General features: G+C 47.1%; 13 protein-coding genes and 3 non-coding genes across 30 annotated transcripts; 8 read left to right on the top strand and 8 right to left on the bottom strand.

Annotated features, from left to right (window-relative positions):
• Positions 1-1418: 1418 nt before the first annotated feature.
• On the top strand, positions 1419-44566 carry PHF12 (PHD finger protein 12). 4 transcript variants are annotated; one of them, XR_008663724.1, is made up of 15 exons: positions 1419-2057; positions 2700-2881; positions 24543-24615; positions 27178-27571; positions 29198-29318; positions 30569-30701; positions 32985-33149; positions 36613-36771; positions 37372-38167; positions 39406-39531; positions 40198-40341; positions 41275-41373; positions 42116-42198; positions 42730-42921; positions 43473-43611. XR_008663724.1 is itself a non-coding variant. In XM_055319658.1 (15 exons), exons 1-15 carry the CDS (start codon positions 1992-1994, stop codon positions 43805-43807), a joined length of 3015 nt encoding a protein of 1004 aa, XP_055175633.1. In that variant the 5' UTR covers positions 1419-1991; the 3' UTR covers positions 43808-44566. The 4 variants fall into 4 exon arrangements, 3 of the variants coding, with proteins under 3 accessions (XP_055175633.1, XP_055175649.1, XP_055175641.1); XM_055319658.1 differs by having other exon boundaries at positions 42783-42921; positions 43473-44566; XM_055319674.1 differs by lacking the exon at positions 1419-2057 and having other exon boundaries at positions 2776-2826; positions 42783-42921; positions 43473-44566.
• A 2635-nt stretch (positions 44567-47201) lies between these two features.
• On the top strand, positions 47202-51886 carry DHRS13 (dehydrogenase/reductase 13). Its single transcript, XM_055325342.1, has 5 exons — positions 47202-47495; positions 47615-47733; positions 48689-48812; positions 48994-49305; positions 50792-51886. Exons 1-5 carry the CDS (start codon positions 47369-47371, stop codon positions 51241-51243), a joined length of 1134 nt encoding a protein of 377 aa, XP_055181317.1. The 5' UTR covers positions 47202-47368; the 3' UTR covers positions 51244-51886.
• Positions 51887-51942: 56 nt separating this feature from the next.
• Positions 51943-67722, top strand: FLOT2 (flotillin 2). Of its 4 annotated transcripts, none has more exons than XM_055325311.1 (11): positions 51943-52120; positions 57429-57510; positions 60690-60780; positions 64029-64152; positions 64543-64661; positions 64771-64884; positions 64986-65105; positions 65189-65403; positions 65802-65985; positions 66271-66420; positions 66499-67722. In XM_055325311.1, the coding sequence occupies exons 1-11, from the start codon at positions 52072-52074 to the stop codon at positions 66535-66537; spliced, it is 1287 nt and encodes a 428-aa protein (XP_055181286.1). In that variant the 5' UTR covers positions 51943-52071; the 3' UTR covers positions 66538-67722. The 4 variants fall into 4 exon arrangements, with proteins under 4 accessions (XP_055181286.1, XP_055181278.1, XP_055181294.1 ...); XM_055325303.1 differs by lacking the exon at positions 60690-60780 and adding an exon at positions 62951-63041 and having other exon boundaries at positions 51944-52120; XM_055325319.1 differs by lacking the exons at positions 57429-57510; positions 60690-60780 and adding an exon at positions 62951-63041 and having other exon boundaries at positions 51948-52120.
• Positions 67723-88499: 20777 nt separating this feature from the next.
• On the bottom strand, positions 88500-92896 carry ERAL1 (Era like 12S mitochondrial rRNA chaperone 1). Its single transcript, XM_055325529.1, has 10 exons — positions 92604-92896; positions 91562-91689; positions 91364-91441; positions 90956-91002; positions 90496-90557; positions 90234-90346; positions 89894-90142; positions 89402-89551; positions 89195-89275; positions 88500-89081 (listed from the first exon to the last, which is right to left on the bottom strand). Exons 1-10 carry the CDS (start codon positions 92884-92886, stop codon positions 88959-88961), a joined length of 1314 nt encoding a protein of 437 aa, XP_055181504.1. The 5' UTR covers positions 92887-92896; the 3' UTR covers positions 88500-88958.
• An 8541-nt stretch (positions 92897-101437) lies between these two features.
• Positions 101438-178172, top strand: FAM222B (family with sequence similarity 222 member B). 2 transcript variants are annotated; one of them, XM_055333715.1, is made up of 3 exons: positions 101438-101556; positions 166048-166169; positions 174226-178172. In XM_055333715.1, exons 2-3 carry the CDS (start codon positions 166088-166090, stop codon positions 175830-175832), a joined length of 1689 nt encoding a protein of 562 aa, XP_055189690.1. In that variant the 5' UTR covers positions 101438-101556; positions 166048-166087; the 3' UTR covers positions 175833-178172. The 2 variants fall into 2 exon arrangements, with proteins under 2 accessions (XP_055189690.1, XP_055189695.1); XM_055333720.1 differs by lacking the exon at positions 101438-101556 and having other exon boundaries at positions 174338-178172.
• Positions 178173-180444: 2272 nt separating this feature from the next.
• Positions 180445-186478, bottom strand: TRAF4 (TNF receptor associated factor 4). Of its 2 annotated transcripts, XM_055336933.1 has the most exons (7): positions 186218-186478; positions 183286-183337; positions 182575-182679; positions 182339-182500; positions 182088-182249; positions 181843-181998; positions 180445-181590 (listed from the first exon to the last, which is right to left on the bottom strand). In XM_055336933.1, exons 1-7 carry the CDS (start codon positions 186358-186360, stop codon positions 180958-180960), a joined length of 1413 nt encoding a protein of 470 aa, XP_055192908.1. In that variant the 5' UTR covers positions 186361-186478; the 3' UTR covers positions 180445-180957. The 2 variants fall into 2 exon arrangements, with proteins under 2 accessions (XP_055192908.1, XP_055192901.1); XM_055336926.1 differs by lacking the exons at positions 183286-183337; positions 186218-186478 and adding an exon at positions 182787-183275.
• A 554-nt stretch (positions 186479-187032) lies between these two features.
• Positions 187033-196642, bottom strand: NEK8 (NIMA related kinase 8). 2 transcript variants are annotated; one of them, XM_055306080.1, is made up of 15 exons: positions 196558-196642; positions 193673-193878; positions 193205-193437; positions 192845-192976; positions 192229-192437; positions 191985-192067; positions 191723-191904; positions 191476-191626; positions 190434-190510; positions 189980-190097; positions 189173-189323; positions 188783-188946; positions 188515-188673; positions 188180-188338; positions 187033-187784 (listed from the first exon to the last, which is right to left on the bottom strand). In XM_055306080.1, the coding sequence occupies exons 1-15, from the start codon at positions 196602-196604 to the stop codon at positions 187756-187758; spliced, it is 2100 nt and encodes a 699-aa protein (XP_055162055.1). In that variant the 5' UTR covers positions 196605-196642; the 3' UTR covers positions 187033-187755. The 2 variants fall into 2 exon arrangements, with proteins under 2 accessions (XP_055162055.1, XP_055162135.1); XM_055306160.1 differs by lacking the exon at positions 196558-196642 and having other exon boundaries at positions 193205-193357; positions 193673-193811.
• Positions 196643-198828: 2186 nt separating this feature from the next.
• Positions 198829-200715, top strand: TLCD1 (TLC domain containing 1). Its single transcript, XM_055331717.1, has 4 exons — positions 198829-199194; positions 199518-199600; positions 199693-199775; positions 200195-200715. The coding sequence occupies exons 1-4, from the start codon at positions 199001-199003 to the stop codon at positions 200576-200578; spliced, it is 744 nt and encodes a 247-aa protein (XP_055187692.1). The 5' UTR covers positions 198829-199000; the 3' UTR covers positions 200579-200715.
• A 461-nt stretch (positions 200716-201176) lies between these two features.
• On the bottom strand, positions 201177-204853 carry RPL23A (ribosomal protein L23a). The gene is made up of 5 exons (XM_055331731.1): positions 204755-204853; positions 203973-204156; positions 201966-202142; positions 201436-201505; positions 201177-201213 (listed from the first exon to the last, which is right to left on the bottom strand). Exons 1-5 carry the CDS (start codon positions 204777-204779, stop codon positions 201199-201201), a joined length of 471 nt encoding a protein of 156 aa, XP_055187706.1. The 5' UTR covers positions 204780-204853; the 3' UTR covers positions 201177-201198.
• On the bottom strand, positions 201580-201644 carry LOC129518281 (small nucleolar RNA SNORD42). Its single transcript, XR_008666161.1, has one exon. It is a non-coding gene; the product is annotated as a small nucleolar RNA SNORD42 (small nucleolar RNA).
• On the bottom strand, positions 202237-202308 carry LOC129518312 (small nucleolar RNA Z17). Its single transcript, XR_008666165.1, has one exon. It is a non-coding gene; the product is annotated as a small nucleolar RNA Z17 (small nucleolar RNA).
• LOC129518277 (small nucleolar RNA SNORD42) lies at positions 204235-204301 on the bottom strand. Its single transcript, XR_008666160.1, has one exon. It is a non-coding gene; the product is annotated as a small nucleolar RNA SNORD42 (small nucleolar RNA).
• A 1618-nt stretch (positions 204854-206471) lies between the features above and the next one.
• Positions 206472-210267, top strand: RAB34 (RAB34, member RAS oncogene family). Of its 2 annotated transcripts, none has more exons than XM_055331696.1 (11): positions 206472-206542; positions 207222-207434; positions 207656-207747; positions 208459-208524; positions 208627-208728; positions 208843-208907; positions 209018-209069; positions 209260-209341; positions 209434-209524; positions 209657-209764; positions 209846-210267. In XM_055331696.1, the coding sequence occupies exons 2-11, from the start codon at positions 207381-207383 to the stop codon at positions 209911-209913; spliced, it is 780 nt and encodes a 259-aa protein (XP_055187671.1). In that variant the 5' UTR covers positions 206472-206542; positions 207222-207380; the 3' UTR covers positions 209914-210267. The 2 variants fall into 2 exon arrangements, with proteins under 2 accessions (XP_055187671.1, XP_055187678.1); XM_055331703.1 differs by having other exon boundaries at positions 206512-206578.
• A 4185-nt stretch (positions 210268-214452) lies between these two features.
• On the top strand, positions 214453-222092 carry PROCA1 (protein interacting with cyclin A1). Of its 3 annotated transcripts, XM_055315366.1 has the most exons (5): positions 214453-214867; positions 218439-218525; positions 220374-220509; positions 220793-220951; positions 221051-222092. In XM_055315366.1, the coding sequence occupies exons 1-5, from the start codon at positions 214780-214782 to the stop codon at positions 221712-221714; spliced, it is 1134 nt and encodes a 377-aa protein (XP_055171341.1). In that variant the 5' UTR covers positions 214453-214779; the 3' UTR covers positions 221715-222092. The 3 variants fall into 3 exon arrangements, with proteins under 3 accessions (XP_055171341.1, XP_055171348.1, XP_055171353.1); XM_055315373.1 differs by lacking the exon at positions 218439-218525; XM_055315378.1 differs by lacking the exon at positions 220793-220951.
• Positions 222093-223075: 983 nt separating this feature from the next.
• On the bottom strand, positions 223076-258755 carry SUPT6H (SPT6 homolog, histone chaperone and transcription elongation factor). Of its 2 annotated transcripts, none has more exons than XM_055319931.1 (37): positions 258492-258755; positions 246898-247035; positions 245961-246119; positions 245788-245864; positions 245240-245432; positions 244920-245004; positions 243831-244104; positions 243341-243442; positions 242975-243091; positions 242264-242353; positions 241918-242060; positions 241103-241251; positions 240853-240951; positions 239612-239741; positions 239377-239527; positions 239047-239201; positions 238670-238865; positions 238147-238286; positions 237914-238031; positions 236883-236959; positions 236497-236632; positions 236060-236197; positions 235814-235981; positions 234353-234480; positions 233010-233217; positions 231898-232045; positions 231329-231471; positions 230299-230439; positions 228831-229026; positions 228188-228426; positions 227494-227607; positions 227199-227323; positions 225375-225487; positions 225022-225099; positions 224761-224927; positions 224200-224387; positions 223076-223899 (listed from the first exon to the last, which is right to left on the bottom strand). In XM_055319931.1, exons 2-37 carry the CDS (start codon positions 247004-247006, stop codon positions 223713-223715), a joined length of 5181 nt encoding a protein of 1726 aa, XP_055175906.1. In that variant the 5' UTR covers positions 247007-247035; positions 258492-258755; the 3' UTR covers positions 223076-223712. The 2 variants fall into 2 exon arrangements, with proteins under 2 accessions (XP_055175906.1, XP_055175916.1); XM_055319941.1 differs by having other exon boundaries at positions 258496-258755.
• A 141-nt stretch (positions 258756-258896) lies between these two features.
• SDF2 (stromal cell derived factor 2) lies at positions 258897-268428 on the top strand. Of its 2 annotated transcripts, none has more exons than XM_055319953.1 (3): positions 258897-259110; positions 263360-263556; positions 267533-268428. In XM_055319953.1, exons 1-3 carry the CDS (start codon positions 258960-258962, stop codon positions 267818-267820), a joined length of 636 nt encoding a protein of 211 aa, XP_055175928.1. In that variant the 5' UTR covers positions 258897-258959; the 3' UTR covers positions 267821-268428. The 2 variants fall into 2 exon arrangements, with proteins under 2 accessions (XP_055175928.1, XP_055175937.1); XM_055319962.1 differs by lacking the exon at positions 258897-259110 and adding an exon at positions 259367-259523.
• Positions 268429-269742: the final 1314 nt, after the last annotated feature.

The raw sequence follows: 269742 nt of genomic DNA, 5'->3' as shown, positions 1-269742 counted from the left end.
ACTCCTCACAGTTAACCTGGCATAATGGAGAGTGTCCTGGCCCGGGATTAAAGCTGTTTCATTCACAGGTCTGCCATAAATTCACTATGTGAACCAGGCAAATCATCGCTCCTCTCTATGCATCTGGAAATGAGATTAACATAGATGGCCTTTAATCCCTTTCTAGTTTTATCCTTCTGCAAATGCTACACCTTAACGATCACAGGTGAGCAAGACACAACTACCTGGCAACAATGCCAACTAAACGCCTAGTGGCAGGCACAGTGATGGCCATTCATTCCCTTCTCCACCTCTTCACCTCCAGTCAGGCAAGAGATAACTGGCCATCTCTGAAAGAGATAACAAGGGCAGGGGCGGGTGCCATAAGGGAGGAATTCGGGGTGAGGCCTTCAGACTACAAATCCCAGCATACAGCACAGCATCCCTTCTCAAAACCATCCCTTCCTACCAGGCAAATCTCTTTTCCTCGCGTCCTCCTACCCTACAACGCATAGCATGCACAGGGAACTACGGCTCCCACAATCCACCAGATCCCTCGCGATTTTTGATCCCAGGGTGCAATACGCTCCCGTTCGCCCTTTGGACCTCCTGCGCATTGCAAACTGGGAGTTGAAGTCCGCCATAGACAGGTAGCTGGGCGTTGTCAGTGTTACTAACTCTTCGCTGTTGGCTTCCACTGGAGCAGTTCTCAAGGACGGTGACCAAGAGAGGGTAGTAACGGGCAAGCGAAACTCTCCATGGTGTCATCATTACGCAAGGCAGGGATGCTGAGGCTAAAATTAACTCGGGAGCGGGAGGGTAGTGTGAACAGCAGCCATCCAACCCGACACCAAAAGAATAGTTTTCCGTCGCGACGGCTTTTCTTTTCTCTTTACCAATATGGCGTCTAGCTCAGCCACACCTGACGTTGGGAACCAAACGATCCAGTACAATATCTCTAGGAGTGTTGCTGTCACCGACAGCCTACCAGCTCCAGCCAACACCACACCTTACTCCTTCCCGTTGTTGCCTGAGGACCCCAAGGACATGGTAGCCCATATCCCATTACCAAAATGGCGAAAATAGAAGCATTCTTGTTAGGGCCTGCAGGTGACAATACGCTTGCGCGGAAAGCGGCTGTGGTGTAGGGCGGGAGGGGGGAGCATTCTCAACGCGCCTGCGCAGGAGCAGAGTATTCCTGGTCTATACACAAAACACCAAAGGAAGAAAAGCCCCCGTGTTCCTGCGGCTGCGCTGTGACCCTTAGGACCTGTCCCAGGCGCCTGCGCGAGACCTCACGTCCCGCCCTCTTATCTCAGTACGCTAGCGCAAGGCAGAAAGGCGGGGCTTCAGCGCTCCAGACGAATGCCAGCGCGGCTGCGCGCTGGGGGGTACCCTCTCACTGCGGCTGCGCGGGAGCCCGGCCGCCGGCTGTCACTGCGGTTGCGCGCGGCGAGCGGCGATCCCGGGGCGCCTGCGCGGGTGGCTTTGCGGGCGCTCGCGGTAAGTTTGCGCCAAGTGCGCGGCAGCCGGGACGCAGACGGCGGCGGCGGCGAGAGGCGGAGCCCGGGGACCACCCCCCATCACCCTCCCCGCAGTCACCTCACGTACCACAACCTCACCTAACCTCTCACCCCCCCTCCGATCCCCCCAACCCCGGGATGGCAGCGCCCGCCAGCCTTCCCGGCCGGACCAGCGGTCGCCAGCGCCGGCTTTAGCCTGTGGGACTAGGCCCCGCCGAGGCCTGACCCCCGGAGCCGGGACCCACCGTGCAGCCAGCCGCCGGGCCGGGGCTGAGGGGCCGCTCCCCCCTCACGGCCCGTGGGGAGGACGCTGCCGTCCCGGGGACAGGGGGCCGGGGGGTGGGGGGGAGCCAGGGCGAGGAAGTCGGGACCCGTGTTGAGGAAAAAGAAGGGGGGCCGGGGTCAGGAGCGCCCCCTCCCCCCGCTTCCCCCCTCCCCCTGGGGTTGGGGGGGCCGGAGCAGAGAGCGCCCAGCCCGGGAGGTGGATGAATGTGGGAGAAAATGGAGACCAAGACGATCGTGTACGACTTGGACACGTCGGGGGGGCTGATGGAGGTAAGAGTGGCCCTCCTCATCCCCTTCCCCCAGCGCCGGGAGGGAACCTCCGCCCTCCGCCCCACAAAGCCGGTCCTGAGCTCACAGCGCAAAAGGGCCGGGGGAGGGGGGGTTCTTTCCCACCCAGACTCTCCCTCCCTTCTTTGCAATTCGAGGGGCTGAGCTCAGCCTCCGAGGACGTTTGCAGCAGTTTCACCTACCCGCCGCCCTGGATTCGCTCTCCCGAGGCACCAACCCACTCCATGTCGATGCACCGGCGGGCCTCCCCACCCCCTTCTTGTCGGCCCCTTTGTGCTTTCCCCAGCACGTCCGGGTACCGGGTTTCAGGCCTCTCCAGAGCCTGGCTTTGGAGTCCCCCACTGTCCATACAAGGAAGTGGCGAGGAGGGAACCGCGCACCCTCTCCCCATCCCCCTACCCTGGTCCTCCCCATTTGGAAGAAGCTGTTCTCGTTGTGCTGCAGGAACGCTGTTAGGGTGGGCTCCCCCCGGTTCCGGGGCTGAGAGGTTCTGGGAGCAGCTTGGATGGGAGGAAGAAGGACAAAAGGGGGGAGAGGGGTGGGTGACGGAGAAGCCTTGCCGGGGGGCGACGGACCGCCCGGGAGCTCCGAGTATGCACACACGCCGTTTGTATGTGTGTGCAGCAAATCCAAGCTCTGCTGGCTCCCCCCAAGACGGACGAGGCAGAAAAGCGGAGTCGGAAGCCTGAAAAAGAGCCCCGGAGAAGCGGCAGGGCCACCAACCACGACAGCTGCGATAGCTGCAAAGAAGGTGGGGATCTCCTGTGCTGTGACCATTGCCCGGCCGCCTTCCACCTCCAGTGCTGGTAAGGTCTGGGGACCCCTTTGGAGCTCCTTGGCGGACCCCTCTCGGCACATTCCTTCACCCGGCCTACCCTTGGCTGCCGAAAATAACGGGCGCTTGCAGCCGCTAGCTGACTTTCTGCAGCGGCTGGGGCGAGCGCCTCCCCGCCCCCAGGTGTCTGCCGGGATCTGGCCGTTTGGGGGGGGGCGGGGAGGAGCAGCAGTGGGTCCGGACCCCGAGGTGGGGGTTGGGACGAGTGAGGAGCGCCCCATCTGGGATTGGAAGTCTCTGGGTAGCCGGGACAGAGCCGGCAGGGCACGGCCGGCGGTGGCGGGGGAGGAAGGGGAGGAGCTCTGGGCCCTGTGCCTCTCGCTTGCCCGCGCGCCCGCCACCCTCGGGCTCCTGCCGGGCTGGGCTCTCCTGCGGGCGGGTGCGCGGAGCCCTCGGCTGCGGGAGTTGGCCTGGTCCAGACCCGGGAGTCCGGACACCCGGGCGCTTGCGGCTGTGGAAGAAATCATGGAGGATGTCTCTCGAGTCCGCCTCTCCTCTGCTTCTCTGTTTACAATATGGCGACCTGCCTTTAAATTATATTTTTATTCTCAGCGCCATTTTGGCTGCATATATGATTTGCAAACGTCTCCCGGGGATCGGTGGGGGTAGAAGCTTGGAGTCTTTTCTGCAGAAGCTCCTCAGGGACCAGGGCTAGGATCTCGCCGCTTTGGTCCCCTTTCTCTGGCTCCGCTTGCCCCCTGTTGCCTCTCGGAGCTGCCTCCCTCTCTCCCTCCCCTCCCCGCGCTGCCGCCTCCTAGGAAATCGGGCCGGGTTAGACAATTAAAATTGCCCTTGGGCGCCGATTTCACTTCCCCGCTCCGGATCAGCGAGCCCTTCGCGGCAAAATTCTTTGCTGCCGGGGCGGGATTGTGTGCGGTTAGCTCGGCGAGGGCATTTTTAAGGAGCTGAGAGCTGGAAAGCTGCGCGCTTCCCTCCCCCCCCCCCCCGCTCGCCCCCTCCCTTACTGAACGCGAGAGGAGGGGAGAGACCGGAGAGAGAGGGAGGGACCTGAGTTGATCGCCCGCTGCGTGATCCTCCTGGCAGCTCAGCCCAGAACAGTCCGGCCAGGAAGAGTTTAAACTCCAGCTTCTGCCTGGAGAAACCATCTCTGCCCTCCACAAAAATCCTGCATCTGAGCAGGGAGTCCAGATTGTGTCGTGTTCTGATGGGTCTTGTTCTGTTGTTCAGCAACAGTTGACTGAAGCAGGCGTTTGTGAAAGCGGGAAAGAGAGGGTCTTCTGTTTGTTCCCACCAGTTTTTGATGTTGCCTTTTTTTTTTTTAAGTCCTCTGTTTAAAGAAAAAGTGAGGTTTTCCTTAAGCCCTCTACACTGTTCATTCACATTCCGTCTCTCAGTTCGTGGACTGGTGCCTACTGTATATTTGTACTAATTACAGGTTTTGGAGCACTTATTAGACAGATGACTGATACTGGGCAAATTAAGTCTGTGGTCAGAAGTTAGGTAGGAAGCTCCCATTACCACTCCCCAGATACTTTTGCCCAGGAAGGCACCCCATCTGGGCTTGTAATGTTGCAGGGACGAAAATGGTTATCCTGGAGGAAGCTTTGTTGCTGGTTTTAAATTTTTTATTATGGAGTGACTAATACCAGCAGGAAGGGTCTGTGGTTTTTAGCCTTTGCTTCCTGTAAGGTGTGATCCACCTGGAGAAAATATCTCTGGTCAAGTTTCCTGTGCTGTTCTTGAGCAAGGAATAGATTTGTATCTGGATATGTTATGTTGCTTATCAGTTTTTTCCTGTTGCTTACACTTTTTATTGTGCTTGTTTGATACATATACTGGGACTGAATTGTAGCCACCTTGATTTAAAATGTGGATGTTTCATTCCTAGGATGAAGCTAGTGTGAGTTAACCAAGAATGGTGACCCTTGTGTTGAATTTTATAAGCTTTTCATTATCTTCAGTCTCCTGTGTTTAGTAAGGAGATTGTTTATCAGAAACTTCAGGAATGGAAAAAGTGCGCTGTTTTGCCTGGATTTGGGCTTTATAAACTATAAAACCTAACTTCTGGATCTTCTAATTAGATGAGTGTGAGTCTTGTCAAGTTGTAACAATTAACAGTTTCTACTTCAGCTAAGAGAAGAGGGAGGTACTTGTAGCTGTTTGGTGAGACTCAGGCTTGCCCAGACTGTGCATTTCATTGAATACTTTTCTCTTTCATTTTTTGAAGACCGTTAATGGGAACTGGTAATCAGAGATTTGAGAATCCTAGTAAGTGAGGCAGGGCTTGTTTTACATCTCCAATTCCCTCTTTGAAGAGCCAGTACTGAAGGTACCATTGATTTACCTGAGTTATTACATAAATTACAAAGCATTCTAAATATTGGTACAAAGGCAGGAAGCCTTCTTTCCAATGAGCTTTATTTCACCTTCCTGCCTCCCATTCCACATTCTTTCCAGCACAAGTGAAGTATTTCGTTAACTACCTCCACCAGAGTAGTTAGGTCAAGTAGTTGACTGTCTTAGAAAATTTTGATTTCTGAGTGTCCTGGCTTTAATTCACGCCATTTCTGCTTGCTTGTACCATGTGGGAATGAGTTAGGTGTGGTTATATTTTCTCTTGCTTCCCTTTTTAACTAAGACTGGATTACAGTTGACCCTTGAACAGTGCTGAGGGCTTAAGGACACCAACCCTCATGCAGCCAAAAATCTAATAACTCTTGATTCTCCAAAAACTTAACTTAATAGCCTATTGTTGATCAGAAGCCTTAACCAGCGACATAAACAGTCAACACCTATTTTGCGTGCTATGTGTATTATACACTGTATTCTTACAACAAAGTAAGCTAGAAAAAAAGAAAATGTGAAGAAAGGGACACCTGGGTGGCTCAGCAGTTGAGCGTCTGTGTTTGGCTCAGGTCATGATCCCAGGGTCCTGGGATCGAGTGCCACATCAGGCTCCCTACAAGGAGCCTGCTTCTCCCTCTGCCTATGTCTCTGCCTCTCTCTGTGTGTCTCTCAAGAATAAATAAATAAAATCTTTAATTTAAAAAAAAGAAAGAAAATACTAAGGAAATCATAGAGAGAAGATACAGTACCATACTATAAAAAAATCCACATAGAAGACCTGCTGTCTAAACTCATGTTTTCCAAGAGTTAGCTGTATCTAGATAGCATAATAATGATGATTTTCTTTAATATACAGAATATACAAGCATGAAGATGGAGGTTTTGCAAGCCCTGTAGATCATAACTAGTTCTGCAAGTCTTCACTCAAAGTTCTCTGAGACAAGTCCTCTTTCAGTCTTTAGTCTGTCTTGCCAGCTTGCCTCACAATGAATGAGATCTAACAAAATGTTCCAGAAGTGATCCTAGGCAAACTTTACCTCCTGGGCTTAGTGACATAGCCATAACCACAGGGAATTTTTCTAAGATAAACTACTATAGGAAATGATTGGTCAGATAAACTGTTTTAATTGTCTTTTCTCAGGGGCCAGTGCTCTTCCCAATTAGATTGGGAGCCCTGTTTCTGGTTTTTCTGTAATGATCCTTTAGGTGAGGGAACGTCCTGTGCTCAGCACCATGACCTCACTGAAGAATTAAACTTAAAGAGGTTATTTGTTTTTTGTTTTTGTTTAAGTGATAGTGTAATCATTTTATCTGAGTTTAACTGGTTTATCAATTATTCAGAGCGGTGGTAGGGTTTACTAAACTTGCCCCAGGAGAGCTGGAGAGATGTTTTTAAGTGTTTTCTGGTGAACCTGACACCTATCTATAATTGTCATGCCATGAGTTGAACTTTCTGAAAATCCTGGTCTCCATGGGTTAGTCCCTAAAAATTGGTTTGAAAAAATTAGAGTAACTGGTGGAGCTCTAGTTGCCACTGACCCATCTCTCTGTTTGTGAAATGGATTGAATTGTTCTCACCAACAAAGTGAACGCCAATAGGCCATGGGCAGTGAAGTCGACTAGAAACTAGATATTTCCCTCTGATTTGCTTTCTCTCTCATGGCATTTTGCTCCAAATGGACTGAGGGACCAACACGGTCTGCTTGAGAAGTGAATCTACCTCAGCAGACCTCAGCATGGTTGCTTCCCGTCAGACAGATTTCTGTAGCATTTGCCTCCGCATGTTATATTTGGAATTTTTGGCCGGCTTTCCTCTCTTTGGTGTTGGCAGCAAGATCCAAAATGAGGTTTTCGAAGAATGAGAGTAAAAAGGTCTCTGTGCACAGGCAAAACTAAGCTCAGCTTGGAGTTTTGCATATCTAATTTTCAGTGAGTCATAACAAGAAAGGTTTCACACACAGAGTAGAAAACTGCCTTGCTGAAAATCTTTGCTGTTTGAACTTGTAAGAAGGTGATTTTCCTGATTTTGTTGTGTTTAGCTCCTCATTGGAGTAGTATCAGGCTAGCAATGAATCAAAATACATTTATTGTAATGTTATCTTGTGAATTTGTTTCTAACATTTTAAGTGCTTGGAAACCTAGCACTGAAGATCTGGAGGTGTCAGCATCTGGACTTCCTCCCATCACCCTGCCTCCTCAATAGTAAAATGATTCAACAATAAACAAACCTACTTTGGTTTTATGTATATTTTATTTATTTTTACATTTGCTGCATCACATTGGAATCCAGGTGTGTATTATTGTTTTTTTTTTTAATTTTTATTTATTTATGATAGTCACAGAGAGAGAAAGAGAGAGAGGCAGAGACATAGGCAGAGGGAGAAGCAGGCTCCATGCACCTGGAGCCCGACGTGGGATTCGATCCCGGGTCTCCAGGATCGCGCCCTGGGCCAAAGGCAGGCGCCAAACCGCTGCGCCACCCAGGGATCCCCTGTATTATTGTTTTTAAATGTTCCACTCAAACAGGAAGGGTCCAGTAACATTGAGCTTGAGCTAAATTACACATGCATGCTTTGTAAACTTAATGTGGGGCTCAGGGACTAATTCTTGTGATGCACGTGCTTTGGTTCAATGATAAAAGGATAATGACTATTTGAAAATAATAATAATATTTAATATGAATTGTTTACACAAAAATGTGTGACCTAGATGGCTTTGGTTAAGAAAGGAAGCATCAGAAATTTTTTAAAGGGGAAGAGGAGACAATGTTCCTCAAAGGTAAGAGTGTTTGTATGACCTAAGGCAAGTACTTAGTGGTACTGTTGTGGGAAATTTTTCACTTTGGGCCTTTCCCCAAATTAATTACCATACTCAATGAAAAGTAGGATGCTGTTGTAATCTCATTAGTTTCCTGCTACTCCTTAAGTATTTTCCTGCTCTCAAAATACTTTACAGATGGGCTCCATTAAAATACTAGGGCCGTTTTGCCTTCGTAAATGATTAGTGTATTTTTTACGTGTGTAATTGTATAAAGGACATATTTAGGTAGTCTTCATTTACATATGGAGAGGGGATTCATGTTGATCTGTTTTATTTATTTATTTATTATTATTTATTTATTATTATTTATTTATTTATTTATTTATTTATTTAGTTGTTGTTGATCTGTTTTAAATTCTTAAGTATGTCTCCAAGATAATTTTTTAAGCCAAATCACAAAATAAAGACAAATTGTGTAATTTGAACTGAAAGGGGATCCAAATTGTCCTTGCTGTGCATTGATGAGACATTGGTTTTTATTAGGCTCTGAATAAAGGACAAGTGATACTCAAAAAAGGACTCAGTGAGTTTCCAAGGTTCACCCTTGTAGGATTTATCAGTACTTCATCCATTTTTATGGCTGAGTATTATCCCATGTATGGATATACCACTTTTTTGCTTATCCATTTATCAGTTAATGGGCATTTGGAGTTTTTTCTACTTTTTGCTATTGTGAGTAATGATGCTATGCACATTTTTGTGTGCAGGTTTTGTGTGGGCATCTGTTTTCATTTCTCTTGGTTGTGTACCCAGGAATGGGATTGCTGGGTCATAGGGTAACACATATTTAACCTTTGAAGAACTGCCAGACTCCAATTTCTCTACATCCTTTCTAACACTGGTTATTGTATGTCTTCTTGATAAAAGCTATCCTATGAGCAGTAAGTGCTATGGTTTTAATTTGCATTTCCCTAGTAGCTAATGATACCAAACATCTTTTCATGTGCTTATTAGGCATTTGGCTATTTTCTTGGAGAAATGTCTATTTTGATCCTTTGTCCAATTTTAATTGGGTTATTTGGTTTTTTTATTACTGAGTTGTAAGAATTATTTATATTCTGGATACCAAATATTTTGTTTTTTTTTGTTTTTTTTTTTTTTTAAATTTTCTGTTAGTACAGTGTTTTCATACTGTTACAAAGATAAATTGAGACATTTTTATTTTTTTTTAAATTTTTATTTATGATAGTCACACACACACAGAGAGAGAGAGAGAGAGGCAGAGACACAGAGGGAGAAGCAGGCTCCATGCACCGGGAGCCCGATGTGGGATTCGATCCCGGGTCTCCAGGATCGCGCCCTGAGCCAAAGGCAGGCGCTAAACCACTGCTCCACCCAGGGATCCCAATACCAAGTATTTTGTCAGATGTATGATTTGCAAGTATTTTCTTCTATTCTGTGAGTTGTCTTTTTTTTTTTTTTTTTTTTTTTAGGTTTTATTTATTTATTTGAGAGAGAGAGCAAGAGCACACACAGAGGGAGAGGGAGAATCAGACTCCCTCCTGAGCAGGGAGCCTGCTATGGAGTTTGATCCCAGGATCCTGGGATCATGATGTGAGCCGAAGGCAAAAGCTTAACAGGCTGAGCCACCCAGGCGCTCCAGTGTGGGTTGTCTTTTCATTTACCCTTTTTATTTTTTAATTTTTGAGTCTTACCTAGAAGAAAAGTAGTGGATTTAAAGCATACTTTAATGTCTATGCCTATATTATCAATGTAATGACAGTGACTAAGGGTTTTCTTCTGTGAACTCCAGTCAGGATGGTATATCTCAGTGGAGAGAACCCTACAATGTGATTTTTTGTGTTTCAGCTTTTCTGAGTGACCCTTCTTAGTAAAGAGTCTAAGGCTGGAAGTTAGCCCTAGAAAAACTATAACAAATCCACCACAGTAGAAAATGGCTCAGCGGTTTAGCGCCTGCCTTCGGCCCAGAGTGTGATCCTAGAGTCCCAGGATCGAGTCCCACGTCGGGCTCCCTGCATGGAGCCTGTATCTCCCTCTGCCTGTGTCTGACTCTCTCTCTCTCTGTGTCTCTCATGAATAAATAAATAAAAATCTTTTTAAAAAAAATTTCTGTGTATAGAAATCTCATATTTGTGAGGCTCCTAGTTTAAGGAAGATTTTCATTTTCTCAGTTTGATAGGTTACAGCTTGGAGTGGAAATAACTCCAGATCAATTGAGCTAGCTTTTGAACTCCATTAACAAGAACAAAAATTGTACATTGTGTAATGAACTCACCTGTTTATATGTGTCTTTATGTAAACCCAGGTAGCAATAAATAGGGAGACAGAGTGCAGAGAATATTTGCCTGAAGGTTTTATATAGTTTATAAAAAGAAACCATCTGTTTTGATGCCCCCCAAGAGGATTTTTGCCACCTAGGAGTGCAGACGTCCTGCTTCTTAACAGAAATGGGTACGTTTTTTCTCCTATAAGTGATAGGACAATAGAAAATAGATAAAGCCAAATGTTTTTTGCTTTTGGTCATGAAGGAAGGGTGTTGAAATCTATCTCTGAACCTCCTTGTCTCACCCAAGCAGATATACAATTCCTTGGGTGTGTAGTTAAGCAATCTGCCCTAGTAGATTTTGATTGGGGTTGTGATGGTTGTATTATTATGATAATGCAGCAAGGCTCCTTTAAATGCATTCCTATTTTAAGGTGCCAGAGTTTTAAGTTGGGGTGGGGGGTGTTTTCCCACCTCTACTGTGCTCTTCCTTTGACTTAAGAGTCCCCAGGGAGTACAAACATGGCCAGCTGCATTGCCATTCAGTGAGTGACACTTATAAGAGCACCTCTGCATAATGCTAGCCTCCCAAGAGACTGGACAGGAGTACATCTGTCCCCCTGCCAGTTTCCTGAAAGAAGAGGACATTGTATTCAGTGCAAGTCCTAGACCAATTTCAGAAAGGCACTTTGGTATTGCGGATTTGTCACCATGCCCAGGACACATGCACAGGTCACTAGCTGACTGCTTTTCCCATGACTTGAGAGCAGTTAAGAATAAGAAGGTGACTCCTTTTTCTGCCTGCCATTTATAGATGTCAAAGTTTTCATCCTTTAAGCCTAAACATCTGAATCTAGGTCTCAGCAAATAAGAATAAAGATGAAGTATTAGCACATTTGTATGGGGGGCAGAAGACACTGAGAAGTACAGTAGACACTGATAAAAAGGAGAAATCATTGCTTTGACGCATCAGCAAAAAAGAACTTGTCTACCATGTAGAGCTGTTGAATTCATAGTAAGCAAATTCCAAGTACAAGTTACAGATTGATAAAATTTCAATTAATGTAAAGCTTGACTCATTCAAAAAGCTACTTTCCCTTTTGCAACCATGTACTTAAATGCTCACTAAACTTCTTGAAAGCCAGAGGCTGACCCATTTCCTCTGCTCACTGCTATGCAATACGTAGCAGTATTACAAATGAGAGACATGCAAAGATAAGCAATGCTTGGGGAACAGAACTGATACCTGGTTCTACCAAGTGGATGGTATCTTTGTTAACACAAACACACGGTGACCATTCCTTTCCCCCTAATTACATTTGTTTCTTATGTGTTAATAGTGTTAGTGTTTAGTCTTTGCTCTTCCCCTGTTTTCTGACAAACTGCAAGATATATCTCCCAGGAAGTGTTTCCCAATCTTGAAAGGACAAAAGACAGTGTAATAGCAGGGCAGGGACTCCATGCCTGAACCTAGCTAGCATCAGTCTTTCCTGATTTGGGGTCTGCATGAGGCTCTTTTTGAAATAAGCTTGAGTGAGCAAGAGAGGACTCTCTGCAGGGTTTGAATTTAACCATAGCCCAAAGACACCACTTTAGCACCAGGCCAGGCCAGAGTGAGGGAACCTCTCAGAATTACTAGCAAGCTTGAGCTTCAGGGTGGAGCCCTGTTTGTAGCAGCACAAACACTTTTATCCAGCTGTGACCCTCAGAGGACTGTTGAATATTATTTTTCTCCTGTCTGCATTTGTGCAGAGAACAGAGCAGAGAAGCTAATGAAATGCATAGAACTCTTAAGTGATTATAGGCAAGTCTCCTCATTACAAAACTGGGTGATGAGGAGCTACTCCTGTTCTTTACACCAGCCCTGGGCTCCTGTGATGAGCTGGGAGCTTTTTAATTCCCACGTTCACTGAACCATCAGAGTTCTCCTGATTCTTGGTTTTAGTGAAGCTCTGGAAACAGTGAAACTCTACAGTGAACTTTTTTGGTTGACATTCATCAATTTTTGGTCAAAGTGCATGAAATTTATACTCTTAATCTCATTAAATGTGTCTAAACCTATGACTTTTCCTAGTTCTTTCTGTACATAGATTGGCTGTATTCAACTTTCCTTGATCTTCCTTGCCATGTTTTGAAAGAGCATCTTAAACATAGGGAGAATTCTGTGACCGATTTTGGTCTTTGGATAAACATTGTTTTGCTCTATCATTTTTGTTTTCTTTATCCTTCCTTTGTAGTCCTCATAGTTTTGCCTGGCTTAGACAACAGTCATACTAGCTTAACTTAGCTCTTATAACACCTAATTCATCAGACATCTTTGGCTGTAGGCTTCAGTTTGTTGGTATTGAAGTAAGCTGAATGGTAAGAAAAGGATCTGCAGTTTATATAAGTTACAGGAAAGTGATTATGTCCAAGATTTGTATGCTTGCTGCATGTAAGCTTTCCTTAAATTTTACCACTTGTGTGCACACATTCAGGCCTTTAGGGTGATCATTCTTTGGTTAGGGATCATCTGAAAGAAAAGTGGGCCAAAGGGAAAAAATTATGATGCTCTGTCTCTGAGAAGTCTGTTCACCTCCTAAATAGGTCACAGGGGGTATAACTGGAAGGCTTCAGAAGCCCAAGTCAGCACTTCGCTGTGGCATCAAACCACGATAGCACTGTTTGACAGCATGCCAGGAGATTACTTCAATCATGTAGGTGGGGAGCTTTGAGGTTTATGAGTAAAATGGGGTAGGGGGAAAAGGTAGAAGAGAAGGAGAGAATAGGCCCTGTGCTGTTTTGATGCAAATAATAGCATTATTCCCCCCCCCCCCTTTTTTTTAAGAAGACCCTGTCAGAGGAGGGTAAATGAAGCAGAAATCCTCCTTAGGGAAAAGCAGCTGGGTCCTAAGTAGAAACATGCTCTCTATATTTAGTTGGATTTCAAATAAAGATGTTAGTGTTTTTAGTTTTCCCAGCCCTTACAGAATTTTAGGTCCAGTATCTATAAGATGTAAACTGATCCAGATTTCCTGATTTGCATATGCAAAAAAATTTGGGCTGGCTACCTCCTTGTTCTTGATAGTCCACTAAAATTTGGCCACTGAACAGTACCCAGTTTTCCATATACCTCTGAGACTCTTCTGGAATACACAATTACAACTATTGGTTCTTCTTTCCAAGGAAGAACATTCCCTAGGAACATCAGAAAGTGACTATTGAGGCCAGAATAGTGACTTCCAAAAAACAGGTGGGCTCTAGCATCTATCATGAGGTGAATGAATGAAGCTCATTTTTAAAATGTTTGCAGCTAATTTGTTTGCCATTGTAGAGAAGCCAGGATTGCCAGAATAGCCAGACTAATGATAGATAAGGCCCTGTGGCACCCAGTCTCAGCTTGTAGAGAAGTTAGCAGAGCGAGACACACCTGGTTTAACTGTTGGCGCTCTGCCTTCCCACCCTCCTTTTGCTACACTTAGAACCCTGTTCTCCAGGTGTCCTTCACTGGGAGGATGCCATGAGCCAGCTCTACATAGAGGGCAATGAAGTTTGGGGGCACAGTCAGCTAGTTTGAAAGGATTGTATGCCTGTGGAAGTGATGCAACTAGCTAAGTTTCTCAATGGGGCATTTGTAATGGCCTGGCACTTCATTGGTCTCCTTGTTAACACTGCTACTGAGGCTTTGCATAAAAAAGCCAGCAGTCCTTATATTTTTTTATGTACTTTGTGGCATTAGCTGTTTTTGAGTCGGTAGCTGGGATGAAGGAGGGTAAGGAATTAAGGTTCTGGGACCCCATGAACTTTCTGCTTTTATCTCCAATATCTTTCAGTATAGCCATCTTATCTTGCCAGCTTTTGAAAGGTAGGCCGTGCTTGAAAATAAAAACTGATGCCCATACAAGTGCCCAGAGGAAGCATATATACTGACATTTAAATTTCATTAGATTTTGTTTCTTTGAAACAAACCATTAAATTTGAGTGTATTAGTAACAACTTTTAAGCTTTAAGAATATTTTTTAATTAAATTTTATCCTGCACCTCTGAGCTTTTCTAGAACAGAAGCTGGTTTCAGTTTATAAAACACTGCTTTTCGGGTGTCTGGGTGGCTCAGTCAGTTGAGTGGCTGCCTTCAGCTCTGGTTGTGGTCCTAAGGTCCTGGGATTGGGTCCTGTATTAGGCTCCTGGTTCAGCGGGGAGTCTGCTTTTCCCTCTCCCTTTGCCCTTCCCCCCTGCTCATGCTGTCCTCTCTCTCTCTGTCAAATAAATAAAAATCTTTTAAAAACCTACTTAAAAAGGCTTGTTTTGTATGCTCATAGTTTCCTTTGTAGATCAAGATGGCTGCCAGGAGGCTAAGATGTGATAGTGGCCTTGTCAGTGATCACCTTCACTCCCATTTTGGCTGGTACCGACACGCTTCCTGAGCTGGCCAAAGGCAACAGGGCTAGTCTGAGGGAGAGCAGGCCTGCTGTAAGCATATATTGTCTTTTACAGTCACTCTTAGACAATACCGTTAAATATAATTGCAGGATTTTTATCTGGTAGTGGACCTCAGATGGATGGATGAGACCCATGAACTGTGAAATTAAAAATCAAAACTGCTCAGTGCTATTGTTTGCTGGCTGACACTCCACCACCACCCAAAAAAGGGAGGAGACCTACAGATGCCGCGGGTGTTTGTGTTTGTGTGTGTGTGTGAAACCATTCTTAGTCTGATATTTTTACTGAACTCTATATATGAGCATATGAACATATATGGCTAGAGAGCTTCTGATTCTTAGAGAATGATGGGTTCTGACAGGAGGGACCCTAGCATTTCATGCAGCTGACCTCTTTTAGAAGAGAACCCGAGTGGAATGCTGTGGGTATATTGTGTTTGGATATGCTATCTGCATAGTGTTCCTGTTCAGTCTTTGTATTAAGCAGAATATTTTATCAGTCCAAGAAGAAAAAATGAGATGCCTTCTTTCTTAAATATTTTTTATGCATCTTTCTTTTGTCCTAATACACACACCAAAGCTTTTGATTTGGTTAAGTGATATTTCCATGTCTCCCCAGCTGCCTTTGGCTCAAGTTTTAAAATGTCAGTGTTACTTAGCTGGATGGACAGTTGCAAGCTATACATTAGTAACCTAACATATTTTTTAAAAATACGGCCAGGGCAGCCCCGGTGGCGCAGCGGTTTGGCGCCGCCTGCAGCCTGGGGTGTGATCTTGGAGACCCGGAATCGAGTCCCACATCGGGCTCCCTGCATGGAGCCTGCTTCTCCCTCTGTCTGTGTCTCTGCCCCTCTCTCTCTGTGTCTATGAATAAATAAAATCTTAAAAAAAATAAAAATTAAAATTAAAAATACGGCCAGAGCCCAATGCCTTTCCTGTCTGCATGTTGTAATGCAAAAAATAGGTCTCTGAAATCAAAGGCAGTCTTTTGCTTCCCTGTCTCCCTATCTCCACCTCTCCCCTCCTCCCTTTGTTCTCTTGTTCCCCTCCCCCTTCTCCCTTCCAGTTCCATATTGAAAAACTGCTTGCGCTGGGTGGATAATTAACGCAGAGCTATGGAGCAACAGGTCCCACTGGTGGCGACTAAATCTGAGGTAAATGTTAATGTCTGCAGGTTCACATGTATTAATAGGTGAGGGAGATGAGTGAGGTGAGACTCAGATCAGCCACACTGGTGTATGACTTGAAATAGATCCTCTTAATTAGAGAGCCAAGAACCATGACAACTAACATCTTCCACCTGCAGTAGTGGGCTGCAGCCTCATTAGTGAATGAAAGAGGCATTCTAAATTAAAACTGGACTTCATCCTTTGGCTGTGAATTGGGTTCATCTGGCTCTGGGCTTTGAATCTCTGACATGGAGAGAGGTCTATCAATGCAGGCATCACAGCTGGGGGTCAGGGTGTATGTAGTTTTCTCTTCCATGATTCCGGAAATAAACTAATCTAGACAGCCCTGATCAGAAATAGAGTCAAGCCATTTAAATTTGTTTATGGGGGTCTAGATGTTGGAGTCCTGCTGCAGGGGTTGGCTTTAGGAGTTTTAGTTTTAAAAAATTAATGCCAGGGCTCCTGGATGGCTCGGTTGGTTAAATGACCGATTCTTGATTTCAGCTCAGGTCGTGATCTCAGTATCATGAGATCGAGCCCTACATTGCCTTCTGAGCTCAGCACAAGATCTGCTTGAGATTCCCTCTCTTCTGACTCCACCATGCATGCTTTCCCTCTCTCTCTAAAATAAGTAAATCTTTTTTTTTTTTTAAAGTAATGCCTTTGACCAGCTTTCTAATTGGTTTGTGTACAGATGTTACTGTTAACGGTTTATAGGCCCTATCAGGCCTCACAGCCACACCAAACCCTGAGATGCATATCTTTCAGTTGTCCAATCTCTGTGGATTTAGAGCTATATTGTTATGAACTATTTTATAGCTAACAGTAGGTCTTTAAGATCAGGTAGTTGTTAAATAGCAACTTAGAAAGCAGTGAATGTCACTTTGTGGCCAGGAATTGCAGGCCAGGGCTTTTTAACAAATGATCTGAGAGGAAACCTCCACAGCAGTGAAGATGGATAGATATTCTCTGCAAAAGCTCTGTCCTCACAGGGTACTCTCTAAAGAGCTACCAGTTTTCCAAGACAAGCCAGCTCTCATGCACATTCCAGGACACCTTCCTTTCTAGGACTTGGACAGTTCTCAGAAGGAATCTAAAGGCTCATACGGGGCACCACGGGTGGCTCAGTGGTTTAGCGCCGCCTTCAGCCCCAGGGCCTTATCCTGGAGACCCCAGACCGAGTCCTACGTCGGGCTCCCTGCATGGAGCCTGCTTCTCCCTCTGCCTGTGTCTCTGCCTCTCTCCCTCTCTGTGTCTCTCATGAATAAATGAACAAAATCTTTTAAAAAGTAAAAATAAAAAAATAAAGGCTCATACACTGTTGAGTTCTAAATGGACATAAAATACCCATTCCTAGGAAAGTGTCACCACTCCCTGAACTTTGCTTCTTCATGTAGTTTTTCAAATATAGAAATACACCTTCCAAAACTATAATTTCCTCCTGAACCCCTTGAGATCCTTAGTATTGCTGTCTTTAAAGGATCACTGACTGAATAACCATTTGCTGAATAGTTCTGAATTATAGAAAGAGAGGAGGGAAAAGGCCACTGTCACCTTCAGTTACCAAGAAACCAAACTTCTTTTTTTTTTTAAAGAAACCAAACTTCTAAGGCTGTTCATTGAGCCCAGCATCCATGCACAGTTGAGTCTTGTATAGGTCTTTATGGTGGGTTCAGTTTGTAGTTGATTGTATGTGGTCTTGTTGTCAACTGTCCTTTTCATGTTATTCTAGCCTATGATCCCTGAGAATAAGGACCTTGTCTGAAATCTCACCACTTAACACATTGCCATCCCTAAAATAATTAATTATTCATTAAGTGCTTGACTGGACGAATGACTCTGGTCCTCTCTCCCCAAAGGCCATTTCATGGTAGAGTAGATCATAACTTGTTTGCTTTGTGTCCTTCCTCTAATGTGGTACCTCTAGCATGGCATTGGTAGTAAGCAGGGGGAACTCAATAAATATCGACTGATGTAGAAGGAAATGCTAGACTTTGAGGTTAAAGAAGATACTTTGATGGATATTCCACTGTTCCTCCCAGAAATAAGAGAACTCACAAAGGTTTTTTATAAACAGCTTGGGCTCAAGATTTGAGAGAGCCAGGAAACTGATTTGAGTTCTAATTCTGCAACTTAACTGGCTCCATGGCTTTAAATAAGTCCATTTTCTCACCTGTATGATGGGAGTAAGAATTCTCACAGTGTGCTGGTGAAGATCAAATAAAAACATCTGTGAAAACACTTTGAATTGTAATACGCTGTGTAGATGTAAGATGAGATTATCGCTATGCTATTTCTAGGCTTTAGTGATTAGGAAGCATATTGATGTCTTTACACGCAGCACTGGCTCATTATAGTGTCCTCATGGTTTTCACTGCTGAGCAGAGGAAACTCTGATAGAGCATTTCCAACATTACTTTTAACTTTTAATAATTTCCGTTTATAGAGAATGGCCCTCAGCATCTTGTCTTCATTGATATATAGGGATAAGAGAGCTGAGACAAAGCCTTCTTTTTCTTGACAGATGTATTATGATTTAAAGACTGGCATGCATATAATTGTTTCAGAGCTGCACAATAAAGGGAACACCATTCTTATAGGGGGAAAACTTTGAGATGGGAAAGTCTTCAGGATGTGTATGGGAGTGTCTGGAGGCTGCAGAATCTCCTTTCTCCCTGGAATCCTTTCCCTTTTGGCAATATTTCTGATATAGAACAAAACTAGCTGTTTGCAAAACAGCCTCTTTCTGAACTAGTTTGTGAGCTTATTACTCCAACAATCTAGCTTTCCTGGATCTATTTCATGAATCGTTTTAAAGATATAGGTATTTGAGTTGAAAAACTACCTTCTAGATAGCTTGAAAGGAATTGCTAATGGCAAAGAGGAAACATGGAGAAAGCTTTATGATAGGCAATTCTTGTATTCCTGCTGTATCTGTGATGATCATTTTCCTTTTTTTATTATTTTATTTTTTAAGATTTTCTTTATTCATTAGAGATAGAGAGGCAGAGGTAGAAGCAGGCTTCCTGCATGGAGCCCGATGCGGGACTGGATTCCAGGACCCCAGGATCATGACCTGAGTCAAAGACAGATACTCAACCACTAAGCCACCCAGGCATCTCTATGATGGCCATTTTCTAGAAACAGACTTTCCTTCCCTATCCATCCTATCTTACATACTACTGCCTTCTCAAAATACCACGTTTTCAAGTTTATTTCAAGATGCACATTCTATGTCAGAAAGCAACAAAATCTTAACTAGGCCTCACTCTTAAGTGTTCTGTGCTCATCCTGGAGACAATACTCTGACTTTCCTGTGCTATTCCCTAAACTCAAAAGCCCTCATCAGACACTTTAGGGCAAACAAAAAGAGCCTGTGGCCATAATTTAGAATTCTGAGAAATGAATGTTCTTAAACTTTATCTCTAAAAGTGATCCTTTAGAAACCAACCAGAAGTACTTTTAAGAGCCTCTTAATAAAAATTTTAGGCATTTGACCCCTGTTTTCAGAAAAATAAACAAGAAATCAAATTGTTTAAAGAAGATTTTAAATGAGTTGGGGGTGGTGGTTCAGTGTGAAGTTCAGGTTTGCAAGTGTGGACTTTGACTCTCATGTCTTATTGTTTTGTAACTTAGAAAACAAATCATTTCATGAGTGACTTAACCACCAAAACAAGTGCCTACCCAACTGTATTGCTGCCTCGTGACTTTGGAGGCATTCACTTCCTAGAAGTCCGTTCTTTAGTGTTCCGCAGTTTTTTGTTTTTTATTTTTTTAAAGATTTTTTATTTATTTATTTATTCATGAGAGACACAGAGAGAGAGAGGCAGAGACACAGGCAGAGGGAGAAGCAGGCTCCATGCAGGGAGCCTGACGTGGGACTCAATCCCTGGACTCCAGGATCACTCCCTGGGCTGCAGGCGGCGCTAAACCGCTGCGCCACCGGGACTGCCCTTCCGCAGTTTTTTAAAGCTTTATTGAATGCCTAGTATGTGTCAGACATCTTGCAGAGTGTGAAGATACAAAGATAAGTAAGGCATAGAGAAAAGGAATCGGATGCATAACAGTTTCTGTACAGTGTGGCACAGAAGTGCTGTAGGGAATCGGGCTTCAGGGGAAGGCTTCCTGTAGGTAACATCTGACTTGAGCCCCAAAAGATAAAGAGTCCACTGGGGAAAGGAATGAAGGAAGGCCCAGCTTTTGTGGTTGTAGGTAGCACCTCCAGAACAAACAGACATGCAGTGGAGAAAGGATATGACTGTGTGGGGAGCCATCAGGTTAATGATGTTGGAGAAAGGTGGAGGACTCTGGCCACAGGGGTCTTTTTTTTTTTTTTATTCATGAGAGACACGGAGAGAGAGGGAGGCAGAGACATAGACAGAGGGACAAGCAGGCTGCATGTAAGGAGCCCTGTGTGGGACTCTATCCCGGAACTCCAGGATCACACCCTGAGCTGAAGGCAGACGCTTAAGCACTGAGCCAGCCAGGCGTCCCTGGCCACAGAGGTCTTAACCGACAATATGGGAGCTTGAACTTTATCCTATAATGGTTAGGGTAGGGGTGATACTGAAGGGCTTTTTAATTAGGAGGGTGATGGGACACCTGGGTTGCTCAGTGGATGAGTGCCTTCGGCTCAGGGCATGATCCCAGAGTCCTGGGATCAAGTTCCTTATCAGGCTCCCCTCAGGGGAGCCTGCTTCTCCCTCTGCCTATGTCTCTGCTTCTCTGTGTCTGTCTCACGAATGAATAAATAAAATCTTTTTTAAAAAATTAGGAGGGTAATAAGGTCAGAATTTTGTTTTAAGGGACAGCCCAGCAGTTGAGCATCTGCCTTTGGCTCAGGGCATGATCCCAGAGTCCCAGGATCGAGTCACACATTGGGTTCCCTGCATGGAGCCTGCTTCCCCCTCTGCCTGTATCTCTGCCTCTCTCTTTCTGTGTCTGTCTCACAAATGAATAATAATAAAATCTGAGAGAGAGAAAGAGAGAGAGAGAGAGAGAAAGAAAGAAAAGAAAGAAAGAAAGAAAGAAAGAAAGAAAGAAAGAAAGAAAGAAAGAAAGAAAGAAAGAAAAAGAATTTTGTTTTAAATAACTTATTCTGCCAGCAGGAGTTGGGGCTAGATTGAGGGAAGCATGAAGAATGGCCAGGAAGCCTTTTACATCTTGGTAAAAGATCTAAGCTCAAACTACCTTTCCTTGCCCTTTTCTGCTTTACATGTTTGGTGGAGAGTCTCTGGGTACAAAGCCAAATGGGCAGATGAAAAGAAATGATGAGAAACAGAATCAGAAGTGACAACCTTTTCAGGGTTAGTTTTAATATGACAGCTGCTGAAGCATAGCAGAGTCTGTAGGCCTTTGCAGATTACATGCATGCATTTCATTAGTCTAGATGTAGCCTATGCAGAAATCCATTAGAGTGAAGTGGGAAGACTTTACAGGTGACATTCATCTCTGATCCTCTAGGGTTTGAAGACCTGTCACAGCAGGCCAGTGTGCCTCCAGTTTTCTACTTCCTAGTAAGGATCTCCTGAGATTCACCAAGGAAACTGGAAGGAAAGAAAGCCAGGACCTGTGATGGCTTGGTGGACATCCCGACATGGATACTCAGGGCTCCAGGGAAGCATGGCAAAGCAGGAGCTAGGACAATTTCCAAGCCAAGTGCTCGTTTAGATAGTCTGCCTTTGGTTCAGGTCACAATCCTGGGGTCCTGGGATTGAGCCCCGTGTCAAGCTCCCTGCTCAGTGGGAAGTCTGCTTCTCCTTCTATTCCCCTCCCACCGACTCCCCCCCCCCCCGCCCCCAAGTCATGTTCTCTCTTTCAAAAAGATAAAATCTGGGGAAAAGAAAAAGAAAAGAAACAGTAGAGCAGTATAATAATAAGCCCTGGGACTTTAAGAAGAGTCCTTCTATTATTCAACATTCAGTTATTACCTTTTTTTTTTTTTTTATGAAAAACTTCCTCCTTAACATTCCAAATAGGTGACCCCAGGAACCAACTATAGGAATTCTTTAGTGTAAATGTAGCCTCATTCTGTATAACAGAACTTCTAATTCTGTATGCCTGAAGTGAGGTCTCAATTTGCATTTCTAATAAGTTCCCAGGTGATACTGATGTTTACTTCTGATCTGGAGACCACACTTTGAGAACTACTACTGTATAGACATTAGAAATGTGACTCTCAAAAAAAAAAAGAAAAAAAAAAGAAATGTGACTCTCCTGGGATGCCTGGGTGGCTCAGCGGTTGAACATCTGCCTTCAGCTCAGGGCATGATCCTGGGATCCGGGATTGAGTCCTACATCAGGCTCCCTGCAAGGAGCCTGCCTCTCCCTCTGCCTTTGTCTTTGCCTCTTTCTGTGTGTGTCTCTCATGAATAAGTAAATAAATCTTTAAAAAAAAAAAAAAATGTGACCCTCCCAAGGATTTAATATCCTACATATGGTTCTTGCTGTAACCTTAATGGAAAGTAAGGCCTGCCCTACACAGCTCTAATTCTGATTCACTATTGACTTACTGAGTGACTACTGTGTGCACAACCTGTATATTATTAAGCTACAAAGAGGGAAGAGATCTATCTAATCCTTGTCTCTGTCCCTCTAATGAAAGAAATAAAAGAGGGGCATCTGGCTGGCTCTGTTGGTAGAGCATGCAACTTTGGATCTCAGGATTGACTTCAAACCCCATGTTGGGCATATTTATAAATAACATTTAATATATATAAATTAGGGCAGCCTGGTTGGCTCACAGTTTAGCGCTGCCTTCAGTCCAGGGCATGGTCCTTGGAGACCGGTGATCGAGTCTCACGTCGGGCTCCCTGCATGGAGCCTGCTTCTCCCTCTGCCTGTCTCTCTCTCTCTCTTTCTCTTTCTCTCATGAATAAATAAATATTTAAATATATGTATGTGTATGTATATACACATACGTGTGTATGTATATGTGTGTGTATATATATATATATATATATATATGTACCTGGATGGCTCAGTGGTTAAGCATCTGCCTTTGGCTCAGGTTGTGATCCTGAGGCCCCGGGGATAGAGTCCTGCATCGCTTTTCCATCTGCCTATCTCTTCCTGTGTCTTTCATGAATAAATAAGATCTTTAAATAAATAAATATATATGTATTTTTTATTTATTTATAAATAGTTCAAGCCCCACGTTGGGCATAGGGCTTCCAATATATAATAAGAAATAAGAGAACTAAGGTGCCTGGCTGGCTTAGTCAGAAGAGCATGCAACTCCTGATCTTGGGGTCATGGGTTTGAGCCCCACATTGGATATAGAGATTACTTAAAAATAAATAAAACTTAAGAAGAAAAAAAACCTGTCACACAAGGGAAAACATGAGAAGTACAAAAAAAAAAAAAAAAAAAGACTATGCAGCCCAGAGGTCCAAGATGTCCAAGTAATCCAGGAAGAACATATGGAGGAACTGTACTCAGTTATCTGTTGCTGCATATAACAAACTACCCAAAACTCAGTGGCTTAAAAACAGACCCTGGTTATTATCTCGCACAAGTCTTTGGGTTGACTGAGCTCACTGAGTGGTTTTTCCCTTCAGTTTGGTGCTGTCTGGGACCACAGTCCTTTAGAGGCTCAACTGAGCTGGCATGGTTCAAGATGACTTAATCACCTAGCAGTAGTTCATACTGGCTTTTGGCTTGGAGTCCAGAGGAAGCTGTTAATTGGAGTTCCTTAAGTCTCCTCTGTGTGGCCTCTCAGCGTGACAGCAGGGCTCTGAGATGGAACATTCCAAACATGTAAAAATGGAATCTGCAGGTCTCTTAACACCCAGCCTCAGAAGTTATATAACGTGGTCATTTCTGCTGCATTCTATTAGTCAAAATAAGTCACAAGGCAAGCTTTATTCAAAAGGAAGGAAATGGCCTACCTCTGGATGGTAGGAGTAGCAAAGAATTTGCAGCCATCTTTAATCTACTATAGGCTGATTGAAGCAAGTTTTACAGGATTAATAGAGTTTTAACAGGCACAGCTTTCGAGGGGGAAAGTGCTATAGAGAAAGAAATAGCAAGTCTTATATTTGACTAGAGGGAAGGGTACCTGAAAGGCTCCTGGGAAGATGGAATGGGACTGTGCTACATGGGGCTCAGAAGAGCAGGTGGAAGAGTTTTTACATTAACAAACTTTGAGGAATATGGAGGATCTAGCAATGATTTTAGCATGACACAGTTTGGGAATGGTTCTCAAGGTTCCAAATTAGTTCTTTCTATCTTTCCCTCTAAGCCCAGTGTTTTTTTGTTTTTTTTTTTTTTTAATTTTTATTTATTTATGATAGTCACACAGAGAGAGAGAGGCAGAGACACAGGCAGAGGGAGAAGCAGGCTCCATGCACTGGGAGCCCAACGTGGGATTCGATCCCGGGTCTCCAGGATCGCGCCCTAGGCCAAAGGCAGGCGCCAAACCGCTGCGCCACCCAGGGATCCCTAAGCCCAGTGTTAATAGCTATGGCTTTGGCTTCTCTTTCCAAGATATGGGAGGGGGTCCTCACTCTTTAGGGTTATTATAAATGATACCAGCTAACCATTTTGAAGGAAAAGAGAGAGAACCCTAGTAGTGTTGCAGGACCGGCCAGAGTAGGAGTCAAGGGCCATGCGGCCTTTTGCCAGACCCAGCTAGGCTTTTTCCTGCTGCATCAAAGGTTAGTACTCAGTCTTGCCCTTGTCTTTTCACCACAGTAACCCTCCACTGAGTGAAGAGATGTTGCCTCCTGGGGAGTGGATGTGTCACCGGTGCACTGTTCGCCGAAAGGTAATAATGCTGTTTTCTGAAGGCTCTGCTCAGAATGCCAGATCTAGAGCACTGATATTCTAAAGCTAAGATGGCCTGGCCCTGAAGGCATTTTCGTCCCTTCTTCTTGTCTTTTCCAGCCCTGGAATCACCCTGACTCTCCCTATGGTGACTATTTGGAATCCAGTAGGGCCTAAAATCCAAACATGAGCTGCTGAAATGGGTAGAAGAGGTGTGTTAATTTACCGAGCCATGTTCATTCACTAGTGACAGGAGTAGGCTGATAAGTGGCCTGAATGTGGCAGCTATATCCATTGACTGAAACTGGCTGAGAAAAAACAAGGCTGCTTCTCCAGCTTAGTGGAGAAAAGATTCCCCTTACCCCAAGGCACATGTCACTGGTATCCAGATGCTTGAAACTAGTGTATGAGGGACAGAGAGGACTTTGAACATTTTTGTACCCCAGGTTGCCTAATCCCTCTTTAACTCCCCTTCCCTTGGCCTTGATAATTCAGTACTAGCTTTGAGAACATGATTTTCTACTTTGAGACCTTTTGTGGGGTGCAAAAGCTAAATTCCTCTTTATCAAAAAAAGGAAGTAGGGTGTGTTTCCATCCAGATTATAATACCCAATCCTCAAATTATAGACTATGGATTAGAATCTGTCTGGAGTTGTAAACCATCTCCTTCCCTCTCCCCACACTCATTACACACCAAGGAACTTGCCTTTGTTGTGACATCACCTCTATTTTCCTGGCCTCTGAACATGATGTCACAATGAATGATGATTTCCTTGGTTGCAGAAACAGGATGAGATAATTCAGAAATTGTGGTTTATGTATGTAACAGTTTTCAGCCTTTTAGAAGGTAAACAGGCAGACTTCTTTTTCAACATGTGTACAAAGGTCCTGTTAAAAGGCAAGGCAAGGCCAAGTCAACCACTTAGCCTCCGCTGTAGTTTGATATCTCCTAAAGTGCACAAACCAGGCTGTCCTCCAGCCTGTCCACCTCTCAAGATCTCTTTGTATGCATCCCCAGTTAGGTTAGAAGAGGGCCAGTTAGGTCAGAACTCCTGCCAGCTAGGAGGCCTTTCAGAAACTTGCCTCTGAAGAAACTGGACATGAAAGGGTTAAGAATAGTGAAGCCAGGAAAAGACGGTGGAAAAGAGGAATTAATATTATTTTGGTGCCCATTATATGCTGGGTATTTTACATATGTTGTCTCATTTAATCCATACAGCCATCTGTAGGTGCTGGTGGTAGTATCTCCATTTTAGAAAGAAGAAACTGATGCTCACAAATGTAGAATAACTTTCCCAAGGACTCAGAAGAATTAACAGAGCCAAATTGCCTCACTCCAAAGCTCTGTTACGTCTTCATCAGCTTTCTAGAACCAGAGCTGCTTGGTGGGGATTATAGTAGCTTGTTTCTAACATACTGTGCTTTCCCTGAAATGCCGCTCTGACCTCTTGCCTACCAGTGCCAGGTCTGCCTTTTCCAGCACCACTACCTCTATCCCCCTTTTGCCTCCTATAGTTATGCTGAAGTGGATTGAAACAATACATCCTTTGAAAGGGCCTCAGCAACCTCTGATGTTCGGGTCCTGTTCCTAGTGGAGGTTGGATCTTCCTCCAACTCAGAGCCATCCCTTTCATACGTGTGACCCTTTATCTCCATCATATCTCTGAAAGGAGGAGAAGAAAGGTTTTACTAGTCTTACTTTACAGACAGAAATTCCTGCACACCAACCTGAGTCACCCAGGGTCATAAGGAATCATTGGCAGAACTGGGACAGATCCCAGGTTTCCTGACTGGAGACCAGTGTTAAACCTTCATTTGACCACCCTTTGGAGTCCTAGAGGAAAATGTAATACAGGTCATCCAGTCGTACTGAATAAACAGTCTTTTTCCATTTCCCCACCTTCCCATTTGAAGAAGTGTCCCTTTCAGAGTTCTAGTTAAACTTGAAACATTGAAAGCCACCATTCTTGGACACTGTGATCACTGGGGAACTACCTTCCACGTACCACCCATCCACCTTGTAGTGTAGTTTCTTTCCATGTCAGCACCCAACCTCCCTGGACAAGGAGCTCTGCTTGCCTCTTTTACTTTTTACCTTTGCTTTTGCCAACTTTATTTGGAGCAAAATTCTTAAAACCATTCAGGAGGTCAGAATGCTCCAAGGCAAACAACAGTGATGTTGAGTCTTCTTATGTTTTTCTCCTGTTCTCACTTAACCTAAATTTATTCTCACTGTGATAACTTTTTATCCCTTAATCTCTGTACTTTGTATGGAGATAGTGTGTATCATATGATGACTTAGAGTAAAAGATGTATGATAAGTGTGTATTTCTAACTTCCCCTACTGTTTTTTGATCCCATCCTGCTATAGTTTGCCAGCTTTAGTTTAGTTCAGCTATAGTTTTGCATCTTGAACAGGCTGGTGTTCCAAGTCCCCAGGTGGATGAGTCTGTGACATGTTAGAGAATTTCATGATTTTGGCTAGTGGTTTAGCAGGACTGTATAGTATTCATCTCTTTCTGTCTTGTCATACTTTATTTTATGGGCCTACCTGTTTGCACAGAAACGAGAGCAGAAAAAGGAGCTGGGCCACGTCAATGGACTGGTGGACAAATCTGGCAAACGGACTACATCCCCCAGCAGTGATACTGACTTGTTGGACAGATCAGCCAGCAAAACTGAACTCAAGGCCATTGCCCATGCCCGGATCCTGGAGAGGAGAGCCAGCCGGCCTGGCACGCCCACATCCAATGCCAGCACAGAGACCCCCACCTCTGAGCAGAATGACGTCGACGAGGACATCATTGACGTGGACGAGGAGCCAGTGGCAGCAGAGCCAGACTATGTGCAGCCTCAGCTAAGGCGGCCCTTTGAGCTGCTGATTGCTGCCGCCATGGAGCGGAACCCTACCCAATTTCAGTTGCCCAATGAACTGACTTGTACCACTGCACTACCAGGTTAGCCAAATTGTTATGTCCCCTCCCCTCCACCCCACCTTCCCCAAAAGACTACCGTCCAGCCAGATAGCAGTGCTGCCTATGTGGTCACTGTACACATAGTCATAAGTAATATATTCATATGGTTGAAAAGCCAAAAAATATACAAAGGCTTAAAATGAAAAATTTCCCTTCCACCTCTGTCTGCTATTTGCCTGGTTTCTACCTTTCTACCCCTCACAGATAACCAATGTTTGGTTATTGTGTATTTCCTTCTAGAATTTATTTGTGCCCATATAAGCAAATATAGATACGCTCAGTATTTTCCGTCTGACTAGTTTACTCAATATACTGCTCTACACTTTGCTTTTTTCACTTCACAGTATGCTCTAGAGATCTTTCCATATTAATGTAGACATTCCTCAGTTTTTCTTAGTGGTTGCATAATAGTCTATAATATAGATGTACTATAATTTATTTAACTAATTTCCTATTAGTGGACATTCAGGTTGTTCCTACTCTTGTTACTGTAGATAGTGCTTCAACAAATAATTTTGTAAATACATCGTTGTGTACATGTGAAGTGAGTGTATCTGTAGGGTAAATTCTTTTTTTTCTTTTTAAGTTTTTTTTTTTTTTAATATTTTATTTATTTATTCATGAGAATACACAGAGAGGAGAGAGAGAAGCAGAGACACAGGCAGAGGGAGAAGCAGGCTCCATGCAGGGAGCCTGATGTGGGACTCGATCCTGGGTCTCCAGGATCACACCCTGGGCTGAAGGCGGCGCTAAACCGCTGAGCCACCGGCGCTGCCCTGTAGGGTAAATTCTAATGTTAGAATAACTCAGTTATAACTATGCATTTATAGTTTGGTAAGATGTTACCAAATTGCCTATCGTACCTTTTTTTGTTTGCTAAGTCCTGTCTTCTTGATACCACAAAGCTTCTAGACATTATTTTCTTTTTCCCAGAGAAAGTGAAATTGGCAGTCTTAAGAATCTTGGTCAGTCAGCAGGATGCATATGGAATCAAAGCCTTTCTGATTTCTGTAAAAATGCAGTAAATGGGGATCCCTGGGTGGCGCAGCGGTTTGGCGCCTGCCTTTGGCCCAGGGCGCAATCCTGGAGACCCGGGATCGAATCCCACATCGGGCTCCCTGCATGGAGCCTGCTTCTCCCTCTGCCTGTGTCTCTGCCCCTCTCTCTCTCTCTCTCTGTGACTATCCTAAGTAAATAAAAAATTAAAAAAAAAAATGCAGTAAATGCAGATAGCCTTTTTCCTCTGCCACCTCCGTAGAACCATCTTTGTTGACCATTTGATGTAGGCACTTTTATTCCTTAGGTTGCCAATATCTAACAAACTAAGCTTCAGACTGCTTTATGTTTGCAAAACATAAAGATGTGTTTCTGCCCCAGAGCAGATGACTTCTGACCATAGTTCTGATTTCTGTCTCAGTGTTCCTTTTCCTACCTTCCTATTCCTTTTTCCCTTTGAAATCAGCCCAGGGGGGTCTCAGAGAGAGACCCATGTCTAGGCCATGGCACCTGCTTTTACTGAGATCTCTTCTTCCACTTACTGTTGTTTCCATATCCCAGACTAGGAACTCTACATCCAAGAAAGCTCAGCACCATCAATTTCTCTTCTAGGTTCTAGCAAGAGGAGAAGAAAGGAGGAAACCACAGGGAAAAATGTTAAGAAGACACAGCATGAGTTAGATCACAATGGTCTTGTTCCCTTACCAGTCAAAGTCTGCTTCACATGCAACAGGTATTTTTCTTCCATCCTGAGGGCTCTTCTCTGTAGTCATCAAATGATGTTTTTTCTCTCTTCTGTCACCTCTTCCAAAACCTGTATGTTAAATGTGGACAACCCATATCCTGATGGCATGAGTACAGAGACTGAGTGGTCAATTGACCAGAATCTTGACTATCTTAACAACAAAGTCCCTAAAGTACCTTAGACTGTGTTTATAGAGGCTTGGATGAGAAGAGTTGGACTTAAACAGAAGTGGGAGATATTTAGACTAGCTAGGAGGAGGAAGTCTGGCCAGCAGAAACACAGGGCCCTGGAAAAGGCAAATAATTTTTTAAGTCACCAGAGATGAGTTTAAAAGTAGTATAAGTATCCGTGGTAGCTAATATGCATCAGACTGGATGACTTCCAAAAGCCTCCAGGCTGCCCCAGTTGTAGCTTTCCTGAGACACTGGTTTCCTTCAAACAGGATCTCCTCAGTGACAGGAACCAGCTGCTTCAATTACTGAAGCTGGACTTAGCGGCCTGGGTGACTTAGAAGGGCAGGATAGCAGGAGAAAATAGCTATCAAAAAGAAATGTGCCAAAGAAAAAAAGGAAATGTTCCACAACAAAAGCTGTAGGGAACTGGATAGTAGAGCAGCAGAATTCTGAGCCAGGCCCAGACTATAAGGTTCCAGTGCATCTCAGGGACCCAAGGAGTATCATAGTTACAAGTCATAACTGGTGTTTGCTGAAGCTCCTCCCTTAAACTTGTATACACACAAATACATTACAGAATCCTCCTGGCACAGCTCTCTCTCTCTCTGTGTCATTTTTGCTGAGTGCTTCATGTAGAAGAGAAGTCCTTTCTTGCTATATAGTATAAGACTAGAAACACTGCTGGAAATTTTTTTCTTTTTTTTTTTTTTTAATGAGGTAATTACTTTCTTTTCAGGAGTAGAAAGATCAGAACAGAGTTGGCTATCTTCCCCTTGTGGGTACTGAGCATTGATCATTCCTGCTCTGACAGCCACTTTAGCTCTACTCCAAATAAACATTCACTTCCCCACAAGACACATTCCTCTTAAAAGAGAGAATAATGGAGAGCCTGGTGGTAGCCCCCAACTTCATCTGTCTTCCTGAACCATGAGTGTAACTGATCACTAGAGGGGAGGCTCTGGGAGAATGTTGTAAGGATTAGGGAGGAAAGGCTGTTCCACAGAGCAGAACTGGTTTGAATTTTCCCGTTTTGCCACAGAAATGGCCTACAACCGTTTTTTGCAGGAGCTGCCGCGTGGCCCCTCTCATCCAGTGTGATTATTGCCCCCTCCTGTTCCACATGGACTGCCTCGAGCCACCACTCACTGCCATGCCCCTGGGCAGATGGATGTGTCCGAATCACATCGAACATGTGGTGGTAAGTACAGCGTCACCCCTTCAGTTTTCTCTGAGCACAGCTGGGGCATGGACTGATTCAGGAGAAAGCATACTAGGGTCAGCTCTGTACCAGAGTTCACTATAATCTCTCAGATGCTGGATTCTGCAGACCATCCTACTCAGTTCTGATTCTTTTGACATGCTTCAGCTGTGTGTTTTCCCTTTACCCACAATGCCTCAGTTTATCTGTTCAGGCAGACTTGGTTGTTTATGCATAATTTCTTCCACAGTGAATTAAGCAGCTGACGTTACAGCTCTAAAAGAGGGGTATGTTAGATCCAACTTATGGGAATAAATGCTCTCATGGTAGTTGCTTCCGTATTTTCCTGACTCTTATTTTTAGAGGGAACAAACTAAGAAACTCTAAAACATCTATCCTTATATCTCAGGAATTATCACAGGCAGTCAACTTCCAGTAACTTGGGAGAGTTGATGAATTGGCATGATAACAGTGTTCCAGACAGACAGTTATTGCAACACCTGAGGCCCTTTCCTGTCTCTTTAGTTTTTGACACCCACCTTGTCATGGTACATAATAGATATTCAGTGAGTAAGTTGTTGAATGAATGAATGGTGTGAGGGTCCTTTTATCTTCTCTCTCGGGAGTCTTGGGTGCATTTTCCAGATGCTACCAGGGGCTCAAACAGAACTGTAATTTGCGATCTCCAAAAGAGGCTTAAGCTTAGTCCCTTTTATGCTAGACACTAAGAACAGTCATTTACAAGGTTGAATGGGTGAGGGCTTCAGAAGAGCAGCTCCCTCCTAAGAGTAGCCTTTCTAGATTAAAAAGATTATTGTTGGGGATCCCTGGGTGGCTCAGCAGTTTAGTGCCTGCCTTTGGCTGAGGGCATGATCCTGGAGACCCGGGATTAAGTCCCACAAGGGGCTCCCTGCATGGAGCCTGCTTCTCTCTCTGCCTGTGTCTCTGCCTCTGTGTGTGTGTGTGTCCCTCATGAACAAATAAATAAAAATCTTTAAAAAAAAATTTTTTTTAAAGATTATTGCTTAAGAAATTGTCTATCAGATGATAATAACCATGGATGGCTTGTCTTTTGACCCTTAGCATGACAGTGTACTCCTCACATTGCACCAAAGGACCTCAGTTACAGACTTGCACACTTGGGCAAAAATGTTGCTTTGGCCTCTTCATTTGGCTGACACTGCTCAGAAAGGTTTATCTAGGAGGAAGCTTCTCTCTGAGGCTCAGTTATGAGTGTTTCATTTTGTCCCCTGCTGAACCAGAGAAAAACAACCATAAGCTGTGTGCCCAAATACGAATCTTAAAGGGCAGCTTTCCAACAGATGAAAAATTAATTAGGCAATTTTTTTATTAGCTGTGTAGAGCTTTTTCCTACTTTACTAATTAGGAACCTGCTGTGGAGATCTTTTCTTTTGAATTAAAGTGTAGTGGACTATAGGGCCCCTGATGGCTCATTTGGTTAAGTGTCTGCCTTCGGCTCAGGTCATGATCCCAGGGTCCTGGGATCGAGCACCCGCAGCAGGCTCCCTCCTCCAGCAGGGCATCTGCTTCTCCCTCTGCCCTCTCCTTTCCCCTCCCTCCCATAATTAAAAAAATAATAAAGTTTAATGGACTCTGCAGATGTAGAAGAGGGAAAGTGGCATAGTGTTCATATGCCTTCCATATGCTCCTGCATAAAATTCTTTCTTTCCCTCCCTTTCGCCTCAAGAGCAGTCCAGGCTTTCCACCTCCTCTAGAGTAGGACTGTGATATATCCAGATGGACTCACTAATATTCCCTGGTATGTTGGAAGAGGAGTAGGGCAGGGGTACACAGGATTCTGTTGCTGATCCCTGTTCTCAGCCAAGCTCCTATTTAGGAAACTGTCCTGCTTCCTTTGGGGAAAAAAATCCCTTCTAGAAAGAGAGTCCGGGTCTCAGGGGCCAAGGCCCACATCTCCTCTGAAACCTATGCTCCATCAGGGTACACTGCAAAAGGTGGTGTGAACTGTCAGAGGCTGAATTTAAAGGGCATTTCTTAGCTAATTTGCGATTTCCTATCCCCCTCAAGCCTCTCCAGAGGATAGAAGATACCAGTTTTCCCTTGCTAGACCAGGCAGGGCTGAGGGAGAACATCTTATCCATGTTCCCTGGCCATCTGACAGAAGTGTTTTGACATACCAGCCCCTGACAGAAAGAACCTATTTGGCCCAGTGCTTCTATATTTTGAACCTAGAGAATAGAGGTAGTTGGGAGGGGATGCCTTTTGAGGTTCATTGCAAGAGGTTGTCTGCTTTTTTCCTAGCTGAACCAGAAGAATATGACACTGAGCAATCGGTGCCAGGTGTTTGACCGTTTCCAGGACACCATTTCACAGCATGTGGTCAAAGTGGACTTCCTGAACCGAATCCATAAGAAGCACCCTCCTAACCGCCGTGTGCTCCAATCAGTCAAAAGAAGAAGCTTGAAGGTGAGTCCCAACCTGGTTCAAGCAGGATGATGTGTGCTCTGATTGTGTTCATGGGATAGACAGAGGATCATGGGCCCAAATTTATAGACAGGAAGACTGAAGCCCTGAGATTTGTCTGTGGTGTCTCAACAAGTAGTGAATATGTTTTCATACTTGAGGATGGAGTTCAGGATTATGAAGGCCAAACCCCAAACTCTACAAGTCTCCGGTTCTCCTGAAGATAAGTGCTCTTTAGCCCCTTCCGTCAAACGGATGTGCTCTATTACCACCCTGGGCCTGGCGCTCATGCTATCTGTTCCTGGGAGATGGCCCCTTTCCCAAAACTGCCTAGTGGGGTGAAGGTGATAGTGATGAAGCAGAGGACCATGTGGAAAGTGAGGAGCTATCCCAGCTGAGGAACTTAAGAGGAGAATGACTAAAGGAGAGTTAAATCTGTTTTCCAGGCTGCTAGTAATATATCATGAATACTCCAAATTGTGGCCTTGCTGTAATAATCTCTAACATGCATTTAACAGTTACTAAAGTGTGTCCACAGAGATAGAAAAAATTCCTTTGTTTGAAAAACGTTTAGAGGTGTTGCGGCTGTCTTCATAAACCAATCAGTTCCCTCATTCATTTGACTGAGAGAGCCCAACACTATTATTACAACATGCTTGATTTTTTTCTCTTCTGAAGTAATCCCACAGGCACTGCTGTCTTTGGAGACCAGCAATTCTCAAATATGGCCACTTGGTGGCAGCCGCGCTCTAAATCACTCACTCCACTCCCATCACTTCCAGTGGATGTCAGCACCAGCAAAATGCTAACTGTTGGAAATTGTAAAATAATCTCTTAACTGTGTAAATATTTATACTTCAATGCAAACACCAGTTTCCAAAATCAAATCGAGGTGTTTCCAGTTGGGGGTATTACAGAGGTGGCATGCCTTATACCTTAGTGAAACAGATTTGAAAGTAATCTAAACTGTATAATTCCCCATGTAGATTTGGAAGAGAGCGTGGTGGCTGAAGTGAACAGTCCAGGAGGCCTTGATAAAATCCTGTTGCTTTAGAGCGCCCCCTCCCCCTACCTACCTTCCTTCCTTTCTTTAAGACAAGTGGGGGGGCAGCCCTGGTGGCTCAGCGGTTTAGCGCAGCCTTCAGCCCAGGGCATGATTCTGGAGAACTGGGACTGAGTCCCACGTCGGGTTCCCTGCATGGAGCCTGCTTCTCCCTCTGCCTGTGTCTCTGCCTCCCTCTCTCTCTGTGTGTCTCTCATTAATAAATAAATTAAAAAAAAAATAAGACAAGTGGGGGGCAGAGAAAGGGAGAGAGAGAGAATTTTAAGCAGGCTCCACGCCCAGCACAGAGCCCAACATAGGGCTCGATCTCCCAAATCAGAGATCATGACCTGAGTTGAAAACTTGACCAACTAAGCCACCCAGGCATCCCCCCCCTCCTCTTTTTTAAAGGTTTTCCTAGTCTTGAGGAAAATCCAAGGACATGAATTGCCTGAAACACATTTTTTACTTAGACAATTTGAAAATGAATTGAGGACTATAGCAGCACAGGGCAGTGATGGAGAACTGCTCAGGCTCTGTCATGGAACATCTTTATCATTGATGTAGAGCAGTGCAGCAAATTTGGCTTAAGAACTTTGTATTTAAAAAAAAAAGTGGGGGGGGGATCCCTGGGTGGCGCGGCGGTTTGGCGCCTGCCTTTGGCCCAGGGCGCGATCCTGGAGACCCGGGATCAAGTCCCACGTCGGGCTCCCGGTGCGTGGAGCCTGCTTCTCCCTCTGCCTATGTCTCTGCCTTGTCTCTGCCTCTCTCTCTCTCTGTATGACTATCATAAATAAATAATTAAAAAAATTAAAAAAAAAAAAGAACTTTGTATTTTGTTGGGGATTCCTTTTCCTGCTACCCCTTCACTCTTTGCCAGGGGGCAACCTCAGATTTGCCTACCATTCCATTCCTCCCCCTCCCATTCCTAGGTGACCTTGGATAAAACCATGGAACTGGCCACCACTGTTAATGGTGCTGACTCTCAATTCCATATGCCTTGCCTTTCTCCTCATATCCAGACTGCTGTGTGCCTGCCCATCCCACAGACACCTCAGTCTCAACTTGCCCAAGACCAAAGGTGTTCTGCCTCCAAATCTGCTCTTCCTCTTGTTTTTTTTTGTTTGTTTGTTTGTTTTTTAAGATTTTATTCATTTATTCGTGAGAGACAGAGAGAGGCAGAGACACAGGCAGAGGGAGAAGTAGGCTCCATGCAGGGAGCCTGATGTGGGACTCGATCCCGGGTCTCCAGGATCACGCCCAGGGCTGCAGGCGGCACCAAACCGCTGAGCCACCGGGGCTACCCTGCTCTTCCTCTTATATTTCCTGTTTCAGTAAATGATCATGATTGCCATCCAGCCCCCTCAAACCAAAATTCTGGAAACCATTTTCAGTTCTTTTATCCTCCATAAGGACTTGGTCACCAAAGCTGTTCTTCACATGTTTTCCAGATCCACCAAGTGCTTCCACCTCTCTGTGCCTTATATGCTGCTCCCTTACCTTCAGTTACCCTTTATCTGCCTGGAAGTTCTCAACTTCCATGGCTCAACTCAGATATTGCTTTCCTGCAACATCTTCCCTAATCCAGAGTTCTGTCTTCCCAAGACAGACATGAGCACTCTCCTCTAATGTTTTTAGTAGCTCCTTAGCCACGCCGCTATACTAGGTCCCCTTACACTGCTTTGTAATGTTTCTGTGTTTATCTCTCCAACTAGACTGTGCACTCCTTGAGGGCAGAGCTTTTATTCATCTCTGGATCTCTAGGGCTTGGTACAGTACCCAGACTCAGGAGATTCTCAGTAAATGTTGGCTGAATGTATGAATGACTCTGCTTGTGTGGCTCTTTCATTCTTACATGGTTAGGATTCCAAATGTGCCTTTTGTCTTTGTACTACAAAGAGTTCTTCAGTTGTTTCATCAGTCATGAATGAATGGGTGAAGAAAACAGACATTGATAGAGTGCTTATCACCAGCCAGGCCTCATGCTGAGCATTTCCACTGTGAATGTGACCTCCTTTAACTTTTTACTTCTCAGATCCTGCTCACTCAACTCCCAAACTTGCCGCTGAGCAGTAAGAGCCTAGAGTCCCACTCTGAAACTGTGTCTAGTGTCTGTCTTACACTTCTTAGGCTAAAGCAGTGGTTTTTGTCTTCTTCGGGCCTTAGACCTTGATAAAGAAGCAGGGTATGGGCGGGGCGTGTGCCTGCTGTTTCTAGCTCTGTTCCTTCTCAGGCTAATGCGTGTGTGTCTGAGGCACAGGGCAGTTGCAGCCCACTGAGCCTGCTTGTCCTAGTGGACCCCAGAGTGCATGACGGTCCCATGGGCATCAGCACCACAAATGGAAGAATGTGGCCAGGGCAGAATCACCTGGGCGTGTTGGTGCTATCTCCCCTCTCCTTCCTCCTTCTTTCTGTCCTAAACAGGTTCCCGATGCCATCAAATCTCAGTACCAGTTTCCACCCCCTCTCATTGCACCTGCGGCCATTCGGGATGGGGAGCTGATCTGCAATGGGATCCCTGAGGAATCACAGACGCACCTTTTGAACTCTGAGCACTTAGCCACCCAGGCAGAGCAGCAAGAGGTGAGTGAAGGTAGGGCCGGGATTCCAAAGCCAGTCTCCTTCCGTCTCACCTCAACTGAAGTAGTCTCAGTGCTGTTCCCATCCCCATCTTCTGCAGCCCCACCCCCGCACCCTCACCCCCTGAGAGTTGAATATTCCAGAGAGAACTTCTGGCCAATACTCTGAAGTAAAAGAAGTTACAGAGTCAACCAGTCTGCTTCTCTCCATGGGTCCCCCCATGTGCTGTGAGACTGGCAGATCTGTCTTGTAGAAAGAGATGAGTAGACTCATAGAGAGGTTAGGTGGTAATGCTGAGCATATAGCAGTTGCTTAGGGTACTTGCTGAATATTGGTTCACAATATAAACCTTAGAGGCAGAGCCAGACTGAGAACCCCAAGCTCTGCTGACCAGGGTGTTGCCTGCTGAGTGTACCAACAAGTCTTGCTTGGGACTGGAGGTGGAATCCTGTCAGAAGTCAAGCACACCTTTTCTGGGCATTTGCAACGGGACCTTGGAAACAGTGCTTATCAGCCATGTGGTAGCCCTGGCCACTGGGGCAGAAAGGACCGGCGCCTCCCAGGCCTCTCACCCTCCTCTCCTCTCCTCTCCTTCCATTGCAGTGGCTCTGTAGTGTTGTTGCGCTCCAGTGCAGCATATTGAAACATTTATCTGCTAAGCAGATGCCTTCGCATTGGGACTCTGAACAGACAGAGAAGGCTGATATTAAGCCTGTTATTGTGACTGACAGCTCAATCAGCACCTCCCTGCAAACAGCTGACAAGGCACCTACACCTTCCCACTGCCCCTTGTCCTGCCCCTCAGGGATTAGCACCCAGAATTCCCTGAGCTGCTCTCCACCCCACCAGCCCCCAGCCCTAGAGGACATCAACTGCAGTTCTTGTGTGGAAAAATCCAAGAAAGCCCCCTGCGGGACTGCCAACGGGCCAGTGAGCACAGAGGTGAAAGCCAATGGCCCACACCTCTACAGCAGCCCCACTGATTCCACGGACCCCCGGCGACTCCCAGGCGCCAACACCCCCTTACCAGGCCTCTCCCACCGGCAAGGCTGGCCCCGGCCCCTCACGCCACCAGCGGCTGGGGGGCTTCAGAACCACACCGTCGGCATCATTGTGAAGACAGAGAATGCCACTGGCCCCAGCTCTTGCCCCCAGAGGAGTTTGGTTCCTGTCCCAAGCCTGCCCCCTTCCATTCCCAGCTCTTGTGCCAGCATCGAGAACACCAGCACTTTGCAAAGAAAGACTGTCCAATCACAGATAGGACCTCCGTTGACAGATTCAAGGCCACTGGGCTCACCCCCAAATGCCACCCGGGTGCTCACTCCCCCCCAAGCAGCAGGAGATGGTATCTTGGCCACAGGAGCCAACCAACGATTCTGCTCACCAGCGCCATCATCAGGTGAGTGCTGCTCAGCCTTGGGGTAATTTGAAGTCCTTTCATGCTCTTCCTGGCAGTTAAACTTCAAAAGGCATTTATATTCTTGTGCATATTTCAGAGGAGTTTGATCACTCTATTACTTGCCCTCCCCACATTTATGTGATAGAAGAAAAACACGTTAACTTGTCCCCGTTTTATTGGTGGGTTTGCTTAGGCTCTGAAAGTTTACGTGATTTCCTCTAGGTGGCCCACTGAGTCAGTGGCAGGATTGGAACTATGGCTGGGTTTCTTGATTCCAACTTCCCACACCTTTCAGACTTAGTCTTCTTTGTGTTTTTGTTCCATCACCTTAGAGGAAGGCAGCTGCTCTCTGGAGCCACTGGGACCAGCCTGAGGTGCTAGGTGATGGCCTCTGTGTTTCAGGATCCACACCAGAGGACTAGATCACACCTGATCTAGATTCTCAGAGCCCGTTCATTTGAAGGAGCTTCTGCATCAGGAAAAGCAGGGGTAGAAAGCAACACTGCCTTTCAGAATAGGTGTAGAGTGGCATGCCCACAGAAGTTGGTCTGTCCCAAAAGCTCACCCTTGGGCCACGTCCAGAAAGGCAGCCCCCTGTATTGATACAGGGGACTCTCAGCTGTCCCCAGTCAGCACTCCGAACCTCGAGATTGCTGACCCCAGCATCTGAACCAGGTTTCAGATGCTGCTGGAACCCCCTGTGGTCTCTCCTGTCTGAACTGAAGCTGGCCTCCTAGTCAGCTGGGAGTCTCGGTAACCAGGTGACTGTGACTTCTCTGCATGGGGGCCCCTGGTCCCAGGATGGCCCCTACCCTCAGGCTCTTTTCCTGTCCCTGTTAACCTCTTAATACCAACCTGGATAGATTTTGCACCCTGTGAGTCGAACTTAAGAAGGCAGAAATTGAAGGGGCAGATACCACTTATTTGAGTGAATGGAGGCAGCAGGGAGGTAGTCATGGCCTAAAGAACAAAGCTGCCCCACCGCATTCCCCAGAGCAGTTGATTGCACTAGTTCTCAGTGCTCTGGAGACTCCTGCGTACCCGGGTGCATTGTCGTTCCATCTGCCCTTCCTCACCACACATTTTTAGCTCTAGGAGTTCCAGAGCCTATGGGGTGAGAATCAAGAAGGGAACATCACCTTGGGTCCGAAATCCAGACCTGTCTCAGCAGTGGGGGATTGGACCGGTGGGTTTCCCCTCAGGCGACGTAAGTAACAGTCTTCCTGCTCCGTCCCCAGATGGCAAGGTCAGCCCCGGCACGTTATCCATAGGAAGCGCTTTAACCGTACCCTCTTTCCCAGCCAACTCTACTGCCATGGTGGACCTCACCAACTCACTTCGAGCATTTATGGATGTTAATGGAGGTGAGTGAGTGAGCTGCTGCTCTGCCACCAGCTGCTGTGTGAAGGTGCTGTGCCTGCACAGCATCAAGCTCATTTCAGAAAGGAACAGAAGGGCTGCCTCATCTCCGAGGGCTGGGGAGGTGGGTTCAGAAGGAAAGCCCCTCCTACCTCTGCCTTCTACATGGCCATATACACATAATCAAAGGTAAAGGGAGAGGGGAGAGCAGAGCCAACCTGAGCCTGAAGGCAGAATAAAACCAGGAGGGCCTTGTTCCCAAACTTAAAGAGAATGGAGGCAGAGCTTGTCCTTTGAAGAGAGGGTGGGTAGAAAATATATGCCTCGGTGTCAGGCATCCAGCATCATAAACCAGCCCCACCCCCCCACCCCCGCCCAACAGGCAAGTGGTTTTTCTTTCTCTGCCTTTCTAGGACCACTTGACCTAAAATCAAGCTACCCACCTGCAAGAGGCAGCTGCACGGGCTGCGTCAGGGCCCATGTCTCACTGCAAATGGCTAGTGGGATGCCCAGCTCTGGATCCTTAGGCCACTTTGTACTCCGCTGTCCGAGAAAAATCACTTGGCTAGATTTTAGAAATGCTAAACTATTTATTTACTGAATGACCCTCACCTACTTCCACATTCCATTTCCTCCTCAGCTGCTTTTTAATCTTTCTCTTTGGTTAATAGAAATCGAGATAAATATGCTGGACGAGAAGCTGATCAAGTTTCTGGCCTTGCAGAGAATACATCAGCTTTTCCCCTCCCGGGTCCAAGTTTCACCGGGCAGTGTCGGGGCACATCCGCTGGCTTCTGGAGGGCACCACACAGAAGGTGCGCATGCACACACCTGCCACCACAGCATACCATCAGATATCTTTTCTGTATGTGAGCAGCTATTTCCCCTCCATGAGGAATCTCAGTTTTCAGTACCTCAGTGCTCCTTGTTTGCCTTTAACGGGCTTAATAAAGCACCATGGTTTCCCCAGAAAACAGGAACAAAAAGGCAACCACAGCTTTCACGTCAGACTCAGGGAAGTCTGAGCTATAACTTTCTTTCATGCTCATCCACCCTGAGACACACATAGCATCTATAAGTGCTTTTGGGTATATGTGGTATGCTTTCTGCTGAACTGCTTTCAAATATATGGGTTACAAAGGTTTCCCAAAAGGGAATTTTTTAAGCTCCCTTTATGGTGAGAAGCAAAATAACAGCTGGGCTAGGGGCACCTGGCTGGCTCAGTCAGTAAAGCATACTTGATCTCAGGGTCATGAGGTTGAGCCCCATGTTGAGCATGGAGCCTACTTAGAAAAGAAAAAAAATAACATTTGGGCTGGCCTCCTAGAAATTCTTCCCAAGAGTTTAAGTGCTTAGGATATTCCTTAGAGCATTAACCTTTAATGAGCCTTACTGACTGAAATTGTGTGGTCCCCAGACCAGTAGCATCAGCATCACCTAAGAACTTGTTGGAAACGCAGTGCTCAGGCCACACCTCAGACCCACAACATCAGAACATTTCACCCTTGAGTTCTGTGACCATCTTCAAAGATGGTCCCTCTTACCCTGTGTTGACAAATGCTCTGGGTGGGGGAAGAGAGCATCACCCTGAAGCAGCCCAGGGTCCAAGGTGAGTTTGGCAAGATGACTCTCATCTAGTGGGAGTATTTTCTCTAGGCCACAAGCCAAAGGTCTAGGTTCTTTTGGTTTCTGTTTGGGTCTCAGGTCCTGAGTTTCTGAATGATGCTGTCCCTATGTTTGTCTTGTAGTACAAAGAAAGGAAGTACAGGCCCGAGCTGTGTTCTACCCTCTCTTGGGGCTGGGAGGAGCTGTGAACATGTGCTATCGAACCCTCTACATTGGGACAGGTGAGCCAACTAGAAGAGGCAACGAATCTGTTCAGCCGTAAATACTAACACCCCCCCTTCCCCACAGAGGCCAGAAAAATGGGTTAGGGAAACCCTCTCCAGGGCTGACTGGTTTAACCCAGCAGATATTCAGGCAAGAGGGACTAAGAAAGGAGATTACCAGCTACTTGTCTTCTCTGGCTCGAGCCCTTTTGCTTTGGGCCCAGCATGACCTCAAGAGAAAGGAGTCAGCTCTGACTGCTGCTCAGGGAGGCATTTTAAACACTCAAGAAAAACCCAAGCAGAGGGCACATACATTGTCCTGGAGGTCTTTGAAAGAGTGATGGGGCTCACACATACCTAACCCTTACTCAGTCCTGTATCCTGTACACAGGGCCTGTCAGATTAGCCCTCGGCCTACAAATCCCCTTTCTCTCCAACAGTCGGATCTATAAACCCTACACCCTGTGTTGTGCCCTCAGGGAAATAACCCACCATCCTCAGGCACTCACTCTTCCCTTCTGGGCAGCAGCCATGTGTTCTAAACGAGATCAGCTGGCAGGGACAGCTGTTCTTTAGAAGGGGATTGGAAAAGAAACCAGTTTTATTCAAAAATACAAGGAAGAGGCCCTAAGCTAGCTTTCTCCTGAGGTCTTATCAGTGCCTGCCCCAAAGCTCACTCCCTGCCACCCACCTTCCCCCTACACACACACCTTACAGTCTGTTCTCTGCCTGCCTTTGCCTCTACTCCTGCCACTTGCAGGAGCTGACATGGACGTGTGCCTTACAAACTATGGTCACTGTAACTACGTGTCCGGGAAACACGCCTGCATATTCTATGATGAGGTGAGGGCTGGGAATGGGGTGGGAGGGAGCTCTCCCAACCTGAGGCCTCTCCTAGGCAGTAGGGTTTTGTTCCGTGCCCTGGGTGAGGGGAACAAGGAGGGAGAGGTCTTCTCTTCTTCCCTCCCTGTCATTCCTGGAGGAGAAGAGTCTTGGCGTGAAAGGGCATCTTACCATGGCTATCCTGCTCCCTAGGAGGAGGATTGCCGTTTCTCCTAAGGTTGGTCACAGGCTCAGCAGGGGGAGCCCACCCGAAAGCAGGGCCAGGGGACCAGCACAGGAGGAGGCCAAACCCTCTGTGCCAGTGGATAGCATTTCAGCAGGAGCCCGTGCCAAGGAGGCGCAGAGTAAAGGAGCAGTGGGAGAGCGGGGGTTGTGGGGCACTGGGAAGGGAGGCTTCCCTGAGGAGGTGAATCTTGAGCCCTATTCTAAAGAGACAGGGAAGTGGGGGGGGGGGGGGGCTTGACTGGGGAAGAAAGAGAGCTCCCGAGGTAGAGCAGCACAGCCTTCTCCATGTGTCCTCTCTCCCCTTAGCCCCAGGCCCCACGCAGCAGACCACACATCTTATCTTCCCTCCTCCTCCTCAGAATACCAAACATTATGAGCTGTTAAACTACAGTGAGCACGGGACAACGGTGGACAATGTGCTGTATTCATGTGACTTCTCCGAGAAGACCCCGCCAACCCCCCCAAGCAGTATTGTTGCCAAAGTGCAGAATGTCATCAGTAAGTTGGAGCCTGTGGCCACAAAGCTGGCCATTTTTGGACACATTGTGTTAAGACCCCTGTCAGGGTGGCTCTGGCTTGCTGCCAATGACCTGCTCTCACCTTCCTGGTCCCATTGACCAGGCTCTCCTTGCCCATGGGCCCAGGGAAAGCCACAGAGAAGCCAGTGCTATGGGTGCATACACCTCCTTAAGGACTTCCAGCTCCCTGGGGCCTTTCCCGGTGTCCCTCAGCCCTAGGCACACAGCATTTAGAAAGGGGAGGAACAGGGATCCCTGGGTGGCGCAGCGGTCTAGCGCCTGCCTTTGGCCCAGGGCGTGATCCTGGAGACCTGGGATCGAATCCCATGTCCAGATCCCTGCGTGGAGCCTGCTTCTCCCTCTGCCTCTCTCTCTGTATGTGTGATTATCATGAATGAATAAATAAATAAAATCTTTAAAAAAAAAAAAGAAAAAGAAAGGGGAGGAACAGAGCCCCAGCCAGGGGCAAACAGCCCAGATGGATTGGCTTCTCACCATTCCTCTCCCAGTGATGGCCCTCTTTCTTCCCAGGGCGCCGCCGGCACCAGAAACAGGATGAGGAGCCAAGCGAGGAGGCAGCCGTGATGAGCTCCCAGGCCCAGGGGCCACAGCGGAGACCCTGCAACTGCAAAGCCAGCAGCTCGAGCTTGATTGGGGGCAGTGGGGCCGGCTGGGAGGGCACGGCCTTACTGCACCACGGCAGCTACATCAAGCTGGGGTGCCTGCAGTTCGTCTTCAGCATCACTGAGTTTGCGACCAAACAGCCCAGAGGCGATGCCGGCCTGCTGCAGGATGGGGTCTTGGCCGAGAAGCTATCTCTCAAGCCCCACCAGGGCCCTGTGCTGCGCTCCAACTCCGTTCCCTAGGACGGGCAGCTGCCCCAGCGCCCGCCCACCCACCCCACCCAAGACTCCTGCGATGCAAAAATGTACACAAACCAAGCCCGGGTTTTTTCTAGACTCCACCAGAAACCCTTCAACCACAATCTTTGCATGAAATGAAGAAAAACCTTTGACTGTTTTTTAAAAAAATCCTTTTTCTTTTCTCAAGTTCTAGGGGGCATTTGCACATACATTTGTACTCAACATTTCATGGGAAAGCGGCAGACCCGAGCTGAGGAACAGCGTGGGCAGGGAGGGGAAGGCTGGCGGTCTGGACACGTCCTCAAACATGAAACCGCTCCCCACCCAACTCCCGCCCCCTCCCCCTCCCCCGCCGTTGTAAAATAATCAGAAACTTGTTCTATTTTGTGGCAGTGACAATAGTTTTATATTAAAAGAAAAAATACAGTTTTCATACAGCAAAATCTATACAATATCATTGTTTTATTTAATATAAAGATCGCTACCCACCCTACTTCCGTGGTTCCTACCCTCCAAGTTATTTTCCCTTTCTGCAGCGGTTGCACTACAGGTAGCTACTGTGTATTATGGACAAATGAGAAATGAATTCTTTTTCTGGCTGTCCATTTATTTTATTTCAAATAAGGAAAAGTGTATTTGGATTTTGTGTAAATACATCCAGTGATGACATTTTTTCAATGTTTTTAAAAACTGTACAGTACTACATGTGGTAGAGCGTTTTCTTCAAATTGTCTATTGTAGCAAAAACGTTTTTGTCGTAAACCTGTTTTGTCTCCTTTTTTTGTTCTCTTGCCACTTCTCTCCTGTTCCTCCCACCCCTGGCTCCCTCCTTTCCCCACCCCCCCACCCCTAGTAGTACCAATGTACATAGTAATTGTAATGTTTTAGACTTTACAGAAACTTTCCTGTATTCTGTATATAAAAAAACAAAAATACTTAAAATTATGTTTTCTGCCTGTCTGTCCTACCTGTCATCACCCTTACAGAGGGGACCCTCCTCCAAGATCCTGGTCGCAGTCTCTGAATTCATTTCATTCCCAGACAGTCCCCAAGGGAAGGCAGGAGAGCGGGAGGTCTGGAAGGAAAGTAAGCCCAATATGGGTATAGGAAAGTGAAGGGCTAGGGTTGCTTCTGCTAAGGGGGAGCAGGGGGCTGTTGTCTGGCTTTATGGGTGACTTGAGGAAACCACTTGATGCAACCATATACAAGAATCCAAGAGAAAAAAAAAAAGAATCCAAGAGAGTGGGCCCTTGCCCCTTCCTGTTGACTCCAAAACCAAGATAAGAAAACAGGAGCTGTCGTAAGACCTCTGCCTTCTGGCCTAGAAACACTAACCTCAGGAGTTAGGGCTGCCTTTGGTTGCAGTCTTTTGCTATCCTGTTTAATTCATCGGTTCTGGGAGAAGTCAATGCCTGGCTTTATCCTTGTCAGCCTTAGCTGGGCATGCAGCACCTCAACCAAGTATCACTTGCATTCCTCCTCTCTGCATGGCCTTTGATGGGACTTGGGACTTGGTCTAGGTAACCCACTGTGAGCAGGCAACAGGACAGATGTGCTCCCTGCCTCTTGGAGCTTAGAATCTAGTGTGGAACAATTTGTCGATTTAAATGTCTCTGGGAAGCATCACGAAGGAGAGATTCAATCTCTAGACCCAGTCAAGCCACAACTTACATGACTAGCGATCCTAACTTCCCTACAATTGCAGCTCATCAGAAGATGCGTGCATGGCATTTCCTTAATTCTAAGGCCCTGACAACCCTCTCAGCAAACCAAGCTCCCATCCTTTCCTCCTCTCAAACCATACATGAGAAACTTTCTTTTGGACGTGTTTCCTGAAGACAAGTATTTGACTCCTTAGATAGAGATCACCTGTGTGTCTATCCCAGCAATGTTCCAGGAAGTGGTACCTGCTGGTGTGTCAGGGTTTTGCCCTGAGGATGGAGAATGCACCCATTTGTTTCATTAATATTCCATTCCCAGCTTCATCCCACAGCGTCTACAATAGAACCCCAAACCCATAATGCAGCCAAGTAGGAAACTTCTCCCTCCCCTGGAATCAGGTCTGTTCCTAGTTTCCACCTACCTGTTTGGCTTAGCCTCCACCACTGCTCCCTATGCCCTGATGGGCCTCAAGTTCCCCAAGGACAGAAACTTTGTTCTGTTCAGTATTTCCAAGGCTAACCACACTGCTGGTCACACCATAAATGTCAAACAGCAGGTGCTAAGTTATAATGGTTTATCCAGGCAAGTCCTTGTCCTGGCAAGTCACCTGGCCAGGAGTACCCTTACCCATACCCTAACCCTCCTTAGCTGTCCCCACTTACCTTGCCATCATAGTCACTTCTTAAACTGAGTCATGGAGCTTCTTCACCTATTTCTACCCCCTGTGAGGACCATCCCAGAGAAATTTCCTCCTGGAGGTCAGATAATGGGTTTCGCATTGAATGCTTCCCTTCAGAAATGTAGAGGATGGGGAGCAGAGACAGGGAGATATAAACAGCTAATGAAGGAGTAAATCATAACAGCCCTGGACAGATGGTGCCACCCTGACCATTACCTCATCTCTTTGTGACCTTTATAGGAAGATCAGGAAAAATTCTAGCAGCAAAGGGCTGGGAGTGAGGATCAGGGATTGGAGGGCAAGGCTTCCAGGACCGATCTCTCTCTCAGACATAACAGCATTCGTGTACATAGACACCCCTCCAGAAGAGAAAGTCTCTGCTACTCACAGTTGACACCCAGAGGGCTTACACACACCCTGTGAACCCCTCCTGCAAGGCCTCAGCTACGGCATGCGCACAAAGGACAGCTACATAGGCAAATGTTCATTCAAGCACACATCGGCAGAGACTACAGATGCATGAACGAACACACCTAGGGCGGCTCTTGGCCCACGTGGGCACAAACATGTAAAAGATGGTCACACAGGGATCCCTGGGTGGCGCAGCGGTTTAGCACCTGCCTTTGACCCAGGGCGCGATCCTGGAAACCCGGGATCGAATCCCACGTCGGGCTCCCGGTGCATGGAGCCTGCTTCTCCCTCTGCCTATGTCTCTGCCTCTCTCTCTCTCTGTGACTATCATAAATAAAAATTAAAAAAAAAAAAAGATGGTCAACAGGCACACACACACAACCTGAAGGGCAATCCCAGGGCCCATGGGCACATTACACACTCATGAGTCATTCACACACTCAGAGTAGGTGGATGCGTGTACATAGCCAGGGTGCCCCTGCACACAAACACGCTTCTGGAAGGAATTCACGCAGGCACACACCTAGAGGGCGCTGCCAGGGCCCAACCCACACGGACCTCTAGAAGGTGCTCCACAAGCACACACCTACAGGACGAAGGCGCATGCCTAGGGGGCGCTCGCAGGGCCCACGCTCACACGCACGCACACACACCCCTGCCCAGCCTCCCGCCTCCGCCTCCGCCTCCGCCTCCGCCTCCGCCTCCGCCTTCAGGGAGGCCCGAGCGGGTGCGGGGCGGACCGGCAGCCGCCGGGCGGGCGGCGATCCAGGGGAGGCGCGGGGCCGGTGCGGGGGCCGAGCGGCGCGGCCGGCATGGAGGCGCTGCTGCTGGGCGCGGGGCTGCTGCTGGGCGCCTACGTGCTTATCTATTACAACCTCGTGAAGGCCCCGCCCTGCGGCGGCATAGCCAGCCTGCGCGGCCGCACGGCCGTGGTCACGGGTGAGTGCCGGGGGCCGGGCAGGCGGGCTGGCCGCGGGCGGGGAGGGGCGGCGGGGCGGCGGGGGCGGCGGGGGCGGCGGCCCGCGGGGCTCAGCGCGCCCACCGCCCGCCCACCGCAGGCGCCAACAGCGGCATCGGGAAGATGACGGCGCTGGAGCTGGCGCGCCGGGGAGCACGCGTGGTGCTGGCCTGTCGGAGCCGGGAGCGCGGGGAGGCGGCCGCCTTCGACCTCCGCCAGGTGAGGGGGGGGCAGAGAGGGCGAGAGGCGAGCGGAAAACGGACACATGGGGATGCAGAGGGGTGAACACAGCGGCTCCCTTAACTGGTCGTTACGTGCAGAAAAGAGGGTCCGCTGGTGCTCTGGCCATGCGGGGAAGGGACACCAGACGCCAGCTAGGAAGTGGGTTTTGCGAAAGAATTGCTGTTCTAAGACGTTTAAGGATTGGTAAAAGTTACATTAATGAAAGACGGTAGGGAAAGGAACAGCAGGGGGAACAGCATATGCAAAGGCCCTGAGGCAAGAGAGCTGATTTGAGTTTAAAAAAAAATAAAAGGCTTATTGAGGCTTATGGAGCACAAAATATAGGGGAAAGAGGCAAAATGAAGATGCTGGAGGCCCTTATAGACCCTATTGAGGAACTCAGATTTTATAGGAGGAGCAGTATTAGTGAAGGGTTCTCAGCAGGGTATGGACTGTCAGAATAGCCTTTCAGGAGGAACCCCTCAGTGGCTGCACATGCCTGGACTGGGGTGAGGGGGCAAGAGTGGGTGAGGGGAGACCAATGAGAAAGATGTCTGTTGTAGATTTCAGGATAAGCAATAATGGGCAGAGAGAATGATAATAATACCAAGTACTACCTACACAGTGCTGACTGGGTGCCAGGCTCTAAGTATTTTATGTATATTAATTCAATCCTCACAACAACTCTGTGAGATAGGTGCTACATTATTCCCATTTTACAGTGAGAAAACTGAGCGCCAGGAAGATTAATGTAACACTTGCATAATGTCACACTCTAATAAAAGACAAAGTCAAGATTTGCATCCAGAGTCCACATGCTTATCCACTACATTCTATTGCCTAAGGGCAAATCTTAGTAACAGTATGAGGAGGACTCTCAAAATTTGGTACCTGGGGAGAGGGAAGAGGAGAGAGATGCCTGGTGACAAGCCCAGCCCTTGCTGCCCCACAGGAGAGTGGGAACAATGAGGTCATCTTCATGGCCTTGGACTTGGCCAGTCTGGCCTCTGTGCGGGCCTTTGCTACTGCCTTCCTGAGCTCTGAGCCACGGCTGGACATCCTCATCCACAATGCCGGTGAGGGGCAGCAGGCCCTGCAGGGGGGCGGCGGGTGGGCAACCATACCCTCCGGCCAGGTCTTGCCAAAGCCCATTGGATATGTGGGAAGGATGCCCCCTACCACTGTCTCACAGATGGGGACACTGTGGCCTTCCGGGTTCCCTGTGGAGCAGTTGCTCATATCTAGCCCCTGCCCCAGGGATCAGTTCCTGTGGCCGGACCCACAAGCCGTTTAACCTGCTGCTGCGAGTGAACCACATTGGTCCCTTCCTGCTGACACATCTGCTGCTGCCCCGGCTGAAGACATGCGCCCCTAGCCGCGTGGTGGTGGTATCCTCAGCTGCCCACAGGCGAGGGCGCCTCGACTTCACACGCCTGGACCGCCCAGTGGTGGGCTGGCAGCAGGAGCTGCGGGCATATGCTGACAGTAAGCTGGCCAACGTGCTATTTGCCAGGGAGCTCGCCACTCAGCTTGAGGGTACTGGTGTCACCTGCTATGCAGCCCACCCAGGTGAGGCCTGGCTCTCTGACTGCTCTGGTTGGCTTTCATTCCCCCTCTCTCAACCTCAACCTGTCCTTTGCACCCCCAGCCTCTCACTGAGCCACAGAAACTCAGAACAGGAGGGAAACATGGTATAAGGAGAGACTGTTCCTTGCTGATCTTGGAAGGAGGCTCTCCTTGTCTGGGTTATTCCCCTCACACCACTAGCTTGGATGCTGAGTACTGGTTAGGGTATGGCAATTAATAAAGCCCAGGCTCTCACTCCAAGAAGCCATCCATATGACTGAACTCACTATAAAAATAAGAATGATGAGGAAGGCTAATAATTACTTATTCACTCGAAAAGCATTTACTGAGTACCTATTACATACCAGCCATTAATCCTGGTGCTGGGAACATAGCAGTGAACAAAACATAGACCCTTTCCCTGTAGAATTTACATGCTAGTTTAAGGGAAGGGGACATGGCTAATAAATATATACAATGACAGGTGGCAATAAAATGCAACGGGAAAAATAAAGCAGAGTGAGGGGGGTATGAAATGACAGGAGGTGCTGTTTTTCTGTGGCAGTCAAGGAAGACATATCTGAAAAGGTGACATTTGTGTAGATGCCTGAAGGAGATGAGAGAATGAGCCATGTGGCTTTCTGAGGAGAAGAGTGTAAAGACCAGAGCTGATAGCCTTTGCAAAGGCCCTGAGGCAGAAGTCCCTGGCAGGCTGGAGAAAGAATAGGGAACCCCATGTGGCTGGAACAGAGTGAGAGAAGGAGAGTGGCAAGAGATGAGATATAGAGATGGGCCGAGTCATCTAGGGTCTGGAAATCCACTGTAAGCATTTTAGCTTTTAGGCTAAGTGAGTTAACTGATGAATAAGGCCCACCTCTGCCTTATGGAACAGATCACAGGATAACAGGATCTATCCCACCCATATTACCATACCGCATTTTTTTTTTTTTTAGATTTTATTTTTAACTAATCTCTACACCCAAAGTGGGGCTCAAACTCACAACCCCGAGATCAGGAGTCACATGCTCTAATGAGCAAGCCAGTCAAGCACTCACCATATCACACTTCAGATAGTCATTGCCTAAGACTCACTAGTAATTATAATAGTGACAATAACCACAACTAATGGTTATCAAGCTTTTATTACACTCCTCATCTCTCATGTCCAAAACAGTGGCCGGTCTGCCATTGGTGTTAATACCTTTGCTGCTTAAACAAAGGAAGAGGACTTGAAGAAGGAAAAATGTGCCCTCAGGCGGGGGGGGGGGGGGCGGCACAAGGAAAATCTGGGACATGAGAATGGACAGGAGCCCAGATAGAAAGGAGGAGGCTTGCTGTCCCCCACAAGGGACCTGAATGCCCATTCCACACTATTCTGGTCTCCCTAGAACTGGACTCTGTTCCTCATCCCCTTCTAGCCCTGTTCTTGCTGCTCTTCCCCTGGACCCTCACCCACCGTCCTCCCCACTTCCTTTCTTCCTGTCCACAGGGCCTGTGAACTCGGAGCTATTCCTGCGCCATGTTCCTGGATGGCTGTGCCCACTCTTACGCCCACTAGCTTGGCTCATGCTGCGGGCACCAAGAGGGGGTGCCCAGACACCCCTGTACTGCGCTCTACAGGAGGGCATTGAGCCCCTCAGTGGGAGATATTTTGCCAACTGCCATGTGGAGGAGGTTCCCCCAGCCGCCCGAGATGACCGTGCAGCTCACCAGCTGTGGGAGGCCAGCAAAAGGCTGGCAGGGCTGGGGCCTGGCAAGGACGCTGAAGCTGATGAAGATTCCCAGCCTGAGGACCCGAGGACCCCATCTTCCCCGAGCAGCCCCCACCCTGAGGAGCCCACAGTTTCTGAACCCTGCCCCACCTCTCAGAGTTTGCAAGACTTGCCTAAGGTCACACGCAGAATCCAGGTTCAAACTGAACCTGAGCCCTACATTTCCTAATCCCTAGGCTGGGATGTTTTCCATGGCACTGGGTGACCCTTGGAAACCTTCACTGCGCGCCAGGCCATGCCCTGAGCACTGAGGGGTTTGCAATTTTTACCTCTGTGGTTCTTTTCTGGGGCTCCACAGTATGTCCTGAACAGCTCTTTTCCTGGTGGAATGAAATCGTGGGCGATGGTTTCTTCCTGAAAATAGCCATAATCCCAGATTCAGGGGTGGGGGATAAATGCGCCAGCATTGCTTCTGAGGAATTTGAATTTGGTATTACCAGTCCCCACGATCAGCTCTGGGTGAGGGCCGGGAAGGTGGTCATTTGATGGAGTGCAAGTTGCGAATTCCTGAACTGGGCCCTTTGCAACCTTGTAGCCAGGTAGTTAAATGACCCTCTTTGCCGAGGCGGGATTCGGCTGCGGAGTGAAGGGACTCGCCCAAGGTCTCGCGTCTCCCCGCCGGCAAGGGCAGGGGCGGTGTGACTCCGGGCCGACGGCGGCAGGGTGGGTGCGGGGAGGAGGGGCAAGTCCGGGCGCTCGTTATGGGGCGGCCCGGTCAGGGGGCGTCCTCCCGGGGCGCGGGGGGCTGGGCCCCAGGAAATAAAGCGTGTTGACTGCCTCGCCTCGCGCTCGCTGCCGCCGCTCTCGCCGCCTCTCTCGCCGCCGCTCTCGCCGCCGGCCCCGCCCTCCGCCGCCACACTTCCGGCGGGGCTGCGACCGCGGAGGGGCGCGGGCGGGCGGCCGCTGGGGGTGGCGGGATAGGCTGGGCGCGGCCGCCAGTGCGCTCGGCGCCGTCAGGTCCCTGCGGTCCCCGCGGGCCCTCTGCCCCGCCGGCGCCATGGGCAATTGCCACACAGTGGGGCCCAACGAGGCGCTGGTGGTCTCAGGTGAGAGGGCGGCGAGGGAGGTGGGGCCCGCGCGCCGGCGCTGGGGGGTGTTGGGGTGCGCGCGCTGCGCCCTCCCAGTGGTCGAGGAGGGGGCTCGGGGCGGGGGCGGGGCTGCGGAGCCAGCCGGGACGGGCTAGGCCAGGGGAGGGCGCGGAGGGCAGTGCGGGGAGTGGGGCGCCGGCGCTGGGCCTGAGAACCTTGCAGGGGGATCCCCCATTGTCACGCCTGCCGCGCCCTCGGGACGCCCCCTCCCCCTGCGTGTGTTCTTGTGTTTATTCCCTCCTTTCTCTGCCCCCTCCCTGGGCACAGTCTCCTGTCCTCTACTCCACCGTGGCCTAGGGGGTCCTGAACTGGGGGCGGGGGGGCGGGCGGCCGTGGTTCCCAGAACGCAGCGGTCTGGCTGGATTCCAGCGCCCGGGCCTCGGGCTGGGTCTCGCAGTTTGGAGGGTAGGTGCCTGCCTGGGGAGGGGCCCCGGGACCGGGATCCTTGGGCTCCCGTTAATTCTGAGCAGGTTGGGGCTTGCTGGGGTTTCCTGGCACTGCCCGCCCCGGAGATGCGGGTGCGGCCTCTACAGGTTGAGAAATTGGGCTCTGGGCTGTGTCGCCGATTGCAAAATGCTACAGGCTCCAGAATTTCTGGGAGCTTCCGCGGGGGCTTGCGGAGGACTGCTGAATTGGGAAAGGGAGAGATATCTTTGCCTTCAGGCTGCTTTTTAAATTGTGTATTTGGGTACCTTGAAAGGTGGCTGAAGCCTTTGAAGCCACCAGCGTGTGCAACACCTAGCTCACAGGTGCCGGGGAGGGGCGTTGTTTCCTGACAGCTTAGAGGCCCAGAGCTGCAGGAATCCTTCAGATCTTCCCACCATTGCCAATTTCCAGCTTGTGTACCAGTTGTTAGGGTTGGCCGCAGAAGCGGGGGGTGGGGGGGTGGACTAGACCAGGGTTTGTAGCTGTGCCTTGGGGAGGTGTGACAAATGTTGGGAACTTTTACCACAGAACATGGCCTCTGGCTCAGTTTGCATCTCAAAATCAGTCTGTCCACCGCAACTGGAAATCTCCACTCTTCCTGACCAGGACCCTGGTCTGTGAAGAAGAGCAGATAAGACCAGAAGTGGCCTTGGGGTTAGGAGGGAGACACTCCCCCCCTTCCCCCCCCCCCCCCAGTCAGAGAACACTGACACCAGACTTGCACCCATCTCCCAGGCCACCGTCCTAAAGAGGACTTTTTGAACCTGAATCTGCACCGCTCTTTGTTTCTCTTGTGGAATTTCTCTCTGGAAGCCCAGACCCTGGGCTGAGGAGACGAAGGCTCCAGTCCTGTCCTTGTGGAGAGCTTTGAGACTGAGGACTGAGAGCAACACCTGACGTGGGCTCTGTACCTTCCACTTGCTGAAAACCTGGTTTTCTGGCCAGAGGCCAGTGCAGTGCTAGCTTCAAAGCTGTTTTAGGAGAAGAGGCTGTGCTGAGAATTGAGGGTGGAGTCAAGGAAGAATGGGAATAGTGCTCAGCATAACAGTACCTGGGGATTTGAGATGATCCAGCAAGGATGCAGCTCTCTCCTACACGAAGTCCCAGCAGAGCAGAGCAGTCACTCCCAGCCCTGCCCCCACCTGGCTGCTTAAGCCTCATCCAAAGTCTGGAGGCCGAATTTGGGAAGGATGCTGATACATCTCTGGTCATCTTCTCCACCTGAAAAGGCTGGAAAATTTTCAGGTTGTCGTACCTCCCTTTTTCACTCTGTAATATAAAACCTTTTTTCTCAATTTCTACTGTCAGGAATTTAAAAGGGGAATCCAAACACTGTACACTTTTCTCTCATCTCTACAATAGGGTCGGAGGTTCTTAACCTGGGGTTTGGGGGTAGAGTTTAGAGGTCTGTGCATTTGGATAGGGAGAGACATGCATTTTTATTGTCACTGACCTTAATCGAAATTTAGCATTTTTTCATATTGTAAATGTCATCCACAACCCATGATAGTATCAGTAGGTATTTTCCTACCACACCACAGTCTTTGCATTGTACCTTCAAAATCATTCATGCTCATCGGGATTTTGAAGTTAAGCTAGTTATTAAATCTACCACTAGATCTTATTATTTAATGTTTTACTGTATCACACATATTTATCATGTATTACGTATCATGCATTTGGTTATTTTGATACTTTGGCAACTTTCAAGATAATCCATTTCTTATATATTTTATGCATTTACGAACATTCCAGCATTACTGGACTACTAAAGGGGATTGTGGCTCAAAAAAGGCTGAATCCCCCTTGTATGGTTGTCTGGAGGAGTGAGAAGGAAAAAAGAGGCAGGAAGGAGGGCAGTATTTCTGAGGAGGAAAAGAGCCCATGCTGGATCTGGAGGGGCTGAGTGGGGCAGAGGTTATGGTGGGATGTTTTATGATTCTTCAGCGTGGGTGAAGACAGGGCAAAGGAAAGTAAGCTGGGTTAGAAAAGGTGAGATAAAATTAGGAGAAACTTCCGGGTCTAAAAAGAGTGAGAGCAAGGGAGGTCAAGGAAGGGGCACCTAAGTGTTCTCTTTGGGGAGTGGTGCTCAGACAGCATGACCAGAAATTGGGAAGAGATGCCTTCCAGGGGAGGCGGCTGCTGGGGGTGGGGCAGGCTGGCCAACCCAGCTTCCTGTTGTTGCTACCCCTGGGAACCTGGCCATGTGTCCTTGGCCAAATCCCAGCTTAAGCGGTGACAGCCTCCTCCCAAGGTCAAAGACTAAGTTAAAGATAAAGGGTGGTCACCCCCTTCCCCACTCACCTCCCTTCCCACCACTACTTCCCCTGTCCCTAGCACATGGAGAAGTTCCCTGGAGCTGGCCGGAGGCTGCTAGGCCCCAGTCCTCACCAGGCCAGAGTGACCCTTTCAGTTTCTGTGGATCCCAAGATGGCTTAGGTTTCAGATTGACTGCTTGCCCCTGGAGGCCTCCTTACCCCACTCCCCAGGGCAGAGCAGCCTGCAATAGCTTCCCTTGAGCCTATAGCCCTGTGGGCCAGTATTTCCACCACTGAGAACTGGACTGATCTCCTCTTCCCACCCCTACTCATACTGCAGGGCTGCTCTTTGCTCCTGGACTTCTGGAGGGGCTCCTTGTGACCGGGTAGAGTGGCAGGCCCCGGGGACCAGGTGGGCAGCTGAGTGAGCCTTCTCTGATACCAGCTATCTACGCTGCCAGAGGCCCTGCACTCCCGGGGCCCCATTCTTTCACCTCCACCTGTGCAGAGCTCCTCTCTGTTCCCTGTTTTCTCTGGGGTTTTTTGTTGTTGTTGTTTTGTTTTTTAATTTTATTTATTTATTTGAGAGACAGCACAGAAGCAGGGGGAACAGCAGAGGGAGAGGGAGAAGCAGACTTCCCACTGAGCAAGGAGCCCGACACGGGGCTCAGTCCCAGGACCCCGAGACTGTGACCCGAGCCAAAAGCAGACACTTAAACCAGCTGAGCCACCCAAATACCCCAGCCCCATTCTCTCTGTTGTCTCTCTTTCCCTTGTTGGCTTCACCACCCACTCAGACCTGGACTCCAGAGCTGCACTGATATGGTAGCCACTAGCCACTTAAATTTAAAGTAATTAAATTATAAAATCAGTTCTTCAGTCACACCAGCCAAATTTCAAGTCTTAGTAAGCTAAGCATATGTGGCTAGTGGCTGCCATATTACACAATGCATCTATAGGACATTTCCCCCCTCACAGAAAATTATCTTGGACAAGATCTCTCTGGAACTTACTCTCTGACATCAGCCATCATGCCTTGCCTAGGTCACTGCAAAAGGCTCCTGCCTAATCTATACCTCCCCACCCCCATCTTCCTTGTGCAAAGTGGTGTTTCTAAAATGTAGATATAATTTTGTTGCTCCCCAGCTTCCGTCTCTGTGTGATTCCCCCATCACACACGCACCATACACGCACACACGCACACACACAGCTTCTTGACCTGATACCTGAAACACCCTATGATCTGCCCTCTCTGCTGTGGGTCCTCAGAGACACTGTGACCCAGCTACATGAAACTACCCCTAACCCTCGGCTTTTGGGGGCACACACGCTAAGGCTTTCCTGAAAACTCAAGTTTGTGAATACAGAAAATGACGACACCCATTGGCTTTTTCCCAAATCACATTTCCTTTGAATCATCTATTTCCTGTGCATTTTTTTTTTTTGCACTGCAAAGAAACTGCCCCTCTAGCTTTTACTAAACTTTTCTTGAACTTGATGAATAATTTTGGCATTCGCAGGACAGTTCACAACAAGAATTTCAAGAATTGGAGGCGCCTGGGTGGCTCAGATGGTTAAGTGTCTGCCTACAGCTCTGGTCATGATCTCCAGGTCCTGGAATTAAACCCCACATGGGGCTCCTGCTCAGCCTCAGAGGGGGAGTCTGCTGCTCCCTCTCCTCTACCCCTTCCCCTGCTTATGTGCTCTCTCTTTCTCTCAAATGAATAAATTAGAAAATCTTAAAAAAAAGAATTTCAGGAATTGGTTTTTCTCATTTCTGCATAGACAGTATGCCGGACATTTCTACAGTTGGGGCCAGATGCAACATTCTGTTAAGTTTATAGTTTTCAGGCACCACTTCCTTTTGAAACCTTCTCCCTTTGTCTCTACTTCTTCTGTGGGTACCACAGGCTGGCCTTTTTTTGAGGCCTTGTCTTCTCCATTCACTCTCCTGCCCAGGGGTACAAAGTCATCCTGAAGCCCTGGGAATAGAGAACCACCCTTCCTGAGATGTGTCTGCTAGGCATGAGCAAGGATCCCATCTTGGCTCCAAGATTCCTCCCTCCCATCAGCTTCCCAATGCCCCTCATCCCTTCATCCCCCTGTGTTCCCTTTCTGCCTGCACATGCCCTGATAAGAGGGAAATCATACAGTAGTATGGTTATCTCAGGAAAATTTCCCACATACTTCAAGATGGGAACTGTAGCTTCATTTCTGAATCCCTAGCACAGAAACCTATTCTGCTTGTTTGCTAAATGAATGGTTGAATGAAAGATGGAAGTTTTTCCTGCTCACTCCTGCCCACTGACTTCTTCTGTTCTCTGAAAGCAAATTCAGAACCATTCATTGGATGTTCTCCTTTTTTTTTTTCTAGGATGTCCTCCTTTTTATGTAAATTACCCATCCACCAAACTAGATTCCCAGGGCTTAAGAACTCTCTCTCATTTCTGTGCAAGCTCAGCACCCATTCAATGGAAGTTGTCAAGTGTCAGAGCGGGTAGAGCCAAAATTGCTGTTGGAGGGATGCAGGGCAGACAAACCCAAGAACTGACTGACCAGCAGTGGTTTGTTTTGCTCTCCAGGGGGCTGTTGTGGCTCTGACTATAAACAGTACGTGTTTGGCGGTTGGGCCTGGGCCTGGTGGTGTATCTCCGACACTCAGAGGTAAGGGCTCAGGGCCCCCCGGGGGCCTTGCCCACTGGTGTCCAAGTGGGCAAGGGAGAAAAGGATTTCCAGGCTTCCCCCTCTTCACCCCACAGTCAGCTGGAGCATCCACCACTTGCCACATTCCATCCTGGGCGGTGGGGCCTCCTAAAAAGCAGGTGAGATGGGTGGCACAGGGGTCCACGGGGCCCATTTGGGCACCATCCCCTTAGTAGGGATGCTTTTTTCTACTGGAGACATCACTTGTGTCCCAGAGAATTCGAGGTTACGCCCATGTTCAAGGTTACGCCCACACAGAATCCTCATTCCCTAAGTCTCGCTCGGTTATTCACGAAACCTGCCTGGATTATCCTCCCTGTGGAGACCCACAGAGGCTGCAGAGATCTACCCACCCACACCCGCCCTCGCCTGCGCAAGCCCGGACAATGCAGGCAATGGCTGAAGAGCAGAGAATGGATCCACGGTCTGAAGCAGCTCTATGGCTCCGTGGCAGTGGCCGCTTACAGACAGGGGGAGGGGAGCTAAGGAATGGGTGCTGGGCCAGGCAAAACAGATCGGGACCTCTGCAGTCAGTCTGGAAGGATTCGCCAGGGGAAGGGACATTTCAGCGGGCTCTCCTGGGAGCTCCCCTAGGACCCTCAGCACCCCCAGCAGGCTCAGACTTGGCCCGGGCCTCTCCTGCCTCCCTCACTGCTCACCAAAGAGGAGATGAAGCATGCCAGCCACTCTTCCACCATCACCCCCTTCCTGACTAGGCCCAGATCCTTCCAGGCCAGGACCCAGGCAACGGGTAGCCGAACTGGGAAGGCGTGAGAGGGGAAGTGGTGGTCACCCCAAAGGGAAGCAGTGGGGAAAAGCCCTGTGGCCTGCACCGAGCTGTCAGTGCTTGGGACCCCAGGGAAGCCAAGGGTGTCAGCTAGGGTCAGGGGCATGGGAAGGAGGTCCACTTTTTAACCTCACTGATATCACAGTCACCTCCTCTTCTCTTTCCTCACTTTGCTTTACCTGAATAGAGGGATCCTGTGGGACTGTTAGGGCCCAAGGCCAAAAGTGTCAGAGAGTAACCAATACTGGTCACAACTTCCTCTCAGGAGGTTGCTAGGCCCTCTTGAGTATACCAGTTGGCCTGTTAGAAGCCATGGAGTACCCTTTCCAGAGGCACTGCCACCCCACCCACAGGACATGCAGTCCTGTGATCACAGAGTATCTTGTCCAAATATCTTGACACACAGCTGGGCCTGAGGGTTTGCAGCTAAGCCAGACACTTGTCCTGCATAGGCCTCCACCACTAGGGCAAGATCCCTGGAGCCCTTTTTCTACCTTCTTGGCACCCCCTCCTGCTTCTTGCTGCAGGAAGCAGAGCTCCAAGACGGGGCCGAGCTTCTCTGACAGCAGGTTTGCAAGTAAGGAGTGGAGGGCTTGGGACCTCATCCTAGGAAACTGGTCTCACAAACCCAGGCTTAGCATTCTCCCTCTGGTCCCACTTGCTGGGGAGTCTGAGCCTGTAGATCTTGCCCTTCGTGGGCCCTGTTTCTGAGGGAAGCCCCTTCCCCAACCCCTGGCCTATATGAAGGACATCTCTACAAGCTGGGGCTTATATTTCCCTAGGCCGGCAGGAGCCTCTCTGGTCAAAGTAGAGGCTTTTTTTTTTTTTTTAATTTTATTTATTCATGAGAGAGAGAGAGGGGCAGAGACACAGGCAGAGGGAGAAGCAGGCTCCCTGCAGGGAGCCCGATATGGGACTCGATCCTGGGACTCCTGGATCAGCCCCTGGGCTACAGGCGGCGCTAAACCACTGAGCCACCCAGGGATCCCAAAGTAGAGGTTTTTAATCCAGCCTGAATTCCAAGCCTCCCTTTCCGCAGCCACCCTCCATGTGCCCCACCTCCGCTGTCAGCCATTCCTCTCCAGGCTCAATGAAGTCCCTCCTGCTGCACTTTGCTGCCATGTCCTGTACCATCCTGAGGCCCTCACGTGGCAGCTCTCTCCCTTACCTGAGGGAATCCTCCACCTCTGGCATCTGAGCTGCAGCCTCCTGTCTTCCCTCCTTCCTTCCCTCCCTCTCTCCTCTCTCCCTCTCGCCTCCTTCCCCAGAAGAGAGCTTGGTGGGTTCCTGTCTGAGCCAGGCATAGAGTCCTCTCAACCCAAGAGTGCTAGTATTAGGGGCTTGACTGAAGGCAGCCTTTGCATGTCTGCATGGCCAGAGCCCCTCTGACAGGTAAGGGCAGGGCTCCTCATGGCCTACTGCTCCCATCCCCTGGTCCACCTGCCTCTGCTCCTTTGTCCTCAGCCACTGCCCTCCCTTCCTCTGGTCTCAGGAAACATCCCACACTGCGCACAGCCTAGCTTCTGCCCAGCCACCCTGCACACACACATCCCGCACCACTCACACACATGTGCTGCATAGGGAGGGTCGGCTGGGGTGGGCTGAGCAGCTGCACAAGGCACTTTGCTTTTTTTGCCATAATTCTCCTCTGCCTATGCCCAGCTTTGGAAATTCCAAAGTGAACTATTCCATCACCTCCCAGTTGTCCCTGTGAGTATCCTGGCAGGGACACACTTCCTCCTTCAGCCTCCCTTGACACTTAGCCCTCCAAATCAGAAAATCCCAGCGTTTGTTGTTTTTTTGGGGGGGAGTGGGGGAGGAGGCTTTCCTGGGCCAAAATTGCCTTCTTAGTGATATATAGCACAAACCCAAGCAGGATTAAGTATTTGCCGTGGCTCATTAATCCCCAGCATGGCACCTCCTGCCCAATTTCTGGAAACACAGGTTTGCCTGTGTTTAGAAGGTAGAGCTGAGGCTGAGTCTCCCAGACTGTGCCAGAACTGTCCTGGGAAAGTGAGGTGGTGGGCCACCTGGGCACCCAGCTCACAGGCCTTCCCATCTCAGGTCATAGGCCCAGGGCATCAGCAGGCTTTTCCCCCAGCCCAGCAGCTCCTCCCAGGCGGGTATGGGGGCTAGGGAAGATATTCAGAGGCCTCAGGCCAGCAAGGGGGTTTCTTATGTCCCCCTATAGTCCTAGGCCGAGCTGGCAGGAGAAGGCTAGAGTACGAAGAGCAGCCTCCCCTGCCCCCAGGCATCAGGCATCATTGCTTGTCTGGTAACCACTGTGTGTGTTTGCTGTGTCCCCTCCTACCCCTCCTGTCCCTACCTCTCCCTCCCCCTGGCTGCTCCTCAGACTGTCTCTGGAGGTTATGACCATCCTGTGTCGCTGTGAGAATATTGAGACGTCGGAGGGGGTCCCGCTATTCGTAACAGGGGTTGCACAGGTAATAACCCACCTGCTTCCTCCTCTGTGTCTAACCTTCTCTCTTCCTGCCCTGCGGGGCCTGGCAGGCAGGAACTGGATGGACTCTCCTCCTGAGAATGTGCCTCCCTCCCCTCTGCTCCCAGCTGTGCTGCTCTGGGTACCAGGATGGACCCCTATAGATCCCCAGCTCCCTTGCCCTCACCCACTGGGGCTGCTAGTGGGGAAAGAGCAAGGGATTCTGGAAGCTCTGCCCAAGTCTGCCAGTGGGTGTCCTTGGATGCCAAAGGGTAAGTTGAGGCAGGAGACACAGTGCCCTATGTGCCAGAACTAGGCTGTCTGGGTAGAGAGGGTTCAGTCCAGCCACTCCAGGCACTGTGGAGCTCTCTTGCCAGCCCGACCTGTCTGTGCTGACATGTCAAGCCCTAGCACTCTTCCTCACAAGGCCAGAGACAGGTCCCCTGAAAACTTCTGTTCTACTAGCACCTTGGCCTCCTCTGATCTCCTTGACAGGCCTTAGCAAAATGAGTCCTGGCTTTTCCCTGCCCCTAATTTTTGTGCAAAAGCCTTTGAGGAAATCTCTTATCATTAGTTTTAGTTTCCTTACGTGTAAAATTGGGAATCCTGTCCTCTCTGTGCTTTGTAGGTATATGGGAAAGGCAGGTAAAGAAAGATGAGGACTCTGGGATTTTTGGAAAAGAAGTGCTGCAGAGGGGCAGCCCTGGGTGATTCAGTCAGCTGAGTGTCTGACTCTTGATCTCAGCTCAGCTCTTGATCTCAGGGTCCTAAGTTCAAGCCCAGTGTTAGGCTGTACACTGGGCATAGCACCTACCGAAAAGAAGAAGAAGTGCCAGAGAAACCCAAGCTTTATCGTGAATCCAGTCTCACTTGGAAAAGCTAGTGACCGTTGATGTCTCACTCTTCGTTGCCATGTGGCTGTAGCCAGTGAAACCCTCTCCCGAGCTGGGGTGTTTGGTGCCTCCCAGCACTCTCCTTGTGCTGTGCAGGCATTCACCTTCATTGCTTCACTCATCAGCTCTCTCTTGAGCTCCTTCCCAGTTCCTGGCACTGTGGATGCTGCAGTGAACATCAGAAAGCCCCTGCCCCCTCAGAGCCTTCATTATGTGTCCTCAGACTGGAAGAGCCCTAACCATCATCTTACCCATTCCCTTCACTTGTATGAAATTGCCCTTCAGGCTCCTCGGGCAAAACCCTAGACCACCTCTCTCTTCCTCACCTATCCTGCTGGCTCCACTCAGGAAGGGAATCATCCCCACCTCATCCACTCCTTGTAGCCTCAGGTGGACAGGCTTCAGCACAGAGGCCTGAGCAGCTCAGAGCACTTTGCAGGGAACAGGTAGGGTCCCGGCCTCCCTCCACCTCTAGCTAAAGCAACCCCACTCCCTCTCCAAACTGCTACCTAGTTGGAACAACTGCAAATGTCCACATCCCTTTTAAGCTAAGTGATGTGGACCCTTGAGACTGTCTGGGCCAGGAAGCCCTGGTGTGACCTCAGCCCTCATTCCCTACTTGAGCCACCTGGGCCCAACCCCAGAGGATAGGCTTCAGGTCAAACCTGATGCCAGATGAAGGGACTGAGCAGGACTTCCCTGACAGGAGGCTGACACAGGATCACCTCCATCTTGGTCCAGCATCTTGGTCTAGCATACTCCTAGCATACCTAGCTAGTAGGCAGAGGTTTCTGGGCAGCCTCCCAAGGCATCTTGGGGTACTGAGCAGACCTGGTGAACAGGTGAAGGCCCCTGAGGGATGTTCACATGGCACCTGTGGACAACCTGCACAGCACAGCCTGGAGTACCAGCACTTGCATGTCATTCCCAGGACACACACACATCCACACCCCCACACCCCCACACACACAGCTACACCTGGACCCTCCCCACTGACCCAGACCTCCCACTACCACTTCTCTACTTCTTTCCCCGTGCTGCAAGCCAGGCTGATCTGAGCAAAAGACATGTGTGCCATGGGTAGCACATTGCACCCACACTGCTCTGCCTTCGCACCCATCTTTTCACATACTCCTGACTACAGCCCCTCAAAGCATCCTCCCCACCCTCTGCAGCAGGATCCCTGGCCTGTCCCAGCTGGAGCAGTGAGATATTGGACTCTTCCCACACCCCAGACCCTGGGCCCCCAGACCCATGCCCCTGTTTTGCATTTCTTGGCAGGATTTCCCTAGAGATTATGACGTTGCAGCCCCGCTGCGAGGACGTAGAGACGGCCGAGGGGGTAGCTTTAACTGTGACGGGTGTCGCCCAGGTATAGTAACTCAGCAGCCCCGCGCATGTCCATTGAGCTGCCTCGTCCTTGTGCTGGGGTGTGGGGGGAGGAGGAGAGGACAGCAGCCAGGGGCAGTCTCTCTCCAGTGCCCCCGCCCCCAGCCCCCTTCCAAGAGAGGGTCATCACCACTGGAACGTGCTCACTCGGCCCCTTGGCTACTCAGCAGGACTAACAGATACCCCTTCTCTCCTCAGCGGGCCCACGAGGGACAGAACCAGTGCTGAGGGCTCCTGTCTCACTAACCCCACCCTATTCTTTGCAGGTGTTGGAAGGGCCATGTCCCAGAATCCAGGCCTTCCCTATTCTCTGGGTAGGGGGTCTAAAAGGGTGGGGACCAGAGGGCAAGGCCACACGAGGCAGAGGAGCTCTCTCGGAGGTTGCTTAGTATTCTATTCCCAGCTCGGGGTCTGAGTGAGGGACTTCCCACTCTAGACTTCACAGGGCAACAAGGTGCAACCGAGTTAATAGGCCTCTGGTGAGGGAGTGGTTGGTTTAGGACTTCGGGAAGGAAAGGCCAGAAGACACCCCACCTCAGTGACGTCCCCCTGGACCTGTCTCCTGCCCTGTCTAGGCGACCTTCCCTAGTCTGTATATCTGTGTCCCTATTGCTCATTCTCCTTTTCACCCTCTCTGCCTCTCAGCTTCCAGGTCTCCTACCTGTGGGGAACCTATGGGGGGGAGTTGGCTAATGAGGGAACAGTGAGTGGGCTGAGGGGTGGGGAGATGAGCCCCAAGCAGAAAGGCCATGTCTAGGCCTGAGGCTGCCATTGAAGATAAAATGTGTCAGAATTCCTTGTATGCTCTCCCCACTAGAGGCCTCAGCCAGACTACCCCCTCCTGGCCCCTAGGCCTCCCAGTCTGAACAAGGAGGGGAGGGACACAGCCACCATCCTCCACTCCTCTGGGTCTGGGGCCTCCACCTGCCCCCCTCCAGCCTGGTTCAGGCACCTCTGTGACCACTGGCAGGTGAAGATCATGACGGAGAAGGAGCTTCTGGCAGTGGCCTGTGAGCAGTTTCTGGGCAAGAATGTGCAGGACATTAAGAACGTCGTCCTGCAGACCCTGGAGGGCCACCTGCGCTCCATCCTCGGTAAGGCCCTGCCCTGCCCCCAGACACCTCTGCTGCCTTTGAGGAACCTCACAGGCTCTCCAAACCCAGGCCAGGGAGGGGCCCAGGGCATGGCATTCCCACCAAGACTCTCTTTCAAAACTTCAGGGACCTGAGGGAAGGGGAAGGCATTGGTACGGGGGGCAGGGGCTGCCAGTCTGATCAGGCACCTGGGATTGCTTGGGACACTTTCCTCATCCAGCCTGGGCTCTGCAGGAGGTGACTCAGTGTCAAATGCTGTGAAGAAGAAACCCCAGGAAGACCCAGCTCAGACTGTACAATGTGTGCAAACAGACCGCTACTTGCATGCCTCTTCCCTGTCCCAGTGGGCTGGGCTGCCAGAAAGCCAGCCTGTGATTGCTCTGTCCCCAGGAACCCTGACCGTGGAGCAGATTTATCAGGACCGAGACCAGTTTGCCAAGCTGGTGCGGGAGGTGGCGGCTCCTGACGTCGGCCGCATGGGCATTGAGATCCTCAGCTTTACCATTAAGGTGACATGAGATGGGAAGGCTGCAGCCCACTTCCCCACATGCCCCTCTGGGTGCTTGGCACTTTTGTGCCTATTACAACTCCCAAGGATGACTCCCCCTTCCCTCCCAGGACGTGTATGACAAAGTGGACTACCTGAGCTCCTTGGGCAAGACGCAGACCGCTGTGGTACAGAGAGATGCCGACATTGGGGTGGCCGAGGCCGAGCGAGATGCAGGCATCAGGGTACACCAGCTTTCCTTCCTGCCCCTGGGGCCAGGATTCTCAGGGGCGGCAGGGCCCTGGTTGCCTGGGGGGCCCTCAGCACCTGCCCTTGTTGTTGCCAGGAAGCAGAGTGCAAGAAGGAGATGCTGGATGTGAAGTTCATGGCAGACACCAAGATTGCCGACTCCAAGCGAGCCTTTGAGCTACAGAAGTCAGCTTTCAGTGAGGAAGTCAACATCAAGGTGAGGCGCCATCAGGTATCCCAGGTTGGGGCTTAGGGGCCTGGCAGCCAGCCTCTAATTTCCTACCCATCCTCCTGCCACAGACCGCTGAGGCCCAGCTGGCCTATGAGTTGCAAGGGGCCCGGGAGCAGCAGAAGATCCGGCAGGAAGAGATTGAGATTGAGGTTGTACAGCGCAAGAAGCAGATCGCAGTGGAGGCACAAGAGATCCTTCGCACGGACAAGGAACTCATTGCCACGGTGCGCCGCCCCGCCGAGGCTGAGGCCCACCGCATCCAGCAGATCGCCGAGGGTGAAAAGTGAGCACCCTGGCTGTGGAGGGGTGGGAAGTAGTCGAGCTCCCCTGTCGTCCACACACACCATCAGCTTTCCCAGTCCCAGTTTGGAAGCCACTTCTTCCTGTGCCTGCTTTCTGACTGTGGGAATGGTGACCTGCCTCCCCCGTGGGAATGGTGCTGGGAAGACTAGATGAGATAAAGGGGGCTCCAGGGCCTGGTATGGTACTTGGCTCAGTGGGCATACTGGCTAGCCCCCTCTCACCTTTCATCCAGTAGCCAGTGGCCTCCCCCTGGCCAGAGCCAGAAGGCCAGGGTAGCTAGCTCCCTTCCTAGGTTCCCCACCCCGACACCCAGCAGGGCAGAGGGCTTGAGAAGCCCTGGCACTTGGCACTGATCCTGCTCGGCCTGAATTCCTGCAGGGTGAAGCAGGTCCTCTTAGCACAGGCAGAGGCCGAGAAAATCCGCAAAATCGGTGAGGCGGAGGCAGCAGTCATCGAGGCGATGGGCAAAGCAGAGGCCGAGCGAATGAAGCTCAAGGCTGAGGCCTACCAGAAATACGGGGATGCAGCCAAGATGGCACTGGTGCTGGAGGCCCTGCCCCAGGTGAGGCCCCCCCGCCCTGGGGTGGGTCTGAGGGGGCCTTGTCAGGAGCACAGCCACAGGCTGGCCAGAAGCATTGAATGCAGAAGTACTCAGCAGCAGGGCAGGAACCCTACAACAGGCACAGACTCACCTGGCCCACTGGGTCTCCCTGACCATGGCTTTCAAATAAGAGCCACCCAGGCTGCGTTGGGGTTGGGTGGGGTAGGAGAAGGTGGGAAAGATACCGGACAGGGCAGATGGACAGAGTCAGAGCATGCTCTCCTCCCACCCCACCCTGCTTCCTAGATTGCTGCCAAAATCGCTGCCCCACTGACCAAAGTCGATGAGATTGTGGTCCTCAGTGGGGACAATAGCAAGGTGACATCAGAAGTAAACCGACTACTGGCGGAGCTGCCTGCCTCTGTGCATGCCCTCACTGGCGTGGACCTATCCAAGGTGAGCACCCAGCTAGCTGCATGTGGAGCCATCCCAGGCCCCAGAGCCGAGGCCTCATGGCGTCTCCCCTCCTTGCAGATACCCCTGATCAAGAAGGCCACCGGTGCACAGGCATGAAGGCCTGTACCCCTCAGCAGCCGTTTTACTACCACAGCGACAACGGGAGCGTTACTGACTCTGGTGCCTTATTTTGTAGGGACCAGAGGTGCTGCGTGTTCAGGCCCTCTCTGGCTGTCTTCCCTTCTCTCCTGTCTCTGGCCATCTCCTTTTCTCTTTTTCCTTCCCACACCTTCACTTCCACTGCCACACTCATCAGGTCTGTCTCCCCCACCTCGTGTCCACCTCTGTACATCTCTTCCTTCATCTATCTGTCTCTGTCTCTGCTCCCCCCCTACACATCATGTAGTTTAGGCTGAAGTTGTTTATTATAATCACTGTCTGTGGGGGGTAGTAGCCCTGCTGCTCCTCAGAATCCTGGTGCCTTGAAGTGCTCTGTGCATCGTCCATCCTCCCTGTGGCCCTTGCCAAAACTCGGCATGGGTGCAGAGGGTCTGGGTAGGATGGCCACCCTCTCCTCTCCTGGCCTGGTCTTCCTGGCCCTACCCCAGGAAGTCCCCAGCCTCTCCCATTCCGACCCCCGAGGCCTAGCTGGCCACTGCCCTCCCCAGCCCCAGGCCTGCTCTCATACCTTACCTCTCTCTCCCCACCTAGGGGCACAGGGGCAAGGCCTCCTGTCTATAGCAGCTCCCTCACTTTACTACTGCCTTAGGAGGCCCCTGCTCGTGCTCAGGGAAGTCCCCTTCATGGACATGTCCCTACTAGGTGGAGTAGGGCTTGGTCCCAACTCTGTTAAGCCTTCCTGGGATCTGGGTCTAGCTCTGTTGGAGACTGGAAGGTGTCTAGACCCTCTTCCTACTAGGGCTGCGCTGTCCTGGACATTGGGCTAGGCCCTTCCAGTGGTTAGGGCTGTGCCAACCATGTACAGAATTGAGTGCTGTAGACTGGCCAGACTCCATACCCCTTATGCCATCTTTCCTTCTGACCAGAGTGATAGGGTTCCAGCCATGGGGAAGCAGTCCAGTCCTCTGTCTCCTTGCGCTAGCAGAGACAGAAGAGCCCAGGGCCCAAGCATCCTGGCAGGGGTGCTGTGGGTGTCCGTTGGTTCCAGTCTCCCACTTCTGGCTCTGCCCCAGCCTGTGTAGCTGTTCCTGCATGTGGATGCTGCATGTCGGGTCTGGGGCTTGGATGCTGCACTGCCCCGCTGCCTGTCCCTTCTAGTAAAATAAAGATCTGTTATGCCTATGCCCTGTATTGTGTCTTCTGTGAAGGGGGAGACTAGAAAGCAAGGACTAACTGGGTCCCTTACCCATATGCCCATTCAGCCTAAAGGCTACGCTTTGTCTGTTCTTCCCCATGACAGCCACTGGGGGGCATCAGCACACTGGCCGTGTCCCCAGTACTGCCCCTGGAGCTGGGAGGCCACTGGCCCAGGTGTTCCTCCCAGATGAGAGCCTTGGGAGACCTGGCTCCTTTGTAGACAGAAGATGGGGGAGCTGCTGGATTCACCACACTTCTTTGCAGGTCCTCAGCCCCACTCGGTAATGAAGCCCATTTTTCAGGCTTAAGACCATGAACTTTGAGGTCAGACTGCTATCACGTGTGTGATCTTGAGCAAGTAACTTCACCTCTCAGGGCTTTCATAACCTTTTTTTTTTTTAAGATTTTATTTATTTATTTTAAAGATTTTTATTTATTTATTCATGAGTGACACAGAGAGAAAGGCAGAGATATAGGCAGAGAGAGAAGCAGGCTCCAAAAAAAAAAAAAAAAAAAAAAAAGAAGAAGCAGGCTCCATGCAGGGAGCCCGATGTGGGACTCCAGGATCACCCCCTGGGCCAAAGGCAGACACTCAACTGCTGAGCCACCCAGGTGTTCCAGGCTTTGTTTGTATTCTTATTTGTTACAAACTTACATAATGTCTGCTGTGTGCCAGTCATTGCCCTACATGGTGCGGAGACTGCAGTGAACCATACAAAGCCCTAGCTTTTAGAGCTTACATTCACATGGAGGTAAAGAACAGCAAGTTTGGGGGCAAGTGAAATTTTAGCATGTCAAAGGAAGGCCTCATTGAGAAAGTAGCACTGATGAAAGTAAAGAAATGCGCCATGAGTGAAGAGTTACATGTCCAAAGTCTCTGAGATAGAATGTGTGTGTGGTGTGACCAAAGACGAGCAAGGACAGTGTATCTGGAAGCAAGTGAATGAGCTGCAGGGAGAATGGTAGTGGGTGAGGTCAGGATGGAAACCTGTTTGCAGATCATGTGGAACCTTAGTGGGTTATATTTTGGCCTTGACTCTGAGGTAAGAAACTACAGAAGGCGTTTTTTTTTGTTTGTTTGTTTTTGTTTTTTTTTTTTTTTTTGTTTGTTTGTTTGTTTGTTTGTTTTTGAGAGAGAGAGAGCCAGGCAGGCAGAGACACAGGCAGAGGGAGAAGCAGGCTCCATGCAGGGAGCCCAATGCGGGACTTGGTCCCAGGACTCCAGGATCATGCCCTGGGCCGAAGGCAGGCACTAAACCACTGAGCCACCCAGGAATCCCTACAGAAGGCTTTTGAAAGAAGAATGACATGGGGGTGGGCATCCCGGGTGGCTCAGTGGTTTAGCACCGCCTACAGCCCAGGGCATGATCCTGGAGACCCTGGATCGAGTCCCACGTCAGGCTCCCTGCATGGAGCCTGCTTCTCCCTCTGTCTGTGTCTCTGCCTCTCTCTCTCTCTCTCTCTCTTCCTGTGTCTCTATGAATAAATAAACAAAATCTTTAAAAAAAAAAAAGTGCTGGAAAAAAGTGTGTCCGTGTGGGGGAAAAATTCAATAACAACCTCTACTTCACTGCATATACAAAAATGAGTTCAAGATGGATCACAGACCTAATGTTAAAATTCAGATTGCAGGGGATCCCTGGGTGGCACAGCGGTTTGGCGCCTGCCTTTGGCCCAGGGCGCGATCCTGGAGACCCGGGATCGAATCCCACATCGGGCTCCCGGTGCATGGAGCCTGCTTCTCCCTCTGCCTGTGTCTCTGCCTCTCTCTCTCTCTGTGTGTGACTATCATAAATAAATTAAAAAATAAAAAATAAAAAAAATAAAATTCAGATTGCAAAACTTATAGAATAAAAGGGGAATGCTTCTATGAGCCTCACAAAGGCAAGATTTCTTAGGACAAAACAGAGCAGTAACCATAAAAGAAAACTTGATAAATCAAACCATCAAAGTTAAGTCTATTCATGTGAAGAAACCTCAGAAGGACGCCTGAGTGCCTCAGCGGTTGAGTGCCTCCCTTTGGCCCAAGGAATGATCCTAGGGTCCAAGGATTGGGTCCCACATCGGGCTCCCCGCATGGAGCCTGCTTCTCCCTCTGCCTGTATCTCTGCCTCTTTCTCTCTGTCTCTCATGAATAAATAAAATCTTAAAAAAAAAATCTCAGAAAATGAAGAGGCAACCACAGTCAGAAAAAATACTCACCTATAACTAAAAAAGGATTTGTATTCTAATATAAAAAGAGCGCCTACAAATCAGTAATAGACAACCCCATATGAATATCGCTTTGAGGGACACCTGGGTGGCTCAGCCTTAGGCCTGCCTTTGGCCTAAGGTGTGATCCTGGAGTCCCAGGATCAGGTCCCACATCAGGCTCCCTGCGAAGAGCTTGCTTCTCTCTCCGCCTATGTCTCTGCCTCTCTCTGTGTGTCTCTCATGAATAAATAAATAAAAATCTTAAAAAAAAAAAAAAAAAAGGAAGGAAGGTGACTGGGGGACTCAGTCACTTAACTGTCTGCTTTCCACTTATGATCCACAAGTCCTGGGATTGAGCCCCACATCACATCTGACTCCTTGCTTAGTGGGGAGTCTGCTTCCCCTCTGCCCCTCCCTCCCCTCAAATAAATAAAATCTTAAAAAAAAAAAATGAAGATGGGCCTGGAGGCAGCAGGGAGAACAGTTGGTTTTCACCACTATTACAATAATACAGATGAAACAGGATGACATCTTAAATCAATGGGGGTGGTGAGAAGCACTCAGATTCTGGATATATTTTGAACTAGCCAGAGTTGAGGATGTTAGACGTGACAGAAAGAGAAAACCAAAATGTCTCCAATATCCTCTGCCTATCAATTTGAAGACTTAAGGATCCCTGAGTGGCTCAGCAGTTTAGTGCCTGCCTTCGGCCCAGGGCCTGATCCTGGAGTCCTGGGATCGAGTCCCACATCCGGCTCCCTGCATGGAGCCTGCTTCTCCCTCTGCCTGTGCCTCTGGCTCTCTTGCTCTCTCTCTCTGTGTCTATCATGAATAAATAAATAAAATCTTTAAAAAAAATTTTTTTGAAGACTTAGCATTGCAATGATTATCAATTCTCCCAAGTTGGTCTATAGGTTAAATACAATCCCAATCAAAATCCAAGAGATTTTTTTCACTTCTTTTCCCTTTCTTTTTTACACTTAACAATATTTGTTATTCTGTGTATCTTTTTTTTTTCGTTGAAGTCTAGTTGACACACAGCATAACATTTGAGGTACAACATAGCAATTCTACAATTTGATACACATTATGCAGTGCTCACAAGTGTAGCTGCCATCTGTCACCATACAGCTCTATTACAATACCGTTGACTATATTCCCTATGCTGTGCCTTTTATCCCCATGATTTATTCATTTTATAACTGGAAGCCTGCATCTCCCTCTCCCCATTCACCCATTTTGCCCATCTCCCCAGCCTCTCCCCTCTTGCAACCACCCAGTTTGTTCTCCATATTTACAGGTCTGTTTCTGCTTTGTTCTTTCTTTTTTTTTTTTTTCTTTTTTTCAATGCTACATGAGTAAAATCAATCCCAAGAGGGTTTTTTAAGATTTTTTTTTTTTAATTAAACTCTAGGGATCCCTGGGTGGCACAGCGGTTTAGCGCCTGCCTTTGGCCCAGGGCGCGATCCTGGAGACCCGGGATCGAATCCCACGTCGGGCTCCCAGTGCATGGAGCCTGCTTCTCCCTCTGCCTGTGTCTCTGCCTCTCTCGCTGTCTCTGTGTGACTATCATAAATAAAAATTCAAAATAAATACATAAATAAAAGATATAGATATCTGTTGGGGGGGGTGGAGGATATGATTCTTGATCCTGAACCTCACACCATTCACAAAATCAGTTCCAAAAAAAAAAAAAAAAAAAAAAACAAAATCAGTTCCAAAAAAAAAAAAAAAAATCAGTTCCAGATGAATTGCAGATCTAAATGTAAAAAGTAAAATAATAAGGACACCTGGGAGGCTCAGCGGTTGGGTGTCTGCCTTTGTCTCAGGGTGTGATCCTGGAGACCCGGGATCGAGTCTCACATTGGGCTCCCTGCATGGAGCCTGCTTCTCCCTCTACCTATGTCTCTGCCTCTCTCTGTGTGTCTCTCACAAATAAAATCTTTTTTAAAAATGAAAAAATGTGCTCGTTTCGGCAGCACACATACTAAAAATGAAAAAAATGTAAAATAATAAACATGTAGAAAATAACAATATCTCTATGACTTTAGGGTAAGCAAGCACTTTTTTTTTTTTTATTTATGATAGTCACACACAGAGAGAGAGAGGCAGAGACAGAGGCAGAGGGAGAAGCAGGCTCCATGCACCGGGAGCCCGATGTGGGATTCGATTCCGGGTCTCCAGGATCGCGCCCTGGGCCAAAGGCAGGCGCTAAACTGCTGCGCCACCCAGGGTTCCCTAAGCAAGCACTTTTTAAACCAATACAAAAATCAGTAAATATAAAAGAAAAACAAAAACTATAAAAAGATTGATAAATTGGAACATTAAAATTAAGAATACCTGAAAAAAATAAAATAAATAAAATAAAATTAAGAATATCTGTTTAGGGCAGCCCCAGTGGCTCAGCAGTTTGGAGCCACCTTCAGTCCAGGGCATGATCTTGGAGTCCCAGGATCAAGTCCCGCGTCGGGCTCCCTGCATTGAGCCTGCTTCTCCCTCTGCCTGTGTCTCTGCCTCTCTCTGTCTCCTCTCTGTGTATTCTCATGAATAAATAAATAAAATATTTTTTAAAAAGCATATCTGTTTAACCAGGTGGCTGACTGGCTCAGTCAGTGGAGCATGTGAGTCTTGATCCCGGGATTGTAAATTCGAACCCCATGTTGGGAATACAGTTCATTTTAAAAAACAAAATAAACAGGGGTGCCTGGGTGGCTCAGCAGTTGAGCATCTGCCTTCAGCTCAGAGCATGATCCCAGGATCTGGAATCGAGTGCCACATTGGGCTCCCTGTGAGGAGCCTGCTTCTCCCTCTGCCTAGTTAGAGTCTCTCTCTGTGTCACTCATGATTAAATAAATCTTTTTAAAATTTCACATTGAAAAATGAAATAAATACCCAGGCAAAAAAAAAATGTTTAATTAACAACAAAAACAAAAAAATCTGCTTATCAAAAGACATTAATTTCCAGGGAATTATGCTGGTCTAAAACAACTAATTCCAAAATGTTACATACTATCTGATTCCATTTATATAACTTTATTTATTTTTAAGATTTTATTTATTTATTCATGAGAGACACACACAGAGAAGGGGGGCGGGGGGCAGAGACACAGGCAGAGGGAGAAGCAAGCTCCATGCAGGGAGCCTGATGCGGAACTTGATCCAGAGACTCCAGGATCATGCCCTGGGCGGAAGACAGGCACTAAACCGCAGAACCACCCTGATGTCCCAATTATTCTTTTTAATTATGGTAAAATTTACCTAACATTTTAAAATTTACCTTTTTTAAAAAATTTTATTATTTATCTATTTATTCATGAGAGACACAGAGCGAGAGAGAGGCAGAGACACAGGCAGAGGGAGAAGCAGGCTCCATGCAGGGAATTTACCTTCTTGACCATTTTAAGCATGCAGTTCCGTGGTATTAAGTATATTTACATTACTATGCAACCATCACTACCAACATCTCCAGAATTTTTATTTTATTTTATTTTATTTTATTTTATTTTATTTTATTTATTCATAAGAGACACAGAGAGAGGCAGAGATACAGGCAGAGGTAGAAGCAGGCTCCATGCAGGGAGCCCAATGCGGGACAGGATCCAGGGATTCCGGGATCACGCCTTGGGCCAAAGGCAAATGCTCAACTGCTGAGCTACCCAGGCGTCCCTAATATTGTTTTCTTTTTTATTTATTTATTTATTTATTTATTTATGATAGTCACACAGAGAGAGAGAGAGAGGCAGAGACACAGGCAGAGGGAGAGGCAGGCTCCATGCACCGGGAGCCCGACGTGGGATTCGATCCCGGGTCTCCAGGATCGCGCCCTGGGCCAAAGGCAGGCGCCAAACCGCTGCGCCACCCAGGGATCCCTTCTTTTTGTAAAACTGAAACTCTGGGGGTGCTTGAGTGGCTCAGTTGGTCAGGTGTCTGACTCTTGATTTTGGCTCAGGTCATGATGACATGGTTGTGAAGTCCAGGCCCACGTGGAGACTTTGCTTGGGTCTTTCCCTCTCCCTTTGCCCCTCCCCTCACTCCATCTCTTTCTCCCTCTCTCTCTCTCCCTCTCTCTCTCTTTCTCTTTTTAAGATTTTATTTTTTCATGAGAGAGAGACAGAGAGGCAGAGACACAGACAGAAGAGAAGCAGGCTCCATGCATGAAGCCTGATGTGGGACTTGATCCCGGGACTCTAGGATCACGAAAGCCCTGGGCCAAAGACAGACACCAAAGTGCTGAGCTACCCAGGGATCCCCTCTCTCACTCTCTTTCTCTCTCTTTCTCTCTAATAAATATATAGGGATGCCTGGGTGGCTTAGCAATTAAGCATCTGCCTCCTGTGTGTCTCTACCTGTGTCTCTGCCTCCCTCTCTGTGTGTCTCAGGAACAAATAAATAAAATCTTAAAGAAATAAAATAAAATAAAAATATAAAAATTCTTATAAAAAGAAAGAAACCTGAAACTCTGTACCCATAAAACAAAAACTTCCCATCCCTCCCTGCGACAGTTCCTGGCAACCACCAATCTACTTCCTGTCTCTATGAACTTGAGAATTTGACTTCTCTAGGTATTTCATATAAGTGGAATCATACAGTATTTGTCTTTTTGTGTCTGGCTTCCTTCATTTTGCAAATGCCCTCAAGGTTCATCCATGTTGTAGTATATGTCAGAATTTCCCTCCGTTTTAAGGCTAACATTCCGTTGTATGTATACACAACATTTTGTTTACCTATTTGTCTGTTGATAGACATGGCTTGCTTCCATGTTTTGGCTATTGTGAATAATGCTGCTATGAACATGAGTGTGTGAATATCTCAAGATCTTTCTTTCAATTCTTTTGGGTCATACAATAATTCTATTTTTAATTTTTTGAGGAACTACACGCTTTTCCACAACAGTTGTACCACTTTATATTCCCACCAATAGTGTATGAGTTCCAATTTCTCCACATCATTGCCAACACTTGTTATTTTCTGGGTTTTTTTTTCTTTTTTTTAAGATTTTATTTATTTATTCATAAGAGACACACAGAGAGGCAAGGACACTGGCAGTGGGAGAAGCAGGCTCCATGCAGAGAGCCTAATGTGGGACTCCACCCCGGGACCCTGCGATCATGCCCCGAGCCGAAGGCAGATGCTCAACTGCTGAGCCACCCAGGTGCCCCTTCTGGGTTTTCTCACAGTAGACATCCTAATGGGTGGGAGATGTGTGACTTTTTTTTAAGTTTTATTTTCACCTAAGTAAGCTGTACACCCAATGTGGGGCTTGAACTAATGAGTCCAAGATCAAGAATAGCACATTCTCCAACTGAGCCAGCCAGGCGCTCCATGGGTGACATTTTTGAAATGACAAAATTTTAGAAATGGAGAACAGATTAGTGGCTGCCAGGAATGGGAGTGGCAGGAGAGAAGTGGGTGTGGTCATAAACATTAGGGTCCCTTGTACTGGAATTGTTGGGTAACTTTACCATGGTGGTGGACACATGAACACACACAAGTGATAAAATTGCATGGAACTCTACACACACACAAGTGAGCACAAGTAAAACAGGAAATTTGAAGAAGATGGGTAGATTATATCAATGTGAACATCCTATGATATTTGTCTGTGGTGGTTTTGATGTTATACTGTAGTTTTACAAAATGTCACCATTGGAGAAACTGGCCAAAATGTGCAAGGAGGGCAGCCCGGGTGGCTCAGCGGTTTAGTGCCACCTTCAGTCCAGGGCCTGGTCCTGGAGACCCGAGATCAAGTCCCACATCAGGCTCCTACATGGAGCCTGCTTCTCCCTCTGCCTGTGTCTCTGCCTTTCTCTCTCTCTCTCTCTCTCTCTCTCTGTCTCTCATGAATAAATAAATAAAATCTTAAAAAAATCAGCTATAATATGGGGCTAAAAATTAAAAAAAATGTGCAAGGAATCTTCCATATTATTTTTTACAACTGCCTGTGAATCTACAATTACCTCAATATAAATTTTAATTAATACACATGCACATGCACACACATGAAACGCCATTGAGAGAATGAGAAGGCAAGCCTCAGAATAATGGGAAAAGTTATCTGCAATATGTGTATCTGGGGGAAAAATACTAACATCCAGAATATAGTTTACAGATCAATAAATAAAAAGGCAGGGATTCCTGGGTGGCTCAGCGGTTGAGTGTCTGCCTTCGGCACAGAATGTGATCCTGGGGTCCCGGGATTGAGTCCTGCGTCAGGCTCCCTGCACGGAGCCTGCTTCTCCCTCTGCCTGTGTCTCTGCCTCGCTCTGTCTCTCTGTGCCTCTCATGAATAAATAAATAAAATCTTAAAAAAAAATAAAAATAAAAAGGCAGATGACCCAGCAGAAAAGAAATAGACAAATGATGGGCTCAGGTACTAAACAGAAGGGCCAATAGATGTATGAAAACATGTGTGGCAGGGGTGCCTGGGTGACTTAGTTAAGTGTGTGTCTGCCTTCGATTCCGGTCATGATTTCAGGGTCCTGGGATCGAACCCTGCATCAGGCTCCCTGCTTGGCAGGAGACTGCTTCTCCCTCTCCCTCTGCCCCTGCTTCTGCTCTCTCTGTCTCCGGCTCACTCTCAAATAAATAAATAAAATCTTAAAAAAAAAATGAATGAAAAAAAGAAAGAAAATGTGTGGCAGATCGTATTTTGCAAAGATAGTGGCAATAGTATCATCCATTCTCTGTGTTCCTCTTAACAGTGACTGACAGTCCTTCCAATTAAAAGGAGAGCCTATGCCCCCTTACTTGAAACTGAGTAGGCTTTTGTGACTATTGGGGTCAATAGGATATGGCGAAAGTGATACTATGTGGCTTCCAAGGCTGCATCACAATAGACAGGGTAGATTCTGCTTGGTCTGTTGGAATACTCTGTCCTTAAGCCTTCAGTCTCTGGGATTCCTGGGTGGCTCTGTTGGTTAAGAAACTGCCTTCGGCTCAGGTCATGATCCCAGGGTCCTGGGCTCGAGCCCCACATTGGGCTCCCTGCTCAGCGGGGAGCCTGCCTCTCCCTCTCCCTCTGTTCTCTCTCTCTTGCTCTCTTAAATAAACAAACAGGGATCCCTGGGTGACGCAGCGGTTTGGCGCCTGCCTTTGGCCCAGGGTGCGATCCTGGAGACCCGGGATCGAATCCCACGTTGGGCTCCCAGTGCATGGAGCCTGCTTCTCCCTCTGCCTATGTCTCTGCCTCTCTCTCTCTCTCTCTCTGTGTGTGACTATCATAAATAAATAAAAATTAAAAAAAATAAATTAAATAAACAAACAAACAAAGAAATAAGCAGTCTGACCATTCTCAGGCAACGGTGCTGTGAGGAAGCCCTAGCAGACAGACCCCAAGGATAGGCCCTGACCTCTGGAAGAGAGAGGTGCCTGGCCGGCCCCCAGCTGCTTTAGCCCCCATCTGACCAGATCCTCTTGAGAAACCCTAAACCAATTCTGCCCAGCCAACCTCCCGAAATCCTGACCCTTAAAGCTGAAACAGTGCCAGATGCTAAAATAACTGTTCATTGTTTGAGCTTCTATAGCTGAGGATGATTTGTTATACAGCAATAATGGGAACAGCAGGGAGCACCTGGGTGGCTCAATGGTTGAGCGTCTGCCTTTGGCTCAGGGCATGATCCCGGGTCCTGGGATCGAGTCCAGTATCGGGCTCCCCGCAGGGAGTCTGCTTTTCCTCCCTCTGCCTATGTCTCTGCCTCTCGCTGTGTGTCTCTCATGAGATACATTCATATTTATGAATAAATAAAATCTTAAAAAATAATAATACTGTGAACAGCAGCCTAACTCCATTAGTCGCCAGAGAAATGCAAATTAAAACAAAACAAAACAAAAAAGATATCCCTACGCACCCACCAGAATAACCAAAATGGAAAAGAATGACAAATCCAAGTGTAAGTGAGGATGTGGAGCCGTTAGAACTTTCATACACATACACTGCTGGAAGAAATGTAGATTGATACAACGACTTTGAAAACCTATTTGATGAAATCTACGACAGCTAAACACAAGCATATCTTTTGACAGAACTATTCCACTCCCAACAGAAATACACATATGTCCCTACAAGAATATTCTTAGCAGTATTATGAATAATGGCCCCTAAATTCAAACAACTCAAATGTTTAAAATGGTAGAATGAGTAAAGTTTAGTATATTCATGACTTTGAATGCCATGGAGTAATAAAAATGAACTGTTGACACATGGAACAATTTTAATGAATCTTGCAAACATAATATTGAGCCAAAGAAGCCACACATACCATATCATTCCATTATATAAAGTCCAAAAAAGCAAGCAAAGCTAATCCATGGCATTAGAAGTTGGGATGGAGGTCACTTTTGGACTGAGAGAGGACTAGCTCCTGGGAGTATATTGGTAATATGCTGCTTTTTGACCTGGGTGATTATTACGTGGATGTGTTCACTTTGTGACAATTCTCTTACAAGTTGTGCACTTTTTGAACTCGTGTTATCCTTCAATAAAAAGTTAATTTGAGGCACCTGGGTGACTCGGTGAGTAAAGCATCCGACCCTTGACTTCTGCTCAGGTCATGATCTCAGGGTCCTGAGATTGAGCCCTGTGATGGGCTCCGTACTCAGCAGGGAGTTGGCTTGAGATTCTTTCCCTCTGTTGCCCACCCCCAGCTGGCTTTCTCTCTCCTTTTCTCTCTCTAATAATCTTTTTTTAAAGTTAATTTAAGAAACCTCCAAGGTAAAAGAAAAAGAAAAAATAAAGAAAAAAAAAGAAACCTCCAAGGTGGGGATCCCTGGGTGGCTCAGCGGTTTAGTGCCTGCCTTTGGCCCAGGGCGCGATCCTGCAGTCCTGGGATCGAGTGCCGCATCGGGCTCCCGGCATGGAGCCTGCTTCTCCCTCCTCCTGTATCTCTGCCTCTCTCTATATATATGTCTATCATAAATAAATATTAAAAAAAGAAAGAAAGAAAGAAACCTCCAAGGTTTGGGGCCTGCCTGGAAGAATGGAGTTGTTATTTACTGAAATGGGAAAAACAGCTGAAGGAGAGGATTCAAGGTGAGATCAGACCTCAGTTTTGGACTTGCTAAGTCTAGTCCCTGTTAGAGAAACGGGCAAACAGGAGATTCACTCTACAACTTAGTGTTAGCAGAGAGGATTGGCCTGGACATGTGGACTAGGGAATCATCACTGTGCAGATAGCATGTGAGGCCTTGGGATGAAAGGAGATCAGTAAAGGAATGAGCGCAGGCAGCAGAGAGAAGAGGTTCAAGGATTGAGCTGGAGGGGCAGCCCGGGTGGCTCAGAGGCTTAGCGCCGCCTTCAGCCCAGGGCCTGATCCTGGAGACTGGGGATCGAGTCCCAGGTCGGGCTCCCTGCATGGAGCCTGCTTCTCCCTCTGCCTGTGTCTCTGTCTGTCTCTTTCTCTGTCTCTCATGAATAAATAAATAAAATCTTAAAAAAAAAAAGATTGAGCTTGGGGCCCTCTATGGTTGGGGTTGTCATAAGGACTAAATGACGCAGCTCACGCAAGCATCAGGCATGGGCCTTGGTGAGCCCTTAGAATGTACTCCCTAGTATTATTTTCTTGCACCTGGCTTATAAAGTCCGCTCTCAGGCATCTCTTTTTTTCTTGTTATTTTCTTTCAGATTTTATTATTTATTTATTTATTTATTTAAGATTTTATTCACTCATTCATGAGAGATACAGAGAGTGAGAGAGGCAGAGGGAGAAGCAGGCTCCATGCAGGGAGCCCGATGCGGGATCTGATCCTAGGTCTCCAGGATCACGCCCTGGGGCTGAAGGCGGCGCTGAGCCACCAGGGCTGCCCTCAGATTTTATTTTTTAATTGTTAATTGTTAATTTTTAAAGATTTTCTTGGGATCCCTGGGTGGCGCAGCAGTTTAGCGCCTGCCTTTGGCCCAGGGCGCGATCCTGGAGACCCAGGATCGAGTCCCACGTCGGGCTCTCGGTGCATGGAGCCTGCTTCTCCCTCTGCCTATGTCTCTGCCTCTCTCTCTCTCTCTCACTGTGTGCCTATCATAAATAAATAAAAATTTTTTTAAAAAATTTTCTTTTTAGGTAATCTGCACCCAACATGGCATCTGAACTTACAACTCTGAGACTGAGTTGCATGCTCTACCAACTGAAACAGCCAGGCACCCCTTTTCTTCAGATATGTTATTTTCCAGCTGATTATTAAAATTATACATATAGATGTCTATACATGTGTATATGTTTATTTATTTTACTCATTTAATCCCTGCATCAACCCTGTGAAAGAGTTACTGCCTCTATTTTATCAAATGAGGAAATGGAGGAGCATGGAGGTGAAGGGACTTGCTCAAGTCACACAGTGTCTGAGCCAGAACCAGGACTGCAAGCCAGACTCCAGACCCCACGCTCCTGCTGACCTCCAGGAAAGGAAGACCTGGGTGGTTGCAGTGGAGCCCGATGAGGACTTGGTCCTGGTGAGCCTCAGTATCTGGGATAGTGGCTAGCCCAAGGAGATGACCAGAACAGCCAGGAGAAGGGAAGTCAGCAAGAAAACAGGCAAGGGCCTTGCTGCCAGAGGCTGGAAGGATGCTGCAGAGGAGCATGGAGCCATGATGTGGGGGTGGGAAGAGAGGAGTGATGTATTAGCACCTCCGTTGACGCCAGCGGTCCCCGAGGGTGGAGCCAGGCTTCCATCCCTAGAGCCTGGAACCAGTCTTGGGAAGGGGGAGTAGAGAGTATAGGGCCTTTGGTTTAAGCCCTTAAACATCTGCCCAGGCTGTCCCCTCCTTCCCTGAGGCTGCTGTGGACCCAGGATGGGCAGGAGAGGGCCCTGAGTGTAGACTGGGATCCTAGAGGACACAGGTGATACTGTTCCCTATTTCCTTGTACTCCTGACTCCAGTCATGGGAACTGAATATGGGGGCACAGGGCCTGCTGCCTCTCTGCTATTCCCAGTCCCCAGGCCTAAAGGCCAGCACAGAGGGGGTTAAGGGCCCTGGAGCCTTTGCCTGGAGGAAGGGGGGGGCATGGAGAACTGTCATAAGGAGCCTTGTCTGCCCTGATAATCCAGGCCGCCTATCTCACCCACAGCAGCTGTGAGGCAGACAGGTTGCCCTGGCAGGGAGGGAGGGAAGTAAAGGCCTGGCTGATGGCGGGAAGGATTTGAGGAGCGAGGGACACCCATGCTTCCTGGGGATCCTTTCCCACCCCATAGCCACTTTCAGGGCTATGCTTGAAGGCAGAAGGGCATGGCCAGGGTCTGAACGTGGGAGTTCCCACTGACCCAGAGAGTAGGAAGGGGGAGCTGATGAGCAAACAGACTTTGGGAGGTATTGATTGGAAAGTTTCTATTTCTGACTCCGTGTGTGCTTGGGCAGGTATGCAAATTGGGCACTATCATGGGCATCTGCAGAGGTGTCTGCAGAGCATGGGTGCCCATGAGTATCTGCCCCAGTGGGGAGGGTGAGTAGGGAAAGCCCACTGCAAAGCTGGAAGGGAAGGAATCTGGCATTTGTTGAGCTCCTATTGTATGGGAGCCACATTCGGTTGCTTGAGTAGCTCAGTGGTTGACCATCTGCCTGTCTCAGGTCATGATCCCGGGGTCCTAGGATGGAGTCCCACACTGGGCTCTCCACAGGGAGCCTGCTTCTCCCTCTGCCTATGTGGGTCTCTCATGAAAAAATAAATAATCTTTATACGTGAGCCAGGCTATACTTAGAAATTTCCACCTCTACTATCTCATTTCACCTGCACAACAACTGTGGAAAAGAAGGCATTTTCAACCCATTTATCTGATAAGGAAGCCAAGGCTCCAAAAGCAGGTAATAGTGGGATCCAGGGTCTGATAAATCTGGAGCTGTGCTTTTTCCTTTGGGCTCTGAGTCCCTCCTCAGAAAGTGGTGGTCTCAAAGAAAAGCAAGAACTCTTAAGGCACAACCCCTGAGCCACACAGGCTAAGGCTCTGGTTCAAGGCAAGGATGGAGTGTGTGTCCAGGGCATGTGAGCTCCATGCAAGAGCCTGGCTCACGAGCTGCAGGAGTCAGAAGAGAGAGGATCACTGCTGGTTTGGAGCTGCTGTGGAAGAGGCTTAAAAAGGCTTGGACGGGTGGGAAAATCAGAGCAAGTGCAAGTGAGGAGGGCACCCCTGCATCATGTGGGTGCTTCACACACATTCTTTCACTGAATCTCCCTGAGGGTCTTGTGAGGCAGGTATTATTGTAATCCCCATTTAAAAAAATTTTTTTAAAGATTTATTTATTTATTCATGAGAGGCAGAGAGAGAGAGAGAGGCAGAGACATAGGCAGAGGGAGAAGCAGGCTCCATGCAGGGAGCCCAATGCAGGACTTGATCCTGGATCCTGGGATCACCACCTGAGCCAAAGGCAGACACTCAACCACTGAGTCACCCAGGTACCCGTCATCCCCATTTTAGAGACTGGGAAACCAAGGCTCAGAACCATATGGTTGCTAAGTGGCAAAACTCATGTCTGATTCTCTTGCCTTTGAAATTCAAATAGTCTCCCTACAGAGACACACACAAAATCCATCTCATTTGTAGCAAGGCTGTGTATAAAGAAAGCCTGGGGCCTGGAGACCAGAGTTGTCATCCTGACTCATGTCCCAATTTACCATATCATGCAGGCCATGTGTTTACTCCTGAAGCCTCAGTTTCTCTATGATAAAATTGGTGTGCACGGGTGCCTGGCTGGCTTAGCCAGCAGAGCAGAAGATTCTTGATCTCAGGGTCATGAGTTCGAGCCCAACACTGGATGTAGAGATTACTTAAAAATAAAATCTCGGGGATCCCTGTGTGGCTCAGCGGTTTAGCGCCTGCCTATGGCCCAGGGCACGATCCTGGAGTCCCAGGATCGAGTCCCACGTCGGGCTCCCGGCATGGAGCCTGCTTCTCCCTCCTCCTGTGTCTCTGCCGCTCTCTCTCTGTGTCTATCATAAATCAATCAATCTTAAAAAATAAAAAATAAAATCTCTATCAAAAAAATGCATTTAGGGGCAGCCCCAGTGGCTCAGCAGTTTAGCGCCGCCTTCAGCCCAGGTTGTGATCCTGGAGACCCGGGATCGAGTCCCACATCAGGCTTCCCGCATGGAGCCAGCTTCTCCCTCTGCCTGTGTTTCTGCCTCTTTCTCTCTGTGTCTCTCATGAATAAAGAAATAAAATATTTAAAAAACAAAACAAATACAAGTGGGGCAGCCCAGGTGGCTCAGCGGTTTAGCGCTGCCTTCGGCCCAGGGCCTGATCCTGGAGACCTGGGATCAAGTCCCACTTTGGGCTTTGTGCATGGGGCCTGCTTCTCCCTCTGCCTGTGTCTCTGCCTCTCTCCCTCTGTGTCTCTCATGAATAAATAAAATCTTAAAAAAAAATACAATTGGTATCTGGTCATGTTTTTGAAACTGATGGACATTGGCAAAGCCCCCAGGGAAGTCACTGTTAGGACTTCACTGCATCTGTGGTTGTTGTTCAACACATACACTTGCTCGTGGGGCTGAAAGGCACGGGGAGTGTAAGAGAGCAGGTCGAGTACGTGGAAACTAACTGGGTACTGTCTGCAGGGTCAGCATCTGTTCAGTGTAAGGTATTCTCTGAGCACCTAACAGGGCAGCACCCTTGAGGGGTGCTGGTGCCCAGAGAAGAATCCGACAAGGGGCCTACTCACAGAGTAGTTGGGGACAAATAAGAGATCAGATGAATTCTCAGTGTGATGAGGAAAACAGCAGGATCAAAGCCTGGACTTGAGGGGACAGGTGTCAGGGAGAGTTAGGAGAAACTTCACAGGCTGGCCACGATGAACCCAGGCAGTCATCTCTGATGGGTCCCCTAGATCTCAAGCCCCAAGCTATCACATAGAAGATTAGAACAGTTTTCCTTTCTCATACCATTTATGCTCCTAGGACTGACTCTACCAGGCTCTTACTTTGGGTTCCCCTTTTGTAAAGCAAAACAGGAAAGCAAGAACCTCCCAGAACTTCTCAAAGTCCTTGGTTCCAGGATGAGTTGTGCTGCCAATTGTACTTTGAATGAGACACTGACTGACCCTAGGATTGGGCCGCCTTCTCGTGCAAAGCTGCCAACTTCATGAAACTTAGTAAAGTCCAGAGGAAATTAAGAGTAATTTTACAAGCTGAATCTATTTTTTAAATATGTGTGCTGTGTATCTCTGTGTATATTTAGGCATTACACGTGTGCTACGCACATGTGTGTTCCATGTGCTATGTGTGTCTATCTGTATCTGCTGCTGCTGTGCTGTTCTTCTTAAGGTCATGGGTTCCCAGGTCCTGAAAGGTGATGGGAACCCTGAGGCTTTGGGGGCGATTTGCTCCCCTTCTCTGGGCCTTGGTTTCCTCTCCTCCACAAATGGATTACTTGAACTCCATGATTTTGAAGGATTCTTGCAGATCTGACCCCCCCCTTAACTTTGTCATTCACCATATGGTTTAAGAATTTCAACCAAAGAAGATCACAATAAGAGTCAAGGGCTAAAGCTGGCATGGCAGGGGCTGGAATTAGACGTGAGAAGGTTAAGGTCCCAGACTAGTCCACACTGGGCTTCAGGAGAGCCACGGAGCTTCTGAGCTAAAGGAACAGTTGTTAGAATACAAGGCCAGGTCCGAGGATGTGGATTGTGTCCTCTCAACCCCGTGCTGGCCAGGAAGAGGGCAGGGTCTCCAGAGGACTTGCGGAAAGGGCTCTAAGGAGGCAAAGGGATAGCAGGGCTGCCATCCAGGATACAACTCTGGGCGGGAAGTGTCCTCAGCTCCTACTGGGGTCCCTGCAGGCTTCTGATAAACAGAAAAGCCTCCACCCTGATAGCCCCAAGTCTGCTTATCAGGATCCCCAGACTACCCCACCCAGGCTCAGACTCTGTGCCAGCCCCCACCCTGATGCCAGCCCCCTCCACCCCAGCCAGGGCCACAGCCACAGGATCTCGGGCTGACCGAGACAGCGCTCTCTTCTACCTCCAGGATCCCTGGTTTCTGCTCACGTTCACCTCTGGTCTAGGGCTAAGCAGGTTCTAGGCAGAAGCCAGGCAATGAGTGGCACAAATCTTGGCCTTAGTACATGAAGCCTTTACTCTGGTAAAGGAGCTTGAAGTATCTGTGGGGTGAGTAGAGGTGGCAGGAGGGGTCCCAGGACAGGAAAGGGGGCAAGAAGCAGACGTACAGTATTTTCTCACCTGGCTAGAGCGCCTGGGTTTATAAAGGTTTCTCAGCCATATTTCTCAAGTCTTATGACTTGGTGAGCTGTGTTATCACCAAAACTCAGAGAAGCAGAATTTTGCCTCTGGTCACACAGCTAGTGAGTGACAGAGAGGAAGGAAGGGAAGGAAATGGACATTGGTTCCACAGGTGTTAGATCTGACCTGGGAAGTTGAGATGAGCACTCACAGGACCCTGTCACCACCATATGAGCTAGGTATGGATTGCTCCCATGGTACATATGGGAAAACTGAAGTTGAGAGCACTCACTCCAAGGTCACAGAGCTATGCAGGGGATGAGGGATTGTCACTCAGGGCCTACTCTTCCTTTCCTTTTCTTCTTCTTTTAAGATTCTTATTTGAGAGAGCGAGAGCGAGAGAGAGAGAGAGAACTAGAGGGGTGAGGGGCAGAGAGAGATGCAAACTCCCCATTGAGCAGAGAGTTGGAGGGGCTCTAATCTGGGACTCTCGGATCATGACCTGAGCCGAAGACAGACATTTAATCAACTGAGCCACCCAGGCACCCTCCTTTCCTCCCCTCCCTTTCCCTTCTCTTCCCTTTCCTTTCTTTCTTTTTAAGATTTTATTTTTAAGTAATCTTCACACCTGATGTAGGGCTCGAATTTACAACCCTGAGGTCAAGAGTTGCATGCTCCACTGAGCCATCCTGGTGCCCCAGGGCCTTTTATTTCTAAATCTGGGCTCTCAATGCCTTGAGCGGCTTTTAAGAATATTCCACGAGGGGGACTTGGCTGGTTCATTGGGCTAAGTGCTTTGTGAGTAGTCAGTCACCCAGCTCAGCTCTGAACTGGGGACTGTCATTATGGCATCTACAAGAACAGGAAGGGTCTGAGAGAAAAAGACTTGCCTAAGAGCTATAGTTTTAACTGCCTGCTTCCCCAGGTCAAAGTTTTTTTTCTCCCCTACATCATATTGAGTTTATAGCTCTATGTCAGACATTTGACATGATCAGCCAATAAACCAGGTCATTGTGATTATTTGCCTAAATGATTAATCACACAAATGAATGAGCCCGTAACAGGGAGATTTAACTAGCCAGAAAAGATTTCCCTGCAGAGGTGATACTTACATAGGAAGAGGGAATAGAAGTTAACTAGACAAGAAAGGAGGGAAGACTATGCCAGAAGGAAGAGCAGGGCACCCGACTTTTGATCTCAGAGTTTTAGGTTTGAGCCCCATGTTGGCTGTAGAGATTACTTAAAAAAACAAAACAAAACAAAACAAAAAAACAGAGGGAAGAGCATGTGCCGACATTCTGTGGCAGCAAGAAGCAGAACATCTCCAAGGAATCAAAAGAAGGTTTGGTCTCTCCTCCCACTCATCTTGGTCTCATCTGCTCCTTCAGAGGAGGGGTATAACTGTCTCCCAGAACACAGACCAGACTGTCTAGGATGGGGAGGGGAGGGAGCAGAGAAGCAGATGTGTCCCTTGGAATGGCTATCTAAAATAACAGAGGTGGGGTGCGTGGGGGCTCAGTAGGTTGGGTGTCCAACTCTTGGTTTCCACTCAGGTCGTGATCCTGGGGTTATGGTATCAAGCCTCACATCAGGCTTTGCACTCAGCAGGAAGTCTGCTTAAGATTCTCTCCCGCTCCTTCTGCCCCCCATCCCCTACTCCCTCTCACAGGCACATGCTCGCTCTCCTCAGATGAATAAATCTTTAAAAATAAATAATAAGGGCAGCGGTTTAGCGCTGCTTTCGGCCCAGGGCGTGATCCTGGAGACCCGGGATCGAGTCCCATGTCGGGCTCCCTGCATGGAGCCTGCTTCTCCCTCTGCCTGTGTCTCTGCCTCTCTCTCTCTCTCTCTCCTATATATTCTCATGAATAAATAAAATACTTTAAAAAATTAAAAAAATAAATAAATAACAGAGGCCCTGTTTTGAAGAGTCTCACCTTCTCCAGAGGCAGAGAACTGAATATTGCTAGGCTCTCACTATAAGTGGCTTAAGCTCTGAACAGGCCCCTTACTCATTCTTACACTGGCTCTCGAGAAGAGCTTGAATTCACCTGCCCTCAAATGTCCCAGCAGAGGATTCCCCCCCCTGCCCTGCCCAGGGGAGCTTGCCATGGCAGAAGTGGGCAAGAAGTTGGCCTGCCTAGGTCTACCCAACTTGGGCTCCACATACACATGTGGCAGGGGCCCAGGAACTGAAGTTTAAGGCAGAGCTTGCCCCAAGAACCCAGCTGTCAGGACCCTTTCTGCTTTATAGAGGTTCAACTAATATATATATATATTTTTTTTTTGGTAAGTATCATTTTTATCACCACCTTCGCCATTCCATGACCAAAATAACCACCACTCCCACTTGGGTCATGGGCAACAATTAAACCCTGAAGGATGGGGTGAGGCTGTTCCTCCTCCCAGGCCCAGCAGATAGATGATCACCTTCATGGGGTAGGAGTGAAAGGTAGATCCTAGCTTTAGCAAGGTCCATAAATTCATGTGAAAAAGGGCCTAACAGGGAGAGGAGCCAGTGACCCTAGTTCCAAGTCTAGCAGGGAAAGGGTTAAGAGGCAGGGCTTTCTAGAACCCAGGGAAAGTGCCCCACCCAGGGGAGGGGCCTAAGGATTAAAAGGCAAGCAGCTTGAGTGAAGAGCCAGGGTCTGGGCCTCCCTACCTCTAAAGGCCTCCCCAGTCTACATGCAGTTCCAGCTCCAGGTAAGTGCTCTCTCCTGGGCCTGTCTGTCTGCTTGTCAGTCTGACCAGAGGGAACCTTCTGTCTCATTATGTGATCTCTGGCTTGTTTAATTCTGGCACTGGGTCCCCCAGGAGATCTCAACAGACCCTAACTCTGCAGGATTTTCCAGGCCAGTTTCTTTCCTTACCTGACTTGGGCTGCCCCTGACCACACAATCAAGGCACTGCTGATTCAGGAGCTATGGAGCAGGGAGGGGGGAGCTCTGTGTGTACTGACCTGTCCTGCTCTGCCCTGGGCCCCTGGCTCCCCCTGCCACAGTGCTCTCCAAGCCATGCTCCCTGTGCCTGCTGCAGGGCCCTGGCTAGGATATCATCATATACTGTAAGTTTGCGACAAGATACTACAGTATAGATGATGTACTAGTCCGGGTCCCCACAGCTCTGGAGCCAGATGAGGAGGGCAGAGCATGCTGCAAACCCACCGGGCTTACTGCTCAGCCTATCCAGCCTGCTGACCGCCAAGACACTTGGGGATGGCGAGGAAACCGTTACCATTACTGAGTTTAGTAATGGTAATGGTTCTCTTGCTGTACCCACAATACGTGCCAAGAAGACAGCTCGGGACCCTGGAGCAGACCACTGGAAGGGACACTCCAGCTCAGACAACAGTGTGGGGGTGAGGGAATGAGTTTTTACTTTCCTGTGCTAAAGAAATAAAGATGAGAACCAGTATGCTTGTCTTTTTATTAGCATTTGAGAAGGGGAAAGGCATGGGGTGAGTGGCACTATCTCACTTAGGACCCACAGGTCCTCACACATGGCTTTAAGGTAGAGGAACTGAGGGGATAGGAAAAAGACCTCTCTGCTAAAACTGGCAACTCAGGGAGAAACTCTGGGTTCGGTGCCAGCTAGAAGCAGGTTGGCATTGTTCCTACAAAAGAGTCAACTTCGAGACTGAAGTAGTTAGGGCCCCAGGCAGAGAAACAACCTGAGAACTGAGCTAAGTTCCTTCCTCCAAAAGAAGACATGGCTAAATAGGGGCTAGGCAGACCTAGCAAGGCCAAGCCAGCCGTCGGACAGTGTCCATGCCTCCCACCAGTCCCTAGAGGCCCTGGGCAAGGGCCATTCTGGTCAGTGGCTCCTGCCAGCAGCTCTGGCTCAGACCCTTGGGAGAGGCAGCAGAGGGTGGTCACTGGAGAAGCTTCACAGAGAGACGGAGCTGAACATCACAGAGAAAGATGTCCATGAGGTCGTGGCCTGCCTCCTGTGCAATCTGGGCGATCAAGCGCCCCTTTGGGCCAATCAGGATCCTCTGAGGATGGGATAACAGAGAAAGACATAAGCCTGCTCTCAGGGCTTCCAAACAGTGGAGGAAGAACCCCTGCTTAATGCCCTGGTCTTTTACCTAAGCCTAACCCGACTTACCACATGAGATTCTTTGGACACCAGAAGCTTCTGTTCGATCACCAGCTCCCCACTTGACCCTTCTTCCCACAACACTGTCTTCTGCACAGGGAGACATGATTAGTCAGACAGGCCCATATCCCTTCCTCTCTGGGCCCCAGGCATCCTGTCTTGGTTGTGTGCCTGGTGAAGAGCCCCCAGATCCCTTCATTGTGCCCACGCCCACACCTGCTGTACACTGTAGGGCATCTCCTGGGGCAGGTGCTCTAGGAGCTTCTCTCGGATGATGTTGGCACAGATTTCCTCAGGCGTCTGGCTAGTGAGGACTCCACTGTGGTATTCCCAGGGTCCTGGCAGGGCCTGTGCTAGGAGGTATTGCTGTGGGTACAAAGAGGGTAGGTGGGCAGTTCAGTCCCAACCAAGACTTTCCTTTCTTATTCACTCACTACCAGGAGGAACTCTTTTTTTTTTTTTTTTAAAGATTTATTCATTCATTCATTCAGAGAGAGCAAAGAGAGAGGCAGAGACACAGGCAGAGGGAGAAGCAGGCTCCATGCAGGAAGCCCGATGTGGGACTTGATCCCGGGTCCCCAGGATCACACCCCAGGCTGCAGGCAGCGCTAAACCGCTGCGCCACCGGGGCTGCCCCCAGGAGGAACTCTAAGGCTTGTCTTCACATGGTAGAAAAGAAAGGCCACACTATGACCAAGGCTAACTGACCTTTAGTGTTTTCACATCTTCCTGGCTTAGAGCTGACAACATGAAGATCTCTCGGAAGTGGGGCCAGCCAATCCTCTGAGGGCCTCCCATGGACTGTATGTTTGGCTCCTTAGCTGCTGGGCTGGGGCGAGGAGTGCCGGACTGTAAGTGAAGGGCCTGTCTCATCTTGAGTTTCTTGCCATTGACCACACCTTCAGTGAGGGCTGCTGTGAGCTCCAGGAGAACTGACTTCTGTTTCAGACAATCTACCTGGACATGGAGGATGGGTAGGAGGTGTGTGGTCAGTGAGATGGGCACCATGGAGGAAAGGAGACTCCTTATTCAGGTAGGCGGTGCTCACCTTGTTCATGACAAGGATGCTAGGGACTTGGGAGAACTGGGTCAAGCACTGGAGCACCTGGGGGCTGAGCTGATTCCGAGTCCACTTGTCTGAGACATCCACCAGAACCACAACTAGAAGTAGGCAGTGAGGGGAGGAGGACAAAAATATGACCACTCTTTCCCCACCCCCTAAAAATGTCCGTGATAGGGGCTCTGGGTCAACCCCCAGCTTCCAAACTACCATGAACAATTGGGGTTCAGATTCCCATCATGAGTCTAACCTAGATCAGCAGATTCCATGCTTTTCCATGGATCTTCCAACAAAGAAAGCTCCAGATGGTGCCTGAGGACATACAAACATAGGTCAGGAAGGGTCTTAGGACTGATATACTCTTTTTTTTTTTTTCTAAAGTCCAAGATACTGACTTCCTGCCTTTTTTTAAGATTTTATTTATTTATTCATGAGAAAGAGAGAGAGAGAGGGAGGCAGAGACACAGGCAGAGGGAGAAGCAGGCTCCATGCAGAGAGCCCGATGTTGGACCCAATCCCAAGACTCCAGGATCATGCCCTGGGCCGAAGGCAAGCGCTAAACCGCTGAGCAACCCAAGGATCCCCAGGACTGATATACTCTTAATGAGGGATAAGGTGTGATAAGAGGGTCTTCCAGCCTCTACGATGGAATCTCCCCACCCTCTCCTTTACCACCTTGCCCTTTACAAACCCGTTTCCACAACTATTACCTTTTCTGTTTAGCAGGGCTGATGAGGCCAGGTGTGTCAAGCAGAATCTAAAATCAAGAAAGAGAGATGCCCGGCCCCCTCAGATGGGCAAGTGAAAGAAAGGCCACCACTGACATCAGAAGCCTGGACTTTTACCCTCCAGCTTTGTTTTAATTCTAGATGAGATCCAAGAAAAGATGATGACTGTGAATATATGGGAGATTGGGAAGGAATAAAGAGGGAATGGCATCTGACTAGATGCCAGAGGGGGGAAAGGAGAGAGAGATCTGCACTAGGCCTAACAAAAGAGGAGACCCTCTTCCCTCAAAGCAGTTAATCTAAACATTTTCTTCAAGTTGAACTGTAAAGGAGACCCTCCTAAGTCCACCCTCTGCCCAGTCTGCTGGACTTCCTTTGCAGGCTACCCACCACCTGGGCCTCTTCCTCTGTGATGACCCCCAGAGCTTGGCAGCGAGTGGTGTGCACCTTCTTGGAGACAGGAAACACCTGCCAGAAATAAAGAAATCCCAAGTGAGGTCCCAGATCACTGTAGGTCAATTCATGAAGAAACAGAAAAAGTGAGATGAAGGGGAGGGGGGTGGGCTGGGCGTCATGGATGTAGCATACCTTCCGGCCCAGCAGCTGGTTGGAGAGTGTTGACTTCCCTGCATTTGGGGCACCCAGGAGGACCACTCGTAGGACTCGAGGGTTCTCAGGCATATCAGGACGATGGACCAAGAGGAGATCCTGCTCATCTGTGTGTGGGGGCAGGAGGGGAGTGAGAGGTACTGCAACCTGGATGCCCTGTCAGGTACTCAGTTCTACTCACCCACAAAGGAAGTAAAGAATACAAGATTAGTATACCAGGTTGAAGCTGAGACCTGGCTTTGAGACTTAGTTTGTCCATTAATTTGTTTATATGAGTTTACCAAGTTCTCTAAGTTCCTTGGTTTTCTCACATGTAAAGTGGAGATAATATTAACAATACCTACTTATCTTAAAACCTTCTTTTGACAATTGGCAATTTTATAAAAACAAACACAATGCCTAGCACTTAATACAATTACCGTGTGGAACCGTACTGGGAAGTTGTGCTTTATCTGATAAATATGTGTATGTGTGTGAAAGTATAGCCAGATCAGTTACAGCCAGAAATCCCTCCAGCTCGGACAATCTCACCCTTCGAAGGGTGTTATGTAGGCTCTGCAAGCTTGCTCAGATTTCTATGTATTAGTTTCTTATAATACTACATAAAAATTACCAGTTTTTGTGTCCAGCCTCCTTACCAAAGTGTAGTCTATGCTACTTGAAGAACAGGAGCTATTTCCTAGGTGTAATTCAGTCTCTTGGCAAATAGATGGGGGCACTATTTGGGTCGAGTTTGCTTCCCATCTCAGGGCAGAGAGCGACAACTCTGCCTTGCCTGTGGCCCTTCAATCTCTTGCTCTTTTCGTGCGTCTCTGGTTGTGACCACATCGGTTCCCTCTTGGAACCTGGTATATCTTTCCTCTGAGATCCTTCAAGGCTTGCCTCGCTCTCGGGGCCTCAAGATCGTTTTCCATAATATAGGACCAGAGATGATACCCCAGGGACTGAGGAGTTTCCCCGACCCGGAACTTTCAGGGCTAAGACCGTGACAGTTCGGGACAAGCCTATCTGGGCCCTTTACCTCTGTGCATGGACACGGCGGGAGGATGAGAAGTCAACGAACCGCCGGGCTGAGAGAGTCCGAGGAAGCGGTCCAAGGCTGAGCTCTGGCCATAACGGCGAGAGGCGGAGGCCAGGCGGGGACCAGAGAAGGCGGCTCCCGAACAACAGGACACGCACCTCCGCTGACAGTCAGAGAGCGAGGAGAGCCGAGCCACCCACTCCCTAGCGGCATCGGGGCCCAACCGCCTGATCCCTAACACGGTCGGAAGAAGAAGAGCGGAGCGGCGGCTGGCGGCAGCCATTGCGGCCGCAAGGCACGCCGGGAACTGACCAGGCGCGCACCTGCGGTTGGATAGAGCGGTGGAAAGGCGAGCGAGCAGGAGAGAGCGAGATTGGCCCAGAGAGCGGAGACGCACGGCACGTAGGAAGTGGGTTGGAGGAGAAACAGCTCTGGAGACAGACCGAAGCTAAGAAAAAGGAAGATGTCTATTTAGAGTTTGTGTGGACATGGTGATCGTTTTGGACCCCCATTTACATCCTGTTTCCTTCTTCTCCTGTCAGAGTTTCGCAAAAGGCCCTTCTAGCCCTGCCTCCTGAGAGATACATCTCCCATGAGGCCAAGCGCAGAAACCTTTCTCTTAGCTTCTGCCTTCTCCCAGCTGGAGAAACTGACGCATCGAAGGAGGAAAGGTAGTGGGAGCCGGAGCAGGTGCCGTTCCGCCGGTCCCCGTAAGGGCCTTTTAGTTCTCTCTGGTTTCAGGCTTGCACATCCTCCCCTAGCACCTCCCACCCCCAGCCCCCAGCTTGGCCTAGCTGGTCAGCAGCGTTCTCTTAACAGTCTGCACCTTTGCTTTATGCGAGCCTCCTGTAGGGAGTACTCCCTGGGTGTGTGTTCCTCAGGGGCACAGATCCAGTTTACCATCTATTAACCTCCGTTACGATCTCCTCCCTGAGGACATTCCTTTCTGAAGAAAAACAAGAGGGTCTTAAAGGGAGAAGAAGCTGCACAGTCACCTACAATCCCTCAGATTGCCTTAGTGGCCTGCGGAACTTACATCTTAGTCATTTTGCGGCCTTAAGCTTTATTCATTCTTTGAAGCCTCTCAATCAAACTCTTGGGGATTTATTCATATGCTATGTACAGGCCGTGTCCAGGTGCTGGGGATGTATGACTGAAGAAAATGGACAAAAATCTGCCTCAGGATTTTGTGTCCTGGAGGCCGAGAGAGGGAGACAGAGATACTAGTGACCTGACAGAATCAGTTCAGGTAGCATGTTCTAGGTGAAAACCTAAATGGAGTAGGAGGCCTGGGTGGCTCAGTGGTTGAGCGTCTGCCTTTGGCCCAAGGCATGATCCTGGGGTCCTGGGATTGAGTCCCACATTGGGCTCCCTGCCTGGAGCCTGCTTCTCCCCACTCTGCCTAGGTCTCTGCCTCTCATGAATAAATAAATAAAATCTTAAAAAGAAGAGAAAACCTAAATGGAGTGAGTTTGAGAGGGAATGAGAGGGAAATGGAAAACCGGCTGGCTCAGTTGGTAGAACATAAGGTACTTGATCTCAGGCTTGTGAGTTTAAGCCCCAAGTTGGGTTGGGTGGAGAGCTTCCTTAGAAAGAGAGAGAGAAAGCACCTGGGTGGCTCAGTCAGTTAAGTGTCTGCCTTCAGCTGAGGTCATGATCCCAGGGTTCTGGAGTCAAGCCCCATGTTGGGCTCTGCTCAGCGGGGAGCCTGCTTCTGCCTCTCCCTCTGCCTGCTGCTCCCCCTGCTTGTGTTCTATCAAATAAATGAATGAAATGTTTTAGAAGAGAGTGGGAGAGAGAAACGAAAGAAGTAATTGAAGAAAGCCAGGAAAAAAAATCTTTCTGGGGAAGCAGAACAAAGGGGAGTGGTAACAGAAGAGGGGCAGAGAAGTGGAGTTAAGAAAGGATTTTCTTTTCTTTTTTTAAGACAGTGATTTTTGCTCAAGGCAATGACCAGGGGGAGAGGAGAAAACTGATGATATAGAACAGAGAGGGGAAACTTGTTGGAAAGATAGTGGGAACCACTGACTGGGCTGCTCTTGTGGGAATGAGAGGCTGAGTGTTCAGAGTAGTTCTGAGTGACACAGGACTGACAGAGACTGGGCAGCTAAATGCGTCGATGGTTTGCAAATCGCACCAGGCACCAGCTTTCAGGCTGCCTGCTCTATTAGCAGAAGAAACAACCTTTCTGGCACATGACATTCTGGATGTTCTTTGGGCATATGGGTGCCCAAGGAACAGAAATACCACTTAATACAGGACAGCTGGCAATCAGAAAAATATGAATCTTCTTCCATGGACAGTTAGGTGAAATGTCATTTCAACTATAATTAGGGTGAAGGGCAATTTCAGGTTAAATAGTGGTTGAAGAGCTTGAGTAAATAAATGCAAAATCATCCAAGGAACATATGCTAAGTACTACAGCAGTGGCAATGGATAACGCCTTGGAAGAATCCCTGGGATAACACAAAAACTTAGAGGAAATGTGTCAAAGTGCTTTGTTAATTCTCTTCTTTCCTGGAGATTTTCCCTCAAAGGATTTTTTTTTTCCTCAAAGGATATTGTGAGGAAATTTTGTATTTTGTGAGATTAGGAGAGGCTAATCAAATGAAATAGACTGATGGGCTCATATGTCAACTTGCCACTTATTATCTTTGTGAGTTTGGATAACTTATTTCAACTCTCCAAGTGCCAGTTTCATCGTCTGTAAAATGAAGAAGAAAATAATAAACAGGGATGCCTGGGTGGCTCAGTGGTTGAGCATCTGCCTTCAGCTCAGGGCATGATCCCAGGATCCTGGGATTAAGGCCCACAAGGACTCCCTGTATGGAGCCTGCTTCTCCCTCTCCCTGTGTCTCTGCCTCTTTCTGTGTCTCTCATGAATAAATAAATAAAATCTTAAAAAAAGAAAATAATAAACACATCTACCTAATATCATGTGTCCATTTGAATCTAGGATTTAGAAAAATGGAGGATTTAGAGCAATGGAGGCTCTCAGTAGATGTCCTTATCTTAAAGCTAATTATTTTACCCCATTCAGGAACATTTTTCCATGAATTATTCTTTCTTTTCTATATAGACAATTTCTCTCTGTACTATATTCCTCTCATCAGCATTTATTTTTAAAATGCTTAATCTTGAGGTGCCTGGATGGTTCAGTTGGTGAAGTGTATGCCTTCAGTTCAGGTCATGATCCCAGGGCCCTGGGATTGAGTACCACATTGGGCTCCCTGCTTAATGGGGGAGTCTGCTTATCCTTCTGCCCCTTCCCCCACCCCCACCCCTCAAATTAATAAAAATCCTTTTTAAAAAATACTCAGGGGCGCCTGGGTGCTTGGGTGGCTCAGTTGGTTAAGTGTCAGGCTTTTTGTTTTTAAATATTTTATTTATTTTTTCATGAGAGACCCAGAGAGAGAGGCAGAGACATAGGCAGAGGGAGAAGCAGGCTTCCTGCAGGGAGCCCAATGTGGGACTCAATCCCAAACCCAGGATCATACCCTGAGCTGAAGGAAGACTCTCAACCGCTGAGCCATTCAGGAGTCCCAGTGTCAGACTGGATTTCAGCTCAGGTCATGATCTTGGGGTTGTGGGATTGAGTTCTGCCTCCAGCTCCACACTCAGAGTCTGCTTGAGTTTCTCTCAGTTCGTCTCTCCCTACTCACCCCCCACCTACTTGCATGTGCTCTCTCTCTCAAATAAATCTTTTTTAAAAAATAAAGAAAAGGGGCAGCCCCGGTGGTGCAGCGGTTTAGCTCTGCCTGCAGCCTGGAGTGTGATCCTGGACACCTGGGATCGAGTCCCACATCAGGCTCCCTGCATGGAGCCTGCTTTTCCCTCTGCCTGTGTCTATATTGCATCTGTGTGTGTGTGTGTGTGTGTGTGTGTGTGTGTGTGTGTGTGTGTTTCTCACGAATAAATAAATAAAATCTTTTTAAAAAATAAAGAAAATGCTTAATCTCTTCCATTTGAAAAACAAAACCCCAAAACTTCCTGATCTGGAAGTCCTTTTTCAACTAGATGTCATTGTATGTTTCTCACTAAAATAGCAGCAAAGATGGTGGACAGAGATGGATTGTAGAGATTTAAGGGGATAAAAATGGAAGGATATGATTAAAACCCTCCAATGCCTAACTATTACCACTAGACTTATCCAATGTCCTTGAGCCCTCCTTCTATTCCCAAGGAGTCCAGCACACTAGCTTTCTTTCCATCTCTCGAATATACTGAGCTCATTTCTGCCTCAGGGCCTTTTTTTTTTAATTTTAAAAATTTACTTATTCATAGAGACACACACACAGAGAGAGAGAGGCACAGAGATATAGGCAGAGGGAGAAGCAGGCTCCATGCAGAGAGCCCGATGTGGACTCCATCCAGGTCTCCAGGATCACGCCCTGGGCTGCAGGCGGAGCTAAACCGCTGCACCACCAGGGCTGCCCTGCCTCAGGGCCTTTATCTGCTATTCCTGACTTCTGTGTTCTTCAGGTCTCAGCTTAAATGTCACCTCCTCACAGCATTTCTCACTACCTGCAGCAATCCTATTGCAGTGCCTGAAATACTATCAGAGCATTGTGAAGAGTCTTCACAGTCTTACCAACCGCTCATGGCCCCAATCTGAACAAGTCACTCCCTTGCTTCACTGCCCTCAGAATAAAGTATAAACTAATGTGGCAGTGGCTTACTTTGCCAGACTTCTCTCTCGCTCTCTCTTCTTAAGTTTATTTATTTTTAGTAATCTTTACTCCCAATATGGGGCTCAAACTCAGGACCCCAAGATCAAGAGCTGCATCCTCTTTGCACTGAGCCAGGCAGGCATCTCCACTAGTCTTATCTCTTGTCGTTCCTCTTTTTTCAGCTCAATTGAAATTTTTTCAGTCTTCCAATTGCCCGGTATTCTTTCTCACTTCCAGGTCTCTCCTTAGGTCACTCCTTCCATGACTGGTTAATTCTCTTAGGATCTTTTTTCCTCCTATGATAAGGCAGTTTATAATATAGTATTTGAGTAGAAAGATTATAGAGTCAGATATCCAGAGTTTCATTCTCAGCTCCATTATTTACTGTGTGATCCGAGGCAAGTAACTTCTCTCTTCTTCAATTTACTTATCTATAAAATAGGGATAGGGTTGTTGTGATGATGAAAAGAACTGATATGCATAAAGGACTTAGAACAGTCCTTGACATATAGTAAATGTCATTCAAGTGTTTATTATTCTATGTCCTCTACTAGACTGTAAGTTCTATGAGGACAAGGACAATATATATTGTTCACTGCTGTATCTTCTACACCAACAATAGTTTCTAACACATAATGTGTACTCAATAAATTTTTGTTCAGGATCTTTCTGTAGATTGAATATATCTTTCTATAGATTGGCTCTACCTTTGTGGTGTTGACATGGCTGCAGCATCTCCAGATTTTACATCTTACATTCAATTTTAGTTGGAAAAAGCAACAGATTTCCCCGAAGGAAAAATTCTCCATGTGTATTTTGGTTCTGACTTGGCTACATGTCCATTCCTGAAACAATCATTGTAGCTTAGAGAATGTTACATGCTGAATGACTTGGGTCTAATTTCTGTGCTCTGTTCAAATCATATGGTCTGAAAATGGAATAGAGGTGGTTCTCTGAATGATTATCGTTAGATATAGTGAGTCGATACTTGGCAGGAAAAAAAAAAACTGCTATTCTGCCCTTGGGAAGCAATTCAAGGAGATGGGGCGACTGGCTGGCTCAGTCTAAAGAGAATAAGACGGGCAGCCCTGGTGGCTGAGCGGTTTAGTGCTGCCTTCACCCGGGGGCGTGATCCTGGAGACCCGGGAGTCCCACGTCAGGCTCCCTGCATGGGGCCTGCTTCTCCCTCTGTCTGTGTCTCTGCCCCCCTCTCTCTCTGTGTCTCTCATGAATAAATAAATAAAATAATAGAAAAAAGAGCATAGGACTCTTGATCTTGGGGTTGTGAGTTTGAGCCTCACATTGGGCATAGAGATTACTTAAAAATAAACTTAAAAAATAAATCTATATTAAAAAAAGAAATTCAAATAGGGAAATGGTTCAGGAGACCCGTATGATTCATATATAGGAAGATATGCTGCCAGGGCACCTGGATGGCTCAGTCAGATGAATGTGTGACTCTTGATCTTGGTCATGAGTTTGAGCCCTACACTGGGTATAAAGATTACTTAAATAAATAAATAAACTTTTTAAAAAAGAAGCTGTATCATCATCATGTAGATTCCAGCAGAGGACTGATTGCATGTGGTGGTAGAGTTAGGAAAGTAGGGTTCCTGGAAGTTTCGGGGTCAGCTTTTGGCCTTTTTTTTTATACATCCATTCATCAGAACATAGTGTCAATATATTTTTTTTAATTTTTATTTATTTATGATAGTCAGAGAGAGAGAGAGAGAGAGAGGCAGAGACACCAGCAGAGGGAGAAGCAGGCTCCATGCACCGGGAGCCTGACGTGGGATTCGATCCCGGGTCTCCAGGATCGCGCCCTGGGCCAAAGGCAGGCGCCAAACTGCTGCGCCACCTAGGGATCCCTAGTGTCAATATTAATTATTCCTCTTTCTGGCTCTTCAATTTCCCCATGGTGCCAAATGTGCTCTCATTCCAAAGCATAATACTTTTGCAAGTAATGACAACTCTTCCAAGTCGGGCACTAGCTTCTGGGATTGGTCCTGGGCCCTACCACCCTACTCTGTCAGCAGTTGTATTTTACTCTATATATGTCAAGAGGTGGGAGGCAGTTCATACATGAAGTGTGCAATTTTGTGTAGATTTGCTTTTCTGGGGACTGAATTATGCTAATCTATACACTGTTTTCCCACAGTAACATATAGCTATGTATGTAAAAGTCACATGTATCTGATGAGTAAAAAATCCTCAGGTTCCCAGGTGCTATAGGGAGTAACCTTTCACTTCTTAGTGACTTGAGCATTCCATTATATGCATTTAAAAAAATATTTTAGAGAGAGAGAGAGGAAAACAAGCAGGAGGGGCAGAGAGAGAGGGGAGAAAGAATCTCAAGCTTTGTGCTGAGCGTGTAACCCCAAACTGGGCTTGATCTCACGCTCCTGAGATCACGAACTGCACCAAAACTAAGAGTCAGTCAGATGCTTAATCGACTGCACAACCCAGGCACCCCATGTGCATTTTTAATTAGTAATCTGTAATTAGTAATATAAATGACACTCCATTTTCAGCATTCTCGAACTTTACTGTAGGGCCTATTCTGGCTTCTTTTCAAAATGAGGAAAAAATTTCCTTAGTCTTTTTAAAATATTTTATTATTATTATTTATTTATTTATTTATTTACTACTTACTTACTTACTTACTTACTTACTTACTTACTTATTTATTTATTCATGAGAGCCACAGAGAAAGGCAGAGACGTAGGCAGAGGGAGAAGCAGGCTCCATGCAGGGAGCCCGATGCGGACTCCATCCTTGGATGGAATCCATGCCCTGAGCCAAAGGCAGGTGCTCAACTGCTGAGCCACCCAGGCATCCCTCCTTAGCCTTAGATGAGGAGTTTAAACATTCATATCAGATCCTGAGATCAAGAGTAGCTTTTGTTTTCTCTATAAGTTGCTTTCTTTTGCTTTTTGCTTTCTCTAACACCTTTCACAGAAAGAATGGAACTGCTCCTGGCATCCTTTCTCCTCCTTGAACTTCATTTGCCTTGTATTATATCTTGGTCCCTCTCTCTCCAAACTCTGAACTGTAGAGGTAAGACTGGGCTGGATATGAGATGGGGATCATGGTAATATGGAGAGAGTTTAGTCCTGTATCTCCTCTTCTCTTCTACTGCAGTGCATTGCCCTCAGCTGTGAAGTCTGTATTGTTGAATTCCCAAGACTCAATTAAGCCTCATCTTTTGTTTGGCTATGCCAAGGCAGCACAATGGTCTAGGGGCTGAAGGTTGGGTCTCCCTGGGCTAAAGGTCTAGTTTTTGTTTACCAATTTGCACAAGGACCAGGCTTCATAGTGAGAGCTGGAAAGTAGGGGACTACTAGCATGCAAATTCCTTGATGGCAGCAGATATGAGATGCCTAGAACATCTTTGTCCAATACACAGTATTCGCTTGATAGACAGACTGAATTTAACAGTGTCCCGAAGAAGTTTAAATGCAGTCACTTCCTTGACAAGATGCTCGGGGCTTCAGAGCACTCAGTTCCTGGCCAGTAGTGTATAATGGGATGTCAAAGTTGCTTCTTACACAATTAGCCCCAATGCATTCTAGATGTGATCGTCTCCTTGAAAGATACCCAAGTTCGGGGATCCCTGGGTGGCGCAGCGGTTTGGCCCCTGCCTTTGGCCCAGGGCGCGATCCTGGAGACCCAGGATCGAGTCCCACATCGGGCTCCCGGTGCATGGAGCCTGCTTCTCCCTCTGCCTGTGTCTCTACCTCTCTCTCTCTCTCTCACTGTGTGCCTATCATAAATAAATAAAAAATCAAAAAAAAAAAGATATCCAAGTTCGTTATCAGTCACCTCAGAGCACCTGCATTCAGAGCTTTAAGTGTAAGTAGGATCCAGAATCTTAAAAGTGTCATTATGTCTATGGCTCCTTATGGGCATCTCGGCCCAGGCACTTAGTAAACATAGGCAAGATAATCCAGAGGCCTTGGACCTAGGGTCAGCCGCCAAAGCCTGTAAGCCAACAAGTCCTCGAGGCCAGCGGCCATATCCACCTGAGACCCGGGGGGGTGGGGGTGGGGGTGGGGGTGGGGGGGTGTCCAGGGCATCAGGCACTGAAGAAGACGCCTCGGCGCGGGCTGCGCAGGCGCGGGAGTCTGTCGAGGGCCCCGGCACTCCAGGCTGCGCAGGCGCATGAGCGGCTCCCGGCGAGTCCCGACGGCGGCGGCGGCTACTGAGGGGCCGGGGCGTGGAGCAGCGGTGGCGGCGGCGGGCGGCTACGGAGCAGCCATGAGGGCCGGGCCCAGTCACCGACAGTGAGTGATGGTGGAAGAGGGGTGGACGCCGAGAGAGAAGAGGGGTGGCCTGGTGGAAGGATACCTCGACTTCGGAGCGGGAGGGGCTCTGTCGGAGGCGAAGGGGCGTGGGGGAGGGACAGTTTGAGGTGATGATGGGAGAATTTGGGGCATAGGTGGCCGGATCGCCCGCGCCGGGGCTGGACAGCTTGGCGGAGGGAAGGAGGTGAGTGCTGCAGGGGAGGGAGCCCTCGGCAGGGCAGTGTCCCGCGCTTCCCCGTTTGTCATCATCCCTTCCCCCAGGAGCTTTCGGTCGCCTCTCCCTTTCCGCTTCTTTCAGAGAATGGTCGCGGGGGGAGGGTGGTGGAGGATGAAAGCCCTGCTGGAGCAGAAGAAGCTAACTCTGATCCAGGCAGGGAAGGGCCGGTCGCCCGGAGTCATGGGCTTTTCTGGGTGGAGGATGGGAGTCGGGAGCCCTCTGTTTAAAGCTGGGAGGGATCTAGGGGAAAAAGCTAGGAGGCTTAGAGTCTGACAGGCTCGAAACCACGTCCACCATTGATAAGACTGATAGATATAATCTTGGGCCGGTCCCACTTAACCTTTCTGAACCTCTAAACATGTGGGGTGCTTCATTGGGCTGTTGCAAGCATCATGTATGTGCTTGAGATTGTTGATGAAGATTGTAAATTGTAGATACTATGCCGATGGTACTACATTACCACGATATTACTGGATTTTAGACCTTGCCATTATTAGTAGAATGATTGATTTCTTTGTCAAGGCGAAGCATATTGTTTGTAAAACCTCAGTAGGCACATATGTGCGTTCTACGTAGGCACGGTGGATCATGTGCAAAAATACCAGTTTGTGATGTGACTAATTAGCCATCAGACTTGTGTAGGAAAAATACTCTTGGGCATTTTTACAAATGGTGTGTAGCTCCTTACTCCAGAGGAAGGAAATAGAGAATGGAGGGGCCAATCTGTTAAATGCTTTCAGAACATGGCTTACTCATGTTCCTTGTCTTATAACACAGTTGGTATTAATGTGCTTTATTATGAGTTGAGACAACTAGTTTGAGACAAGCTGGGAGGGCTGCACAAAGGGGGATGTGCAAATACAATTTGTTATTTTTAAATTGTAAAAAACTTTTCTTTTGCTAGGGAGTTTCTGGTTGCTTGAGGGCCCTGTCTCTATTTAGGAGGTCAGATAAGCATATAGCAGCTTTTTCAGCTCCACTTTTTGTTACTCTGCCTGTGGAACCTCCAGGGTGGAGTGTCTTTCAGAGAAAGACAGAAGCAGCTGTGCAAGAGCCAGGAGGTGGCTGGTTCTTTTCTGAGAGGCTGAAGGAGCACTCATGAGGCTTTGTTGTTATTCTTGTTGTTATTTAGGGTAGACAAAGCAGAGGACAGAGTTAAACCTTGTGCTTCTAGAGAGAGAAAATGGCTTTCTAGCCACTGCTTTTGAAAGAGATGAAACTTCTTTCAGAAGGACAGAAGGAGACGGATGCTTCAGCTTTTGCTGGCTATGAAGATTGATTGAAAGCTTGAAATGGAGAGGCCTTTTGGAAGTTAGTGAGTGATTTGTCTTTAATCTGAGCAAAGGTAGGGGAGTGGCTGTACTAGATCCTTAAAGATTCTCAGATAAGAACGGTGAATTATTTTATAGGAATGGGGGAAATGAACCCCAGGTGTCTTTAACTTCTCCGTCTGGTAAAACTTGTTTTACCTCTTTTTCCTGGAAATGCACAGTGATAGGTCATCTTTAAGTTTTTGCTCTAGTTCCTTGGTTCTCTCGGTAATTATCCATAACATTGATTCTTCTTTTTTTAAAGGATAATTTAAAAATGAAAGCACTTGTTACTCTTTTCATTGGTCTTTTACAGAATACAAATTTATTCTGTTTTTGACTCCCACACAGAAGATGAAATAGAGGTATAAAATGTTAGAGCTGGCCTCGCTGTCCTATTTTATTTTAATAATTGGATATTTGTTTTTAATTTTGGTAATGTATTTTTCCCTCTACTGGAAATTTCCATTGGTTCAAATAATTCCATAATGCCGTCTGTGTTATGTTAAAATGATAGAGGTTTGTTCAGCTGTGAAGAGAATTTCCTGTCCTTTCTATTCTTTTTTCCTATTTGTGGTTATTTTTATGTAGTAGATGAACCAAATAGAATCTTCCCCTGCGGGAGAGAAAGGGCATGGTCAGTGCTTTGATTACCTGTTATGTGAGCAGTCTGTCATAAGTGGGGAAGTAAAGGGTGCCTGGGTGGTACAGTTAAGCGTTGGACTCTTGGTTTCAGCTCAGGTCATGATCTCAGGGTCCTGAGATGGAGCCTGCATCAAACTCCGTGCTCAGCATGGAGTCTGCTTGGAATTCTTCCTCTCCCTCTCTGCCACTGCTGCTTGTGCATGCTCTCTCTCTTTCAAATCTTTAAATAAGTAAAATATTCTAACAACAATAAAAACAAGTGGGAATGTCAGGACTTTTCATAAGTCTCTGAGAAAGCAAGGGCTAAAAAGGAATTAATGGTTACTAACTCATTTTTATTCTGATAAAATTAGTAATTAAAAAAAATCTCATGCCTTGGGATTTAATTAATTAACTAATTAATTAATTAAGCAGACTCTACACCCACTACAGTGCCCAACTTGGAACTTGAATTCACAACCCTGAGATCAAATGTGGGATCCTTAACCAACTGAACTGCCACTCAGGTGCCCCATGGGAAAACTTTTTAAAATAGTCTATTTAAAAGCAAAATTATGATGTTAAGAAATAACAAAATTATAGTATTTTTACCTCTTTTTTTACTTTGAATATTTGCTTGTGAACAGAATCTTTGTTCCTTTAGAGCCCTTTTGATCTTGCCACCCATTCCCAAACTGAATTGTCCTTTGTGATACTTTCACAGCTGCTAATAATTGAGCACAAAGGTTTTTTTGTTGTTTTTTGTCATGTTTGGTTCTTTTTTTTTTTTTTAATTTAATTTAATTTATTTATGATAGTCACAGAGAGAGAGAGAGAGAGAGAGGCAGAGACACAGGCAGAGGGAGAAGCAGGCTCCATGCACCGGGAGCCCGATGTGGGATTCGATCCCGGGTCTCCAGGATCGCGCCCTGGGCCAAAGGCAGGCGCCGAACCGCTGCGCCACCCAGGGATCCCGTCATGTTTGGTTCTTGATAGAGTGCTAAAAACTTTAAGGGAGGGTTATAAGGGAAGACATTAAAAAGGAAAAGTAAAGAGGAAAGAGATTTAACTTAGTGAATTTGTAGGTTATTCTGGTGTTTGGAGGGTGAAGGATTCAAGAATGGATATATGATTCAGAGTAGCCTTCTGAGGACCCAGTTTTGCTTACCAGTGTTTAGCACAGTACATAGTGGCCCTAGAATAATTGCTCTTTAAATATTTACTGAATGGGGGCCCTGCCTGGGTGGCTTGGTTAGTTAAGCGTTTGACTCTGATTTTGGCTCAGGTCAGGATTTCAGGATTGTGAGATCCAGCCCATGTTGGGCTGGTACTTGATGGGGAATCTGCTTAGATTCTTTTCCTCTACCCCTCCCCCAGTTGTCTTAAGTGTGCTTCATCTCTCTCAGATAAGCAAATAAATCTTTTTTTTTTTTAAGATTTTATTTATTTATTTACAGAGACACACAGAGAGAGAGAGTGAGAGGCAGAGACACAGGCAGAGGGAGAAGCAGGCTCCATGCAGAGAGCCTGATGTGGGACTTGATCCAGGGTCTCCAGGATCATGCCCTGGGCTGCAGGCGGCGCCAAACCGCTGTACCACCGGGGCTGCCCAAATAAGCAAATAAATCTTAAATAAAAAATATTTGTTGAATGGAAAAATGATAACCAGCAGTATAAATCATAATCCACAAACGTGAGTTCAAATCTTCTGCAACTTTGTGAATCTTTGAATGAGTTTACTTCTGTTTCTTAACCTCAGTTTCTCCATCTGTAATAACTGTACTTACTGCATGGGTTGTTTTGAGGGTTAAATGTATTAGTACAAGTAAAATGCTTAGGATAGTACTTAATACTTAGCAAATGCTGAATAAATGCTATCTAACTAGTATTTGTTGAGTGCTTAAATCTATGCTGGTCGGAGATGTTTATAATGTAGCCCTTGCTCTCTCAATTTACAGTTTAGTGGAGGAAAAAGAAGTATATAAAGTAATTGCTACAGAGTCTAATACCTTATTTCATCAAATCTGTGGTGTTAGGTTGTAAAGCTCACAGTTACTTTAACAAGAAAGAAAGAAATGCTGCTAATGAGACTGGCATGCCATCAGTTGTAAGATATATCCTGTTTTTAAAGAAATGTGGGAAGAACAGTATGTCTTAGAATTGATGAAATACAGTATGTGCTCTACTAGAGGGAGGTACAACTTGTGAGAGCTGATGGAAGTCTGGGTGCAAGTATTGTCAGTAAAGGCCCCTTGCATAACCTGTGTGATGCTCATAGATGGACAAGGTAGGTAGGGCATTCCAAGCAGAGAGTCAAGTCTGAAAATGGAAAGGGAGAGGGCATGATTGATGTGTACCACCATATCAGGACAAGAAGGTGGAGGAAATGAGCTAAGACTTTGGCAGAGTAGCATTGTATAATGCAGCAGAGCAGGACAGGAAGCTTAGAACATTTTCAGAAGACATGAGCCTGATTCTTGGGTTTCAACTCCTAAAATGTAATAGGAACTCTAAAAAGATGATACTAATATAATAAAGTGGGAAGTGAGAGTAGTGTGAGAAGCAAAGTGGCCAGGGAAAGGGTTGAAGCTTCATAGCTGACCAGAGTGGGGATAAGTGTGAAGTCACTGTACTAATGATGAGAGGTGAATGCTTTCTCAGCAGAGAAGTGTTTAATATCTATTTCTGTCTTTTCACTGTCTATCAAGTCTTGATTATGCCCCCTTTTTAAACATTTTTTTTAAATTTTATAAATTATTCTTTTTTTTTTTAAGATTTTATTTATTTATTCATGATAGTCACACAGAGAGAGACAGAGAGGCAGAGACACAGGCAGAGGGAGAAGCAGGCTCCATGCAGAGAGCCCGACGTGGGATTCGACCCCGGGTCTCCAGGATCGTCCCCCGGGCCAAAGGCAGGCACCAAACCACTGTGCCACCCAGGGATCCCCATTTTTTTTTTAAATTTTTAAAATTTATTTATGATAGTCACAGAGAGAGAGAGAGAGAGAGAGAGAGGGGCAGAGACACAGGCAGAGGGAGAAGCCGGCTCATTGCACCAGGAGCCCGACATGGGACTCGATCCCGGGCCTCCAGGATCGCGCCCTGGGCCAAATGCAGGCACCAAACCGCTGCGCCACCCAGGGATCCCCCCTTTTTAAACATTTATTTTATTTTATTTTATTTTTTGATTATGCCCCTTTTAGAGCTTTGTAGCTTCGAGTGATAGGAAATACAACTCAAGAGAAAAAATGCTAAATTTTCTTTATTAAAAATGCATTTAGGGGGCACCTGAGTGACGGTGTTAAGCATCTGCCTTTTTTTTTTTTTTTTTAATTTTTTTTATATTTATGATAGTCACATAGAGAGAGAGAGAGGCAGAGACACAGGCAGAGGGAGAAGCAGGCTCCATGCACCGGGAGCCCGACGTGGGATTCGATCCCGGGTCTCCAGGATCGTGCCCTGGGCCAAAGGTAGGCGCCAAACCGCTGCACCACCCAGGGATCCCAAGCATCTGCCTTTGACTCAGGTCATGATTCTGGGGTCCTGGGATCCAGCCCTGTACTGTAGGGCTCCTTGCTCAGTAGGGAGTTTGGTTCTCCTTCTCCCCTTCTCCCTGCTTGTGCTATCTCTGTCTCAAAAAGTTAGGGCAACCCTGGTGGCTCAGCAGTTTAGCACCACCTTCAACCCAGGGCCTGATCCTGGAGACCCAGGATCGGGTCCCACATCGGGCTCCCTGCATGGAGACTGCTTCTCCCTCTGCCTGTTTCTCTGCCTCTCTCTCTCTCTCTCTCTCTCTCTCTCTCTCTCTCTCTCTATGTCTATCATGAATAAATAAATAAAATCTTAAATAAAATCTTTTAAAAAATGCATTTATTTTTATTTTATATATTTTTTAAAGTTTTATTTATTAAAAAAAAAGTTTTATTTATTTAAGTAGTATCTGTACCCCAGTATGGAGCTCAAACTCATGACCCCAAGGTCAGGAATCACATGCCCTTCCATCCGAGCCAGGTAGGTGCCCCTAAAAACGCATTTATTTATTTATTTATTTATTTATTTATTTATTTATTTATTTATTTTAAAAGTAGGCTTTGAGACACCTATGTCACTCAGCAGTTGGGCGTCTGCCTCCGGCTCAGGTCGTGATCCGGGATCGAGCCCTGCATCAGGCTCCTTGCGTGGAGCCTGCTTCTCCCTCTGCCTATGTCTCTGCCTCTCTCTCTCTCTCTCTCTCTCTCTCTCTGTCTCTCATGAATAAATAAATAAAATTTTAAATTAAAAAAAATCTTAAATAAAAATAAATGAAGTAGGCTTCATGCCCAGTGTGGAGCCCAATGTGGGGCTTAAACTCACTACATGGATGAAGACCTGAACTGAGACCAAGAGTCATATACTTAACTGAGTCACTCGGGCACCCTTAAAAATGCATTTAATACAAGGAGGGCAATAAGTTACCAGATTTAAGGTTCAGTTATAAAATGGTGGTTTAGTATAGCATTGTATTGTACTGTTTCATGGGAAAATATAGGTCATTTAAAGAGTGGTTTAATAAACTTAGTTACTAAGTTTCTGGCTACTAACCCTGAAGTTAGTAGGGAAAAATATGAAAAAGTAGAAATAGCATGAATTCGTGTGGTGTCTTTTCTTTTCACCCGTAAACCAAAACCAGGTTTGAATGTCTTAAGCTTTTTGGTCTCTGGTCTCTTTTTTTTTTTTTTTTTTTTAATTTTTATTTATTTATGATAGTCACAGATTGAGAGAGAGAGGCAGAGACACAGGCAGAGGGAGAAGCAGGCTCCATGCACCGGGAACCCGACGTGGGACTCGATCCCGGGTCTCCAGGATCGCGTCCTGGGCCAAAGGCAGGCGCCAAACCGCTGCACCACCCAGGGATCCCTCTGGTCTCTTTTTTTAAAAAATTTTTAAAATTTTTTTATTTATTTATGATAGTCACACACACAGTGAGAGAGAGGCAGAGACATAGGCAGAGGGAGAAGCAGGTCCCATGCACCAGGAGCCCGACGTGGGATTCGATCCCGGGTCTCCAGGATCGTGCCCTGGGCCAAAGGCAGGCGCTAAACCGCTGCGCCACCCAGGGATCCCGGTCTCTGGTCTCATTAAAAAATGTTGGAATTGGGGATCCCTGGGTGGCGCAGTGGTTTGGCGCCTGCCTTTGGCCCAGGGCGTGATCCTGGAGACCCGGGATCGAATCCCACGTCGGGCTCCTGGTGCATGGAGCCTGCTTCTCCCTCTGCCTGTGTCTCTGCCTCTCTCTCTCTCTCTCTCTCTCTGTGACTATCATAAATAAATAAAAATTAAAAAAAATCCTGCTTTAAAAAAAAAAGTTGGAATTGATCCTTTCAGCAATCAAATTCAGCAGACATTTAAGTGTCTACTGTGTGTTAGGCATTGTGCTAGGCACTGGAATTAAAAATATGAATAATTCTTGTTTGTAAGGATGAATCTTAGAGACTCATCGTGGGGCCTGAACTCATGACAACCAAGATCAAGCGTCGTATGCTCTACCAACTGAGCCAGGCAGGTGCCCCTGAAAAGCACACGTTTTAAAAAAATATTTTAATTGGTTAATTAATGTGTGTGTTTATTTTTTTTTAATTTAAAAAGATTATTTATTTGAGAGAGAGCGAGCGAGCGAGCATGCAGTAGGGAAGAGGCAGAGGGAGAATGTGTCCTGACTCTGCACTGAGTGTAAAGTCCTACCCAGGGCTCTATCTCTCCACTCCAAGATCATGATCTGAGCTGAAACTAAGAGTCCAGTGCTTAACTGACTGCAACACCCAGGGCCCCCTGTTTATTTTCTTTAGTAATCTCTACATACAATCTGGGGCTCACACTCACAACCCTGAGATCTAGTTACATGTTCTACCAACTGAGCCAGCCAGGCACCCCAAGAGCGCACATTTTAATTAGAGACTAATGCATAAATGATTATGAATTAGCATAGTAAGTGCTATCCTAGAGATTTGCACTAAGTACTGTGGGACCACTGGTGGGAGGATGGGATGGTTGAAAAAAGCTTCCTAGAGAAAGACTTGGGTCTTATTATCTTTTAAGATTTTATTTATTTATCCACAAGAGACACAGAGAGAGAGGCAGAGACATAGGCAGAGGGAGGAGAAGCAGGCTCGGTTCAGGGAGCCCGATGCAGGACTCGATCCCAGGACCCCAGGATCACTCCCTGAGCTGAAGGCAGACGCTTAACCGCTGAGCCACCCAGGCGTCCCGAGTTGGGTCTTATTTATTTGTTTAATTTTTAGAGATTTACTTGTTTATTTATTTGAGAGAGAAAGCATGGGAAGGGCAGAAGGAGAGGGAGCTTTATGGGAATCTCAAGCAGACTCCATGCTGAGTGGGGAACCCTACGTGGGGTTCAGTTTCATGACCTTGAGATCATGACCTGAGGCAAAACCAAGAGTCAGGTGCTCAATAGACTGAGCCGCCCAGGCACCTCAGGGTTAGTTGGGTTTTAGAGGATGAATACAATTTAGCTGCTTCAACAAAAAAAGGATTAGAGAGGATAGTGTTTCAAAATACAGAGAACGGCTTGCATAAGGGCACTGAGGTATAGGAGTATGGACCTGTGGGCCAGTGGTTTAATGTGGCTAGATCATGGAGCATGAGGAAGGAATGAAATGAAGTGAGGTGAAGTGAGTTGAAAGATACCGGATTGTGAATGGCCTTGGTGAGGGGTCTGAATTTTGTTTTGTAGATGCTAGGGAGTTACAGGAGAGTTTTTAGTCAGGTAAGGAACACATTCAGATCACTGTTTAAGAAAAGTAACACTGTTGGCAGTGTGGAAGTTAGATTTTAAAGGGTGAAATTGGCTCAGGGAGACTAATTGGTTATGAAACTTGGTGTGATGATCACTTTAGAGATCTTGAAGATCTCAATTACAGTGGTAATGGTGAATTGTAAACAGGTTAAAGACCTTTTTAGGAGACTGACCAGGAGGATCTTACTGACTTTATTATGTTGGGGAATGTGTAAGGGAGAAGGAGTTGTCAAAGATGAATTTGAATTTGCTTGCTTGGGCAACTAAATGAATGGCGAGGTCATTAACTAAGGTAGGTAATACAGGGGTAAGACAGTGTTACATTTGAGGGAAAATGAATTTGATTTAGGTATATTAGATTTGAGGTGTCAGGAAAATCCAGGAGCAAATGTCCAATAAACTTCTGGATATTTGGGGATCCCTGGTTTGGGCCTGCCTTCGGTCCAGGGCATGATCCTGGAGTCCCGGGATTGAGTCCCGCATCGGGCTCCCTGCATGGAGCCTGCTTCTCCCTCTGCCTGTGTCTCTGCCTCTCTCTCTCTCTCTCTCTCTCTCTCTGTGTGTGTGTCTCATGAATAAATAAATAAAATCTTAAAAAAACAAACTTCTAGATATTTGGGTCTTGAGTTTAGTAGAAAGGTTTAGAGTGGAGATACAGATCTAGATCTAGATATCATTAGAGTATAAATAATAGTTAAAGTCAGTGTGATTACCCTGTGAGTCTGTGTTCCAGCTGCTTTGTATGCTATTCATTCACATCATCTGGAGGGATTGGCGTTATGGGAATGTGGTACTAAGTATCTTTTCTTTGGTAGTAATTCAGACAGTGCTAATACTTTTCCTTATTTTTCCATTTTTTTAAAGTTTTAATTTAAAGGGATTATAGGGGAAAGGAGGGAAAATGAGTGGGAAAAATTAGAGAGGGTGACAAAACATGAGAGACTCCTAAGTCTGGGAAAAGAATAAGGGGTAGTGTAAGGGGAGGTGGGCGGGGGGATGGAGTGACTGGGTGATGGACACTTGATGGGATGAGTACTGGGTGTTATACTATGTGTTGGCAAATCGAACTACAATAAAAAAAATTAAAAAATAGGGTAGCCCCGGTGGCTCAGCGGTTTAGCGCTGCCTTCAGCCCAGGGCATGATCCTGGAGACCTGGGATCGAGTCCCGCGTCGGGCTCCCTGCTTGGAGCCTGTTTCTCTGACTCTGCCTGTGTCTCTGCCTCTCTCTCTCTCTCTCTCTCTCTCTCTCTCTCTCTCTCTCTCTCATGAATAAATAAATAAAATCTTTTAAAAAATTAAAAATAAAGTTTTATTTTTTTACCCATGAGAGACACAGAGGCAGAGGGAGAAGCAGGCTCCCTATGAAGAGCCTGATTTGGGACTCAATCCCAAGACCCCCGGTTCATGACCTGAGAGGAAGGCAGATGCTCAACCACTGAACCACCCAGGTGCCCCATTTATTTATTCATTTAAGTAATTTCTACACCCACCCAACATGGGGCTTGAACCCATGACCCCAAGATGGAGTTGCATGCTGCTCTATCAACTGATCTAGCTGGGCTCCCCAGTGAAATTTTCTTTTCCTCTTTTTTTTTTTTTTTTTTAAAGATTTTATTTATTTATTCATTAGAGACACAGGCAGAGAGAGAAGCAGGCTCCTCAACAGGAGCCCGATGCGGGACTTTATCCCAGGACCCTGGGAACCACAACCTGAGCCAAAGGCAGATGCTTAACCCCTGAGCCACCCAGGTGCCCCTCCTTTCCCTTTTCCTTCCCTTCCCCTTCCTTAAGTAGGCTCCACACCCAATGTGGAGCTTGAAGTCATGACCCTGAGATCAAGAGACTCCTGCTCTACCGACTGATCCAGCCAGGTACCCTGAAAACTCCTTTTTCCAACATCAGTTATAAATATAGGAGGGAAAGGAGTCTATTCCACTAAATGCCTCTGATTGGAAACTAGATGTTTTTTATGAACTAGAACCTCAGCAGACCACAGGACAATTTTGAACCAGTGCCAGGTTGGTTCAGAGTTGGGATTAGGAATTCAAGCCAACTGTCTCATCTGCTACTCCGTAGCTTTTTCACCAGTTATATAAGAACTGAAAACACTGAAATAAATATACCGAATGATAAGTGAAAGATACACATGCTGTTGTTTTCTGGAAGGGCAGTTTCCTATGATTTAGGTGCTTTTGAAATAAAAGGAAAAACATGTTTTATGAAAGGAAGTAATATGCATAGTATCTAAAGTTGTTGGTTGACTTTACTAAACATTTTAAATATTGACATTAAACAGGATGCCTGGCTTTGACAGGAGAATCAAATGCTGGAAATCACAGACATCCCTAGGGTCTCAACTTGATTCAAGACGTAACTCCCCATACCTCTCCTTTTCTCCCTTTCCTTGGAGATTTACAGTTAAAGAGAAAATTGATTCTGTAGGTAGGTTTTCTTTTTACCTCTTTATAATGGAAAATTCCAAATAAAAGCAAGAGTAAACATCGGTATAATGAATTCCTATCACTGTTACAGTAATTGTCAATTCGTGTCCATCTTGTGTTATCTATGTTGCTCCTACTGATTAACCTACCCAAGGTATTTTTAAACAAATCCCAGATTCATAAATTAATATTTCTGTATATTTCTCTAAAAGATAAGGACTAAAAGAAAAATCCCACAAAAAATAACAAGCATTTCTTTTTTGTTTAGTTTTATTATTTATTTGTTTTAAAGACTGTTCATTTTAGGGAGAGCATGTGCAAGCAGGTGGGGGGGGGAGCAGAGGGAAAGGGGGAGGGAGATAATCTCTAGTAGACAACATGCTGAGCCCAGCATGGGGCTTGATCCCTCCACCCTGATATCATGACCTTAGCCAAAACCAGGAGTCAGGCACTTAACTGACTGAGCCACTCAGGCCCCCCTATTTATCTAGAGTGATGTTAGAGGTCCTCAGGGTACAGTAGAAACATGTTAACCCTTGATGCATATTTGGGGGATCAATAAATGCTTGTGGATGGAGGAATGTCCTCCAGGAAAGACCTGAAGGGTGAGTAGGAATTAGATGAAGAATGAGGGAAGTTTACTGACAGCAGAGGGACCGTTGTTTGTAAAACACAAGAAGTTTGGGAAGCCTGGGTGGTTCAGTTGCTTAAGCCTCCAACTTTGTTTTTTTTTTAAGGTTTTTTTTTTTTTTAATTTATTCATAGAGACAGAGAGGCAGAGACATAGGCAGAGGGAGACGCAGGCTCTATGCAGGGAGCTCAATGCAGGACTCAATACTGGGACTCCAGGATCACGCCCTGAGCTGAAGGCAGGCACTCAACCGCTGAGCCACCCCGGCATACCCAAGCCTCCAACTTTGGCTCAGCTCATGATCTTAAGGTCCTGGGATTGAGCCCTGTGTCAGGCTCTGCACTCAGTGTGGTATCTGCTTGAGGATTCTCTCCTTTCCCTCTGCCTCTGCCCGCCTCCACCCCCATTTGTGCACACTCATGTGTTCTCTCTCTCACGCTCAGGTACCCCTGAAGTATTTTTCTTAACTTCTGCACAACTGTAGGAAATCCCAGAGCAGCTGTGCAAGTAAAAAATCAGAATTTTAAAAAATAAACAAGATTTTCAACCCTTGCGCCGCTCCATCTTTGTTAAAAGTAATCCTAGGCAGCTTATTCCCGCCTAAAAGTAGACACTTTTGGGGAAGGTTTAAAAAGTCTTTGACAGGGGATCCCTGGGTGGCTCAGCGGTTTGGCGTCTGCCTTCCACCCAGGGCATGATCCTGGAGTACCGGGATCGAGTCCCATGTCGGGCTCCTTGCATGGAGCCTGCTTCTCCCTCTGCCTGTGTCTCTGCCTCTCTCTCTCTCCCTCTCTCTCTCTCATGAATAAATGAATAAAATCTTAAAAAAAAAAGTCTTTTACAGCTAATTGTAAAATTTATGTAGAAAGGCAAAGGGACCAAGGCAGCCAAAACAATTTTGAAAAAGGATGACAAAGTTGGAAGATTCATACTGCCTGATTTCAAGACTTACTGAAAGGTCCGATAGTATGATTTTGGCAAAAGGATAGTTTGACAGATCAATGAAAAAATAGAAAGTCCAGAAATAGACCATATGTTTAATAGACTATTAAATATAGCCATTTGATTTTTTTACAGAGGTACAAAGGCAAATCAAAAGAGAAAAGATAAATTTAACAATGAGTTGTTGGAACAACTGGATATCTATAAGTAAAAGAAAAACTGTAACCCAACCTATACTTCATACCATATGTAAAAATTAACTTAAAATTGATCATAGACCTATATGTAAAATGGAAAACTATAAAATATTTGAAATAAAACAGGAGAAAAATCTTTGTTACCTTGAGTTAGGTAAAGAGGTCTTAGATACAAACCAAAAACAAGATCCATAAAATTGAAAAAAGTTGATAAATTGAACTTCATCAAAATTTAAAACTCCCTGGGATACCTGGGTGACTCTGTGGTTGAGCATCTGTCTTGGGCTCAGGTGATCCCGGGATCCAAGATCGAGTCCCACATTAGGCTCCTTGCAGGGAGCCTGCTTCTTCCTCTGCCTATGTCTCTGCCTCTCTCTGTGTCTCTCATGAATAAATAAAATCTTAAAAATTTTTAAACCTTTACTCTGTAAAAGATACTAAATGAAAAAATAAGAGATGGAGTGCCTGGCTGGCTCAGTTGGTAGAGCATGTGACTTTTGATCTCAGGGTTGTGAATTTGAGCCCTATGTTGGGCATGGAGCTTACTTTACTTCTTTTTCTTTATTTTTTAAACATTTTATTAATTTATTTGACAGAGGACAAGTAGGCAGAGTGGCAGGCAGAGAGAGCACAGAGCCTGGTGTGTAGCTCAATCCTGGGATCATGACGTGAGCCAAAGGCAGACGCTTCACTGAGCCACTCAGGGGCTCCATGGAGCTTACTTTAAAAAAAAAAAAAAAAGACACAGAATGGGAGAAAACATTTGCAAGTCATAGATCAGACATGCATAGACTCATATCTAGAATGAATAAAGAGCTCACAGCTCATCAAGAAGCAAAGAGCACCATAAAACGAGTGAAAGATTTGAATAACTTCATTGGAGAAGATAGTGGCTGGTGAGAGTGAGGGAGTAGGGGAGTGAGGGAGCTGGGTGAGAGTGAGGGAGTAGCGGAGGGGCAGAGGGTTAGAGCCTTAAGCAGGCTCCATGCTCAGCAGTGCAGAGCCCAGTGTGGCGCTGGATCCCATGACTGAGATTGTGACCTGAGCTGAAATCAAGAGGCAGACACTTAACTGACTAAGTGACCAAGGTGGCCCTGGAGAAGATAGATTGATAACAGGTAAGTGTGTGAGATTGTGCTCAGCATCTCAGTTATTAGAAAAATGCAAATTAAAATCATAATGAGATATACCATTAGAATGGCTAAAAAACAATAACAAAAGAAACTGACTAGAGTATGGGCTGGCAGGGATGTGGAACAACTAGAACTTTGGAAAACACTGTGGTGATTTCTTACTAAGTAAAACATACATTTAACATATGACCCAAGTATTTACCCAAGTGAAATGACAACCTATGACATAAAAACCTACATGTGAATATTTATAGCAGCTTTATTTGTACTTAAACGAAAACTAGAAACAACCTGAATACTCTTCAACTTCAGTATGGATAAACCAACTGTGATATATTCACAGTATAATAGTATTTAGCAATAAAAAGGAACTGTTTATATATGCAATAACATGAATGAATCTCATATGCATTATGGTAAGTGAAAGAAGCCAAACTCAAAAGGCTATTCACTATATGATTGAATTTATTTTTTTTAAATATATTTTTAAAGGTTTTATTTATTTATTCATGAGAGGGACAGAGAGAGAGAGGCAGAGGTACAGGCAGAAGGAGAAGCAGGAATCCCAATGTGGGACTAGATCCCAGAACCCCAGGATTGCGTCCTGGGCCGAAAGCACGTGTTAAACCGCTGAGCCACCCAGGGATCCCCCATATGTTTGAATTTATATTTTGATTGGTTTTCATGGGCTAAGGGTAGGGGAATTCTTTTTTTTTTAAAGATTTTATTTATTGATTCATGAGAGACACAGAGAGGCAGAGACACAGGCAGAGAGAGAAACAGGCTCCCCATGGGGAGCTCAATGTGAGACTCAATCCCAGGACCCTGGGATCATGACCCAAGCTGAAGGCAGATGCTCAACCACTGAGCCACCCAGGTGCCCCAGGGGAATATTTTATTACAAAGTGATAGGATGAAGATATTTTTTTTTATTCTATTTATTCATGAGAGAGACACACATACACACACACACAGAGAGAGAGAGAGAGAGAGAGAGAGAGAGAGAGAGGCAGAGACACAGGCAGAGGGAGAAGCAGGCTCCATGCACCGGGAGCCCGACGTGGGATTCGATCCCGGGTCTCCAGGATCGCGCCCTGAGCCAAAGGCAGGCGCCAAACCGCTGCGCCACCCAGGGATCCCTAGTATATTTTAAATAACTTAAAAAATATGTTGTGTGTTGGTGCTTGGCTGGCTCAGTAGAGCATGTGGCTCTTGATCTAGGGGTTGTGAGTTTGAGGCCCACATTGGGTGTAGATAGAGCCTGCTTTAAGAAAAAGGATGCAGGGATCCCTGGGTGGCGCAGCGGTTTGGCGCCTGCCTTTGGCCCAGGGCGCGATCCTGGAGACCCGGGATCGAATCCCACGTCGGGCTCCCGGTGCATGGAGCCTGCTTCTCCCTCTGCCTGTCTGTCTGTCTGTCTGTCTGTCTGTCTCTCTCTCTCTCTCAAATAAATAAAAATTAAAAAAAAAAAAAAGATGCAGGACACCTTGGGTGGCTCTGTGGTTGAGCATCTGCCTTTGGCTCAGGGCATGATCCCAGAGTCCCAGGATCGAATCCCACATTAAGCTTCCTGTATGGAGCCTGCTTCTCCCTCTGCCTATGTCTCTGCCTCTCTCTGTGTGTCTCTCATGAATAAATTAATAAAACCTTAAAAAGAAAAAAGACTTCAGGAATATTTTTCCATTTATTTTTACTTATTTGTTAAGTTTGCTTATTCTCAATCATAATGCTACTAGCTTTCCTTCCCCACTATCTTCCTATCCTGGGACACTGCTGTGTCACCTAAAGATATGTTGTCTACTTCTGTGCATGAGAAAGTACAGGAAGACATTTATCAAGGTAATTGGGGGATACATGAATATCATCCAAAATCTAGCCAAGCTATCTGTTCTCCTAGGTATTACTTAATGAACTGAAGCTTGGACATTCAGAATATTGTGGCAGGACACATCCTTTAAATTCTTGGAAATTAAGTATTATAGCTCCTAGGTGAGTGTGGGTTTTCAGATTTATTAAGACATTGAGAAAATAGGCTGTGATTTTTGAGCAGCTGGACCAGGCCCAATATTGACTAACAGTGTTTTCCCATCTGTTTGGCCATCTATCCTCTTCCCTCTACTACCACTTTCTTGTGAGAGGCAATTTGAACTTTTGCTAGTGTTTCTGGTTCACGTCTGCTCTTTTTTTCCACAAGTACTCTGGTTTTCCACCAGATCTCAAATTTCTAAGTAAGGATGTAAGATAAAATAAGATCGTTCCTATTAGTAGGAGGTTGTTGGGTAAGTAGTTAGGCTCCTCGGTCTCACCTAAATAAACTTGCTCTTGGTAAATTGTTAATCCAGCCGATCTTAAGTCCCCTAGTATTCTCTCCCTTTCTCTCAAAGGCTATCAAGTGAAAGCTACCTTTACTTCTTTTTTCCACACCTACAGGCTTTACTGCATTCATGTTGGCCTTTCCTTTCTGTTCCATATTGTTAATCCCTCTGTGACCTTGTATCACTGTTTTTCTTTCATCTGAATCTTCAGCCTTTATGTCTGCATTTATTTTTTCCCCCAGTTCTTTGTCCCCCCCCAGTTATTGTTTCTCTTTTCCTAAAAGTAGTCTTCCACCAGTTGTCTTCACTTTCTCACAGCCTATTTATTCTTCAAGCACGTAATTTGATTTTGTCCCCACCACTCCCCTAAAATTGCTCTGCTCAGTGACCTAATTGTCAAACCCAGATGATGCTTTTCAATCCTTAGTGTGTTTTGCTTCTCTATTTCTTTTATTTGTTTAATTTATTTTTTGCTTCTCTGCTTCTTTTTCTTTCTTTCTTTCTTTCTTTTCTTTCTTTCTTTCTTTCTTTCTTTCTTTCTTTCTTTTTCTCTTTTTCTCTTTTTCTTTTTCTCTTTCTTTCTTTCTTTCTTTCTTTCTTTCTTTCGATTGTATCATTTATTTGAGAGAAAGAGAGATAGAGCACAAGCAGGGGGTGGGGAAAGGGAGAAACAGGCTCCCTGCTGGGTGGGTGGGTGGGCTCCATCCCAGGACCCCAGGATCATGACCTGAGCCAAAGGCAGATGCTTAACTGACTAAGCCACCCAGACGCTCCTTCTTTATTTTTATTTTTTAGGGAGAGAGGGGCAGAAGGAAAGTGAGAACGAATTCTAAGCAGGCTCCATGCCTTGTTCCATCTCATAAACCTGATATCATGACCTGAGCCAAAATCAAGAGTTGGATGCTTAGGACACCTGAGTGGTTCAGCGGTTGGGTATCTGTCTGCCTTTGGCTCAGGTTGTGATCCCAGGATCCGGGATTGAGTTTCACATCGAGCCCCCTGCGAGGAGCCTGCTTCTCCTTCTGCCTATGTCTCTGCCTCTCTCTTCTCTCTCTCTCTCTCTATGACTCATGAATAAATACATACATTTAAAAAAAAAAAGAGTTGGATGCTTAACCAATTGAGTCACGCAGGCATCCCATCTTTGCTGCTTTAGACTATGGATATCGTCCACACTTGGTTTTTCTCTTCCTATTCCTGTTCAGTCTCCCTCATAGTCTCCTTTTGTTCTATCCAGTCCCTAAATGTTAATGTTTCTGAGAAATTTGTTCTTAGCCACCCTTTTCTTTCATTTTTCATAGCTAATGTAATTCACTATACACAGAGACACAGCATCCAAATCTCTCTATTTAACTCAAATCTCTCTCTCCTGGTATCCAGACCTGTATTTCCAAAATCCACCTGTACATCTTATGGGCACTTTGGAATTCATTATTTTTCCCCACAGAATCTAAACCTTGTAGATCCCCTGCTTATGAATAGTCATACAGTTGCCTAAATCAGAAACATTGGATTTGACCTTGCTTCTTCTCCCTTATCACTTGTATCTGCTTGATCTCTAGATCTGATTTTAATCTCCTAAATCTGCCTTTTCCTTTCCAACCATATTTCCAGAGTCTTGGATTAGACCATTTTTATTTTTCCTTGGACAGTTGCAGTAACCTCCTAACTGGTCTGCATGCTTCAAGTCTTATCACCCCTTCAGTTGATCTTCCTAAATTGTAAGACTACTTACGTCCTTTCCCTTTAGGACCCTTCATTATCCACAGTGCCTGATATCAGCAGATGATTGACTCCATCTTTCTTCCTCCTTTCCTCATTATACTTTTGCTCAAGCTATTTTCTTTCCAGAGAACAGGAAAGAACAAACATAAGCAGTAATCTGGTGAATCTCTCAGTTAATCTTTAAGGTTTAGCTCATAGCTCCTCTCTTCTGTGAAGTCTTTCCAGCGCCCAAGACAGAATTAATCACTCCTGCTGCTGGCTTCTGTGACATTTCATTATGCTGCTAGCATTACATTTATTATTTAAATGTTTGTTTCTTCAAATGGATTGTGAGCTCTTTGTGGGTAGGGGTAACTAAGCCTGCTAAATTTATTGAGTTTCTAGTATGTAGAGCACTAGTAATACACTGGTAACCAAGAGAGAGAAAGTCCCTCCTCTTGTGGATCTTGTATTCTGGGCAGAATAAACAGACCATTTTTTATTTTATTTTTATTATTATTTTTTAAAGATTTATTCATTTGAGAGAGACACATATACAGTTAGAGCATGAACAGGAGGGAGAGGGAGAAGCAGTCTCCCTGCTGAGAAGGGAGCCCCATGTGGAACTCCATTCCAGGATGCCAGGATCATGACCCCAGCCTGAAGGTGGATGCTTAACTAACTCAGACACCCAGGGCCCCCAAAAGACAATGGTTTTAAAAACCATTTAATGAGGGGTGCTTTAATGGTTCAGATGCTTAAGCATCTGCCTTCGCGGGATGCCTGGTGGCTTAGTGGTTGAGCATCTGTCTTTGGCTCAGGGCGTGATCCTGGAGTCCCAGGATTGAGTCCCACATTGGGCTGCCTGCATGGAGCCTGCTTCAACTCTCTCTGCCTCTCTGTGTCTCTCATGAATAAATAAATAAAATCTTAAAAAAAAAAAAAAGGTATCTGCATCAGCTCAGGTCATGATCCTGGGGTTCTGGGATCAATGAATCCCCCATCAGGCTCCCTGCTCAGTAGTGAGTCTGCTTCTCCCTCTGCCTCTCTCCGCACTCATGTGCTCTCTCGCTCTCATGTTCTCTCGTGCTCTCTTTCTCTCTCTCTCTCTCTCTCTCTAGCTGCTCTCTCTGAAGTAAATACATACTTTTTTTTTTTTAGATTTTATTTATTCATGAGAGACACACACACACACACACACACACACACACACAGAGAGAGCGAGGCAGAGACACAGGCAGAGGGAGAGGCAGGCTCCATGCAGAGAGCCCAACATGGGACTCGATCCTGGGTCCCCAGGATCAGGCCCTGGGCTGAAGACGGTGCTAAACCGCTGAGCCACCCGGGCTGCCCACATAAAATCTTAAGAAAAAAAAGTACTATGCAGAGAATTAAAGTGATGTGTTAGAGAATGAACAGGTAACTACTTTAGATTAAGAGACTGGAGAATACCTCTCTAAGAGCATAGCGGTTAGGAGAATTCAGAGATAACCAGATCAGACATTCTAATGCAAAGTTAATGAGGAATGAACTTGGTATCTTGGAGGAAATAAAAAGGCGAAGATGGTGGATGAGAGGGAGACAGTGGTGCCAGAAGAAGGCAGAGACCAGATGACACAGATTTTAAAGCTAGGGTAGGGCAGCCCCCGGGTGGCGCAGTGGTTTAGCACCACCTGCAGCCCGGGGCGTGATCCTGGAGACCCTGGATCGAGTCTCACATCAGGCTCTCTGCATGGAGCCTGCTTCTCCCTCTGCCTGCGTCTCTGCCTCTCTCTCTGCGTCTCTATGAATAAATAAATAAAATCTTAAAAAAAAAATAAAGCTAGGGTAATGTGCTTTTTGGAGGTTTTTAGATGGGGACATGATGTGGTTGATTTGTAATTAGAAAGAATGTTCTGATTACTGTATGGAAATGGAGTGATTGTGGGGAATACAGAGTAGAGGCAAAGAGACTAGTTCTTTTTTTTTAATTTTTTAAAATTATTTATTTATGATAGTCACACAGAGAGAGAGGCAGAGACAAGGCAGAGACATAGGCAGAGGGAGAAGCAGGCTCCATGCACCGGGAGCCTGACGTGGGATTCGATTCCGGGTCTCCAGGATTGCGCCCTGGGCCAAAGGCAGGCGCCAAACTGCTGCGCCACCCAGGGATCCCCAAAGAGACTAGTTCTAAGACTTGTACTAATTCATATGAGAGTTGGTGATGATTTGAACTGAAGTGATGGTAGAAATGTAGAGAAGTAGACAGATTTGGAGTTTCTTTTGAAAATAAATTGGACAGGGCTTGCTCAGGGATTGACAGCAGCTAGAGGGAGTGAGGCAAAGAAAGGAATCATGCCTAACTTCTGCATTATTGGTTGGAGCAACTAGGTAGGTAAATAGTAATGATATTTATTGAGATGAGTAGGACTCTGGCAGAACATATTTGTTAACAGTTTTGTTGTGGTTGGGATGACTGGATGGTGTAGTTGAGTAAGTGTCGGACTCTTGATTTCGGCTCAGGTTGTGATCTCAGGGTCGTGAGATCAAGCTCTGCATTGGGCTCCCTGCTTGGCATGATGTCTGCTTGAGATTATATCTTCTTCTCCCTCTCTCCCTCCTGCTCATGTGCACACATTCTCTCTCTCTCTCTCTCTCTCTCTCTCTCTCTCTCTCTCTCTCTCAAATAAATAAATAAATAAATAAATAAATCTTTAAAAAAGAAGCTACTTAGATTAGGAATTTTCTGGTTAAAAAAAATAATTTTGTTTTGGTCATGTCAAGTTTGAGATGCATGCTAGACAGCCACCTGGAGTTATATGGTAGTTAACTATAAGATCGCTAGCAAAGGATAGCCTGGCATCCCTGAGAGAAATCTGGGCTGGAATCATAGACTTGTAAATCATCAACATATAGATAGAATATGAAGTTGTGAAATTTAATCAGAGGTCACCTAGGAGGAAAAAAAAAAAAGAGGTCACCCAGGAATGGACTGTGGCTAGAGAAAATCTGAAGGAGAAGGAGCAGCCATTGAGGTAGGAGAAAAACCAGTGATATTATGGAAGCCAAGTAAAGAATATGTTTCAAGGATAGAATGGACCACTATATTGATTATTATCTCAGAGAAGAACAGAGAAGTACTTACGGGGCTTGGCAAGCTGGAGATTATCAGTGACCTTGAGTAGAACCACTCATTGGAATGATGGAGTTTAGAAGTCTGCTTGTAGTGGATTGAAGAGAAAAATCAGATGAAGAAGCATTTGACCCTTTTTTTGTTTTCAAATGATGTAGAAGTTTTGGAAACCAATTTCTGAAAACTCCCTATGTCATTGTTATTAAATCCTTCCCTATTTGTATTTGAATTAGGTTGTATATTTTTGTTGAAATGTTATAATAATTTAATGTTTTTGTAGCATAATTTTTTTTGTACCATCATTTTATTTTATTTTATTTTATTTTATTTTATTTTATTTTATTTTATTTTATTTTATTTTATTTTATTTTATTTTATTTTATTTTATTTATTTTATTTTTTAGGATTTTTATTTATTTATTCATGAAAAACCCAGAGAGAGAGAGAGAGGCAGAGACACAGGCAGAGGGAGAAGCAGGCTCCATGCAGGGAGCCCGACGTGGGACTCGATCCCGGGACTCCAGGATCACACCCTGGGCCAAAGGCAGACGCCAAACTGCTGAACCACCCAGGGATTCCTTGTACCATCATTTTAGATGGTTACCTGTGCTCTAAGAATCTATGAAAACTAGGGTTATGAGGGCAGCCTGGGTGGCTCAGCGGTTTAGCACCACCTTCAGTCCAGGGCGTGATCCTGGAGACCCAGGATTGAGTTGGGCTTCCTGCATGGAGCCTGCTTCTTCTCCCTCTGCCTGTGTCTGTGCCTCTCTTTCTCTTTCTTCTCTCTCTCTCATGAATAAATAAAATCTTAAAAAAAAAAAAAGAAAAAAGAAAACTAAGGTTATAAGCAATACAGATACACTGGTTGAATGAATGAAACTTTTTAAGGATTAGGTTCCTGGTTTTGGAAAAGCAGACGGGCTTAACCTTTGCCTTACCATACATCAGTTTTCTCAGCTGTCAAATGAGGATAACAGGACCAGTTTAGCTCATGCGTGGTTGTGAGTCATGACTACTAATGAAAATAATTGTAAAACACTTTTGCAAGTTAAAGTGTGATATAAATGCTAAATAATAGTTCTTTATTGGGATGTTGTGAAAATTAGCAACATGCTGTCTTTTGAGGCCCTAAGTTCATTTTGAGAAAGGTGATATGTTTTTATAAGTACTATTTGAAGAAAAAATAGCTCTAGATTTGGGAAAATATATGCTACCCTGATTTCTGGAATGTAACAATTATGGAATCACAAAATTTAGTCAGTATTTCTAAAAGATTTATTATAATACCACTCCCGAGGAAATGTATCACAAGAGTTTTTACCAGTCTTGGCTTTTGGTTCAAGTGAGGGTATGAATGCCACACTACAGTTATAATACTGAATGTTTAAAGGATTGGTAGGGGTGATTTATTATCTATATTTAAAACATCATAGCCAATTAGTGGAACCATTCACAAAAAAAAAATTGAAAATGCATTTTAATTTATTTTAGGTGACATCATATAGCACTTCCATGAAGGCTTAGGTGATGGCTGCAGTTAAGCAGTTAAGCTTGGAGGAGGGGCATGGTGCCATTTCAGGCAAAGCTAGCACTCCTTGTTCCACACCTGAGGCTAAATATAGATTTTGTGGAGGAAAAAGAAAGAAAAGATTTTGTGGCATCATTACGTATAATGTACTTAGAAAATGCTTGAAATTTGAATCTGATGAACTAAATTTTTCTTGGCCTCTAAACTGGCATTAATAGAGCAAACTTGGGATGTGGTTCTTTAATGTCTGAAACTGATAAGTGAAAACTGAAATGGTTAAGCAGTAATCTGCTGACATGTTTAGAACTTTACTCTGCTGATAGCTCAGTTGATCATGTGTATTGTTTTTCAGTAGGGACTTGTGTATTGCTAAGTATAGAACAAAGTGACTTGAAGTTCTTGGCTTTACATATGTTGGAATTGGGTATTTTTTCTGGAATTTGAGTTCTCCCACGATTCATTCCCTCTCTTTTTTAAGACTTTAATTATTTATTTATTATTATTTTAAAAGATTTTATTTATTTATCTGAGAGAGAGGAAGAGTATGAGCAGGGAGAGGAAGAAACAGACTCCCCGCTGAGGTTCAATCCCAGGACCCTGATATCATGACCTGAGCCAAAGGCAGATGCTTAACCGACTGAGCCACCCAGTTTGCTCTAAAGATTTTTTTTTTTTTAAAGATTTTATTTATTCATTCATGAGAGGCCCACGGAGAAAAGCAGAAACATAGGCAGAGGGAGAAGCAGGCTCCCTGCCAGGACCCTAGGATTACGACGTGAGCCAAAGTCAGACACTCAACCACTGAGCCACCCACATGCCCCTCCCCAAAAGATTTTTATTTTTAAGTAATCTTTACATCTAGTGTGAGGCTCAAACTCATAACCCTGAGATCAAAAGTCACGTTGTCCCACTGATTGAGCCAGCCAGGCACCCCATTCCATCAAGGACAAGTAAAAGGTTTAGATTTCTTTTCCTCTTTGATGGGAATACTTTTGTTGCATCCAGGCATTGTTTGCTTTTCTTTTGCATTTATTGATTGGAAAAGGGGTCCCAGAATGGGCTGTTTCCACAGCAGGGCAGTTGAGTAAGCTTACTTGAGAAATGCTTTACCTCTGTGTTTGTATTTAGATTTTCTTTTATTTGCTTCCATTATCTCCCTTGTTCATTGTAGACTTGGGGATTGACTTCAACTATTTTAGGTCCACAGGTAAAGGCACTTATGTTCTTACTTTAGTTTCTTTGGATTTGATTTGCAGCTTCCCTGTATCCATTCTTTTTAATAGTTGCCTTCCCAGAGTAGATGTTTCACAAAACTTCTGTTCTAAATATTTTTAGGAATGTATTATGCTAGGCATCCTTATCTCCCCCACCCTGGCATATTTGAGGTATAACCGACAAAATTATAAGATACTTAAAGTGTACAGTGTGATGATTTTAGGTACCATTATCCTTTTTTTTTTTTTTTTTAAATTCTGAATAGCCAAGTTTCTTTGAAGCTTCCAGTTGGCAGTACTCTCAAATCAAAAATACTTTTAGGACTATATAAAGACGGCGCTTACCACTGCTTTCTAACAATATGAAATATATATATATATACATACATATATATATCATATTTGACCTTATGTATTAGTTCTGTGACTACTAGTGCATGCCTTTTGAAAATTTTCCCTTTGGTTGTCTTTTTCCTATTGACTTATAAACATTCTTTGTGTTTTGTGGCCATCAACTATTTTTCATAAATTTTTCAAATTCTTTAAAGCTATGAATAATAAATGAAAAAGCAGGCTATTGCATCAATTGCTTATCTAAGATGGCATTTGTATAAAATGTTTGCCTTTGGTTATTTGAGCTATAGTAAGCTTCTTTTGTTTCTTCCAGAGATGCATAGAAAAGCTCCTTCTGTCTGAAGTAAAGTGTTGGCTCTGTGTTGGTTATAATTTGCTTTTTCTGGCTGGCAAAGCCTTCTTTTTGTTTTCTGTCTTCTGACAGATTATAGGATTGTGGGGAAACAGCGTCCAGGGCTTTTTCAGGAACTGTGCCATTTCATCTACAGGAGAAGCCATTGGCTTCGGCACTAGAAGAGAATTGGCTCTGCATTTAAAGATGCCAAATCATGCTTGGTTCACAAGTTTGCTGCCTCATTTTGTGTATGTGTGTGAAACTTTTTCAGGATGTTGGCTTTTACTTTTTCTACCATGTGCTATCATGGGTATGCGAAATTTACCCTCAATATGAGAAGTTAACAACTGTTCCTTGTCTCCAACTTCCCAACCTCAACACACAACAATCCAAACATCCCAGACCATAGCAAAAGATGGAACAGTCATTTTAGGATTAGGGAAAAATATGCCATACAAATGTTTCCATCATTCTTATGGTAACTTTGAATTCAAGTCGGTCTTTCCTGTATAGGCTTGAATTATTTAGGTGTGGAAATTATTTGCCAACCAAGATGTCTCTATTTCCTAACTTGGGAAACTTAATTTGTATAAGAGCACATTTAGGAAACTTCTATTTGGGCAGCCTGGGTGGCTCAGCGGTTTAGCGCCGCCTTCAGCCCAGGGCATGATCCTGGAGACCTGGGATCGAGTCCCACGTCAGGCTCCCTGCATGGAGCCTGCTTCTCCCTCTGCCTGTGTCTCTGCCTCTCTCTCTCCTCTCTGTGTGTATTCTCATGAATAAATAAATAAAATCTTAAAAAAAAAGGAAACTTGTATTTATTTTTTACATTTATGCTTTCCATGGATGTGTAGTATAGTTTATCATGATTGCAAATGAGAATTTTTATTGTTGTGTAAGCAGCCTTAACTTGCTGTTGCCTTCATGTTTTAAAAACTATATATAATGGGGGTGCCTGGCTGGCTCAGTTGGAAGAGAATGAGACTCTTGATCTCAGGGTTGTGAGTTCGAGCCCCACGTTGGTTGTAGAGCTTGCTTAAATAAATAAACTTAAAAAAAATTCTTTAAAAACTGTAAATAGGGGCTCCTGGGTGCTTGCTTGGTCAATTAAGTATCTGCCTTTGACTTAGGTCGTGGTCCCAGGGTCTTGGGATGGAGCCCCTTGGGATCTCTCTCTCTGTCTCCCTTTGCCTGCTGCTCACCCTGCTTTATACTCACTCTCTCCCCCTCTGTCAATAAAATAATAATAATAATAAAAACGAAAAAACTGTGATAGATTTTGAAACCTAGTCAATTCAGGATTTTAGTAAATCTTCCCCACCTGTTAACACCTCATACCTTTACTTTTTTTTTTTATACCTTTACTTTCTATAGATAATAGTTTAAAGATACCTTCTAGGTATAGATTATTTCCATATAGGTTAAGGTGGGAAAATAAATAGAAGAAACTAATTTGGATAAGCTGGTTTATCTAGTGTGAATTATTATATGGATACATGTTTTTGTTTTCTCCCTCTGCTAGAAATCCTTCCCCTTCTGCCCTGCCTCAAGCCCACAGTCTTGGAAAAGTTGGATTTGGTTCTTATATACATTCTTTTTTTTTTCTTATATAAATTCTTTGTTGTAGTTTGCCATTTTTTAACTGATTAGATTAAGCACCTTAAAGATCAAGACTATAGCTATTCACTCTTTTTGGCTCTGGGTCTAATAGAAGTCCTGGTATATAGGAATGCAATAATATATGGTGATGTGAGTGAATGAATGAATAAATTGAATTTCCATGGGGTAGCCTGGATGTCTCAGTGGTTTAGCGCTGCCTCTGGCCAGGGGTGTAATCCTGGAGACCCGGGATTGAGTCCCATGTCGGGCTCCCTGCATGGAGCCTGCTTCTCCCTCTGCCTGTGTCTCTGCCTCTCTTTCTGTGTCTCTCATGAATACATAAATAAAATCTTAAAAAAAAGAAAATAAATTGAATTTCCAAAGATACAGTGAATGGATTTTATGCTTCCCTCTAGTGTCTGAAAGAGAAAGTGCAGCCAGTTTAAAAAAACCCAGCAAACTTAATACTTTGCTACATTGAAATCATAGTTGAAGACTTTGCCTTTTTTTTAACTTTCACACTTTTTTCAGACTTGCTGTTCTCTTTAAGACTAATGGATAATAAGGATTTTGTTTTGTTTTGTTTTTAAAGATTTTATTTATTTATTCATGAGAGACACACAGAGGCAGAGACACAGAGGAGAAGCAGGCTCCATGCAGGGAGCCTGATGTGGTACTTGATCCCTGGACTCCAGGATCATGCCTCGGGCTGAAGGCAGGTGCTAAGCTGCTGAGCCACCCAGGGATCCCCTTGATTTGTTTTGTTTTTTTTTTTTTTATCGAAATCTATGTTCTGTCTCATAGGTGTTTGAATTTTAGGAAATGTCACATAGCAGGTCTTTTTAATTTTTTTAAATTATTTTTAAAATTTATTTATGATAGTCACACACAGAGAGAGAGAGAGAGAGAGAGGCAGAGACATAGGCAGAGGGAGAAGCAGGCTCCATGCAGCGGGAGCCCGACCTGGGATTCGATCCCGGGTCTCCAGTATTGTGCCCTGGGCCAAAGGCAGGCGCTAAACCGCTGCGCCACCCCAGGGATCCCACATAGCAGGTCTTTATGGGGAAAATACCCTTTTAGTAGTTTCAGCTTCTGCTTGGGATAGATCATTGTTATGGTCTTGCTTTTGTTATTCTACTGTAAACTGTATATTTATTTTGATTGGAGTAAATTAAGTGTCAGAGGCTTTTTTTTTTTTTTTTGGTGTTTTGTTTATTACAAATGCCATCTGGGAAATTTGCCAAACACAGTACTCAAGAAATATTGAAGTGTGATCGGACTAGTTGGACGTTACCTGAATCAGTTTTCAGTCTAGCTCATTGATGTTTTCTCTGCTTCTGAGAGACAATGTGTTTTCTATTTTTTTTTAAACTTTATTCATGAGAGACAGAGAGACACACACACACACACAGAGGCAGAGGGAGAAGCAGGCTCCACGCAGGGAGCCCAATGTGGGACTTGAACCCGGGACTCCAGGATCATACCCAGACACTTAACCACTGAGCCACTTAGGCATCCCTGTGGTTTCTATTTTATTAGTATCTTTTACTGATTGTAAAAGTTCGACATGTTCAACATAAAAAGTTTAAAAACTATAAAAAATAATCTGTTAATTCCACTATTCAACTAATCTAAAATTACAAAATTAATGAATGTTGTTTACTTTTAGGGGGATCAATAAGACAAATACTTAAAAAGTTCTCTCATTGCTCCCCCTTCGCCTCTCAGTGGTAACTACTATTGAGAGATTGGTGTATATATTTCCAGGTATTTTCTTGGACCTACAGATATATGTAATACTCATGTGCTTAAAAATAGATGATTATTTTGTAATACAATCTGAAACTTGATATTTTAAAGTTTTTATTTAGACAAAATATCCAGTATAGAAAAGTGCATATAAATGCACAGTTCAGGGAATTGTCACAAATTGATACCAGTATAACTAGTTCCCAGATGAAGAAACACTACCAGAGCTCTTGAAGCCCCTCCTATCAATTTGTCCATGATACTGTTGAAGCACAGAGTGAATAAGTACTTAGTAGTGGCAGAGTAAGAATTTGTTGTTATCATGAAAATGAAGACAATTATTAATCATTTCAACTTTAGTGGCTTTTATGGGTCATTTAGGTGATTTGGACCATTCTTTTGCTATAAAGTTTACTGATCTAAATATTTATTGAGGGCTTTACTATGTGTGCCTTACTGTACATAATTGGGAAGGGAGAAGATACAAAGGCAAATATACAAGTTCTGAGTTACGGTCTAAATTAGAAAGAGAAATCACATATTAGACAACAGAGTAAGTATTAAATTGTGTGGTAGTGATTCAAAAATGGAATCATTGCTGAGAGCATCAAAGAAGGCTCTACAGGGAAGGTGGAATTTGAGCTGGGCCTTGAATGGATTTAAATCACATGATTGTAACAGCACAAGTCATGGCATGAAAGTAGAAATGGATGAACATGATACACACTAAGCAGATTAGTTTGGTGTGGGGAAAACATGCTGAGGAAAGGTAGGAAGTAAGTTCATTAATACAGGATAATGTTAGATTGTGGAACATATAACAACTATAGAATGGAAACTTGGCCGGATGACATAGGTACGAGAGAGCCATAGTTTAGTGGATAGGAGTATTAGATTTGGAGCCAAGAAGACTCAAATTCTAATACTGACTTTTCCATGACCTAGAGAAGATCCTTTGGACCTGCATTTCTTCATCTATAAAAATGAGGAAAATATCTATTTCATAGGGTTATTATGACAGAATAATAAATATAAATGTATAGTCCCTGACATAGGACCCTGGACTTACAGGCAATGAATTTAACTGTTTCCGTGGTTCTTAAGGAGAAGAGGAAATGGTTGAAAGCAGTGGTATGCAGAATGATGGAGACTAGGAAGAAGTTATAGGTACCCCACAGACATGTTAAAGGTCTCTGTTAGGGTAATGATAATAAGATAGAGTACATTTGAGGGATGTGAAAAGAAATTGGACTTAAATTATTTTTTAGGAGGAAATGATTTGGGCTTCCCCAGTGATCTTTCATTAAGCTATTCTAATTCTTCTGTGGACTATATAGATACTTTGGCAAGGTGAATTTGACATTTTAATTTAGTTAAGGCATTTGAAACTCCCTAAGAGTTCCTCGTTTATATTATTATTATTATTAGTAGTAGTAGTAGTAGTATTTAAGATTTTTATTTATTCATTCATGAGAGACATGGTGGGGGATGGGGAGAGGCAAAGACACATGCAGAGGGAGAAGCAGGCTCCATGCAGGGAGCCTGACATGGGACTTGATTCCAGATCTCCAGGATCAGGCCCTGGGCTGAAGGCGGCGCTAAACCGCTGAGCCATCGGGCTGCCCTCGTTTATATTTTAGAAGAGGATATTAGAAATTTTATCTGAATTAATCCACTTGCCAAGAACATTTGTGATAATGGTGATATTGGTATGTTTGTTTTTTATTTCTTGGCAAATTATTAATTTGGTGCATGTGTGATCTTGGAACAATTTAAATTTTAGTTTCTGGGCGCCTGTGTGGGTTAAGCTTCTAATTTTGGCTCAGGTCAGGATCCTGATCAGGGTCCTGGGATAGAGCCCTGGGTGAATGGAGCCCACTTATCCCCCTCCCCTTCTCCTCTGCTCCCTCCCCTCACATGACTTCCTCTCTTTCTCTTAGATGAACAAAATCTTTAAAAAGAAAAAAGGGCACCTGGATGGCTCAGTGGTTGAGTGTCTGACTTTGGTTCACGTAGTGATCCTGGAGTCCTGGGATTGAATCCCACATCAGGCTCCCCTTGGGGAGCCTGCTTCTCCCTCTGCCTATATACCTCTGCCTCTCTCTCTGTGTCTCTCATGAATAAATAAATAAAATCTTTAAAAAAGAAGAGCTGTCTTTAAAAGAGTCATGCCATACAGTTCCTTTTCCATCTTACAAGAAGACTGAGGTTTTAGATATGAAATGCTTTAAGCTCCACATAAGAAAGGGCTACTTAAATTGCAAATATTTTGTTGTCTTTTAAAAATTATTTTTTTTCTTTTAAAAATTATAGTACTACTTGGGGAACTAAGGAGGATTGTAGAGTGTGATGAGGATATTTAATATTAGTTGCAAGAACTTTGCAGACAAAAATGACAATATAGGTAATAGTTTGCCTTCCCTGACCCCCATGGTATTTTACTTAAATGAGCCCCATGCACTGCTCTACCTCTACACCTAAGAAAATATTCTACAGTGTGTGGCATATTCCATCTCAGCAGTGTTATGCCCAAATGGTGCCATTAGTGATTAAAGTGTTGATGCAACCTGCCAGTTATGTGGCGATCTGGCTGTTGCTGAGAGTTTTTTCCTAATATTTGGTATATAGCTTAAATCTTTGCTTCCTGATTGTGCTGAAAGCTGCTAAAGATGTGGTTAGCTTGGATTTAATTGGATGTAGATGTTTTATATCTGAACTGGGTTGGAGCCAACTGTGTGTGTTTTTGGGTGTGTGTGTGTGTGTATACGCGCGCGGTTTGTTTTTTCAGATTATTCGATGTATCCCTTCTACCCCCACCAACTTCCAGTTACAAACCTTCCCAGTATGCTCCCTCCCCTCGTAATTTCTGCGTCACAGGAAGCAGGAGTTTCAGACGGGGTAGATTGATGTGTGCAGCTGACTTAATATGCAAACCTATATCTATCCACGGTGTGAAGTTGATTAGTCTGAGAAAAGAAGGGCGAGGCAGAAAGGCCCGGAGAGCATCTTTTTACTGTTGGGTGTCATCTGGTAGCTATTGCTATGCAAGTCTGAGGCACTCTGAGAGGTATCGTCTGGATAGGGGTCACACCGAGCACTCAAGCAGAAACAGTGGCGAGGGAGTGGTAGAAGGGGCGAAGCATCACCTAGCCCAGCTGTGGGATGCTTGGCTCCCGGCTTTGGGGTGGTAGCCGGGGGAGATGGGGGCAGCTCTAACAAAGAGGAGCCGCGCAGGGGCCGGGGCCGTGGGTAGCTGGCCTATCCCCGGCGGCTGACCTCCCAGTGGGCCTCCCCAGTTGGCTGCTTGGCGGGTCGCTCTGCTGGCTCCCTGGCTTGCCATTGGCTGTGCGGGCGGGGGTTTGCAGAGGGCCGGGATGGAGTTGAGGGGGCGGGGCTGGCTTCCGGCAGCAAAGGGGAGCAAGCAGCAGCCGGCTGGGGGAGGGGGGTGTCGGCGCACCACGGAGTGCTGTGCTCAGAGTCAGAGAGCCTGGCACTCGGAGCAGCCGCCTCCCCCTCCCCTCCCCCTGCCGAGACTGCTGTAAGCCCCTTCTCATCCCTTCTGCCCGGGCGGGGCAGAGGAGGGCTGAGCTGCCCCAGGCGGGCGGGGCGGAGCCTGGAGCCCCACCGAGCGCTGCGGAGTGAACCTCACCTCCCTTCCAGGGCTCAAGGTGTGTGTGTGTGTGTGTGTGTGTGTGTGTGTGTGTGTGTGTGTGTGTGTTCTTTTTCTAATGCAACCCCGACTTCAGCCGACTTAACCTTGTGAGAAAAGGGGAAATGGAATAGGAAGTAAGAGCTCCACATCCCATCAGTTTATCTTTGATTTTCTGATTCTGCCCTTCATTCTTCTTTCCCTCCCATCATCACACCCCTGCAGCAGGGTAAGGAGAGGAGATTCAGGACTCATATCTTTTTTTTTTTTTTTTTACTAATATGTCGATGTCGGTCTCATATGTAGTAAAATGAACAGAGAAGAAAAGGGGAGCCCTTTCTTATGTGGCATCTGATGTAGTAAACCGCGGAAGGAAAAAAAAAGAAAAGAAAAGAAGGCTAGGAGTGGGGTTTTGGAACTATACTGCATCTGGGTCCATTAAGGCTGTCTTCACCATTTTCCTACTTGGGACAGCCTTAATCAGCAAAAACAATCTGAAAAGGAAGGAGGTGCTAGTGGAAAGAGGGAGCAGCCCCTTTCAAGTGGTGTTCAAAGGAAATCCTGATAGTTGTTAGAGATTAACTCTGAAGTCTCTTCCTAAGACCTTCATGGGCTTTGTTAGATACTCAGCCCTATTGGAGAAACCTACCTAGAGAGAGCAAACTTACCTTGCTTTTATTGAAACCTGAAAGTCTTGTCTATCTCTCCATTGGTTTATTTCTTATATCCATAGGTTCTCAGGTTAGTTTCAGTCGTGAAAAACCAGAACCAAACTAAAAAAAAAAAAAAGATTAATTCTGTTTATTTTTTAAAGTACCCCCCCCCCGCCAATTTTATGAAATTGGGTGGCTGGAGCATTACAATTTAAATTCTGTTTATATCGCTTTTGAGTTGTTTTGCTTCTACAACTTACAGATTCCTTTTTTCTGAAGAACACAGCCTATCTTCAGCCAAAATCAGGAACCTCTATATAAGTTTTTAATTGAGAGGAAAGTTACCAATTGAAGATAGTAAACCCAAATTTTATGATCATAGTTAGAAATTGTGTGTGTGTGTGTTGCGCGCGTGCGCCTTTCCATGGTGAGTGACAACGTTCTTGCTAAACTTGCTTAATTTAACTGGGTGTTTTCACTAAAGGTGTTTGGACAAGATATATCTTAATGTTGATTAGCAAAGAGCTAGAATGCCAGACTAAATATCAATTTTTGGCAGCACTTTGGTAAATATTAATTGAAATGATTGAGAGTTCATTCTTATAATCCAGGTTCTGTTTCCACCGTTTTTTTTTTTTTTTTTAAAGATTTTATTTATTTATTCATGAGAGACAAAAAGGGAGAGAGAGGCAGAGACACAGGCAGAGGGGGAAGCAGGCTCCATGCAGGAGCCCGATGTGGGACTCGATCCCAGCATTCCAGATCAGTCCTGGGCCAAAGGCAGGCACCAAACCACTGAGCCACCCAGGGATCCCCCTCCACAGTTTGTTCTAACTGGAGTTCAATTTTGAAGATAGAAATGAGGTGCTGGAGCTTTATTACAATTTTAACTGGATCAGTATTTTTCCTTTGCATTGATATATTGGATCCTTGATAAAGGGCAATTTGTGGTGAAAGCAAGTATCATGAAGAAGAGGGGTAATAGGATAGGAAACCATCTCAGTTGTGGAAACTTACTAGGGATCAGGAATCTATCTATTTTCTAAATTTCAAGTAGCCTTACTACAGAATTATACAGAAAAAGGGGCACCTGCCTGGCTCAGTCAGTAGTGCCTGTGATTCTTGACCTCCGAGTTCGTTTGAGCCCCACAGTGAGTTTAGAGATTACTTTAAAAAATAAAATTTTTAAGAAAAGAAAAACTGTGCAAAAATGTATATTCACAGTAAACCTTTGTTGGATTTAGGATGTTTTGTTTGTTACACATTCATCTCTTAGACTCTGTAATCATGTTTAAATTGAAAGGCTAAGAGGATACCCTAGATGTTTTCTTACCTAACTTGTTACTGAGAATGAACTATTAAAAATCACTGAAGCTTTGACAGCTACCGTATAGAACAAAGCACACTTGATGTCCAAGCTATTGCAAGCTGAGGAAGTAAAAACAACAACAAATTTGGAGGGCATATTTAAAGCATGTATCATGTCAGCTTGCTTCTACTAAAAAATAAGTTGCTGTCCTGTTTGATTTTCTAGGTGGCTTTCTTTTCTAGGTGGCTTTTTGTCAATGGGTAAGCAATTAATACAGCTTTGTAAAACTATATTAATTACACTTTGCTCACTTAATTTTTTTATATATCTATTTTCTTGCCTGATTTGTGTAATCAATATTTTGCATGGTACAGTGATTTCCCCAAAGAATTTTCCCCAGGAGACAAAGGCTATGTATAGAACTCTAATCATAGGTGTATCTACACTGATCTCCAAATATCATTTAAAGGGAGATAGAACTCCTCAGATTTGGTCCTCTACGAGGAAACAATTATTTGAAGCCATGGCTTCCCATAATCTCTTAGGTTGAGGGGACATGGTGCTGCTGAAGTTAAAGTAGCTGATTTAATTTTCTTTAGCAATCTGTTTTTATCCATCCTGATTATTTCTGTGAGTCACAGCTTAGATGTGTTAAGAAAAAGGGCCCTGTGTTCTCTCTAAAGGGAGACTCGAGCCCAATCCCCCATTCACATCAGAAGTATAAAATGATCCCCTTGAGAAGGTGACAGAAAAGATTGGACCCTTGGTGTTGATTCTCATAATAATCATCTTGAGTGTTATAAGTTTTGGTTGGAATTGGGAAAAGCTTGCTCAAGATGGGGAAATACTGGAGGCAAAAAGAACTGGGAATTTTGCTATGTGGGAGATGTATTTAGAGACAATGAATGCATTCATATGGAGATGTGGTTGGTGGTAGTTTTTAAGCTATTCAGCTTTGTCAGGTGTCTGAGACAATATTTTGTGTGTGCTTAAACCCCTCCCCAGGGATTGACTCTTAGAAGCTGAATCTTTTCAGCTTCCAAGAGGAAGTTTGCTGTGAGTCTGAATCCAGAGGATAGAGGACTTTGGTAGAGTCTGTTATCTTTTCAGATAAAGATGTGGAATTGATTGCTGGTGAGTTACTGAACTCTTCCGAATTAATGGTTGCTAGGCAAAATGCATCCCAATCAGTTTAATCCTAAATAGTTTACAGGTCTGTTCTTGGTGAGGGCCAGAGCTGCCTTTCTAATGATACTGCCTTTTAAGAATCCTGTTGGATTTGCATATATGTTGCTGAGTGGCTCACTTACCTGCAAAAATAGCGGGGGGAGGGACCCCTGGGTGGCTCAGCGGTTGAGCATCTGCCTTTGGCTCAGGGCCTGATCCAAATTCAGGGATTGAGTCCCACATCAGGCTTCCTGCGTGGAGCCTGTTTCTTCCTCTGCCTGTGTCTCTGCCTCTCTCTGTGTCTCTCATGAATAAATAAATGAAGTCTTTAAAAAAAATAGCGGGGGGTCGGACCAGAATGACTTATGGACCTCCCTTCATCCATATAAGAGAGTTTAGCTTTTGGTAACATTGGCTCAGCATTGTTTCTCTCCTGGATCAAGTGGTGGGTAGGGTTGCTCTTCAATGGTAGGATACCATTGTATTTGATTATCTTTGGTTTGTACACATTCATTTTGGAAACAGGCCAGTGATAACACTGCCCTTGGGCCTGGGTGGATGGAAAATAGGACACAGTAAACAATTGAGGGCATAAATAATGAATCTTCCAACTGAGCCCTGGGAGGGTGAAGGAAATTATCCTTAGAGCTGTTCGGTCTGGCAGCAAAAGGGGAAAAGTCCACTGAATTAATTACCCTATGTTTGATACTACATTTGCGGGATTGTTAGAGCTATTCAAAACAGAGATGTCTTTTAGATACAAACTTTTAACCTATTTTTTTGTTTTGTTTTTTTAAAAATCACTCAGATTGCTCATCTTTTTAGAATCCAGGCCTTTGCTCCTTCCCCCAACTTTGGTCTATATGTTAGCATACCGTGAATACTGGACAGTCTGTTAGGCCAGATCTTAGAAATTTACTTATTGAGGGACGCCTGGGTGCTCAGCTCAGTGGTAGTGTCTGCCTTTGCCCCAGGGCGTGATAATGGAGACCTGGGATCGGGATTGAGTCCCACATTGGGCTCTCTTCATGGAGCCCGCTTCTCTCTCTGCCTGTGTCTCTGCCTTTCTCTCTCTCTGTGTCTCTCATGAATAAATAAATAAAATCTTAAAAAGAAATTTATTTACTGGGAGGTTTCATTAGCTGCAAATACATGTGGTGATAGAAGAATCTGGTTCTTCTGGTTTAAACAAAAATTTTTTAAATTGTTTTTTTTAAGATTTCTTTATTTATTTATGATAGACCTAGAGAGAGAGAAAGAGAGGCAGAGACACAGGAGGAGGAGAAGCAGGCTCCATGCTGGGAGCCCAATGTGGGACTCGATCCCGGGACTCCAGGATCACGCCCTGGGCCAAAGGCAGGTGCTAAACCGCTAAGCCGCCCAGGGATCCCCTGTTTTATTTATTTTTATTTTTTATTTTTTTAAGATTTTTATTTATTTATTCATGAGAGACACACACACAGAGGCAGAGACATGGGCAGAGGGAGAAGCAGGCTCCAATCAGGGAGCCCGATGTGGGACTCGATCCCGGGACCCCAGGATTACGCCCTGAGCCGAAGGCAGGCACCAAGCCGCTGAGCCACCCAGACGCCCCGGGATCCCCAGGTTTAAACAAATTTTTAAATTTCTTTAGTATCTTTAGTCCATATTATACTTTGAAATTAAATGTGGAGTTGTAGGATAGAATTATTTTTTAAATATTTTATTTATTTATTCATGAAAAACAGAGAAAGAGAGAGACAGAAGCAGAGGGAGAAGCAGGCTGCATGCAGGGAGCCCAACATGAGACTCGATCCTGGGTCTCCAGGATCACACCCTGGGCTGAAGGCAGCACTAAACTGCTGAGCCACCCAGGCTGCCCTGTAGGATAGAATTACCTAACAGTTCACGAAAGGTTAAGACAAGAGTTTTTTCAGCCCAAAAGTCATTTCCAGTATTAACATAAACATCTTTACTTTTAGATTAGTTTCATTCAGTTAATGAAATAAGCAGACTCTTAGTGGTCTCAGTATTTCTCTGAGGTAGGAAAAATAATACCCTGAGAATGTCTAAATAACTTAGTGATTTGGTAGTAAAGCAAGACCCAGAGGCAAGGTCTCTGAATTCTTCCCTTTGAATTTCTAATATAGTGAAAAAAAATTTTTTTAAAGTAAGCTCTATGCCCAGTTTGAACTTACCACCCTGAGATTGAGTCACATGCTCTACTGACTGAGCCAGCCAGGCACCCTGAAATTTCTAATTTATTTAATTCTTTTCTCCAAGAACTTTTGTTTTTTGTTTGAAATATATTTTTTTAAGATTTTATTTATTTATTCATGAGAGACAGAGGTGGGGAGGCAGAGACACAGGCAGGGGGAGAAGCAGGCTCCATGCAGGAAGCCCGATGAGGGACTCAGTCCTGGGACTCCAGGATCCCACCCAGGGACGAAGGCAGGCGCTAAACCACTAAGCCACCTAGGCATCCCTTCCTCTGCTTTTTAACTGGGATTTTCTAGCTGAACAAACTGATTAGAGTTTGTTTTCTTTCTCTGGTCCTTCAAGAGACCAGTATAAGATACCCACAAGCTTGAATTAAATGTAGTTCTTTAATCATCAAAAGTAGTATATATATGGGCGTCTGGGTGGTTTAGTCCATTAAGCATCTATTTTCAGCTCAGGTCATGATCCTGGGGTACTGGGATTGGGCCCCACATCCAGCTCCCTGCTCAGCGGGGAGCCTCTTTCTCCCTCTCCCCTGCTCATTCTCTCTCTCTGTTGAATAAATAAATAAAATCTCAAAAAAACCAAGTAGTATATAAGTCATTACTGGACCTAGAAAAGTTTAGCTCAATTTAGTATCCTTTAGATTGTTTAATTTTTTGACATTGACCCTTATTATCTAATTACAATGAGGTCCTGTGGAGAATTGAGATCTTCCAAGTAGATCATAAACTAGCTTTTGGTACTAGCATGTCTCCTTTGTTGGCATCTTCTGGCCCCACAGTATTGGCCAGTCATTCATCATACGTGGGCATGTGGTAGACAAGCAAACCAAAGAAATGTTACCAAAACAAACCCCTTCTCTCAACATTGGCCTGTATATACTCTAATGATGACAACTGTTGGCCAACATGAAATTCATTTAGAAGTCAGGGTGTGATTAAAGTAGTACTATACATTATAAATTTCAAAGCTGAGGATTTCTTTAAGTGCTATTTGGTGGGAAGATGTTACTTGTTTATTTCTTTCTGTCTCTCCCTCTCCCTCCCTCAGTGGAAGATCAACTGAATATTACAGCAGATTTAGGGCAGCCCTGGTGGCGCAGCGGTTTGGCGCCGCCTGCAGCCCAGGGCGTGATCCTGGAGACCCTGGATGAGTCCCACGTCGGGCTCCCTGCATGGAGCCTACTTCTCCCCCTGCCTGTGTCTCTGCCTGCCTCTCTCTCTCTCTCTCTCTCTCTCTCTCTTTCTCTGAATAAATAAATAAAATCTTAAAAAAATATATTACAGCAGATTTAAAAGGCAAGGTTTCCATGACCAATTGATAATTCTTTGCACTCAGCAAAGTGGTTTTGAGATCAGTTGCTGATCTGAGTGAATCATTTTATGCCACTTGGAGAGTTGAAGGGATTTTGACACCATCCCTGTTGCTTCAAAGAGAAACATAAGTGTTGTTAGTCATAACCTAAGTTTCTTCTTTCCAGGGGCACCTGGGTGGCTCAGAGGTTGAGCATCTGGTTTTGACTCAGGTCGTGATCCTGGGGTCCTGGGATCGAATCTCACATTGGGGCTCCCTGCAGAAAGCCTGCTTCTTGCTCTGCCTATGTCTTTGCCTCTCTATGTCTCTCATGAATAAGTAAATAAAATCTTTAAAAAAAATTTTCTTTCCTTCCAAAAGCTAAAGTATTTTTTCTATTGGCAGTTCACTTATCACTTACTATGTAAAGGATAGAACTTAATCTATTTTATTTCTTTTTTTAAGATTTTATTTATTCATGAGAGACATACAAGAGAAAGGCAGAGACATAGGCAGAGGAGGGAGAAGCAGGCTCCCCACAAGGAGCTCAATGCGAGACTTGATCCCGGATCCCAGGATCATGCCCTGAGCTGGAGGCAGATGCCCAACCACTGAAGCACTCAGGTGTCCCAAACTTAATCTATTTTAAAAGGACAGAGGTATCAAGACTATGAGAAGTTAAAGGCAGCTCATCCCAGGTCACAGTATATCAATGGAAAAGACACATTTCCTGGATTCCTGAATGGACTGTCTGTATTACTCAACTATTCAGCTGGGAGTGGTTGTACTATTGTGAAGACATTAATTTTGTAGCTGTGAAGGTACTGATTTATTTGGCTTTTGCTTATCTTATTCTCCCAGACCTTTTTCATTCAGCAGAAAGTGGAACCAGTGGATTAATTAAGAATCCATATCTTGGTTTTAACCTTTCCTGCTAGGTGTTACTGTGCATTCAGTAAAGTGTTTTACAGAGGATTTTAGTACTTAGGTTTCATTCAATTCCTGTGAGGTTAGGGTGCATTTGGAGTGTGATGGTGTATTAGAACATTTGTGCAGAGAGACAAAAGTAACCGTTCCTTTTAAGAAAAGCTCTTTGCCTATTTCCATAATCCATGGCAAATTAAGTTAGAATGAGTTGCTTTTTCGGCAGGCTGTCTTTTAATTTTTGCCTCTTCTCCAAGCTGAACAAATGTCCCATCTGAAATGTATCATTCTTGTCATACATAGTATGTTTTGGGGAGATTGTTCCAAGTGGCTTGGAAGTGAGAAGCTGATGCACTTAAACCTGCACACCAATTCTGTAACTCCCTGGAATTCTGTTTCCACCGACTGCCTCCACCCCCTCATCTGTCCACATCTGCTGATCTCTCAGCTTCCCACAGCTAGTTAAGAAGGTACCATTTGGGGATCCCTGGGTGGCTCAGCGGTTTGGTACCTGCCTTCCACCCAGGGCATGATCCTGGAGTCCCGGGATCAAGTCCCACATCAGGCTCCCTGCATGGAGCCTGCTTTTCCCTCTGCCTGTGTCTCTGTCTCTGTCTCTCTTTCTCTCTCTCTCTCTGTGTCTCTCATGAATAAATGAATAAAATCTTAAAAAGAAGGGGGGGGAGGGGGACACAAGTATATTGGATATAGTTTAATTGCTTTAAAAAATGTGTTGTATAATTAAAACCTCTACTGCTGTCTTGCACTAAAACCAGCAGATAAACCACGGAGAACAACAGTTTCTCAGTAAGGACCACTCTAACTATGCTATGTAAAATCGCTGTCCCATCTAGTACTCCTCTCCTTACACTGCTTATTTTTCTTTTCATAGCATTTATCACCTTCTAAGAGTTTACATAACTTACCTGCTCATTAAATTTGTCTGATCCTCCCACTCTACCTTGTGTAAAAATGGAAGCACAAGTTTTTCTTTGTTTTGATCTTTGCCAAGTCCCTCACTCCTGAACAGTGTCTTGCTGCATAGTAGGTGCTCAGTAAATATTGGTATGAATTAATTGGAGAGGTAATCTAGGGATTAGAATTGGAGTGTATGGGAAGAGATTATTGTCTTACTGGAGCCACAACTAAACGGGATCATGTTACTGAAGGACTAGCTTAAGAGAAAAAATATGTGGAAAACAAATCAACGGGCAGCCTGGGTGGCTCAGCGATTTAGTGCCGTCTTCGGCCCAGGGCATGATGTTGGGGACCCGGGATTGAGTCCTGTGTCGTACTCCCTGCATGGAGCCTGCTTCTCCCTCTGCCTATGTCTCTGCCTCTCTCTGCATCTCTCATGAATAAATAAATAAAATCTTAAAAAAAAAAATCAAGGAATGGGGGTTAGTTAGCCCAGATTAGAGAAATGACATTTTATAGTATGAAAATATGAAGGAACATTATATAAAGATAGATGACTAGCTCTAATTCACCTTGAAGAAGACAAAGGAATAGACTGAAGCTCCTGAACAATGAATATAAGATAGCAGAAGAATTTCCTGATTTTGAAATAAACACTGGAACAGGTGACCAAAGAGGGATGGTCTCTCAGAATTGATTTTCAACAGTGGCATCGTGTTGGAGGCAGTGGTGAAAATGGAAAGAGAGCAAGGGGTCAAAAAACCTGGTTGTAGTCTAGGCACTTATGAGCTTTTCCTAGTTTCTTTATCTCTGAGAACGGAACTAATGATATTGCACAAACTATCTTTTTTTTTTTTTAAGATTTTATTTATTTATTCATGAGAGACCAAGAGAGAGGCAGAGACATAGGCAGAAGGAGGAGAAGCAGGCTCCACGCAGGGAGCCCAGTGTGGGACTTGATCCTGGGACTCTGATGCCCTGAGCCGAAAGGCTGTCACTCAACCACTGAGCCATCCAGGTGTCCCTGCACAAACTATCTTAAAGGGCATTTGAAAAACTCAGGTAAGAGAATTCGTGTGAAAGTACTTTGAACAACATTTCTAGTACTGTGACACTATTGAATAAGCTCGTTATTTATGTTCATGTAAAATTGCCTTTTTTTTAAAAATTTTTATTTACTTATGATAGTCACAGAGGGAGAGAGAGAGAGAGAGGCAGAGACACAGGCAGAGGGAGAAGCAGGCTCCATGCACCGGGAGCCCAATGTGGGACTCGATCCCGGGTCTCCAGGATCGCGCCCTGGGCCAAAGACAGGCGCCAAACCGCTGCGCCACCCAGGGATTCCTAAAATTGCCTTTCTTTAGACTTTATTAACCTGTTTTTGAGCTCAGAAATAAATCTACTCCTTATGGCATCTTTAAGACTTCATCATCATCATCATCATCATCATCTCTTGCCTTGAAATCACTATAGGCACTTAACTGATTTCTGCCATCTCCTGTTTGTCTTTCACGTTTTCAGCAGATTGATTTTTTTAAATTTATTTTTATTTATTTTTATTTTTTTTTTAAAGAGTTTATTCAGGAAAGACAGAGAGAGAGAGAGAGAGAGAGAGAGAGAGAGGCAGAGACACAGGCAGAGGGAGAAGCAGGCTCCATGCAGGGAGCCCGACATGGGACTTGATCCCGGGTTTCCGGGATCACGCCCTGAGCTGAAGGTGTCACTAAACTGCTGAGCCACCCAGGCTGCCCCAGATTGATTTTTTTTTTAAGATTGATTGATTGATTGATTGATTGATTTATGAGGGATAGAGAGGCAGAGACACAGGTAGAGGGAGAAGCAGGCTCCACGCAGGGAGCCTGACGTGGGACTTGATCCCAGGTCCCCAGGATCACACCCCGGGCTGAAGGGAGCACTAAACTGCTGGGCCACCGGGGCTGCCCTCCGCAGATTGATTTACAATAGACATCTGATCAGTGTTACTCTCCTCAAAACCTGTCCCTGTCTCCCCATGGCTTCAGGATAAAGTCTGACATTAGCTAGTAATAGTTATAACTACTGGGATGCCTGGGTAGCTCAGTGGTTTAGCGCCTACCTTCAGCCCAGGGCGTGATCCCAGAGACCCTGGATCGAGTCCCACATCGGGTTCCCTGCATGAAGCCTGCTTCTCCCTGTGCCTTTGTCTCTGCCTCTCTCTCTCCCTCTCTGTCTCTCATAAATAAATAAATTAATTAAAAATAGTTATAACTACTATTGAGCTTAGACACTGTACTCAGCACTTTATGAATATTATCTTATTGGGCAGCCCAAGTGGCTCAGCGGTTTAGCGCCGCGTTCAGCCCAGGGCCTGATCCTGGAGTCCCGGGATCGAGTCCTGCGTTGGGCTCCCTGCGTGGAGCCTGTTTCTCCCTCTGCCTGTGTCTCTGCCCCACCCCCCCCGTCTCATGAATAAATAAAAATCTTTAAAAAAATGAATATTATCTTATTTAATCATCACTGTTTTTCTCTAAGATATGGGGCTACTTTTATGCTGATTTAATGGTAAGAATATTAAGCTGTGACTCCAACCCAGCTTTATTTATTTATTTTTTTCTTTTTTAAGATTTTATTCATTTGGGATGCCTGGGTGACTCAGCGGTTGAGCGTCTGACTTTGGCTCAGGGCATGATCCCAGGTCCAGGGTCCTAGTCTCACATGAGGTTCCCTGTGAGGGGCCTGCTTGTCCCTCTGTCTATGTCTCTGCCTCTCTGTCTCTCATGAATAAGTAAAATCTTTTTTTTTTTAAGATTTTATTTATTCATGAGAGAGAGAGAGAGAGAGAGAGGCAGAGACGCAGGCTTCATGCAGAGAGCCTGATGTGGGACTTGATCCCAGGACTCCAGGATCACGCCCTGGGCCGAAGGTGGCGCTAAACCGCTGAGCCACCCGGGCTGCCCAATAAAATCTTTAAAGAAAAGATTTATTCATTTTATATATAGAGAAAGAGACAGCATGAGTGGGAGGGGAAGAGGTAGGAGGGGAGAGGGAGGGAAAATCTCAAGCAGATTCCAAGCTGAGCTCAGAGCCCGATGCAGGGCTCGATCCCAGATCCTGAGACCATGATGTGAGCCAAAACAAAGAGTTGGCCATTTAATGGACTGTGCCACCCAGGCACCCCAACCCAGTTTTATTCTTTTTTTTTCCCAGTTTTATTCTTAAAGTGCTGTTCTGTCCCTCTAGTATGAAATATAAGGCTCTTCATAATTTGGCGTATTGGGCTCATCTCCAGGGTTTGTCACATACACCCAACACCCAACTCTTCATACCAGACCATTTGTGGTTTCCCAAACATGCATTTAGTTAATGCTAGTTTTCTCTGCCTAGAGTAGCTTACCCTTCGCAGTCTGGTAAATTCTTGCTTGGCTTTCAATGACCCATATTATTCCCCCTGCTTTCTCATTGTTCCTTGGAAGTATTTGTTTTGTTATTTTTAAACTTTTTAAAAAATATTTTATTTATTTATTTGACAGAGAGAGTGAGCAAGCAAGCAGGGGAAGAGGTAGACAGAGAGGGAGAGAGAAGCAGGCTCCCCATTGAGCAGGGAGCCTGATGCAGAGCTCAATCCCAGGATCCCAGGGTTACGACCCGAGCCCAAGGCAGACGTTTAAGCAACTGAGCCACCCAGGCACCCCTTGTTTTGTTATTTTGGTTTTCAAACAACTTGATCCACTTTTTTTTCTTTTTGAAGTATAATTGACTTACAGCATTGTGTTAGTTTAAGATGTACAACAGAATGATTTGATATTGTGTATACTGTGAAACATTAACCACAGTAATCACATTTTTCACCAGGGATGTCTGTCATATTTGTATTCCCAATACATAGTACTACCACCGTGCCTAGTGCATCACAGTTGTTCAGGGAGTGAATAAATGACGTTCCTACTAAGTGTTCTCTTCAGGTTAAACTCTTTTATTCCCTTTTCTATACATATTATAGTTTCTTGATCCCTCTCTGTTTTTTTACATCTTGGCTGAGCTATTCCTAGGCTTTCCTCTGTTTCCATCAGAAAGTGTATTTTAATGACTGCAGGAAGTGAACTGCAACCTTCCAAAATAACTTTTAACAAAAAATGTACCAAATGAGCAGGTTGTCCAGCTGCTTCTTTGGGAAATGTTCTGATTGCATTAATTTCTAGCTACCTCCTTGCCAGAATAGAGCTCAAATAAAATAAGAAAAATAAACAGAGAAGGGGCACCTAACTGTTCAGTTGGTAGAGCATGAGACTCTTGATCTCCAGGTTGTGAGTTCAAGCCCCACAGTGGGTGTAGAGATTACTTAAAAAACATAGGGGGAATCTCTGGGTGGCTCAGTGGTTTGGCCCCTGCCTTCAGCCCGAGGCGTAGTCCTGGGGTCTTGGGATCAGGTGCCGAATCGGGCTCCCTGCGTGGAGCCTGCTTCTCCCTCTGCCTGTGTCTCTGCCTCTCTCTCTCTCTCTCTCTCTCTCTCTCTCTCTCTCTCTCTCATGAATAAATCTTAAAAAATTTAAAAAAGAAAAATAACCAGAGGTAAGCATTTTGTGTACCTACTTTTCTCTTTTACTTTCTGTTACCTCAGCAGGGTCATCCCACTTCATGTTACTAAAAACCAGTTTTCCCCTTCTGTAAAACACAGTGGCTTCTTAAGACTCCACAGTACCCCTAGGGCAGTCTTAGTCCCTTGGGCTGAAGATACAACTGAAAAGCAGAATCTGGTACAAAATTCCAGGGGAAGAGGTGCAGCTCTTATCCAGAATTGAAGGCAAATGAGTCAGGCAACACAAATCTATCAGCTCCAAAACATCTATTCAGAAGTGATTTAATCTTTGCTGTTGAAGCAGATCAACAATGCCATTTGCCAGTCTAAAAAAAGGAGGTTACCCAGGATTCTCTTATGAGAAGATAAATGATTAGTGTAATAGTAGCTCCTGGCCTTCCATAATGTCTCTTAGTGGGACGCCTGGGTGGCTCTGCGGTTGGGCTCCTGCCTTCAGCTCAGGTTGTGATCCTGGGATCTGGGAGCGAGTTCCACATTGGGCTCCCTGCGGGGAGCCTGCTTCTCCCTCTGCCTGTGTCTCTGCCTCTCTGTCTGTGTCTCTCATGAATAAATAAATAAATCTTTTAAAAAAAAAAGTCTGTTCTTGGTAAGTACTACATGTTAGCATCACAGGGCAAATCTAGTGCATAGTAGTAGAGTGTAGAGATAAGGCCAGAGTGCCTTACTTAGGGTGGTTAGGGAAAATTTAACAGTTCCCAGCAACTCTCAGCCTTAATGGATTTGGTTATTGTTAAAATTCATCTTTATCAAACGAAACGCTAGTTAATGATTTTTCTCCTGGCTCAACATGCTGGGCATTAGCTGGAATTGCTGAGTGATTTGCAGTGGGGAAACCGTGAGAGCAATTTCTTGTTTGTCCACAAATTATCATTAGCAGTTTCATTTGCAGATTGAAGAAGCAAGACAAGTGGGCTGTTTGCCAATTGCAGCTTCCCTCCGATTAGGGCGTTAGTTCAATTATGTCCAATTAACTTTTATTGCAGATAGTGGTGATAATTACTTGCAAGTCAGTTTTTCGCTGCAGTTATCCCAAGGCTGAAATATGAACTTGATGGATTTTAATAACCAGAATGACACATTTTACTCCCTCCCTCCACTGTAGTTATTTCTTTTTCCAGACCTCTTTTAGACAGGAGATCAAAGCAACGTAAAAATTCATCTCACAATTAAAACATATTGTCCTTCCTTTGAAGAGCTGTGTAGGATCATATTTTAGAAGAATCTGTTAGGAGCAGCCTTAATGGCTTTTTATATTCTGAGATCATACCCTTGAGTTCATTGCTGCCCATCATAAGAGAATAGATTGAGATGTAACCAAATGTCATTCACAGCAGTATGTACTTATTGTAAGATTATAGTAATTGGCAAGGTGTAATTTAGTCTACTGCTTGCATATGAAATTCTCCTCAAAGTGCAAAAGTAAACTTTTGTTGGGGGCACTTTTGTAGATTTTTTTTAAAAGATTGTATTTATTTATTTCTTTATCCAGTTTCCTTTACTGGGGTGAGGGCACCCAGAAGAGACCATCCACTCCCCAAACCCAGGGAAGATTTATTTATTTTAGAGAGAGAGAGCGAGCGTGTGTGAGAGAGAGCAAGCATGTGCAAGCAGGGAGAGGGGCAGAGGGAAAGGGAAAGAGAGAATCTCAAGTAGATGTTGTGTTAGCATGGAGCTGAGGCAGGGCTTGATCCCACAACCCTAAGATCATAATCTGAGCTGAAATCAAGAGTCAGCCACTTAACCGGCTGAGCCACCCAGGTGCCCTTGTTTGGGGCACTTATTTTTTTATTTGTGAGAGCGTGAGCTATAAGCAAAGGGAGGGACAGAGGGACAAGGAGACTCCCCAGAGTGGTGAGCCCAGCATGGGGCTCCATCCCAGGACCCTGAGATCCTGACCTGAGCCAAAGTCAGATGCTTAACCCACTGAGCCACCCCATGCCCCCTGTTTGGGGTACTTTTTGTTTGGAGTACTTTTAAAGCTTTTTTTTTTTTTTTTTAATTCATTCATGAGAGATGGAGGGGAGGGACAGAAAGAGGCAGAGACACAGGCAGAGGGAGAAGCAGGCTCCATTGCAGGGAGCCCAATGCGGGACTCGATCCCTGGACTTCAGGATCACGCCCTGGGCCAAAGGCTGGCGCCAAACCGCTTAGCCACCCAGGGATCCATCCCTTAGGTGTTATTTTATTTTTTTATTTTTTAAAGATTTTCTTTATTTATTCATGAGAGAGACAGACACAGAGAGAGAGAGAGAGAGAGAGAGAGGCACAGACACAGGCAGAGGGAGAAGCAGGCTCCACACAGGGAGCCTGACGTGGGACTTGATCCTGGGTCTCCAGGATCACACCCTGGGCCGAACGAAGGCAGGCACCAAACCGCTGAGCCACCCGGCTGCCCAGGTGTTATTTTAATAGAAAGTTGCATAATATCTTTGGAAACATCCTTGCTTAGGTGGAAAAAAAGCGATAGAAGGAATAGTTTGTCTTTCTCTGAAGATGACAAAGTCCATTTGCTATTTTTTTTTAGACTTTCCCTTCAGTATTATTTGATGGTAACCCTGAAAAGTAAATGGTCTTATAAGCAAAATCTTATCTCCTTAACATAGAAAAAACTAAAGTTGACTCCAAGCTGGGACTGTTCCTAGATCTTCAGGTGACTTGCTGTTTCTTTCATTTCAGATGTCCTCGCTCACTCTGTCTTTTGTTGCTAGGCTCTCTTTCCAAGGGCTTATCAGTCTCCTTAGATACTTCATGGATGTGGCTGCATAAAAATTTTGTTGCGAATAAGTGGCCAACAAGTGTGGCAATGCATTTTAAGAGCTAACTTTTCTTACTGTTTGTGTGAAATAAAGGCAAAAAGTTCATGGCTGCTTGGAGAAGGGGCATAATACAGCTGTTTCTCCTCCAAAGCCTCCCTGATCACACTAAAAAGGAATGAAGAAAGGGTGAGTGATAAATATCTTCCTTTTACAACTCCAAAGCTCTTCATTGATTGTTACCAAAAACCTTTCTGCTTTAGAATAACCGAGACTGCCTACCAGCTGCTATTGGTGTGAAAGTGGAGAAGCTAGTTATAGTGGGTACTTCTCAGGAAATCTGGAGATAAAGTTCATGATGTCATTTGGAACTTTTTGTGTAGTGGGAGGAAAGAGTGTCAAAACTGTTAAACTCTGGGGATGCCTGGGTGGCTCAGTGGTTGGGCATCTGCCTTTGGCTCAGGTAATGATAACCAGGGTCCTGGGATTGAGTCCTGAGTTGGACTCCCTGCTGAGCAGAGCACCTGCTTTTCCCTCTCCTTCTGCTTGCCACTCTCCCTGCTTGTGCTTTCTGTCTCTCTCTGTCAAATAAATAAAGTCTTAAAACAAAAAACATGAACTTGATGGAAATGCTCGTGGATGTCAGGCCTGAAAAAGGAGGGTTATTAATAGGGTCCCTTTAGGGGAGACGTTTCTTTTCTTTTTTTTTTTAAGATTTTATTTATTTATTATGAGAGACACAGAGAGAAGGCAGAGACAGGCAGAGGGAGAAGCAGGCTCCCCGTAGGGAGCCCAAGGTGGGACTCAATCCCAGAACTCTGGGATCACGCCCTGAGCCGAAGGCAGACAGACACTCAACTGCTGAGCCACCTAGGCATCTCATAGGATAGACGTTTCTTTTGGAACCTTTCCAAAAGTAAAATTCTCCATCTTTAGGGTAACAGGGTTGCATTGAATGCCACACAATGGAAGCATTGCCAGAACAGAGTGGAGGTTGGGAGAGACTTTGAAGTATAGGTACTGGGGAAAATATTCAGGTAAGTGTTGAAAAGAAATTGAAAGTTGATGAGGCAGAAAGATATAGGAAATCTATTCCAGATGGCAAGAACCCCAAATGTCAGCCCTCACCGATGTAGAGGTAAGTCACTTGCATGAAGATGAAATGATAATGGTTACCAACAGATCATCCTCTCCAACTCTTCTTTATGATCTCCAGCACCTACCGCCTTTCCAGACCTCAACAGTGGTGCCTTTTTTGTTAATTAAAAAAATTTTTTTAAAGGTTTTATTTATTTTTTCATGAGAGAGACACAGAGAGAGAGAGAGGCGAGAGGCAGAGACATAGGCAGAGGGAGAAACAGGCTCCATGCAGGGAGCCCAGTGTGGGACTCTATCCCAGAACTCCGGGACCACGCCCTCAGCCAAAGACAGATGCTCAACTGCTGAGCCACTCAGGCGTCCCTGTTAATTTTTAAATTTTGTTGCTTTTTTGGAAGTGAAAGCAGAGTTTATTGAAGATGTAGAGAGAGCAGATACAGACAGAATGTCTGAGATACTCGAGAAGGAAAAAAGGAGCATGAGTCTCCTTTTTTTGTGTATTTTTTGTTTTGTTTTTAAAATAAAATGCCAGGGATCCCTGGGTGGCTCAGCGGTTCAGCGCCTGCCTTTGGCCCAGGGCGTGATCCTGGAGTCCTGGGATCAAGTCCCATGTCGGGCTTCCGGCATGGAGCCTGCTTCTCCCTCTGCCTCTCTCTCTCTCTATCATGAATAAATAAATAAAATCTTAAAAAAAAAATAAAATAAAATGCCTGGAAACAATCTCAGAATTACAGAAAAGTTGCAAATATAGTACCTTGAATCATTTGACCTGATTGCTTCATCATCTCAGAATACTTTAACGTTTATCTTCTACAAACAAGAATAATTTCCAGCATTACCACAATATAACGATCAAAATCAGGAAGTTAACGTTGATGCATTGCTGTCATATAATTCTCAGACCCCTCTCAGATGTTGCTATTTGTACCAGTAGTGCCTTTTGCAATAAGGGTACAGTTCAGAATCACACTTTGGAGTTTAAGTGGATTTTTGTTGTTTGTTTATTTAAGCTAGCTCTACCCCCAGCATGAGGCGTGAACTCACAACCCTGAGATCTGGAGTCATGTGCTCTACCAGTTGAACCAGTCAGGTGCCCCACACATTGTATTTATTTGTTATGGTATATTGTATTCTTGGTCTCCTTCAATCTGGAACAGTTCTTCAGGCCTTTGACTTTCATGACGTTAATGCTACTGACAGTTATTTTCTAGAAAGCCCCTCAATTTACGATTGTCTGATGGTTTTTCATGTTTAATTTAGATTATATATCTTCAGCAAGAATATTACAAGAGTGATGCTGTGTTCTTTGTTGCATAATTTTTATGAAGTGCAGAATTTTTGTGTGTCCTATTTCTGGTGCAATGTTCAATCACTTTTTTTTTTTAAGATTTTATTTATTTGTGAGAGACACAGAGAGAGAGAGGCAGAGACATAGGCAGAGGGAGAAGCAGGCTCTCTGAGTGGGGAGCCCGATGTGGGACCTGAGCCGAAGGCAGTTGCTCAGCCACTGAGCAACCCAGGTGTCCCAATGTTCAATCACTTGATTAAGGTGGTGCCTGCTAGGCATTTCTAGTGTAAAGTTACTTTTTCCCTTTTTTTTTTTTTAAGATTTTATTTATTTATTCATGAGAGACACACACAGAGAGAGAGAGAGGCAGAGACACAGGCAGAGGGAGAAGCAGGCTCCATGCAGAGAGCCCGACGTGGGATTCGATCCTGGGTCTCCAGGATCAGGCCCTGGGCTGAAGGTGGTGCTAAACCGATGAGCCACTAGGGCTGCCCAAGCTTTTGTTTTCTTTTTTCTTTTTTTTTTTTTTTAATTTTTTTTAAATTTATTTATTTACGATAGTCATACAGAGAGAGAGAGACAGAGACAGAGACACAGGCAGAGGGAGAAGCACGCTCCATGCACCGGGAGCCCGACGTGGGACTTGATCCCGGGTCTCCAGGATCGCGCCCTGGGCCAAAGGCAGGCGCCAAACCGCTGCGCCACCCAGGGATCCGCCAAGCTTTTGTTTTCTACCACTGTTCATAAGGTGTTAGTTTAGGTAGTATCAGCCAACCCTTTGAAATAAAAGGACAGCAAACCATGTAGTCATCTTTAGGATTAAATATATAGGTATATAATTCTTTTCCTAATATACTGACAAATTCTGGGATAATTTGAACATGAGAGCAAATAATGACAGGGGCACCTGGGTGGCTCAGTCAGTTAAGCATCTGACTCTTGATTTTGGCTCAGGTCACGATCTCAGGGTCCTGGGATCAAGTCCCACATCAGGTTCCACACTCAGTGAGGAGTCGGCTTATCCCTCTCCCTCTGCTCCTCCCCCTGTTCATGCTCACTTGCTCTCTCTCAAGTAAATAAATAAAATCCTTTTTTAAAAAAGCAAGCAAATAATGATAACAAATTATAATCTATTGAAAAAAACAAAATCCATTATGTACAAAGAAGTTGAATCACTACTGTTACCAACTATAGTCAAGTTAGGAAAAAAAATTTTAATAGAAAATCATGAGTCCATACTAATGTAAATACATAAACTAATAAATTGAAGGGGTGGAGAGGAACAAGATTTTTGCATAGTTGAAAAGTATCTCCCTCCAGCGGCAACTGGCTGCCTTAGTTGGTAGAGCATGCAACTCTTGATACCAGAATCATGAGTTCAAGCCCCATGTTGGGCGTGGAGACTGCTTATTATTTTTTTTTTTTTAAAAAGTATCTTCTAAAATACTTCCTAATTAAAAAGGGAATAAGGTATTTTAATTAAAATACCTAATTAAAAAGATATCTCTGTGTCTCTCATGAATAAATAAATAAAAATCTTAAAAAAAAAAGCTTTTCATTTTTCTATTGCTAAGACATACCTCCGTGACTCATGTATCCCATTGATTGTTCTTTCCAATTTCTACTGTGTAAACTTCTCTTCATGGGGTTTCTCTCACCAATTGAGCATTCCATAGCTTTTGTATTCTTTGAATGTCATCATTATTAGTCTTTGCGCACTTCTTTCCTTTCCTGCACATTAAGATGCTCCAGCCTAATTTCTCTGCCTTAGCTATTTCTTCAAAGAGCCTTTGCTCCTATTAGTAGAGAAATTTGGAAATCAAGTATCTAGAAAACAAGATCTGTTTGGACCTTATTGGGGCTTATTGCATTGGATGGTAGAGTCATTACTGCCTCCCTCTGGGAATGCTCTCATACTACTTGGGTTCTAGCTCCTCATAACAAGCCCCCCACCACTTTGTGGCTGCCATCTTCACTCTGTTTGGATACCTTCTATTTCTAATCTAGTTGAAGTGATTTAACAGGGAATCGGGTGAAGTCTAGTAAGGACACTCAGTTGGTGAGGGAGGGCCTGGAGAGAGTAGTTTACAGAGGAGAAATTAGGACAGTGAACGGGCATGCTGAGTGGAGGAGGCAGTGTGCCAGTAATAGAAGAGTTACAAACTTTTGTTTTCTGCTGCTGTCCATATGATGTTAATTTGGGGAGTGTTAATCATTTCTTTTGAAGTATCTTTGAGGTAAAGGAAAGGACATCATTTGGACAACTGTAGGATAATACATGTATTTATATACTTTTTTTTTTCCTGATTCAGTGCTAAAGTAATCTTGAGTTAAATTCTTTGAGTGGAGCTTAATATGTGGTATAAAACATGTAGTTGATCAGTTAGAACCAGTCACACACTGATTTAAAAACAAAACAAAACAAGGGATCCCTGGGTGGCTCAGCGGTTTAATGCCTGTCTTTGGCCCAGGGCGTGATCCTGGAGACCCCAGATCGAGTCCCATGTCGGGCTCCCTGCATGGAGCCTGCTTTCTCCCTCTGCCTGTGTCTCTGCCTCTCTCTCTCTCTCTCTCTCTCTCTCTCTCTCTCTCTGTGTGTGTGTGTGTGTGTGTGTCTCACGAATAAATAGATGAAGTCTTTAAAAAACAAAACAAACAGAGTGCCTGGATGGCTCAGTCAGTTAAGCATCTGCCTTCAGCTCAGGTCATGATCCCAGTGTCCTGGGATCAAGACCCCCATCAGATTCCCCACAGGGAGCCTGCTTCTCTCTCTGCCTATGTCTGTGTGTCTCTCATGAATAAATAAATACGATCTTAAAAAAAAAAGGTATGAATTGAGAATAGGTTTAGAGTAAGTCAGCATTCAGGGAAGAGCATGAGGATAGGTGGGATAGAGTTTTCTGTGCCAGGATTGTTTGAGAATGAGAGAGAACTCTGTTCAGTCGGTCATTACTTGTATTCTTGGATATAGTTTCCTCAGTGAAAATTGATACAATTTTTCCCGAAAAAAAAGTTGAACATAAAGTTTTCTTTGTCTTTATGTCATCACTTTCCCAGTGCATTCTTACCTTGGTTATAGGTGCTGGCTTTATAGTTTAGCTTGAAAGAATTTTCACTAAGGGCTAATTGGAAAAAGGCTACCCAAAGGATAATAGAGTTCTAGTGCAGAGTGCTGATCTGGGACAGGCAATTCCCCATATCCATAGGAAAGTCAGTAATTACATTCACACTTAAAAAACAAAACCGTGGCTTAGAATTGTGTGTTTTTGTTGTATATAATAATGTAAGAAGAGGGATAGGATAGTCAATAATGTTGACTTGAGGGACAGCTGTGGTATAGTATAGTGCAGTATTTTTCAGACATTTTTGTTTATACCCAAAATAGGGATTGCATCCCAATAAATACATATAAATGAGATAATTGAAATGAGAATCATGAAACAATAAGCATTCTGACTTTGTGAATTCATTCATTCATTCATTCATGAGAGACACAGAGAGAGGCAGAGACACAGGCAGAGGGACAAGCAGGCTCCTCACAGAGATCCTGATGTGGGACTCTATCCCTGAACTGGGATCACACCCTGAGCCAAAGGCAGGCACTCAATCACTGAGCCACCCAGGCGTCCCTGTGAAATTTTTTTTACTCAATTTTTTTAAAAAGCTGGTCACAATGCAGATTAGAAAATAGTTGTCTAATGGAATGAGCCACAAGTCTAGGAGTTAAGACAGATAATTTAATCTCTGTCTCTCCTATCCCTCTTCCTCTTTATAAAAAAATTTTTATTTTTTAAAAATATGAATATTTTAAAAACTGTTTATGCAGCCCCTGGATGCCTGGGTGGCACGGTCCATTGGGTGCCCAACTCTTGGTTTCAGGTCATGATCTCAGGGTTATGGGATCCAGTCCTGCGTCAGGCTCCATGCTCAGTGCAGAGTCTGCTTAAGATTCTCTCTCCCTCTGCCCCTCCCACTTTTCTTTCTTTCTCTCTCAAATAAATAAAATCTTAAGGGGAAAAAAAAAACTGTTCATGCAAAAAAGAAAGAAAAGAAAAGAAAAAAAGAAAGAGAAAAAGAAGGAAGGAGGAAAGGAGGAAAGAAAGAGAAAGAAAGAAAAGAAAAAAACTGTTCGTGCTTATTTCCAAAAAGAGTGTATCTGTCAAGGGCACCTAGATGGCTCAGATGTTTGAGTGTGTGCTTTCGGCTCAAGTCATGATCTCTGGGTCCTGGGATTAAGCCCCATGTCCGGCTTTTGGCTCAGCGAGGAATCTACTGCTCTTTCTCCCTCTGCCTCTCCTGCTTGTGTTCTCTGTATCTCTGCCTCAAATGAATAAATAAAATCTTAAAAGAAAAAAAAGTATAAATTTATAAACATCTCACTTTAGTGATTCTTCAGTATATCCTTGACTCTGTACGTTTTAGATTTTTTCGATCATGTTTGTCATTTTTTAAGCAAAAAAAATCTCATTCCACTTAATTTACATTTTTATTTTATTTTATATATTTTTAAGATCTTATTTATTTATTCATGAGAGGCGCTGAGAGAGACACAGGCAGAGGCTCCATGCAGGGAGCCTGATACGGGACTTGATCCCGGGTCTCCAGGATCACGCCCTGGGCTGAAGGCAGGCGCTAAACTACTGAGTCACCCAGACTGCCCAATTTACATTTTTTAAAAAAGATTTTATTTATTCGAGAGAGACAGAGACCTAGGCAGAGGGAGAAGCAGGCTCCCTCTGGGGAGCCTGATGTGGGACTCTATCCCAGGATCCTGGGATCATGCCCTGAGCCAAAGGCAGATGCTCAATCACTGAGCCACCCAGGTGCTCCAATTTATATTTCTTTAAATATTAGATAGTTATATTATTTCTTCACATATTTAGTAGTTGCTTATATTTTTCCATACAACTTTGGAGGGAGCCATGTCTTCATTCCCCTTACATGAATTCAGATGTTGCTGTAGATCCTATCCCTTTTACTGGTTCCATTCATAACTTAAACACTTGTTCAAAATTTTGCTTAAGATATTCTTTGCAGTTTTGATACCCTCTTATGCAGTGTAAATCAGTGTTAATTATTACATAGCAAAAATACTGATTTATAAATGCCACTTGAAATGTCTAAATGCAGCAGTGAACTTTGATGGGGTACATTAGACCCAGGAAAGAGACACCTCTGTACCAGGGTCAGGAAACAGGCACACAGGGTCCAAACGTTCCCTCTCAGCTTGTTTCAGAATAACACCTTGTAGTTATTTACCTAGTGTCTGCCTTTAAGCCTCTTCAATATCTGTCATCCTTCAGACTTCAAAGTCAGACTTTAGACTGGGTTCGAGGGCCGCTCACTGGTGAGGTGATTCTGAGACAATGGAGTCACTAGAGAAATCAGGCCTCTGTTGTACCTAGTACAGTTGAGGGGAGGAGAAAGGGCATGAATAAGCAGCTTGTTTAGCTGTTCTCTAAATACATGCTTGCCAAAATTTCTTGACAGCCTGGTAAATTCTTAAAATTCTTTTTCTGTGTTGGAGCTGTGGGCTGTATAAGTTTACATAAGCTAACTGGGGAACTGCCATTTCTGTTTTTATCAGAATGAATAATACCTGTCTTGGTCTGACTTGTTTTGCACTCAAGGCCTATTAAAGGTCTTTCTAATTATACTAAGACTTAAAATTGTACCCAACTTTGATATCTTTTTGACAGATTACCTTTTAAAAAAATAGTTTGGGTCTGTTCCTTCAGGTTCCCCATCTGGGTGTGAGATCAGTACTTCTCTGTCACTGGGCAGCTTTTCGCGGATTCAAGGCCTCAAGGCTTTGAAGATTAAAAATTGCCACAAACTGTAACATATTTGAAGTGTATTTCATCTGAATAATAATTAGAAACTGTTTTGATACAGAACAAGTTTCTACAGAAGATAATAAAAAGAGGGGGTGCTTGGGTGGCTCAGGTCATGATCCCAGGACTCTGGGATTAAGTCCTGCAACAGGCTCCCTTCTTGGCAGGGAGCCTGCCTCTCCTTCTCCCTCTGCCTGCTGCTCCCCCTGCTTATGCTCTCTCTCTCAAATAAGTAAAATCTTGGGGCACCTGGGTGGCTCAAATCACTTAAGTGTCTGCCTTCTGCCCGGGTCATGATCCTAGGGTCCTGGGATGAAGTCTTGCATCGGGCTCCCTGCTGAGCAGGGAGCCTGCTTCTCCCCCTACTTGGGTTCGTTCTCTCTCTCTCTCTCTCTCTCTCTCTCTCTCTCTCTCTCTCTCTCTCTCTTTCTCTCTCTCTCTCTGAAATAAATAAAATATTTTTAAAAATAAGTTAAATCTTAAAAAAAAAGAAAACTATAACAGGTAAAAATTCAATATTTGTGTCTTTATCTCAAGGAAGTGGTTTCTTTTGGTTTTTTGTTCTCCTTGTCTTGCTGGGCACAGTCCCAGGTACTTGTGAGTAAAATTCTATCCTGTCTGACAGCACTGCCTATGATTATGAATGTAGTTAAATGCAAAGGCCAGTCTTTCTGAGGTGGTTCATCTTAAGTTATAGTGATCCAGTCCTGATGGGCCTTTGGAAATTCAACCTCTGTTACATACCATGATGAAAAATTCCAAGTTCTGATTTAGCTGCCTACAACGGACACAGCCTGCATTTTCACACTTTTAGGAACACTGATTTCTACTTAAAGGAGATTAAAGTACAGAAATCAAACGATACTTTTCAATACAGTGTAAATAAAGAGCAGTACTTGGGACTTTTTTTAAAAAGATTTTATTTATGTGAGAGAGGGAATGAAAGTACAAGGTGGGGGAGAGAGGGGGAGAGGGAGAAGCAGACTCCTCACTGATCAGGAAGCCCAAGCCAGACATGATCCCAGGACCCGGGGATCATGACCTGAGCCAAAGGCAGATGCTTAACTGACTGAGCCATTTGGGCACCCTGGGGCTTTTTTTTTTTTTTTTTTTTAAGTTAATTATTTTTCTGGTGGTTGACATTTTTATTGCTTTGGAGATGGGGGGCAGGTGCTCAAGAGTTCTTGGTGTGGCAAGCTGCTTCCTCTTCACCATCACAGGCATCTGGCTGCACAGGATGGCAGCGGCTCTGTGAACGGCAGCCATGTGCAGATCTGGACAGCACTTGTTCTTGCAGACCATGTGTCCGATGCTGCTGAGGGTGGCATTCCTGTTAGTGGTGGTCTGCTCATAGGAGGTGGAGGGTTTTCATTGCCTGAATCTCGGCTTCAGGGCAGCCCGGGTGGCTCAGCAGTTTAGCACCGCCTTCAGCCCAGGGCCTGATCCTGGAGACCCGGGATCAAGTCCCACGTCAGGCTCCCTATATGGAACCTGCTTCTCCCTCTGCCTATGTATCTCTCTCTCTCTCTCTCTCTCTCTCTCTCTCTCTCTCTCTCCCAGTCTCTCATGAACAAATTAATAAAATCTTTAAAAAAAAAAAAAGAATCTCGGCTTCATGAACACCACCACAAACCTTTGCTGTTGCCCACCAGCTCCACACCAATTGGCCTGTTGTAGTGGAAGAAGTCGTGAGCCTTCAGGTTATTGGATTTGGTGCTATGTGTCTGCTTGTTCCTTTTGATCAGGAAGCTGGAGTAGTTGTACAAGACCATTCATTGCAGGTGGGTGGATATGGTGGCAGCTCCTCTCACTATGGCAGCAAGAGCTGGAAAGAGCTGCCCAGGCATCTTTTATCTCTTCTGTCCTCTCGCAGAGTGAAGGTACCTGCCCCACGCACATGCACAGGCACTTGTTGGCACTTGTATTACCCATATGTCTCAAGGATGTAAATTCACATAATTTCCAGACCCTGAGACTAAAATATATGCTATTTTCTTCAGGAATGTGAGTCAGTGGTATTTATTCAGTATCTGTTATGTGATGATCTTGTTCCTGATTCTGGAACTTAGAAGGATAAAATAAAAGACAGCCTCTGGTCTAGGGAAGCTCACTCACAAGTTGAAAGGTTAGAATGTCCAGGAAGAATACTCTACCAGTACCAGAATAACACCTTCAAGAGAAAGCACTGGGTCATAGAGGAGTTAAACAATTACAGGACCCAGGAAAGAGCATCCTTGCTGAAGAAGAGAGCACCTTTAGGGATTTAGGGTGGGGTGGGACCCGGAAAGGAAGAGGACCTGTTGTCATAGATTTTAAAGGGCAGTTAGTAGAGGAGTAATGTTTTCAAACCCCTAAGTAGGGATGGATTGCAGTATGGGTGGTTCTGGGCTTTCAAAATTGTAAGCCCTTGGGCACCTGGCTGGCTTAGTCCATGGAGCATGTGACTCTTGATCTTGGGTCCTGAGATTGAGCCTCATGTTGGTAAGTAAGAGATTACTTAAAAAAAAAAAAAATGTAGGGATGCCTGGGTGGCTCAGTTGGTTAAGCATCTGCCTTCAGCTCAGGTCATGATCCCAGGGTCCTGGGATTGAGCCCCATGTTGGGCTCCTTGCTCAGCCCTTGGCCTCTGCTCACCAAGGGAGTCTGTTTCTCCCTCTCCCTCTACCCTTCCCCCTGCACACACTTTCTCTCTCTCTCTCTCTCAAATAGATAAATAAAATCTTAAAAAAAAAAAAGTAAGCCCAGAGTGAACATTTGTTCTCTCTGCCTCCCTAGAGTTGTGAGGTCACAATTCCAAGTGAATTTTAGCGCCCCTGTGGGTTAAAGATAGAAAAGAAAGATGCCTTTGAGCAATGACTGAACTTTATTTGGGTTGAGTAATTAGTGAAAAGTTCAATTTAATTGGAAGTTCATGGTTAAACCTGGACTGACAAAATTACCTGTTGAATAGATTATTTTATTGTGACAGACAATAGAGATGACTGATTTTTCAGTCTGATTTGATAAACATGTAATTTTTGCTGTCTTTCCCCCTGTATTTTCCCCAGAGCAGTATTTTGGTGTTTCTCTTAGGTTTTTTTTATTTTATTTTATTTTTTTAAGATTTTATTTATTCATGAGCAATGCACACACACAGAGAGAGAGAAAGGCAGAGACACAGGCAGAGGGAGAAGCAGGCTCCATGCAGGGAGCCCGACATGGGACTTGATCCCGGGTCTCCAGGATCAGGCCCTGGGCTGCAGGTGGCACCAAACTGCTGTGCCACCGGGGCTGCCCGTTCTCTTAGGTTTTAGCCAAATTTCTTGGACACCCCCCTGCCCTTGAGTTAAGAAACAGAGCAGTAAGATAAAACTTTTTTCCTCCTTATCAAAAAGTAGTCTTTTAAAATAAGCCTAATTTAACTCACAGATGAGAAGGCTTTATTCAGAGATGCTGAGGACTCTTAAATTAATTCAGTTTCATGGTATTAATCATATTCTCTTATGATGCATGTCCACAGGATTATCACTGTTGAATGTATTTTATAAAATGAAGTCAAATAAGGAGCATAAGGTTTTCTTTCTTTACCTGTGGTCACAGAGATGGCAGTGGTGTCAATTTCAGTTTTTAATTAAAGACCACAAATGACAAATTAAAAATTTTTAACCACAGCATGAATCAGAAACTTGGCCAGTCAACCTTTTTTTTTTTTTTTTTTGAGGAGATATTTTTGAAGGTAGAGGTTGCAGGCAGGGAAGGGAAAGCAAAAGAGGGAATTGGCAAAGAAATGTAGTGGGAGGCAGTGGATTGTGGGTGGTGAAACTGGGCTGGAAGTGATGGCTCTAGACTTACTTCACCTCACCCCAGAGCCCTGAGTAAAAATAAATGTTTTTTTTTTTAAGATTTAATTTATTTATTCATGAGAGAGAGAGAAAGGCAGACACATAGGCAGAGGGAGAAGCAGGCTCCCTGTGGGGAGCACGATGCAGGACTCCATCCCAGGACCCTGCAACCACGCCCTGAGCTGAAGGCAGATGGTCAACCATTGAGCCACTCAAGTGTAATAAATCTCTTTCTATCACTTGATTTTCTCTCTACCTTTCAGTGGTCTTAAGCATAAGCAGGGACAGTCAGCACAAACACAACTGGGGTTTTCTTACAGTGACAGAGATAGTCCTTTATCAGATGCACCCAGGAAAGCAGAATGTGACAGCACAACACTATATAACCTCTGGGAGTCTTCTGACAGGGATTGGGGAGAGGGACATGGAGGGGAACAGATGGAAGTACTTTTGAATTTTCCCAGTGGGCACAAGGGTTTTGTTTCTTAATTAGAGGTAGTCTGAGAAGTGCTTGCACTGGTGCTGATACCCTAGTAGAGTTTGAACACCTTCGTTCTGAATTTACTGTGATATAGTCCCCCTGCTTAGGGAGTAGACCAGCTGGCAGCAGGAAAGCTGGCTGAGAGCTCACTTGACCTGAGCTCTAGATTACTACTTGATTCTGTTTTGAAGTCAGGACTTGAATTTTGATGTCCCTTTAGAAGGTAATGCTAGTGTTGATTTCTGGATCTACTTGTGCTTCTGGAAGTATCAACTGTAAAATTATATATATGGAATTTGCTTTTTAGAAAAACCCAGGTGGTAATCAAAATGTGTGGGTGGTTTGAAGTTGTTGTTTTAAGATTTATTTCCTTATTTTTAGAGAGGGAAAGATTGTGTAAGTGGATGGAGGGCCAGAGGGAGAGAGAGTCCTTTAAGCAGACTCCCCGCTAAGTGTGGAGCCTGACCCAGGGCTCCATCCCAGGATCCTGAGATCATGACCTGGGCTGAAATTAAGAGTCGGATGCTTAACCCAACCAGGCACCCCTGGTTTGAGGTTTTTATTTTATTTTTTTAAAGATTTTATTTATTCATGAGAGAGACAGAGAGAGAGAAGCAGAGACACAGGCAGAGGGAGAAGCAGGCTCCCCGTAGGGAGCCTGTTGTCGGAGTTGCTCCCAGAACTCCAGGATCACACCCTGGGCTGAAGGCAGGTGCTAAATCACTGAGCCACTCAGGGATTCCCTGGTTTGAGGTTTTTAAATAAAAGGCCTATGCTCAGTTACTAGGCCTCCAGAGGAGTTCTTTATTCTGCCCAGTTACTTCCTTCCTGTTTCATTACAAACCTTGCCATATTCCCTGCCTTTCCTGACCTTGCAGAATCTGATTTTTTTTTTAAGATTTTATTTATTCATGAGAGAGACAGAGAGAGAAAGAGGCAGAAACATGGGCAGAAGGAGAAGCAGGCTCCAAGCAGGAAACCTAACGTGGGAATCTATCCCGGGTCTCCAGGATCACGCCCTGGGCTGAATGCGGCACTAAACTGCTGAACCCCTCCAGGCTGCCCCAGATTCTGATTCTTTTTTTTTTTTTTTTTAAGATTTTTTAATTTATGACAGACATAGAGGCAGAGACACAGGCAGAGGGGAGAAGCAGGCTCCATGCAGGGAGCCCAACATGGGACTCGATCCAGGGTCTCCAGAATCACATCCTGGGCCGAAGGCAGCGCCAAACTGCTGGGCCACCGGGGCTGCCCCCAGAATCTGATTCCTTTTTTTTTTTTTTTTTTATTTCAGAATCTGATTCTCAACTTCAGTTGAGACTGTTCGAGGGGCTTGAAGTCTTCCTTAAGTACAGAGGACAGTTTTTTGGAAAGGAAGGCAGAGATAGATCCTAAACTCTTAAAGAAAGGGTCACAAATTGGAGGCTGTACTCTTAGTAGTAGCCTAGATGATGAGTTTTCTAAACTTTCTGGGTGGTTCTTGTTGGGGACATCATCACGTAGGGCACCAAGCTCTGGTATCTTTCTTCCTCAGTCACCCTCTCCTGCCTAAACTAAAAATTGACTTTCCGGAGTCTGTTGTTGTTGTTGTTGTAAACTCTACACCCAATATGGGGCCTGAACTCACAACCCCAAGATAAAGAGCTGCGTGTTTTACTGACTAAGCCAGCCAGGCACCCCGACTTTCTGCAGTCTTTACAGAATTCACCTATTATTCTTGCTCCTTTGTTTGCTATTAATAAATCCATTACTGTGTCTGCCACAGTTTAGCTGTTTTAATCATCTCATCTTCTTCCGATTGAAATCCGCAGTTGTGATTTGAGGGGTGGTATGTTATGGTCAAATATGTTATAGGATCCACAGCCCCCCACACTCATCTCCTCCTGGTTGTAGGCAGCAAGATTTAATAGATACACCAGAGATTGCAGTGATCATGCATAGATTGGTTTCTTCCAAAAAGTACAGGGAAAGAGTATATCTGGAAGACAGCTTAGGGAATGTGTTCTCTGAACTTCTCTATCTTTACAGCATCGCTGCTGTCCAGATGAAGTACAAGGCATGGAGGTGAAGTGTGCTTGGCTCTTTGGAGACCTATAAGGAGACCACTGTGGCTGAAAGTAGAATCAGCAGGAGGGGCAGAAAGGTTGGAAATAGTAGTAACAGGTCATGGTAGGCCTTGTGGACCTGTTAGGATTTTTGTATTGTATTCAAAGTGAAATGGGGAATCATTGGAGATTTTTGAGTTGATATGATTTCTAATTTAAAAAGTAAATTACTCTGGCTGCTGTGTAGGGAGTAGACTGGTGATAACAAGAGTGGAACAGAGAAACCATTTAGAAGACTATTGTAGTAATCCAGGCTAGAGATGATGATATGACAAGTGAAATTATTACCCATCTCCAAGCAAGGTTGGGAGACCTAATGAAGAAAACCTCACCGATGCCCCTCATGCAGTCCTTTTAACAACATTAGGCTCCAGTATCCAATAATTCCCTTCTGTTCCTGGGATTTTGCCCTCTCCTATATTAGGACCATAGGGAGAGGTTATTAAATAAAGAACAGCTTTCACAGGGGAAGGGATTGTAAGCAGTACCTCACTCACTTGACCCCAACAGAAGCCTTTTTATTTCTTGAGGCACTGCAGTTGGTGCGCTGGGTACATTCTGTTATCCCACCCACCGGAGACCTGAAAAAGCAGAATCTATGCCCAAACTTTTGGGCAGCTCTGTTCTCACTGAGGCATTCAATCTTCAGTTCTTTCTGCATTTGCTATCTTAGACACAGTTTGAGCAGCTTCTTTTACAAACTGTCTTTTCAGCTACCTGGCCTTGCAAGCTGGAGCTCTTTGATACTCATCAGGACAAGGTAGTTTCACATACAGAGGGCCCTCAAAGAGAAAGAAAGAGGATTTGTGGTCTTTGTTTATACTTGAGCTCTTTTCCCACTCCTCTTTTGTTGGGATTAGAGCCTTAACATGCCACCTTGATTTCTGGGTTTTGCAATAAGGGAAAGGAATTCATGTATTTTATAGTGCATTATACTTGTTTGAGAAAAGCTTGGTCCTTGGTACACAGGAAGCTCACATTGCTCTTCCCTGCAGAAGGCCACATCAGATCTGCTTTCTTGGGCAGTTCTTGTTGGTAGACATCACTGAGGAAACCAGGCCATCTTGACATAATGTCAGGATTACCTACCTAGGGAGGGCTGCTGGTAGCCTTCTACCTCCTTGATTTATTCTGGGAACAATACTTTTTTTTTTTTCTTTTTTCTAGGGTCTAGGGGGTCTAATTGTGTGATAGGCAATAGGAAAGGTAAATCCCAGAAACTTAGAAATGGAGTTTGATTTAACAGTAGTTAATTGTGTCTCCTAGGATGCTTTCTTTGCTCCTTCTTCCTTCTAGAAGTGAGCTCAGATTACTGCCATCACAAGTTGGACTTTGGGTGCCTTTGCCGCTCATACACTGTACTGCTTTTGGAAATGTCTGACTGCCCCTGCCCCAACCAAGTCTGTAAATAGACTGAGCCAGGTCCTGTGAAGGCCAGCTCTCTTCAAGAACCCTGTTCTATTTTCAGGGAAAAATAATTTTTCCCTTCACCTCAGCTAGAATCTGCCCTAGTCTTTCTGCTCCTGCCTTAACTAGGGCACAGATGAGAGCTAGTATGCCATGTATCTGGCAACCCTGTGGCCCTGCCCAAAAACAGTATGGAGAGGCCATCTATAGGAAATGCACATGCTAAAAGTGCATCCACAGCTTGTGACCATAAAAGATAGGTACCTTATTTTCCAGTTACTTGTGTGGATAGGTATTTCCAGTTTTTATTTTCTCTCCACCCATGCAAATGTGTTGACTGTAATACCATTTTATTTTATTTTATTTTATTTTATTTTATTTTATTTTATTTTATATTTTATTTTATTTTATTTTATTTATTTTTAATGATTTTATTTATTCACTCATGAGAGACACACAGAGAAAGACACAGGCAGAGGGAGAAGCAGGCTCCATGGAGGGAGCCCGACGTGGGACTCGATCCCGGGTCTCCAGGATCAGGCCCTGGGCTGAAGGCGGTGCTAAACCGCTGAGCTACCCAGGCTGCCCTGAAACACCATTTTGGCCATAGTAATAGTTGGGAGCAAATTGGTGCTACAGATAAAGACATAGATGTATTTTCAGCCAACATGCTGCTAATTAAATTGTTTGTCTATTTAAACTTGGCCTCTGCTGCTCATATCTGATGTCCCTGGTATCTTCCTTGAGTGAGTTGCCTTGTATTCCATAACTTGTTTTTTTATTCATTGCAGTGTGAGTGACTGCCCCATGTTGTGTTGATGCCAGTCTGCCATGCTAGCCTGTCTACCAGGGCCAGGTGACCTGTCCTTTCAGCTTCTTTCTCACACGCAGATGAACACTGGACTTCAGAAATGTAAGTAATCTGGATCCCAGGGACGGATGTGATCTTTATTTTGTCCCTACATTTGGGTGTAATACGGAGGCACATCAGGGGCATGTTGACTCTGAACTTTGGTACCTCTAAGCTATTCTTTAGCAAAGACAGCAAGAAAGCAGCTGCCAGACTTACCAGCAGTGTGGACACTTTGCTGATCAGAGAGATCTTCTTAAAATACTAGAATTCCTCAGGGTGTATCATCTTAATTATAATTGTGCTGATAGCTATATGTTGAGCAACAAAACTATAAGGAATTTTACAGGATATGTATGTCACCCTTCAAAAATATGTTTTGGTGGGGATCCATGGGTGGCTTAGTGGTTTAGTGCCTGCCTTCAGCCCAGGGCATGATCCTGTAGTCCTGCGATCAAGTTGCGCATCAGGCTCCCTGCATGGATCCTGCTTTTCCCTCTGCCTGTGTCTCTGCCTTTCTCTCTCTCTGTCTCTCTTATGAATAAATAAATAAATAAAACTTAAAAAAAAAAAAAAAGATGTTTCAGCTTGAACCCCCCATGAGGGATTGATTTTTTTTTTTTTTTATGATAGTCACAGAGAGAGAGAGAGGCAGAGACACAGGCAGAGGGAGAAGCAGGCTTCATGCACCGGGAACCCGATGCAGGATTCGATCCCGGGTCTCCAGGATCGCACCCTGGGCCAAAGGCAGGCGCCAAACCGCTGCGCCACCCAGGGTTCCCCCCATGAGGGATTGAATGAAAACTCACACTCTTGATTACTTACTGTATCTCTGAAACAACCTGTTTACCCTTTTCTGTTGTTTTGGACACTCTGAGCATTCTCTACCATGGAAATAATTCTCTTTGGCTCTTCTCTCTGCCAAACCAGTGACCTCAGTTCACAAGTAAAGAAGCTCTAACCTCTGGAAGTGATAGGGAGCTACCTTTCTCAGGCTCTCTGGGTATATTCCTGCTAATAAACTTGCCTACAAGATTGAACTTTTGAGAACTATTAGATTTCTTTCCCCCCCCCTTTTTTTTTAAATAGTAAACTCTACGCCCAACATGGGGCTTGGACTCATGACCCTGAGATCAAGAGTTGCATGCTCTACTGACTGAGCCAGCCAGAAGCCCCAGATTCTTATCTTAAATTGGCTGGAATTGGGGCTTTATACCTCATATTTTCCCAGATTCCTGGCTTCTATCCCTGCACTCCAAGGATGTGCAAGGAAAAGATTCTATTCCTAGTTCATTACCATGTACAGTTTCTTTTTTTTTTTTTTTTTAACAAATTTTATTTTATTTTTATTTTATTTTATTTTTTATTTATTTATGATAGGCACACAGCGAGAGAGAGAGAGGCAGAGACACAGGTAGAGGGAGAAGCAGGCTCCATGCACCGGGAGCCTGATGTGGGACTCGATCCTGGGTCTCCAGGATCGCGCCCTGGGCCAAAGGCAGGCGCCAAACCGCTGCGCCACCCAGGGGTCCCCCATGTACAGTTTCTTTAAGTATAAAAATGGCCCTCAATTTGGGATAGACCTTTCAGAGCAAAGGGGGAAGTCACTGAGGCATCTAGGCTTTACCCTTTAATAGAAAAGGTGCCTTAGCACCTTACCCAAATCCTTTATGACAGAGGCTGGTAAACTTCTTCCATAAAAGGCCAGATAGCAAATATTTTAGGCTTTGTGGGCCAGTTGGCCCCTGTTGCGTCTACTCAGAGCTGCTGTTATAGGGCAAAGGCAGCTATAGACTACATGTAAACAAATGAGTATGGCTGTGTTCTGATAAAACTTTTTACAAAAATACAGCAGCTGTATTTTGGTCCATAGGCTGTAGTTTGCTGACCCCTGTTATGTCCTGCTATGTGAGATCATCTTCAGAAGTTAAAAATTGTCTAGCCTCTTGACTTCCTTTCTTTGAAGGAGAGTAAGACTCGGAGCCTGGCTAGTTCTGGAATTTAGCCAGTGAATCCAACTCAGTGTCAGAGCTGAAAGCAACAGTCTTCCTTGTGCAGCTGCTTGACCCAATAGGCAAGCTATGCTATGCTGTACCAGCTTTTTCTCCAGTCTTTCTCTTAATAAATGATGATTGGGTAATAAAGTTGTATGTGCTCTCTGGCCACTGAAATCTGAATGCTAACTGCATTTTGACTGGTTCTGGGGTTCCAGGGATATAACTAGAGAAGGGAGTATACTTAAAGCCTGACAGAAAAGCCCATTGACTTTCTTCTAGGTTTCTTAATGTACTCAAACAGCTTTACCCAGGGATGGGATATCATGGGTAACCCATTTGGGAGGAAGAGCAAATTGGCAGCTTTATCTTGGGTGCTGATTTTGGATCTCCACTCCCTTTCTCCCCAAAGCAGTCTCAAAGTAGCCTCTGCCAACCCCTGTCTTCAAATTTTATTCAAGAATTGAGATAACCTTCTTCCTTGGATTCAGGGTTCTGTTCGGGGGATAGTGTAATGGAATCCCTTTGTTTCATTTAGTTTCTATCCTTAAATATACCGAAGCCTTTGCAGAGAAGAAAACTTGATGGTGCTTTAAGCCTACTTGCTCTCTTCTCACCTCTCCCAAAATGTTTAAGAAAAAAAATTCTGCCATGTCACTTATTGTTGTTAGCATGAAACATTCAGGATGAGGTGGAGCTTAAACTCTCTCCTTTGGGAACCAGCACCAAGGCCCTGCTCAGAGCCGAGACCTCTCAGCTACAGAGAGCTTTAAACCAGTTTTTGGACTCTGCTCTTCAGCCTTTCTCTGCCCCTCATCCTTAGGAGGGTCTTATGAGTTGTTAGAAACAGAACTTGGTGTCTGGTAGGGTGGGGATGGGGTACAGATGTTTATAGATTATTGTGCTTTGTATTGTAAGAGTTCAAGGCAAGAGAGATGGATCAGGGGTCAAGAGATAGGATGTGTGGCATCTTGGCCCGCACTCTAAGTCCCCTGGTTAATTGCTTTCTCAGGCCTAACCCACCACAGGTACAGAATCATAGGATCGATCCCTTCTGACCCTAGCATTTCTCATCTCCTCTTCTTTGTGTGTAGGAGGATGTAATGCATTTCCCATCCTAGATGTGTTATTTGCTGTGGGGCAGTCTGGATTAAGGAACATCTTGGCTTTGGTGGGTTCTGCACTTGCTAGGGGACCATAGTTGGGGTTAGGTGGATGCCCTCCTAGAGCTTTTCTAGATTGTATATTCCATGATGTCACTTGCTTTGAGAGTTCTCAGCAGTTTTGGAACTGTACTTGGGAAAACTTCCACTGACCTATCTTTTCCCAATTCCCTAGAAAATTGTTTTTTTGAATATTTTTTTCTTCATTAACCCCAAGCCTCTACTCCTACTTCTCCAGCTCACCATCAGGTATATTGTAGTGGCTCAATAAATATTGCTAGGTGAGTGGCTGAAATGGTCAAACGTCGTTGGTCCTCAAATCATCCTTTAAAAAAATTTTTTTTATTTTTAAAGATTTTATTCATTTATTTGAGACAGAGCACAGAGGGGAGTGTGAGAGGGAGAAGCAGACTCCCCACTGAGCAGAGAGCCTCATGAGAGGCTTGATCCCAGGACCCTGAGATCAGGACCCAAGGCAAAGGCATATGCTTAACCAGCTGAGCCACCCAGGCACACCCTCAAATCATTTCTGAGACAAAGGTCAAAATTACCCAGGTTTGCTGTTACTTTCTATGCCTGTCTGCCCCCTAGTGGAAGGGCCTGGAAATGGTGAATTAGCCCTCTGGATAAACCCATAGAAATTTCAGAAATACTAGCTAATAATTGTTGATTGCTTATTGTGTGCCAGGCACTATTTTAAGTATATTTATCTACGTTCTCATTCATTCTTCAGTGATCCCATATGAGAAACTCTTATCTTTCTTTTGAATGTCACATTACTGTTCAGTGACTAGGCTAGAACTTACTCTTGGGTCAGACTCCAAAGCCGGTGTTTGAAACACTGCCTGTGCCTCTCCACGTATTGATAGTTTCCTGCTGCATATGATACTTGTGTCTTCTGACCTTCAAAATAGAAAGATAAACAGGGAGGCCCCTGTGAGGAAGATGGGATTCAGGGAGATTCTCCCTCTCACACCCCTACCCCGCTGCTGCTTCCTGTAGTCCCTGCAATAGATAACACTGCTTTCTGCTACATTTAACTCCCAAACTCAAATCCAGAGGGATTTCTTGGTCAGGTTACTTTTCCCTGTGTGTAGACTCCACCAAACCTGCTATCCTTGAATAATAATTTCTGATAGTTAGGGTTCCTGTTTACAGAGCTTTTTCCTATTCAGTGAATCTCTTGATCTTAGTAATTCTGTGAGGTAGAGGGATACTTATGTGGCTCAATTGGTTAAGTATTTGACTCTTGGTTTCAGCTCAGGTCATGATCTCAGGGTCGTGAGATCCAGCCCTGCCTCCCACTCCTGCTTGGAATTCCCTTTCCCTCTGCCCCTCCTGTCCGTGCATTCTCTCTCTCTCTCTCTCACACACACACACACGCACACACGCACACACACACACACAAATAAAATAAAGGGGTGTCTGGGTGGCTCAGTGGTTGGGTGGCTCAGTTGTTGGGCGTTTGCTTTCTGCTCAAGGCATGATCCCAGGATCTGGGATCGAATCCCACATTGGGCTCCCTGCGTGGAGCCTGCTTCTCCCTCTGCGTCTGCCTCTCTGTGTGTGTTTCTCATTAATAAGTAAATAAAATATTTAATAAAATAAATATATAAAATCTTTTTTAAAAATTCTGTGAGGTACAATAAGCAGGTATCATCCCTATGTATATGAAGAATGACTGAGACCCTCAGTAGTAGGTAATAAAGCTAGTATTTGAATCTGGATCTCTCTAACTTTGTTCTAACCATAGATGCCCTAATCTCTCTCTCTCTCTCTCTTTTTAAAAAAAAATTTTATTTATTTACTTGAAAGAGAGAGAGTGCACGGATGCATACATGAGCTAGGGAGGGGCAGAGGGAGAGGGAATCTCAAGCTGACTCCGTGCTAAGTGTGGAGCCTTACTACTTCTCAGTCTTACTACCCTGAGATCATGACCTGAGCCGAAATGAAGAGTCAGTTGCTTAAATGACTTGAGCTACCTAAGCGCCCCCACAGATTCCCTATTCTGTACACTGCCTTATGTCCTGATCAGTGATATCTTTGGTACCAGGTATTTAAATAAGCTGGTTATGGGGGAACCTGGCTGAATCAGTCTGTAGAGCATATGACTCTTGATCTCAGGGTTGTGAGTTTGAGCCACGTGTTGGGCATATAGCTTACTTTAAAAAATAATAAAAATAAATAAGTTGCTTACAAAGCTGTTGTATCTGTGTTAGCTGTATACTTAAGGGAAGATGTTATAGAAGAAAGCTTCCAGGGTGCCTGTGTGGGAGTAAGATAAAGTGTAAAGAAAGCTTGGGTTTTTTTTTTTTTTTTTTTTTAAGGGCTGGGCTTATGTCTTGTACATGAGGTGGGTGGTACTGGATTCCAAGAATGTAGTCTCTTTTTTGTCCAATATACTCATCTCATCCTTGAGATTCTTTAACAAACATACTATAGCCTGTATCCACCCTTCCTAGCCTTACTTCCTTGTGATTCTGATTCCTTTATTTGACTGCTCTCATCACCACTGTCAACATCTGCAGAAGCAGGACAAAAAGAACTAATTGGTGTAAGTGTCCCATTCCATACTCCTGAATCAAGCCAAGCTGCCTTCCGGTGGGGGCGGTGGGGACACCCTGAGACTTGGTACTGACTTGGAACAAAGGATTCTGTTGGTCAGCAGGCCGCTGTACCACCCTGTCTTACCTGGCCTGCAAGGAGAGAAGCCCCCCAACACTGAGGAAGGCCCAGGGGCAGGCCTGTATTACCTGTCTGGACTAAAATCCAGCGGCTTTGGACTGCCATGACTCAGCTGAGCCCAAGGTGTCTGGGCAGAATAGAACTTATACTGATGGCACTTGCTGAGTCCACTACATGTCTGCTCTGGGTAAGGCGCTGGGCTAGGAGTGTCACGTGATCTTGGCCGGTCAGACACCTAAAGTACAGTGGCTGATGTGGGCAGCTTTTAATGGAATGCTGCTGCCTTGAAGGACTATTAGTGATCCCAGATTTTTTGGTATTTTCTTATCTAGGAGAATGTAGTGAGGGTCAGAAACTGGCCCCACCCTATGGAGACTGATGCCCATTGAGGGTCAGTGGCTTATAAGAAGCAGCAGAACACAGACTCTTCTCTCAGGGCTTTGATTCTGCTCACCAGCTACTGCTACCTAATGGATAGAAGGTTTCTGGGCGTCTTTTGCCTCCCTCTCCCTTCCTGGCCTCAACTGTCACTGTCACATTCATCCTTTTAAGACCTTCTTCAAATCAGTCATCTTACAAACATTTCATTTATGGACAGAGCATCTATTCTGTATGCAGTGAATAAAGCAGACCTCAAACACGTGGGAGTGCCCTACTGCACTGAGGTATTGTGCCCCTGAAAGCACAACTCTTTCCTGTACTCTTTTGCTTAGTTCTGCCTTGGTGAGTGTGGGACCAAATCTCTCTGTGCCTTGTGGAGTTGAGCTCTCTTTTCATGCCTCTGAGAGCAGCATTTTCTAAGCAGTTGCTGCCAGGCTAACCAGCCACGCCACTCAATGAAGGCAACTGTGCCCTCTTCCTTCTTGCACACTCCTTGAGCCCCTTCCCTTTCATTTGATGCCCAGTGATGTGACTGAATGGGATCTTCTTGGGCCAAGGCAGCTGAGGCCACCAGCTGGGTATTCGGTCAGCTTAGTCTTGCTGTGTCCTGGCCTCCTTCTGCAAGGGGGAGAAATAGGGCGGGAGTTAGCTACTTGAGCCTAGGCTCCCAGCCAGGCCCTTTCCTTCTGCTGGGGCAGTCTGTGGACTTGTTCAGCAGACTTTTACTAAGCTCCCTCTGTGTATACTTAAGAGACCCCTACCTCAGAAAGGGAGAAGAGAGCTGAGACCTTTTGCAGGAGCCTGGCATCCTTAAAGAGCTCTTGTTCTCAGAGCCTTTTCCTTTTTGACTAGAAGTCTGACATCCGCCCGAGCCCCCTGATGGGTGGCCACTGGAGATGGGAACAGAGAGACTGTTAACATTAATGAGGCACATTGAGTGGGTATTTCCGCAGTCTCCAAAGGAAGGCAGGTTTTTCCTCTTTCATTTTGGAAAGTGACAGCTGACAAGGGCCAAATACAGACTATTTTTGGCTCTCAGAACTTTAAGATTCTCTGAGTCCTTTCTTCTCAGCTCCCTCCCTGCTGCCCTGTCATTATTGTCACCCCCCCACACACACAAGGAAATAAAGCCTTTTGATCTTCACCCAATCAGGCAAAGAGTAAGCTGTAAACAAAAGTGAACTTGTGACATAAGGCTTAGGGGAGGGATGTTGGCAGCTTATTCCTCTGCTCCTGAAAAAGAAGCATCCTGTTTGCTGTGCCAGGATGCGCACCCAGTGGGTATGGTGCCCTAGCTGCCAGGGCACAAGGGAAAGCTGCTTCCTCCCTGGCTGCCACAGACTGAAGAGGTGCCACTCTGGGTGCCCTCTTTACCTCGATGTCATGGGGAAGGGACTGAGTTGAGTGGCCACAGAGGGCCCTGACAAGCAGCTCTGTGTAGAACCTTCACCCCCCCAAGGCCAGCATGGGCTGGTAGGGACTTGGAGAGAGTACCATATACGGGAACCAACCCTCAATTAACCTTTGTGAGAATTGGCCAGGTTCTGGCTCTCCAGAATCCAGAACTTTGAAAGTTCCTCTGTTGATCTGATCTTTGGTGGCCTCATTTATAAATGAGAATCCTTGATAGTAGCTGCCTTCTAAAGCAGGAGTGAGGATTCATTGAGATAGCCTGTCACTCAGCACCAGGCCTGCCCAGTTACAAGCACTGACTAAACATTAGCAGTGCTCATTACCATAGGGGCTCAGTAAGACTGGGTCTAAGATGAAGACTAGAACTTCTTTATCCCCTGCTCCACCTAATGCCCTCAAAAGGGGAATCTAGAAGGGCTGGTTGGCTTGGCACTCATGAGCTCCCTCTCCTTCTTTGCTCTCCTTACCCTTCTCTCTCTCTAGGGGACACTACACAGAAAATGAGAGCTGCTCACTATCCTACCCCAGCCGAATTGGACGCGTATGCTAAGAAGGTCGCAAACAACCCACTGACTATAAAAATCTTCCCCAACAGTGTGAAGGTTCCCCAGCGGAAACACGTTCGTCGTACTGTGAACGGCCTCGACACATCAGCCCAGCGCTACAGCCCCTACCCGACTCAGGCTGCCACCAAGGCAGGCCTGCTTGCCATTGTCAAAGTGCCAGCCAAAAGCATACTCAAGGACTTTGACGGCACCCGAGCCCGATTGCTCCCTGAGGCCATCATGAACCCCCCAGTAGCGCCCTATGCTACTGTGGCACCCAGCACTTTAGCCCACCCCCAGGCCCAGGCTCTGGCCCGCCAGCAGGCCCTGCAGCATGCACAGACCCTGGCCCATGCCCCTCCCCAGACGCTGCAGCACCCTCAGGGTATCCCGCCACCCCAGGCGCTGTCCCACCCTCAGAGCCTCCAGCAGCCTCAGGGCCTGGGCCACCCTCAGCCCATGGCCCAAACCCAGGGCCTGGTCCACCCTCCAGCCCTGTCTCACCAGGGTCTCCAGCACCCCCCCAATCCCTTGCTGCATGGAGGTCGGAAGATGCCAGACTCAGATGCCCCCCCGAATGTGACCGTGTCTACCTCAACTATCCCCCTTTCAATGGCGGCCACCCTGCAGCACAGCCAGCCCCCGGACCTGAGCAGCATCGTGCACCAGATCAACCAGTTTTGCCAGACGAGGGCAGGCATCAGCACTACCTCAGTGTGTGAGGGCCAGATCGCCAATCCCAGCCCCATTAGTCGCAGTCTGCTCATCAATGCAAGCACCCGGGTGTCGACCCACAGCGTCCCCACGCCAATGCCTTCATGTGTGGTCAATCCCATGGAGCACACCCATGCGGCCACAGCCGCACTGCCTGCCGCAGGCCCTGTCAACCTGCCCACAGGCATCTCTCGAGCCCCCACTGGCTACCCTAGCGACCTCAAGCCAGTCGCCTGGAACCAGCACCAGCTGGCTCACCTACAGCAGATGTGCAGTGAGGCTGGTGGGACGCCGGCCCCTGGCCTGACAGGCAAGCATGCAGCAGGACGCGAGTTGGCAGGGCCTGGCTTTGTGGGCAAGGCCCCTGCCTACCCGCAGGAACTCTGCCTGGCACAGTCCTTCCATCTGAAGCCACCCCTGGAGAAGCCAACCCCATCCCCGCCCGTCAACGGCCTGGCAGCCCCACTGGCCTACCCCAATGGTCACTACTTCCAACCCCTGTGGAACAACATTCTGCCCACTCCCAATAGCGACAGCTCGGGGTCTCAGGACCTCGCCATGCCGTTCCATGGTGGGCAGCCCACGGGTGCACCCCTTGACTGTGGGACGGCTGCTGGGGCCCACTACCGAGCAGGGACTGGGGGCGGTCCAGTGGCAAGCCAGAACAGCTTGATGCAAACAGTGGATTACCTAAGTGGGGATTTCCAGCAGGCCTGCTTTCGAGAACAGAGCCTGGCCATGCTGAGCAAGGCCCACCGAGCCCCTGGCAACCGAGCCCCTGATCCCACAGATAGTCGAAATCTTCATATTCAGCACCCTGGGTATAGATAGGTAGCCCTGCTGCCCTCCACAAGCTACACATCATACATCACCCTCCTAGGTTTAGACTTACTTTGGAGTCATTGGATAGTTTCAAATTTTTCGCTCCTCCAATGTGATCATTCTTAGATGTCTAAGGGAATTTGGTGGGATCTAATTGAGGACACCAGGGGATGCCCTGTGCCCTCATCCTCCCCTCCACCATCCCCAGTAACTTCTGGGTTTATGTTAGGCCCTAACCCCAACTCCAGGCTTTTCTCTCTGCTGCCAATCAATCCCTTTACCTTGGCTGTTTCCCGCCAGCCACCTCCTGTCTTCTTGCACCTCTGCCTGTTCCCCTCAGGACTGAGGTGTGGGTAAGGTAAGGGCCCTGGGTGAGGCAGCTGTAGGCGCCCAGACCCTTAAGCTAGGCCTCTCCCTGTCTGTCTCTTTGGGACTAAGAAGCCAGACTTCCCAAGTGCTCTGGAAGCAAATTCCTTGTTCACCCAAAGATCTCAAATCAAACTCACCCAGTCTTCACCTCCTCCCACCCCCCTCCATTCCTCAGGGCTTTGTTTTACATCTACATGGATTCCAGAGCCACTGCGCTTGTTCTTGCTACTCCTCAAGGGCACCCTGCAGGTACTTGGCCATAGCTTTGAGACATGGGGAAAAGATCCTTGTATTGGTCTTAGTTCCTGACACCCACCCTCCCCCGGCCCCTTCCAGCCCTAGAGAAAGGTAGTAAGGTAGTGAGCATTCAGCCAACCCAAGATCCTTTGTGACCCAAGATCCCTTTGTCACTGGTGTCACTCTCCTAACTCACTTGCTGCTCCCATCCCTTATGCCCCTCCAAAACCTAAGCAAAACAAAACAGGATCTTATGGAACTAGGTAGGTGAAGGATGATCACATTGGGGTTTGGAATTAAAAACACCAAAAAAAAAAAATGCATTTGGTTCTCTCTACACTGGCTAAGAATATTGCTCTACACTGTAAGTTTTAAATGTCCTGTTTCTGTATGAATGTAGTGTGGGTTTGAGTAGCGTTGTGTGAGCGGCCCCACAGGTACATTCACCCTCTAGTCACCTCCTATTGCAGCCCCAGTTTAATGAAGAAAGAAAGAAAGAAAAAAAAAACACAAAGCCTTAAGCTCTTTGAATTCTTCCTTTACCAAATGAGCATGGTTCTAACAGCTGGAGGTGGATCTACATGGAAAACAGCCCCTCCCGCCCTTGCCCATCCTTCACCCCATGCTCGATGTGTCTCACTCCCAAGTGTCAATAGTTGGCTAGAAATTTAAACTTTTCTGTAACTTTAAATTTAGATCGTTTTGTAATTTTTTGCACCCTTCTGTTAAAGATACATAGTTGGGGTCTTTTTTTTTTTCTTTTCCTTTTTAAACCAAATAAGCCCTTACCTTTCCTCTTGTCTTTGGGGAATGTTAGCTGATGTTCTTATTTAAGATTTGTGGTTTTGTTTACTATACTATCCACTGTTCTTTAGCCAGAAATTCTCTAGTGATCTGAAGCAATGTGACTGAAGACCAGTTTTTAAATTATGTGTTGGCAAGTTGCCTTATATTTAAAAAGAGAAAAGAAGAAAAAGAAAATGCCTGATTGTGTCATGCCAAATGATAGCAACATGAAGTCCTAATTTATTGTTCCTGATGTCCCTGCCGTCTGTGAACACTGGTACCTCCCTGTCCCTGAGCCCTTAGGGGGCACCTGCAGCTTCTGGTGCAGGCCACCCCCACCCCCAGCCCGCCCAGGCATTGACCGCCATCTCACCCAGGGCCCCCTTCCGGGTCTCACTTCTCAGAGTTACAGTGAAAGGGCACCACTGTTTCCCCTTATCCCTTGCTTGATTTCCAAACCAGGTATTTTTGCCGTAATTTTTTCCAGAGCCTCTCCCTGAGAGGTGAGCTGCCATCTTAGGAAATTGGACCAGACACCAACTTGGGAGCTTTAAATCAAAACCTCAAACCCTCAAATCTCTTCCTGTGTAGGGGTGCAAATTTCTGAAGCTCTCACTCCCACCCCTAGTCTGCATGGAAAATGTACTGTGACACCCCCCCCAATTACTTCCCCCCAACTGCCCTTGCCTTTGGTGTGAGATGTTTCCTAGTTCACCCTGAGCCCCTCTCCCTTCTCTGCCAGCCAGTCCCCAACCAGCAATAAGGGTCCAAGCCAGGGCCTCCTGTCCACACTCCCTGCCTCCATCCCACACTGCCCCTAGGGAATACCTGGATTCCCTATGCTGTCCACATACTGTAGCATTCATTCTCCATCTCCCTCATCTTCTCACCTGTGGTGGTTTATGGGTGTGATGGGGTTTTTAAGATTATTATAAACCAGTAAAAAGAAAAAACTGACCTTCTGATCTCGTCCTATTCGTTGAATGCTGTGAATGTGTGAGGTGATTTTTCTTGTAATGGTTTCTAACCTGTCTCCTTTCTAGAAGGGAAGCCAGTCCTCGTTTTTAAGAGGGGAGCCACGTAGTGTTTGTCCCACTCAGGAGCCCTTCCAGTCTGTTACCCCAGAGCAAGTGCTGTGGTGGTTGGAAAGTATGGGGTAGTCCACTGCAGCCAGCTGCCCAGCCCTGCCCTGCCGGCTGGGTGTGCTGTCACTCTCACTCCAAGGACCATTGAAAAAGGGAGCTATCTGGTTTGCTGATAAGCCAACTGAAGACTGAATGTCCCTCCCTCCCCTTCTCCAGCACTTTGGAATTCTGAGGGCCTCTGACAGGTGGAGGTCATAGGTGCTGTAATCTATAACATGCAAAGTGCCCCCTCAGAGTACAGTCCCTTCTGAGCACGCCCATCTCTGGGGTGGGGGGGGGGGCTTTAGAGAAGGGCTTTTCCTTTATTCCTTAGGCCATCCCTGTAAAAGCAAGCCTTCTACCTGGGTTACATACCTGGAGTCTGCCTAAGGTCACACAGCTATAGAGCTGACCCACAAGGTGAGCCCAGCTGTCTCGCCTCTTAGGACAGGTGCTTGAGTCCAGCCCACATTTTGATGCAGAACCTGGCCTGAGGGGTGCCCAGGTGGCTCAGCAGTTGAGCGTCCGCCTTTGGCTCTGGGTGTGATCCCAGAGACCAGGGATCGAGCTCCCCACATCGAGCTCCCCACAGGGAGCCTGCTTCTCCCTCTGCCTGTGTCTCTGCCTCTCTCTCTGTGTGTCTCATGAATGAATAAAATCTCAAGAAAATAAACCAAAACAAAATCTGGCCTGAGTTCCACAAAGCAGTTCTGCTTGCTTGCAGCATCGCTGGAATGAGGTTTGGGGTCTGGAGTCAAGTGCAACACCCACTGTTGCACACAACTCTAGAAGTTACCATTCGACCTTCCCTGTCCCTGTGCTCTCTTGAGTGGTGCACGGCACAGGCCTGCCAGCAGAGGGAGCCCAAGCTTGACCCAGGGTGTCCGGCTTCTCTGGGAAGACAGATGCTGGACGCATGGTTTTCCACCTGTTGCCTGACGCAGGCATTTGGCAGAGCCCAGGCTTTTCCCTACCAGTTTCCTGGCATCACTGTACCAAGATGGAACCATCTGGAGAAGCAGTCTTTAATTCCTCAGCAAAGCCACCAGGGTCCCATTTCCCCCTGGGTCAGTGAATGTGACCTTTTGAAGGTCCTTAATCCTAACACAGGCTCTTTTCACCTCAGCCTGTGTGGCAAAACGAAGGCAAAAACTCCAGCCCTTGAACCTGCCCCTTACTAAGGTAGTGGTAGTCACACACTGGGCCTCTTCCCAGGGCCAAGCAGAAAGAATAAGGGACTTGATTAATTGTGAAGTTTGCAGGTCTAGGGGAATAGGAATACTCCCATCTTACCAATAAGACTTACAGTGCCCCATGTAGCTGAACAACTTGCCAAAAAGCAAGCACAGCAAGGATCCAAACTCAATTCTACAGCCAAAATTAAAGGGAGCTATACTACCAGGGATTGCTAGAGCTTCCAACAGAATCCAGGCCCTGTCCCAAACCAGCTTGAAAGAGCACTGAGAATTCGGTTCACACCTCCGTTCCTGTTTTGTCAGTCAAATGTGGGTAATCATAGGCCCTGAGGCCTCTATGAAAAGTAAACAAATATGGATGAGAAAATCCAGGTGCCCTGTACATCTCACAAGGTCCGTGGCTTAGTCCCTGGATATGGGCTGGGCTTTGGGGCTGTCAAGCACGTATTTTGTGCTAGGAACAAGCACTGTCTTAGGAAGTCTTCATCACAACCAGTCGAGATAGGTCCTTTTAGTTTGGGGATAGGAGCGATTTCATTGGCCTATTGTTATTAATTCATTGGCCTATTATTTTTAAATGAAATAATGCAGGTAAAGCACCTAGCAGTGTCTGCCACGTGACAGCTATCATTACTGGACCAAGAAAGACCAACTTAGGGTGGAAACCCTAAGCTTTAGTGGAGCGAGGATCAGGGGACTCCCAACTTCTAAAATGTTCAGAGCCTGCATCTCCCCCATTTAACCACCAGGCGGCAGAGGCAGGCAGCTGTGCGCCGCACAAAGCCGACGCGATTCCCCTGCCGTCCGCCAGAGGGCGATGCAGCGGCCTGACTTGGGCCCTGTGACCTCGCAGTCGGGCCCTGCCTTCCAGGGCCCTGACCATCCCAGATAAGTCAGGCTGGAACCAAGTTAATAAATACAATTCAGGATTTATTAAAAACCAGGGCTCCCCCGCCGTGCTCTCCTGGCACTAAGTAAATAAATAACCGGAGAGGGCACAGCTGGGGAAAGGGGAAGAGAAATCAGATCTCATCAAGACAGATTCTTTGAACTACCCCTCACTTTCCCAACTCCCACCCCCCACTATGGCTCTTGGGACATAGCACCAGCAGGTACCTCAGTCCCGGGTAGAGTGTGGCCGGCACCAAGGCATGTCTTCCCTGCCCAGGAGAGGAGACAGACCCTGGGATCACTTGTTTCCAAGCCCTTGGTGACCCCAAGACCTGCTCCACCCAGGGGCCAGGGCTGAAGCACCAATAGGAGGCACCTGAGGGTAGGAGGGAAGGGGGGGAGGGGGAACAGAGGAACAGAACCTAGGCAGCAGAAGAGGCTGAAAGGGGGTCCGGCCCCCTCTCCAGGTTCAGCCAGTTCCCGACTGAGGTCACATTCCATCCTCCCTTTCTCCTGGAGCCCTGTCTGCACTCAGCTGAGGATCTTGCGGGGCAGTTCAACAGAGGCACGGATGAAGACGGCATCATCCCGCACATAGTTTCGCTTGCGGATATCCTGATGGGAAATGAACTTGGGATAACCAAAGCCCAGAGAACTCTCATCCAGGGAGCCCCGCCAAGTACCCGGTTTTTGAAAATTCTTCCAGTTTGGGTCAGGGTGAAAGGTCTCCGTGACGTGCTGTGGCTTAGCCAGCCCAGGGTCGCTCTGATCCAGCAGGGAGAAGGTGACACGGCGGGCAAATGGCCACTCCAGGAGATTGTCAAAGGCACCTGGCAGCACGCGAATGTAGAGCGAGAGGTGAGTTCCCTCGCCACTGCCGTTGCCGTTGAGGAATGCAGAGACCTGCAACTTGTAGCCGTACTTGTGTGTGTAGAAGGCCGGGCTGAAGCACTCGAGGTTGGGCTTAGCTTTGGCTTCCTGAAGCCGCCGTCCATAGCTGCCTATCTTCCAGATGAGCACGCCGTCACTGCCCACCGACAGCTCCTCCAGCTCCCGCCGCATCTCCTGCAGCTCCTGCCGCTGCCGGCTCACCAGGGCACACATCATGGCCAGGTGTGGCTTCACGCTCTCCTCCACATGCCGTGCCATCGCCAGCTTAGGGCACTGTTGGCAAAGCCCAGAGCCGCCGGGGTGGGGGGGGGAGGGGGGATGACACACAGTTCTCAGCAGGAGCAGGCCCAGGGGGGAGGGGGGAGGGGGGAGAGCTACAGGTACCCAGCTCTGAATGGGGAAGACAGAGGGCACTTAGGAGGCCAGTAGTGGCCGCACAGCAGGGACCACTGTGGGCCTGGTCTGCATATGAGGCTTCAGGGACCAAGGGGGCCAACGGGAAAGCAGGACATCTCAACATCTCACCCTGTGTTTGCAGCCGGAGTCCTTGAAGGGACACAGCACCAGGGCGGTGCTACAGCTCTCCTTCAGATGGCCAGGCAGGTCCTCCCGAGCCACCGTGCCCACACCACACTGGTTGGGGCAGGGCACGGGCAACCTCGGGCACTGGTACTGGTGGCTCTGTGGCCACAGAGGCAGAGAAACAGGGATCAGTAGCTCGATTCCCCACTCCCTGCCCGCCCCACGCCCACACTCGGGAAGGGCCGGACCTGGATTGTGTCAAAGACGAACTCCTTGGTGCAGTAGGTACAAGGCTGGGTGCGCTTGGGGCACTCGGAGGCAGCGTGCTGGGCCAGCAGGCGCCGCATCATGCGGGCACCACACTTGTTCTCACAGTACACGCTTTCTTGGGGGCACACGCCCTCGTGGCTCTGCGGGAAGGCCAGAAAGGCCGAGTTGAGGGATCCCTGGGCTACCAGGTGCCCGACTCTCCCCCTGCCCTTCACCAGGCCCCTCTCACCTCAAAGGCCTCCCCGCTGAAGTCACAACCACAGAACTCGCACTTGAGGCGCCGCTTGGGGCAGTCGTGTTGCAAGTGTGCCGGCAGATCCCGGCGGCTCAGCTTGGTGGGGCAGCGATTGGGGCAGGGGATGACATTGAAGCTGCATGTATTCAGATGACTCTAGGGGGTGGGGGGAGGCAGTTAGTGCCAGCCGGCAAAGGGGTTGTTCCCTGCCCTCCCCACCAGAGACTCACCTGCAGGTGCCGGAGCGGCCCGCTCCAGCGGCAGCCCTCCTCACTGTGGATGCAGCGGATCGCCAGGCTCAGCACCTGCACCTCCAGCTCCGGGTCTGGGTAGATCTGAGTGAATGCAGAGGAACTGGTCAGGGTCAGAGCCTGCTACAGGCCCCAGTTACCACTCCCACCGCCCCCACCACCCCCACCACTCCCAGACAGGCTAGCTCTACCTTAGAGTCAGTAACGGGTTCGCTGGAGCTGCATTCCCCTCTGTGCCCAGAGAGAAAAGGCCCAGCAGGTGGTATCTGCTCCACAGCTGGACACCAGGGTCTCCAACATGCCTGCACAGGACACTCCCTCTGGAGTAGCCAATCAGCCTGCTCAGTTCCAGGCAGCCCCCACATCCTCTGCTTCCTTCCTCCTGGTAGAGGGGTCCTGGCCCTCAGCCAGTGGTCTGGCTTGCCCCCAAAGGGGAGGGGGAGCCCTTCTTCTGGGCACAGAGCAGCTCTGTGCACCCCCACAGGCTGGGCATTGTGCCTACCCTCCAGGGCAAACACTGGCCTCATTTGCAAACTGGCCCGGTGGGAGGGAAGAGGCCACCTTTGTGGGGGCATGATTCCACGGTACAGGGTTGACATTGGCCCTGAGCCGACCAGCTGCCAGCAGCTCCAGCCTCCACCAAGGGCAAAAGCCTGTAACCTGGGCCTCTGCCTGGCACTGTGGACTCACCTTGGCATAGTCCAAAGGAAGTTGGTCCTCAGGGCATTTGAAGACTCCTTCACTGTGAAGGGGGAGGGGCAGGGTCAGCCTCCAGCTATGGGAAGGGAGAACCCAGGCCCCACCCCCTCAACCCGGGCAGCCTCACTCCCTCTCTAGACCTGTTCTCAGCCAGAGGCCTGTGGGTACCCACTATCCCCAGAACCCCAGAAGATCCTAGCTCTTGTCCTGGATAGAGGGGTTCTGGGCCCCGTGGAGGCAGCCAGCTGCCTCAGACAGCATTTGGCCGACAGGTGGCAGCTGGTACCCCTCCCCCCCAGGAGGGCAGCTGGACTGGAAAAGGCACAGGACACCTGCCCTCTCTCCTCTCACTGGCTGATGGTGGAGGGGTTCGGGGATGGGCTGAGATTAAATTGCAGGGCTGCCCAGCCCCCATTAGTGCTCTAGTCCAAGAACCCAGGTCAAAGGTCAGTTTGGGGCCAGTTTACCCTATCCCTTCCCTCCTCCCACAAGGGTGTGTCTTCTAAAGCAAAGAAGAGAGGCTCACTCGGAGGCACTTGTTTACACTCCCATCCAGTCCTACCACCTGCCTCTGGGAAGGGGCTACGTGCCTCCATTTTGCAGATGAAAGAACAGAGACCCACAGCAGAAGCAGCACCTGGATGTCTGACTGATTCCAAACCTCATATAGGTTCTACTACACTGTACACACAGACAAGAGGCAGGGGCAAGAAAAACCATCCAGCTGGGCACAGCCAAGACTCTGGTCACCACACGGCATGCACTGGAAGCTTTCTGACCTTGCACCAAGGAACCTGTTGGCACACCTCCTTCCGCCAACAGGGCCTTGCTGACCCTAGCCAGGACCAGTCACACATGTCTGGTGTGGCCTAGGCAGGGCAAGGGCTCACCGGTAGGACTTCAGGCATAGCATTCCTGGCAGATGTGAGTCAGGGAGGTGGGAGGCAGAAATCAAGGCGGAAGCGGAAGCCACATGGCTGCCCTGTCCACAATGGTACTTTGTAGGACATGGGCAGCCCAAAGGATTTCTAGCACCCACCTCCTTACCCCACTACCACCACTGACCATGCCACCGATGGCAAGAACAATACATGTCCAGGCACTGAAGAGGTGTGCCCATGCCCACAGGGCAACCAGCCTTCCTGGACCAACCTGAGTAATAGCCCTGGCAGGAGTGGGGAAAGAGGGGTGGGCCACCGGGGAGGGGTCTGCCTGGCTGCTCCAGGAATGTGCTGATTTAGAGGTTTTGGAGACAGGGAGGGGACTAAGGCAAGTTCCCAGGCTTCAGGCAGATTAGCCCGAGCAGCTTGGGGCCCAGCCAGGACAAAGGTTCAGACGGGGCTATGGACACCCTTGCTTGTAGGGTAGGGGGTGGTGAGGGAGAGAGCCTGTTCAACCACTTCTTTCCTTTGGGGGCCTCAGCTGCACAGCTCAGGCGCTGGGAGGGGGGGCAGAGAGGCCGGGCCAGAGATTGCTCCAGGCTGTGCAGTGGAGGCCCAGACCCAGGGGAGAAAACAGGATGGGGGGAGGGGCTGTGGGAGAGGAAGAGGGGATTTCCGGGAGGGGGAGGGGCAGGAGCTGGGGAGAGGGGCAGAGGAGGCGGAGGGAAGCCGCCTGACAGCCCCCTCCTCTGCTCCCTTCCAGGCAGTCAGGGTGGGTCAGCTGCGAGTGGGGGCAGGGGCTCAGCTGGCCTCATCTGGAAACCAGAGGGCCGGGAAGGGCACCGCAAAAGACAATGGGACTGTGTGTCTGTAGGGGAGTATGTGTGTACAGTGGAGGGAGGAGGGAGGAGGGTGAGGGTAAGGAGGAGGGGGCAGCACAGCAGCTCTCACAGGAGCATATGTGAGGGCAGGAGCCGGCCCAGGCTGTGGGGAACTGAAAACAAAGGGCCTGCTGAGATTTCCGCCAGCTAGGGGCTGCGGAGGGCTGAGAGGCGGAGGGGGGAGCACTGAGGCAGGAGCCCCAGAAGTGCTCCCTGCCTGCGCCCCTAGGTCCCCTCAGCAAACAGCCTCCAGACAGCTTTCCCTTGTGCTCTGGGGCACGGCCTCCACAGAAGTGGGGGCTCCCTCATCTCGCCTTCCCACACCGGGCCCGAGCAATTCCCAGCAAAAGAGTTTTAGATTCAAGACACCGCGGAGCGCCCAAAACTCAACAGATGCCCCAGAGCCAAGGGGTCATCCGGATCCCCGGGTCAGTAACATGCAGGGTGCGACCCCCTCTCTGACGATTTATCAGAGCACCCCTGGTACTCAAGAGCCCCAGTGGCGAGGAGGGGCACCCCAGGGGCCCAGTGCTTCAGGGGCGATCTGTAGCGTCACTATCCTCCCTCTGCTGTTCGACCAAAAGCAGCCCAAAAGCAGCCGGGGCTTAAATCCCAGCTAACCCTTTAAGGGACTGTGTGACCGTAGGCAAGTCGCGGCCCTTTGAATCTCTTGTTTCACCATCTGTGAAATGGGAGAACAAAAGCTGCCATTCTCGGATTGTTCTTAGAATCGGAAGAGGTTAGATGGGCGGAAACTCCAGAGGCTTAAGGCGCGGCGCCGGCAGAGGGTTCGGCCTCCCTTCCCGTATGGATTCAAAGTTCAAGGATGCGGCCGCTCCGGCTTGCGGGGGGCGGGGGGCGGGGGGCGCGGCCCCGGGCGAGAAGGAGCTTCTCCCTCCACCACCCCGCCGGCTGGCACGGAAGGCTTCCGACCCCGCGCGGCCGCCGGCCGGGCCCCCGGCCCCTTCGGATTAGTGCGTGGGGTCCTCCCTCGGGGTCTGACGTCACCGCCTCCGCCGTGACGTCACGGCGGGCGCCCTTGAGATCACGGAGCCGCGGCGCAGACAAAGGCCCGGCGTGCCTCCGGCCTGGGCCCCTCCCCAGGCGCCGTCCCCCCTCGTCCTCGCCCCCGGCCGCTGCCCGCCCGCCCCCGGCCCGCACCTGAGGAACTCCTGCAGGCAGGTGTCGCAGAAGCGGTGGCCGCAGGTAGAGACCTGCACAGGCTCGCGCATGGGCTTCCCGCACAGCGGGCACAGCAGCCGCCGCTTGGGCTTCTCCAGGAACTTGTAGTCGAAGCCAGGCATGGCGGGCGGGCGGCGGGCACGGGCAAGCGGGGCCGGGCACGCGACGGCCCCACAGCCCGCGCCTCGCTCCGGCCGCGCTCCCGGCTCCGGGCGGCGCCGACTGGCGGCCGCGGCCTGCGCCCAGCCCCCGAGCCCGCGCGCCCGCCCGCCGGAAGAGGGGGTGGAGCCGCGCCCGCGCGGTCCTAGCGCCCGCTGCACCCAGCTCCCGCCCACCTCCCGGGCTCGAGGCTCCGGGGTCCGCGGGCCGCCAGCCTGGCGCCCTCCACCGCGCACCGGCTCCTCTCTCCCTCCGGGAAGAGAGATCGTGGCTTCGCTTCCTTCTCCCCAGGGCTGGAGGGGCCCTGAGGCTCGATAGGGCGGAGGGCCCCGGCGGCTGGGCCCGGCCGCGCCACAAAGGTTCGCTTCTCCAGAGTCGATGGCTCTGTCTCGGTCTCCGGGGGCCACGTGTCGCCCTGAGGCCCGGGACTCCAGCTTGCAGGTGCTAGGCAGCCGAAGCCTGGCAACCAGATCTGGGGAGCTCGGCTGGCGCGGAGAAGCTGGCCTGGGCGCTGGGCCAGAGGAACCTCGGCCCCAGCCTCAGGCTGCGCCCACATTCCTCCCTGGACCTCGGCCCTGCCCAGCCCTGGGGTGTCGGGCCGCCACCCCACCCCTGAAGAGACCACATTCTAGGCAGGCAGCTGATGTTTTTATTGGCGCGATTTCCCAGTCATCTGGAAATTGGTCAGGCCCAGCCAGCTACCCTTTCGCCCAGCCTGCTCTGGGGGAATGGCTGGGGTGAAGGAAACCTTCAACAGGGATCCCCCTCTGCAGTAGACACTGGTGCGCTTGCAGATGCACTCCCAGTCCACTCAGAAGTTGTGCAAATCTAAGCCTCAGGGTATCAGAGTCAGGGTGGGTGGTAAGGCTCCCTGCCCCAGGCAATGCAGAAGCTAGGTGGCCAGAATGGCCAGTCTAGACAGGACTGGGCTTGCCCTGTTCCACAGCACTGTGCTGCTCTCCCAGGGGGCACTATCGGCTTATTTGTCTAAGTGGGCAGGGGAAAAGAGTAGGGTCTGGGTGAAGCCACAGCCAGCAGCCTCCAGCTTTTTTCTGCCCAGACTCGAGACCACCCTGCTTCCATAGGTTAGGTCTGGTTTCTGACTCTAGCCAGGCTGGACCTTGGGGACACCAACTTAAAAGGGGTAGGGAGAGAAAGGGAGATGTTGGGAAACAGGGTGGGTTAAGGTTTACAGATCCAGGGCCAAAAGAGAGTGGGCGCTTCACTGGTTGGTATACCTCGCTGAGTACCATCCAGGGGGCGCTGGTGGGGACAGTCTTGCTGCAGGCATCTGCAGTTTTTGAGAGTGTTCAGAGGAGAAGCAATATCAAGGTGGTCCCAAGATGTATCTAGGTCCCTCACGGTGGAACTGGCTCATCTGTAACCGCTGGAGGGTAAAAACAAGAAACCCGTGCAGCCACCCAGAGGGCATCGTTTACAGCAAGGGATACCCACCTCCGCTCCCACTCCCATGATGGGCCCTGGACTCTGGACCCTGACGGGTGGGAAACAGGTTCAAACTAAACTGGACTGGTGGTAGGAGAAAGAATACATTTGGGCCCTGGAAAGTACTGGGAGCAGCCATCTCTTCAGGGAGACGGAAGAAACAAACTCCCTTGGCCTCCCTAGGCAGGAAGCTGTTTCAGCCTGCAGCTTTTGCTTTATCTGGAGGCTTAAGATGCTTTTAGCGACTTGGGCTGTGGCCACTGGGGAATGGGAGTGTGGGCAGGGACTCGCTGGATTAAACCTTGTGCAGGTGAGGTGGGAAAAGTTGTAACTCACGGCGAACAGCTAGTAGAGTGTTTCCATGGCAACAGGACACAGAAGTCACTGTGTAGGGGTGTATCTCATCCAGCTGCACTGGCCGAGGGAGTCCAGCATCCTCATCCCTTCTGCCTAGTCGACCTCGGGCCCCTTTGCCCCATGAGTACACTTCACCTTCTGCAAAAAGAGAATCCCAAGGAGGGAAACAGGAGGACACAGCTTAGGTGGCTACCCTCCTGGATTGCCGTATTGGCCCCAATAGGAGGTTCAGCAGTCCCGAGAAGGATACCCCCCACTGCCCAGGGGCCTGCCCATACCCCTGTCTGTGCCCAGAGTGCCCACTAATCAATCACCTGCCCCAACGGCTACAGTGAAGGCATCCCCACAGGCTACCATTGCTATCTTGATGTTCTGCAGGCCTTGGACTTGACAAGGTGCCCGGCTGACCCGGCGGGCATTAGTGCCCAGCTGCCCATGCTGATTGCTGCCAAAAGTATAGCAGTCACCAGAGGCTGTAGGGGAGGGAAGAGGAGAGAAAGGGGTACCTCAGCTGAGATCCCAAGGCGGCCAGTGGAGTCCACCTGTGGACAGGAGTGTCCCCCTGTGCCAGGTCCTACTCACCAGTCACGGCAGCTGAATGAGCAGTGCCCAGGTCCACGCTGAGCAGGGGCTCCCGGTCAAAGGGTGCAGAACCTAGTGGTGTGAAGCTCAGGGCCTCCTCCACCTGCTGGTTGGGGGCAGGCTCCTCCCCCAGGGAGAGGGGGTCCAGGCCCAGCTTGTTGAACCTGAAAGTGGAGCCAGAAGCCAATTTCAACGGTCAGTTTGCATAGACCCTCCAGACCCCACCAATCTGGGCAAGAGCTGGTCACCAGGGGCAGATCCCACCCTGGGTTGAATCAGCAGGTCTCTCAGCCCCACCCTCAGTTCTGACCCTTGATGGAAGGTAGGCAATGACAGATGAAGCATTAGCAGCCAGGGAGCGGCAGAGGGCAGGCCAGTGCACCAATCTACCTGTTACTCCCGCAGGCCAGGGCTCTGCCAGGTACAGTGAGGATCATGGAGGAGTCAATGCCACATACAACCCGCTGGGCTTCCTGTCCTGGGGGCATGGACACCTGCTGGGGGCAGCTGTGGGACTCCCTGGTGCCCAGTCCCAGCCGGCCTACAAGGAGAAACCAGGAGGGGGCTAGTTTTAGAGTTGGTGATGCCAAGATGAGGGGGAGCCACGGACAGGAGGTGACCACATGAGTGAAGGCTGTGCCCTCAGCCTGAAATACCTACCCCTGGGCCCTCTGTGGTCAAAACCCTACTCCTCCTTAAGGCTCTGTTCAGATGTCACCTCTGTCTCGTCCAGGGAAATCCCATGCCACTCCTTGGATTCCCACATCTCTGTACCTTGGGGGGAGCCCTGATGCTGTCTGTCCTTTATTATAGGGAGATGTCATTTCTCCCCTCTGAAAGACAGTAGGACTGAGTCTGCCAGGAGGACAGAGACCCCATGTAAGTCCTCTCAGCATGACATCTGACCCAGAGGGGGTCCCGTTAAGACTGTCAGATGAGAGAAACCTCATTACATCACAAGCACCTGAAGGAAGTGACTCTTGTTCATCTTGTCTCTCTGCATCCAGCCCCGGGAAGGGCTCATAGTAGATATGCAGTTAAGTTGTGTAAGTTGTGTTTAGGGAATAAATGAATGGGATGGGAAGAGAAAAGAGGGATAATGGGCCATGGGGTGGAAGGTAGGTATGGAGAGGAATGAATCCTGGTCAGGGTGCTGTGAGATGGAGCCGAGAGGCTAGAACAGGGTGTAGAGCTTACCACCATCTCCGCGGCCCCAGGCAAAGAGTTCTCGCTCAGTGGACAGTGCCAGCACATGAGATGCCCCACAGGCCACCTGCACCATCTCATAGCCCAGCAGGGCCTCCACAATGGTGGGCTAGAGGGAAGGGGGAAGCAAGAGAGACTAAGCAGAAGGTCTGGACTAGCTGCCTGGCCGTCAGCCTCCCGTGAAGGGAGAAGCTGGAGGCTGCAAATTTCTCATGAGCAGCTGTTTCTTTAACTGCCCTCCCCCTTCCCCCCCCCCCCCCACATACACTGCAACCACTAGGGAAGCCTGGTCTTTCTGTACTTCCCCTAGGTTGCCCAGAGCAGGTGCAGCCTGGGAGCCAGAGGGACTTGTGGTTGCTGGGGATCCCCTGCCCCCAACTTGGGAGTCAACTATCAGATATCCATCTCCCTACTTCCTCCTCCCCAGGGTACCTGTTACACCCACCTGGCTGATGTCATTGAGGCTTCCATGGCCCAGACACCCATTGCTGCCACTGCCGAAGGTCATGATGATACCTCGGTCTGGAGAGGGGGTGGTGAGGAAACAGAAGGGGGAGGGGTTGGGCTTCCAGATAGGCCAGTCACGTGTTAGAGGGGCAAGAAGTTAGAAGCAAAGGTTGGAAGAATGGGACAGGAAGTAGAAAAAGGACAGGAGTGTCTCAAGTGTGTGTGTGGACAGGTAACAGCCTTTGAGCTTTAGATCTGAGCCTACCTCAAATGAGGATAATATACAGTAACTACCTGGCCAGGGCTGTTGTGGAGGGTAAAGGAGATTGTGTCAGTAAACCACCTGGTGAGGGATAAATGGGGCATCCAGGTGGCTCAGTCAATTAAGCCCCTGACTCTTGATTTCTGCTCAGGTCATGATCTCAGGGTCCTGATATCTAGCCCCACATCAGGCTCTGCACTCAGCAGGGAGTCTGCTTAAGATTCTCTCACCCTGGGATCCCTGGGTGGCTCAGCCTTTGAGCAACTGCCTTTGGCCCAGGGCGGGATCCTGGAGTCCTGGGATCAAGTCCCACATTGGGCTCCCTGCATGGAGCCTGCTTCTCTCTCTGCCTACATCTCTGCCTCTCTCTATGTGTGTCTCTCATGAATAAATAAATATAATCCCCCCCCAAAAAAAAATTCTCTCACCCTCTGCCCTGGGCCCCTGACCCAGCAGGCACGCATGTGCTCTCTCTCTAAAAATAATTACATCTTAGGGGATCCCTGGGTGGCTCAGCGGTTTTGCGCCTGCCTTTGGCCCAGGGCGCGATCCTGGAGTCCCGGGATCGAGTCCCGCATCGGGATCCTGGCATGGAGCCTGCTTCTCTCTCTGCCTGTGTCTCTGCCTCTCTCTCTCTCTGTCTCTCTATCATAAATAAATAAATCTTTAAAAAAAGAAAAAAGCATTAATGAGGAAATGACAACCAATGAGGGAAGTTGCTCTGGGGAGCCCTCTCAGACTCTGTGCGATGCCCTGGATGGTCCTCTGATGGACTCACCGGTCAGGCAAGCAGTGAAGAGGTCCCCACAGGCCACGTGCTTGATAGTCACGCCTGACTGGCCCTCCAGGAAACGGGAGACAAACTGGGGCTGCTGCTGCTCCACGGCCCCGGGCAGAAGGGCGCCCCCTCCGGCGCCTAGGGGCGGGGCCTGCCCGAGGTAGGGGGTGGTGTGAGCGGCGCCCGAGCGCGCCCCCTCCCGAGCGCGCCCCCCTCGCCGTCCAGGTGCCCGCCCCAGCCTGCTCACCTCCCACAGAATGAGGCGCCCCGAGCGCGTGACGCCGGCCTTCTGCGTGCGTCCAGCTGCCACCTGCACCACTTCTGTGTTGAGCATCGGCAGCCGCAGAGGGGCGCTGAGCCCGCAACCCCACGCGTAAACCGACGACAGCGGTGGCGGAATGGCCGGCCGGCCGGGTCCCCGGGGTATGCCTGAGGGACGGCGCATTGGGCCTGTTAAACTGGTGGGAATGGCCTGGCATCAGTGGGCTTGGCAGTGTGCCCCGACTTACCCCTGCAGCGGGCGCCGGCGCTCCTGCTCCCTGTGCTGCCGCCGGGGGCCATGGGTGGCCCGGGGACCAGAGACTTCTCTGCCCTGTGGGTCAGATGGGGGTGCTTTAGGACAAGGACCATTCCTGGTGCTTCCACACACTGAAATGGAGGACTTGCCCTGAGCTCCCACTGCCCCAGGTTCATTGTGCTCCCCCTGGTGTCCCACTGCGGCCCAGAGCCCCCTCCCCTGCTCCCTGCACAGGCCTCCTCATGCGGACACTGCCCAGGTCGGTGTGAAGGTTGAGGAGGGCACGGATGCAGAGGGGCTGTGCCATGATGTGGCTGAGTGGTGGCCGCTGTGAGGGCTCCAGGCTGAGCAGACTGAGGACCAGCTGGCGTAGCTCAGGGCTGTACCGGTCAGAGATGGGTGCAAAGGTGCCACTCATGATCTTCAGCACCAGTGCTGGCAGGTTCTGTGAAAGCACCAAGAGTGAGGTTGGCCAGAGCCTGGGCCATGCTCTTGGGAGGGGGGGTGGCAGCACCCCCAGCAAGTCTAATGGAGTGGTCATAGCCCCGCACTCAGAAATTTCATTCTGATGAGGGGACTCCCAGTGATAGGAACTCCTGACAGAGGTGCTGCATCTGTGGCCTCAGAAACCCTAGGTTGTTGGGAGAATTCAAGTCTTACCCTAGGAGGGTCCCTAACCTGATAGGAGAGCCTCAGTTTAATGGGGAACCCAAGCCCCACCTTCAGGAACACATAGCCTGAAGGAAGCCACAGCCCTGCCCCGGGGTAATCTACCAGTCAGGTGAGGGGAACATCTTAACCAAGAACTTCCAGAGGAGGTTTCCCAATTGTCTCTTTGGGGGTATAACTCACTGCAGCTTCAAAGGCCCTCTTGAGACTGGCCAGCTCATAGAGGACACAACCCAGGGCCCAGATGTCACTCTTCTGATTGTAAGGCTTGCCCTCACACAGTTCAGGGGAGATGTAGCACGGGGTGCCCACCACCTGCAGGAGGGAAGCAGATATTATTATAGCTCAGGGGAGGGAAGGCTCTGTGCGGGGCCCACTGGGAAGCTGCCTCTCCCTAAAGCAGGCAAAGTGCTTCCTCCTGCAGGACCACCCAGTCACGGAAAAGGGGCCAAGGTCTTGGGGAGGGAGGGGGGTTGGGATGCAGAGTGGGCCTTGGCCCTCAAAACCTCCAGCACCCTTAAGGTCCCCTCTGTGCCCAAGCACCGTGTAGGCCTTGCTCTTGCTACTAAGGATCTTGGAGATGCCGAAGTCACCAATCTTGACAACCATGCGGTGTTTGTCAAGAAGGATGTTTTGAGTCTTGAGGTCCCGGTGCAGGATGAGATGGGTATGCACATGATGCAGTGCCAGCAGGATCTGCACAAAGAAATGCAGGATGGTCTCCTCCTCTAGCAAGGAATTACAGCGCTTTTGGATGAACTCAGCCAGGGTGCCACCTGCAGCCACAAGGAACTAGTTACGATCTAGGCTGTCCCAGGCATGGAGCTCTTTTTATAAAACTAACAGTCCAGACAGGGCAAGGGCCTGCCAGCCTTACACAACTGGCGTGAGAACTCTACCTCTGACCCTTGGTCAAACCCATTCTGAGAAGGGTAGGCAGCTGATCTGTGTCTGCCAGTCCCAGAGGTGAGAGGCCCTCAGAGCCAGGTCAGTGCAAGGAGGCTGGCCCACCTGGTGCATATTCCATGGCAATCATGAGGGCCTTGTCCTCCAGGAAGTTCTCATAATACTCAATGACATTGGGGTGGTTGAGTAGTTTGAGGACCTGACACTCATTTTGGGCTGCTTGCCGCTCTTCTTTGGTCATCTGCTCCACTGGGATCTGCTTGATGATCACCAGCTTCTGGTCGGCCTTGCGCAGGCACAGGTGCACAATCCTGGGGACACAGAGTACAGGGGTGGGCACCAGCTGAGCCTCCCACCACTCATCAGGCAGGGCAGACCTGGCCCCCAGATGTTACTTAGGAGAGGGGAGTTGGTGGGGCACCTGGGTGGCTCAGTTGGTGAAGCATCTGCCTTTGGCTCAGGTCATGATCTCAGGATCCTGGGATCGAGCCCCAAGTTGGGCTTCCTGCTCAGTGAGGAGTCTGCTTCTCTCTCTCCCTCTGCCCCTCCCCTCCACTTGTGCTCCCTCAAATAAATAAAATATATATTTTTTAAGATTTTATTTATTTATTCATGAGAGATACAGAGAGAGAGATAGGCAGAGACCTAGGCAGATGGAGAAGCAGACTCCCTACAAGGAGCCCAATGTGGAACTCGATCCAGTATCCTGGGATCATGGCCTGCCTGGGCCAAAGGCAGATGCTCAACCGCTGAGCCACCCAGGTGTCCCAAATAAATAAAATCTTAAAAAAAGGATGAGAATGGGCACCAAGATTAACAGGTCTGTAATTAAATGCATAGAACACTGAGTTTAAGAACCGGGAGAACTGACCACAAACTCTGTGTGAGACCTTAGGCAAGTCATTTAACTTATCTGAGACTCAGTTTCATCACAGGCAGTGTGACATTAGTCTTGATCTTCATAAGTTCCCATAGACTTTGGAGTTAACTGCCAGGCTCAAATCCTGGCTCCTGCTCTTACTACTCACCTAGTTATCGACTATATGACATTTACATCTGGAAGATAAAAACAATTTCCCTCGGTTGTTGAGAGGATCAAATGAGAAAATGCATGTAAGAACAAAAAAGAGAAAAGAAAGAAAGAAAGAAAGAGAGAAAATGCATGTAAGGCACTTAGCACAGTGCTTGGCACATCAGAAATGCTCAGTGAGTGGAAGCCGTTCATACAATTATTTTCTTTCAACTCTAGTCAGTGTCCATAAAAGCAGGGTTCTTGTTCTCCTTTTTAACTATATCCCCAGATCATAGCCCAATGTTTAGCTCATAATAAGAGCTCAATGAATATCTGCTGAATGAATGGACTGTAAGAGGATCAACTAAGTATCAAATTTGTATTTCCAACTCAGACCTCTCCTCTGAGACCCAGACTCAGAAATCCAACTACTTGCTTTGCATTTCTACCTGAACTGCTTGCAAACATCCAAAATTTTAACAAATTCAAAATAAAACTTTTGATTTCCGCCCCCAAGCCCTTTCTTTTTTTTTTTTTTTTTTTAAGATTTTATTTATTTTTTCATGAGAGACACAGAAAAAGAGGCAGAGACAGAGGCAGAGGGAGAAGCAAGCTCCCTGCAGGGACCACGATGCAAGACTCTATCCCAGGACCCCGGGATCACGACCTGAGCGAAAGGCAGATGCTCAACCACTGAGCACCCAGGTGCCCCCTCCCAAACTCTTTTCTTCCTTAGTCTCTTCCATCTTAGTAACTGACACCACCATTAAAGTCAGACACCTGAAAATCATCCCAAAACCTTTCCTCCATTTCACAGCAACGTATCAATAAATCCTGTTTCTATCTGCAAAATATTATGAACTCATCCATTTCTGACTTCTGCTATACCCTTGTCCAAATCATTATTTCTTGCCTAAAATACTGCACTAGCCTTTAAAATTATGCCTTTTACTTTCGGCATCCTCAACTCTAAGTTCCACACAGCAGCCAGGGTGACATTTTAAAAACGCAAATCATATGAAGACCATTCTGCTGAAAGCTCTTCTCTTTACACTTCAAATAAACCCAATCTCTTTACCTCAGCCTATAATGCCATAATCTGTCCTCTGTGACAATCACATTTTATACCATTATTTTTTATATATACTATTCTTTTTTTTCCCCCTCAAGGTTTTATTTATTTATTTGGCAGAGAGGGAGCGAGAGCGCAAGCAGAGAAGTAGCAGAAGGAGAGACAGGCTCTTCACTGAGCAGGGACCCCTGTGCTGGCTCTATCCCAGGACTCAGGGATCATGACCTGAGCCGAAGGCAGACGTTTAACCAACTGAGCCACCCAGGCGCCCCTTTATATACCATTCTTGACCTTGCCCGCTGCATTCCAACTTCACCAGTCTTTTTCTCAGTTCCTTGAATACTCTGAATTCCTTTCCACGTGAGGATATGCTGCTTCCTCTGCCTGAAAAGCTCTGCCTTCACCTTTGGATTACTGGTTTTCATTTCTCAAGTCGTGGCTTTAAACTTCACTTCTCAGGGAAATTTTCCTTGACCACCCCAAATAAATACTCCCTGGCGTATTCCAGGCTCGCAGCTTGTTAATAACTTTTAATTACTTGTTTATTGTATTATTTTACTACAGTCTGTGAGCTCCGAGAGGGAAAAGACACTCTTATTTTGGTCTTTACTATTTACGCGTCGTCGGGAGCGTGCAGAGCCCATAGAGCCGGGGCTCAAGATTTGTTGAATGAACTAGTCAGGAATCAAAGAACAGAACTCTGCGGGGGCGCCGAGGCGCGTCGGGGCGTGACCTCGCGAGAGGCGGAGTCTCCCCGCCCGGACCGGGACCGGAAGCGAGGGCAGGGCTTTCCAAGGGGGCGCTCACGCCCCGGGGCGGGGCTAACCGGGCAGCTCATTCGCGGTCAGAGCTGGGGCTTACTTTCCCTCTCCCCGACCATTTTCCTTCCCCAGACCCCTGGCTCACCCGAAGGCACCTCTCCCCACCACTCGGATCCGCTCGTACTTCTCCATCTTATTTCTCAGAGTCACATTTCCGGAACCCCCCCACGCCCCGATGCGGCGCGTGCGCGGACCCGCCCACTCAGGACCACGCCCCCTACACTGCAAGATAATTGCGGGGCGGAGCAAGTGAGATTGAGGTGGGTTCAGCTTTGCATCTGTCTGTGCTGTTTACACAGTCCTTGCAGCCCCCGCCCACAGTTGCCTTTTCAGGGTCCCAGCAGTGGGGTGTTATGCCATTTTTGGCGCCTAGGACAGGACCAGCCACTGCCTAAAAACAGGTATGCATCTGGCCCTCGCAAAGCAAGCATCCACTGAGCGGAGGGGTGCCCTGCACAACCAGCGAGGTTGGAAAGCGACGACTGACCTCTCTCAGCCCACCTCTTTGCCCACTAGTGATGCTATTTCGGAAGGAGAGCAGATTCTCACTGGCACTCAAATGATCAACTACCAAAACTGTACCAAGAGCATCAGCACTCTCGGTCTGTGGGGCAGGGTGCCGGGTTAGTTTCGTGTGTGCCTAGGTAGGGACCTGGGAAACCCCAAGCTGTGCAAATTGATTCACCTAGGGATGTGGAAACTCCAGGCTGTCCCAGCTAGTGAGCACCGCGCTCGCCAGCACTTTCATCACTCCTCCTGCCCCCACACACCAACACACAACTTGGCTGCAGGCCATCGCCTTCAAGGCTCAACTGTGGGGAGAATCTGCGAGGCGAGGCGGAGAGAAGATGAGAGAAGTAGACCACTATCTGAGAGCATCAGAGAGAGGAGGAAGGAGAGCTGTTTGACCCATGTGGGTTCAAGGCTCCTGCCTAAACTGTAGGGGGCTGGTTAGTATGATCATCTAGGGTCTTGACTGGAAGTGAGTTTAATTCCTGTTGTCTCCTTGGGCCTCCTGCTCTGCGACCTCCATAAAAAGCTCGGTTAAGGAGTAAGAGGATGGTGATTAGCTAAGGGACAGCGTCCCTATTTCTGAGTGGGCGAGGAATGGGAGGAAAGCAGTGTTTACGTTCTGTCCCGCCCAATCCCTCAAAAGGGTACTCAAACCTGCCCACGTGGAAAGACCACTAGAGGGGCCCCACGAGGGGCCCTGGGTCGCTGGCTCAGGCTGCTGTTGGCTGATGAACAAAGCTGCCCTGTGAGCAAAAGAGAGCTCAGAGGGGGAAAGCCACTCAACCCGGGAAACTCGTGCTCTCACCTAGAAACCAGTAGAGCCGTGGTTGACCCAGAAGCCCCACAGGGGTTAGTTAATATGTAATCTTGGAGCCATCAAAGGAGGCAGAACAAACACCCAAACCTCTTGGTCCCTGGGTCTCCGACATCTCAGGCTTCTAGCTTTCCTTCCCTCTCGCAGCATCTTCCCCCCCCCCCCACCTCACCACCCCCCATCCAACTACTCCCTTCCTCTCCTTTACCATCCCCAGCCTTGGATTCTCAGCCTTTCCTCCGTTTGCACCTCGTACGTTTGGAGGCGGGAGGGGGATCCCGCGCCAACGTGGGGATAGGCTGACACCTAGTGACCACGAGCTGCAACCGCTCCAGACCACTGGCCTCGAGTAAGGGTTACGCCAGTAGCCCGTGCAAATCGGAGGTCTCCCTCATGCCAGCCCAAAGGAGCCAGAAAAGCCGGGTCTGTCTGAGGGAGGATTGTGACAACCGCTGGGCCCCAGTAGCCCAAGAGCGGGCTGGGAAGAGGGGTGGTGCTGGATTAGTCGACCCTTCCTAGGCACCACGTCGATGAGGGGCACCTAGAGGCTGATAAACAAGTCCGTCTCGGGCCTGAAGAAGCCAGAGATCCGGTGGCAGAACAGGGTATGGGCGGAGACCATTATCGAGGCGGGGCTCGGAGCGCTTCGCCGGACCTGGGCTTAAAGGACGCGGGTGTGTGGCGGGCCCCGCCCCGCTCTGCCCAGAAAGGAGTTGAGGGCGGAGAGAGTTCTCTCAGCACCCGCCCAGGCGGGGGAGCCGGTCGCCCCGGGGAAAGTGGGAACGCCGGTGAATGAGGCCAAGCAAGCGAGGCTGGACTCTTGGCAGTCGAGAGGCGCCAGCGAGGGGTACCGCGGCGGCGGCGTCCCCAGGACAGCCCCTTTTCGCCCGAAGTCCGCGGGAGCCAGGCGGGGCCCGGGGGCTCCGGGGAAAGGGGGCTCTCGCCCTGGCTGCTGCCGAGGCACCGGAGGGGCGGGGCGGGGCGGGGCGGGGCGGGGGCGGCTCGGGGCGGGGGCAGAGACCGGCGGGGTGCGAACGAGAGCAGCGCTGGGGCGCTGGGGCCTAGAGGGCTCAGCGAAAACTGAGGCTGGCGGCCGGCGGGGAGGCGGCCGGGGTGAAGTGGGCCGACAGGATCCCGGTTTCCTGAGCAGTCCAACGAGGCCGGCTAGGGGGCAGACAGACAGACGGCAGAGAGGGCCAGCATGCCCCCACTGCTGCACCCCGCCCTGCCGCTGCTTCTGGGCGCCACGCTGACCTTCCGGGCGCTCCGGCGCGCGCTCGGCCGGCTGCCCCTGCCCGCGCACGTGCGCGCCGACCCTCTGCGCACCTGGCGTTGGCACAACCTGCTCGTCTCCTTCGCCCATTCCATTGTGTCCGGGATCTGGGCGCTGCTGTGGTGAGTGAAGGACTGGGGGAGTGAAGGTGGGTGGCTAGGGGAGCCCACGTTATCCTCGGCATCACTCTCTGGCAGGCTCAGGCCAAGCGGTTTCACCCTGACTCTGTTCGGAAAGCTCTCCAGCTAGGAACGGCAGAGGTCCCCGGGGGAGGGGGAAAGCTCATCTAGGAACCGGGAGATAACCTGGATTTCAGCCAAGCCTCTCCTCACTTCCACTCGGCCAATAACGCGAGCCCATATTCCCTGGGGACCGGGAAGGGTAATGGGGGGAGTAGAGGGTCCTCGGGGATGCCGAGATGTGAGCTTGCCGTCTTCCCTCCCAGTGTATGGCAGACCCCCGAGATGCTGGTGGAGATTGAGACGGCATGGTCGCTTTCTGGTTATCTGCTCGTTTGCTTTTCCGCAGGTAGGTCTTGCCCAGAAAATATTAAGTATGTGTGAGGACTGGGAATTTTTTTGTTCAGTTACATTCATGACCTTTCTCCGTCCCCTCCCTAGGGTATTTCATCCACGACTCGGTAGACATCGTGGTTAGTCGTCAGACACGAGCTTCTTGGGAATATCTTGTTCATCACCTCATGGTAAATGATAGGCAGGGGATGTGGTGTAGGCCTGGTGCTAGCAGCCTAGTCTCAGCCCTTTCTGGATCTGGGAGGTAAATACCATCCTAATTCATTTCCAACCTGTGTCCTACATCTCCTACCAGGACACTGAGTGAGGGTTGGCACTGTGTGTGCCCTTGGCAGGTAACTATTTGAGGCCAGCAATCCATGGCCTGACCTAATACCTCCTTGAAGACTGGAAACCCTACCCAGAGCCAGAACCTGTGGGCGGGGATCAAAATATAATTATGTTTAATCCACCATAAACTATAATCCAGAAGGAAGCCAATAAGGATGGACTTCCCAGCCAACCATCTGGTAGCTTTGCCATTCCTACCAATTTTTAGGAAATCGATGGTATCTGGAGTCCCTAACCTGCTCTCTCCTTTGCCTTCTAGGCCATGAGTGCCTTCTTTTCAGGCATCTTTTGGAACAGTTTTGTTGGTGGGGGAGTCCTAACACTACTGGTGGAGGTCAGCAACATATTCCTCACTATCCGCATGATGATGAAGATAAACAATGCCCAGCACCTCCTTCTGTACAGGGTTAATAAGTATGTCAACTTGGTCATGTACTTTCTCTTCCGCCTGGCCCCTCAGGCCTACCTCACCCATTACTTCCTGCATTATTGGGGCCAGAGGACACTCGGCACCTTTCTGCTGAGTATACTGCTCATGCTGGACGTTATGATCCTCACCTACTTTTCCCGCCTCCTCCGCTCAGACTTCTGCCCTGAGCGTGTCCCCAGTCAGCAACACAAAGGCAAGTTTTTGACTGAGTGAAAGGCACAAAGCCTGCAACTTGCGGCAAGAGCAGAGGCGCCAAAAACAGCCTGCATGTTTAAGAGAATTAGCTCCACGCCTGGGGCATCCTCTGAGGCCGACTGCTGCACCTACTATTGAAAATGTTGATGAAAGCACTCCTCTGAAGTCCTTGTCCTTTCTTGGGCAAGGGGTGAGGGAAGCAGACAGACCGGTTGGACGTAGTAGTTGGGTGTGGAGACAGGTGCTATCAAAGCCAACCAGTCCACACTGCCCTGAAGTGGATGCTAATGAGAACTCAGTGTGTTGGTTTCCTACAAAGCCTTTTCCAGATAAAGGGAAGGATTCTTGTTTGTTTTCTTACCCCTCTAACAGTGGCAAGTTGTAGTTGTCCCAGGACAATGAACCCCAATCCGGGCCCCAAATATCTGAGCTTCCACTGCTGGGATTTTAAGAAGTGTGGTGTGGTAATAAGGCAGTGTTCCAACAGGGTAAGTAGACCAAGAGTCTTACCCAAGCCCTGTTACTTAAGTGTGTATATATAGCATACTACGGCCTCCCAGAAGCCCAACCAGAAATCAACAAACAAACATATATGGTGAAAAAATTTATATTTAGATTTATAGCCGGCTGGACTCAGTTTAGATGATCCCAATCTGAAAAACAAAAGGGGAGCTTTCATTACCAGGAGCTGAAATGTGAAGATTAGCTGAAAAGTCATGGTTAAAAAGCAAAATGAGGTGAAGTAGGGCCTATTAAGGATACGGGGTGCAGTTAATACCAGTCAGGAGAAGTCATGTTTTGGTCATTTATTAATGACCAAAAGAGCCATCACTTGGACCCAGGCAGTGGGTGAGTTCACAGAAAAGGTAGCTTACTTTGTTGGCAACATCCAAAGCATCATAGTCAGGAGCCAGTCGAACATATGCTTTCTTCTCTCCATCAGGCCTAGGATGAAGGATGTCTTAATTCCTCTTGCCCTTACTGCCCCTAACCCCTTCCCTTTCCCCCTAGTCTTTCTGGCACACCAGCAGTTCCTTTGGTCATGTCATTCTTTCCTAAATAGTGACTTTTCCATCATTTGCACAAGAGGCTAGGGATGCCACCAAACCACATATGAAGCCAAGTCCCCTTGTGGGGACCACCACAGTACATTTTAAGACTTAAGTGCAGATAATCTGACATAAATTGGGTCTAGGGCCTGCCTGTCTAAAGGTGTAAGAATCAAGAAAGCCAACACCATACATCAAGTCCTAGAGGCAGGAGAGCTAATGTATCCTCAAAAGTCCATACCACATAGAAAGAATTAGAAATACAGCAAAAGCTGCTCATTTCTCAAGGCTCAAAAGCTGTGAAACCTACCTGACTCCATGTAGGTTTCCTGGCTCCTGATGAAGGCCCTACTCACCTGATCAAGGTGTTGACCTTGGCCACATCAATGTCATAAAGCTTCTTCACAGCCTGTTTGATCTGGTGCTTATTGGCCTTGACATCCACAATGAACACAAGTGTGTTGTTGTCTTCTATTTTCTTCATGGCTGACTCAGTAGTTAAGGGGAACTTGATGATGGCATAGTGATCAAGCCTGGAGAAGAGGCAAAATGGTGTCAGCTGGCCTGGGTCCAATAAAATTATGAGAAGATAGGCCCTCTTTCAGAGCCTGAAGCCAGAAGAGCCCAGGTGCATCAGACAATGAAGTAGCAATCATTTTTGTCAGACTTTGGTCGCTAAACAGTGTCATCATCTGCACCCTGAAACTTGGGAGACCTGTGCACTCTCTTCCACTTGAAGGACTTTCAAGTGATTGAAGAATCATCTCTGAGTAAACCCCCTTCATTCTTGGACTTTAGCGTTTTGAAGGGCAAACCTCTAAAAGAATTTGAGGCTTCAGAGAGTAAACAACTTACTTCAAGAGCATAAAGCTGAAACCCAGAGTAGAGTTCCAAAGAACATTAGTGCTTCACTATGAGATGACATAGACATTTCTGCCCCCTCTAGTTGCTGAAAACTGGTTTGAGGACCAATGAATGAAAGCACCTTTTATTTATAGTCCAAGTTAAACTTACAATGGCTTGACCATACCTACCACACAACTTTCCCCCTGAAATTCAGAAAAGCAAGTCTCTGTTCATCTGGACATTACGTTCCTGTCTTAAAGCTAGATATCAGGTCTCAACCTCTCATCACATTAAATCCTAAGTCTAAATGAGGGTAAAAAGTTCTTTCCTCCACGGACACAACCCACTCTACCACTTTCTTTTCTTTCTTTTTTTTTTTTAAGAAATAAATTTTTTTTTAATTTTTTTAAATTTATTTATTTATGATAGTCAGAGAGAGAGAGAGAGAGAGAGAGAGAGAGAGAGACAAAAGCAGGCTCCATGCACCGGGAGCCCGATATGGGATTCGATCCCGGGTCTCCAGGATCGCGCCCTGGGCCAAAGGCAGGCGCCAAACCGCTGTGCCACTCAGGGATCCCTTTTTTTTTTAAAGAAATAGAAGGTGGCAGTTACTACTATTGCTCTAATACGTGGCCCCTAAAATCAGTTTTATTAATACAAAACACTTCAAAGCCCTAATCTTTTGCCTATTCCCTATTTCTTGAGTGTAAATGAGAATTTTTACATACACTGTTGAAGGCCTTCTATGTCCATTTGGTTATTATAAGTGTCCTTATCAATCTAGAATCAGCACCCGTTAGAGGACTATTCCTTCCAGCAATAGGCGCAATGAATAACCAAATCTGGAACTCCAAGACAAAATACATTTATCAAAGTCCTACTTTACACTCCAAGAAAACGGAGTTTAAAACCCTAATCAGGGCAGCCCGGATAGCTCTGCGCTTTAGCACCGCTTTCAGCCCAGGGTGTGATCCTGGAGACCCAGAATGGAGTCCCACGTTGGGCTCCCTGCATGGAGCCTGCTTCTGCCTGTGTCTGTGGCTCTCTCTGTGTATCTCTCATGAATAAGTAAATAAAATTTTAAAAATAAAACCCTAATCATAGGGCACCTGGGTAGCTCAGTGGTTGAGTGCCTTTGGCTCAGGTCGTGATCGCAGGATTCTGAGATCCAGGCCTGCATCGGGCTCCCTCAGGGAGCCTGCTGCTCTCTGTATCTCTAGTGAATAGGTGTTTTTTAAAAATTAAAAAAAATATAAAAATCCTGGTCATATAAGAACAATAATTAACCTGACAATTAGTTAACATTAATAATTGAGCTGTTTTAAACAATTCCTGCCAATATTGTAAAAACGTCTCTTCTCGTTCTTAAATGGGGCACTAACAATCCCTTCACACTCCCTTAGGAAGACACACACTAGGTACCAACATGTATTTGAGAACCCATGCTGTAGGTTTGGTAAGTTTCCAAATTACGAATGGTTACCCAACATCTTTTCATAGGAAAGGGCATTACTAACTTGTTTCTCCTGGGGGCGCTCTTCCGAGGATATTTGGGCTGCCTTCGGAGACGCAGGGTCTTGGGTCTTCGGAATGTAGGTGACGTGCGGATCTTCTTTTTTTTGTGACTGTGCACGCCTTTCAGCACCGCTTTCTTAGCTTTCAAAGCCTTTGCTTTGGCTTCGGCTTTGGGAGGGGCAGGGGCTGAGAGAAAAAAAGATAATTAGGGCTCGGGATTCAGAAAACAATCACTTCCGTCCTAGCGGGCGCCCCAGCCCACACGTGCATCAGTGGTTCCTTTGAAGACATCACAAGTCTCAGGACATTAAAATTTTTCCATCATATGCACGATACTGGCTCGAACTTGGGAAGAAGTCCAGGAATACGACGCAGAAAAAAGGAACTAGCTATAATCGAACGCTTGATATCTGACAAGATGTGTGTTAGCAGTTTTATTTACCTATATAGCCCCGCCTAAAACACGGGGAAAAAAAAAAGGAAATTAAATTGTGGGAGGCTGGTTTTTTTTTTTACAGGTGGATATAAGTAGTTCCCTAAAGCCAACAGTCTGGCAACCCCCGACAGGTGGGGCCGGCCAGGCTTGCCTCCACAAACCACCTCAGAAGAGCCTAGCCCACGAGGCTGGGCACACACGCACCGTGGCATGGCGGAATGCGAGAAGCAGGTCGGGAGAGGACACCCCAAAGCTTAGCCTAGCCGCTGTCCTCCCAGTTCGTTCATTCCGAAGAGATCCCACGCCAGCTAACCGTGATAACCCTCTTTCCCCAGCGCGAGCACACACCTTCCTTCTTCGCCTTCGGCGCCATCTTCGTGAAAGGGATTTCCCAGGCTCGTTTCCACGGGCTTATAGAGCGCAGTCTCACCGAAGACTCGCGATGCTTTTTATTTAAAGCTGATTGGATAAACTGTAGCGCAGCGCCCTCTGGGAATGGTAGTTAAGTTTAATGCCCTCGCGAGAGTGATTAAGCATGCTCCACCCCTTCCCGCAAAAGAGTCTAAAGTGTCTTGGGGGTTGTAGTTTTCTGGAGGCATGAGTTTATTTGCTAAGGTCGTGGATGCGTTTCGTGTAGCCAGCTGCAGCTAGCGTCTGATCCTGAGCGCTTCCCATTTTGAGGAAAGTATTGCAGTTTCAGGAGACAGTAACACTGAAAACTGAGCTAAATATAATTAGGTTGACTCAGGGAGAGTGAAGCAAAGTTGTAGAACGTTAGAGCAGAAGTTGTCTGGTACAGGAGCTCCTGGGTGGTTCAGTAGGTTAAGCCTCTGCCTTCTGCTCAGGTCATGATCCCAGGGTCCTGGGGTGCAGACCCCCATAGGGCTCCCTGCTCAGCGAAGACCTGGCTTCTCCCCTCTGCCGCCCCCTACTCCGGCTTGTGTGCACTCTCTCAACAAAACAAAACAAACTTTAATTATCTGGTCCAAGACCCTCAAACAACTTCTGTGGAAATTTAGGTCCAGAGCGGCGACGTGGTTTATCAATAACACAGTGATTTGGTCGCAGAAAAAGACGAGTCAGGCAGAGGAGAGGAGGAAAGTATCATAGGAGGTAGAAGGTGGCCGTATCTGCCCCTCTTTACCTGTGATAGTCCTAGATGTCGTGCGTTTTCCCGATAATACTCTTTAAACTACCAATATTAAAAACACCCGTTGTACTGGTTTCGCTAGGACTCGCTAGTTCTCGGGAGTAATTTCATTCATAGTCCCCTCTCTTTTTTTTTTTTAATTTTTTTAAGTTTCTATTTATTTATGATAGTCATCACGGGGGGGGCGGGGCAGAGACATAGGCAGAGGGAGAAGCAGGCTCCATGCACCGGGAGCCCGACGTGGGATTCGATCCCGGGTCTCCAGGATCGCGCCCTGGGCCAAAGGCAGGCGCCAAACCGCTGAGCCACCCAGGGATCCCTAGTCCCCTCTCTTTAAGTAGTCTTCCCTCCCCTGCTCCAGTCATGTTGGCATCCTCAAATTCAGTTCCCCTCACAGAACAAGTTTTAGGAATGCTTCGGTTTGCTTCTCCGATGGTCTGTGTCTATCCCATCTCCACCCTACCCTTTCTGTCTTCCTCCTCCCCGCTTTGGAACTAGCTGTCCCCTTTTGACGGCGAGAATTATTGTGTCCTACACCCCTCCTCTATTCTGCAGACCTGCAAAATGTTAGAGCTAAAAAAAAAAAAAATGTTAGAGCTGTCCTTGGGGGTAAGATTCCGATGGGATCAGAGAGAACGCCGGTACCAGAGCGGTGACCTACCTAAAGGGAGGAGTTCCAGGATCACCTAGCTCTTCTTTACCCTCCATTGAGGGAGACAGACTCCGGACTTTGGACGTCTCTTTCCTCGGTGGGCATCCCGTTCTGCCCTCGGTATCCCTTGTATGCTTTCCCCCATCCCACTCCATCCCAGGCAGGAGGGCGAGCGGGGGGCAGACTCTATGAGTCACGTCCTGGGCCTGGAGTTGAGGAGGGAAGCGCCGCCTCTCCTTGGGCCCCGTCTCTCCTCCTTTCCCCTCCCCGCCTGTTCCTAGCCCAGCCAGATACTGCGCAGCGATCACCGATTCTCCATCACCAATTTGACTGGGTAAGGGTCCCCTTGGAGCCGCAGCCCGGCCCAGAGGTACAGGGGAGAACGGCCGTGGGGGTGGGGTGGGGGGACTTGGATCTGGGCAGGTTCCAGCCTGGGTGGAGGCGGTCCTGGTGCCCGTGAGGCGTCTGGCAGGGTACCCAGAGCTGGGGCAGCGCAGTGGGGAGGAGAAGAGGGGGAGGCTGGGACAGGCTGCGAGGCCAGGAGCTGCCGGGAGAGGGGCAGGGGGCGGCCCTTCTCCAGGAATTTCCGGGGATCATGTTACAGCGCTCGCGGAGGGAGAGCGGAGTGGGACGCCGGGCCCTGCAGCGGACTGGGCCCCTGGCCCCCTCCTCCAGCAGCCCGCGGGCCTTGCAGCGCTACCCCTGCCCACACTGACCCCGTGCGGCGGGCCGCTCTGCGCCCCCGGGCAGCTGTGTTATGGTAGGGCCGCCTCAGCCTCGAGTTGTCGTCGGGTCCCCGCGGCCCCGAGTCATTGTAGGAACTATCCGGCCCCGAGTTATTGTGGGGTCTGCGCGGGCCCGCCCCCCCCCGGACGGGATTTCCCGCCCCCATTTGGCTGCGGCTGAGTCTCCCCGCCCCCGAGTCGTCGTCGGGACGCCCCGGGCCCGGGTGATTGTAGGTTCGCCCCGGCCCCGGATGATTGTCTCATCCCCGTGGCCCGCTGTGGTCGTAGCGTCCCCGAGGCCGCGGGCTCCCGTAGGCTCCCCGTGGCCCAGAGTTATAGTCGGGACACCCCGGTCGCGGGTGATTGTCGGGTCTCCGCGGGCCCGGGTCGCTGGGGTGGATCAGGCCCCCGCGCCTTCTCGGGGCTCCCCGCAAGGTCGCAGGCGAGATGAACATTCTGGCGCCGGTGCGGAGGGACCGCGTCCTGGCGGAGCTGCCCCAGGTAGGCGCCAGGGCCACGTCGGGCTTCTGGCTGCGGTGGGGTGTGGGCGGGGAGGAGGCGGCACCAGATCAGTTAGAGGCTAGGGCCCAGCCCTGCCGCCCAGCTAGGCCTGCTGCTTCTGGGTGGTCCCCGTCCCCCCCACCCCCACCCCGCCCAGGGCAGCTTGGCTGCGGGACGTGCGCCAGGAGTGGATGAGTCCCATTCTCTTCTATCGCTCTAAGTGCCTGAGGAAGGAGGCCGCTTTGCACGTGCACAAAGACTTCCACCCCCGCGTCACCTGCGCATGCCAGGAGCACCGGACAGGCACCGTGGGGTGAGCAAAGAAAGGAAGTCCCCGGAAACCCTGTAGTCCAAGTTAGGGTACACACAAACCCCTAGAGGCTCCATTTCAGCCTCTACTAGCTATATGATTATTCCCCCCCCCCTTTTTTTATACCCATTTGTTCTCTCTTTTCTTCCCAGCAAGGTTGTGTTGAATCCTATGAAATGGAGTGGGGTAGAGAGGTGGCAGTTCACTTCCTGACACAGAGAAAGTGTCCAACCGGAGAGGGTGGTTGTCAGCTCAGCTTCCCACATACCATTCATTTGAGCCCCGGGGGCTCAATTTAAGATGTATCCTGATTTCAGAGATGTTAAAATGTATATGTGGGGAGTGAAGGGGCAGTATGTCTCAGAATATAGCACATCTATCTCATTTGAACCTTCATAACAGTCCAATAGAATATATAGTAAATCTCCGCTTAGTAAATGTTGATACTGAGGCTCAGAGAGGCTAAGTAACTTGTCCTGAGTCACACAGATAGCGAATGTAAGAACTGGGTTTCAGATTTATGTCTCTCTGATGCTGAAACACAGAACACTCTTCTGCAAGCATATGTGTCCAGGCAAGTTGCCTGGGAGGCCTCATGTCTGTGATAACCTCAGCCAGGGTACAGCTAACTTTATAGACTCCGTAGGGAACATTGAGACTCCTGGGTTGCAAGAGATAGCACTCACTCCTCCTGCCCACTTTTGTGTCCTGCAGATTTAAGATCTCCAAAGTCATTGTGGTGGGGGACCTGTCAGTGGGGAAGACTTGTCTCATTAATAGGTAAGAAGGTGCTCCGGTTGAGCTGGATTGGGCTGGCCAGGGTTCAGCCAGACCTAGCCAGGTGGGCCATGCTCAGGGCCAGAGCATCTGGTGTTCCCTCAGGTTCTGCAAAGATACTTTTGATAAGAATTACAAGGCCACCATTGGAGTGGACTTTGAGATGGAACGATTTGAGGTGTTGGGCATCCCCTTTAGTCTGCAGCTGTGAGTACTTCCTCCATACCTTCCTGCCCTTCCTTGCCCCAGTGCCATACCCCCCTCCCCACCCCACACACACCCACATACCTGTGCTTTACCCTACCCCTTCCTTTCTCCCAGCTGGGATACTGCTGGACAGGAGAGGTTCAAATGCATTGCGTCAACCTATTACCGAGGAGCTCAAGGTAAGAGCTGAGGTGCAAGTGGGGCAGGTGGGTGTTCCTGGTCTCTATCTAGGGTTGGGGAGATTTGGGAAATGAGCCAGTAATGTCAGCTGTTTTTGCCACTTTTCCAGCCATCATCATTGTCTTCAACCTGAATGATGTGGCCTCCCTGGAACATACCAAGTATGTGGGGATGCTGGACTATAATGGGGGCTCTAGGAAGAGAGGGTTCAGAAAAGAGGGGTGGTCAGGGGCATTAGTAGGGAAGGGGAAGAATGCATTGAGGACCAGAGAGAGAGTAATGGGCATACAAGTGTCAGCGAGAAGAGCCTCTCCAGCTCACTTATCCTTGGTTGTCTCCCTTCTCTGGCAGACAATGGCTGGCTGATGCACTCAAGGAGAATGACCCTTCCAGTGTGCTTCTCTTCCTTGTGGGTTCCAAGAAGGACCTGAGTGTGAGTGTGTCAGTGGGGATGGAGGTGGGGCTTCCAACTTGGTGAGGGGACTCCCTACCCCCACTTGCCATCTGACTCTGACCTTCCCTTAGACTCCTGCTCAGTACCTGCTGATGGAGAAGGATGCCCTCAAGGTGGCCCAAGAGATGAAGGCTGAGTACTGGGCTGTCTCTTCTCTCACTGGTGAGGCAGAGGTTTCAGGTCTTCTGCTGTGGCACTCTTGTCTACCTGGCCTCTCATTCCTATACCTTTAGCTGTGCCCCATGACTCAAGGCCTGGAACAGCCCCTGAGCACCCGTCTGCTCCATGTGTCAGGTGAAAATGTCCGGGAATTCTTCTTCCGTGTGGCAGCACTGACCTTTGAGGCCACGGTGCTGGCTGAGCTGGAGAAATCGGGGGCCCGGCGCATCGGAGATGTTGTCCGTGAGTGCCTACCTGGTGAGGGTGGCAGAGAGCATGGGGAACGTCTAATCCTTGCTTCACATATTTTCCACCCTTTTTCAGGCATCCATAGTGATGACAGTAACCTCTATCTGTCTGCTCGCAAGAAGAAGCCCACGTGCTGCCCGTGAGCGGTAAGGGGACTGTCCAGAGCCTGCGCAGCCCTGGGGCACCGTGCCACCTTGACTCCCCTACACCTCGAACCGGGACATTTGCACTGATTGTTTTTCCAGACCAAAGAGCTGCCTGTTGGTGGCAGTATCCCTGGAGGGGTAGCGGGGACCATGCTAATCGCTTCCTGCCCCAGGCACCATGCCAAAGACTGGATATTCCCCCTCCTCCAGGGGCTCTCCAGGGTGCCCAGCAGTGGGGAGGTAATCCCTGCTGCTTTTGCTTAGCCTGCTGGGCCCTTTTGAGTATGAGGATGCCTAATGATCCCAGCCTCACACTGTGCCTTATGCATTAAAATCTCTATTATTAGCAGTTTGGGGACTAGAGTCCTTTGTTGGGGATGAGGGATGTGGAATTAGCAGGGCTGTGTGGCTGTCTTGGGAATGGAGCTTCCTGCTGGATTCTGGCCATATCTGACCCCTGGGCCCAGACAGGCTGAGAGCTCAGGAACCACATTTTGGAGGCGTGTCCTGGACTCTCAGTGGTTGGCTTTGAGAGCTCTTTCCTTTGGTTCCTTATCCCCAACTGTGTCCTCCTACTTGGACACATATTTCTACCACTGGATAATTGTTTTCTTTTTTTTCACCGATTCTGCCTTCCCTTAAAAAAAAAAAATACTTATCTGAGGGGAACACTGTAAGAAGTGATGGAGGTTTTGAATGCTCTTTGGGTTGACCAGAAGGTGCAGCACAGGTATGGGCTTGGCTCTTACTCAGAAGATGTGCTATCTAATGTATAGCTAACATTATTAGTAATATAAACATAAATTTATGAGTAGTGTCCTTTTACATTTTAAAACATGATTAAAATAAACAAAACAGCATAGGGGTGTTTGGCTGGCTCACTCAGTAGAACATCTGATTCTTTATCTCAGGGGTGTGAGTTTATTTTTATTTATTTTTAATTTTTTTTAATTTATTTATGATAGTCACACATCGAGAGAGAGAGGCAGAGACATAGGCAGAGGGAGAAGCAGGCTCCATGCACCGGGAGCCCGACGTGGGATTTGATCCCGGGTCTCCAGGATCGCGCCCTGGGCCAAAGGCAGGCGCCAAACCGCTGCGCCACCCAGGGATCCCAGGGGTGTGAGTTTAAACCCTATGTTAGGGTCAGCCCCAGTGGCAGAGCGGTTTAGCGCCGCTTACAGCCTAGGGCATAATCCTGGAGACCTTGGATCGAGTCCCACGTCAGGCTCCCTGCATGGTGTGCCTGCTTCTCCCTCTGCCTGTGTCTCTGCCTCTCTCTTTCTCTCTCTGTGTGTGTGTGTCTATGAATAAATAAATAATCTTAAAAAAAATAAACCCTATGTTAGGCCCAGAACTTACTTTATTTTTTATAGTATTTTTTTTTTAAAATTTTTACTTATTTATTCATGAGAGACACACACACACAGAGGCAGAGACATAGACAGAGGGAGAGGCAGGCTCCATGCAGGGAGCCTGATGTGGGACTCGATCCTGAGTTTCCAGGATCACGCCCTGGGCCAAAGGCCGACGCCCAACCACTGAGCCACCTGGGCTGCCCCTAGAGCTTACTTTAAAAAGGAAAAAGGAGGGCAGCCCCTATGGCGCAGCAGTTTGGCGCCACCTGCAGCCTGGAGGGTGATCCTGGAGATCCAGGATTGAGTCTGAGGTCAGGCTTCCTGTAGGGAGCCTGCTTCTCCCTCTGCCTGTATCTCTGCCATTCTCTCTCTGTGTCTCTATGAATAAATAAACAAAATCTTAAATAAAATAAAATAAAATAAAATAAAATAAAATAAAATAAAATAAAATAAAATAAAATAAAATAAAATAAAAAGGAAAAAGCATTGGGATCCCTGGGTGGCTCAGCAGTTTAGCGCCTGCCTTTGGCTCAGGGCGTGATTCTGGAGTCTTGGGATCAAGTCCAGCATCCGTCTCCCTGCGTGGAGCCTGCTTCTCCCTCTGCCTGTGTCTCTGCCTCTCTCTCTCTCTATCATAAATAAATAAAAATTAAAAAAATAAAAAGGAGGGAAAAAAAACCCGGCATATTTTTTTCCCTCTGCAAAAAGGAAAAGATATGCTCTGAATCAGGAAGTCCCCCATTTGAGTCCTCACTGTTTATCCTCAATCACTTTTCACTGTGTTCCCCTGGGAGAAATACTATTTTTTAATTCATTATTTTTTCCAAAGATTTACCCATTTATTCTAGAGAGCAAGAGAGTGATTGTGCAAGCAGGGGGAAAGGCCAGGGGGAGAGGCAGAGGGAGAGGTAGAAGGAGACTCCCCACTGAGCAGGGAGCCCAATGTGGGGCTTGATCCCAGGACCCCAGGATCATGACCTGAGCTGAAATCAGGAGTCAGATGCTCAAATGACCCATCCAGGCGCCCCAAAGAGAAGTATTTTTCAAAGGGAAAGCAGAAATGGGGTGAAAAAAAGAAAACAATTATCCAGTGGTAGAAATATGGGAATAAGCACCAAGTAGGAGGACACAGTTGGGGATAAGGAACCAAAGGAAAGAGCTCTCAGACTCCCAGGCAAATCACTTATCCTCTGTGCCTCAGTTTCTTCATCTGTAAAACCAGGCTGATAACACTGATGAGGTTTCATGGATGAAATAAGGTAAAACACCAACACACACAGGAAGAGCTCAAAAACCTTAACTATTGTAACTAATTGGAGGGAAAAGTGGTGAAGAACCTGGCTCATTTTTGACATTTTTTTTTAAAGATTTTATTTATTTATTCATGAGAGACACTAAGAGAGAGGCAGAAACATAGGCAGAAGGAGCAGGCTCCATGTGGGGAACCTGATGCAGGACTTGATCCCAGGCCCGGGGATCAGGACCCGAGCCAAAGGCAGAAAGAAGCTCAACCACTGAGCCCCCCAGGGGTGCCCCTCATTGTTGACATTTGATCCAGAGTTATAGATTGGGTGGAAGCATCTCAGACATCTGAGGCAACAATGCTGGGACACATGTGGCCTGGTGTCATCCTGAGAGGCCTCGGAGGGGCTGAGATTAGAACACAGATCCGAGGGACTCCTTCGGCTCAGGGTATGATCCCAAGATCCTAGATTGAGTCCATGTCGGGCTTCCTGCAGGGAGCCTGCTTCTCCCTCTGTCTGTGTCTCTGCCTCTCTCTCTTTCTGTGTCTCTCAGGAAAAAATAAATAAAATCTTAAAAAAAACAAAACAAAACACAGATCCCGGCTCCCAGGCGCCTGGTACCATTCTCACCCAGCCACTCTGTTGGAAGAGTTGGCTTTCCTGCAGACTCCTCTCTCCTGGCTTCTCCTTCCCTGCTATTCCTAGAATTGTCTAGAGCTAAGGTGAGGAGAGGAGTCTGGGTAGCGGCCGTAGCCACTCAGCCTCCTGGGTCTGGAGGAGGGTGAAGGCTGGGATCATGCAGAGTAGCAGCAGCAGGAGAGGCCCTTGATGACTGGAGAGAACAGAGTTTAAACATCATCCTTTCCTCTTTTTTCCATCTGTTGAGATATATCCTGGTTTAGGAGCCTGGTGCCAAGACAATTTGAGGAGTGTGATGTGTGGAGTGTGGGTGGTATGGCTGTAATACTTTTTCACACTCCCTGGGACTGTTTTTTCCATGTCTCTTCCCTCACAGGACTGTGCTGTTCTCACCGCTCCTGTTGCACAGAGCCTGTGACTCGGTGTGTGTATGCACGTGTGTGAGAAACCTGAACCACAGAGCTGCTGTGGAATGTTTGTGCTGTACCCCGCATGGGGATCAGGGATGTGGTTCGGTTTTCTGGGCCCTCTCTGTGAGGGGAATGGGCATGTGTGCATATTGCATCAGTCCACGGGTGTGACTGATGTATGTGTAGTGTATATGCTATATTTTAAGGGTGGGCGGGGTGTGTGTAGTAAGTTACTATGAATGCCCCGTCACAAGCAAACCTATGGAGACACATGGGGTTGTGAGAATGAAATAAGATAAAGCACTGACGTACATAGGAAGAGCTCAGAAACCTTAGTCATTATTTATTTATTTATTTGTTATATTTTTTTCCTTAATCATTTTAATAACTGTTTTGGGGAAGAGTAAGCAAGACCTTGGTCCTATGCTGACATCTTTACTGGGCAGTATCGTCTCTGGGACAGGGCGCCTGTGGGGGTTGGGAGGGAACGCTGAGAAGGGGCCCTGGGGACGGGTGCCCCGACGGGCTGGGAGCCGACTACTTCAAGTCCTCATCTTGAGAACTGGGCCTTGGGCTCCTGCGGAGAGGCCTGGGGGCACGAGGAAAAGAGCGCGCGCGCACGGCAGCGAGCCGGACCCAGCCATGCTCCGGAGCCGGACGGCCGTCGGAGACGCGGGGGGGTGGGGGTGGGGGTGGGGGTGGGGGTGGGGGCTGCGGGCGGGCGGGGCTCCCGGGCAGCCGCTGGGTTCCGAGGGCTTGGGAGGGGCTGGATTGCTGCGGAAGCTGGAGGTGGAGAGAATGGCTGGGGCGGGGCTAAGAACGGGGTGGGGGCGGGGCTAAGGTCCGGGGGTAGGACTAAGAGCGGGGTCTGGAGAGGAGCTAGGGATGGGACTGAGGGGGCTGGGCCTGAGCGGCCGAGCTAAGGTTTAGGCCCGAGAGAAAGAGGCGGTACTAAGGTTCCAGGTGGGACGAAGAGGGGCGGGAAGGAGGTGGGAGGCCCCGGATGAAGAGCGCGGCTGAAGCTTAGGTTTGGGCTAAAACAACGCAGAGCAAGGGGAGGGTGGAGGGAGAGACTGGGCAAGCATGGGGCGGAGTTAAGGGCTGGATCGGGGCGAGGCTGACATTGAGGTTTACGGCTGGCTCGACCAAGCTGAGGTTCAGGATTGGACTTCCGCGAGGAAGTCTTGTAGAGAGAGAACTGGGCTAAGAGCGATGTGGGTCAGGACGACACTGAGGATCGAAAGGTGGACTAAGGAAAAGACTGAGGACAATGCCACCATCTGGGCTGAGAGCAGCGCTGGTAAGGAGGGGGCGGGGCAGGAGTTTGGGGGTGGGTTTCGGTCTGGGGGCGTGGCACTCAAGGAGGGTTTAGAACTGGGTAGAGCCTGGCGAAGGAGGCGGGGTCAGGGCTGGGCCGGGGCGGAGTTAGGGCCTAGGGGCGGGCTCACGCCGAGCCGTGGGCCAATGATTGAGGACTGGGGTCCTGAGGCCCTGGAGAGTGCCTGCTGGGTTGGCCGGGCGGGTCCTGCTGGAGCCAGAGTGGCCGGCCTCTAGCTAGTAGGAGTGGGAAGCGTTGCCTTGCTGCAGTCTGAGCCCTGGCCGCTGCCTAAGAAGTGCAGGGCCTGGCCAGAGCGCCTGGTCCAGCACCCACCCAGTCGCCAGGTTGGGCCAGGCGGTTCCATTGAATCTCAGGGGAGGAAGGAGTCTGGAGGTTCCACGCGTGACATCACAATTACTGTCAGATGTGGCGGGGCCAGGGCGGTATTTCCCAGAAGACCGTGCACACTGCGCTGTCTAGCTCCCTCTTTCTCCCTGCTTCCCTTCCTTTCTCCCTTCCCCCTCTCCCTTCCTCCCCCATTCAGCTGCTTTGGTGCCCAACCTGGAACCCCACCACCTGTGCCACAAGGGCGGGGGGAGCGCCTCAGCCCGCCGTACTGGGAGGATTCTGTACAAATGAGCATCACCTGTGAGTTTTGAGTTAGGCCCCTGCACCTGGTTGAATGCGCCACCAAGAATACCACCATAAGCCTCCCTCTTCCTTTCAAGCCGTCCCTCTACTCATTTCATTATGAAGTCTGCCCTGTGTCTGGCCACAATTACTGCTGCTCCCTAAGTAGGAGCTCTCCTATCTGTGAAATTAGAGAGCAGGTTGTCTTCCTCCTACCTGAAGAGTTACCAAGTCCCACCCCTTGGCAGAGTTTTGATCCATTTATTAACTTGTGTCTTTGGACAGCTTTCTTTTTTTTTATTTTTTTTAATTTTTTTGGACAGCTTTCTTATCCTGACTCTCTGAGTCCCCCACCGATAGAATGGATTGTGGTGAGGATTTTAGATCCAAGGCATATTTTAAAAGCCCAGCACAGTGCCTAACTTTGGAAAGATGCTTATTCTGGGCCACTTCTTTTCTAGAAAAGTCCTCAGTGTTGAACCCTGGGCAGAATCTCCAGTGCTGTGGCTTCTTTATGGTTGGTTCCAATAGGGTTTTTTTCTATTCTACTCATGTATTTATTCAATCAACCGGCATTTATGGGACACTTTTCATGTCCCAGAACTTGCAGATACAGAGGCAGATAAAATATGGGCCTGTTCTCAAGTTGCCCTAGAGTAAGTGCATAAAGTACCATGGCAGGGTAAAAGGACACAAGACATGTGTGACCAATTCTGCTTGGAGAGAGTGTTGTTCTTTCCAAGATAAACAGGTATTTCTGGGGGGTGAGAGGCAGGAGAGAAAGAATGGAGAAGAGAGGGGTAGGAGGAAAGATGAGTGAGAAAAACTTAACTGAGGAAGGAATCAGGGCCGGGTCCTGGGGGGGTCAGTTATGTCATGATAGGGAGTTTGCACCTCATCCTGAAGGCAGTGGAAGGCTATTAAACAGGAGGAACATGGTGGATTGGTTGGAAAACTCAATTTAGCTGCATTGTCTGCATGCGGGTAGTAAAACAGAAGGCAGGGAGATTAGGCAGGAGGTTCTTGAGTTGTCTTAGGAATACTGAAGTTCTGAACCAAGTTAGAGGCAGATGTGGGGGGCAGGTAGGCATGGCAAGACTTGGTCATCAACTGGGTGTAGAAGCGAAGGAAAGAACCATCCCTAGATTTCTAGCCAAGGTGTCCATTCCTTTCTGAAATGAAAGAGATAAAAGGAGATGGCTCCTGGAGGGCAGGGAGAAGATAGATTTGTGTATGATGTGTTGGTCTAAGATATTTTGCAAATGTCCTAGAGAATATTGATTCTGTGCTCAGGAAAGCAGTCTGGACTGGAGGCCCTGATTTATGTCATTTTTTTGATGGATGTTGAAACCATGTAAGTGGATGACATTATCCAAGAGAAGTCTGTAGAGTCTTTGAGAAGGAGGTCAAACAGAACCCTGGTAATTACCAATTTAAGGGGTACAGCAGAGGAAAAGGAAACTGCAAAGGAGTCAGGAAAGAACTAGCCACTCAGAGAAGGAAGACAGAGGAGATGAGAGAGGTCATTTATGGGGGTCAGAAGAACAGTTTGCAGAAGAAAAGATATCAATTGGTCAACAGTGTCAAGAAGGGAAGAAAGAAGGCCACTGGGTTTAGTTATTAGGAAATTGTTGAAATTGTAGGGATGGGTGCCTGGCTGCTTCAGTCAGTAGAGCAGGGGATTATGAGTTTGAGTCTCACATCAGGCATAGAGATTACTTTAAAAAAAAATAAAAGCTTAAATAAATAAATACATAAATAAAAAGGAAATTGTTGGTGGCCTTTGCCTGGGCTTTTTTTTCTTTTGATAGAAAGGCCCAGTAGCTGCCATGCTGTATGTGGCTGGCAGAGAAGAGAGGTGGAGACTCTGAGCTAACTGAAGGTAGGCACTTGGCCTCCTCCACTGGTGCCTGGTGAAGCTAATCAATATGCCTGTTAAATGAACAAGTGAATAAACCTGGATTGAAAAGGAAGCCAGGTGGGATATTCAGTGGTAGAGGGAGAAGCAGGGTTCATAGAGTATTTTGTTTAAAGATAGTCATTGCTTGTAGGAAAAAAAAAAAAAAAACAGTAAAGAAGGAGAAGGTAAAAATTCTGACTGGGACCTAGGATTCAGGGGCTTTGGGCGGGAGAAAGGTGGAGGGGTACTTCTCCAGGCTGGGGGAGAGTCGATGAGCGGGGGAGCAGCCTCAGGTAATGCTGGTACAATGATCTGAAAGGAACAGCGGCAGGGTAGGAATTTCCAGGAAGGTGCTGGAAGTTCATTCATTCATTCATTCATTCATTCCATAAATTTTGGGTACTTACTGTGTTGTGGAAAATAGAAAGAGCTGACCAGGGACCTGTAGAAAGATGACCAAGTGCCACTGAAGTCCCCGCTGAAGTCTCCCAAGCAGTCAGCTTAAGGAGCAGGACTCAGCTCTGATGCCCCAAAGGACAAAGCTAGCTGTGGGAAGTAAGGGCAAGTGGCAGACTCTGCCCTGTGGCTGCTGATGGAACTGTTGCCCTATCCAGCTCAGGAACACCCTCTGACCAGCTTCCACATGCCCCGGGAATTCCTGCAATTGTCCCTCCTTGCCTAGGCTCTGGCTTACTCCTAATTCATTACTTCACATTCTGCTCCTGTTACGCTTCTTCCAGGAAGCCTTCCTCATCACCTCCCCTCACCCCCTAGCACTGTCGCACTCCTTGGTAGATGCCCTTGTTCTAACTCCCACAGGCCTTCCCCCCCCCCCACTTCTTTGCCTGAACTGCTCATCCTCTGGTGTTCCCCTCCTCGCCCCATCAGCTCCTTGAGAAGGGGGAGTATTGGATCGTTTTTTTTAATCTGCATCTCCAGGGTGCAGGTGGGGCTTCTCAGGAAGTCTGTGATGAGTGAATGGCACGGGGAGGGGCTGCTGCCACTGCCACTCTACTCTCTCAGATGTAAACAGGTTACCCAGCTGGGAGAGAGGACATCTGCTGGCTGGCGTGGCGTCTAGCACGGATGCATCTACCTTCTCCTCTGAAGGTGGGTCCAGGGAATCTCTGGCCCCAGGGTTCCCCACCACCTCTCATTTGGGAAAACTAATACCTGGTGGCAGGCAGGAGGGAGGGAAGTGTTTGGTCCCCAAAGGGGGGACCCCAGCTGCTCCAGCCCCACCCCATCCCATACCCCTGCCAGGCGGGGAGGGCCCTTTCTCTGGAGGCCACAAGTCACCCCTGTGTTTTGTAGCACTTTATGGTGCACAAATCTCTTTGGCATATGTGAACTGAGTCCTTTCAACAATTCTGCAAAATAGGTATTACCACCATCCCCATTTTGTGGATAAGGAAATGAAGGTGCAGAGAAGTAATTTGCCTTGGGACATCCAGCTAGTGACAGAGCTGGGACTTATACTCAAGCCTGTCTGACTACAAGTTCAGGGCACTTGCCACTATGCTGCCCCCTGTCCCTAGTTCAGTGCTGAAGAAGGTGGTGGCGGCGGTGGTCCAAGGTCCAGCCTCACATGCCTTATTCCCCCCAGGATGGAAAAGGAGCACAGGAGAAGCAAAAATGGAGGCCACCAAATGGGACAGGGGCATATGGGGCACCTGGGACCCTCACAGCCTGGTGGGGGAAAAGGAAGGAAGGAGAAATGTGGGGCAAAGCTCTTACCAAGCTGCTGTGCCATCTCTCAAGTACTTTTAAGGCCACTTGGACTAACACACGCCTAAACTGGTAACCCCTGGCTGGGGGCCGGTGTGACGTCTTGTCCCAGGTCCACCCTTGTAGAGGCTGGATAAAGGCTCAGTCCTCCTGGCCTGAGGGAGTAAGCCAGCTGCTGCACCCCCTACCAGGATGTCCTGGAGTTTATCAGTGCCAACCCACTTCTTCCTCCAGGGGTGGGTAGAACTGGAGTCCAGGGGAGAGGGGGGGGAACTGCAAGAAGGTGCCTTGCTCTCTCTGTCCTAGTATGTGAGACCTTAGGCACATGGAGTCACTTCATGGGGTGGCCAGAGGGAGAGCCATTGGTAGACTAGAGATGGTGGGGGTAGAGGCTAAGTGTCCAGTGTGTCCAGGGCTTATGTTCACCTGAACAAAAGAGGTGAAGGCTCGCTCCAGGGCTTCCCCCAATTCCCAAATCCTTACCCCCAGCAGCTTCTCAATTGGGCTCCTGGGAAAGGGAACTTGCTGCCTACAAGGGATGGAAGGGCTCAGGTTGGGGTCGGGTTGTTCAAGTCTGTGGCTCTAAGGAGATGGGATGGGGAAGGAGGCCATGAGTACGGAGTAGAGAAGAGTGAGCATGGAGAACAGGAGAGAGGTGAGAAAGTGAGGAAGGTGTCAGAAGGGAGGGGAAGGGCTTGGCGAAGAAGAGGGAAAGCAAGCACTAGAGTCAGGAGAAGCTGAGGAGACAGACCAAATCTCTCCCCCAGGCTTGAGCCTCCAGGCCACAGCAAGTCTCGGGGCTGGAGTGATCCTGAGGCTGAGGGCTAGGGATGGGGGCTTCCTGGCGGTGCAGGGCAGGCTAGGAACTCTGAAGTGGTGCTCCTCTCTGCCATGTGGCTCCATGGTCTGCTTGGCCTGAGGGCCTTCCCCTACCCAGGCAGCCTGCGGAGTTCCCCGGCATGATAGGCAGGCATCAGAGGGGAGCAAGGGAAACTTGCTGATACATTTTCCTGAGAGTCTGGTTGGAGGATTTGTGCAGGGGGCCTGAGGGGCAAGGGTAGTGCTGAGTTCCTACTGGGTGGTTACCACTCAGAAGCAGAAAGGTGCCAGGGAAGGTAGGGGTGGGGGTGGCAGAGGGGTCTGGTGAAGATAGACTGAGCTATGGGAGGGGAGACCCAGAGGTGTACTGCTATTGCCACCCCTGCATGACCCAGACTCCTGTCCTCTCAGGTGAATTCAAGGACCCGGACAGGTGCTGCTGGAAACACAAGCAGTGCACTGGGCACATTATCCACCCCTTCACCTCTGACTATGGTCACCACAACCTGCACCTGCACTCTGTCAGCCACTGCGACTGTGATTCTAGGTAAGGGCCCTCCTCCTTGGGGGACGCACAGCCCGAGAGAGACTCCTGGGCAGAGCAAGGCCCACAATTTCCCCATGGTTCCCCCTTCAGCTTTGACCTGGCACTGCCAGCCCAGCTCCTGCTTCATAGACCTGGCTCTGCCCCAGAGCCACGGGGAGGAGGTTTCTCTTGGCAGCCTGGACTGAGCATGGTGGAAGCCAGCTGTCCTTCTGACTCTGGGACCCTGGTATGTGTGGGGGAATCATGGAGGCCTGGGAGCCAGGCTGAGTCCTCTGTGTGGCAGGCTGAAGGACTGCTCAGAGAAGACAAATAGCAGCAGCTCCCGAGATGTGGGCTCAGCCTGCTCCCGAGATAAGGGCTCAACATGTTTCAACATCATCCAGTCCCCTTGCTTTGAGCTCATCCCAGAGGAGGAGTGTGTGGAACGGTTCTGGTATGGCTGGTGAGTGCGGGCAGGCTGCCAAGGGCGGCACTAAGGGGCACTGGCCCCCCCCACTCTCTGTCAATCTTCTCTTTCCCTGTCCCCCCCCCTCCCTCCCAGGTGCAAAAGCTATAGGCCTATCTCTGTGGCTGTGATCCACCATCCCATCCACCATGACTGTGGGGCAGATAATCTGAATGAAGAGGAGGAGGAGGAGGAAGAAGAAAGCAAGCCCCCCATTCCGACCCAGGTGGGGCCGGCCACCACCACCACACCCGCTGACCCAGTTATGGGCACAATCACAAGTACCCCGGATTCAGCAGCTCCCATCACTATCTGGCGCTCTGAGAGCCCCACAGGGAAGTCCCAGGGCCACAAAGTGATCAAGAAGGTAAAGAAGAAAAAAGAGAAAGAGAAAGACAAGGAAGAGGATACAGATGAGAAGCCAAAGCCAAAGAAAAAAGTCAAGAAGGGCAAGTTGATTAAGAAGAAAAGCCCGGTAAAATCGGTATCTTCACCTCCAGACCTGAGCCGGTCAGTAAGCCCAAGAGAGTTGACGAGGATGTCAGAGTCCAGCCCAGATAGCCGGGGAGACCTGGAGAGTGAGGACAGTTACAGTGACCGCAGGCGGGAGGAGCCCTCCAGCGAGGATATCTTGGAGTCTTCGTCCCCCAGGAAGAGAGAGAAGAACACCATCCAGACTAAGAAACCTGGGGCAAAGGCCTCACCAGTCAAGAAGGTCAAGAGGAAATCTCCCCCAGCATCAAATCCCAATCTCAGTTGAGGCCAGGGCATCCAGGGTGAAGAATAAATGCGATCAAGCCTGTAGCTGACCCCCTGCTGCTGTTCTCTCTCCCTCCAACCTGTCCCTTCCCAGGGGAGGGGGTGGGTTCTGGGCGCAGCAGGAGTCAAGGGGCCAGGGGCTACTGGGGTTTTGGAAGAGTAATTTGTTCCTCAGGACGGAGTCCATGGGAACAGAAGGGAGGGCAGAGGCGGGGCACAGCCTGTTTCTCTGTAACATTCTAGGCTCAGGGCAGAGCACATCTGGATGGGGTGGGAAGGAGGCTCCCCATCTTTTGGGAGACTGGTCTGTGAAATCCGCTCGGGGATAGGCAGTGCTGTCTGCAGTGATACCCCTAATAAATTGAACCTTTTAACCCACTCTGTGCCACTCTGCCTGGCCTTTCCCTCTTCTAAGTGGCCCTTAGGAAGATGCTGGTGGCACCAAAGGGAACATGGTCTTCCTGGCTGCTGTGTCCCTGACAGAAGACTGGCTCTTCCCTCCCAACTCTTGCCAACAGCCAGAGATCTTGAATGATGTAATGAAGTCAAGATGGGAAGCTCATGGAGTTTGGGCAGCAGTGATTTCTCTGCTGAGCCCCAAAGCAGAGGAGAGGGAGGAGGAAAGCCTCATTTAGCACAAACTCACAAAGCTTTGAGACCAGGTCCTTCTGAAGAAACAGGGGAGACCAGGAGTTTGGAACACACACAGGCAGTGGGGCCAGGAGCAGGGGCTAGGGCCAAGGGGGCTGGCTGGTCCCAAGCTGATAAGATGGAGGCCAGCCTCCCCTGTAGCAGCCTGGCACTTTCTTTTCCAGGGCAAGCCTGGGGCCCATCCTGGGGCCCATCCTGGGGCAGACATCCTCATGTAGAGCTACTATCACAGATCAAGCCTTGGCTGGCAATGAGTGGGGAAAGAGGTGCAGGGGCTCAAACTGAGAAACCAAAATTTACTTGCGGCCCTTCTTCACTGCGCCAGAGGTGGCTAGTGGGCATAGTGGATAGGACAGCCACCTGTGAGTGCAGTAACAGCAGCTAACGGGTACTGGGGCCTCATGAGGTCCCAGGCCCTGGGCGGAACGCTCACATGTCCTCTCTTAATCCTACCGGCTGCCCGGATGAGGCAGATTATCACTCCACTTTACAGAGAAGATGGCTGGCTCAGAGACAACAGGCACAGGGCTGGGAGGCAGAGCAGGGATGTGGCCCCAGGTAGTCAGATTCAGAAGCTGCTTGCTGTTCTGAGTCACTGCCTCTTTGATGGCCTGGAAGAAGTCAGAGGGAGCCCTGAGAGCTCCACACACACTGCTTTGAAAGCCACCCTTCAAAAGCTGGAGTGTTGGAGAGAGAGGCTTTGCCAAGTGCTCTGTAGAAACACTGTTTATTCAAATGACAGGCAGGAAGCGGAGGCAGCAGCAGGTGGGTGAAGGCGGCCAGGTGGGGGCTGGGCAGGTTAGCACTGCTCCCTTTTGTCCCCTGCAATTTTGCTTTGCTAGCCACCGGAGCTGTCGGCATCAGGGTCAGAAATACTTTCCCTCTTCTCCCTCCTGCCCCAAACTGAATAAATAGCATTCCTCTCCCCACAAGAGTTGGGGGAGACTCATGTGCTGAGCTTGGTGCCCCGGGGTCACAGCCCAGAGTCAGATGAGGGCAGATGAGGGCAGAAGCTCAAAAATGGCTTGTAGGGAGTAGAATACAAAACTGTTCCACTCTCATTCTTGTCTTCCTCTTCTTCCTCCCCGCCACACTCCCCTCCCAGCCTGGTCCCAGGATAGGTGGTCGGTGAGGGCCTGGAGTGGGAGAATTGTCACCTAGCGTACACTGAGCTCAAATTCCCAAGGCCATCCAGCTTGTCACGCTTGTCACCCATCCAGGCTGACCACCAAAGAGAACGTCAATTCACGTCACTTTATGGACAGAAAAGGAGGGGCAGGGAGTGAGGCAGTGGGCGGCTGGGCCTCTCCCAGCCTCAGAGGTAACTAGAGTCCTAGGAGCAGGCCCCCTACCGATCCATCTCATCCAGGAGTGGGGTGGCATCGCCAGCAATGGACATGGGGGTGCTTTCGATCATGGGGCTGGGAGAGGGCCGAGGTGTCAGCCGCTGCTTCTGTTTCCGCCGCTCTGCTTCCTTCTCCTGTAGCCACTGCTCTGCCATCTTCCCCCAGTCGATGGCTGCGTGGCTGTTGGACCTGGGAGAGGAAGAAGGGGCCTGAGATCAGGATACTCTGCAGCTCACCAGAAGAAAGCCTTCTCACCAAACACTGCTGATCATCCATCCTTACAGAAATGGAGTTCCTAGTTTTGGGTAGCAGTAGCAGTCGTGGTGAGCTGCCACATTGTCCTTTTCTGTCTTCTAGAAAGCAGTCATCCTGGGCTATCACTGGGGTCACGGCCCTCACAAGGTCCAGGGTCCCGCCTATGCTGAGCCTGTTGGCCTCTTGACAACACCTGCCCCTAATAACCTTCTCAGTCACCAACTATATACTTACTTTGGCTGCTGCTGCCGTTGCCGAGAGCTGGAGGAGGGCTGGGGCTGGGCCTGGGCAGACTGTGGGGTGGTGCTGGCCTGTAGTTGGTGGTACTGTGGTGTGGTGATGGGCTGGCTGGGGGTTGTGTAGGAGTAGCTGGGGGTCATTAGTGGTGTGGCCACAGGCTGCTGGGCTGGCGTTGGGAACACCTGGAGAAAGGTGAACAGTTAAATGGGGGTGGGTCTCTTGAGCATGTGCAGTCCTAAGCAGTAGAGAGAGGCCAGCAGGATGGGACCTGGCACAACAATGGAGCCCACCAGCCCTGATTGCTTGAAGGTCCCAAAGATCCCAAAGGACTATGGAAAAATCAGACCTTCTCTTACTCCCTTTACCCTCAAGTGGGCCTGAAAAAAGGGCTGTGTGTCAGACACAGTTCCTAAGGCTGTGAGCCCCATCTGTACGTATGGGCACTGTGGTGGGCACTGCCAGAGGCCAGTCTATGGTCATGGGTCAGTAAAGGATGATGGTGCCGTTTCAGCCTTCTTTACCGTCTGCAGAGAGCCTTGCCCCCAAGCCACGTACGTGGTAAGCGCTGCTGCCTCCTCCACTGCCGCCATAGCCATACTGGCTGGAGGCCCACTGGGCTGGGGTGGCATTAGGGTTCTGTCCTTGACCTGTCACAGCTGCAATGGCACTGAACATCTGCGAGGTCATGTTCTGGGGCAGGGCATTCACAGCCCGTGTCAGATCTGTAAGCACAGAGAAGTGAAGGATGGGCATGTTAGAGGTCAAAGTCCTTTTAGCACCATCCCTCCAGCTCCCAGTCAGACATGGGTTCCTTACCTGCAAGGTTGATGTTGGCTGGTGTGGCATTGATAGAAGCAGGTGTCCGTGTCCTGCTGCTGCTACTAGGAGTGATGCCTATAGGAAATGGTCAAAGTTAGTTCTGTCCCTCCAGAAACTTATTTCTGGTTTCACAATGTAGGGGGCTGGAGGAGGTCCTGAGGTGGGTGGAAAGAAGGGAAGCTGCATCGGCAGAGTAGATGGAGGACTTCCTTGATGCCAAGAGGCTGGAGCAGAAGTGAGACAGCTGTGGTGAGAGACCATGTCTCATCCCTTCCACAGGTGGCAAGTGATCACCTTGATTCAGGGCCTATGTGTCCTAAGCACACCCCAGAGCTCAGAGCAGAACTCACCTGGTACAGGATCCTGGTAGTGATCCTTAAACCATCTGAAAAGTCCATTCACAGTAGGGAAGATTTGGCCCCGGTACCGGAATCCTTCTGGAGTCACTGTTACATATTCTATCCTGGGATTTTGGAAGGAGACATGTGTCAGATACCACTTGGGGCCAGCCCTGAGAGAGCGGCCAGAACAGATCACCATGTGAAGGAGCCACACTGGGTGCTGGGGGAAAGGAAAGATGAAAGATCCCTGACCCTGTCAAAGGAGGCCACACTCTGAGGTGAGCACAGGTAAGGCCAGGAGCTTGGTGTACAGGCTGCCAGAGGAAGGCCTGCTGGGGGCTGGGCCACCATCCTGGGCTGCAGAATGATGGCAGCACACTGCAGGTGAGGATAAGAGTGAGGTCGCAGTGTAAGGGTTGGAGGGGCCAGGGTACCAAAAACAATTCCCAAGACCGAGAGTCTGGAAGCACCCCTGTTAAGGTGGTTAGTCTGACCTTATTCAACACTGTAGTGTAGGGAGTACATAAGAGGATGGGTTCTGGGTTCAGACCAGTTCTAGTTCCAGTTGTGGCTCTGTCATTTGCCACTTAGATGACTTTATATGAAGTTACTAAACCTGGGTCTCCATTTCATTTGAAAAATGAGAGTAATGACACTTAAACCTTTAGAATTGAGTGTAAGAAATACCTGAAGATGGTGCATGGGAAGCACTTAGCACAATGATGCCTCAATAGGGTTCTGCTGACTTAAGGATAACTGTCATTTACCCACAGACGATGACAAATATCATAAAGTTCTCATTTATAAAGTTGAACCCTGCTTCCTAAATCTAATGACACTGAAGTATCGTCAATTCTGCAACACAAGGAGTCTGCACACCTTCCCACGGAAAGTTATCATGTTGCCTCTACTCCCTTGTTTAAAGGTCACTTGTTTGTTCAACTATTCCTCATGGGACAGTGTCCAGCCAAGAGCCCTGGCTGCCATCCTCTGGAAGCGTGATGGTGAGTCAGAAATGGTTTCTCAGAAACAATACTCTACATATGCCCAAGATGGTGTAGAGTTTGGAGTCTAGAGCTTCTTGTCACCTAGCCACTGAGTCCCTACTAATAATCTATACTGTTTATCATGTGCAAGTAGGATAGAGACAAGAGCAGAAATGCACTGGCCTTGGCCAAGGGCTGAAGGAAGGATGGGGGCATAGAGAAGGCTGGAAGAATGATCAGCCTGGGTAACATACAAGAAAGCAAATCTAGAAAAAATGGGACTTTGTCTGATTCAGAGTGAGCTCTAAAGGGACCCAGACAAAGGAATATCTAGGAAGGCCAGCCTGTCAGTCACACACGGAAGGGAGCAGAGGGGGATTCGATGGTAGGAAGAAGAAAAGCTCTTCTCACCCACCCCTTTGGAAAAGGCACAAGTTATCTGGCACACAACAGTGACAGTGAGCCATCATGTGCTGACTCGCCCTGGCAAGGGTGAAGTGGAGAGTAAAAAGAGTTGTGTCCTGGTCCCCACCTTTGCTAGTCAGGTGGACAGGGGCAGGTGACTTCCATTACTCCTTGGGAGAGAGAAGACGCAAAGGAAAAACTTTTTCTCAGAGGGCTGAGGAAAGTATCTTTTTTTTTTTTTTTTTACTAAATCTTTCCCTTTTGCCTCTAAATCATCACCCTCTCTCCCCAGCTCCAACCTCCACTGCTGGTCTAAACAGATAAAAAGGCAAAAGACAGTTAAGCAGAACCAGAGAGAGAATACTGCTCCAGAGGTCTCTAACTCCCCTGCTAGCCTATCTGCGGACCCCAGTGGCAGCACCTTCTCAGCACCAGTGCTCACCTGGGTTTACCCCGGGGCTGGTATCCCAGTAGGAACTTGCCGGGCAGTTCCTTGCAGGCACAGATGAAATAAGGGATGAAGGTGGGCTTCTCCTTCTTAGTTTTGATGAGCAGCTCCTCTAATTTCTGGGGGTAGAACGAGGGGGAGAGGTTGGGATAGCAGCATGCTTGGTACACAATGTCTGGTACATACATGAGGTACACTTCCTTCACCAGATGAACATCCCCTACACTGAAGGGAAATCATATCCTGAAGTCACTGGGAAAGGTCATGCCTGGAAGAGCCCTGGGCTCACCTTACGGTCACCACCACTGCAGTCCTGATAATATTTGTGGTTCAGAAGGTCCCGGGCAAAGGATGCCATGGGCTGGACGTAGCGAGCAACAATCTCATCCAAGTCTTCAAATTCCTGTGGGGAGATGGTAAGGCCCCGTGTGTCACATTCCGAGCGGAAACTCCTGGCCCTTCATCCAATCCACTCAGAAGAGGATCTAGAGGAGAACATGGACTTCCCAGCCCTGCTGTAGCCTCACTTCACTGCAAAGACTCCTCAAGTTACTATGTTTGAGTCATGCCCAGATTTATGAGCTTACAAGGCACAAAATTCTTTAAACCATAACTTTGATTCTACCCTGCCGCTTGGGAACAAGAGAGCTTCCCCAATTTTTTCTCTACTAAAAACAAAAATGAGAAATGTGTGTGCGTATGTGTACACAACCACGTGCTTCTACATGTATATTTTCTCCTATTTCTCTGCTGATGCTCTCAAGGTAGTCTATTTTAAAATCTGGAGAACACAGAGAGAGGAGCAAAACATACAAAAGTGTTATCAAATGACTCATTTCACAATCAACCTCCTGTTCCACTGCTCTATGCAGCTAGACTACATGTAATGCACATAAGCCACTCTATCAGCTCAAAGTAGCCAGAAATGGCTTGTTTCCAAGAGAAGGAGAGGTGACGGGGAGCGGGCGGGAGCCAGCTCTCACCTCGCTGTTGATCCACAGTGTGGCCCCCAGGCTGAAGGCATTTTCTTTGCCCTCTTCCCGTACATCCACATGTTGGTAGATGCCATCGCTGACCTTCCAGGTCACAGTCAGGTGATTTTCACCCTTACTGCTTGGGCGGATGATCACGTCACCCTGGTCCATGGTCTCCATCATCTTTTCTGCTTGCTTGAAGTTTATATTATGGAAGGACGGGTGTGCGATCACTCGCTTGATGTATGCTGAGGAGGGCAGGAAAGGAGTACACACTGGGTGAGGGGACTGAGACCCCACAACGGCAGGACAACTTGTGGCTTCACTTCTGACCCGCTATCAAATTCTGAGACTCTTTCACCTTCTCCAGACCTGGGCTCTCTGAGGTGAATGATGTGTGAACCTGGCTTCCTAAGGTGCTGAGAGAATGAAGCTCTAAGAGTCACAGTGCATTACCAAACAACATGTGACCCACAAAGACCCTGGCTTCCAGCCTGGCCACTGACTCCAGCCACGATGTTTCTGGGCCTGAGCACCTCAAAGCTGAGCACTCACTCCCCCCGCCCCGAGGTACAGCCATCAGCAAGTGCATAGTGCAGAGAGAGGGCTGCCAAGACCCGGGCTGCAGAGGTGTGGTGGAGGCCACACTCACTGGTCCGCTGCTGCTTCCGTTTCATGTCCTCCTCCTGCTTGTGGTCCGCTGCTTCGGCATCAAAGTCATAGTAGGTGTCCTTGGGCAGTTTCCACTCATTGTTCCTGTCCATGAGGTCTGAGGTTCGGCAGGTGAGATCGGCACTAAACTTCTCAATGTCAATCTTCATGATGCGGCAGTGAACGGTCATTCCCACCTAGATCCACAGAACATTTGAGCTGGAAGGGACAAAGATGATCTAGCCCGATGACCCATTTTACATGTGAGAAAACCAAAGTCCAGGCCAAAAGATGGAGAGTGATTTGCCCAAAGCTAGCCAGCTAGCAAGTAGCAGATTAGGAGTTCAGTGTGGAGTCTGGTCTGCAGACTATGGGCTGCCATGGTCGGCACAGATGCCTCTTACTCTAGGCAGGAAAACCAAACAGGAGCTTCCTGGGACCTACTCTGCCACTGGCACTATTCCCTTCTCCCATAAAGTTACCTAATTACTGTTCCTGGGGTACAAAGTCTGGCTGCCCTTTTTGGAGAGGAGGCAAATAAGTGCTTTCTGTTCTTTCCCTCTGACTTGAGCCTTTCTATCTAAACAGTGGCACAAGCCCATTGCATTGCATGGCTCTCCTTTCAAAAATCCCCCTAGGGCAGCCTGGGTGGCTCAGCAGTTTAGCGCCTGCCTTTGGCCCAGGGCCTGATCCTGGAGACCCCAGATCGAGTCCCATGTCAGGCTCCCTGCATGGAGCCTGCTTCTCCCTCTGCCTGTGTCTCTGCCTCTCTTTCTCTCTGTGTTTCTCATGAATGGATGAAATCTTAAAAAAATAAAAAATAAAAAAAAAATAAAAAAAAAATCCCCCTAGCTTCTTTTTTAGAAGGGTCTTTCTCCAATCTTCCTAACTCTACAGTACTCAGGGGTTCATGACACTTAGAACGACAGAATTTGGCAGATCTGGTATCAGTCATGTCATCAACTAACTGGGTGATCCCCGAAAAGGCAGTCAAATTTGCCTGAAAAAGGAAGGTAATATTTCCTTCCCTACCATGTTTTGAGACTAGAGACAGCATATGTAATGTCAAGTGCTGGTATCTACTGGGTGCATAATAAATGGCAGTTGGCAGAAGAATATAGAACAGAAAGAGATCTTAGCCTTTGTTTCACAGCATGTAAGGCTGGGTCCTGCTTCCTGCCTGCAGTCTAAAGCATAGCTTCCCACACAGGAAGAGAGAGCCCTCTCCTGAAGGGCTTGGCAACCCAATGAACTTTCACAAAGACGGTGAACAAAAGCTGCTACTCATTCACATGCTTCTCACCCTGGCTTCTTTCAACTAGTTATAAATCCTCCTGACACTTTCCCTCTACCAGCAGGCACTGGGAACAGAGCTTTCACTTCTAGGGGGGCATAGCCCAAAGTTCTGGAAAGTCCAATTTGGACAACTGTAAGTTGCACTAGATGCCTTAGCCTGGTCATTCATCTACCTTCACTCGCTCCTCCGGCCGCTTTACCACTTTGTCACTGAGGAACTTGGTGGGGATGAAGCCGGTGACACCATTGTCTAGCCGTGTTTTGACACCAATGGCCTGGCCTGGGCATGAACCGCTGTCAAAGTGGTTCCAGACCTAAAAAGTGCATCAGGAGAGGAGCTTGGTCATTAAGATTCTGGAGATCATACATTCAAAAAGGAGCTGCTGTGACACTGTAATTTATCTTATAATACCTGGCAACATGTCTGAAAACACAATGACTTAGCCACCCACCAACAGAGATTTTGAACATCCCTAATGTTCCTTAATTCATAATTGATGTTTGGCACCACTGGCCATCAGATCAATCCTTAATGTTAATCTAATCTGTACATCCCTCTAGTTGCAACTGAGGCCCTCTTGCACATTTTGTTCAGACATAGTGGACATTAGAAATAAATACACCAGTCTCCTCAGAACAACCTCTTTCAATGAACCAGGCCCCCCGTGACTTTCTTATAACCTGGACAAATCCCATCAGCTTCTTTTATTAGGTATAGTTCAGAAATTATCGCCTTCACAGACTGCCTGTTAACATTTGAAGACCCAGAAAAAGCTTTCAGAGTGGCTGTAATGACTTCTGACCATTAGAAAGGCAGATAGTGTCTAGAAGAACTTGGGACAAATTAAAATGTGTGTGGAAGATGGAAAAATTAAAGAGAACCTACAGATACTAACTAGAATGAACAGGGAGACTCCTAGCCTGTAATAAGAAATATACGATTTCATGTCTCTAATCTGGTTAGATTCCAAGAGAATGGGAAACATGGGTTAAAGGCTGAGCCAGAATAGAAGGAAACACACCGATTTCTGACCAGCATACAAAGGGACTTCACATTAGACCTGTATGTGTTCCAGCCCTCTTCCCTCTCTGCGTATTTGTTCGGTAAAAGCATGTAATAGCTCGATTCTCGACTCCTTTCCAGAGTGCAGAGAACATTTGACTGAAGAAATCCAGTAACCATAATAACACTGCAGCACCTACCTCACTTAGCTCAGGGAAATTGTCTTGCTGACAGAAGGGGCACTGCCATAGCCCTGTCTCATCGTTGCGGATTGCCTGGTCATAGCTCTCACCCTGGGGACGCCTGTGGGCAATGCCAGTGACGTTGCAGATAATGAGCTTTCCTGTGGGAAAGGGAGGACAGGGAAGGAAAGAAGAGAAAAGGGAACACGCTAAGAGAACTGGAGGAGTGACTCCTTCCACTGATATTTTCCTGACAAAACATCTGTCTTACAGCATCTCCACTGGTTTCCCTCACCTCCTTCCTTGAGAAATCTTCTGATTTGATGACAGGGAAACATGAAGCCTATATGAGTGACTCCCTAAAGATCCTGCAGCAGCAGGTTAAAGACACAATTTGACCTTGGACTTAGTTTTGACTTCTAGTCCAGGACTTTATATTTATAATCTTCTTAAAAGTCCCCAGTCCTTTCTACCTACAAACCTGCCTCATTTTGTTGGAATCATGGCTTGGTTTGAATGTATACAGTTAATGCACCCCCCCACCCTTACATATCCTCCTCCAACTAAAAACCAGACACAGAATTTACCAATGTAGAAGGTCTCTGGCGTTTCTTTGGTTAACATATTGAAGATTTCCTCTGTGTTGGGAGAGCGGTAGGCTGTCCGGAGGTCCTTATACCGACAGCTCAGCTCCGCTCGGATGTCGTACAGGGTGATGTGTTTATCACCATAGCCCTGGGAAAGAAACTCATCAGGAAAAGCCTTGCAACCATTCGTGACTGAAGCCACAAGGGCTTTCTTGAGGCCGATGTGAGACTCGATCCCGGCAATCCAGGATCACATCCTGAGCCAAAGGCAGACATTCATGCACTGAGCTACCCAGGCATCCCAACAAGGGCTTTCAATGGCCCCCATCAGGGCTTCTCTTTTCTTCCCCTTCAACATTTAAGATAGGAAGTTCTCAAGTTTTCTCTTAACCATGCAACATTCTAGAATAAAAACGCTTCACAGAATCTCGATGTGTGAAATAAACACATGCAAAGCTGTGCTACTGGAAAGGAGAGGAGGTGCGCCTGGATGGCTCAGCGGTTGAGCACCTGCCTTTGGCTCAGGGTGTGATCCCAGGGTCCTGGGATCAAGTCCCGAATCAGACTCCCTGTGAGGAGCCTGTTTCTCCCCCTACCTGTGTCTTTGCCTCTCTGTCTCTCATGAATAAATAAATAAAATCTTAAAAAATAGGAAAGGAGGAGGTCTAAAAGAAAACTTGACTGACAGCAATCCCTACCCGCACCCCCTTGTAGTGACTGTATCAGTCTAAGACTCCCTTGGCTCCTTAAGAGGCAGAGTGAACACTTCCTTGAAAAACCCAGTATAGGGATCCCTGGGTGGCGCAGTGGTTTGGCGCCTGCCTTTGGCCCAGGGTGCGATCCTGGAGACCCGGGATCGAATCCCACGTCGGGCTTCCGGTGCACGGAGCCTGCTTCTCTCTCCGCCTGTCTCTCTCTCTCTCTGTGACTATCATAAATAAATAAAATAAAAAAAAAAAGAAAAACCCAGTATAGCCTGGGGAGGGAGAAGAGAGGATCAAGTCTCACATGTTAACAGTATCAGAAGTTTTCTGGAGATTTGATGCCTGAGTTTCCTCCCAACTAGGCCACCTGGGATGATTTCTGTGTCAGGCCTCTACATTGTAACCCACCTGCCTCTCCAGTTCTTCTGCAAAGGCATCAAGGTCCAGGTCCTTGAGTCGCTCTGGGTTTTCCAAGATTTCTTCAAGGGCTCCTGCAGGGTTGGCATCCTCAGCTGATTCATCATATTCCAGAGCATCCACTGCCATCTTCCTGGCCCACTCATAGGTCTCAGGGTGGACTCGGGAACCATCAAGAACCTCAATGTATGAGTCAGTGCTGAAGGCAAGGCAGAAAAGGGGCAAGGATATAAAACAAGAAGCTTCTAGTAACAACCCAAATGTCCACCAATGGGGAATTGGTTAAATAAATTAGGGTACCTCCATACAATGGAATACTATACAGCCATTAAAAATAATGAGGTAGATCTATGTGTGCTGACATGGAAAGATGGCCACAATATACTGATACGTGAAAAATGCACTGCAAAACACTATGAACCGTATGATCCCATTTTCGTAGTAAATGGGTAGTTAGTAAATGCATAGCAAAAATAAAATTTAGGAACATTGTAGTATACACCAAATCGTTATGGTAGTTATCTCTGGGGGGTGGGATTATGGGGGACTTCCACTTTCTGCATAATACTGCTATACATTGAATTTTATATAATGAACTTAAATAAGTGTTACAGTAAGATAAAACAAGAAGGGGGAAAGAGACTTCTGACAATTTGCTGGCAGCTATTTTCCCCCATAAAGCCTTCCCAGGCTGGTCTTGCCCGTGCACTCACATGGACCTATGTTATTCGTGGAGTGTTACAGCAAAGCTGGGTGGAAAATGAAGTTTTAGAACTTGAAGCCTATTTCCCCACTGATTTCCATTACTGAATGAGGAGCTATGTGCCCGTGGAAAAGATCCTCCAAAGACTGAGTTGATAACTTCTGGAGAGGAAGAGGTCAATGGTGAAGTCCAAAGTCCAAGTGAATAGAACTTTCTCTCAATAACATCATCTCAAAACATAACGAATCTCTCTCCCCCTTCCTTACTTCCTCATACCCCCACACTCCTTTTCCATTGCCCCTGCCAGTCCCACCCTTACCTAGCCATGGTAGATGGTAATAAGAGAACATGTTTGTGTTTACTGAACGAAATCTTGTATGTATCCTGGCCTTAATTTATGAAGTTAAGTTGGTTCTTTTTATGATTTTCTCACACAAAAAAAGTTTCACATAATTGAACCGATCTTTTCCATAGGTCAGAGGCTCTTGACTTTCAATAGAGGTTCCTCACCTTTGCTTTAAAATATTTCTCAATCCAAATACCTTGGGCCCTTTGACAGCCCTAATTCCCTGAATCCCCAAAGCAAAGCCCAAGGGACCTCCTCCTGGCCCACCCAGGCAGAGGGCATCACCTGTCCCCCAAGGAGGCTGTGTCAATCTTGAGGAAGCCAGCACAATTCATGAAGACTTTGGGACCCATGTGGCACATGGTGACCAGCTGGGTCCGGCTCTCGAGCCTGGTGTTGTTCTGCTTCAGGATCTAGAGGAGAGGTGTGGGGTGAACCAGAGCAGTAGGCAGGCCTCCCCCCTCCCCTGCCTGCTTTCATGTTTCTGGGAAACCCTCTATGATGGGAACTCTCTCCCCATGCCTCAATATCTAACACTATACCCTACTATTTTAAAAATCATTTTAATGAACTATATTACACTTGCCAAAGGTAACTAACGTATGGCTTAAAAATTAATGATATAATGGGGCACCGGACTGGCTCAGTCAGAAGAGCATATGACTCTTTTTTCTTTCTTCAAGGATTTTATTTATTTATTCATGAAAGACAGAGAAGAGAGGCAGAGAGAGGCAGAGGGAGAAGCAGGCTCCCTATAGGGAGCCTGATGTGGGACTTGATCCCAGAACTCTGGGATCACTACCCAAGCCAAAGGCAGATGCTCAACCACTGAGCCACCCAGGTGCTCTGAGCATGTGACTCCTGATTTTGGGGTTGCGAGTTTCAGCCCCATATTGGGCGTAGTGATTACTTAAAACAAACAAAAACTTAAAAAAAAAAGTTAACGATAAAACATATATCCAACAACCCCACTACTCATCTTAAGCAAAAGAGTATTACCCATGCTTCTAAAGCTCCTTGCATTCCCTTTCAACTCCTGACTGAAATCTATTTTACCACTTGAATACATCACTGTCCTGAGGTTTGTGTCTAGTACTTTTCCCACTTTCACTTTTTTTTAAAGATTTTTTTGAGAAAAACAGAGAAAGAGAGAGAGAGAGCATAAGCAGGGGAATGGAAGGTAGAAAGGGAGAAACAGACTCCCCACTGAGCAAGGAGCCCGACATGGAGCTTGATCCAAAAACCCTGGGATCATGATCTGAGCCAAAGGCAGACACTTAACTGACTGAGCCACCCAGGTGCCCTTCTTACTTTCTTCCATCTGTTTTTTTTTTTTTAATTTATCTATTCATGAGAGACAGAGAGACGGGGGGGGGGGGGCAGAGACACAGGCAGAGGGAGAAGCAGGCTCCATGCAGGGAGCCCGACCTGGGACTCGATCCCCAGTCTCCAGGATCACATCCTGGGCTGAAGGCGGGGCTAAACCACTGAGCCACCAGGGGTTCCCTCTTCCATCTGTTTTAAATTCTGGTTTACAGCTATCTTTCCCATGAGCCACTTGGTATAGTAGTGAAGAGCACAGCTGTGGCCACCTGAGTCTAAAGTCTGACTTGGACTCTAACTAGTTGGATGACTATGGACAAGTCTCTTTACCTAACTTTGGCCTTTTGCCAAATCATACTGGCATAGTGTAAAGACTCAATGAAATGGGAACTCTTCTTATTTTCTGATTCAACCCAACCCTACCTTTAGGAGATGGGTCCCTTTTCGAGGTCCCAGGCCACAGACATACTGGATTAAGGCCTGGCTGTACGGGTGAGCGATGGCACGGTTGACATCGACCCCAACCTCATTGACTCGGTTGATAAATTCACAGTACAAGGCGTTGAGCAGCTCCTCTTTTACCACATGCTCCTGTGGACACACAGCAGGCAGGGATAAGATGACTGTGCCTTTCTGCCTGCCTAGGCTTATCTGTCAAACCCTACTCACCTGCAAGGGATGAAACTTGAGACACAGAATATCTTCATCAGAGCTGCACACCTGGGCAAATTCAATCAGAGGGTCCTGGATGCGCCGGGCCAGGGAGACGGCCTGTCTCAGCACTGGAGGATAATCCCGGAACTCTGCCTAGAGTCAAATGAGGACCAGCAGGACCATTAAGTTCCCTCAGGTGCCAACAGCAAAAGGAAGTCCAAAGCATTCTGACTTTAAGTGACTTTCTCATTTCCTCTGGGGCCCTGTTTTTCTGGGGCCAATTTAATCTGCAGGGCTCCTAATCTGAGCCATGACTGGCAAAATGAAGCATCCTGGGATGGGTTGAGTAAGTGCAGTCCTGTGCCCTTGGTCACCTTCATTTCCCTAATGAATTTCCCTGGGATTGACAACTCTCACTTGTGCAGGTCCTAAGACTGGGGCTCCAGCATTACCTCCGATTTCTTGCTGTTCATATAGAGAATGGCCAACTCATTATCAACCAGCTCCACCCCAACAGAGGACAGCTGTTGGCCCTGGTCCAGCTCATGCACAATGCGCTTCACATCTTCAATCAACATCTGGGCGTCCCTGGAGGGATGAGGGGTGTTGGTCGGGGCTCTTTCTGAATTGTTTCTCAGGGATAGGCAGACTTATGGCTGGGATGTGGGTAAGGTGGGGGAGGAAAAGGCTTTGAAGATGAAATACTCCCCGGGGATGGGAAATTTACCAAGGGTCTACAGAGGCACATGCTCACTTTTTTTAGAGGCACATACCAGATTCAGTAAGAAGAGATGAATGAATTTAAGCTAGGTCTAGTCTGATCCCCTGGTGTTCCTACCTGTTTTCTCCTGCGACTGTCACCACATGAGGCTTTTTGTTCAGGAGAAATTTCTTTAGGGTTTCAATGTCTTGAGCCTGGATTAAAATAAAATTGGAATTGAATGGCTCTGAAGATACGGAGTTTTCTAAAAGTTTGCTCTCCCTAAGTAATGCCAAGACCTTATAAGACCAGAGAAAAGTAAGCTACAAGTGTATATGATACATACACACTGTCTAACTGGAACACAAACATGAGACTAAGACCTCTGGTTATATATCCATTAACATTTCCTAAAATTACTACGCTTCTGGCTTGTACTCAGTTGTGATCAAACAACCTGGGTCTTTCTTTCTTCCTTCCTTTCTTTGTAGTAGTCTCTACACCCTACATGGGGCTTGAACTCATAATCCTAAGATCAAGAGTGGCATGCTCCTCTGACTGATCCAGCCAGGAATAAACATATTTAGGTTTTGCTAACATAAACCACTGCTTGGCTGATAGGGCTATTCTAATCTCATTTCAAGGCTTTTTTTTTTTTTTCTTTAAAAAAAAAAAAAAAAAAGGATTGTTAAAAATTACTTTAGGATGCAACCCTCTTCAGCAAAACGGAGATATCTTTACGTTAAAAAAAATCAGAAACATATACCTGAGATGAATTCAAATTCCTTTTTCCTTGGAGGTAAAAAAAAAAAATAAACACACTGAAAGGCTAAAGCTGGGAAAAGGTTGGCTTAATGCCTCACTGGCTTTCAGCTCCTGGAACAGTATGACCCAGATGCTAGTAAGAACAGAGGCCAGAATGGCAGCTCCCAGATGCACACAAGGCCTAGGACTTGGCCTCTAGCCAGAAGTAAATTCTGCACCAGAACTTGAGTGCCATCTACTGCTTATGAAAGTGAGACTTATCTTAGGACTCCAGGGTTCAGCAACCAGGAAGAGATTATCAGGGTCTTGTATAGGATGTTGTATAGACCACAAACATGTATCCCCAGTGCAACTGTGAAACGCACTTAAGATGTACACTTGGTTACCCCATCCCAGCCACTTACCTTCTTTTCCCTTTCCTCCTCTCTCCACGCAGTTCGCCGTTTGGTAAAATGTGGCAGCCGAAGGAAGTCTGTCACTTCTCCTTCGCCATTGACCAGGGCACAGAATACAGGATGATCTCTGTCAATCAGACCAGAACAGTGCAATAAATCAGAAATAAGAGAATATAAGTAAGAGAAGAATGAGATTAAGAGAAGGAAGGGGTGAGGCCAGGCAAGCACGAATGGGCAGTTACCTGGCAGAGGAGAAAGCAATGCCTAGGACTCGGATGCCCTTCCCTTGGTTCTCATCCATAAAGTCATCGTCTTCCTCTACCTGTTGATCTGGCCGGTATGGTGCCACCCTTAACCAGTTGTAGAGTTTTCGACTACATGCCTGAGGAGAAGACACACAGATACTATGGCCAAGAGGCTAACCAAGTGTGCTAATAAGGAAGCAGATGTGGGCACGTGTGTGCAAAGGTTTTAACGACATGTGCACATGCTCTGAGCCCTTGGCAAACTTTTGGTATGAAGGCATACCTTGCTTTTGGAAACAGGAGTATATAGAGGACAACAATATAAGCCAAAAATTTGGATTGGGGGTGGGAGCCGAGAGGGTCCTCAAATGGGGAGGTCTTGGAGTGATCTGTAGCCTTGTTTGCAGTCCCCCTGATTACACTCTACCCACCCAGAGAAGACCACTATTAAAGGGTTCCTGTGCTCTCCGCTCTAGTTTGGGGAAACCATGACCTAAAGACCATGAGTTTCTGCCTTAACCTTTATGACGTATTCTTTGGCTTCGGCCAGCAGCTTATTTTTGAGTTCCTTGGCCATCTGCACGTAGAGGAACTGCTGCAAAGCTCGTTCAATAGCCATGGTGCGCTGTCGGTTCCATTCCTGCACCTGGTGGCTGAACTCATCTCGGTAATAAAACTGTTTGATCTCTTCGAAATAGGTCTGGTCATTGCCATAGCTGAGGAGAGAACACTGTAGTGTCAGGGTGGGGAAGAGAGGGGATACTCAAATGTCCCCAAACACAAGTGAGCCAGGGACAATGGCTTGCTTGACTCTGAAACTGTGATTCACATTCCTGAAGGCCTGCCCCCCTCATCAAACTCTCCCCCAAACAGTCCCCAGCTCAAAGCTTTGCTTACCCTTCTACCCCCTTCATGTCTATGCTGATGTCAATGGTGAGCAGCCCTTCGTCTTCAGCCAAGCAGATCTTGAGGAACTGGTCATCTCTCAGTTCCTTAACAGGCTTGTTCTTTAAGTACTTGAAAGAATAAGCGTAGTGGGCTTCATCGACATCCTGTGTACAGCAAGAGGAATCATCAGCCTACTAATAGGCTGGCTTGACCATAGGAGCAAAGAGTGCCTCTTTGCTCATGGGCAGACAGCTCAGCTGAGCACAAAAGCAAGAAACTCAATCCAGTTGAACACAAAGTTGGACTACATGTTAGATCAAAACCTTTCAACCAGCTCACCTTTCTGCCTTTCTTGGTGGGGGTTATATTTAGCTTGGCTCTCTCCTGGAAGGTTTGCCTCAGCACCTGTCGGACAAGGGGCTCTCGGGCAATCTGCAGGGCTACCATGTAGCGAGCACCTTCCAGCACAGCTTCTGGTGTCGGGAATTGGCTGTGGGGAAACGGGGCAGCTGCAGAATGACAGTGCCTTGGCCCCCAGGCCCCTCTTCCTGCCAGCCACTTGTTGCATGCCTACCTGCAGACATAATCCTTGGCCAGCTCCAAAGGCTCAGCAGGGAACTGCTCTGTCTCATGCCGCTGGTAGCTATCCCGGAGGTTTTCCCCAAACTGCTCCGGAGTAAGCCCAAACTTTTTGGCCAGACCATCTAAAGCAAACAGGAGGGTGAAAGGTAAGACAACAGCTAGGCTGACAAATCTCTTTGGTCTCTAAGTCCAGAGCAGCAATTTTGGGAACTAAACTGTAAAAGGGTCACAAATAAGCAGGACCAGGAAGTTTACGGATAGTGAAAAAGGGTAGGGTGTGGGGAAAGGGCGGCAGGTGCCATGTCCAGTCATGAAGGTGACTAGCAGTAGCCCCAAAAGATGGATGAAAAAGATAAAGCATTCAAGCAGAAACCAAAATAGGAGCAGAAGAAACTTGAGAAGCTAAAAGTGAAGGACTCGGGGAAGGGACCTACAGGTGGAATTAAGAAATCTGGCAAAAAGTAAGTTGTTTCTTGTGCCCAAGGCAATGATGACCCTTAATTCCATTCCTGTTTAAATATCTGGATTCCCTGTCACAGCATCTGTTGCCACCTATGACAACAAAGTATTGTCTTATATCCTGTTATATGCTTAAGGATAAACTTAATTATCCTTTAATTTTTATTTATGATAGCCACACACAGAGAGAGAGATTGGCAGAGACACAGGCAGAGGGAGAAGCAGGCTCCATGCACCGGAAGCCCGACGTGGGATTCGATCCCGGGTCTCCAGGATCGCGCCCCGGGCCAAAGGCAGGCGCCAAACCGCTGCGCCACCCAGGGATCCCCAAGGATAAAACTTTGTTAAAAAAAAAAAAAAAAAAAAAACCCAACCAATCTTAAAAAAAAAAAAAAAAAAAAAAAGTAAAACAAAACAAAACACAAAAAATTTGCCTTTAAGCACCCGACATGCTGTTATCAGGCTGCAGAAATAGGAATTTTCTTGGACTCCTGGGCTCAAAACTAAGATGGAAGTTACAGTTTAATGAAAGAACCTCTCAAAGATAGGATGGACTCCATCCCTCTGATCATGTGAGCTTCTCATTCCTTCAGGTAGTTAGGGAAAGGTTGGATCATCACTGTGGGCTGGGTGTTGGTAATGTGGGCAAGTGTTCAGAATTGCACTGGTGATTCGCTGAAATGACTAAATCCTTTTCCTGCTCACTAGCGGCAATCAAAGAACTCCCCTTGCTCAGGGCTAAATACACAGGATACAAAAGCAGCTAGCTTTTACCTAGCCCAGCACTCTGGCAGATGGTGTACATGTCTCGGCGGGAGGCCTGCTTGAGCTCTGGGCCCCTCTGCTCCTCATCTTCTGCCTCTTCACCCTCACCTGGGAAGAAATCCTGAGTTACTGTTCTAGTTTCCAGTCACTCCCAAGGACCTGACATATGTAGAGAAGCCCCAAAGGGCACTCAGCCCAGGCCATCCCAGGGGATGTTGTGGCCATCAAGCCTCCCCAGGTTTTCCTTTCCAGCACTCACCTTCCTCATCTCCCTCTTCTCGTACACGCTTTAGCTTCTTGCGGCTGGCCTTGGCGGCATTCTGCATCTTGGGGATATCACGACCATAATAAAGCAAGAAATGGTTGTAGACATCTTTCAGCTCATCCATTGACTGTACATCCTTCAGCCTGGAGGAAAGAGACATAAGACCTCAATTGTCACTGAGTAGTAGAATAAATCCAGTTCTGCTACAAGAAGCCCAATTCCCATGAAGCAAGCTCTCAACTGGAATGATGCCTATGTTCTTCAATTATTAGAGATACACACCACCACCACCAGACCATGACTTACTTTCAACTAAGGTATCTGAGAGAAGGAATATATCAAATGATGATTATCAGAAATGGATAAAAAATGGAAAGACAAAAAAAAAAAAAAGGGGAAGACAGTTGAAGCATCATGTCTCTAGCAAAGTTCAGAGTCTTTGAGATAGCCTGTCCCCCTACTCCACCAGCTTCATGACACTGGCCACTAAAGTCATCTGCTCCCCTCCCATACTCGTTGATTGCAGGCTCATCAAGATACTTTCTGGTTATAATTTGGTTTCCAAGTAACTTTATATGCAGGGAATTTTCAGATCAGCAAACGTGACATTCTTATTCTTTTAACCATTTTCACCAATATAGATAACTAAGATGAATTTGTTTGCCAAAAAGATCACTTTTGATGTGGTGACAAATTGGATTTCTAAAGGATGGCCCCTGTGCTGAGGATTTTGTAGGTTACGCTGCTCCCTGGGGGCCCGTCTTAGGTCTGAGGGCTCTCTGTAATGGAATAAAGCCTACACATGTTACCTCTCCATGTCAGTGGTATCCAGAGCCCGGATGCCATCAGCAAGAGGTTTATCAGGGTCAGCGGAGATCTGCTCATACTGGTAGGCCTGCATCTTTTCAAATAGCCGTGTTAGGTTCTCTTTGCGAATCCTCAGTTGGGTCCACTAGGACAAGATAGGGCAGGGGTAAGGGCTGGTGTTTGGCCCTGGAGACCCAAAGTTGCTCTATTCTTTACCGGGAGACCCTGAGGAGAGCTTGACAGAATGGAGAGGTTTGGGCTGCCACCATACAGGAGGCTTATTAGGCTCTTGAAGTAGTGGTTCCCAGTCCCCACCTCAGCTTCTTAGAGGGTACGGATCCATCTTACCTTTTCATCCCATTGCCACACCCTCCACAGGTCATTGATGTGCAACTCAGGCTCCACATACTCCTTACGGTAGAAAGCAATAAAAGGCACCTAAGGTTGCAAGGAGACCGCAGTCAACAAGAGTGGAAAGATCTGTAAGAAGCTCCTTTGCCAGAGGGGTAAGTGGCTCCAGAAAATTCAAGTCGGAAACATGGCCTCCCTCAGAGGCTCATCAAGGGCACCTGCTCTCCCCCATAGGGGAAGATGATGCTGCAGACAGGTGGCATCACTCTCCTGATCACTAGAGTCTCCTCCTTTGCTTCTCACACTCTTTGAGTCAATGTGAGGACATATGTGAGGACAGGAGAAGAGGACTCTCTACCTGACAGGCAGCTCCCCTTACCCTCACCCTTTAGCTGAAAAAAAAAAAAAAATAAATAAAATAAAAATAAAAATAAATTTTTTTTTTTTTTTGAGAGAGAGCTAGAGAGAGAGGACGTGCATGCACAAGTGGAGAAGTGGGGGGGTGTGGGAGAGGTAGAGGGATATGGAGAGAGTCTCAAGCAGGCTCCACGCTGGCGTGGGCCTTGATTCCACAATCCCGAGATCATGACCAGAGCCAAAAATCAAGAGCTGGACACTCAATTGACTGAGCCACCTGGGAGCCCCTCTACCCACCCTGCCCCCACTGAATTTCTAACCAGTGAGCCATTAGAGAGCTTCAGATGCTACCTCAAAGTGTTGATTTCGCATGAAGCCCAGGGCTTCTTTAATCTTCTGAATTGTGCTGGGCCCTTTTCGACTGAAGCTGCTGGTTGGCTGCCCTCGATCTAGGTAATCACAGCTTTCCTAGAGCCAGAAGAAAGAAAGAAATAGCAATAACATTGTTACTTGTTTTGTCTTACCACACATGAAACTATTTCATGTCAGAGGATAACTTTGTCTGATAAAATCTAGAAAAATCTCTCATACACCTGCAGACACCCATACTGTCCTGTACTAGGCACAGAGATGTTTGGGGCATGGGAGGAGCAGGTCTTCAGCTTGATGAAGTGGCTTCCGGTTCATGACAAAATGAGGATCTTTTTTTTGGGGTACCTGCAGAGAAATGGTTGGTGTGGCAAAGGCATTCCTGTAGATCCAGTCAGCTTCCTCTTCTAGTTCATCATCTTCAGCCCCCTTGACTGGAATGGAGCGGAGCTGCAGGGGATAAGACAACGAGACTGACTTTACCCTGTATCCCGTGTAGGAAACACATATACCATTTACATATACCATTCCAGGACACAAATGTGTGTTCCACACACACACATTTCCAGCACCCTAGAAGAGCACCATCTTGGCACCAAGTAGACACCTTATATATCTACTAAAGAAAGAGTGCCATTTCAAGAAGCATAAGCAGCACAAGAGCCTTCTCTAAAACCCAGACTCCCTGCACTTCCTGGTCAGATGGGGTTCAAAGCCAACTTCCTATATACCATTCAACATCAGATTACTACTAGATTATTTCTCTGCTACCACCCTAGGAGCAAGGAGGCTCAGGGCAGGCAATGACAGATTGGCAGAAGGAAAGAAGCTTTCTTACCTGGAATCTCTCAGGCAGGTCAGTGGCTCGGATTTCATTGTCCTGATCTGTGAGGTGGCTGCTTTCCAGCTCGCTGGGCTCATACATCTCAAAGATGCTCCTGCGGCTCACACGTTTCTTGGTGGTCTTCTTGGGGCGCACTCGGATCTCACCTTCAGCCTCATCATCCTCATACTCATACTCTTCCTCCAGTTCTTCATCATACTCATTGTATTTCTCAAACTCGTCATAGTCAAAGTCCACACCAAAAATCTCCTGGGCTTCCTGCAGGGCCCTGTGGGTGACAGCAAGAGGCATTTGGCGTAGGCTCTAGTGAGAGGAAACAGATGCAGCCCATGCAGAGATCCTCTGCTTGCCCCAAAGGAAACCCAGAATGTTAAGAGAAAGGTAAATCTTAAAAAGCATACTTACTGTGCAATAAAGGCTTAGTTAGGGAAGATTTCTGGGAAAACTATTATTTATGGAAGATAAAAGCCCATGGTTGGTATGTGCCAGTGTTGGGAAATCAAACAGCACAAGGGCAGGTAGGTCCATATTCTGCTCAGCAGATATATCTTCTGCTAAGGCATTACAGTATCCTCTTAATTTTTTTAAAAATTTATTTATTTATGATAGTCACAGAGAGAGAGAGAGAGGCAGAGACATAGGCAGAGGGAGAAGCAGGCTCCATGCACCGGGAGCCCGATATGGGATTCGATCCCGCCCCGAGCCAAAGGCAGGCGCCAAACCGCTGCGCCACCCAGGGATCCCTACAGTATCCTCTTAGAACAAAAGTTTTCTTACAACAAAATTACAGTTAGAAGGCAAATGTTTAAATGAATAAACATGAAGCTACAGGTGCAGAGGGAGGCTGGATGGAGGCCTACACACGTGACTCCACCCTGATTCCACAGTGGCCCTATAATGTAGAGAGCTCTCAGGGCTTCTAGGAGCAGTGTGAAATTCTTGCCTAGCAAAGGTTATCTAAGGCAAGGAAGCCAAACAGTTGAGAGCTGGGATGTCCCAGTTTTGGCAGAAACCTCACTTCCTCCTTCCTGACTGTACCTACTCAGATATCTGTATCACCACCCTGTACCAGACCCCACTCACGCATCTGTGTATCCAGGAAGCTTTTTCCGCCACTTAGGTTTTTTCAGAGGCTGTCCGTCATCATCCACAATAAAGTCATCGATGTCTGGGCAAGGAAGGAAGGGATTAGTGCTCAGAGGCAGAGCATGAACCAGGACTAAATGGCTTTAGTTCCCACTATGTAGGAGGCCAGTGAGAAGAATAGGGAGGCTCCTAAAAATGAACTTTCTGTCAAATGCTGCAAGCCCTATAGCCGAAGAATGGTTTCCCATCCTGCTCTTAGGGTCTATGCAATCCCAACAACCACCCAAACACAGGCGTTCCTGCCTGATGTCACATACCTGATTCTTCATCATCTTCCTCCTCTTCCTCTGGAGGAGCCATGGGGGCCTCCACAGCTTCCTGCCCTTCTTCCCCTTCCCCATCCTGGAAGATTTCCTCTGCAATAGCCTCTTTTTCATGTTCCTCTTTGCCATATTCCTCCTCGTCGTCATCCTCGTCATCTGACATTTTTTTGACACGTCGGTATTTTTGCTAGGGGTGGGAAAACCTGTCTCATCAGGGCCTGAGGGGACTAGCATAAGGATGCTTGTTTTCTAGTCTCATTCTCATATCCCCACCATAGTTCCACTGACCAAGGGAGATGGCAAAGAACACATTAAGTTATGCTCTTTCAGCACTAAGGCCCACCCCTGAAACTCTGATAGACCTTTTTCTAACAGGCACCCAGATGTGGGATGCAACTCTAGTCTCCATGGCATAAGGACACGGAGCAATATTCTCTTCTCTGATGCTTCCCAAATTGTTCTGGAGGTGTCTTGTCCCCCAAAATCAATTTCAAGGGCTTTTTCCTTCATCCCCAGGGACAGAGACAAAGAATGACACTTACTCCTCTTTTGACTTTGACACCCAAATTCTCCTCAATGAGGTCAAAATCATCATCCTCCAGGCGGTCATCAAAAGATGCTGGAGAAAACAAAGTGTTACCCATGGTGATGTGAAGGCCCCTTCTCCACTGGAACTTCCACCCCAGCCTTACTTGACTGAGGAGAGACTACTCACTGCGTTTTCTCTTCTTGTGGCCAACATCATCTTCTGAATCACCAGAGTCACTACCCTCATCCTCCTCCCCTTCATCTTCATCATCATCATCATTGATAAAGCCTTTCAGATTGCCTTGCTCATCCTGATCATCTAGGTTCTCTTCCTCCTCCTCCTCATCTGGAAAACATGTATGTTTGAAGCATAGAGTTTGGGTAACGGGTTGGGGTGGGATAGGGCCACCTGCTTAAACTGTGATTCTTTTTCTGCTCTAAACCTAATGATATGGGTGCCATGTTAACTTTTCAGTCTCACCTGAAGATATAAAACATGATCACTAACTTAGAGTAGCAGCATCTGGAAAAGTAATATCTCCTTTCTATGTTCACCATCTGTCTTTAGGCAAGATGATCCTCCTAATTATTTGGGCTCTTCAAAGTCATACTAGGGGTTTTAGAGCCACCAATAATCTTTGTTTCCATCTTAGTTTATAAATTCAGCAGCCATATGATTTCTTCTATCTATAATTCTTTTAATAAAACTTGTGTTTACCTTTCTGTCTTTAAAGCCATTTCATGATTCTACTCTGCCGAGTATCCTAATGGTTGGGTTTGGCCAGAGAATAGAAAACTGGGCACATAAATACCAACACTGCTAGGTCTCTCAAAGAGGAAAACATTATGTATATATTTATTTGTTGGTTTACTCTCTGTCCCCTCCCACTAACATAAACTCCATGATTGCAGGGTCTTTATTTCATACTCCAATTCTAGGCACAGTGCCTGGCATACAGCAGACAGATGCTCAGTAAGTATTTGCTATAAATTACTGAAAATTCTCAAGCTGGTACCTCATGTGTGATAACTTCTGTGCTCAGCCTGAGCCTCTCATCAGCAAGAATCCAACTATCCAAAGCTTAGCAATAGTGGGGAGAAGCTTGAGGCTGGGGCCTCCTCACCGTCATCCTCCTCTTCCACAAATTTCTTGGTGACTCGGGGCACCACTTCGCCTTCATCATTGTACTCTTCCTCTGACTCCTCGGCCTCGCTTTCCACAAAATCAGACATGTTTGCAGCTTCTCACCGCCTAAGAATGACTAAAGAAGGAAGGAAGATAAAGATAAATGAGACACATGACTTTACAGAGTGTCCTTAACTCTTTCCACAAACAGCCTTTTAGCCACATGCCACTGCTCTGCCCCCTCAATCATTCCCACCTAAGGAGGAGACAGTTAAGAATCAGACGGGTTGGGATGCCTGGGTGGCTCGGCAGTTTGGTGCCTTTGGCCCAGGGCGTAATCCCAGGGTCCCGGGATCGAGTCCCGCATTGGGCTCACTGCATGGAGCCTGCTTCTCCTTCTGCCTGTGTCTCTGCCCCCCACCCCCGTGTGTCTCTCATGAACAAATAAATAAAATCTTAAAAAAAAAAAATCAGATGGGTCCATTTCATCCATTTTCCACTCCTCCCATGGTTATTCCTCCTACGTGTGCCTTTATTTTATTTTTTTTTACCTTTTTAAAATATTTATTTATTTATTTATTTATTATTTATTTATTTATTTATTTATTTATTTATTTATGAGAGAGAGAGAGAGAGAAAGAGAGAGAGAGAGAGGCAGAGACACAGGAGGAGGTAGAAGCAGGCTCCATGCCAGGAGCCTGATGCGGGACTCCATCCCGGGACTCCAGGATCGCGCCCTGGGCCAAAGGCAGGTAGGTGCTAAACCACTGAGCCACCCAGGGATCCCCTATGTGTGCCTTTAAAAAGATAATGATTACATCGGACTTCTCTCTACATAGCTGACTTGAAAATCAGGAGTTTGAGCTGCATGGGTCCACTTACGGATTTTTTTTTCAATAAATAGAGTATTGTAGATATATTTTCTCATCCATGTGATTTTCTTAACATTTTCTTTTCTCAGGCTTACTTTAAGAATATGGTATATAGTGCATATAATGCCCAAAATATGTGTTAATGAACTATTCAGGTTGTGTTATGTTATCCCAGGCAATGGTAAGCTATTAGTAAAGTTTTTGGGGAGTCATAAGTTATATAGATTTTTGGGGTGTCTGAGTGGCTCAGTCAGTTGAGTATCTGCCTTCAGCTGAGGTCATGATCTCAGGGTCCTGGAATCGAGCCCTGCATCAGGCTCCCGGCCCCGTGGAAAGCCTGCTTCTCCTTCTTCTGCCTGCTGCTCTCCTGCTTGTGCTCTCTGTCAAATGAATAAATAAAATCTTTTTTTTTTTTTTAAGATTCTATTTATTCATGAGAGACAGAGGGAGAGAGAGGCAGAGACAGAAGCAAGCTCCATTCAGGAAGCCCGATGGGACTCAATCCCAGAACCCTGAGATCACGCCTTGAGCCCAAGGCAGACACCCAATTCCTGAGCCACAGGCATCCCTGAATAAATAATATTAAAAAAAAAGTTATAAACAGATTTTTGATTGCATGGAAGGCCAGTGCCTTTAACCCCTGCACTGTTCAAGGGTTAACTGTATACCAAAGAATTTTATCTCACTCATCATTTAGGGGCAAGGGCAAATGAGGAAAAAATTTAATGATTATATAGGTAGGCATTTGGTGGCAGCAGTGAGATTCTATGAATTGCTCATAAGAAATTTGGGAAACAAGTGCCAACTTAATGACAGGCACTTTCATACACACTATACCTGGCTGCTGACAGAGTCAAAAGAAAAATTCTTTTCAACAGATTAAATAATATTTCATGAACTTGAGCCCACTTGTGTGACTACTAGTAGGGAGCATTTGGGTGAAAAGGGGGTCTTTTTAGAAATATCAGAATCATAAACCTATTTTTACATTTACATTCCCAGCAAAAAAACACTTTGTGACTTTCATGGTCTACAAAATAAAGGCAACATAGTTAAATGCAAAGATTGCTGGGCTCAAGAGTAGAGATCAAAACCTGGTCCCAACATCTACCAGATATATAAACTAAGCCAATTATTGAATTTGTCTGGATATCAGCCTCATCTGGAACACAGGAATAGTGCTACCTACTTTGCCGAGTAGTTGAGACTATTACATAACACAGAGGGAAAGAACCTAGTTTACAGTTTCAAAAAATGTTAACTGAGTCTGATTTTGAATCTTGGGGTTAATTTTCCTCAGCATTCTATAATTTTGTACCAACCAATCCCAATTTTGTCTTCTACTTCCCTGCTTTCAGACTCGTCCAGAGCCTGGAAATGGCAGAACCATGGAGTTTCCTGGGCCTTGTAGGACTTTATTTTACTTAATTAATTTGACGAGAGAGAGAGAGAGAGAGAGAGAGAGAGAGAGAGAGAGAGAGAGAGAGGAAGAGAGGAGAAAGAATCTGAAGTAGACTCTGCACTGAGCACAGAGCCCAATACAAGGCTGGATTTCACAACCCTGAGATCAGGGCCTGAGCTGAAACCAAGAGTCAGAAACTTAACTGAATGTGGTTACCCAGGTGCCTCAGGCTTTGCAGGACTTTAAAAAATAGCACACATCACACACATCATAACATCAAGATCCTATCCTGGAAACCTGAAGCTAGCTGGCTGTTGATAAACTCAGCATCAGTCCTCATCTTGTCCTGAATTATGGTCCACTGTGTATGTGCCCGTTTTTCACACTTAAGACCATAAGCTTCTGGGGCAGCCCCGGTGGCTTACCTAGCGGTTTAGCGCCGCCTTCAGCCCAGGGCATGATCCTGGAGACCCGGGATTGAGCCCCACATCGGGCTCTCCACACGGAGCCTGCTTCTTTTCTGTGTCTCTGCCCTCCCCCTTTAATAAATAAATAAAATCTTTTTTTAAAAAAAAGATTTATTTATTTATGATAGACATAGAGAGAGAGAGAGAGAGAGGCAGAGACACAGGCAGAGGGAGAAGCAGGCTCCATGCCGGGAGCCCGATGTGGGACTCGATCCCGGAATTCCAGGATCGCGCCCTGGGCCAAAGGCAGGCGTGAAACTGCTGAGCCACCCAGGGATCCCCAAATAAATAAAATCTTAAAAAAAAAAAAAAAAAAGACCATAAGCTTCTCGAAGTTAGAGACCCTACCTAACAGAAGGGCTAAAAAAAACTCCATGAAAACAAATGGCAACACAAGAGGCATCCCACAGCACTTTGTGATTCTGTACTATGTAAGCTGCACCCTTCTAGGCGTCCTGTACAAAACGGGAACCACTAAATATCTGTTAAATAAATTACTTACTTTCTCATACTGTTGCCACCTAACCAAGGAAAGATGGCAGTGGGATGGGAGAAAAGAGGAGGTTGGGTAACAGTTACCAGAAATGGTCTGAGCTCTAGAAGGAGCCTTAAATGCTAGGGCTCTAATTCTTCTGAAAATTACTATTAGTGATATCAACTGATACCACAACCAATTAATTTAAGATTGACTGAACTCAAGGAAACAAAACTGAAGGTACCGTGTTCTGGTGGAGAGAGAGGGGCAATGATATGGTCTTATGTTCAATTTCAGGTTGAGGTTTCAGATGCTATTCAAGTATTACTGAATGACTGCCAGGTAACCTACATTCTGCTAGGACCTAGGAATTTGAGGAGAAAACAGGATTATTTGTTATTGAGGAATGGATTTCTAGTAGAGGGAGAGAGATATGAAAACAAATAAGGACCAGAGGGGGTGCCTGGGTGTCTCAGTTGGTTAAGTGTCTGCCTTTGGCTTGATCCCAGGGTCCTGCATCAGGCTCCCTGCCAAGCAGGGAGTCTGCTTCTCTCTCTCCTGCTCCCCTTGCTTGTGCATGCTCTCTGTCAGATAAATAAAATCTTTTAAAAAAATAATGACCATAGAACAATTTTATGTATTATATGCAGAGAATAGGCGTGGGAAAAGAATTAGAAACCAACCCACAACACTCACACAAAACCCAACCAAGACTAATACAGGCATTTCCTTAAAGAAAAAAAAAAAAAAGTACCCAGAGGAACAGTACTTACACATCTACCAAGTTCCAGACAGTTAAGAATATTAACTATTAACCCCTATGCTGTCCTAGGAGTTATACTGCACTTCTCTCTGCATTCAACAAAGGAGATGACAGAGACAAAATCACTTGTTCAGGCTGATACAGATATCCAACACAAAAGCTGAGGTTTGAGTTAAGGTGTGTCTGATTCCAAAATCACAGTTGTTTCTACTATATCAGCAGGTCTCAAAGTATGGTCTGGGGACCACCTTCTCTCAAGCATACGGTGGAGTTTTCCAGAGGTAATATAATGTGTTGTATCACAACATTGAATGCAAAAACAAATATGAAAATCCAGCTATATTCTATTAAGACAGAGATTAAAAAGAAGGGGGTGGCACCTGGGTGGCTCAGTTAGTTAAGCATCTGACTCTTGGTTTCATCTCAGGTCATCTTGTGGTGTGGGATTGAGCCCTGCATTGGGTGGAGTCTGCTTGTTCCTCTCCCTCTGCTCCCCCTAATCCTCACACTCCTATGCACATGCTCTCTCTCAAATAAATATAAAATCTTTAAAAAGATTTGGGGAAAAACAACAACAACAACATTGCTCTTCTCACTACTTTTGTTTTGGTTTCATAAAAGCATTATTTATATTAAGATGTAGAGGACTTACTATCACCCCCCCACACACACACAGCTTTACTGCCATATAATAGACATAAAACATTGTGTAAATTTAAGATGTATAATGTGAGGCTGCCTGGGTGGCTCAGCGGTTGGGCGTTGTCTACCTTGGGCTCAGGGAGTGATCCCGAGATCAGATCTAGTCCCGCATCAGACTCCCCTTGGGGAGCCTATTTCTCCCTCTGCCTATGTTTCTGCTTCTCTATATCTCTGATAAATAAATAAATAAATCTTAAAAAAAAGATGTATAATGTATTAGTTTAATATACCTGTATACTCCCAAATAATCTTTTTTTTTTTTTTGGTGCTGGCTTTATTATGACTGTAAAATGAATATACCCAATTTTTAAAAAATATTTTATTTATTTATTTATGAAAGAGAGACAGAGACAGAGAGGGGTAGAGACACAGGCAGAGGGAGAAGCAGGCTCCAACAGGGAGCCTGATGTGGGACCTGATCCAGGGACTCCAGATCTCACCCTGAGCTGAAGGCAGGCACTTAACCGCTGAGCCACCCAGGCGTCCCAATATACCCAATTTGAATTTCTTATCAAATCAAAATGACACATCAAAATATGAAAATATCATAAATATCAATAGATATAACTCACATAACCAAAACATCTTTGCGATTTTAAATTATCCTTAAGAGTGTACAAGTGTCCCAAGATTAAAACATTTGAGAGCTGCTATGCTATATAGTTGTGACACATCCCACAGGGCAGTGATAAAAGTCTTGCGGTTAGACTGATGCTCCTTTTCCCCCAAGATTTCGGTGTTCTTAAGGTAATTTACTTTGACAACTGCCAATAGTGAGTATCTAAAAACTGCTAATTAAATCTCCTGCTCTAATTTTAATCTTGACACCACCCCTCCATCCCCGGTCGAACTAAGCCATTATTGGGTACAGCAGCCTCCACACATTGCTTGAATTAGGCTATCAGACCCACAAATTCAGTCTTATAAATCCTCAACATCTTCACATTAAATGCCAGCTCTTACAGACCAGATGCCTTCCAGTCTACTTAGAGAGAACAGCCTACCTGATGAAAACAACAGCTTTTTCCAGTCCCGGGGGGTGGGGGGGCAGCTGGTGCTCTGTGCTACACACAGCTTTCCTCCCATTCCCTAGGTTAGCAATAGAGTATATGCTGTGCTATAGCGGGGAATGCTTCCAATCTAGCTTACTGCCAAGACTTTCAGTTAAAAGAGGTGTGCCAGAAACAAGCCTGACTTGCTGCAACTTGCAGGAGCTAGATGTGAGGAGGGCGCTGCAGCAGCACTGCAGGCTGAGGCTGGCAAGTAGCAACTATTCCAGAACAAAAATACTAATTAGCATATGTTTATTATTATTAACATATGATATGGGATGAACCCAGCGGAGTTTAATTTTCTTATTTAGTACTCCTGCTCGTGAATTTTCCCTATATTCAGACCATAAGTTAAATTTACTACTGAAATAGGTCTAGAAGGAGCAGGGGTTAGTGAAAGGAAGTTTCTCCAGGCAGAAGGAAAGCTGCAGTACAAGATATGGCTCAAAGGGAGAGGGTGGTGGTTACCATGACATTCTCTGGAAGGGGAATGGAGCTGGGATCAGATTGCCACAGGGAGGCCCCCGGTAGTCCCCTCCTTTTGAACAAGATGATGTAGGAGGCAATTAAAAGGAGACCAGAGCAAAACAAGATGTCTGTTAATTCTTTCCACTGCCAGCTTCAATTAACATTTACTCTTATGTGTGTGTGTGTGTGTGTATATATATATATACATACACACATATAGAATTAAGGTCTGTGCTAAAAGTTAGGTATATAAAAAGAGTAAAATATTCTTTTTACTTTGATAGAGTTCACAAGCTATCTCAAAAAACTTATAAATGAAGTTATGACAAAGCATAATGAATGTTGTATTATAGTTATATACCAGGACTGAGAGCAATATAAGGAGAGAAAGGTCAGAGAATGCCTCAGAAAAGGTGATGCCTAAATTGAGAAGAGTTAAGCAGATAACCTGGAAATAGCAACATGAGCAAAGTCTTAAGTCTGAACGGGCCTAGCGGTATAGGGAACAGACCCACAAGTCTGGTGTGGAGTTTCAACTAGAAGATATTCTGTATTTTATGAGCAAAAGCCCAGGGCTATTCCAAAAGTGTTCACAAGTGACAATCCAATGTGGAATCCAAAAACCTGAAAGTTTAATACATGAAGTATTCAGAATTTACTTTAGACAAGTTTTTATTTATTTTTAAGATTTTATTTATTCATGAGAGACACAGAGAGGCAGAGACACAGGCAGAGGGAGAAGCAGGCTCCTTGAGGGGAGCCTGTGGGACTCGATCCCAGGATCACACCATGAGCTGAAAGACGCTCAACCACTGACCCACCTAGGCATCCCCTAGACAAGTTTTTAAACTTCAGTAGTGCTCCTTAAGAAAAATCCTAATCAAACCAAATCAAGATGTTAAAATAAAGAAAAAGTTAGGGGGTGCCTGGCTGGCTCAGTCAGTAAAGCATGCAACTCTACTCCTCACGCCAGGGTTGTGAGTTCAAGTCCCATGTTGGGTATAGAGATTACTTGAAAAATATACAGAAAAAGTTACTCTACCTATCGTCATTTTAATGTGCACACCACATTTATAGGAAATAATCTTGGGCAGCCCTGGTGGCGCAGCGGTTTAGCGCCGCCTGCAGCCCGGGGTGTGAACCTGGAGACCCAGGATCGAGTCCCACATCAGGCTCTTTGCATGGAGCCTGCTTCTCCCTCTGCCTGTGTCTCTGCGCCTCTCTCTCTCTCTCTTTCTCTATCTCTCATGAATAAATAAAATCTTAAAAAAAAAAAAGGAAATAACAATCTTATGAGTTTTTTAAATAACAGTATAAAATACATTATTGTTGACGATGACTTACATAAGTAATTATTTAAAAATATGAGTTATCTCTTTTCTTTCCACGTTTCCTTGCGGAATAAGGAAAGGACAAAAGAGGAGCAGAAACTGAAATATGTAACCAGAATCAGAATCCCTGCAACACAGGGAGGGAGTAAGTTACTGAGTCTTCTGCCACACACACTGGGGAATATATAGTTCCTGCCCTGGCACAGGGGTCATCAAACCACAGAGGGCCAGATCTGCCACTGTAGCACAAAATCTAACACTGATGATATGTAAATGAATGGGAGTGGCCTATTTAGCCAAGGAGCTTTAGTTTACTGACCCCTGATCTAGAACTAAAGGAGTAATTGAAAGAATTGATGATCAAGGTACCATGGGACCTGTAAGAGTGGACTCCAATCTGGTTTTGAGGAAGTGACTTTATTTATTGATTTATTTTTAAAGACTTTATTTATTCATGAGAGACACAGAGATAGAGGCAGAGACACAGGCAGAGGGAGAAGCAGGTTCCGTGCAGGGAACCTGATGTGGGACTTGATTCCGGGACTGCAGGATTATGCCCTGGGCCGAAGGCAAGCGCCAAACCGCTGAGCCATCCAGGGACCCCCGAGGAAGTGACTTTAAATAAAGACTGTAAGATTGTGGAGGAATTAGCCAAGGAACTGGCTTCTTTGGTGGTCATGTGAGGAGTAGTGGTATTGGAGAAGAGTACTTCCAGCAGAAGCCTCAGGATATGCTGTAGCAAGGACAGTGAGAGCCAGTTTGACTAGAGAGAGGGAGAAAGGTTCATAATGAGTTGGAGTGAAGCTCTAAGGATCTTGATAGGGTAAGTTAAAGATTTTGGACACTAAAAGGTGCTGGGAAGCGCCTGTAGGGCTTTATTTTATTTTTTTAAGATTTTATTTATTCATGAGAGACACACACAGAGAGGCAGAGACAACCAGGTTCCATGTAGGGAGCCTGATGTGGGAACCTGATGTGGGAACCTGATCCTGGGACTCCAGGATCATGCCCCGGGCCGAAGGCAGGTGCTCAAGAGCTGAGCCACCCAGGCGTCCCCACTGTAGGGTTTTAAACAGAACTGTCTTAGTTTACTTGGGAATTCAGCAAAGATTTATTTAATAAGTGCTTACTACATGTCAAGCATGTAGAAAACAAAAGTCCTTGTTCCTAGAATACTTGTATTCTGGTGTAAGAGACAAACCACAAACAAAATAAACCTTGGTGTAATTACGAGGAAGGAAATAAATACCCTCATCTCTGAGAGGGTGAGTTTAGGCTGATGTCAACAATGAGTAGGATGTGGTATCAAGAGCCAGAGGAAGAGATTCCTAGTAGAAAAGGTGGGCAAGAACTTGGCATATGGTAGGCAATGTCCCAAGGACAATGTGACCAGAGAATGGTGAAGGCAGTAGAGTTGCAGAAGGAGGGGCCTGTTTAAGTGGAGTCTCTGAAGGCCATGGAAAACCACTGGAGTGTTTAAAGCAAGGTGATATGGTTAGACGGACCAGCTACCTCCAAAATGAACTGCAGTGGGATCTGGATGGAAACAGGAAAAACTGAGGATACCACTGTTGCAGGCAAAAGATGATGGTGGTTTGGAATAGGATAGAAGCAGAGATGGAGAACAGAAAACAGATTAGAAATATATTTTGGGGGCAGCCCCGGTGGCACAGCGTTTAGCACCGCCTGCAGCCTAAGGCATGATCCTGGAGACCCTGGATCGAGTCCCACGTCGGGCTCCCTGCATGGAGCCTGCTTCTCCCTCTGCCTGTGTCTCTGCCTCTCTCTCTCTCTGTGTCTCTATGAATAAATAAATAAAAAATCTTAAAAAAAAAAAAAAGAAATATATTTTGGAAGAAGTGACAGGACTTACCAAAAGACTTGGGGAGAAGGATAGCAAGGGAAAAGAATCCCAGAGGATTCTCAGAGGTCTGGCCTTGGTACCATGTGGACGAGAGTACTAGTCAGACAGTACAAACCAGGTTTGGAATGATGCAAAAACTAAAATGTTCTTTTTGAGGGATGCCTGGGTGGCTCAATGGCTGAAAGTCTGCCTTTGACTCAGGGCGTGATCCCGGGGTCCGGGATTGAGTCCCACATCAGGCTCCTGCAGGGAGCCTGCTTCTCCCTCTGCCTGTATCTCTGTCTCCCTCTCTCTCTCTCATGAATAAGTAAATAAAATCTTTAAAAGAAAAAAGTTAAAATGTTCTTTTTATTATGATGTTAGGTTTGGGATGTCTGAGAGACATCCAAATGGAGCTATTAAACAGGCATTCTGTGTTTGGATTCTTGAATATAGAAAAGGCTGGCTAGAGATTTGAACTTGACAGGTGCCAGCTTTCAGATGGCAATTAAAGCCATGAAACTGGATCACCTAAAGGAAGTAGGCAGAGAGCCCAAGATTAAACTCTGAAGGAAATTCAACACTTAGAAACTAGGTAGATAGCAAAAATGCCTAGCAAAGGAGACTGAGAAGGAGCAACCAGAGAAATGGAGACAATTCAGTAGTGAAGTGTCAATGAAACCAAGAGAAGAAAGCTGCAAGACAAGAGTAAACTGTGTTGCATATTTCAGGGATTGAGGAAAGAACAAAGTATCCATGATATTTAGCAATACAGAAATCATTGGTAAACTTGACCAGAAAAATTTCAACCAAGTGGTAATAAGAGATACCAGACCAGTAGAGTCTGAAGAATGAATAAAATTCAAGAAAGTTGACACACAGAGAAATCTGACTTTGAAGGGAAATCAAAAAAGTAGGAGGATAGTTGGAGGGGGATAAGGGGGATGCCAGAACATAATGTGTATGTCATGGGAACAGATTTCTATGGCAAGGTAGGACTGGGTGATTGATTTTACTGGAGAATAATAGGACGAATCCAAGGACTTTACACAGGGTCCTGATCACAGTGCCACTTACTGAGATCAAGAACATAAGACCAAGGGCAAATTTACTTGCCTCCAAAGACCGTTTCCAGTATAGCCCCTTCTTGTGAAGGGCTACTGAGGGAGAACTGTGAAACGTGACTGAGCCTCTAGACTGCACTTCTAAACGTGATTAACCTCTAAATGAGATTTAAACCTCTTAGGGAGTAACTATGCTTATCTTATCTTGTAGCCATACAAGCCAGCTAAAGAAGAATGTATTTGTACTGGCTGAAGGGACACAAGTGATAAGGGATCTAAATTCAGAGGATAAGGAAGCAATCATACTTTTGTAATCAATACACTTTAGAACCAGTCACTTCCAAATAAACAGGGCAAGTAGGCTTTTTTTTTTTCTCTCGAAGAAATTAATCAAATTCAAAACTGTTTACACTCTCTATGTCCGTTAATAGCAGCGGTGTAACTCAATACTCCCTTGCTACTTCTGATATTACAGTGAATTTCCATGGACATATTATCAGAGAGCTTAGGCCTCCTCTTAAAGAAAAATAAGTATCACTTCTTGAAACCACCAAAAGGAACGAACTGCTCCAGCAAGGGATTGCCTGGAGAGAAAGGCAGAAACTGGAAGAAAATGAAGCTTTGACTTAATAGCCTATTCTGATGTTTGTGGTAGGCGACTGGTGGAGGCAACCATCTATAAAAAGTTCTAATCTTATTTTTAACAATACCGAAAAAGAAGGTATTTGGCATCGCCCTGTAGCCTGATGGCCGAGCTGCTGTAAGATCCGTAGATTTAACACCACCAGAACAAAAAAATTCGGTCACCTGATCCTGACTCAGAAGCCCAAGTCCTTCCATTCCCAATCCTTCGGCGTGGCCCAATTTTCACAAGCTCTCGGGAGAAGGACGGAGTCCCAGGAAGCTTGTTGATACAACAGGGCACCCAATTCACGGGTTTCGGGTAGCATAGGGTTGGGAAAAGCTCTGAGACTCTAGGCAACTACTCTGGTTTCCTTCTCCTTTTCCCCTCATAGAGCAGAGAAGGCCCGGAGGGCCCCCTTCTTCCCGCATACGGCTCCCCAATACCTCTTCTCTTACGGGACCAGGCCCTAGGAGCCTGGTTCCTCACCTGACCGGTTTAGAGGAACACGCTTTCCAGTTCGAACTTTACCTGCCTGAAGCCGCCGCTACTCCGGTGCGCTAAGCCCCCACCGAGGAAAATGGAGTCGTCGAACCGAGACTGGGAAAGGATAGTACGGACCCACCGCACGGACCCTCCGCCGCCACCGCCGCCGCTGCTGCGTCAACGTGCTACGTCACTTCCGGCTCCCTGTCACTGGGAGTGGGCGGGCTCTTTCTTGCTCTCTCTTCTCTCACCCGGCTCTCGGGGCTTCGTTTGGGAGGGCGCGAATACTTGCCGTAGCGGTTCAGGAAGGTAAGTGTCACAGAGACTTGGGAAAAGAGCTTCGGGATCGGAAACGTCAGGCCTCGCGGCTTCCTCAGGCCGCTCTAGCCAAAGGAACCATAAAGACTAGAGGGCTTTCTCATTTCCTCCTCTCTGTGGTTCCGTCCGCAGCTTCCGGTTCCGGGGAGGGGCCGAGTTTTCTTCGAAGATTAGGGGCTGTGCGCTACAGCTAGGATGGCTGTGGTGTCGCTGCTGTTGTTGGGAGGTTTGTGGAATGCTGTGGGGGCGTCCAATCTGGCTGTCGTTACATGCGGCTCTGTGGTGAAGCTACTCAATACGCGCCACAACGTGCGATTGCACTCACACGACGTGCGCTATGGGTCAGGTACTGCCGCCCGGGTTCGGGTGGGCTGGGAAGGCCTGGTAGGCTCCGGAGGGGGCGGAGCCAAGAGAAGATCTGAGGGGTGTGGTTTGGGAAGGTTAGAGGAGCCCGGGGGAGATTCCTGAGATCTAGAGGCGGAGAATTGGGCGTAGTACCAGCTTCTATCCGGTGAGCTACGTATCGGGCACATTACGCATATACTTTTTAGGATTTATAACATTCCTACGAGGTAGAGACGATTGTTATCCTCATTTTACAGATGAGGAAACAAACTCGAATCGCATGCTCAGAGCCTTGCAGCTAGTGAATGACAGAGGCGGGGTTCGAACCAAATCTGTCCAGTTTCAAACCCTGCTTTCAGCTACTCCAGGGTGGCACTACTCAGTGCGGGAGAGACAGACATGTAGAAAATTACAGTAAGTGCTGTACCAATGAAATCTTGAACTCCAAGACCTCACTCTGACTATATCTTTCTGTTCTAGCTGTTTTGCGTCTTAAACTCGCTCTTCAACTCTTTCTCTGGCCTCTTTTTATTCAAACTTTACCCTACTTGTAAGAATTTTAAGCACTCATTGGAATTTGAGAGGAAACCGCTTAGAGGGCTTTATAACATAGGAAATTAAAATGCTTGGTTTGTGGGTTCATTTATAATTTAGCAGTTTGTTGACCCGTTCATTCATTCAGTGTAGGTTTAATAAACTCTTATTATGTCCCTAATATTGTTCTAGACACAGGAGATGCAATAGTGAGCCAGTTAGCAAGTTACAGGAAAACAACTGACAAAAAAAGAGAAAAGTTATTGAGGATACGCAATGCATCTAGGATCATTGCTAGATTTCTATCTTAGATGACTGATGATGCTATTAATTAAGAGAGCATGGGGGCTAGTCTGTGGTTTATGATTCTCAAAACATGTCTTACCAGTTAGACTAGGAAAGGAACTGAGTTGTTGTCCTTGGGATGTCTTATAATCCTAGGAGCCATTCAGTGAACACCTGCTGTGTGTCTAGCTTGCTACTTTCTTTTTTAATTTTTTATTTATTTATTTATGATAGTCATACAGAGAGAGAGGCAGAGACACAGGCAGAGGGAGAAGCAGGCTCCATGCACCGAGAGCCCGACGTGCGATTCGATCCCGGGTCTCCAGGATCGCGCCCTGGGCCAAAGGCAGGCGCCAAACTGCTGCGCCACCCAGGGATCCCCTAGCTTGTCTTTTTTACTTGATCTAGTTTCCTAGTTTGATTCTACTAAATCAGTGTGGGAGAGAGGTCTGACAATAGGAATCTGTAGATTTGAAAACTTCTTCGGTGCTTGTAATGGGCAGCTAGATTTGAGAACCAGATTCGGTCTGGAGCTCAAAAGAGATCTGTGCTGAGCCTGAGGTAGAGTTAAGTACAACATCATTGTACTGGGGGTGGGGGGAATTGAAGATGTGGGTAGAGTACCTGCGATTGCCCAGAATGAACTGTGGTTCTCAATCTGGTGTCGATTTGAATCACTTGAAAAACCTGTTGAAGCATGTATAAATGCTTTTGTCCTGATCTCCAATCAGTAAGTATTTAAGGGGCACCTGGGTGGATCAGTGGGTTGAGCATCTGCCTGCAGCTCAGGTCATGATCCTGGGGTCCTGGGATCGAGCCCCGCATCAGGCTGACTGCAGGGAGTCTGCTTCTCCCTCTGCTCATTCTCTCTCTCTCTCTCTCAAGCGAATAAAATCTTTAAAATATATATGTATATATATATAAGAAAGGATAAGGACTGAACTCTGAGTGATCCCAATGTTTAAGGGTGAGAGAGGAGTCTACAGCCATACCACTCTGAATGCAGTCCCATCTGCTGTCTGATCTCTGAGTCATGGGGAGAGGAAGTCAAGGGTTGAATAAAATTGAAAAAATAGAAGACACAAAGTATGGACTGTAATTTAATGATACATGATAATAACCCAGGACCAAGTGAGTTGTACGGCAATAACCAAGAAGTAAGGAAGGAGGCTTGGTTTGCCTCTTTTTTTTTTTTTTTTTTTTAAAGATGTAACAAACTTGTGAGCTGAGTGGAAGAGGCAATAGAGAGAAGCTGGTAGGTTGGCTACAGACGTTCACCCATATAATTGTGGTGCAAGGTGTAATGTGTTAAGTGTGAAAGGTGTCATTAAAAGGCTGTCAGGTGGGGCCAGGCAGACTGAAGGCAAAGCAAAGCTAGGAAGAGCAGGAGAGAGTAACAGGGCAGCCCCGGTGGCGCAGTGGTTTAGCGCCGCCTGCAGCCCGGGGTTTGATCCTGGGGACCCTGGATCTAGTCCCGTGTCGGGCTCCCTGCATGGAGCCTGCTTGTGCCTCTGCCTCTCTCTCTTTCTCTGTGTCTCTATGGATAAATAAATAAAATCTTAAAAAAAAAAAAGAGAGTAACAAGGAAAGTGTCAAGTGCCTTTATTTATTTTTTTAGATTTTATTTATTGATTCATGAGAGACACTGGCACCCTGCAGGGAACCTGGTAAGGGACTTGATCCCAGACCCTGGGATCATGACCTGACCCGAAGGCAGACATTCAACCACTGAACTACCCAGGGGCCCCTGTCAAGTGCCTTTAAAGAATTCAGTAGTAGATGAAGGCTTAGGGAATAGAATATCCCCAGAGTTTATATGAGAGAGTAGTCTTTCTGATATAACGACAGAGAGTAAAGCTTTGTGGGAGTTCTAGGGTTGGGCTATCTAGGTTCAAACCCCAGCGCTGTCTCTTGGTGCTGTGTGACCATGGGTGTACTATTCAGCTTTTCTGACATTCCAGTGTAAATTGGGGATGATAATAATAATACCTACTTTAGAGAATATATACATGTATCAAATAAGAATATTCAGGCAAAAGGTTTGGATTGGTATCTCACATTTAGAAAGTGCTCAGTACACATTAGCTGACTACTACCAATTATTATTTGTATATTTTCCTTTTTCATTTTAAGCCTGTAGCTATGTGTTTAACTTGGTGCCCTTTTTTTTTTTAAAGATTTATTCATTCATGAGAGAGAGAGAGAGAGAGAGAGAGGGGCAGAGACACAGGCAGAGGGAGAAGCAGGCTCCATGCAGGGAGCCTGATGCAGGACTTGATCCCGGGACTCCAGGATCATGCCCTGGGCCAAAGGCAGGCGCTAAACTGCTGAGCTACCTTGGCTGCCCTAACTTGGTGCCTTTTAACCTGAAGAATTGTACCAAATATAGAGGACTTTAAGCAGTATTAACCAAATATAGAGGACTTACAAACACTTTTTTTTTTTTTAAGATTTTATTTTTTCATGAGAGAGAGAGAGAAGCAGGCAGACAGAGACACAGGGAGAGGAAGAAGGAGGCTCCATGCAGGAGCCTGATGCAGGACTCGATCCCAGGACTCCAGGACCATGCCCTGGGCTGGAGGCAGGTGCTAAACCGCTGAGCCACCCAGGGATCCCCATAAATACCCCCCACTTTTTTTTTTTAAGATAGATTTATTTATTTATTTATTCATTCATTCATTCATTCATTCATTCATTCATGAGACACACAGAGAGAGGCAGAGACATAGGCAGAGGGAGAAGTAGGCTCCATACAGGGAGCCCGATGTGGGACTCAATCCCAGGACCCCAGGATCATACCCTGAGCTGAAGGCAGAAACTCAACCGCTGAGCCACCCAGATGTGCCCTTATAAATACTTTTATAACCTATTGATAGATCACTTATGGGGAATTCAGGACCTGCAGTGATTAATTGCTTGGATTAAAGTTGACAGCAAAAGCAAAAGCTGGTCTCCTTTTTATTGTGAAATGTGACAAGGTTTGGATTGTAATACATAGTAAGCATTGAATAATATTAAACATACTTCTATTATGTGATTAAACACCTGACATATACCAAGGGCTATCCAGGTTATTGTATATAGGTGACTAATACTTGTGTTTCAAAAAAAATGGATATAAGTTAATTTATTTAGTGCCCTTTGATGCAAATTCTTAGTTTTCTGATATGCTACAGTCTTAAGTATAATTTATCAGAAAATAATAATGTTTATGTATTATTGTAATATGATATATTTAAGTATGTGTACTATATGAAATATAAACATTATTATTTTTCACATATTTTTAAATGCTGTAGATGAAAAAATTTCAAGCATAGAGTTTCCTCTCTCCACTCCTTCAAACCTGTGTCATTATTGGCCTTAGGAAAGAGAGGGATTAGGTTGAGCTCACTCTCCTTTCTTTACCTTTTTTTTTTTTTGAACTGCAGGTAGTGGGCAGCAGTCAGTGACAGGTGTAACCTCTGTGGATGACAGCAATAGTTACTGGAGGATACGGGGGAAAACAGCTACAGTGTGTGAGAGAGGAACCCCCATCAGATGTGGCCAGCCCATCCGGCTGACACATGTCAACACTGGCCGAAACCTTCATAGTCACCACTTCACCTCACCTCTCTCTGGAAACCAGGTGAGATGGCATCCTGTGGATCATTGATGCCCTGAGCATAACTCAGTTGAGTTGTCTAATATTTTGGTTCTTAGCCCTTTCTTTTCAAGGTGTAGATACTCTTTTTTGTGTGTGCAGACCTGGAGAATGGCTTTGTCTCATAAGTGTGAAGGAAATTTTTTCTGGTCAAAATAGACTTTACATCTAGATGAAATCAAGAAATGAGGAAAGACAAAAGGTATGTGTTAGCATATCATAAGTCATCTTGATAAATTCTGCAGTAAAGAAACCCAATGTTGACATAGGAAAAGATGTTCAACATCACTAATCTTCAGGGAAATGCAAATCAATACCATAGTAAGATATTACCTTATACCTTACAGAATAGCTACAGTCAAAAAACAAGAAATAACAAGTGTTGGCGAGGATGTGGAGAAAAGGGAACCCTTGTACACTGTTGGTAGGAATGTAAATTGGTGCAGCCACTGTGAAAAACAGTATGGAGGTTCCTCAAAAATTAAAAATGGAAATATATGATCCAATAATTCTAGTACTAAGTATTAGAGAAAATGAAAACACGAATTTGGAAAGATAAACGCACCACTATGTTTATTGCAGCATTATTTACAATAGCCAAGATATGGAAACAACCTAAGTGTACATCAATAGATTAATGGGTGAGGAAAATATGGTGTATACATATATATGCAACAGAATATTACTCAGCTATAAAAAAATAATGGGATCTTGCCATTTGTGACAACATGGATGGACCTAGGAGGTACTAGGCTAAGTGAAATAAGTCAGACAGATACCATATGACTTCATTTATATATGGAATCTAAGAAAACAAATGAACAAGCAAAAAGCAGAATCAGACCTATTAGAGAACAAACTGATGGTTGTCAGAGAGGGACAGATTGGGGAGATGGGCAGAATGGATGAAGGGGAATGGGAGATAACAGGCTTCTAGCTATGGAATGAAGAAGTCACAGGGATAAAAGGTACAGCATAGGGATGTAGTTGGTGATAATTGTAAAAGCATTGTGTAGTGACCGGTGGTAGCTATACTTGCGGTGAACATAGCATAATGTATAGACATGTTGAATCACAATGTTGTACACCTGAAACTGCTAGAACAATGTGTGTCAACTATACTTGTAATAAACGTTTTCTAAATTTTGAATAAAAATTATTATTTTAGGGACGCCTGGGTGGCTCAGTGGTTGAGCATTTGCCTTTGGCTCAGGTCATGATCCCAGAGTTCCAGGATCAAGTCCCACATCGGGCTCCCTGCATGGAGCCTGATTCTCCCTCTGCCTATGTCTCTGCCTCTGTCTCTGTGTCTCTCCTGAATCAATAAATAAAAGATTTAAAAAGAGGGGATCCCTGGGTGGCTCAGCGGTTTTGCGCCTGCCTTTGGCCCAGGGTGCAGTCCTGGGGTCCCGGGATCGAGTCCCGTGTCGGGCTCCTGGCATGGAGCCTGCTTCTCCATCTGCCTGTCTGTCTCTCTCTCTCTCTCTGTCTGTCATAAAATAAAAATAAATCTTTAAATAAAAAAAAGAAAATAAAAAAGATTTTAAAAGATTATTATTTTAAATGATGCCAACTAACCACATTAGGAAAATGAATTAAGTATTATGCCACTTTTTAATTTTAAAAAAAATTTCTTTTTTCTAAAGATGTTATTCATGAGAGAAACAGAGAAAGAGGCAGAGACATAGGCCCAGGGAGAAGCAGGCTCCTTGCAAGGAGCCCAATATGGGATTTGATCCCCAGACCCCAGGATCACGCCCTGAGCTGAAGGCAGATGCTTCAACCGCTTCAACCGCTGAACCACCCAGGCATCCCTTAATTTTTATTTTTTAATTAAAAAAAAAATAAGCTCAATGCCTAATGTGGGGTTTGAACTCAGCACCTCGAGATCAATAATCACTCTACCTACTGAGCCAGCCAGGCCTCCCAATATTATGCCATTTTTTTTAAGCCTTGAGGTTTTAGGAGATAGCCCTTAATAACTGCTTCCCTCCCACCCCCACTTTGCATGTGGTTTTTCCTATTAGCGTCTTATGTTAGTATGGTAAATTTTCTTCAGTTTATAAAGCAGTATTGATACATTGTTATCAGCTAAATTCCATAGTTTATTTTGATTTCCTAATTTTTACCTACTGTCTCTGTTCCAAGAGCACATCCAGGATATCATATTACATTTAGTTGTCATGTCTCCTCAGGTTTCTTTTAGGTGTAACAGTTTCTCAGACTCTTCTTTTTGATGACCTTGATGGTTTTGAGGAATGCTGGTCAAGTATATTATAGGGTGCTCCTCTCGGGATTTGTCTGATGTTTTTGTTACGATTAGATCAGACTTAACAAAGGTTTTTGGAGGATACCTGGGTGGCTCAGTCGGTTAAGCATCTGCCTTTGGCTCAGGTCATGATCCCAGGGTCCTGGGATCCAGCCCTACATACGGCTCCCTGCTCAGCAGGGAGTCTGCTTCTCCCCGTCTGTCTGCCTCTCCCCTAGCTTGTGCTCTCTCTCTTGCTCAAAAAAATAAAAATAGGGCAGCCCCCGTGCGCAGCGGTTTAGCGCCGCCTGCAGCCTGGGGTGTGATCCTGGGGACCCTGGATCGAGTCCCAAGTCAGGCTCCCTGCAGGGAGCCTGCTTCTCCCTCTGCCTGTGCCTCTGCCCCCCTCTCTCTCTGTGTTTCTATGAATAATAAATAAAATCTTTACCAAAAAAAGAATTAATAAAAAAATAAAAATATCTTTATTTTATTATTTTTTAAGATTTTTTTTAAAGATTTTATTTATTTATTCATAGACACACAGAGAGAGAGAGACAGAGACACAGGGAGAGGGGGAAGCAAGCTCCATGCAGGGAGCCCGATGTGGGACTTGATCTCGAGTCTCCAGGATCACACCCAAGGCTGCAGGCAGCGCCAAGCCGCTGCGCCACTAGGGCTGCCCTATTTTTTAAGATTTTATTTATTTATTCGCGAGAAACACTTGGAGAGGCAGAGACATAGGCAGAGGGAGAAGCAGGCTTCCTGCTGGGAGCCTGTTGTGGGACTCGGTCCCAGGACCCCGGGATCATGACCTGAGCCAAAGGCAGATGCTCAACCACTGAGCCACCCAGGTGCCCAATAAAAATATCTTTAAAATTATATAGTTTATATAGCTTAGCATGTATTTATTTATTTCTGAAATACTCTATAACTTTTTTATTGCAGTAGAAACTGAATATTTGGCCTTAAGGGTAATGGGATTAAAAGACAAGTGGAAGGACCCTGCTATTATTTATTCTGTTACTTCATTTAGTTCTCAAAATTATTGTAAAGGTGATATTGTCATCAGTCAGTTTTTAGAGGAGAAAATTAAGGAATTACACAGAAAGAAATGGAGTGGAGATTCAAGGTCTGCCAATCTCCACAGCCCATTCCCCCTCTCAATTTGTGTTGCTCACCGGGTCTCTTAAAATATAAAGAGATGAGGCAGAAATATTTAAAGTCAAATAGCAAGAGTAAGACTGTAAGAGAAGATATAAGGCAAATACAGGATTACTTGCAAACTTAGTATTTGGAACATAATCCTAGGGCAACTGATTTCATGTCCTTTGTGTCTTTTTATCTTTTTCCACAGTTTGTTTATTATTTTAAAAGTTTTCCCCCAGTTTATTTTTATTTTATTTTTTTAAAAGCTGACTTTTTTCCTTTTTAAAATATTTTATTTATTTGTTTATTCATGTGATACACAGAGAGGCAGAGAGATAGAGGGAGCAGCAGGCTTCTCGTGGGGAGCCCAATGCAGAACTCGATCCCAGGACCAGGATCATGCCCTGAGCCAAAGACAGACGCTCAACTGCTGAGCCACCCAGGCATCCTTCCCCCAGTTTATTTTTAAATACTGGAAAGCCTCTTATTTTTCTTCCTAGTTTTTCCCTCTCCTTTCCAAGCCTATGTGTCAGTCATGCTAATATTGCTACCATTTGTGTCTTTCAGGAAGTGAGTGCTTTTGGTGAGGAAGGTGAAGGTGATTATCTGGATGACTGGACTGTGCTCTGTAATGGGCCCTACTGGGTGAGGGATGGTGAGGTGCGGTTCAAGCACTCTTCCACTGAAGTTCTGCTGTCTGTCACAGGAGAACAATATGGTCGACCTATTAGTGGGCAAAAGGAGGTACATGGCATGGCCCAGCCAAGCCAGAACAACTATTGGAAAGCCATGGAAGGCATCTTCATGAAGCCCAGTGAGTTGTTAAAGGCAGAAGCTCATCACGCAGAGCTATGAGCCTGGAAGCTGTAAGCCACTGTTACCACACAGTGTTCATGACATCTGCTGCTGCTCCACCTTGGGATCCCTGCCACAGGTTCCCTGGGCAGTGGCCATGTCCCCACTGAGATGAAGATGCGTGACAGAAAACAGTGGCTGTGTTTGGAAGCTTTAGCCCTTCACACTTGAATTGGTGGTTCTTCCAGACTTTCAGTCAGTTCTTTTTGAGTACAGGACTTGCTGGTGAAGGAGCAGATGTTTTTATTCATATTGATAAAACAGAAACTAAGGGAGATACCTCTCTTCATTGGGAAATTTTTACTCTTCAGAAGCTTGGCATCATGGATTATCAATGTGTGACTTTTACTCTTTCTCCAAAGTGATAAAGAATTTCATTATTAGTCACCAATGTTGTCATTTATTAAGTGTGCTGTTTCATAATCTGATTGGCCCTGGAGTCCTACACAAGTCACTGCTATCACTCAGAGATGCTGGGAGCCTTACTTGCATCCAGACTTTTCTTCTGTTTTCACTTTTCTCCTAGCACTTCACTTTTACTAGATTTTGGCTAATTATGGCCAAAGACCCTGAAGGAATACCGCTTAATAAATAGCCAATGAAATGTTTTTTGGATTTGTTAACTGCAGTTGAGAAAAAGGTGTAGGGGTAGAAAGAGGAACCAATATTCACTGTCTGCTAAATACTAGATGCTGTATTATAGCTCTTACCTCCTTTAATCTTCACAGATACAGGGTCAATTTTACAGTAAAATAATACAGATTTTACAATACAGAACATAGAGGTTGAGTAACTGCCTGGATTCTTAAAGCTAGTAAATAAGAATAGGAATCTAGCTGTGTCTGGCTCACATTCTTTTTACTACACTGCAATTGTGTTTTGCTCTGTTATCATCTGCTCTTTTTGGTAAATGTAGAGATATCTTTCTCTAAAAGGGGGTAGAAGACTTTTTGTCCTCTGTTTACCTCATTTCTTCCTGTCTGCTGGTCAATTCCAGAAAGTTTGCTCCTAGGTCTTTTGAGCATGGACGTGGTGAACAGAGGTGTCTGCCACATCTGCTGGAATTTCAGTGACTAGCCATCCTTATTTTTAGAAAGAATGATTTTTTTTTCCCTCCTTTGCTATATGGACTTACCATTAAACTTTTGGGGATACCCGGTCTGTGCCACACATAGACCATGGCATTAAAAGGCTTAGTCTCTTTCACAAGGACTTGTTTCAGGAAGTTGAGACCATGAACTAGTGGAGCTCCCATCTCCATCCTCTCCCTGCTTTTCCTATTTCATTTGCATTGATCTTTTGGGATCTTTCCAGAAAAAAGATAGACAAATCAACATTTAAGGTTATTGAGATACTGGAACTAGGCTGGAAACAGTCTGGGGGAGAAAGAAGAAAGGAAGTGATAGGAATCAGCTGAATAAAGGGAACAAATTGGACAAGATGAATGTGAGTATGGAGGTGTGTTGCAAGGTACTCCAACTTGGTTTGAACAGTTTTCACGGAGTTGTCAGGCCTTTCCTGAGGGTTTACAGACAAAGCCTACCTTGCTAGGAGGCTTCAGATTACAGTGTTTGAGAGAGAAGTATGAATTTGAAACATGGTAGAGTCTTTGGGGAGAGGTGAAATGATGGACGAGAGGACTAGATAAGGAAACCAGTTGGAGTTAAAACTATGGGCAACCCCAATGTGAAAACTGAAATGCTTTTTTGAAGGAATTGAAAAAAGTTTTCAAGTAAAATCTTGGAGGATATTTATGGAGATTAGGATGGAAGAGCAAAGGAATATGAAGTGCTTATTTTGAAATCCTCGGAATGTTTAGCGTGTACTAGAGTTGAAAGGTACCTTTGTCCAGTTTCCTCATTTCACAGAGGAGGAAACAGGCAAAATGATGTTGATCCTGAATGGCCTATTTCCTACAATTA

This window comes from Nyctereutes procyonoides, unplaced genomic scaffold (assembly GCF_905146905.1).
Source record: "Nyctereutes procyonoides isolate TBG_1078 unplaced genomic scaffold, NYPRO_anot_genome, whole genome shotgun sequence".
In the NCBI taxonomy this organism is placed as follows: domain Eukaryota; kingdom Metazoa; phylum Chordata; class Mammalia; order Carnivora; family Canidae; genus Nyctereutes; species Nyctereutes procyonoides.
This window is presented reverse-complemented; position numbering and strand designations above follow the sequence as displayed.

Coding starts and splice junctions, on each gene's coding strand:
- TRAF4 (XM_055336926.1), bottom strand. CDS start 183,194: ATGTCAACCCTGTACCGTGGAATCATGCCCCCACAAAGGTGGCCTCTT. Junction 181,999..182,087: donor TCGTCTTTGACACAATCCAG/GTCCGGCCCTTC, acceptor CTGTGGCCACAG/AGCCACCAGTACCAGTGCCC. Junction 181,591..181,842: donor ACTCCGGCTGCAAACACAGG/GTGAGATGTTGA, acceptor CTTTGCCAACAG/TGCCCTAAGCTGGCGATGGC.
- PROCA1 (XM_055315366.1), top strand. CDS start 214,780: ATGTGGGTCAGGACGACACTGAGGATCGAAAGGTGGACTAAGGAAAAG. Junction 220,510..220,792: donor CACTGCGACTGTGATTCTAG/GTAAGGGCCCTC, acceptor TCTGTGTGGCAG/GCTGAAGGACTGCTCAGAGA. Junction 220,952..221,050: donor GAACGGTTCTGGTATGGCTG/GTGAGTGCGGGC, acceptor CCTCCCTCCCAG/GTGCAAAAGCTATAGGCCTA.
- RPL23A (XM_055331731.1), bottom strand. CDS start 204,779: ATGGCGCCGAAGGCGAAGAAGGAAG. Junction 204,157..204,754: donor GCCGAAGGCGAAGAAGGAAG/GTGTGTGCTCGC, acceptor TTTTTCTCTCAG/CCCCTGCCCCTCCCAAAGCC. Junction 201,506..201,965: donor AAGGTCAACACCTTGATCAG/GTGAGTAGGGCC, acceptor CCTTCATCCTAG/GCCTGATGGAGAGAAGAAAG.
- RAB34 (XM_055331696.1), top strand. CDS start 207,381: ATGAACATTCTGGCGCCGGTGCGGAGGGACCGCGTCCTGGCGGAGCTG. Junction 208,908..209,017: donor CTATTACCGAGGAGCTCAAG/GTAAGAGCTGAG, acceptor CCACTTTTCCAG/CCATCATCATTGTCTTCAAC. Junction 209,070..209,259: donor GCCTCCCTGGAACATACCAA/GTATGTGGGGAT, acceptor CTTCTCTGGCAG/ACAATGGCTGGCTGATGCAC.
- DHRS13 (XM_055325342.1), top strand. CDS start 47,369: ATGGAGGCGCTGCTGCTGGGCGCGGGGCTGCTGCTGGGCGCCTACGTG. Junction 48,813..48,993: donor CATCCTCATCCACAATGCCG/GTGAGGGGCAGC, acceptor CCCCTGCCCCAG/GGATCAGTTCCTGTGGCCGG. Junction 49,306..50,791: donor CTGCTATGCAGCCCACCCAG/GTGAGGCCTGGC, acceptor TCCTGTCCACAG/GGCCTGTGAACTCGGAGCTA.
- PHF12 (XM_055319658.1), top strand. CDS start 1,992: ATGTGGGAGAAAATGGAGACCAAGACGATCGTGTACGACTTGGACACG. Junction 33,150..36,612: donor TCAAAAGAAGAAGCTTGAAG/GTGAGTCCCAAC, acceptor TGTCCTAAACAG/GTTCCCGATGCCATCAAATC. Junction 42,922..43,472: donor CAAAGTGCAGAATGTCATCA/GTAAGTTGGAGC, acceptor CTTTCTTCCCAG/GGCGCCGCCGGCACCAGAAA.
- NEK8 (XM_055306080.1), bottom strand. CDS start 196,604: ATGGAGAAGTACGAGCGGATCCGAGTGGTGGGGAGAGGTGCCTTCGG. Junction 192,977..193,204: donor GCAAGAGCAAGGCCTACACG/GTGCTTGGGCAC, acceptor TCCCTCCTGCAG/GTGGTGGGCACCCCGTGCTA. Junction 191,627..191,722: donor GGCGCCTCATTCTGTGGGAG/GTGAGCAGGCTG, acceptor TACCTCGGGCAG/GCCCCGCCCCTAGGCGCCGG.
- ERAL1 (XM_055325529.1), bottom strand. CDS start 92,886: ATGGCTGCCGCCAGCCGCCGCTCCGCTCTTCTTCTTCCGACCGTGTTA. Junction 91,442..91,561: donor ACCAGCTGCTGGGCCGGAAG/GTATGCTACATC, acceptor TATTTCTGGCAG/GTGTTTCCTGTCTCCAAGAA. Junction 89,082..89,194: donor TGTCCAAAGAATCTCATGTG/GTAAGTCGGGTT, acceptor TCCCATCCTCAG/AGGATCCTGATTGGCCCAAA.
- SDF2 (XM_055319953.1), top strand. CDS start 258,960: ATGGCTGTGGTGTCGCTGCTGTTGTTGGGAGGTTTGTGGAATGCTGTG. Junction 259,111..263,359: donor CGACGTGCGCTATGGGTCAG/GTACTGCCGCCC, acceptor TTTGAACTGCAG/GTAGTGGGCAGCAGTCAGTG. Junction 263,557..267,532: donor CACCTCTCTCTGGAAACCAG/GTGAGATGGCAT, acceptor TGTGTCTTTCAG/GAAGTGAGTGCTTTTGGTGA.
- SUPT6H (XM_055319931.1), bottom strand. CDS start 247,006: ATGTCTGATTTTGTGGAAAGCGAGGCCGAGGAGTCAGAGGAAGAGTAC. Junction 245,433..245,787: donor GTGTCAAAGTCAAAAGAGGA/GTAAGTGTCATT, acceptor TCCCACCCCTAG/CAAAAATACCGACGTGTCAA. Junction 236,633..236,882: donor ACAGTCGCAGGAGAAAACAG/GTAGGAACACCA, acceptor TCATCCCTCCAG/GGACGCCCAGATGTTGATTG.
- FAM222B (XM_055333715.1), top strand. CDS start 166,088: ATGCTAGCCTGTCTACCAGGGCCAGGTGACCTGTCCTTTCAGCTTCTT. Junction 166,170..174,225: donor GAACACTGGACTTCAGAAAT/GTAAGTAATCTG, acceptor CTCTCTCTCTAG/GGGACACTACACAGAAAATG.
- FLOT2 (XM_055325311.1), top strand. CDS start 52,072: ATGGGCAATTGCCACACAGTGGGGCCCAACGAGGCGCTGGTGGTCTCA. Junction 60,781..64,028: donor TCGTAACAGGGGTTGCACAG/GTAATAACCCAC, acceptor GACCACTGGCAG/GTGAAGATCATGACGGAGAA. Junction 64,885..64,985: donor AGCGAGATGCAGGCATCAGG/GTACACCAGCTT, acceptor TGTTGTTGCCAG/GAAGCAGAGTGCAAGAAGGA.
- TLCD1 (XM_055331717.1), top strand. CDS start 199,001: ATGCCCCCACTGCTGCACCCCGCCCTGCCGCTGCTTCTGGGCGCCACG. Junction 199,195..199,517: donor GGGATCTGGGCGCTGCTGTG/GTGAGTGAAGGA, acceptor CTTCCCTCCCAG/TGTATGGCAGACCCCCGAGA. Junction 199,776..200,194: donor ATCTTGTTCATCACCTCATG/GTAAATGATAGG, acceptor TTTGCCTTCTAG/GCCATGAGTGCCTTCTTTTC.